Source organism: Rhinatrema bivittatum, chromosome 3, assembly GCF_901001135.1.
Source record: "Rhinatrema bivittatum chromosome 3, aRhiBiv1.1, whole genome shotgun sequence".
NCBI classification, from domain to species: domain Eukaryota; kingdom Metazoa; phylum Chordata; class Amphibia; order Gymnophiona; family Rhinatrematidae; genus Rhinatrema; species Rhinatrema bivittatum.
The window spans coordinates 76,307,244-76,554,292 of NC_042617.1; the positions used below are offsets into that span (position 1 = coordinate 76,307,244).

Genomic DNA, 247,049 nt, shown 5'->3' on the forward strand with positions numbered 1-247,049 from the left:
ATGAACAAGTCATTGTCAGTAGGCCTACAAACTTGGGAAATCTGCTTATTTACTCCACTTACATCTAACAGATAAAGGGCAATGAATATCAAACTCTTGTTGGGGGGGGGGGGGGGGCTTCTCTATGAACAGCTGCTCCTAAAACTGGAAGAGCAGCCACAAAGGGTTGCAGAATGATCTTTTCTCAACAGACCTTACGAAAGATGAGGCCAGCCACCGGTAAAGTCAGAGCAAAGGCTCCCTCTAGTGTGGCAAGACGGACAGTGAACAGCTTTATCCAGTGGGGCACGGTGAACAAAAGAAGAGCCTTTGTCAGATTTAATGATTACGTTCTATTTTGGCCTTGATTAGGAAATTGCTTTTTTAAAACAGGGCGGCAAGAATAATTTTTTTGTGACACCTCGGCACATCCTGATGCTCAATCTCTTTGGCTCCCTGAGCCACCTCAGCAGCAAGAGCAGTCTCCCAAACCCATGTGTATGTCATTTTTGTTTTATCTTTAAGCATTTATTTTATTCTGCACCCCGTCATAAAATTCTGGGATTGATTTCTCTAAATTCAGAAATGTGCCAACAATAGACTATATTCAAGGGAACCTGCAGCTATTTCAGTTCAGCAAATAAAATATACCAAAATAAACATTAAATGACCCAAATCCTGAATAACCCTGCACCAGGACAACGGGACAGGTTGAACAGAGGAGAGGAGGGGCTGGATCAGGGGGCCAATATTTTTGCACTGCAGTGTCTGCTCCAGGGTCACTTCTCCCCTCCTGTCCCCGAATGATTAGAGAGGAAATGGATTATGGAGCAAAGTGGCTGTGCTTTTTCTTCTCCATGCTCACCCCCTACCCTCTTCTTCCTGGAAGGGGAGCTGCTGGAGCAGAAAGCAGAGGGCTGGGACCCTGGCCAATAGCATCATGGGCAGAGCCCTATGTGCTCATGCAATGGACACCCCCCCCCCTTTCTTGCAGGACCCAGAGCAGCTTTTGCCCATAGGTAAAAGCTGCCCTGGAGACACCGATGTCTATGAGGCAGGAAAGAGAAGTTGGGGTGATTATAGCTGATAATGTCAAGGTAGAGAAACAATGCGATCAGGTGGCGGCCAGAGCAGAGGGATGCCAGGGTGCATAGGGAGAGGTATACAAGTAAAAAAGGCAAGGTAATTATGCCATTGTACAAATTGTTAGTGAGACCTTGCCTGGAGTGGTGCTCGGTGCTGGAGGCCTTATCTCCAGCAGAGTATAGACAAACTGGAGCTAGACCAGAGAAAGGCTACCGAAATGGTGCGGGAATCTGCGTCAGATGCTCTAGGACAGCGGTTCTCAACCTGTGGGTCGCGACCCCGGCGGGGGTCGAACGACCAAAACACAGGGGTCGCCTAAAGCCATCGGAAAATACATATTTCCGATGGCTTTAGCCGCTGAGAAGTCGCACTACCGTCTGCAGCAGCGCTATTCAGCTGGAACGCACGCTGTTATGGATGCGCGTTCCAAACTGAATGCCTGCGCGCATGCGCAGACGTGATTGCATCATCCGTCCGGGGCCTAAGGGGCGGGGGAAGCGGGGGGAACGCTCCACAGTCCATAGCAGCGCATTACATGTGTCCGGCGCTTGCTGACGTCATCAGTGGGCGGACGCAGCAAGCGCCGGAGGACAGAAGCCTAGGAGGTGGAGAGGCAAGAGGCGGAGAGCCAAGAGAGCCTGCGAGACAGCCTGCTGGTGTAAAAAAGGTTAATAATGTAAAAACAGTACACACACCATACACACAATACTGTGTAAGTGTAAGGTGCTTTGTGTGTAATCATTACACAGTACACAAAGCAGCTTACACTTACACAAAGCACCATACATTTAAAAATGTGAACTACATCGGTCTTATACTATAAGAGACCACTATAAGATGTAGTTCACACTGTTCCCCAATGTATAATTATGTTTGATTTGTAGTAATGAGAATACATAATGCATATCAGGTATTTACATTCCGAATCATAACTGTAGCAAAATTACAGTTTTGAAGTAGCCACCAAAATTATTTTTTGGTTTGGGGTCACCGCAACATGAGGAACTGTATTGCGGGGTCACGGCATTAGAAAGGTTGAGAACCACTGCTCTAGGAGATAGGAATTAGAAATAGAAACGAGTATTTTGATCTTGCCCCCAGATAAAAATGTTTTTGGAAAAAATACTGTGATATATTAATTTTATAGGAAAGGTACAGATGCCATTGGAGCACATATTGTTCTTTTTGATAACTTGAGCATTGTATCATTTCAGGACAAATATATAAGGTTCCGTGGTGGAAAAATACTCTTCCTTGCAAAACAAATGATATTGCAAAAATGGTTAACAGAAGAGGCTCCTACATGATGCAACTTAGAAATGCCATCAGTCCCGTGTATTATGGAAAAATCTGTGGATAAGAAATTGCCATGCTGGGTCAGACCAAGGGTCCATCAAGCCCAGCATCCTGTTTCCAACAGAGGCCAAAACCAGGCCACAAGAACCTGGCAATTACCCAAACACTAAGAAGATCCCATGCTACTGATGCAATTAATAGCAGTGGCTATTCCCTAAGGGGCGGATTTTCAGAGCCCTGCTCGCCTAAATCCGCCTAAATCCGGGCGGATTTAGGTGAGCAGGGCCCTGCGCGGCGGTGCGCCTATGTTCAATAGGCCCACCGGCGCGCGCAGACCCCGGGACTCGCGTAAGTCCCGGGGTTGTACGAGGGGGGCGTGTTGGGGATGTGTCGAGGGGGCGGGCCCGAACCGCGCGGCATTTCGGGGGCGGGCCCGGGGGCGTGGTTACCGCTCAGGGCGGTCTGGGGGCGTGGCCGCGCCCTCTGGACCTGCCCCCAGGTCGCGTCCCGGCGCGCTAGCGACACGCTGGCGCGCGGGGATTTACGTCTCCCTCCGGGAGGCGTAAATCCCTCGACAAAGGTAAGGAGGGGGTTTAGACAGGGCCGGGCAGGTGGGTTAGGTAGAGGAAGGGAGGGGAAGGTGAGGGGAGGGCGTTAGAGGATTCCCTCCGAGGCCGCTCCGATTTCGGATTCCCTCCGAGGCCGCTCCGATTTCGGAGCGGCCTCGGAGGGAACGGGGGTAGGCTGCGCGGCTCGGCGCGCGCCGGCTATACAGAATCGATAGCCTTGCGCGCGCCGATCCCGGATTTTAGCGGATACGCGCGGCTACGCGCGTATCTACTAAAATCCAGCGTACTTTTGCTTGCGCCTGATGCGCCAGCAAAAGTACGCCAATTCGCGCGGTTTGAAAATCTACCCCTAAGTATAATTGATTAATAGCCATTAATGGACTTCTCCTCTAAGATAAGCTAGGTGAATCAAAAAAAACCAAACAAACATAGGTTATTTTTGAAAAATACGGGATAATTATTTGCTATCACTTTCACACGGAGTATGATTCTAAATGATTTGCCAAACATAGGAGTGGATATGTAAAAACTGATGTTGGTACTCATGGTCTCAATGATTCACATCACAAAGGGAAGGGGGAAGGTATCTTGTTAATTCGTTTAATTGTTAATGTTCATCTTATAGTCATATCCTCACTTTGTACAAAATAGCAAGATGTTATAATGACTTGGGGAACCTGAGAGCGGACAGAAAGCACCTGCTGAACAGAAGAGGGGAGAGACAGGGGAGGTGTGACAGTGACCTTCAAATACCTGAAAGGTATTTATAGACAAAGAGCAAACCTATTTCAAGGAACAGGAAGCTCCAGAAGAAGGAGTCACGGTATGAGGCTCTGAGGGGCAGCCTGAGGAGATATATTGGGAAATATTCTTTCACAGAAAGAGTATGGATGCATGGATTGCCCTGCCAGAGGGTGCTGGAAGTTAATGGAATAAGCGGCCTTTAAGAGGGTATGAGATAAGTACAAAATATCCTTGGTTGCTAAGTGAAGAGAAGGCAGCAAGCACAACTGAGCAGCGCGTCTTTGAAGGGATGTACAAGTCTGATTCAGCATTGAGTGCTGGGACTGCCAGAATGAATGGCAAAGTGGGTTCCTATGAAATGTTAGAAGTCCAAATGGAAGCCCATGCATCTATGCAGCCAGGTTTGTCTAGAAGGCTTCTGATCATGTAATCAACTAGTGGCTGATTTGTCTGGCAGGCTGCAAGTACTGTAATAACTATAAGAAATAATTGGCAGTCCCAGTGGTGACTCACAGGCTCACATAGCTGAATCTCGCTGGCAAGCAATGCAGGAGACCTGCCATCCCTTTATTATCTAAGAGCTCCATCAGCTGAGCTGTCATCCAATACCCGCGCTCTGGCCCAGGCTGCTAATCTGCTAACAGAGTTTCCTTGGATGTGCTATAAGGGGGTAAATTAGCACAAATTGGAACATTGTGAGCAGTATCGCCACCGTCCATTTGCACATCTTTCATACCCATTCATAATTCAATTCTTTAAAGAAAATATACAAAAAAAGGTCTAAAATAGAAGTACGTCTTACAAATACTCACCTCATGCTTGTACCAGAAAAGGTTTGGTATTCTGGCTGCAACTATTAAGGAGTTTCCATAGGAAATGTAAATATTAATGGAGAAACCAGGTTTATAGCAGGATGGGATTGTCTTGGGAGGGATAAAGAAACCTGAGGGTTGGGGGTTGGGGGGGTCGGAGGGGAAGGGCTAAGAGAGAAGCACTTTTTTTTTTTTTTTTTTAAAGAAGGTGACCCTGGGCTGAAGCTAAAACCAGAAAAAATCCCACAAACATCCTACCTTACCTATTGATCCTGGAATGTTCCCTATCATCTTCCTATATGCATTTCCAAGCTTGTTTAGTTCTGCTTAGGCTTTTGGATCATTCAGTTGAATTAAGCATATAATTGATGGCAGATAAGGACTGCAAGGCCCCTTTAGTCTGTCCACTTTCATTGCTGGTGCATAACAAACTTATTAAGGGCCTGATTTACTAAAGCTTTTCTCCAAGTCTGTGTTTATTTGCTGTAAATTGAGGCCCTTAGATTGTTGTTATTGTTTGTAAGGATTTGGGTGGACCCCTGGATTCTGTGGCTGCTGACCATGCCCACGGGGGGGTCCACGGGGAGGGGCCACAGGTCAGGCTCAGCTTTAGGACACACACACAGTTAGATCTTTATTAAACAGTATTGATGAGCCACCAGAGGTGGCGGTAGTGAGCAGGAATGTAGCCCTGCTGGGCTTGTAGTCCCTCAGGCTCTGGAACAGCGATCCCACAATGGCTGTGACAGCAGTCTCTCACAGCTGTCACAGCCATTGTGACAGCTGTGACAGCTGTCACAATGGGAGCACAGGAGCTGAAGTAAGGGCAGGCCCTCGAGGAGCGAGTACCTGGTTCCAGGGAACAGCTCTGAGAGAAGTAGATGGTAACTCACTGATGGTATTGGCAGCGGTGTCTTCCAGGCAGAAGAGAAGTCCAGGTAGCAAATCCAGGAACATGGGCCCTCGAGGAGCGAGTACTGGTTCCAGACAGCGACCTGAAAGAGAAGAGAGAGAGGCCTCCGAGGAGCGGGTACCCCAAACAGAGTAGTCCAACAGTGGAGGCAGAGTAGCTCGGTACGGAGAGCGAATCCCATCCGTTTGGAAACCTATGCTAACTCGACGGCTAGCAATCGCGTAGGCTATTTGTATCCGGGATGCGTGACGTCATCACAGGGGGACGCCCCTGAGGTTCGTGCCAATGAAGGTACTTGAAGCAGGGCCGCGCGGCGCGCGCGCCCTAAGGCAACTGGACAGCATGGCGGGAGGCAGCGCCCAAGCCGGACCGGGGACGCCGGAGAGGACGGCAGGCAGACGCCGCGGCAGCCAAACGTCCGTCAACCGCAGGAGGAGTCGCCAAAGAGGTAAGGAGGGCAGAGTGGAGACGTCGGGCAGCGACAGTCGTAACAATTGTGAGCCCTCCAGGCTTTGAAGAGCCTGAAATAAATCAAATAAATAAATAAGCAGCACATAACAATAGCCATGAGTTGATCTCTAGCTTTCCTTCTCTGCATTGCATCCAAGGATCCACTCTGCTTATCCCTGTGCTCAAACACCTGCCTTTGGCACCCTTATAGCCAAGTGACAAGCTCTAGCCATTCAGGGGAGTCATTTCCTAGGACCTTTAAAGACAGCCTTCTCAGTGCAGGTGTAAAATCCATACATTGGACACATGGTAAAAGACACAAAAAGGGGGCTGAATTAACACTAGTTTGAAACTTGTGAGCAGTTGTGCCAATTGTCAAGGCTTCAACCATAGCTGCTGTCCATTCGCACATATTTCATATATATTCATAATTCAATTATATTAAAAAAAAAATCTGAATTACAAATACATCTTACATTCACTCACCTCACGCTTATATAAGAAAAGGCTCTGCATTCTTGAGACGTTTCCCCTTGCCCAAAGATTGCCCTGTGTTAGATATTTCCTTTCCCCCCACACAGAGCTCTCAGCTCAAACCAGCTCCTGATGTGAGCATGGGGTTTCATCCCACTAACACACTCAGGGGCCGACGCAATAAACCAGCCAGCTGGGTTTTCAGGATACCCAGAATGAATATGCATGAGATATATTTGCATGCACTCACTTTCCATGATCTGCAAATCCATATCATGCACATTCATCTTGGGTATCCTGAAAACCCAACTGGCTGTGGGGTCCCCCAGGACAGGTTTGGGGAGCCCTGCACTAAAGATTTATTCCATAGCGTGCACAAGATTTCCCAAGGCATTTTTCACATTGAGCGTGCAATAAGTACTGCTCCATGAATCCAGATACTGGGAATGTGAGTCCAGGCTGCACAATGGTTGCAGCTGCCTCCTAACAGTTGTGCTTACACCATCCGGCCCCTGCCCTAGAACTTTGCAACTGAGGGTCCACGGGGATTGGGATATGGGGGGAGTTGCAGCAGAGGCTGAGGGAGAGAGCTGGATTCTGAGTGGCAGGGCCAACTTTAGCAGCAGCAACAACAACGCTCTGTGCCAGCGCAGGGAACGGTGCCCTCCATGGGCCGGGGAGAAGTCCCCCCCCCCCCTCCAGAATGCCCCAAGACACAGCAACCCTTCAAAGCTGCCGCTGACCCCTGTAGCAGTGTCACGCTGTGTAACCGCACAGGTTAGCACCTCTAAAGCCAGGCCTGCTAGGTTAAGCTGCCTGTGGCGGGCAGAGGCTGCACAGCAGGAATGGCTCTGCTAGTGAGCCCCACTGCACATGCATTTCTCCATCTGACTCACACGTAGCACTATCCCTCTGTCTCCTCTTTCATTCCTAAACTCACCCAGGTGCAGTCCTCCCCCCCCTCCCATCCACTCAGCCCTCACTTTGCTCTTCTCCCCCCCCCCCCCCCCCATTTTCCTTCTGTACTTCTCCCCTCCCCCACATCACAGCAGCGCTCTCGGTCCTGCCAGGCCAGAGACTCCACCACCTCCTGGCGAGCCCCGATCAGGCTAAAGATTCTGCCATTTCCTGCTAGGCCGAATGTTCTGCTTCCTTCATCTTGTGCGGGTTCCTTTCCCCTTCCTGCTCCTGAGGCTGTGAGTTTGGTGGCAGCACATAACAAAGGAGAGTTCACACAGGAAGGGTCCAATAACTTCATTTTGTACAGATAATTAAAAAAAAAAAAAAAAAGCAGTGATGTGGCAGGCAGAGTCTATTCCTTCATGGTTTTAAATCTGGGTATTTCCCATAACAAGAGCGGTTTCAGTTCCTTTTTTTTTTTTTTTTTTGCGATGAACTCCTGCAGCCTTGGGAATGCTGGCTCAGTCCAGACGGTAGCAGCAGCTGTTCCACATCACATAAGTTCATATGCGGAGATGAGAGGGGATGAGCACTGAGATATCGCCAGCCTCTCTCAGCTCTTTGGCTGGTCCGTACAGGCTCATCATCAGGATGTTCCCCTACCCCCCCCCCCCAGCATGTATATTTCCTCACCAAGTGCAGGAGCTATTCCTGAGTCCCAGCCACCCACTTACAGAACCTCGGGCTCTCCTGCCTCTAATTTAACATTAAACATGCAATAGCTAACAATGCAGCAACTTTATCAGTTTTATGTCTCCTTCTTTGGGTTTCTCAAATTCCTTTGGTTTTATGGAATTCAGTGAACTGCACACCCCCTCCTCCTCAGGAGGCCTTACTCTCCCTTTCATTGGGCCGATGAAATAAAGGGGCGCTGAAGCTGCCGCAGGTTTGTACGTGCATGTACGCGTGTTTGTACGCATGTTTTCCTGCGCAAAGCCCCATACGGGGATGTAATAAAGGTTTTGGGCACGGGGGGAAAAAAAGCGCATTCAAACGCGCTTACTGACCTGAGTTTTTTTTCTGCGCAAGTGCATGCTAATGGCATGCAAAGGAGGGGGTTATCTATTCACGGGCACTGCTAATGCTAGTGCGGGTTTTTTAATGCAGGGATTTTACCACCATGGTCGGGGCACAACTTAAGTGACAGCGCCAACTCGGGGGCCGTGTTATTCTATTGCTTGCATTGGTGTCCACGCAGCCCTGATGTGATTTCGATGATGGAGATTTCTGATTGTGTCCAGCTGTTCCTGATGCTGTGGTATATCCTGCGGCTTCGCCAAAGGATGACAGCTGCAGAAGGTTTGGCAGGTGATAGAGATCGTGGCAGGAGAGAGAGGATCGGGAGGGAGCACATAAAGAGGGATCATGAATAACAAGCTGTTCCAAGAAGGGTACGGAGGGAGCAGATATTTCGCCTCAGGACCATGCTGCTGGGGATGCCGGAGTCGGATGTGGTGAGGAAGTACAGACTGAGCTCCAGGGCTATCATGGGCCTGTATGAAGAGCTCAGAGAGGACATCGATCCCCTCACAGAACATGGACATGCCATCCCAGGCCTGGTGAAGCTGCTCGGAGCCCTTCATTTTCTGGAACATAGTGGCTGTGGTGGCTGGCATGGAGCAATCCACGTTCTCCCGTCACTTCACCCAGGTACTGAGGGCCATGCTGAAGAGGGTCAAGCAGTACATCAGATACCCACAGCAGCTTCGGGAGTGGCAGCAAATGAAGAGAGCGTTTTTTGACACATCCGGTATGCCAAATGTGATGGGAGCTATCGACTGTATTCATGTGCCTCTCGCCCCTCCTCATGGAAGAGAGATGTGCAAGAGGTGGCAAAATTCCCCAGTAGCAGCCATGATTCATCCTGGGCGCAGTCAGCACTGGCACAGTAATTCATTGAAGGGAAATATGGTGAAAGCTGGTTGCTGGGTAAGTGTGAAAGAAAAGCTGGTACAAGAACGTAGAATAAGTTTCAATCAGCTCTGTGAGGTAGGGGATGTGTACAAACATAATTTAAAAAGCAAGTTTGATAGGGTGGGAACCTAAGGCATAATGGTAAGTGCTTTCTTGTACATTGGTGCCAAAGTGCTCACCTATCTGTGATCTCACATTTTTTATAAATTAGTAATACCTTTTTAAAAAAATTTGTGATTTGGGGTAAAAAGGGGTATGTTATGTTCATCTTTTTAGGTTAGCTGTGTTTGGGAAAGTAGGGGATTACTCAGCAGTTCACATTTATTCTTTGTAAATGGGGATAGTAAAGGGAAAGGGGGCGTTATGTACCTTTTTTTTTTTTCAGATTGGACTTGAAGGGGTTGCCTTCATTGGTACCACCATGTTTTTGAGGGTGAGTAAGGTAGGCAGCCAGGAAATTAGTTTATTTCATGTAACTGATTTTTTTATTGGATGGAATGGGGATTTGTGAGTTAGAGAACAAATGATAAAGAATGGGCCACATTTTGCTGGCACACATGAATCAGATAAGTTATGGCAGCAGTGTACATGCTATCTTATACATGGCTGTCACTTTATTAATATGTAGCACATATTAGTAAACATGGCTGAGTTCCAAAGGCAGAAAAGTAAGATTATTTTTATTGTACATAGAAGTCTAATTAGTAGTTAAAAAAATGTTACAGATGTCAACTTAAAGGAATCTAGTTCATTTTATGCAAAATATATTTTTTTCTTCAGGTGATGCTGGCTCTGCTTGCAAATCATGGCTGCTAACACCACTTGCAGTTCCAAGGACAGCTGCTGAATTGAGGTACCGAGAGGCACATGTTAGGACATGGAGTGTCATAGAGAGAACATTTGGTCTCCTCAAGAATCATTTCCGCTGCCTGGATCACTCAGGAGGGTCACTACAGTACTCTCCTGAGAAGGTAGCAGGCGTTGTGGCCTGCTGCATGCTTCACAACCTCGCTCTGCAGCATGGTCTTCCACAGGACATTAATCCTGACCTGGAGGGAGAGCTGGATGTGAGCTCTGCAGATCTTGGAGAGAACACAGCCAAGTAAAATGAGGTCAGGAAGCATGTCATACAAGATTTTTTTGGAGATTGACAATAAGGACTGTGCCTTAATGAGTACCTCTTCTTCAGCTGGTTATTTGTTCTTGTACATACTGGTTACTATTGTTAATAAATGTTTATTTAGTCACAAAATACTTATTTTTAAATGTTCTGTATCTGTGCTGGATGCTGTCCTTGGTATGGGTGATCTTTGAGGGTTGACAGCCTAGTGTTCAGGGTCCACTGGCTTACAGAGCTGGGAAGGCAACACACAAAGCAATTCTCTGCTAAGCTCAGCAGCACTATTGCAGTTTATTTCTCACCTCGCTGGGGTGGCAATTTCAGGGAGAGGGGTGGGTGGAGGTAACAGTTGGAAGGGGAGTTGGTAGTGGGGGAAGGGGGAAGGGGAGGATAAGGTGTTAGGAGAAACCCATGTTTGGGAGGGGAGGAGGAGAGTGAATAGTGGGGTGATGGACTTTTGGGTGGGAAGAGGGAGGGTGGGAAGGGATGGGTGGAAGTAACAGTTGGAAGGGGGGCTAGTAGTGGGGGTAGGGATGATAAGGTGTTAGGAGAAACCCATGCCCGAGTGGTCAAATTCGTGCTTAGCTAGGTGCATTTCTGGGTGACTAAGCATCCACATTCGTGCCCAGTTCAGCACCTATATATGCGCCTGAGTGGCCAGATTCATGCTTAGACGCCTTTCTGGGCACCTGAGCATCCACATCCCCATTCACGCTCAGCTGAGTACCTATTTCTGCGCCCTAGCGTCCAGACTACCGCCTAGCTGAGTGCCTACCTCGGCGCCTAAGCGCCCAGCTAAGCTGAGCGCCTATCTCAGTGCCAAAGCATCCAGATTCATGCCCAGCCTAGCTGAGCATCTATCTTGGTAACCAAGAGTCTAGATTCATGTCTCACTGAGCACCTAGCTCGGCATCCAAACACCCAGAATTGACCATATAAGCACCTAGCTTGGCACTGCAGGTATGCAGTAGATACGTGCATACCTAATCACGTACAAATAAGCACGAGCGTGATCTTCCTGTTCTTCTTGGTTATGTTGCCACAATGCCTCCACTAGCACGCCAGCCCAATTTTACCACCAGGGATGTTGCCTTTCCCATCCATGGTGGTGGCTAATGAAGCCAATTTATATATGCACACTGGTGAGAGGCGCAACATGTGCAGGATGGGCAGAGCATGGGAGGAACTCAAGATTAAGTTCAATAGAGGAGCCTCTCACCCACATGGAATAAGCAGTGTCTGGGTTAGGGGCTTAAGGTGGGTACTTAGTGCCTGGATGGGTTCTCTAGTGGCTGGGAATTGGAATATTGTGCATGGGGTGTTTTTTTCTTTTTGATGGGTGTGTTCTCTAGGGGCTGGGAGTTGGAATGTTATGCGTGGAGTGGTTTCTCTTGTGCATGGGGTGTGCTCTCTAGGGCCTGGGAGTTGGAATGCTGTGTGGAGTGGTTTCTCTTGTGCATGGGGTGTCCTCTCTAGGGCCTGGGAGTTGGAATGCTGTACATGGGGTGGGTCATTAATATCACTGGTGGATGTGGGGTTACAGGCATATGTAAGGATCATTGTTTATACAGAGGAGGGAGGAAGGTGGAGAGAAGCTATAAGAAGGGGGATTGTTGGAAGAAGTGCTTAGAGGTAGAGACAGGTGTTGGATACATCTTACCTTGGCTGGTAGCTAATGGGTGCCATGATAAATTTGTGTTTCTAAAATGTAATTTATGTCATAAGCCATAGTTTTATTTTTATTCAATTATTCATGCATAAATTTTAATCCAGTGTTATATTTAGGTTTGTGCATTTTCATCTTATAGATTAAGGACATCAAGAAGAAGGCTAAGTTTGAAAAAAAGGAGGTGCTGGAGCAGATGTGGGCCGGGACTAGTGGTAAGTTTTTTTTATCTCTAGCCATCCAGGCTATAATTTGCCTGTATAGGTCCTGTTTCTAGTGGCATTTACACATCGGCCCAATGCTGGCAACATTTCTCATTCGCATAAACTCTGGCCTATCTTATAAAACCTCTATTATGTTTCTTCAAGTTACTTTTTACATGCCTTATCCAACATGTACATCCAATCTCATGGCCCTAGATGCCTCGCTATGTAGACCACCAACCCATGCTTCAGACTCTGTCAACGAGTGCAAAACACCTCCCAATGCACATGCAAGGCAACATCAAACTTCAGTCCTTTTATTTTGTTAATCTGAAACTCTAAGGTATTGTCTATGGGTTAGGTTCCCTGGACCTATTAGTTTTTCCCTTGCCCTACAACTCCACTAGTAAAGCTATAACCTCAAATAGATTGGGTGCAAATGACATAACACAATATTTTTGCTCTCTTCACAGATGACATCCAGTCACCAGATGAGAAGAGATAAGAGGCCAGCGATGCAACAGTCCCAGGCCCCGACCAGGCAGTTGCCCCCCACCCCCACCGCTCCTCCCCCACCTCAGCCACAGCATCCTCTCCCCCACCCAGTAGGGCCTCCTCCCCATTCTTTTTTTTTAAATTATCTATTTATTGAATTTTCAAAACTTTTTACAGAACATAATGTTCTGAAGTATGACAATAACAATAGAAGAGAGAGAAATTTAAATAAGGATTAAACTTTCGCCGCCGGCTGCCCCCTCCGGAGGGCGGCAGAGAAGGGAAGGGGCTGAAAAGCAACAAAAGGTAAGTTGGCACCTGTCGAGCCGCTTCGGGACGAGGGGATTTTCGGTTTTTAGGTTTTCCTGGGTTAAAGTTGGGATCCACTTCCTGGTGCCTGTCATTTCAAATGTCATTTGAAATGACAGGTATCAGCGCACCCAGGATACTGTATAGGCGCTGTATTAAGCGCCTATACAGTAAAATGGGTTGCGCGGGCCTAACGCTTCGCCTATCGCTTTGCAGACGCGGCTTGCATTTGCAAGCAATTTAAATAGAGTATCGAGCGGTATGTGATCAGAACAGTGCGTGGGGCAAACGAGGGTGCGCCCGGCACTGCCGCACTCTTTCTAACGCGGCCTTACTGTATTGACCCGCTAGTGAGAATAGGGGTGAGATTAGTGGGCGGAGAAGAGGAGGTGGAGGAGGGAGTGAGGGGAGAAGGGGGTTTGGGAGAGGGAGTACCTTAGGTGAATAAAATATTTAGAAATTGATGGACAGAACCTTTAAATAAATAAAACAAGGAGAAATCTGTGCAAATGGTTTATTAAACATTAAAGTAAAATGACGATGGTTGAGGATGGTGAGGTCTCTGCGATCAGACAAGGCTTGCAATAATAAGAAGCGTCGGCACCAGAAGAAAGTGAAGGAGCCAGAATTGCCATCTATGTGTACAGCAGTGATGAGTGGCGACAATGACATCCACCTGAAAAGAGGAGGCTAATAAAGAAATGAAAACTTTTAAAAATCATCGTGAGCAAGTCATGTGTAAGAGAAGAGGAAGGGGGAATGGTAGAGGGGGGAAGTGAAAAGAAGGGGTGGATGGGAGAATGAGAACCTAGAGAAAGCAGGGGTAGGAGGGAGAGTTGGAGAATTTTTGAGTAGCAAGTCTTGTACAGAGTGGGGGGGGGGGGGGAAATAGGGGAAAGAAGGGGGGGTTGGGAGACTGAGCACCTAAAGGAAAGGATGGGTAGAAGGGGAGGGGATTGGGAGACTGAGCACCTAAAGGAAAGGATGGGTAGAAGGGGAGGGGGTTGGGAGAGTGAGCACCTAAAGGAAAGGATGGGTAGAAGGGGAGGGGGTTGGGAGAGTGAGCACCTAAAGGAAAGGATGGGTAGAAGGGGAGGGGGTTGGATAAATTGTCATGAGCAAGTTTTGCATGAGAAGGGGAAGAGGGAATGGTACGGGGGGGGGGGGGGAAGTGAAAAGAAGGGGTGGATGAGAGAGTTTCTAGAGAAAGGAGGGATGGGGGTGAGGTTACCATTACTCACAACAGTGACGAGCGAAGGCAGGCCAGACGGAGGCAGGGAGGGAGAGAAGTCTGTGAAGAGACAAGGCTTGCAGGCGTGAGGTCCATCAGCACCTGAAGGGCAAGGAGAAGCTGTTTGCCCTTCTCTGCATACAACATGGGTGAGCAATGAAGTTTATTATAACCTGCATAAGACGAAAAAAAAAAAGAGAAAGAAAAATTATTAGCAAAAGCATTCTCCATAATACACTTCCAGCTCTAGGAGCCCAAGAAGTGATGAGACCACTGGAATTTTAAAGTGATGCTACTCACGTGTTTAGAAGAGACGAGTGACAGAGGAGAGATGACCAAGTAAACAAAGATTCAGGAGGATGGTGGCATGTGTGAGGACATGAGACTTGAATGTGAGAAAAGCATCCGCACTGGCTAAAGGTGCCCTAGCTCACTTTCCATATCCGCATACAGCAGTGATGATCAAAGAAAAGCCAGGCAAAGGCATAGGCAGGGAGGGCGAGAAGTCTGTGAAGAGACAAGGCTTCCAGGAGTGAGGGCCGTCAGCACCAGAAGAGCATGCAAAAGCTGTTTGTCCATCTCCACATATAGCATGGATGAGCAATGAAGGTGACATTCTTTATGGAACTTTCATTTTGTAGAATGCACTCATCTATTTCTGGCTATCCTGATCCCTCTCTCTGCCTTTGCCTCTGCAAACTGGGTTATTTTGGTTGGCTGAACTGTCACTTGGTGAGTTTTGCTGAGCTTGCAAAGTAGCATTCAACTTCCTGATTGCAACACTAGGTCCTGGGTTGAGCCTCTAGCCTGCCTTCACATCTTTCTAACTTCTTTGCCCTGCAGCTTAATCTCAAACTGGATAGCGCTCCAACCTGTTGTCATACTTCCCTGAATCTGCTCCTGCGAGGCAATGAGTTCTGCTGCCAGGTTCTCTACAAAGGCATCCATAGAGGTGTGTGGAGTTTCAAATGTTGGCACCTCCTCATTGCCAGCAGAGCCCTCTTTGGTGGCAAGGGGGCTGCCAATCCCCTGAGTTGGGTGATGTCTCCACCCAAGTTAGATTCAGCTCAACATTATCACTGTCATCTTGCATTTTCCCAAGGGGCTCACTAAACAGCAGAAACTGACTGTGCCTTGTCCTGGGCTATGCTTGCATACACGCACGCATAGGCTGAGAGGTAAAGAGCGGGCTACCCGAGCCAATAGCCTTGCTCTGTTATAAGGGCGAGAACTAAAGAGAGGGGCAGAGCAGCACAGCCGCTGAGTGGCAGCCATAGTACATGCGTTCCATCCCAGGCTCTAATACAGCCGTCCTTCTTGTACACACACAAATTGTGATACATACTTGAGAACAACATGGGCAGATACTGCCAGGTGCACTATTATACATACTGTAAATAATAGCTAAAAAAAAAAAAAGCCCAGCTGCTGCAGGACACCTGCCTTCCTCTATCACTTTCCGGGGATCAGCAGAAGTACATTCGATTAGTCTCTGGATTCCACGACGCAAGTAACCTGCTTCTTTATAAAAGTTAGAAAGGAACACATTAGCCTAGTTCAGTTTTCGGCAGATAACGAACTTGTTTCTGTTAAAAGGTTAAACTAGAACGAAGTAAGATAAAATCTCTGTAATCTTGCAATACAGAGAGAATGACGGCTCAACAAAATAACATTTCTCTACTCGCTCATCTGTCTTTGGACTGCGGCCGGGTCACATGCACTAAAAAACACACACCCCCGGGTCGCTCTCTTTCCAGTTTGAGTGTGAGTTGATTCCTTCTTCCACCAGATGGCGCTACCGACAATCTCTTCCTTTCATCTCTATGGTTAGTTAACTAGCGGGGCGGAAGTGCCGGAAGCTCGAGAGGTCAAAGTTTGCGAGCCGTGGGCGGGAGTTGGAAAACGGGCGGATCCTAGGTGGTGATGGTTGTTGTTGTTTTTTTTTTGTTTTTTTTTTAACATCACGCGCAGGTCACTGCGCATCCTCCCTCGGGACAGGCGCTTCCTACTAGGGAGCTGGGCGTAGCCGCACAGCCTCCTCCCGGCACCTGTGAGCGGACGCCAACCAAATGTGCGTCTTATTCCGTGCGTACAAGCGCTACCTTCAGAGAGAAAGACCCATTCAATGCGCGTGAAATCCTGTGTAGGAACGGGACCTGGACTCTCTCTCTCCCCAGCCTGCCCGAGACGCGCGGTGGGGACCCACTCCTAGTCCCAGTGCCCGCTGACTTCGGGCAGCGCGAGAGAGACAGTAAGACAGCCCCGCAGCGGCTGCGTCCCTGGGCGGTAAAGCCACCCCGGGCATGGGAGCCCGAAGGTGAGTCTGTGCCGGCGGCCGGGTCGAGTCGACGGAAGGATGGCGGCAGAACTGCAAGGAAAGTACCAGAAACTGGCCCAGGAATACTCCAAGGTAAGGCCGAGAAGCTTCCCTCGCAGCACCGGAGCCCCCGCTCTTATCCTTTCGTGACAGTTAAGAACGATAATCGGCCTTGTCAGCTCACAGCGGATCTCCGGTTCATTCAGATGGGGAGTGCCTGAAAGTGCAGGTCATTATCATGGCGATGAAGGCTCCCCTCCCTCCCGGACCTTCACTCATTCGGATGGTTTGTGGCATCGTAACAACCCGTTCGCGTACAAAGTTATTTTTCTTTGGGTGTGCGGGAGACCAGGATTTTTCCTGTAGATGTCTTAAGAAGCTGAATGTTTTCCAGTGTTATTGCTGGGCTGGACCTGCTGTCATTGTAGGATTCTCAAAGGCACTGCCGATGTATTGTTAGTTTTGCTCTTATCCTTGTAAGACGATCCGTGTATCTTTATTCTGAAAAGCATCATGCAAACTAAGAATATAGCATAAGGGTCATAGACCAGCATCCTGAGAGGGGCCAGTCTGGATCAAGGAAGTACCCAGCAGATCATAATGGAGAGAGCCATTCCCTGTTGTTCATCCCAACTCCTAGCAGTGCGAGGTGACGTTCTCTAAGCCTACCTGGCTGATACTTAATAAACCTATGCTCCAGAAACGTGTCCAAAGCCTTTTTAAACTCATCTATACTGCTACTTTGACCACATCCTCTGGCAACAAATTTTACAGCCTTAATTATGCATTGACTGAAAAAAAAATTATTTTTTAAATCTGCTAATATTTACTTGCAATGAGTGCCCCTTATCCCTGTTATATAAAAGGGGTAAATAAAAATTCTTTATTTGTTCTACCTCACTCATGATTTATAACCCTCTATTATATTTTGTTATCTCTTCTCCATGCTGATGAACCCTAACCTGATAAGCCTTTCTTTTGGGCTGATACAGTAAAAAAAAAAAAACTCTCCTGAGCGTGATACAGTAAATACATTTATTTAAATTAGGCCTGGCAGTAAAAAGAGGTGCTAGGGCCACTAGTGTGTCCCTAGCGCCTCTTTTTGGACAGGAGTGGTGGCTGTCAGTTGGTTTGACAGCTGACGCTCAATTTTGCCAGCGTCTGTTCTCGAGCCTGCTGACAGCCACGGGTTCGGAAACCGGACGCCGGCAAAATTGAGCGTCTGGTTTTCAAGCCACAGGCCTATTTCAAATTTATTTATTTATTTTTTTACTTTTTTAAACTTTTGGGACCTCCGACTTAATATCGCCATGATATTAAGTCGGAGGATGCACAGAAAAGCAGTTTTTATTGCTTTTCTGTGCACTTTCCCGGTGCCTGGCGAAATTAGCGCCTACCTTTGGGCGCTAATTTCTGAAAGTAAAACATGTGGCTTTACCCCTTACTGAATAAGGGGTAAAGCTAGCGCGTCAAACGTGCATCCAAATGCTGGCTAACAGTGCGCTCTGTCGCACTGTACTGTATCGGCCTGTTTATAAGGGAGTTGTTCCATCTCCTGTTTTAGTTCTATAACTTCCTTGAGATGGGACAAACAGAACACTGTTCTCAAGGGTGGGCTGCACCATAGAATTATAGTAATGATTACTTTAAACAGTGCTGCCCCCACTGCATATCCCTGAAGCTTGCCACTATTTTTTTTTTCTCTTCAATGGTGGGAAAAGATCATTTAGTCCTACTCTTTGTTTTCTAGTCCTTAACTAGTTACCAGTCCACAATAGGATAGCCATCCTATAACATCTCATTTCCTCGGGAGTCTCTGATGGATTTTACGAAAGTTTAAAATCCTGATTTTGGATAAAAAAGCAAAAGAGGCTAGTCTTTACAATATCACATTTTGATCTGATTCTCGGCTACTTTGTTTCCTCTTCTGGCTTTTTGTCTAGATGCCATTTCATTTTTCTCCTAGTATAATGTTTTTACACATGGGAGAAAAGATGTGTTTTCAGGGCCATATCCTTGATTTTGAAAACCTCCTTTCCCAAGTGTATTGTATATCCACATAGAGATATTAATCCATCCATTAGGATCTGTAGAATACTTCTAAATGATCTGGATTGGCCACTGTCAGAGATAAAATGCTGGGCTTGGTGGACTATTGCTCCTATTCAGCGTAGCATTTCTTCTGTTCTTATACATGTTGTAAGTTTTTGTTTTTTTTCATCATGGCATTCCTAAGGCAATATTAGGGTTTGAGACAGTTTCTACTACTTGCCAGTTCTCAGTATAAATCTAAGTAAATTGGAGCACTACTCTGTTTTTCTGTAAAACCCTCATGAGAACTCAAAACAGCTACAAGTCTGATCCCTGCAGAACAAATTATCCATTCCAAGCTGCTCACTCCCAGAATTAAGAGGAGGTGCTCCCTACGTCTCTTTGGCTAATTATTGCTAGTGGACATGACCTCCTCTAGAAACTTGTCCAAGCTTATTTTAAACCCATCTATATACTATTAGGCTTGACAGCATTCTCTGGCAAACAAATTCCACAACTTAATTGTGTAAGTACTGGAAAAAAAGATACCATCTTAACTTTGTTTTTAAATCTGCTGCTAGTTTCATGGAGTTTCCTCTAGTTCTATGGAGTTTCCTCTAGTTCTAATACTATTTAAAAGGAAAAATGGCCTCTTTTAACTTGTTCTACACCACTCACAATTTTATAAACCTCTGTTATGTCCTCTGTCATCTTCTCAAAACTGTTTAGTCTTTTTAAAGAGGAACCCATTCCATCCCCTTTGTCACTTTTATTGCTCTTCTCTGTACCTTTTCTAGTTTTTCTATATATTTGTTTTTTGAGGTGGGATGATCATTACTGAACACAGTACTGAAGGTGTGATTACACCATGGATTTATACAGAGTCAGGATATTTACAGTTTTATTCTGTATTTCAGTGTTTCCCAACCCTTTCCTGAAAGCACACTTATCCACTTGGGTTTTCAGGGTAACCACAATTATGAGAGAGATTTGCATGTAGCAGGTCTGCAATGCATGCAAATCTCTCATGTATGTTCTTTATGGATATCTTGAAAACACGAATGGTTGGGTATGCCTCTAGGAAAGGGTTGGGAAACCCTGCTCTGTTCCTTTCTGCATAATTTCTAATTTTCTCTAGTTATTTTGAGGGTGCTCAATCTGATCCTCAGGGTGGGGTGGCCCAACCAGTCCCTAACACATGCATGAGAAATATTTGTATATATAGGAGGTAGTGCATGCAAATAAATCTCATGCATATTCATTAAAGATATCCTGATTGATATCTGGGGGTCCCAAAGACCAGGTTGAGCACCCTTGAGTTACTTGCCGGTACCTGAACCTCATACCATGACTTTGTTGGCTTTTATTTTTGTATACTGATTGAGTGTGAGGGATATTTTAGACACCTTCTCCAAAATGTTCCTACAGTAACTGTGATTTACAAATCAAGAAGGGTTGGCTTAGTCTTTATCTCAGGCAGCCATAGATATTTTGGTTCAAATAGAAATGTGAACCATAGTGTCCTTATAGCTCTTTCAATATAATATGTAAATATAGGGAGCAAGGGATTTTTAAGGCAACTTTTTTTTTTTTTTGTAGAATGTCCAGAACTTTGCTAAGAGCGAGCCCACTGCTAGAACCATTCAAAAACGTTTAGAAACTAGGAATTTGAATCCCTCTTAATGGGTACTCTTGTCACAAAGATCATGTTAATTTTCTTGCAAAAAGTTCATAGTAATTTTTTTGTGTTTTGTTGCTTTTACAATGTGCCAAATTAGGGAATGGCACTTGGCAGCCTTGATGATTTTTTTTTTTGTGATATTATAAAGGCTTCTGTGTAACTAGTGCTATATATTTAAATAAATCAGTAGCCAAGTAGAACAGAGTTACTATGTATTTATTGATTTTTTTTTTTTTTTTTTTTTTTTATATATAGACGTTCATGTACACACATCACATCGGTTAACAATTAGTAACAAATGTAGAGTTAAGAGAATTTGTTTCCAAAGTAAAAATAATCATAAATACACAAAATTCATAATAAAACAAATGCAAACTAAAAATACAATTATTAGATAAAAATATTAAAACTAATGATTACTATAGGCTAAGACATTGAAAATTCAGTCAGGAAAAGCTTGCTGGAACAACCATGTTTTCACATCTTTCTTAAAAATCTTAATGCTCGTTTCCAGCCTTAGGTGTTGAGGCCCGGCGATGGAAAGGGCTTTCTCATTTTTTCCTAGTGCTTGTCTCATTCTTAAGAATAAATCAGCATTCAAGGTTTTTGAAAGTGTGTAGGTCTTAGCCACTGTACCACATCTCAAGTTACTTAAATCAATGTTTCTCAGATGCAGCCACATGGTCACCAGCTGCTTTTTAGGCATCTGCAGAGATGCCCACCATTGGGACCTTACTATGTATATTGCCCAGGTGTCTGCCCATCAAGGCCCAACCACTACAGCTTCTTTGATTCCTTTTGTCTCTGAGTTGGAGCCACTTGGTGCCTGTACTCTTCTCACAGTGTTCCTTCTGGTGCAAAAGAACAGCGTGGGAATACAAGCACCAATAAAGCTCAAACTTGCAGAACCATAGATGTGATTGGATGGAGAACCAGAAGCACAGTCAACGATGCCCCAACAGCAGAAGGAGAAAATAGGAGCATGGAGGAAGTACGAGTCCTGATGCACTCCCCCAGCCCACAAAAGAGAAGGTATGTGACTCTGTTCTTCTCCTGCTGGTGGGGTGAAGAATTGGGGGAGGAAAATCTGAAGGATAAATAGGTATGTCAGAAGGAAATTGAGTGCATTGAGGAGGAAGAACTATCAGTTATTACCAGCAAGAGTTGATGGCTTCACTCTTGTGGCCACCGAAAACTTTTTTATGATATCCACTGACTTAGATCCATAATAATCATTTAATTTCACAAACCAAACAGATCCATACCTTTTTTTTTAATATGAAGACGGCATAAAGAGGTGCTGAATGACCTTAGGACTAATCATTTTAAACAAGTACTTGAGTTAGAAAGATACACACAGTTTTTAAGCATAGAATATGATAGCAGATAAAAACCACTAAGCCTATCTAGCCTGCCCATTATTCCCTATTGCAGTACCTTTGAGATCACTGGCTTTACATTTTTATTTCCTTCAAATTAAGTGTAATCTGTGGTTATCCCATCCTTTTTTTGCATCCTGTTGCTGCCTTCGCTGAGAAGCTAATTCATGCATCCACCACCATATGAACAGTATTGTAACAGTGTTTAAGTTAATGTTACCCTTTTTGAGCCTCTTATCTAGAACTATTTTTCTCTGAGGACAAGCAGGATGGTAGTCCTCACACATATGGGTGAAATGATCATATGGAGCCCTGATATGGAAAACTTATGTCAAAGTTTCTAAAAACCTTGGCTAGGCACGCTGAGCACGCCCAGCATGACCCTGTACCATGGGTCCATGTGGGGTCCCTCTTCGGTCTCTTCTTTTCTGTGGAGCTGTCAGCCTTGTGGTTGGATTGAGCTCTAAAAGTTTGGCTTTTTGCCTTGTGGAAAACTTAGTTTTTGCAGTGTTTCGCTCCTTTTCTTTTTCGAAAGTTTGTCACGGAGTCCCTCTCGGTGCCTCCCCGTAATGCCCTCAGAGGTTTTGGCATTCGGGTAAGTTTTCTTTCGTGATCGGCTTTCCCCCATGGTGGCAGTGTCTTGATGCCTGTCTTCCATCGACTCCTGCTACCATTTTCCCATTTATTTTGCCCTGTCATGGCCGATGCATCCAGTGCCTGATGACCATGTCTATCACAGATCCTCGTAAGGTTTGCATCCTCTGCGTGGGGGCATTGCATGATGTCCAGGGTTGCTGCTTGTTTCCCAGATGGTCCTGAAGGGATGTCTGCTTTGACTCGACAAGATGGACAACCTCTTTGGTCGAATAAGTGTGAGTCATCGGTGTTAGAGGACATCGGAGCTGCATTGATGGACACCATGCCATTGACATCGGTGGAACCGTCTGTTCTGTTGACATTGCCAGTGGATAGGGGCAACAGAGACCGACAGTTGTCAATCTCCTCTGGCTGAGGATGTTGGGTCATCGGCACCAAGGAAAGAACGGGATGAGCATTGTGGAAAGATCAAGAAGCATCGGTACCAGTCCCCGTTGATTCATGGGGATGCACCATCTTTTGCATGATGTCCCCAAAGCAACCCCATGGTGAAGAGCACCAAACCTCCATCGATGCCCAGGGTCTGCGATGGTCTCCACTGGTCCTGGTGCCAGTCCCAGATCCCCTTCGTGGGTCTGAGAAAGATCTGGTTACCCCTTATTCCTCCCAGTTGGTGTTGGCATCAGCATCATTTGAGGAGGAGCTGGAGCGTCAAGTCCAGCTAACGGTGGCAAGAGTGCTACAGGGCTTCGGTCCTATGGCACCGATGGAGCCAGTGCCAACTATCCTTATACCGCTTCTAGAGAAGCTCAGTGCTCATCGTGCTTTACCGACTCAGCCGGCATTGGTTCTCAGGCACCGAGGCCTCCCTCTACTGATACAGTGGTCGAAGGCAATTCCTCTGAGGAGGAAGCTCCGCTGAAGCCTGCAGAGATGCCAAGATTGGTAGTCTTCCGTCCGTCTAATCGGTGCCTGCACCTCTGAATGTCAGCCAAGCACTAGGGCCCCATCCCCTGTGGTATACAGTGATGAGGGTCCCTATGTCCCCTGGGGGGGATGAACAGAATGAATTCAGATGATCTCCTGTCAGACCCTTCTCCAGAGGAGCAAAGGAAATCCACGCCTGAGGACTTAACCTTCGCATGGTTTGTCACAACGATGGCGGAGGCAATCCCATTCCAGCTTTTGACTGAAGAAGATGCCAGACACAAAATACTTGAGGTTCTTGAATTCGTGGAGCCTCTTAAGGAGATTGTGGCTGTGCCAGTACACAAGATCCTTATGGAGTTGCTACTGAGGATTTGGGAACACCCCCTCACAGTGCCTCTTGTGAATAAGAAGGTGGATGGGGTTTACTCATCCAAAAGGCTGCTGGATTTGATAAACATCAGCTGTCCACCAATTGGTGGTGGTCGAATCCACCCTCGAGAGGGCCAAGCGCTCTTGGACCCACTCCTTGGTGCCCCCGGGGAATGCCACGAGCATTGGAAGCTCTTGGAAGTTAGGTGTTCCAAGGCGCCATGTTATTTGCCCACATCACTGACTACCAGCTCTACATGAGCCAATACTCACGGGACATCTAGAAGCAGGTGCAGGAGGTGGCTGAGCAGCTGCCTCAACAGCAGCAAAACACCCTCATGTCACTGGTGCACAAGGTTTTGGAGTGTGGAAAACACGAGGTCTGGGCAACCTACAGTGTTTTCGAAATGGCATCGAGGGTCTCTGCAGTGGGAATCAGCGCCTGCAGTCTGGCATGGCTGCGGGCCTCTGATCTCAGACCCAGAGGTACAGGAATGACTTGCTGACGTGCCGTGCACTGGAGAGAGTGTCTTCAGAGAGAGAGTGAAGGATGCTGTGGCCCAGCTCCTGGACCATCATGAAACCCTCCAAAAACTCTTTTTCCACCAGCACGTCAGACCCGTCGTCCTCATCCAGGAGGCCATCGAGGCAGGGCCCAGGAAGTCTCTCTTTCCAAAGAAAGTACTATCCTCCGCTTCCTGAAACCCATACACACCATTGGAGCTCCTGCGGCCATTCCAGGAAGCAGAGAGCACCCAAGCTCCAGCCAGCTCTTCTGTCAACTCTGGGGACAGGGTTTTGACCAGGCTGTAGGGAGCGTAAGTCAGTTGCTGTAGCTGGGACGATGGACACTCTGGGGTACCAATTAAATCTGTTGGGTGACCCACCAGATTGCCCTCTATGCCCATTTTGGGGGCCGGTTGCATATCAGGAGGTGCTACAAATGGTCCTCTCCTCCCTCTTAAAGGCTAGAGTAGTTGAGCTGATACCAAAGGGCAAAGAAGGTGGGGATTCTACTCAGGGTAATTCCTGATTCTAAAGAAAACAGGAGGACGTAGTCCCATCCTAGACATGAGGGCCTTGAGCAAGTTTCTAAAAAAAAAGAAAAGTTCAAGATAGTTTCCCTGAGCATCTTGGTCCCCCTTTTTGCAAAAAGGGGATTGGCTATGCTCCCTCGACCTAAAGGATGCATACATCCATATTGAGAACTTCCCCGGTTACAGGAAGTATCTCCGATTTGTGGTGGGGAAACCGCACTTCCAGTACTGGGTGGTTGCTGTTTGGGCTCGTATCCACCCCATGTGTCTTTGTAGAGCATGTCTCAAACAGAGGCCATCCGGTCCATGCACTTGACCATTTGGGTGCTGGAGTCACTAGGGTTCGCTTTCAACCATCCAAAATCTCATCTCAGTCCTTCGCCTCACTTGGACTTCATCGGAGCCCTGCTAGACATGGCTCAAGACAGGGCCTTTCTGCTGCACCAGAGGGCTGTCGCTCTGGTGACTATTGTAACAGAGCTGCATCAGAGCCAGTAGGTATTAGCTTGGCACATGGGTGACATGGCTGTGACTGTCCATGTCACTCCCTTGGCACGCTTACACATGTGCAGAGCCCAATGAGCCCTGAGGTCGCAGTAGTATGCCCATCTCTGTACAGCCCATAGTTGTACATTTTATGCGGGGACTGCTTCAGTTGAAGCCTTCCTTAAGGCCTCCTGCTGTGTCTTGGGACCTCAACGTGGTGTTGCTCAGCTGATAAAAGCTCTTTTTGAGCTGCTGCGCACCTGTGACCTGAAGTACCTGACCTGGAAGGTCATATTTTTGCTGGCGGTCACTTCAGCGTGCAGGGTCAGCGAGCTCCAGGCCTTACCCACCATATACAAAGTTTTATATCATGACAGTTTGGTCTTGCGCATGCACCCTAAGTTCCATCTTAATTAGTTCGTCCTACCAATTTTCTTTCCTAGGCCTCATTTCCATCAAGGAAAACTAGCCCTGTACAGTTTGGACTGCAAGTGAGCCTTAGCCTTCTATCTGGAGCGGACAGAAGCCCATAGAAATCTACCCAACTTTTTTATTTCTTTTGATAGGAATAGTTTGGTCATTGCCAAACACTATACAATTGGCTAGCAGATTGCATCTCCTTCTGTTATGCCCAGGCGACTCTGATTCTTGGGGGTCATGTCATGGCAGCATCGGTGGCCCACTTGTGAGCAGTTCCCGTGGAGAAGATCTGCAAGGCTACAATGTGGAATTCTCTGCACACATTCACATCACGTTACTGTCTGGATAGGGATGGCTGATGTGAGAGTAGGTTTGGCCAATCTGGAACCTGTTTGAAGTGTAGAAATCTCCCAATGTAGGACCCATTGTTTGGGTTCAGGCTGTCTCCCTCTGTTACCAACAGCACCGGTGGTGTTGTGCACGTTGGCACCTGGTTAGGTTTCTGTTGGTCCCCTTTTCCGTTGGGGAGCAGCCTGTAGCTAGGGATTCATCCATGTGTGAAGATTACCATCCTGCTTACCTGTAACAGGTGTTATCAAAGGACAGCAGGGTGTTAGTCCTCATGAAACCTGCCTGCCACCCCGCAGATTTGGGTTTCTTCTATTTTTTTTTATTTTATTGTAATTCTGTTACATGAGTGAAACAGGACCCCCATGTGGATAGGGCATGCTCCGTGTGCCTGGTCAGTTTTAGAAACTTTGACATAAGTTTTCTACATCAGGCTCCATTTGATGTCACCAGTGTGTGTGAGGACTAATGTCCTGCTGTCCTCAGAGAACTCTGCTTTCCACTGAAAAATGCTTACCTCTTGTGCATTGTGGTATTTGAATGTTTGTTTGTCATGTCCCTGCCCCCTTTTCCCCTCCTCTTTGCTTAGGTATACTTCGTTAAGACCTTGAGTCTCATTCTGGAATGTCTGTACTGCAGACTTTGAACCATTTTGATAGTTGTTCTCTGTACTGCTTTTGTCTATATTACTTTTCGAGGTAGGGCCTCCAGAGTTCAGGACACAAATCCAAAGGAGGTCTTGGCAGTAAATTTGTATAGAGGCATTATCACACCTTTTTGTACCGATGGTACTTCTCTCTGTGCAGTCTAAGTATTTCAGTGATTCTTGCAAGTTCTTTGTCACGTTTGTAACCTTGAGATCCTGATTCTTCCCCCCCCCCCCCCCCAAGATCTTATATTTGATTCACATCATTGCCTCACTGCCTACCATGTACCGTACTCTTTGATTCTGCAGACCATAAGCATGTCTATATATTTTTTGCACTGAATCTTGGTTGCCACACTCTGACCAGGGCTCAAAAAATATAGTAGCCAACAAGATGTTTTTCCCCACTACTCTGCTTGGCTTCAGTCCTTTCTTTCTCTCTCTCCCAGGCTCCCCATTCACTGGTGCATGCTCTGTTGACCCCTCCCACCTTGATAGGCCTTTTTCCTTAGACCCTCCTAGACTCTTCTTCAAAGACCTTGATCCAGGCTTCCATCAGGCTCTTGATGACACAAGAAATGCGAGGCCTGCTAAAGAGACCCAGTTATTTGATGCTTTCTTTTTCCGATAGGTTTTCTAGTCATTACTACCAGACTGGCCTGGCTACATATGCTTGTATTTCTGCTAGGTCTTCTACTCACTTTCTTACAGCCTGCCAGACAGACCTGGCTGCAGTGCCGCCCTTGTTACTGCTTGCATGACAGTTCACACTGTTGACCTTGCCATTCTGGAAGCCCTGTGCTATCTGAGCAGTTTCACAGGGTACTTTAGTCTGTCCATCCTGTAACATTGGGGTTACTACTTTCCCACTATCTGCATTAGCCCTAACCTACCTAAAAACTTAAGAGGGGTCAGATGGACGAGGACTGTCATCTCCTTTTCCTGAAGAAAAAAGGCAGTGGGTCACCGGGCTGCATTTACTTTGCTAGCTGGAAGATCTGCTGGTCTTCTGAACTGGTTCTACCTCCAGCAACTCAACTCATCATCTAACTCCACCCATTCCTCTTCTTAGCTCCTGCCTGTCAACCTCTTCTGGCACCCTCCACCTCCCCAGGACCAGTGGCATCAGCCGTGTGACTTCCTTTATAGCACAGGGTCTGCTTTAGCCTCATCACTCATGCTGGAAGTAGCCAATTTGTATCAATTTTCTCAGTCTAGCGCTTTTTTACACCCGTGTGAAGGCAGAACTTGTACACATTTAAAGTACTGTCTTTATGGCTATGTGATAGGCTTGTATGAAAAACTGGTATATGATCACAGTCCCATCTGAATTCACTGTGGTTTTTGCTGCTTGAAGATTCTTTTCAAATTATTTTGCTGCATTGGCATGATGACAGAATGTTGCACAACAAAGCGAATGTTTTGTATTTTATGTTGATGCTTCATGAAATGTAGAAACCATCAGATATAGTATATTGGGGGAAAACAGTCTTTTGCATCCTCATTGTGTCTCATTGTGTACCTATCACAGAAGTGTACAGAAAGGCACACTATGAGCCAGTATCACTAAAACTGTGCATAAAGTACATAATGGAATATATATATAAATATTTACAAGCAAGTTGAGGTGTTTCGTGTGGGCATGATAGGGAACTTCTTGTTGCCTTGGACTAATAGTTCTCAACCTTTTTCCCATCGTGACACACATGACAGACCATGTTACATGTGTGACACACACTGCTCATTACAATTCACAATGGAATTAAAAATAAATAAAAATAAAGGTCCAGTATTTTTATTAAGAATGACATGAGGGAAAAGTAAGTACTCTGAACAAAAATTGCATAAATAGTAAACATCCCATACTAAAACTGCACCAATTTCTAGCACTCAAACAGTAACCACCTTACCTAAGGCAACACTGAAAATATTACACCAGGCCTTAAGGCACCAATACACCTCCTATTAGGAAAACAGACCAAGCCAGGCTGCTATAAAGGCCTACACAGAAACTACACACCAGCAGAATACCTCAGCTCAATTACATGTGCAGACCCTCACTTAATAAAGAATAAAGGAAACATGCAACCTCCAGGATAAACAATAACCTCCAGGATAATCTATAAATCCCTCACCCTCATACACAAAGCCATTCACAACCAAGACATGCACTGGTTCCCTGAACATCTCCATCTCCACAACACAACCAGACCAACTAGAAAACAGCACCAAGCCAAACTCCTGACTCCTTCCCCAAAGTCATCAAACATGCCACGATCAGAGATAGATCATTCATTATAGCAGGCACTTCCCATTGGAACAATATGCCACCCCACCTACGCCAGGAACCCTGCCATAAAAAATTCAAACAGAATCTTAAAACCTGGCTCTTCAAACTAGCATACCCTGACTAACCGTCTACTCCCATAGATACACACCCCACCCTCACGCCCCCCCCTGACTGACACGCCCTATTGAACTTAACAACCATGATCCTCATCCATTCCCATTCCCATTCCTCCAACCCCCATTCCCATTCCTCCAACCCTCCCTCATCCTCACCCTCCCCACCATCCTACCACCTGATCTAACCGCATATATTCCCTGGCACCATGTGAATAATTAAAATGTAAATATAGTTATTGTGAATATAGTTAATGTGAATATACTTAAAATATGTGAACATGTAACCACCTTTCAAGTTGAATTAGTTGCCTCAATGTTTCCTCCTACTATAAATTATTGTAAAGCCTGTTGCTATGTTATGTTACATTGTGAACCGAGGTGATGTTTTTAACGTGCCCCGGTATATAAAAAACCCTTAAATAATAATAATAAATAAAAATAATGCAGACAAAAACTGAACTGGAAACCACAATAAGCCAGAGAGACTGTATGCAGTGTAACAAAGGAAAGAAACTTCAGTCCTCAAAACAAATCAAGAAAAGTAAAATCAATAGCAGTAAAACTAACAAAAAGAACAGATTATTTCGAAACAGCTGATGAGTGGAATATCCAATAATTGAAAACTCCATATCAAAAATTTCTAGATACCAATAAATATTTCAGAATAGCAGACACAGACTCAATGAAACATAAGGATCAAAACACTTTTTTTTTCCTCTGCATCCCTGGGAACATTTGCTGTCCAGGTTCCCTGAGATTGTTTTGAATTTGCAGTAGGGAGGGATGGTTTGCTTGCAACTTTCTCCTCTGTCACACAAGTGCTCGCGCGCTCTCAATAACACACAGACACACACGCTTTCTCTTATACACAGGCTCTTATATACACATCTCTTTCACTTACACATACAGGTTCTCAATCATACGCATACTCTTTCACACAGGTTTTCAATCATACACTTAAACATTCAGACTCTCTATCACTCACTTACATGCAGTCTCCCACATACACACACACGAGCTCAAACACATATATGCTTGCTCGCTTCTCACTTTTTCTGTCCCACCACTGAACTAGTGACTGCAGCAGCCTCCTCCACTTCCAGCCCTTGTGGTGTCAAGAAAGGACTCCTAGCCGTTGCAGAGGCTGATGTTGTTCCTCTTATGCGCTGCCCTTCTTCGGGCTGATGTGGTCTCTTCTTCTCGCACACATAGCCGCTGCATACCACTTCTTCCAGGACGTGGGAGAGGGAAGAATAGACCATGCTGGTGCTGCAGACTCAGCCCGGGTGGAACGTAGTAGGAGAGCTATCAGCATCTTAAGTCCGGGCAGAGGATGAATTCCTGTTTTGCTGGGGCAGGGGGAACAGCGGGGGACCGGGAAGTATGGTGACACGCTGGTTGAGAACCACTGTCTTAGACACATGGTTGAGGTGTTTTATAAACTGCAGGCCATAAGTTGTTTTGTTTTGTTTTTTTGTTGCAAAATCTTTTTGAAAAAAAAAATGTGATGTGCTGTACAAACAGAAAAAAATATTGGCTCTCCCATGGCTGTTAGACTGACCTGTATTAAAATGGCCATACTGAATATCAGCATCACCAGTGACAGTCATGGTGCAGACAAGTTACAGTTAGGGAGCATGGTGAGATACTGTACCAGCTCACTCCACTATGGGTCTGAACATGGGTATAATAGCGAATGGACATACCTTTAGGAAGGGTGGGTGTTCTGGAGCAGAAGTCTTCACCCGAAGCAACTGCCGCTCCCTGCAGGTTAAGCCCATGGGTTCAGGTGGCTGCAGATCGTTTCAGGCACTTGGCATGCCAGAAAGTCCGGAAGAGTACTGGGGGGGGGCTAGGGTAGGACCAGATCAGGAGCCAGAAGCTACAGCAGGAAATCAGAGCTAGGAACATGGTCAGGCAACAGGATATACGAAGTGAACTCAACTTTGGGCTGTTGGAGCTGCAGAGGTGTGGCCAGGTGGGCTTCCTTTTATACTGCAGTCTATTGGAAGCCTCACCCAATTCTGGTCCAGTAGGAGGCCTTTAGAGGCGGGCCTCCTTAACATTTCTTGTCTTGATATTAGGGGATGTGTTGTGCTTCAGAGTCCTTGTGGTTCTGTCATCAAGGCCTCTTGCTCAGTGGGTTTGAATCCCGCTGACCCTGACATATAGAGGGCAGATAGACCAACAAATTTATTGTATTGTTATACAGATAATTCGAGTACCTGTAGTAGGTCAGCTCAATATAGAAATGTTTTTCTTATATCTAGCTACCAAATAAATAGGGTGTCTCCTATCCAGTTAGCTAGTTCCCTGGTTTGGAAACAGGAATATTGCTGCCTGGTCTGTCATGCTGCTGCAGCTGTGCTCTGCATTGCTTCATATATGTACACCGTATTATAGCTCTCTGTTGCTTAGATGGGATGCTCTGTCCGTGCCTGGCTGGAGAATTTCTCAGTAGAGATTCTTTGATCCATCACTTTTTTGAGATGATTTAGTGACTGGCTGTTTCGGCAGGCTGCAGTGGATACCCATCTCTGCCTGGAGCGTACTCTAGCCATGAGTTAGTCATGGCTAGAGTACACTCCAGCCATGGATCCACATCCATTAGGGATGTGGATCCATGGCTGTTAGGGAATTTCTGGTGGTGGCGGCGGCGGCTGTTAGACCTCCATGCTCTATAAAGTGCTTCCCAAATGTCTGTGAAATGGTTTGTAGGTGTATGAAGATGTTGGGCAGACTTTATCTCTTGCAGGCAAGTTGGCTGTCATCATGATAACCAGAAGTTTCTCTTCTCACTGGCACAGAGCTGGAGAGAGGATGAGTAACCTTGGCCTTACTAGGCCTAAGTGTTCTTTACTAACCTTGCACTATGATGTCCACTCCAGCACCTTATTATTCCTTTTATCTTGAGGCTGAGTGAATGAGGTTCAGGCAGTTGCAGTTGAGAAGAGGGGGTGTGGATTGTCTTCAGGTTGGGGAATCCTGCTGTGTGACCAGAGCAGGCCCGTGCTTATGGTTCAGACTCTTGAGGCTGGGTGCAGAAGGCTGCTGGTGCGGACCTGGGTAATTGTAGGGGTGGTGGTGGAGGAGAAGCAAATCAGAATGATCTGCCCTTAGGCCTAGAGGAGTCCAGAAATTAGCAATCTCTGGCAGCTGAGCTGGTATCTGCATATTTTTTGCAGGTTTCCACATACAGTGTATTGATTGTTTAGCTTTCTTAAACAGCTTGCTTGAAATTTTCTTTTTTTCCTCCACAAAACTTATTTTGTGTCAGAAATGTTTTAGTGGGAACTATTTTATATCCTTCTCTTTCTATTACACTTTATTGAAATTTGTATTTATTTTCTTTGTCAGCCTAGTGACCATGATAACATTTTCATATTGCAAATCAAGTAGTACAGTATTTTTATGTAATAAATCAGGATAGCTAAACATCTCCATCCTGCAGCTGAGTCTGACAATCCGCTCATATCTTCCCTCCAACCCCCCATTCTTTCCTGTGTCTTGAGTCTTTTTAAAGTTGTGATAAGCTGTGTGTGCCTCCTAGAGCAGAGCTGGGTTTTATTGAACATTTTCAGGTCAGCACAGGGTTTTATGATTGGCAATAGGTTCTCTGAACAATACAGGCTAATTACATTCCATTCTAAAGAGATTTCTCTAACAGTTTCTCAGCTTTACAGATTAATCTTGGTGACATTAATACTGTGATCATACACCCGGCTTTTATTTTTTTCTCCTCAGGTTTTTGTTTGAGGTTCTTGACCAGATTTCACCTAAATAAACTGTTTGCCACTGTTCGAGACGTTGAATACCTGGAGGGAATCTTAGGCCACAAATCCCAGAAAAACTAGGCCTGAAATAAATTGTGCTTATGTTTTCAAGCAGGCCTTATGCCTGATTTCTGTGTACTGTACAAGTAATTATTACTTGTCCCCTGTCTGTTTACAGGGCAAATTTCAAAATTCTTTGTCTGTCTGAAAAATGTCCTCGCTCAGTCCAGTTCAAAGTATGCGCAGGCTTCCCGTGGACTGCAAGGAGGCCCTCCCAGAGGCATGTAGGTCAGAAGGAAAGCAGCACATGTACATGTGCCATTTATCACCCCCCCTCCCCCCCCCCCCACTGCCTGCAGAAAAGAACAGACTGAGTGTGTGTGTACTTTACCCGTCTTTTCAAAGAGAGACTACCTATGCCATTTTTCTCATAAAATCAGTGTAAATTGCACATACTAAAAGCACCCATGCACTTTATAGCTTTGCAGGCTGTTTGAAAATTGTCCCTTAGATCATACCTGGGAGTAACATAGACCTACACCCATAAAGGCATAAATGTGTTGTAAGCACTTACTGTATACTTTGTGCTTTAAAAGTTGCTTACAGAAAATGTTTTGCTAAAAATAAAATTGAAAGTGTTTAGCAGATGAATAATGATTTATAAATCTTTTTTTTAGCTTCGAGCCCAGAATCAAGTGCTGAAAAAGGCGGTTGTGGATGAACAAGCAAATTCTGCAGCTTTAAAGGTAGTATTCTCAACTTCGGTTTGTTTTTTTCTTTGCCTGACTTTTAGCCTGAAATTAATTTAGATAATCAGCAATCTGTGCATATGCCCCCATCTCAGACAAATAAGCTGTTCCAGATCTGGATGCTGATAGTCCAGACATGAGTGGTTATTTCTTCCAGAGAGCAGAAATCGAATAAAACTTCTTAAGCAGTGGAAGAGACCCTTTTTTAATTCTCTGTTTTTTGTTGAAACTTTTTCCATCTTTGCAGAGTTCATTAGCAGAAGGTATACAGAAATGACTTTTGCCTGTTTAGAAAGGATTTTGAGTAGGTTTTGATATCTTGCATTGGCTCAACATACAAAGATGTTGCAATGCATGAGGTTTTGAGAATTCAGTGGTCTTGTAGGAAGGAAAGGAGGAATTCGCGCAGCAGAATTCCTACAGGGGTCTCAAGTGGACCTTGAATTATGCTATTAATTTCAGCAGCAGTTCATTTGTTAGAGTTGTTAGGAATATTGAGAATGGGCTGTTGAGGTAGTGCTGCCTCATGACCGTGAGCAGACGTTATTAAAGGTTACCGTTGTGACTCATGAATCCATGTCTTGGGTAGTCTGTCTTAGTTCCTATGTCGTCGTCATCCTCCTCCTCTGCCTGTTTTTAAAGATGCCTTTAGAAAACGTATGCCTGTTTTGGGTTGGATGTAATGCATCGCTAGTGGCTCGAACTGCTGTGGCATGCCTGTTTGGTTTCTCCCATATATTGTTAGGACATCTGGATGAGGTACACTGCGTTTGCCAGTGATGTCTATCTCCTTAGTTCTCTTAGAGTTCTTGCCACAGCTAAAACCTTATGTTGATGGTTAGACTTTCACAGAGATGTAGGGTGTTTTTTGTTTTTTTTTTTTGAGTGCCTGCTTACGCTGAAGCTCAGATCTTTTCTTCTTCCTTGGTTTCTTTTGATGCCCCTGAATAGTACTCCACTTAACCTATAGGACCAATCTTTAGCATTTCCTATCCATAAAAAAAACAAAACAAAAAACCAAAAAAAACACCTCTAGGCATGAGCTTAGCCAGTGGGTGAAAAGTACAAGTATTTTTTGTACTGAAAAATTGTTTTTCTACAGGAACAATCACTCCTCTTATTCCCAAAGTATCTTCATCTTTGTATCTCAGCCAAGTAATTCCTACCGTTCTTTTGCTGCCAATGCAAGGGAAGCTGTGTTATATTGTCTTGATGTTAAGATGTATTTCTTTATAGTTGGTACTAAAACATTCAAAAAGTCTTCCATAATTTTCATCATATTTGGAATTAAAAAAATGGTTTATCGCCTTCTAAACCTGCTATTTCAAGATAGCTCAGTTATTTTGTGACCACTAGAAAACTCGATGATTTCAAGCTGCTGTGGGAGTAAGAGATCACTTATAGAACTATTTATTTGTACTGCATTTGCTGAAAGTGCATGTGGAGAGCTGTAGGACAGCTCTTTGACTGCATGGCATTCTTTTTTTCAGACTCTGCCTCTTGGCAGCCTTGGTTGCTGTTGCATGTGGTTCTTTGACATCTCTCCACTCTCCTCACACCCAACCTTGTTCAAAAATCTGATTGCTGAGGCAGATGGAAGGGTCTGGACTATTACTGCACGAGCATCCAATTAGAATTCTTACTGGTAATACGGTTATTTGGAGTTCTGTTTTAATAGTCCAGTCACTTTTTTTTTTTTCATGAAATGTATATGAATTTCTTCAGGGAGATAACTATTATGCTTCTCAAGTTTAACCAAGTAATTCATTAGCTATGGAAGCTTCAGCCAGGTCTTTACCATTGATTTAGAAGTTTTGTTCAGTCTCATCTGCTCTTAGGGGAAAATGTTGTTCATAGTCTTAAGAAATGACCTTTCCACACTCTATTTATATTATTTAAATTAAGAGAGGTAGTCTGGTGGTTAAAGCAGGCTGCGAATCAGGAAAACCAGGGTTCAGTTCCCACTGCTGCTGCTTGTGCCTTTGGCAAGTCACTTCACCCTCCATTACCTCAGGTACAATTGTAGATTATGAGCTTCCTGGGGACAGGAAATACCTACATTACTTCAGTGTAATCTACTTTGAAGTAGTAGAAAAGCAGAATATAAAATCTAAATAAAAAAAGTGAATGGTTTAGTGACTAGTATATAATGTTGGTAAGTGTAATAATGCTAAAATATGTTATACTTACTCTCTCGTACTCAAAATGTCAATACACTATGTGGAGAGAAACATAAACTTCATTCCTTATCGACCGTACCAGGTCAGACCAGACATCTTCCTGCTAGCAGACAGAAACAGAAAAAAGCTCAAAGCCAACTTCACTAAACAGGTCTGGTGCTGCTGTCAGTTCTTCAGTATTTTCTCTTTTCCAGCAAGTCATAGCAGGTATCTCCACTGGTGCAGCAGACCTGGGCTTTAGAGGCAATTGCCTTGGCCTGATCTCCCTATTCTGTGAATCTGGGTTGAGCTGGGGGTAGCTTATTGGATGACAAGTCATGGCTGATTTTACTTCCTTCTAAGAAATGGCTCTCTGAGGGGGCTTAGCATTTCTCTGGCCAGTGGAAGTGTGGCTGTACCGACTTTTCATTCCTTCTCTGCAGTAGACAACGTCTTGGTGGTGGTTTGCATAAAGGTAAAAAAAAAAAAAAAGAGAGAGGAGCCAAAGGTGAAAACAGAAGGCTGGATCAGGCTTCAGGTTATAGTGGGGTCCCCTGGGATTCACGGAAGCAGCTCAGCCCTCTTGAGCGGACAAGCACCAGGTGCCAGCTCCCGCTGCAGACTTGCCTCGAGGAAGGTGGTCTGTGGCGTGGAGGCCATGGTTCTGGCGAACAAGCTAGAGTCCCGATCACCAGTGGCAAATAGGGAAGCCTTGAGGCTGGCAGGCCCATTGCCTAGTGTGGTGGCCTTGTTTCCTGTGCAGTGTACTGTGGCAACCGAAAGACTCAGCTGCTCTGCCATTCTTCAATAAGGCCAGCCTTGCAGGTAAATTCCATGTGTTGCTTGTGGCCTGGTTTGGCCAGGGAACAAGTTTGTCCCCCCAAGTTGATGTTTATTAAGAACAAAGCCTTTGGTTTGTGATGGCTCTGGAAGGTCTTAGAGCATAACATTAGAATTGCCATACTGGATCAGACCAAGGATCCATCAAAGCCAGTATCTTGTTTCCAACAGTGGCCAGTCCAGGTCACAAGCTCTTCTCAAGTCTATCTGGTTACTAGATAATGGACTTCTCCAAGTACTTGTCCAAACCTTTTTTTTAAACTCTGCCTTTACCACATCCTCTTGCAATAAAATAAATTCCAGAGCTTAATTGAGAATTGAGGGTGAAAGAATTTTTTTTCTCTGATTTGTTATAAATGTGCTACATATTAACTTCAGTAAATATCCCCTAGTTTTTGTATCATTCTCAGTCTCGCAAGATCTTCCTGCTGTTTCGTGGAATCTGCTTGTGATTCCGTTTAAGGTGGAGCCCATCCTTTCAGAATAGGTTCCCCCCTTTCCAAATGTTGCCTGGTTCCTAAGAAAACTCAAGCTCTTTCCTGCGCCATCGTCTCATCCATGCAGTGAGACTCCAAAGCGCTGCCTGCCTTTGCAGGGTCTATAACATATATTGTGATCTCACTTATAAACAAAAATTCAAGGGAAGCAAGGAACACTACAGTGCGATAACTTTTATTTAGTACCAGGGCTGCATATCACTTCCACTTAATGTGTTGTAATTGATCGATCATACTATATTGATGTGTATCCTTTTATAACACTTTTTTAGAGCATATTTTCCTATTGCACATAAAACAGATTTTGAAACTGCACTTATTTTTGTGCTTAATCTTCTGGGAGAAGACCACAGATGTGTGGCAACAGCGTAAGCGTCCTAAAATATCTGTGTTTCATACTTTTGTCATTGCACCAGCCCAGCATTGCAGTGTTTTGGAACAATATTTCCTCCTTCAGGGGAACATCCGCTTACACACTTCTCAATAGTAACAATCCCGGTTTCTGAAAAATGTACAAAAGGAGTTAATCCAGGATAACTGATTTAAAGAAAATTGAATCACCTCAAACCACATCGCTTTAAGGCACCTCAGATACAAAATTCATGACTCAGTTGTTAAATTACAGTCTTATTGTCTCATATGGGGGGGGGGGAAGGAGGACTGAGAATTAAGCTTTCTAGGCCTTTTTTAAAAAACTATATCAGTTCATTTACGTCAGGATTGCAGCGGAATGGGGGGCTCCAGAAATATTTTTTCCCTATGCCTTAGTAATGGTAACTCATGAGATGTCCATTCCCATGGAGGGGAGATCAGCCTTAGGATTCCTCCTTAAGCCCTTCATATAACCCTTTTCAGTCTCCGTGCTTGGAAGATCTTTAGGTTATGTTTGGCAGTATATTTGGTGGGGGTGTGTGTGTGTGTGTGTGTGTGTGTGTGTGTGTGTGTGCAAGAGCATTCCACTGGCTAGGATAGTCCGAGATGTGGCTGGACGAGAGGAGGAATAGGGGAAGGTTGCTTTTCAGAGGATGGTGCCTGAGTGGGAGGTTGCTCAGGAGAGAGGAGTTGGTGATCTATAATTCCAGGGTAAGACTCCCTGTGGCTCTTGGATGAGCAATGAGAGGCAATAATCCAGAGGGGATCCTGTATTCCTGGGTGTTTGTAGCCCTTCCCCTCACTAAGAGTTTACGAGTACTTCTGACTGTTGGAGAGGAGATTTTGGTAGGAGACACTTGATTCTTCTCTTTATATAGTGGCCAAGACGATGCGGGAGCTATATTCCCTTCCCAAGGAAGAGAAGACCCACTTTGTAAGAGCACAGTTGGATGGGATGGAAGCCCAATATTTAGGGACACCATGATAGAAAGACTGAGTCTCTGCTAAAAAAAAAAATGGACTCCCCAGGCAGCATCAATGTATTTGGGATGTGAGTCCTCCCCTGCTAGGTCCAGCTTTCCTCGAAGGAGGCTTGCCATCTAGTACTCAGATTGTCAACCGTTGTGAAGGCTATGCCAATGTGACGGTATATATAAAAAAAAAAGGCAATCAATGTAAGGCTAATAGCTGATGTAAATAAGTTGAGGAAATCTAGTTGCTTTCTGGTAGTCTGGTAAGTGCGTCTGATTTGGTCCAGGGCGGAGGTCCCCAGCAGGACCTAGCAGCAGCTCACATGGCCAATGCTGTTATACAGACAAATGTTTTGAACTGCCACGCTTGGGACCCCAGAGTGTATGGATTGGCAGAAGTGACCTTTGCCCTATGTAGGTCACCTGTGAGTAAATTCAGATCAACTCTGCAAAGCTCGAAGATAAGCATGTCTTTGGTCAAAAAATAAAGCAGGAACCTGTGGGGGGTTTGAATAGCCTGGCAGAGACATGACTGCATCTAGTCCTCTGTGTGTGTATCTACCTAGAGCTTGGGTGTTCCTAGGACTGAGGTCTGACAGGGCAAGCAGGGATGCTCTTTTACCTTTTACCCTGGGTCAGACCAAGGGTCCATCAAGCCCAGCATCCTGTTTCCAACAGTGGCCAAACCAGGCCATAAGAACCTGGCAAGTTCCCAAAAACTAAGTCTATTCCATGCTACTATTGCTAGTAATAGCAGTGGGTGTTTTCTAAGTCAACTTAATTAATAGCAGGTAATAGACTTCTCCTCCAAGAACTTATCCAAACCTTTTTTAAACCCAGCTACACTAACTGCACTAACCACATTCTCTGGCAACAAATTCCAGAGTTTAATTGTGCGTTGAGTGAAAAAGAACTTTCTCTGATTAGTTTTAAATGTGCCCCCTAGTCTTTTTATTATCTGAAAGAGTAAATAACAGATTCACATCTACCCATTCTAGACCTCTCATGATTTTAAACATCTCTATCATATTCCCCCTCAGCCGTCTCTTATCCAAGCTGAAAAGTCCTAACCTCTTTAGTCTTTCCTCATAGGGGAGCTGTTCCATTCCCATTATCATTTTGGTCGCCCTTCTCTGTACCTTCTTCATCACAATTATCTTTTTTGAGATGCAGCGACCAGAATTGTACACAGAATTCAAGGCGTGGTCTCACCATGGAGCGATATAGAGGCATTATGACATTTTCTGTTTTATTCACCATTCCCTTTCTAATAATTCCCTACATTCTGTTTGCTTTTTTGACTGCCGCAGAACACTGAACCGATTATTTCAATGTGTTATCCACTATGATGCCTAGATCTTTCTTGGGTGATAGCTCCTAATATGGAACCTAACATTGTGTAACTATAGCATGGGTTATTTTTCCCTATATGCATTACCTTGCACTTATCCACATTAAATTTCATCTGCCATTTGGATGCCCAATTTTCCAGTCTCACAAGGTCTTCCTGCAATTTATCACAATCTGCTTGTGATTTAACTACTCTGAACAATTTTGTATCATCTGCAAATTTGATTACCTCGCTTGTCATTTTTCTTTCCAGATCATTTTTAAATATATTGAAAAGTATTGGTCCCAATACAGATCCCTGAGGCACTCCACTGCCCACTCCCTTCCACTGAGAAAATTGTCCTTTTAATCCTACTCTGTTTCCTGTCTTTTAGCCAGTTTGTAATTCATGAAAGGACATCGCCACCTATCCCCTTTTTAGTCTTTTACTTTTTCTAGAAGCCTCTCATGAGGAACTTTGTCAAACTCCTTCTGAAAATCCAAGTATACTACATCTACCGGTTTACCTTTATCTACTGTATTTTTTGCTCCATAAGATGCACCTACGATTTAGAGCGGGAAAATTATTATTATTATTTTTTTTTTAATGGTGTGCTAAACCGGCTCTGTTCCCGGGCGTCTGTGCATCTTATGGAGCAAATTAGGATAGGGCATAAAATGTTTTGGGTTTTTTTTGTCCCCATTCCCCATACCAATCCTTTAAATTTAATTAACTACAACCCCCCACCCAAGATTTGCCAAAAGTCCCTGGTGGTCCAGCGGGGATCTGGAGCGATCTCCTGCACTTGGGCCGTCGGCTGCCGGTATTCAAAATGGCACCGATAGCCTTTGCCCTTACTATGTCACAGGGGCTACCGGTGCCATTGGTCAGCCCCTGTCACATGGTGGTAGCACAAGATGGCGCCGACCGTCCATTGCTCTTACCGTGTGACAGGGCCGACCAATGGCACCGGTAGCCACTGTGACATAGTAAGGGGAAAGGCTATCGGCGCCATTTTGAATACCGGCAGCCGATGGCCCAAGTGCAGGAGATCGCTCCGGTCCCCTACTGGACCACCAGGGACTTTTGGCAAGTCTTGGGTGGGGGGTTGTAGTTAACTAAATTTAAAGGGTTGGGATGGGGAATAGGGACAAAAAAAACATTGGTTGTAGTTAGGTTTTTATTTTGTTGGGTTTTTTTTTTAAATATTCGCTCCATAAGACGTATAGACATTCCCCCCTCCTCTTTTGGGGGGGGGGGGGGGAAGTGCGTCTTATGGAGCGAAAAATATGGTACATGTTTATTAACTCCTTCAAAAAAGTGAAGCAGATTTTTGAGGCAAGACTTGCCTTGGTTAAAGCCATGCTGACTTTGTTCCATTAAACCATGTCTTTCTATATGTTCTGTGATTTTGATGTTTAGAACACTTTCCACTATTTTTTCTGGCACTGAAGTCAGGCCTACTGGTCTGTAGTTTTCTGGATCCTGATTATGCCTTCATTTCTTTTTTACAACCTTGACTGTTGAAAGAACCAGGCTACATACTGTACTTAGTGTTGGGGTTTACAGCCCTTGGTGGCACAAAAAGAGGAACATGTAGCGGACCTGAGTTTGGAATCTCTGTGAGGTCAATTTATGGAAGAGACTGTTTCCCTTTGGATCTATTCAATCTTGTCCTTCTACCTGAGGAAATTAGGATGAAGACAGAACCTGCAAGTCTCATTAGAGGGCAGAGATTGGCACTGGTTTGCTGCAAGGGACACAGTCTCAAGAGCCCTTTCCTACTCTCTCTGATGGGATACTTTCTTCTGTGGCGTCAAGAACTCAAGTCCTACACTGTGAGAGGGCTCCTTGACTTGGAACTTGGGCTTAGTTTTGAAGTGATCTGGCCTCACTGCCCCTCAAGCGTCAGAGTAGCATCTCTTTGAGTTGGGTTGATAAAGTCTGTCTCCTTGGTGGCCTTTTGTAATTTGAAAGGAAAGTGTATCTTTGTGTCCAGTATTCTCTCTTTGGATTGTTTCACTTCTGTTGGAGTTGGGCTTTTCTCACTTATGGTGAGAAAGTTGTGATTTCTGCTTGGACAGGGATGGCCATTCTCATCTCCATTGTTGGTCATCTTTGAGATGTTGGTAAGTGTCCAGCTTCATCTTTGATAGGTCTTTGTGCTCTAACAGTTTCTAAGGATATGATAGGAAGAAGCAAGGAGATAAGCGCTTTGGCCTGCTCCAGCAAGAGTTTGCAGATCTCAGAGGGAAAGTAAGCCTGCTAGTTGAGGGTGCAGGACTTCTCATAGACAGAATCGAAAATGGTTTTTCCAATGGATAATGGCAGGCAGCACCTTTGCCTCCATTGCATCCCCTTCTCTAAGCACTTCAGCAAGAGGGTGCAAGCCGGGAGAAGATACACCTTGTATACAGGACTCCTGAGAGCTATTATAGTTTCCTTTTGCCTGGACTGGCTGAGCAATGGTACATCCCACTTGTCTAAACTAATCTGTTTTGGATGCTAAGGAAGAAGAAATTTAAATGTAACTTAATTTCCTTTCCTTTGGTCCTGCCAGACCAGTCTGGGACCCACCTAGGAAAGCTGCGACTATCAGAGACGGTCTGACGAGTTCAGAAGACTAACAGTGAGTGCGTGTGGGCCCAGTTTGAAGGTAGTTGGCCTAATCTCATGACCTTGGTAAAGGAACTATTAAATTTATAGATTGATAACAATCACTTTGATTTGTGAAAGACAGGCGTTTTATCAAACCTAATAAAATAAAGTACATTTTTTGGCTGCATCAGGTTTTGGTTGCATTGGTAATTTGGAAACCAAAATAAACAATGGTCTTTGGTTGTCTTAGCTTTGATATAGGACACCGAAGAGCTGTAGACAGCACCAAACCTTTATAGGAGTAGTGAAGTCAGTGTGTTGAACTTTTTTATTTTTCCTCCTCTATCTGTTGAAAGGACATAACCTACTTGTCTGGACTGGTCTGGCAGGATTAAAGGAAAGAAAATTTAATAGGGAAGTTTAAATTTCTCCTTCATCAAATCAAACTCTCAGCCTCAATTTTTTTGTGGAAAATTAGCATCCAATGTGGAACTCTGGATTTGATTTTAAACAGAGAACCCATTGAGCATATTCACCTGTCAAATTCCATTTTGAAAATATTTTGAAGATTTTTATGAATGTATTTTCACTTACGTTTAAAAAGATTTTTAAAAAAAATGCAATATCCATTGCTTTTAACCAGCTTCAAAAGCTATTTCTCAGCTATAAGCTTTGTACAATTCTGTTTTATTCAGTCAAGCTTAAGGCAGGAAAATGATGAGTCTTTGACTACCTTAGTAATCTAGTTTCAATGAACCATGCATTCCATATTTGTCAGTCGTAGAAACAGTAATTTGGTTGGATAAACGGGCATATCTGGAGCTGTAGCAGCTGCTTTCAGGGAAAGGTATTGATCGGGTTTGAACAGGAATGAAATTGCATTCATAAAAATCCTCAAATTTTCAGTGGAAGCTTTGGCAGGTGATGATCAGTAGGTTTTCTCTGGTTGAAATCAAATTACTTAAGTGTGAATTCTGGCTAAGCAGGGTGCTCCGGTTTCATGGGCTACCATAGTTTGTTGGATTAAGGAGGTAGTCACGGCTGAATATGTGGATTCTGGATAGCCGTTGCCTACTCAAGTTAGGGCACATTCTACTAGGGCTCAGGCATAGTCATGGGTGGAGGTTAGTCTGTTGTCTCCCATCGATATCTACCGAGCTGCGACATGGTCCTCCTTACACACTTTTTCCAGGTTTTATCATCTGGATGTGCAGGCCCGGGAGGACGCAGCCTTTGCACGTGCGGCGTTGACTGGACTGCAGGCAGCCTCCCACCCTGTTGGAGAATAGCTTTGGTACATCCCTCTGGTCCTGAGTCCATCTGTCAACATGCTAGGAAATGGAGAAATTACCTGATAATTTTGTTTTCCTTAGTGTAGACAGATGGACTTAGCTTCCTGCCCTCGGCTGTACATGAATGTGTCAAGTCCTCCTGTGGGGCTCTGGATCCCAAGGGATTACTGGTAAGTGTTCATCCAGTCAATAGCTTGGGGTACCTAGAATCTTATGTGAGTTCAGTGTTTATGGTTGGTTGAGTATAGTTCTGGTTACCTGTTTTTAATCGTGTAAGTTTTTTGCTAGTCTGTCCACAGTTGCTTTTGAAGAGCATACTGCAGGCTGGGGTTATTGCAGGCTATATATACTGTAACGTCAGCTTGCTCAGTCTCCATTTGCTGGCAGGGGAGCATGAACCCATTGGTCCCGAGTCCATCTGTACACCAAGGAAAACAAAATTATCAGGTAAGTAATTTTGCCATTAATCAGCTAGTACCAACTGATGCCATGCTAGTCTGGTTTTTGTAATCAATTTTATGTATGTTCATTGCTATTACCGGCTTTGAACAGTGGATGAAGCGGGATACAAATGTTTTTTAAATGAATAAATCCAGATTTCATGTTTGCCAACTCCACAAAAAATTGAGTGCTGAGAGTTTTTGGTTGTTTGAAGAAGGAACGTTTTTGTTTCTCTCTACTTACTGTATTGCTACAGTCTTAGCCTTCCCCTTTCTTACTAGAAAGAAACAGCATTTTATTTATTTCCATTCCTTCAGCAAATGTCACTAATTCGTGTTAATTAGTCCTAATAAGAAAAACAGAAGAGGTGTGTCTTGAGATTCTGAGGCCCAGATCTGATGCCTTGCTCTTCAGATTAAAGATTTTCATTTGGTTTTCGGTGAGTAGCTTTATTTCTTTTGACATGCACCTGTTAGGAAGGGACACACACTTGCTTTCTCATCCTCCAGGAACAGCTGAAGATGAAGGACCAATCCCTGAGGAAAGTGCAACAAGAAATGGACAGCTTGACGTTCCGAAATCAGCAGCTTGCGAAGAGGGTGGAACTGCTGCAGGAGGAGCTTGCGGCCACGGAGGCACGGGGCAAGAGGAGCAAGGTAAGTTCTGAAGACTTTGATGCCCTAGCAAAGCAAACTCTGAATTCTTTTGTTATCTTGGGTTAGTATCTGTTCTTTCCTCTTTCTTTTGGCTAGATTTGTTTATAGTGCCTTGTTTTTATTAAGTATTTGAAATTGTATGTTTTTCTCAATTGATTCAGCTGCAAGTTGGCTAGAGAGTTTGTTTTTTATATACCTTTACATCGGCATAGCCTTCACAACGATTTACAATCAAAATACATTAAAACATTCAATAAATAAGAAAATAGAAAAAAACAGTCAAATAGTAATAACAGCTAAAATTCTTAAAAAAAGAGACATACACAAAGTTTAGCTGTTAAAATAAGGTTAAGATTAAAGAGAACTTATTACTTTAGTATTTCTAAAAAGTGGTTATTAAAATATCTAAAACATACAATACCATACCAACAGAAAACTCGATGACAATCAAAAGATAAGAATTAGACCTAAACAGCTGCCTGCTGCCCATTTTCTGTATAAGCACATTGAAAAAGCCAGGTTTTTAGTTCTGCCTTACATTTCTTATCTACCATTAATCTTAAATGTGGTGGTAATGTATTCCATAATTTCGACCCAGCTATTGACACTGCACATTCTCTCACTTGACTCAATCGAGCTGATCTGATTGTTGGAATTGTTAAAAGACCTTTGTTTGTAGATCTCAAGTTTTTCTGCAGAACATGCAACCTTAAAGAAAAATTCAACCATTCGGTTCTGTCTTCATAGATTATATTGTGAATTATACATGCAGATTTACATTGTATTCTATAGTTTATTGGAAGCCAGTGTAAAGAGACCAGAACTGCAGTAATGTGATCGTATCTCTTTTTGCCCGTAAGAATTCTAGCAGCGGAATTCTGCAAGACCTGAAGCGGCCTAATTGTGGATGATGGTAACCCTAGAAATAAAGTATTGCAATAATCTAGGTTTGCAAATATAAGCGATTGGAGAACAGTTCTATAATCATAATGTTCTAAAAGCTGCTTTAGTCTTCTCAGTTAATAATTTAAAATATTCGTCTTTCAGTTCAGCAGCAATATGTTTTCTTATACTCAATTCTGTATCTATAATTACTCCAAGGTCATGAGCAAAAAAGGAGGGAGTTATTTTAACATCTTTATCAAGAATCAAATCAGGCATGGAGTTGTAACTACATTTTCTCTCTAGTAGAATTAATTCAGTTTTATCCATGTTTAAAATCATCTTCAAATGTTGTAATAATTGCTTTATGGAGGTGATGTAAACATTAATAATCTTAAAAGTATGTTCAATGGACTCTTCAATAGGCCCCAAAAATTGTATGTCGTCAGCATACATATAAAATTTTAAACCCAAGCCGGCCAGTAGATGACAAATAGGTAAAATATAATATTAAAAAGCGTCGCTGACAAAGTGGAACCCTGAGGTACTCCTGTTTGAATTAGAATTTTGTCTGACAGTTATTGATTTTGACTTGAAAGGATTGGTTAAGAAACAAAACGAACCACTTTTGGGGTTAAGCCTGAGATTCCAATTTCTTTTAAACGATTGATTAAAATTTCATGGTCAACAGTATCGAACATGGCAGACAAATCTAAAAGTGTTAAAAAAACAAAACAAAAAAACCCCAACTTTGCCCTGTATCAAAACCCCTTAAAACCGTATCAGTTAATGCAATTAAGTGTTTCAGTGCTGAAATTTTTTCTAAAACCAAACTGATTTGGGAATAAAACATTATTAGACTCTTTAAAAAAAAAATAAATTGTCAAGTTGTTTTTGGATGACTTTCTAAAAATTTTGCAATAAAAGACAAATTTGATATAGGTCTAATATTATGAAGTTGGGTAGAATCTGAGGACAGAAAGCTAAGAGAGCAGTTAGAAAATCAAGCCTGATAATTAAGAGGACTCTTAAATTCTGTAATCTAGCACTTTCAAACAAATAGATTTGGGTGTTTGCCAGGAGTATTCCAGAGACTACATTTTGCTTACAGTACAAGGTTTTTGAGTGGATCTGAGCAACTCCATTTGAGAATTCAACCTACCTCCCTCTACTCTTGCTCTTGAAAGTCATTTAAGGCTGGATTCATCAAGGTCTCTATCCCATAGATACAAAATGGAAGTAAAGCCTTGAGGCGGATTTTAAAAGGGTTACGCGCGTAATCCTTTAAAACCCCTCCTGCGTGCGCAACTTCTAAGTTAAAGGTAAGGGGGGTTTAGGTAGGGCTGGGGGGGCGGGTTGGGGGGGGACAGAACGGAGGAAGGCTGTGCGGCTCGGCGTGCACAAGTATGCACCCCTTGCGCGCGCATGTTATAAAATCGGGTGTAGATTTGTGCGCGCCAGGTTGCGCGCACAAATCTACCCCCACACCTAAATCTTAAAATCCGGCCCTTAGTGAAGAAGGCCTTAATAGCAAAACGTAGCTGTCAGTTTGCTAAGTCACAAGTTCTGGCCAGCTAATAGTTATATCAAAATATGTTAAACTTTTTTTCTTAAAGGCACCCTCACAACCTTGGTATGGTGCCATGATTTTGGCGGCAGAAAAATTAATGGAGATTTTCTGTAAGAAAGGATAGTAAAGCATCCTTAATCCAATGGGCTGCAGGATTCAAGGCAGCATGGTTTACCAGAGGAAGACTGTTTCTTTGCTTAAGTGACCAAAGAGTTAGATTGGGAGTAGGTTTTGGGTATGATGTACTTGGATTCAGCAAACATTTTAATATAGTTCCACACAGACTCAAAATTAAAATGAGCACTCTTAAGGGTGGGAGTTAAGGTGGTGTATTGGATTAGAAACTGGTTGTGAAATAGGTAAAACTTGGTGGTAAATGGAATTCACTTTGAAATGAGAAAGGTACTGAGTGGAATGTCTCAAGGGCTTGTCCTGTGGCTTGTTTTGTTCAATATCTGTGTAAGTGATATTGCGGAGGGGTTATAAGGACTGGTTTGTCTCCTTTATGGATGAAACAAAGATCTGCAAAAGAGTGGATACACCTGAATGGGTAGACAGAATAAGGAGTGATCTAAGAGAGCTTGAGGAGTGGTCCACTGCTTGGCAGCAAAGTTTCAATAGTAAAAAAAAAAAAAAATGCAGTGTTATGCATTTGGGGTGTAGAGTATTTAATTATACTCTAAAGGACAGCAGAAGCTGGGGAGATTTGATAGCCGTTTTAATACTTGAAAGATATTAATACACAAACTTTTTTTTTTTCAGTGGAAACAGGGCATCTTAGAGTATAGACTGAGATGTAACATTGGGAATCATGTTTTCATGAAAAGGGTGGCGGATGCTTGGAATGCCTTATGTTAGAGGCTAAAACAGTAACACAATTCAGGAAGGTATGGGCTAAGTACAGGGAGTCCTTAGTTGCAAAAAGTGAAGAGACAATGGGAAGCACAAGTTAGCGATACCTCAGACCATCAGTGAAGCTGGGTTGATTCCAACAGATTGCAACTTCCCAGAGATCCCCCCAGGTTAGTGGTACTGGGGTCCTGTCTGGAAAGGCCACGGGAGTCTTAAGAGCCAGATGTTTGGGCATCTGCTATGCTAGTATTGTTAGCTATATAAATTACTACAAGCATTATGTTGAGATTTTAGAAGGTAATGGGGTTGCTGCTTGTGAAATAGGGAGATTTTCTACGCGAGATGGTAGAGTATAAAAGGTGAAGATGACAGTGTTGTGTAAGGAACAATACCTTACAAGCGGTCACACTCTGTGGCTGGCAGGTTGGACAGAAATAACTGGCAGATTACTGGATGAGTAGATTGGTCTTTTTCTGCAGTCACCTACTTTGTAACTATGGTCTGTATAAGCATTAACAATGTTCATCTTGGACTAAAGTAAAGGAAGTGTTAAATGTTTTTTCATGCCTTGTTTCTTATTGTGTGTGTGTGGGGGGTTTTTTTTTTTTTTATCCTTCCTTCCTTTTATTAAAGATACAGACCACAAGATTTATTAACACAAAAGGATCTCTGCTCTAGCAGTATTTTATGATTCATGGATGGGGGAGACTAGAGGAAGAAGGAAAGTTAGGAACTTCTTAAAATCCTTTATCTCCTGACGGCCACATGCTCAAGAGTTCCTCTCGCTGAAGGGTCAAGTGCATTAAGTTTGTTTAACCACCTGATGCATTGTTTAATGAATGAAAAGTAAAATAATTAAAATGTCTTCTTTTTAGAGAAGTGGGGAGTCCTCTTCTCAGCTGAGTCAAGAGCAGAAGACTGTCTTTGATGAAGATCTTCAAAAGAAGATAGAGGAAAATGAGCGGCTCCATATACAGGTAGGTAGATGTGGTGACCCTGATGTATCTTTCTCTTTTTAAACAAATAAGAAAAGCCATGTGGAGGCTTTTTTCAGGAACGCTTTCTAAGAGATTTGTAGAACGTGTGTGTGTGTGTGGGGGGGGGGAGAGTGTAGATGAATGAGGGGTGTGCATGGAGTTGAGTGGAGATGTATATAGGGATGTAGGAGTGTACATCTGGGGATATTAGGCCTATGTGTAGTATGGAAGGACATCTAGGGAGGATGGATGTATAGGGTGGTTGGTTTTAGAATTCTGTTTGGGTTTTTTTTGTTTTTTTTTGAATGGGAGGGATTGTGTGCATGGGGTTGTGGGTTTTTTTTTGTTTTTTTGTATAGCTGTGTGTAGAAAGCTGAAATATTGTGGGTGGGAATTGAATGTAAATTGGGTTTATATGGAGGGAATAAGTGCGTGAGTATGTTTGGGGGAGGTAAGCATGTGTATGTAAATGGGAAATGTTGGGGTATCTGTGTTTGGGGTCATGTGTAGCAGAGTTGTGCGTAAAGCTTATTTATTTTTTTTAAGTTTGGCTGTGTGTAGGTCGGGATCGGGGCAGTGTGTGTGTACAAGGATGTGCATTTGAGGGGGGTGAACTGAGAAGCTGTGTCCTTTATTTTCCCTGTCTCTTTGGTGATGGGGAATTGTGGGTGGGTATACTGGGAGCAGGTGCATGTTTGTGTGTGTGTGGTGTTAGTTTCGAAGCACCTTTCAGTGCCATCTGTTGCTGGTTGCTTTAGTTATTTTTCCTTATCTCTGCCTCGGTTATTATGGGCAAAGTGTTGCGGGGGGGGGGGGGGTTGCATTTAGAATGGAATGTTGCTCAGCATTCTGAAGGTTTGAACATCCAGTTGTGCTCATAAGATGTTTAGCATTTTAGGAAAATGAGTGATCAGACAAAACACATCTTTTTAATGTGTTTCAAATTCAACTATTTTATGAATCACGGAATAGCACAATCATTAAACCATAACAATAAGGGAAATAATATATGGTCCTGTTCAAAAGTTTTACATATCCTTAGTTCTTAATATCATGTATTGCCTGCCCCCTTTTGCATCAATGACTGCTTGCAGTCTTCTGTGATGGTTGTGAATGAGGCCCTTTATTTCCTCATGTGGTAAAGCTGCCCATTCCTCTTGGCAAAAAGCCTCCAGGTCCTATAAATTCTTTGTCTAACATCAACTCTCCAAAGTGGCTCAGTGATGTAGAGAGGTCAGGAGACTGTAGTGGACACTCCAGTACCTTTACTTTTTTCTGCTGCAGCCGCTGGAGGGTCAACTTGGCCTTATGTTTCCTATCACTGTTGTGTTTGAAATTCCAAGAGTGCCCTAATTGCAGCTTCCTGGCTGTTGAATTTAAATTCTCCAGTATTTTCTGATAGGATGCTGCCATCAATTTTGACTAAATTCCCCGTGCCGCTGTAGCTCGCGCACCTCCAGAGCAGCAGAGATCTACCTCCATGCTTCACGGTAGGGATGGGGTTGACTCTTCTCCAAACATAGTGTTTATGGTTCAGTTTTGGTCTCCAAATTATTTTGTTCCAGAAGTGTTGAGGTTTCTCTAGGTGCTGTTTGGCATATTGTAAGCAGGCTTTTTGTGTAGCAATGGCTTTTTTCCTGGCAACTCTACCATGCATCCCGCTTTTGTTCAGATATCTCCTTATTGTGAATGAAGAAACACTCACACCACTCTTTTTTTCCTGAGAAGCCTGTATTTCAGTAGAAGTTGCTTGTGGGTTTTTCTTTGCATCCCAACAAATTTTCCTGGCAGTTGTCTGAAATCCTTCTTGGTCTACCTGACCATGGCTTGGTATTAACAGAACCCATAATTTTCCATTTCTTGATAAGAGTTTGAACAGTACTGATATGCATTTTTAAATCTTTGGATATCTTTTTTAATATCCTTTTCCTGATTTATAAAGTTGAAATACTTTTGCTTGCAGATCCTTTGACTTTTTTTTTTTTGCTTTCCCCATGCTTCAGTAATCACCAGAGTCAGTGTAGCCCTGGATGAAATGCACAAGGGTTTCTCCAGCTAAGAAACTTGTTGACTAATTAATTATACACAGACACTAATTTAAAATCAAACAGGGCACAGATGTGGATTCCTACCCTTCACTGCCATCTCAAACTGTGTCAACTTGAGTGTATATAAGTCCAAACATTCAAGGATATGTAAACTTTTGAACAGGACCATTTTATTATTTCCTTTTATTGCTATAGTTTGTTTAATGAGTGTGCTATAAAATAATTTAATTTGAAACACATGCTTTGTCTGATCACTAATGTTTTTTCCTAAAATGCTGCACATCTTACAAATTCTGCCAGGGGTATGTAAACTTGAGAATAGCTGTATATAATGGTGTTATAGAAAGCATTTGGAATTTTTTTTGGAGATTTGGTTCTCTGAGAATATCTAAGTGATGTTTCTAGTTTTTGAACTCATCTGAAATCCAGTTTCTTCCTGCTTGCCAAATTTGAATTTCCATTCATTTTTTTTTTTTGAGAATCTGTACCTACAGATGGACAAACATTGATCCCTTTTACATAATTCTTTCCAACAGGCTGTTGCATAAAGACGGAGTCATGTTAATGGGGGATGGGCACAGGGCAAGATGGGACAAAGGGCAACTTTGTAATAAAAAAAAAAAAAAAAAAAGCTTGCGCTTATGCAGTAAACCAGAACTGTTTAATCTTCTGTTTAATAATTGTGTGGCTTCAGCATGTGGTAAAGCTGTTGTGTCTGCTATATTTATACAGGTTGAGGCTGCTGCCAGTCACAAGTCATTTAGCAAATCACCTCTGTGCACGTTTCCCTCCCTGTCACACCTTTGACTTACTAGTAAAGAAACAAAGTACATATTTTTTAACTTATTAAATTGTATCCTCTTTGTGCTGCAGTTGAGATATTGTTATTTCTTAACAAATGTTTGAAATGTGCTGTCAGCTAAATGATACATCTGTAGCTGCTTTACCATCATGTGCCTGAGATGTTCTCCTGTGCATGTATACTTTTTATGTGAAACCAGTGACGTGGCATTGCATATGCTTGCCACCAAGAGAGTCAGTGAGACTGCATATAATTGATAGGCGGGATCTCCTGAAGCTGGATTAAAATATTATTGAAGAAGCAAGTACAGAAAATGGGTAAAAATATAGCTAAATGCAGAAAGGTGGGGTTTTTTTTGCCATTTTCACCTGATTCAGCTGTCGTATGTTTTTGTGATTCTCCCCTACTGAAACACAGGTGCTGGGGCAAGCTGATGGATGCCTGTGGTTGGTTGATGCTTTTTACTGTGTGTATCATTTCAAGACTATGCTGATCGATAGGATGAGAGCAGAATTTCAAAGGATGATCTTTAACTTTTCTGGAATGTTACCCCAGTTTATCCCTGATGAACTTATTCATGACCAAGCACCTGTTTTTATTTGGAAAAGTAGCACTGGAAGCCTGGGACTTGCTCTTAAGAATTCAGCTTTTCTAGATCCTGAAACATTGATGCCTTTGGGCCTTTCTGAAAGTTTTAACGTATGGTGTGGAACCTGAGTTCATGGATCTTGGCAAACAGCTGGCAATTGATTTCTGTTTAGAAAGACACCGCCCATGAAACTCCTTGCTTAAATAGGGCCTCTTTATCTTGGGTATGTTTGGCTGAACTTCCTGTAGTGAGTAGGATTTAGGTTATGAAGCATTCCAACAAACAAGAATACGAGAGATATATGCAATCTTCCATATTTCTGTGTTTAGTTCTTTGAAGCAGATGAGAAACACAAGCAAATAGAAGCAGAGCTGAAAAGTAGATTAGAAGTCTTGGAGACCAACACAGCACAGCATCAAGCAGTGGTGGATGGTTTAACCCAGAAGTACATGGAAACCATTGAAAAACTACAGAATGACAAGGCGAAGCTAGAAGTGAGTTCAATGATGCTATTAAACAGAACTTTCCTTTGTATGCTTAGTTTTTAGGAACTGCAGTGTGAATTATACAGACCCGAAATTAACTTGATCTGACTATTCAAGGTTACTTTCTTCTGCAAATATAATTTGTCCAGAGCAGAATGAAGTTGCTAGGCAAAGCCTTTCAGTTCCAGTTACTGTTCTCTTTAAGAATAAACATTTTAAAATAAAAATTAAACTCATAAGATCCCAGCAAGTTTTCCATACATGGTCTTATGTGTCTTATGAACTGTGAGGGTTGCATGAGTTCAACTTGCTGTCACCAATTTCTCTAGGCAGTACCTAGACTAGCATTTTTCAACAAAAAATGGCCTAAAAGGTTCTGTGTAATTCACCATTTCTCAATCCCCTTTGACCATGTTCTGGTGCAGCTCTCGGAGCAGTTCTTGTTTTGTGGCACTGCATAGCTCTCTATTTGTGCTGCACAGTGTCCAGACTCTTCTGCTGTTCTTGTGAGACTGAGAACAGGAGTGAGTGCAGGAGTTTGGTATCACGAGGCACAAATAATTGAAAGGGGGAATGAACAGACTAGTAGAAGCCAAAGGGTAAAGCGAGATGGTGGCTAACCATTGAAAACTAGATCTAGTCATGAGATGTCTTCATGTTGCTGACAAAACAAAACTTATAGGGCCCACCCCCACGTCGGGCAAAAGAGCATTCCATGAACACACACACTTTGCAGATGTTTGAAAGAGAAAATGTAGCAAAGTGCCTCTGTTAGAAGCAAAAACAATTCTAGGAATGGGATGATATCCTTTGAGGTTGTATGACCTCCGCTTGTGACTTGCTCATAATGTTACTCCTGGGGGAATTCTGTGCAAAAAAACCTTATTTTATATTGGGTCAAAATAACACAATATACATGAGTGTCTAAGTAATTAATTTAAAATGTAATACAGAAAAAAGTTATTACTTAAAGATGTAGAGTTTTAAATATTTTAAGCAGCATTTCTCTAGAAGTTTACTGTAAGGCTTTTCCACCCTCTCCCCCTACTCCCCTGGCCAGTCTCCTTTCATTTTGCCCTCTCAGGCCCCAACTCCTCCACCTACCACTATCTCTCCCCTTCCACTCTGTCTCCACTTCCAGAGTTTGACCTCTTTTTGTCCCTCTCTCACACGCTCACTCATTCTCTTTCTCTTTCTCTCTCTCGCGCACACACCTCTTATAGGCTCCCCATCTCTCTTATTCACATGCACATACATACCCTCATACAGGCGGCCTTTCTCATATATAACCTTCACACTGGCTCCCTCTCTGGCTCACCCCCCTCTACACATAGTTCTCTCTCTCACTCTCTTCTCCCCCCCCTTCACACGGGCTCTTTCTTACACAAACACACACCCTCACATAAAGGTTCTCATTAACAAGCACCCTCACACAGACTTCCTCTCTTACAAACAAGCGAGTACCCTCACACACACCAGCACCCAGTCTGTCATGTATACACACTCCTTCACAATCTCGCATAGGCTCCCTCTCTGACACCCACACACCCTCACACAGGCTCTCTTATTCCCTAGGCTTGCAGTCTTTTTTTACACACACACCTGCTTCATCTTCATCGTGAGTTGGACGGCCTTCGCTTATGGCATGCCGGGGCCTGCTTCTTCTTCACCGCAAGCGGAGACCGTCCTGCTAGTGGCACGCTGGGAACTGCTTCTTCAGTGCAAGCGGGCCAGCCTCCGCTCATGGCATGCCGGGATATCCATTTTTGCCGCGAGCAGTGGCCATCCCACTCACACCAAAGAAGGAGCAGGCTCTGGCTTGATATGAGCTGGGGCCTGCCAAATTCTGTGCAGACTATACACAACTGCACACAAGGGGAATTCTATGCTCCACAGTAGCGCGGAATTCCCATCGGACTAATTTAATGTATAAACTCCTTTTTATATGGCAAAAACAACTTTTTGATATAGCCCAGCACCCATGGCTGAGGGTAGGATTTGAGAGTGACAAATGATCAGGTTATCCTGTAGTTAATGCATCTCAAGCTACTGAGTGATAGTTTTAGTATTTTAAGTACTTAGGGTTAATTGTGATATGCAAAGTAATCATCCAGAAATAATTTTCTGGCGCATATGCTACAGAAGGCTTTGAATTTCTTTTCTATTTTTTTTCCCGTGTTTAGGCATTCTTTACAGTATGCATACTATGGAATGTCTTGTGTGCCTGACCATTTGTTAGTCTGTATTTCAGCTGGGCATCCACAGAAAGCTATGCACATAATTATAAAAGTTCATGTTTGTACCACAGATTAGTGTAGGCAAGTGGGTTTATGCATCCCTACCAGCAGAAGGAGGCAGAGAACAAAACTTTGAGGCACTGCTACATAACAGAAAGTGCCGCTTGCAATCCCTCAGCATTTTTGTCTCCAGCAGATGGTAGAGGTGCAAATGTGCAGTCTGGAGTTTCTAAAAAAAAAAAAAAAAAAAAGAGAAAAGGAGGTTTTGGCTCCCTGAGGTGTTGGGTTCCTTCGCGAGCCATCCCTCGGGTAGAACTGGGGGGGGGGGGGGGGGTTGGCAATCCCTGTTCTGGCTAGGCCCTGGAAGTCGGGGGGTGGGGGGAAGCCGGGAGGTTCTGGTTCCTCACCATCTCTGGGTCTCTGGTGCACTCAGCCTAAACAGTAAGACAGCTGCAGCAAGAGGAGGGTTCAGTGTGCTGCAGCAGTCAAAAAAGCAAACAGGAAGGGAATAGAAAATGGCATAATGCCTCTATATCACTCCATGGTGAGACCGTACCTTGAATACTGTGTACAATTCTGGTTGCCGCATCTCAAAGATATAGTTGCGATGGAGAAGGTACAGAGAAGGGCAACCAAAATGATAAAGGGGATGGAATAGCTCCCCTATGAGGAAAGGCTAAAGAGGTTAGGGCTGTTCAGCTTGGAGAAGAGATGGCTGAGGGGGGGATATGATAGAGGTCTTTAAGATCATGAGGTCTTGAACGAGTAGATGTGAATCTGTTATTTACACTTTCGAATAATAGAAGGACTAGGGGGCATTCCATGAAGTTAGCAAGTAGCACATTTAAGACTAATTGGAGAAAATTCTTTCTTTTTTCACTCAACGCACAATAAAGCTCTGGAATTTGTTGACAGAGGATGTGGTTAGTGTAGCTGGGTTCGAAAAAGGTTTGGATAAGTTCTTGGAGGAGAAGTCCACTAATGGCTATTAATCAAGTTTACTTAGGGAATAGCCGCTGCTATTAATTTCAGCAGTAGCATGGTGTCTTTTTAGTGTTTGGGTAATTGCCAGGTTCTTGTGGCCTGGTTTGGCCTCTGTTGGAAACAGGATACTGGGCTTGATGGACCCTTGGTCTGACCCAGCATGGCAATTTCTTATGTTCCAATGCAAAATATATAAGAAATTGCCATGCTGGGTCAGACCAAGGGTCCATCAAGCCCAGTATCCTGTTTCCAACAGAGGCCGAACCTGGCAATTACCCAAACACTAAAAAGATCCCATGCTACTGCTGAAATTAATAACATTGGCTATTCCCTAAGTAAACTTGATTAATAGCCATTAGTGGACTCCTCCTCCAAGAACTTATCCAAACCTTTTTTGAACCCAGCTACACTAACTGCACTAACCACATCCTCTGTCAACAAATTCCAGAGCTTTATTGTGCGTTGAGTGAAAGAATTTTCTCCGATTAGCTCCGGTGTGTGTTCGTGTTCGCAGGGCCTATTTTTAGGTCTGATCGTACAGTCACGCCACCTCCCACGCAGCACGGCAAAGTTTGCTGCAGATCAAAATGGGCTCGGCTCAATTCGCCCATGTTTTGCCTAGAATGCATCTCTGGAGGGGCTGGGACCCCCGGGTGGCGACAGGAGCACAAATTTTGGCTGGGCCAGCCCTGGGGGAGTGGGGGTCAGAGGAGCTGGCAGCCATTTTGTCTGTATGTGCTGGGAGTCAGGCTGCTGTTCAGCGCATCATGACTCCCCTCCCATGCTGTCTTTTCCACTGAGCAGGACCCTGCTGGTGGCAGGAGAAGGGAAGAGCCTCAAGGGGGATGCGGACCAGGACCCTTCTTCAGATCCGGAGGCTTTTTCAGCAGACTTTGTCCGTCTCCTCCATAAGGCTCATTTAGCTAGGAACATAAGAAAATGCCATACTGGGTCAGACCAAGGGTCCATTAAGCGCAGCATCCTGCTTCCAACAGTGGCCAATCCAGGCCATAAGAACCTGGCAAGTACCCAAAAACTAAGTCTATTCCATGTTACCGTTGCTAATGGCAGTGGCTATTCTCTAAGTGAACTTAATAGCAGGTAATGGACTTCTCCTCCAAGAACTTATCCAATCCTTTTTTAAACACAGCTATACTAACTGCACTAACCACATCCTCTGGCAACAAATTCCAGAGTTCAATTGTGCGTTGAGTGAAAAAGAACTTTCTCTGATTAGTTTTAAATGTGCCCCATGCTAACTTCATGGAGTGCCCCCTAGTCTTTCTACTATCCGAAAGAGTAAATAACCAATTCACATCTACCCGTTCTAGACCTCTCATGATTTTAAACATCTCTATCATATCCCCCCTCAGCCGTCTCTTCTCCAAGGTGAAAAGTCCTAACCTCTTTAGTCTTTCCTCATGGGGGAGCTGTTCCATTCCCCTTATTTTGGTAGCCCTTCTCTGTACCTTCTCCATCGAAATTATATCTTTTTTGAGATGCGGCGAACAGAATTGTACACAGTATTCAAGGTGCAGTCTCACCATGGAGCGATACAGAGGCATTATGACATTTTCCGTTTTATTCACCATTCCCTTTCTAATAATTCCCAACATTCTGTTTGCTTTTTTGACTGCCGCAGCACACTGAACAGACTATTTCAATGTGTTATCCACTATGACACCTAGATCTCTTTCTTGGGTTGTAGCACTTAATATGGAACCCAACATTGTGTAATTATAGCATGGGTTATTTTTCCCTATATGCATCACCTTGCACTTATCCACATTAAATTCCATCTGCCATTTGGATGCCCAATTTTCCAGTCTCACAAGGTCTTCCTGCAATTTTTCACAATCTGCTTGTGATTTAACTACTCTGAACAATTGTGTCATCTGCAAATTTGATTATCTCACGCGTCGTTTTTCTTTCCAGATCATTTATAAATATATTGAAAAGTAAGGGTCCCAATACAGATCCCTGAGGCACTCCACTCTCCATTCCCTTCCACTGAGAAAATTGTCCATTTAATTCTACTCTTTGTTTCCTGTCTTTTAGCCAGTTTGCAATCCACGAAAGGACATCGCCACCTATCCCATGACTTTTTACTTTTCCTAGAAGCCTCTCATGAGGAACTTTGTCAAACGCCTTCTGAAAATCCAAGTACACTACATCTACCGGTTCACCTTTATCCACATGTTTATTAACTCCTTCAAAAAAGTGAAGCAGATTTGTGAGGCAGGACTTGCCCTGGGTAAAGCCATGCTGACTTTGTTCCATTAAGCCATGTCTTTCTGTATGTTCTGTGATTTTGTTGTTTAGAACACTTTCCACTATTTTTCCTGGCACTGAAGTCAGGCTAACTGGTCTGTAGTTTCCCGGATCGCCCCTGGAGCCCTTTTTAAATATTGGGGTTACATTTGCTATCCTCCATTCTTCAGGTACAATGGATGATTTTAATGATAGGTTACAAATTTTTACTATTAGGTCTGAAATTTCATTTTTTAGTTCCTTCAGAACTCTGGGGTGTATACCATCTGGTCCAGGTGATTTACTACTCTTCAGTTTGTCAATCAGGCCTACCACATCTTCTAGGTTCACCGTGACTTGATTCAGTCCATCTGAATCATTACCCATGAAAACCTCCATTACGGGTACCTCCCCAACATCCTCTTCAGTAAACACTGAAGCAAATAAATCATTTAATCTTTCCGTGATGGCCTTATCTTCTCTAAGTGCCCCTTTAACCCCTCGATCATCTAACGGTCCAACTGACTCTCTCACAGGGACCAAGAGGCCTTTACTCAGGAAGTCCTGAGTGGTCAAGAAGCCTAGGGATCCGAGGCAAGCCAAATCGGGAGAGATCCTGCAGTCTTTGGGTCTCAGACGATATGTGGTGGAGGAAAAGAATCCTGATCAGATAAAGGGAGGTCTGTTGGATCCGGACAGGGGCCCGGTTGGCACGATAGTGGATATAAATGCAGGATCCGGAACAGGATTCTGTTAGTGCGTTGGGGGATCCAATGCAGGATCCAGATGAGCTTCCTGTTGTGGAAAGTGGCTATCCTCGGGTTGTCCGCTTGTTCCGTTGGGATGAGCTGGGCCTCCTAATTCCCTAGGTGCTGGATAAGCTGGGGATTAAGGTCACACAGGAGGATTCAGATAATGAGGGGGTAAACCCGGTCCTGGAGGGATTATGGGGGCCCCTAAGGCCTTTACGTTGCCTAGAAAGGTAAAGTTGGTAGATCGGGAGTGGGAATCTACCGAAGCGAGCTTGAAGGTAGCCAGAGCTATGGCTAAGCTATGTCTGTTCCGGCAAAGGATATAAGAGTCATGGAAAATTCCCAAGGTGGATGCAGTGGTTTCTGTGGTTACCAAAGACAACCATCCTGGTGGCAAGTTTGGCCACTCTAAAGGATATCCAGGATCGAAAACTGGAAATTCTACTTAAGAGGCTGAGATTTCAGCTTTGAGCCTTCGTGTGGCGGTGTGTGGAAGCTTGATGCAGAGAGCCTGCTTGTGCTGGGTGTAGAAGGCGCACAATAAGCAGTCGGGTATGACAGCTGAGACGGCTCAGGCTGCTCGCTTGGAAGTGGGAGTGGCCTATGTGGCAGAGGCCCTTTATGGACATGATCCTGACTTCCGCCAGGAGTATGGACTCTGAGATTGCAGCGCAGAGACTCCTATGGCTGAGAAATTGGTCAGTGGATGTGTGGTCTAAAGCCTAGCTGTCTAATTTCCCCTTCAAGAGCAAGCTGCTGTTTGGGGAGGATCTGGAGCAGCTCATGAAGTAATTGAGGAGTTGAAGGGTAATAAGTTGCCTAAGGGCAGGAAAACCCCCAAGAAGTCTTTTCCTCTGAACTGTTTCAAGAGGCAAGGAGGTTTCGAGCTGGCAGAAGCCTTGGGCTGGAGCGCAAAAACAGAATTTGGGCAGACAGCTTTCCTTTTGAGCCCAGCACAGACCTGGCGGATGTAAGATTGGTCAATGAAGGTGGGCTGGCCCGCTTCTCTCCGGAAGCTATCGGAGGGAAGCTGTCCCTCCTTTTACGAAGAGTGGACCAGGATTAAGTTGGACCAGTGGGTCTGGATGGTGGTAAGAGATGGCTATGCCTAAAATGTTTTCATCTTCTTAGGGACACCTTTGTAATTTTTCACTGTCTCCCGGTACAGCAGTAGGCGATGCAGGATACTTTGTAAAGGCTAAAGCTCTGTACAGGTGCCCCTTCGGGAGGGGGCAGGGTTTGCATACCTCCATGTACTTCGTGGTGCCAAAAGAGGGGACTTTTCAGCCCCATTCTCGATCTGCACAAGGTCAGTGCTGCCCTCTGGATGCTATTGGTTTTGGATGGAGACATTGCAGTCGATGACTGCAGCAGTGCACCAAGGGGAATTTCTGGCTTCGTTGGAAGCCTCTCTCCATATCCCCATTTGAGCCGAACAGCGATGGTTTCCTGAGGTTCATGGTCCTGGGGGAGCTTTTCCAGTTTCGGGCCCTTCCCTTTGGGTTGGCTACAGCACCACGCATGTTCACAAAGGTGATGGTAATGGCGACGGCGCTCAGAAAGGAAGGCATCCTGTACTTGGACAATTGGCTAGTACAGGAAAAGTCAGAAGTGGAGTGTTGGCACTCAGTCCAGTGGGTCCTGCAATTCCTGGGTTCATTGGGCTGGATGACTAATCTGGTGGTCATTTGAAGCCAGCCCAGTCATTGGAATATCTGGGGGCGTGCTTCAGTATACGTTTAGGGAAGGTGTTTGACTATGGAAAGGGTAGTGAAGTTGCAGAATCAAGTCCTTTGGCTGTCAGTTCCCAGGGTCTGGGATTATTTACAGATTCTAGGTTCCATGGCTTCTATGCTGAATTAGTTCCATGGGCCTCTGCTCACATGTGTCCTCTGCAGAGGGCTCTGTTATCCTGTGGAATCCAATTTTGGAGAATTTCAGCTTCCTTTGCCATTGCTGGATGAGGCCAGATCCAGTCTCTTGTGGTGGCTGTCTCGGCACAATCTGGAGAAAGGGATGGATCTGGAAATGCCCAATTGGGTGGTAGTGACCACTGATACCAGCCTCTCTGAGGGGCAATTTGTCAAGAGAAATCTGCCCAGAGACTGTGGTAGTCAGAGCAGGCGACCTGGTCCATTAATTGACTGGAAATCAGGGTAATGCACCAAAGTCTTACTGGTGTCCTCCTGCTCATTCAAGACAAGTTGTTGCAAGCATTTCAGACAGTGTGACAGTGGCATACATCAATAGTCCAGGGTGGAATGAAGTCAATTAGTAGCACTGGAAGCGCAAGAACTGTGTGGGCGAGAAACATCTAGTAAGAATAGCTGCGTACCATGTGGCCAGACTGGACAACGTGCAGGCGGACTTTCTCAGCAGATAACGTCTGGATCTGGGGGAATGGGAGTTGTCGGCAGAGGCCTCCGCTTTGATTCAGGCCAGATGGGGCAGACCAGTGATGGACCTCAGGACAACTCAGGGAATACGAAAACGGATCTTTTTTTTCAGTTGCAGAAGGGAGATTGGATCGGAAGGCATAGACGCTCTCGTTCAACCGTGGCTGACACATCTGTTGCTGTATATTTTTCCACCGTGGCCATTCACAGGTTAAGTGCTGCAATGCAGGGTGATTCTGGTGGCACCTGAGTGACCACACCGGCCGTGGTTTGCAGACCACCTTCATCTAGCGGTGGACAGTCCCGTTCGCTTGACACATGTGTCAGGGTTGTTGCGGCAGGAACCCATATTTTCAGACCAGGAGAATCATTTCTGTCTAGCGGCTTGGACTTTGAGAGGTGACTGCTCTGCTTGAAGGGTTATTCAGAGCCTGTGATTTTTGCTTCAAGCAAGGAGGCCTTCCGTGTCATTGGCTTATGTCTGTGTGTGGAGCGTGAATTGTGTTTGAAGAACAAGGTATAATCTTTGAGGGTGGACGTTCTACAAAGTCTGGCCTTTTTTGCAAAGCGGCTTGGCTAAGGGTGTGGCCTATAATTCCCTTCGAGGTCAGATGGTAGCCTTAGGGTCCCTTCAAGGTATGATGCAGGGAAGACCGTTGATGTCTTGTCCGGATGTGGTTTGTTTCCTGAAGGGGCAAAACATCTGCATCATCCAGTTTGGAAGATTTGTCCAGCATGGAATCTTGAATGTGGTTCTTCAGGTGCTGTGTGGTCCTCCTTTTGAACCGGTTAGAAGGGCTTCTTTAAAGGATTTAACCCTGAAGGCTGTTTTCCTGGTGGCTATCTGTTCAGCTAGAAGGATATCTGAGCTGCAGAGATTGATGTGTAGGAACCCTTTCCGGAGCTTTTTGGAGGAGGGTTTTTTTACATCCAGTTCTTTCTTTTTGCCTAAGGTGGTTTTCTCCTTTCACCGTAACCAGGTGACCAAGCTTCCGACCTTTTTGAATTTGTCAGCAGATGCTCCTATGGCGAGGGATGTACAACAAATTCTTTTGCGATATCTTAAGGTGATAAATGCCTTTCGGAGATCTGGTCATCTGTTTGTACTGTTCAGTGGAGCAGAGAAGAGAAATAAGGCTTCCAAGGGCACTGTTGCATGATGGTGAAGAGATAATTTCGGCTTACATCTGTAAGGGCACGTCAGTGCTGCAGGTGTTAAGCGGATTCCACTAGGGTGCAGGTAACCTCGTGCGCGGAGTGTCAGCTGCTTTCTCTGCAGGAGATTTGTCGAGCCATTGACGTGGTCTCTCTCTTTACATTTTTACCAAACATTACTGCTTGGATGTGTGGGTGGCGGAGGAGGCGTCTTTTTGGGGAATATGTGTCGGGTCTTTTGAGTTCCTGCCCAAAAATACACAGGGGTTTGGGGTACATCTCACTTGTCTGGACTGATCTGGGAGTATGAACAGGAAAGGAAAATTTGTTCTTAACTGCTAATTTTCGTTCCAAAAGTACCACAAATTAGTCCATGGACTCATCCCCATCTTTCAAAAGACTTTCTTGTTTCTGGATGGTGCTGAGCTGGTATGTGTTATACTCAGATTAATGAGAAGTGTACATGGTTTGGTACGTGCTTTGTGTTAAGTCAAGGGCATCTAGTTTTCAGGGGGCTCCAACTTTCTCTGTTAACCCCAGGTTTATTGGGGTTTGTTCAGGTAGACGTCAATATTGAGGTGGCATTCTCGGTTATGAGGCAGTGCCTCGGTTTTATTCTCTGCCTCCATCTGCTGGTAGGGATGCATAAACCCACTTGTCTGGAGTGATCTGTGGTACTTCAGGAACGAAAATTAGGTAAGAACCAATTTTCCTTTTGCATGTAAATTTGGAAAAAGGACATGGGGGATACAAATACACTTGAAAATTTGTGCCTTATTTAAAGAACGATTTTGGGAATTTTGCAGTCTAATTGTGTTCTGCTTGATTATGGCTTTTTTGATTACTTCCTACTAATGCTCCTGTTCACCAGGGTATTGTTGGTAATTGAATGACTTGGAGGTCACTGTGCACAAGAAGAAGGGATCCTCAATAATATTAGATTTTGTTTTTGTGAAATTGATTAAAAATGAGGATATGTTTTTTCATTTTTGCTTTTACTTACTCTCGTACATATGCATACATACATACATGCATGTACGCAATGGGCGGAGAGAGAAGGTTAGGGTTTCATAGAATTTCACCATGCAATTATAGATTCTTTAACAAAAAGGTTAAAAAAAAAAAAAAGCCTACCAAGACTTTGACAAGGAATTTGTTGCTCACAACAACCCAACAATTACCTTTTATGTGCAAACATGTCAAAAGACAACAAAAACAAATTACTTGAGCAAAAGCAGTACTTAATTGAAAATAGCTGATCAGAAAGCTCTCATGGGACAGAAACCAACAATCCCCAATAGTGTTTCACATGTACCCACATACTTTTACAGGGACCAAAGGTCACCTATTTTCTGCTATTTTATATTCAGCCAGACAATGAGGCCAAGAACAAAGCAAGTATCTAATATCTAAAGACTTAATTCAGATCATTAAAAAATACAATGTTAAATCACTCAATTCAAATCATTACACAATTTTCTTTCTAACAATCTTCTCAACACTTGCTTACTTCCAGTTACCTTTTTATTGGACTAAATTTGAGTCATCTACCACTTGTTTAACCCTTGATTCTATATATCCCAGTGGACTAACAAGGCAGCCACAATGCTTTGCTGTAACATAGAAAAGTTTAAAATAAGTTCATCAGCATTGTGTTTGAGGAAATTTTCTGAAGCAGAATGTTTGTTTAATTTCTCTTCTGGTACATTCTTGGGTATAATTGGGAGAAGAGGCAGATCATTTAGCAAGGGTGGCAAGACAACTTAGCTATACTTACCATCTAACAGCAAAATGGATAAGGAGCAAATTCATGCAGGTGGTGAGGTTTGTGCACATAATAGTTGGGAGATCTCCGTGCAGAGGGCAGGGGTAAAGGCAAGAAAGGGTGATGTTAAAGCACTGTGGATGGTGGCAACTGGGTAGGCCAAATGGTGCTTATCTGCTGATTGTGCTAAATGGATGGGACCTGTTTGTTTTTACCTGTTACTGTGATGGTTTTAGGTAAAATCTCACACGCTAGAAAGGGAAGCCAAGGATTGCAGGCTTGTAATGGAAGAATGGTAAGTTCTTTAACTGTGAGAATTAGTCTACTTTGAATTATCTGTTAAAAACATACTTATGTTAGCTGCTTTTAGCAAGCTCCAAGCAGTATGACCCAATCCCCCCTCCTTTCCTTTTTCTGATTTGTATTTTTATAATCTATCTTGTTTTTAAATTTTTGCTTGTTCTAATTTATTTTTCTCCTATTGTGTAGTCTTCATTTTAAATTATGTATGTTCATTTATGTAAACCACTTAGACCTACCAAAATTGTTCAGGCGGTATATAAAAGATTTTAAATAAATACCTGAAAGTGAAAAAAAATTCACTTTTTCTGTAAAAAAAAAAAAAAAAAAAGAAAACTAATCTGTATATCAGAAGTTTGCATGGATATCATCAAAGGCCAAGTTCAAATGTTTATTTGGTTTCAGTTGTGGTAAAACACCAAAACTGAAATTTCGATAGTTTAAAAGGATAACCATTAAATAGCACATCATTGTTTTATAGTAAATGTAGCATTTTATCTTTATAAAATGAAATTAGATCCAGTTAAACAGAACTTTATTTAGTTTTATTATTTCATGATCTTATTTTCCTTTCTTTTGAAGCCAAATTTGGAGATTGATTTAAAAAAATGTATAACCCTCAATAACTAAGGTGCATCTTTACATAGAAGTGGGTTCTCTGCACTAAATATTTTAACATTAAAAATTAGCATATAAAGAGAGTGGTTCAACTAAGGGGCAAGTCACAAAGGCTTTTCTCCAATTCTGTCTGTGGGGAAAAAGCTTAGTGAATCAGGCCCTAAGTGCAGAGTTAGAGAGAGATCTTAAAATTCAAGTTGCATCTGTGAGAGATGTTCTTGGCTTCTCGCCCCACTCCTTTTAATGATTTTTTTTCTTTTTCCTGCTCAGCCAGCAGCAGCTAAAGACACTTCATGCAGATCTGAGTGGCAGATTAGATGAATCCTTATGCATAATCAGTGAAAAAGTTCCTTTCAATGACACAAGTAAGCAAACAGACCTGGAGCATAGTGCTCTAATAAGAACAAGCATCAGTTACTGACAGATGATAGTTAAGTGATGCTGCACTAATAGTAGGTATACTCTTCTGAGAAATATCTGTCGTTGCAGTTGATGCTATTGAGTAGATTGTGTTGTAAAGAGAAATGACATTTCCTAGTAATGGTATATAACGCAGAGTATAAATCCATTCCCCTACTGATCATAGTATACAGCATATACACATAGGGGCAGCATAAATCTAATCCTACACATCTTATACATAAAAATATTGCACTTTGAATTTGATTTTTTATATATCATTTAACAACAAAAGTTGTGTACATATCATACACATTTTTTTAAAATTCCCATATACGCTCATGGTTAATACCTATGGACATATCAAAAGGGACATTCTTCAACTTTACATCATCGTGGGGAAGGAAGTGATGTCACCTGCATGACTTGAGAGCTCCCGGTCCCCTGCCGAGAAAAGCTTCAAAAAACGGACAAAAAAACGTGGCGAAAAAATACCTGCTTCGGTGGCAGAAGCTGTGCGTATCACCTGACAACTAAATGCGTTTCCGTGGACCTCCGGCAATTCTCCTACGCGGCAACGAATTTACAAAATAACGCTGGCACCCTGGACAAAATTGCGTCCGGAGCAGCGCTGGAAAAAATTAACAAGTATGGCGTGAACCAGACCCAGACGCCTCTTCGTCGTATATAGTTGTTTCAATGTAAACCGCCATCGAGGCGACAGTTTCTTCCTTGTAAACCGGTGTGATATGTATACTTTACAGGAACATCGGTATATAAAAATCAATAAATAAATGAGTATCTCTAAGGCTGACTTCATACACTGGTTTGAAGAGCTAAACACAAATATAGGAGGCATAAAAACAGCTATTTTAGCTAGTAGCAGAGCTCCGTCAAGATATGGGGGCTATTGGGCAAAGGGTGGATGACACGGAGACACAAATGGAGGAGCAAATTGTTGGTGGACTACCAAAAGGGTTAAAGATCTGGAAACTGAATATGACCTGACATAAAAAATCTGCCAGAAAAGGAGCTTTCACAGTATTACTGAGGCCTTGCGACGAAAAGGTATACGATATAAATGGCAGTTCCCCTTTGGGCTAACATTCACATTGGGAGGCTCTACCTCACGTGTGAAAACAGTTATGGAAGCCGCATGCATTCTTACTGAAGCCGGCATACATACAGTTGAGCCAACTGATCACCGAGAGCAGGCGCATGACCCTGCAAAGGACACACCAAGATGGCAGAAAGCTACATCAGGAAGATGAAGGCTCTGGAGACATTCGGGGAGCTAGACTTCTTCCAAGAGCGCACCCTCTTGAAGGCACAGCTAAGGACAGTAAGGTGAAGCAATATTGTTGGTCTTCGTGACTGTTGGGGTTTTCAAACAGCAGTACAGTGGTAGCCTTATTTGGTTTTGCACAACATCTTTGCTACATACTGGACGTAATACATGTCACCGGTGCTCGGACCTTTGGGGATACGTACCAGTGTGCACAGGTTTCCTATTTTGCGGGCCTTGAGATACTGGGGTTCTAATTAGCGAAGAGGTACTATTTTGATGGGCTGACCTGGACTGGAATTGAGTGAAGTGGGATTTGGAGATGAACCATGTTGCACTGTTATGTTATATTGGGGTTTGAAGCAATTGATGGCACATTTTGAACTTATTGACATTTGGCGCTTTATGAACACTAATACTAAAGACTTCACTTTTTATTCAGCAACTCATAGCTCGTACTCTAGAATTGATATGTTTCTCAAGACAGATTGCTCATTTCTCACACAGTAAATACCTCTATTGATATAATAACTTGGTCAGACCATGCACCCATCATATGCGAGTTAAATGCACTTCAAGGAGATATAGGACAATGCTTCTGGAGATGTAATGATTCTTTATTTGTTGATAAAGCCATAGTTCAAAAGATACGGGAAAAAATCAGTGAGTACGAGCAGTTGAATGACAGATGTTTCATCAGTGATAATGTGGGAGGGTTTCAAGGCAGTGAACCGTGGCCACTTGATAGTGCAGGCTTCCTATAAGAAAAAATTACATCATCAACAAAGACAATCATTGGAATGCTAAATTAGATAATTAGACCTAGAGCAAAAAAATTTAGGAGATTAGCAGACCTTCAAAAACTTTCTCGCTCGGCAACAATTACAACAAGTAAACATATTTGAAACAGCTTATCATTTGAATCTTACCAAACAATGCTATTTTGCGGGCGGTAATAAAGCCAGTAGATTAGCACATGCCTTAAAAAAACGACGCAGTGGTGTCCACCCTCCTGAGGTCGCGTAAGGTGTCGACTTCCTTATCATATGTGCGAGTTTGGAAGGTTTTCGAATCGTAGTGTTTCACGTGCGATTGTCTCCACTTGGGCGTCCGTTTCCAGTGTTCTAGCCTTTCTACAGGACGGTTTAGCCAAGGGATTGTCCTGTAGCTCCTTGCGGGTGCAGGTGGCAGCCCTCAGTTGTTTACGCGGTTCTGTAGACAGGAGGACTCTGGCGGCGCACCCCGATGTTGCCCGGTTCTGCAGGGGGCAAAACATTTATGCCTCCGCTGAATTCTCCATGTCCATCCTAGAATTTAAATGTGGTTCTTAAAGCTTTGTGTGCACCCACTTTTGAGCCACTGAAGAGGGTGATGCTAAAGGATCTCACATTGAAGGTAGTATTCCTGGTGGCAATTTTCTCAGCATGCCGGGTTTCTGAACTTCAGGCATTGTCCTGCAGGGAGCCTTTCTTGAGGATCTCTGATTCTGGAATTAGTTTGCGGACGATCCCTTCTTTTCTGCCAAAAGTAGTTTCCTCTCCTTTCATTTGAACCCAGTCGGTGGAGCTACCATCATTTTACCGACCTGGATAGGTCAGATTCTCTTTCGAAAGGATTTACAAAAGCTGAATGTCCGTAGGCGCTAACTGCGTTATCTGGAAGCTACCAATGGTTTTCGATTGTCAGATCATCTCTTCGTCCTTTGGAATGGACCAAAGAGGGGGTAATATGGCGTCCAAAACCACCATCGCCCATTGGTTGAAAGAGGCCATAAATTCCTCATATTTGCCCTGTGGTCTGCCCCTACTGGTGGGGCTGAAGGCGCCATTCCACTCACTCCCAGGCAGCTTCCTGGGCGGAGTGTCATCAGATTTCTCCGCAGGAAATTTGCAGAGCAGCAACTTGGAAATCTTTGCATACTTTTGCGCGACATTATCTGCTCGATGTCCAGGATCCAAGGGAGGACAATTTTGGAGCAAGCATATTAAGAGCGGGCCTCTCCGGATCCGAGCTCAAGTAGGTTCAAGCTCTGGTACATCCCAGGAGTCTGGACTGATCCGGTACATACAGGGAAAAGAAAATTAGGTCTTACCTTCGATAAATTTTCATTCCTGTAGTACCAAGGATCAGTCCAGAGTCCCGCCCACTGTGTGCATATAAGTTCCGCTGCTTCCAATTCTGCTCTCGTTTTACCTGATATGAAAGGTTCTCCCATTTGTTAATCTCTTTTACGGGTCCAGTTTGTTGTTGTCTGTGATCCAACGGTTTCCCGGTTGAGATTTCTGTATATAGTTAGTTTTAAGTTAGGGGTCATTCTGCTTTGACATTGCATAATACTGGCAGACTGTGGGTGGCAACCTGGTATTTATGACGGAGCCAGTCAAATCTTGCTCTGTCTCAATCTGCTGGTGCGGAGGCAAAACCCAGGAGTCTGGACTGATCCTTGGTACTACAGGAACGAAAATTATCAAAGGAAAGACCTAATTTTCTTATAGAGGTTAACATTTGAATGATATGTGAACAGTGGAGACTGCAGTTTTGGAATTTGCCTGTATAGAAGAGACTGATCCAGGGATTTGAAGGGAACATTGCAGGAATATATCCCCCTGATGAAGCCTGAGAGGGGTGAAACAAGGGTCCTTGTCGGGAAGTGGGAAAGCAGATTGGGATTTTAGAAGAAGGTTTTAGATATATATGATGTGTGTATGGTATGATGAATGAATGGGTGTGTGGTAACAGTATGAGGAGTTTACATGTTCAAATGGGAATATGATTATGATGATGTAAAGTTGTGGAATGTACCTTTTTATGTCTATAGGTATTGACCATGAATGTATATGGGAATTTGAAAAAAATGTGTATATGATATATTATGTACACAACTTTTTTGGTTAAATGATATATAAAAAATAAAAATATTGCATGTTGAATTGATATAAGATGTGTATGATTAGATTTACCCTGCCCCTACGTGTATATGCTGTATACTATGATCAGTAAGGGAATGTGATATACTCTGTGTTATATACCATTACTAGGAATGTCATTTATATGATGTGTGTATGGTATGATGTATTCCTAGTAATGGGCCACCGAAGCAGACGTGTTAGCTAGATTGGTCAAAAAAACACAGTTTTTCTCGTTTGGCTATATAGCCTACTTTGTGAATCTCATACTTTTTTGTCTCTGTATGTTTTGTTATATTTTTGTCCTTTATTGTACTAAAAGATATGCACCCTTTATTATGGTCTCACCCTTTACTTTTAGCAGTCTGCCTCCTTGAGTCTTCCATTCTTTGTGCTGTATTCATACTTTATAGCAAGGCTTCCCAAACTGTGGGTCAAAAGTGCTTCAATTGGCAGCATTCTTCAGGCGCCAGCAGCAGAAGCATTAGTAGTGGAAGGCTCTGCGCTTACCTGAATTTTGTGGTTTCAAGGAGAGACTGGGGCTGCTGAAAGACCTGTGAGCTTGCACTGGATCGCAGGCCCTTGACTGACTTTCGTTACTAATGCTGTTGCCACTTTCAGATCATCAGGTTTGGGATCAGTCATAAGCAAGAAGAGAGGATTGAGTGTTCATAGGGTGAGAGAGGGGAAATATCTGAAGGTCGGCTGGGGAATGTAAGAGAGGAACTGGGGAGTGAGAGCGGATGGGATTGAGGTAAGGAGGAGGCAATGTCATAGGGTTAGTTGGGGATTATAAGAAGGGCTTGGACATGAGAGTATCATTTGGAGATAATGCAAAAAGTGCTAGAGGGATGAGAGAGGAGGCATGGGCAGAGGAGGTGAGAGGAGCCTGGGGGATGTAAGGGGGTGTGGGAAGGTTATCCTCTGGAGGGGGGTTGAAGTTGAGAGAGGTACAGATAGACTGGACAGAGGGAATGTTAATGGGCATCAGCTAGAATGTGGGGAGGGTAACAGTGCAGTGATTGTTACAAGGGGACCACCTTGCTAATTTGTTTTGGTCTTCCTCTGGGGTCATGTGAATTTAGGTGCTAAAATAGGGTCACATTGACTAAATGTTTGGGAAGCCCTTCTTTGCAGGAATTGGTGTGATACCTGCATGGGCTTTGACTAGGAATCGGCACAGAAGCGCCCCCTAACTTTAGATTTATAGTGGTGGGAGAAGCTGTTAGTGGAGCTTTAAACATGGTTTTATCCTTGGGCATGAAATCTAACTGCATTATATAGGGGACCTTTGTTTTCAGTTTTTATATTTCCTGGGATAAACAATGTGGAAAAACTACTTTCTGACTGTATTTCACTTGTTATAATAGTCGTTTTTCCACATATTTTTTTTAAATTTTTGTTATAACATTAAAATGCCCAGGAGAAATAAAATAAAAACTGAAAATGAAGGTTCCTAAGAATATACAAGGCTTTTGCTGGTACTACTGTTTTACTAGGTGTCTTGTTTTGCCAGAATCCTGTGAGTTTAATGCCCTTAACGTACCATTCCATAACAGACGGCATCAGGTAAGCAGAGAGCTGCAGACAGACACTTTGAAAATGTTTTTAAATGGATTTCTTTTCACATAAATGGACCTTGAGTTATTTATTTTTTCTTTTTCAAAATCTTTCATTTTCATTCAGTACACCAGGAGGTTAGGGTCTGCTGCTACTGTGTTACTTTTTCGCTTAGTTGCTTCATCTTTTATTAATGTTCACACTAAGTGAAAATTCCATATTAACTGAGCAAGCAAGTTAAGTGAATATTTGCCATAGAAGAGGAGAGCATGTGAAGACAGTGAGTAAGGAATAAAGTGGGAACTAGATCTACTAAAAGGCCAAAAAAGCAGCATTTCAGTAAGCAGTTTTGCACATTTTTGCATACTGAGAGAACGGTTAGTTGTAACCTGTATATGTGAACACCAGAAATATTACTAAAACAAAAAAACTGTTATAGGAGCAGTGCTCTGAAATTTGAATGCCTTCATGTGACAGCCCTTTTTACTCCTTCCAGGAGGGGTCCCTATATTCTGTCCTCTAGAACCCCAGTCAAGTTGGGTTTCAGAATTTCAACACTTCTTAGCATTCGAATAGGTGGATCCATGACCAATGCTATTACTAGCAACAGTAACATGGAATAGACTTAGTTTTTGGGTACTTGCCAGGTTCTTATGGCCTGGATTGGCCACTGTTGGAAACAGGATGCTGGGCTTGATGGACCCTTGGTCTGACCCAGTATGGCATGTTCTTATGCACATCTACCAGCAGATGGAGACTGAGCAAAGCTGATGTCACTGTATATATACCCCTGCACTCACAGCCCATCAGTATTCTCCTTCTCCAGCAGATGGTGGACGTGTTATTTCCCTACTGGGAATTGCGTTGTTTTTTTTGGGTTTTTTTTTTAAATAGGAGAAAAGAGAGAAGTTTATTGCTCCACTCTCCTGTGGTGATACCTTATGGTCCCTCCCTTAGTGGTGATTTCTTTGGATCCTTTCCTCAGGAGTGCCTTGGTCTGGTAGCTGGATTTTGCTGGCATGGACTTAGCTGGTAAAAAAAAAAAAAAAAAGCTGAATGGCAAGTGGGTGCAGGAAGCTGAGCGTGGTGGTGAAAGTATATGCCCTCTTCCCCCGCAGCCAAAGACAAACTCTATACTCTGCCGGGATGGGCTGAGCTCAGAGTATAAAAATAAAAAGGGAGAGTTGATTTTAGGGATTCCTCTTACCCTCCGGTCTCTGTGTTTGGCATGCCAATTCGATGTCTGTTCCCACCTCCAGGGGAGCTTCGGGGACTCGGGCAACTTGGAGGTTGAGCAGTCTTTTGGGCTAGGCCCCGCTCTCAGGTTTAGACTTTTTGCTACATGGTAGGCCGGAGTGGTGTTCACGTGCCTTTTCTTTGCTCAAAAGGCTGCCCACTTCAGGTATGTCGGTTCGTTCTTGCATGCCCGACTGTGGATCTAGTTGTGTGCCTTGCTGGGAGCTTGGTTGGATGCACAGTGGTGTGCTTCAGAGCACCTTGATGGGTGCACAACTTGAGCATTTACCTGAATAGTACATAGGTGCCTAGTTTTTGGGTGTCTATTTTTTTTTTTTTTTACAAGACCTTATTGTGAATACAGCTGGGCATACATTTCTGATGCCTGTTTAGGGTGTGTTGTCAAGTGACTATAGCGCCGATAGCAAAGAAGCCTAAGCACCTTACCCTTTGTACTGCTTGCCATATTTGGGCATCTCAGCCTGGCATTCCCTCTAATCTTGTGTCAGCACTGTTTGGAGGCTTAGGGAGACTTGTTTCTGTCTGACTTTGATAAGCCCGGTCCTTCCCAGTATGTTGCGGGAATGGAAAAAGTTGCCAGAGGTTTCACCTGGAATTGGGGCTCCCTTAGCTGGTTTGTCAGAGGGGGCAGGTAGTTCACTGGATCAGGACAGACTCCCCCTGGTTTTGGCATGGACCCCTCTGCCTTTTCTTGGGTGGAATTTTTTCAAGGGCTGTTGTCCTTTCTTCAGGCGCATCATTGGTCCCGGCCAATCTTAATTCAGAATCGCAGCCTGCGGATTTCCGCATACCTGGTGCTGCAGGTAAGCATCTGAGTACTTCTAGATCTGCTGGGGGTTACGCTGATAAGGACCTGGATGGCATGGATGATGAAGCCCATCCTTACTTCTGGAGGATGGGGAAATTCCTCCAGTGCTGGAGCTGTATACAACTATGTTGAATTTTTTTCATAGAGATGGTTACCAGCTCTGATTTCCAAGATATTGAAGATACTTGGAGGTACCGGGGGCTGATTCAATGCTTGAGCCAAAGAAGGATCTCATTTTCATTTCTTTGCGGAAAGCCTCATGTTTCTTCCCTATTATAGAGGCTATTCAAGAATTGATTGATCTTGAATGGAGCACCCTGGAAGTTAATTTTAAAGAAACGCAAACCTTGGAAGGGCTAAATCCCCTGAATCTGGCTGCAAGAGAGCAGTTGCACTTTCTGAAAGTGGATGCGCATGTTTCTGCCGTCACGAAGCAGGTGACTATCTCCATAGATGGGGAAGTGGCATTGAAGAATGGACAAGATAGAAGAATTAAGGCCATCCTTAAGCTGGCCTCTGAAGCAGTGGCAATGCATTTGCAGATATCTTCTTGTTGCTCCCTGGTGGCTTGCTTTTGTTCATTTCTCTCTCACTGATGGAACCAGCAGCTGTCGTTTTGGCAGATGTGGGCTGCGACCTGGTCAACACTTCGGCCAGAGGGGTGGCTTTGGTAATAGCAGCCAGGTGTCTGCTATGGCTCAGGAATTGGTCAGCCGATACAATTTCAAAGTCTAATCTTACAAATTGCCTTTTAAAGGAACATTCTTGTTTGGGAGAGAGTTGGAAAAGATGGCCAATAAGTGGGGTGAGGCCCAGGTTTCTTGGTTACCAGAAGATAAGCAGATGCCACACTCCTTTGACCCACTGGATTAAGGAGAGATCATTCTAGGGGTTTCAGATTCTTCAAACCCTACAAGAGGAGCAGTATCCCAGAAGGCTCAGCCTTTGGGTAGGTCTGTCCTTGCAGCCCAGAAGGGGTGCAGGCTCAGGTAGTGGTGCTCCCCGAATCTCTCAGTGAAGGTGTACCGACCCACCCTCGGGAACAGGAGATGGGGGGGGGGGGGGAGGGGTTTGGTTTTTTTTTTTAATCAGGGGGATCAAGATCACGTCAGACCAGTGGGTTCTGGAGGTGATACGAGATTGTTACACTCTGGAGTTTCTTAGTGTTCCTTGGGATGTCTTCTTGATGCTCAATGTTCATGTTTTAACTTTCAATAAAATACCAATTGGAAAAAAAAAAAAAAAAAAGAGACTAGCAGTGGCATGTAGGTTGTCAAGGCGTTGTACATCTAATAGACCTATAAGAAATACCCACCAAGCTAAACTTGCCTCTCCTCCTCTTAAACACATCAAACACGTGACCACAAGAGACCGTTCTTTCTCCATAGCTGGTATCAACATCTGGAATAAAATGCCCATGGATTTGCGTCTCAAATCCTGCCATAAAACATTCAAAAAAAACCTCAAAACTTGGTTGTTCGAACAAGCTTTCACACTATGATCATCGATTAATCTGAAATGCCGTTTTCTTGTTTACGTTTCACTAGTTTCCTGTTACTATTCTCTCCCTTATGTTTGATTCAACCTGCTAATTTATCTGTTCTCCATTTACGCCTGCCATGCCTATTTGCAATATTTGTGACTTGACATTAACTATTGGAATAGGCCTGTAGCAGGTTAATTGCATATATTGCTCTCCTGCTTCGTTATTGAATTAGAATATGCATTTGTTCTTTAATAGTTAAAGTAGTTATATTAGGCGCTCCTGAATTCTATTATTTATGTAAAGCCTGTTGCTGTCATTTGTTTACTTCCTGTAAAGACTGTTGCTAATTTATTATTTACTGTAAACTGAGGTGATGTATATCTTTACGTGCCGCGGTATATAAAAATCACTAAATAAAATAAATAAATAAAAATAAGGCTCCTTGGCCTGCAGACTGTATTTCCAGTGCCCAGATCTCAAGAAAATATGGGCTGATATTCCATTTATTTCATTGTGCCAAGAAGGGAGGACTCTTTTCGCCCCCATCCTAGATCTTGAGGGAGTCAACCGTCATCTGCGAGTAACTTGTTTTCGTATGGAAACTTTATGCTCAGTAATAATGGCAGTACAGTTGGAGTTTCTGATGTCCCTGGATTTGTTAGAGGCGTACCTTCATATTCCCATCCACCTGGCATGTGAACTGTTTCTGCGTTTCACTGTTTTGGGGCGACACTGTCAGTATCGGGCACTGCCTTTTGGGTTGGCCACTGCGCCCAGAACCTTTTCCAAAGTTATGGTAGTGGTTGCGACAGTGTTGAGAGAGGATGGCATTCTGGTTCACCTGTTCTTAGACGATTGGTTGATTTGGGCCAAGAATCTGGACAGCCTTCAGGTCTCACGCCAGGTGATCTCCTTGCTACAGGAGCAAGGTTGTGTGGTGAACTTAGCCAAGAGCAATCTACAGCCATCCCGGACACTGGAGTATCTCTGTGTTCGGTCTGACACGAAGCAAGGCAGAGTGTTCCGCATTCAGAAGCTGATGGTGTGGGTGCGACTTGACAAACAATACGTCTTACAGTGTGGTCTTATATTCAGGTGCTCTGTTTGATAGCGGCAACCCTAAAGTTTGTTCCGTGGGCAAGGGTGCACTCTCTTCAACCCATTCTGCTGATTTGTTGGAGTCCATAGTCTGACTGTTCGATATGGCTTCACCGGCCGGTGGAGAACAGCATACAGCTGCAGTGGTGGCTGCAAGTGTGACCATCTGGAGAAGGGGGGGTTCCCTACAATCATCAGACTGGTTAGTACTCACGACAGATGTGAGCCTCCAGGGTAGGGGGGGCCCACTGTCAGGAATTGACAGCGCAAGGACGCTGGAGTACAGAAGAGTCTCTCTGGAGCATCAATTGGATGGAAGCCTGGGCTGTCCGGTTAGTATGCTTACGATTTGTGGACTGATTGAAGGATCGAGCAGTCAGATAATGCCAGACAATGCAACGGTGCCTTGCCACCTTGCTCTGAGCAAGAATGTTCTTCACTTCCTTAACCTATTTACGGGTTTGGCGGGTATTTGAGGCTTGGTGTGAGGATCAAGAGGGTTCTTTCTCATTCGGTTAAGATCCCGCTCATTTTGGAATTTTTGTAGGATGGACTGAGGAAGGGCTTGGCCATTTATTCATTGAAGGTACAGGTGGCAGCTCTTGCCTATTTCCAAGTGGTGGACCCTTCTCGCCTCATCAGGATGTGGCTTTTTTCTTAAAATGGGTGAAGTATCTTCATTCTCCCCTGCGGTTGCCAGTACCCTTGAGGAGACTTAATCTGGTTTTGGATTTCCTGGTGGGTCCCACCTTTCAACTGCTGTGCAGCCTTTTCTTGGTTTATGTTGAAAACTGTTTCTTGTGGCATTTTGTTTGGCACATAGTCTCTGAACTGCAGGCATTGTCTTGCTGGGAACCATTTCTGCAAGTGACTCTGGTGATAGTTATATACTGTTCCATCTTTTTTTGCCAAAGGTGGTCTTGGATTTTCACTTGAATGAATCAATTTCCCTACCAACCCTGGATAGGGGAGAGAGAGACGTGGATGAATATCTTCTGTTACGGTCCTTGGATGTTAAGAGGCATATCTTGAGGTAAGTAGAGGTTTCTGAACATCTCAGGAAGACGGGCCGGCTGTTTATACTCCATGGTGGGAGTAAATAGAGTGAGCCGATGTCGCGGGCTATAATAGCCCACTGGATTAAAAAGGTAGTAATGACCGTGTATGTGGATGCTGAGTAACTGTTGCTCAGTTAATTTAGGGCTCATTCCACTAGGGCTTAGGCATTGTCATGGGCAGAGATTAGATTGCTGTTTCCCATTTGAGATTTGCCAAGCTGCGATTATGGGCCTTCTTGCATATCTTTTCCAGGCATTACTGCCTGGATCTGCAGGCCTAGGAGGACGCAGCCTTCGCATGTGTGGTATTGATAGGACCATAGGCAACCTCCTGCCATGTTTGGGAGTAGCTTTGGTACATCCCACTGGTCGTGGATCCACCTATCTGAATGCTAAGAGATGAGAAATTACTACTTACCTGATAATGTCCTTTTCTTTAATAATGATAGTTGGATCCACCTTCCTGTCCTTGGCTGCTGGATGCTGATGCTATTGTCTTGTGTGGCTGCATGTTCCAGGGATTACGGATGTCAATCCAGACCCTAGACTAATGCTGTTACACTCCTTGTCTGAGCTCAGTGGTTTCCTATTAGCTGAATGCTGGAGTGGCTGTCTGTTAATCAAGTTTTGTTAGTTTGTCCACTTTTGGCTTTGGCAGAGAATACTGGTGGGCTGATGTCATTGTAGAGGTATATTCCCATCTCCATTGCTAAATCCCTAGCTGACATAATAAATTGTTCATTAGCATCTGGCAAAGTCCCAGACCCACTCAAAATTGCTGTTGTCAAACCCCTCCTCAAAAACCCCTCCCTTAACCCCTCTGACCCAGCAAACTATCGTCCTATTTCCAACCTCCCCCTCATCGCCAAAGTACTTGAGAAGGTAGTCAATTCCCAAGTTTCTGACTTCCTCGAGGACCACCACATCTTACATCCATCCCAATTTGGTTTCCGTAAGGAGCGTAATACAGAAAATCTCCTGCTCGCAATCACCAACACCATCCACATAGGCATGGGCCAAGGGACATCCTTTCTCCTCGCTATCCTTGATATTTCAGCTGCCTTCGATACAGTCAAGCACCAAATCCTACTTTCCCTACTAGCAGAAATAGGTATCGCAGGCACTGCATTATCCTGGTTCTCCTCATACCTCGCTAATAGAGAAAACATAGTAAAAATTGACAAAGCTGAATCTTCTCTCATCTCCCTCACACAAGGAGTTCCTCAGGGGTCCTCACTCTCTTCTACCCTTTTCAATATTTATTTACTGCCCCTGTGCCACCTGCTCTCTGACCTAGGATTGAACTTTTTCCTATATGCCGACGACGTTCAAATCCTCATCCCTATCCAAAATACCCTAAAAGAAACCCTCCAACTATGGGACTCCCATCTTACATCCATCAATTCACTCCTATCCAACCTCCACCTTGCCCTTAATGCTTCTAAAACTGAGATACTCATAATATCTAATCAACCTGAACTATCACTCCCCAATATCCCATCCTCTCCCCACGTCTCATCACCTACTGTCAGAGACCTCGGTATCGAACTTGACCAGCGCCTCGATTTCAAAGCTCACATTAAATCCCTTCTTAAGGGAGGCTTTTACAAACTCCACATCATGAAAAAGCTAAAACCACTGCTCCACACACAAGATTTCCGTCTAGTCTTGCAGACCACTCTCCTCTCCAAAGTGGATTACTGCAATTCCCTCCTCATTGGCCTTCCAGAGTCGACCATCAAACCCCTATAAATCCTGCAAAACGCCATGGCGAGAATCTTAACGAACACCCGAAAAAGAGACCACATCACCCCCATACTTAAGGACCTCCACTGGTTACCCATCTCTTTCCGTATACAGTATAAAACCCTCACTATACTACACAATCTCCTCTACAAATCCAACCCCTGGCTCAAGGACTCGCCGCACTTCCGTATAACCAATCGTCCTACCAGATCCTCCCACGCAGGTATCCTTCATACTCCCTCCCTCAAAATTGCTCATCTCACCTCCACGAGAGAAAGGGCCTTTACCATAGCAGGCCCTTCACTCTGGAACACCCTCCCCACCTTTCTCAGCCTTGAACCCTGCCTGGCCACATTCAAAAAAGGCATAAAAACGTGGCTTTTCAGAAAGGCCTATCCGGAAACCAATCAAACCTAGACACACCTACCTAGATCCTCCCATACAGTCCCTCAGCCTCATTCCCTCTCACCCTGCCCGCCCTTTCCCCCCCTCTTAAGGCAATTCCTCATCGCCCTTCCTTTGCCCGCCCTCGTTCTGCAAATTTACAAAATTGCGCATTGTGTCCAATGTAATTAATCTTATCCTAATTGTAACTACTGTATATAGCTCCTTCTGTAAATAAGTTCCTCCTATTTCTTATTTTGACGGTTGTTTTTTACTCTCTCTCACGCTACCTATCTTTCCCTCCCTTCTCCTGTCTCCCCTACCCCCCTCCTTTTTTTCTGGCCTGCTCCCATCCCCGCCCCCTATTTATTGTAATTTCCTCCTTTAATTGAGTTACTTGTAAACTGGCGTGATGTGCCATACGAACGTCGGTATATTAAAAGTTGTTAAATAAATAAATAAATATACTGTGATGTCAGCTTTGCTCCATCTCCATCTGCTGGTAGAGGTGCATAATCCACCAGTTGTGGATCCACTTATTCTTATTAAAGAAAAGGAAATTATCAGGTAAATTGTAATTTCTCCATGCATATGCATGGAATCAATTTGTATACACTGCCTCTATTGTATGCAAATAGATTTCTTGCCTATTCAATTTGGAAATCCTGAAAATGTGACTTGGTTGAGGACAGAGTTTGGGCACCTCTGTTTTAGAAAGTCATGCTTTTCGATGAGACATGGCAGTTGTACTCTGACAATTAAACTGAAACAATCTAAAATGCCACATTACCAGCAAATTCACCATTTATTTTTAATGTAACTTTGGCATGCATGAACAGTGTGTGTATGTATAGACAGAAGTCTGTATGTAATGCCTATATGGGTATAGGGTCTTGCACTTTCTGCTCTATTAGAGTAGCGGCCATAATAAACATTGCCTTTGCCACCCATGAGTTACGGCTTTTCCTCTCACAAGTGAGCAGTAAGAAAAATTAGTGTGCAACCATTATGTGCCATCTTTAAAAGCAGTGCTTGGTTTCTTTCTGTATGAAATGCACATCTGTTTTGCTGATGTGAATGACAGTAAAATAAATTCTTGATCTGTGTTTAAAGATGAAGATGCGAGACATTGCTGGCCAGGCCCTGGCTTTCATTCAGGATCTTGTTACGGCTCTCCTCAACTTCCATACTTACACAGAGCAGAGAGTCCAGATTTTCCCTGTTGATTCTGCCATCGACATAATATCACCATTAAATCAGAAGGTACATGACTTCTTCTAGGGAATAAATGTGTTTTGGAGAAATATTAAGCAAAACTAAAGTAAATTAGAAAATATGCTGTACACTTAGTCAATCTTTGCTTTTTGCTAGATGTTCTTCTTTTAGTCAGATTCTTGCTGTAGAGGACAAGAGGATGGTTAAATTGTATAATATCAGAAGAATCAAATAAGACTTCTGTCCCCGCCCCCTCCTCCCCCAGATGATTACATAGGATAAACTGCCTTTTGGACCCAATGCAGACACTGTATTAACATACTAGCATAAAGAAACACATTGTGTATTTTTGAAATAGAACTATCAGTTCACCCAGTCTTGCAAAGATAATTTGCATGTTTACAGTGTCCTAGCCCTGTAATATGTTGGGTCAGCGTACAGGGAGGTTAAGTGATTTGCTCAAAGTCAAATGGAAGGGTTACATAGCCAGTAATGTTGCTGATTTAATGGCAGTCGTAGCTTTTTTTCTGCCCTTGTGATACATTTCCTAAAATATTAGGATTGATTGGCATAGCTAAAAACTGGGAAAAACATTGTTGTTCCCTTTTAAAGAGCAATTTTAGCTGCATTCCAGCTGCTCTCTAAGATCTGTGAGAAGTTGTAAGAGTTTGATTTATGTAATCAAGAGAAGAAACTGCAGAGACCATGGCATTTAGATAGAAAACAGAGGTTATGAAGAGGTGGATTATCAGTTCTCACTCTATTGGGGACAAATGAAGTAGAAGGCTTAAATTATAGCAGAAGAGATTAATTTAAACATTAGAAACAATTTTGTGGACCAGCCTGCTGGCTTAGATAGGTGCTGTGCACTGCTATGTGCAGGGTTCCTGATTTGATCCCTGGGTCAGGTCTTCTGCTCTTCAGCTCAGCTGGGTGTGGGTAGGCTGTGGAGGCAGCACTCACAGCCCCCTGGGAAGGGCAAGTCATGGCCATTGCTTATGGGTGACACCTACTGACCACATTCAGGGCTCATGATTACAAGGTTCCGGAAGGAGTCTTGGTGTATTCCCCTCCCATCCCAGGGCCACCATTGCAATAACTGGGGGTATACAATAGGGGAAAAAATCCCAAGGCAATAGTGAATGAAAGCTAGATCCAAACCTGGTTCTGATTGAGCTGGAAGTACAAAGAATCTGTCATTCACCTGTTTTAGGTACATTGGAGCCAGCATGAAGGCAGGGGTATGGATGTGGTGAGCTCATCTGCTCCTTCACAACCCTCTGGTTGTGAGACCTTCCATTGATGCTATGACGAGCACAGCTTTCTGAAAGTTCTGTAGAGAGTTGGAGCACTTCCAAAGTGGAACCTAGCACAGTATTTCCCAGGCTTCTCCTGGAGGCACACCTGACCAGTTGGGTTTCTTTCAGGCTATCCATAATAAAAATGTATATGAGAGATTTACATACCTTGGATCTCCAGTGTAATCAAATCTGTCTCATGAATATTTGACACAATCCTGAAAACTGGTGTTTTTCTAGGAGAGGATAGGAAAACATTGGCCTGGCACTTACTGGCCTTTGCCTGAGAAATATTTATCTTTAGCTAGAGGATATTAGGCTTCTTAATTTAGCCTATAAACAGGCCGATTCAATAAGAAGACTGCAATTCCTACAATTAAATCTGCATGTGTCAGCCAAGTAAGAGACAGAGCCCTATCAATAGCAGGATCAAAACTGTGGAATAAGTTAGCATCTCAATTACGGCTGCAACAGGATAAAAAGAAGTTCAAAGCTGATCTTAAGACATGGCTGTTCAATGCGGCTTACACTGAAAATGAGAAATAGGCATGCATGCTAATTTAACATCTACAGCACTTTATTTTTAGGTAGGTAGTTATTTCTTTTGAACTGATAAATGTGTTCTTAGGACTTTTAATTCCCTGTACGTACCTGGATCAGTCCAGACCGTGGGTTGAGCCTCCTGTCCAGCAGATGGAGACAGACCAAAACTGTGAGGGTATCCTATATCAGGACAGAGCCTACCCTATACCCCTTCAGTATTCGTCTGGCTCCAGCAGGTGCAGGCAGCTGAACCTACAGTTCCCCTTCTTCCCTTAGTTTCCCTGAGGGGATTTTCTTTACTTTTGGTCTGGATCAAGCAAGTATTAAATTCTTGTTTAAAAAAAAAAAAAGACTCTGAAAGTTTTCTCTGGGAGCCTGGGGTGGGGGGGCTTGCCCATCCTAGGCCCCTTTTTCCTGGTGACCATCTGGGGTGATACTGGTGGTCCAGTCTCTCCCCCATTATCTAGCTGTCCACTGTAAAACAGTACCCTCTCAGGGAGTGTTTTTCCCCGGCTTAGCTGAACAGTTAAAAAAAAAAAAAAAAGGGTAGAAGCAGGACTGTATTTGTTACTTTTTAAGAACTGTGGACGGCTCTTGCAGAGTTCGGTTGCTGCCTCCACTGGCCGGCTTCGGCCCTGCGCAGCTCAGCTGTTTTTATTTTTTTAACATTTTTTTTCCCTTCAGCGCGGGTGCCGCGTTCCAGTGCCTGTAAAGAATGTGGAGAGTCTGTCACATGTTTTTCCCATGGAGGCCTCTATTCAGGGTGCCTACCGGGTGGGGAGGGTCCCTCGTCGGTCCCCTCGTGGAAAACCACGGGAACGGCATCCATCTTGGAAGCAGGCTCAAATACAGAAGGAAGTTGAGCCCTATTTTTTAGTTTCTTCTCTGGATTTGAGCCCCCCCTCATGCCCTGGAGGGGGTGCCTGACCTTTCCCTTCCTTCCCCCCCCCTCCCCCCAGGAAGTCTAAGTATGGTTTCTCTGAGGAGTTTGTGCTTCTTATGCACAAGTCCTATTTAGCCAGCTTACAGCAGGAGGAACATCCATCCCTGGCCCCCCCACCAAAAAAATCGCTAATTTCCTCCACAACCTCCGAAGGCGCCAGAGGGCCAGGACTTGGTTAGGGTGGTCCCAGGGGTCCCGCCTCCTCCGGATCCGCCATAGCCACAGGTGGTCCCAATTCCAGATCCGGATGTTGACCCGCTGCTTCCTAACCCCCCCCCCTCGAGGGGGAGGATCCTCAGGTGCTACACTTATTTCAAAAGGAGGAACTAGAATTGCTCATTCCCTTCATTTTGCAGGAACTGGGACTTGAGTTGCCCCCGGTGGATACGGTTATGGCCGCAATGCCTGCCAACATGGACCCAGTCCTGGCGGGGCTTAGGGCTCTTCCATGTACTTTTCCTTTTCACCCTATGCATAAACTGATGCTTCTTAGGGAAAGGGAGTCCCCTGAGGCGGGACTCCGAGTAGGGAGGGCTATGGACAAGCTCTCCCCCTTCCTGAGGACTGCTTCAATCTACTTAAGATGCCCAAGGTAGATTCCTCTGTCACGGCAGTTACCAAACACACCACTATCCCAGTGGTTGGGGCTATGGCTCTAAAGGATGTCCAGGACAGCAAGTTGGAATTTTTCCTCAAACGCATATTTGAGGTCCTGTCCTTGGGAGTTCGGGCGACAATCTGCGGCAGTCTCATGCAGCGGGTAAGCCTCAGGTGGGTTCAACAATTACTCAGCACCCAGGACCTCCCATCTGCAGAGGCAGAGCAGGCGGGGATTGCTTGGAGGGAGCGATTGCTTATGGGGCGGACGGCCTGTACGATCTTCTGCGAGTGCAAGCCAAGGCAATGGTCTTTGCTGTCTCGGCCAGGCACCTCCTCTGGCTGAGAAATTGGTCTGCGGATGCCTCTTCCAAAGCACAGTTGGGAACCCTTCCCTTCAAGGGCCAGTTGCTTTTTGGTGAGGACCTAGAGCAACTTATCAAATCCCTGGGAGAAAATAAGGTTCATAAGTTACCAGAGGACTACCCAAAACAGTCTAAGTCCTTCTTACCATCTCGCACTAGATTTAGGGGACAACGCCGTTTTTCCACCAGGGCAAGGGGCTCGTTCCCAAGGGGTAATGCTTCCTGATCTCAATCCTGGCCTCATTCCTTTCAGGGACATCGGCCTTTCAGGGATAGTAGCCAGCAACACTCTGTCACCAAGTCCTCCTCTCAATGAGATGGGGCTGGCTCATTCCTCCGTTCGAGACTTAGGTGGATGACTGTCCCAGTTTCTTGGGGAATGGGCCACCATAACGAAGGATCAGTGGGTCCTAGCGGTGATAGAAAAAGGCTACGCATTAGAATTTGCTCGAGACCTACCAGATCTTCACCTGATCTCCCCTTGCGGAAGTCGAAAGAGGCCTGCGGTTGAACAAACCCTGCACAGGCTGCAGGAACTGGGGGCCATAGTCCCAGTCCTAGTGGAAGAATAAGGGACTGGCCAATATTCCATTTACTTCGTCGTGCCCAAAAAGGAAGGCTCCTTTCGTCCAATTTTGGATCTCTAGCGCATCAACCGGGCTCTCAAGGTTCCCCATTTTCGGATTGAAACTTTGAGGGCGGTGATAGTGGCAGTTCGAGCTGGAGAATTCTTGGCCTCGCTTGATCTGACGTAGGCCTACATACACATCCCGATTCGCCGTGATCACCAGCGGTATCTTCGGTTCGAGATACTGGGCCAACATTTTCAGTTTCAAGCACTCCCCTTCGGTCTTGCCACGGCGCCATGCACTTTCACCAAGGTAATGGTGGTAGTGGCGGCCACCCTGCGTCGAGACTGAGTCCTAGTCCGTCCTTACCTGGACGATTGGCTCATCCAGGCCAAATCAAAGTCTCTTTGCCAGCTGGCAGTCAGGTTGTGTCTGACCTCTCTGGGGTGGGTCATCAACTTTCCCAAGAGCAAGCTTCAACCCTCCCAGACATTGGAATTCCTGGTGGCGCGATTCGACACTCGAGTAGGCAGGGTGTTTCTTCCGGAGGACCGATCGCTCAAACTCAGGGGCCAAGTGCGCAATTTTTTCTCTTGCCCTGCCAACAGCCTGGGATTATCTCCAGGTTCTGGGGTCCATGGCCTCCACTATTGATCTGGTCCCCTGGGCTTTTGCGCATATGCGTCCGTTTCAGAAAGCCTTGCTATCCCGCTGAAAACTGGTATCGGAACAGTTTGATGCCCCTGCCGCTCTCAGTCTACTGTCGCAGAACTGCAGTGGTGGCTATCGCCTGCCTATCTTCAGAAGGGGATGTCCCTTCTGACACCGCAGTGGATCGTGGTAACAACGGATGCCAGCTTCTCCGGCTGGGGAGCTGTACGCCAGACCCAGTCTGCTCAGGGGTATTGGTCTCCGACCCAGTCTCGCTGGCACATCAATCGACTGGAAGCTCGAGCGGTCTGACTGGCTTTCAAGGCCTTCCTTCCCCTACTCCTCCACAAGGTGGTGCGGGTCCTGTCAAACAGTTCCACCACTGTAGCCTACATCAATCGACAAGGGGGCACCAGGAGTTGCCTAGTCATTCTGGAAGCCAGCAGGCTCTTCGCATGGGTGGAACATCACCTAGAGCGCTTAGCGGCGTCCCATATTGCGGGAAAGGAGAACGTTCAAGCGGATTTCCTCAGTCGCCAGAGGTTAGACCCAGGTGAGTGGGAATTGTCAGATGCAGCGATGAACCTGATCATCCATAGGTGGGGTCCCCCTCACTTGGATCTGATGGCAGCCGCAGACGGGAACATTGCGCGGAAGGGGTGGATGCCCTGGTCCTTTCCTGGCCCTGCAACATTCTACTGTACGTGTTCCCTCCCTGGCCGTTAGTGGGCAAAGTACTCCGAAGAATCGAGCTTCATCACGGGCCTGTCATTCTAGTGCCTCCAGAATGGCCTCGCAGACCGTGGTTTGCGGACTTCGTGAATCTAGCCACGGACGGTCCCCTACGCCTCTGTCATCTTTCCCATCTTCTTCGGCAGGGTCCCATATTTTTCGATCAGGCGGATCACTTCTGTCTAGCGGCCTGGCTTTTGAACGGCGGAGATTGAGAAAGAAGGGATTATAAGGAAGAAGTTATATCCACTCTATTGCGGGCCAGGAAGCAGACTACCTCGCTTATGTCATAGTATGGAAGGTTTTTGAAAATGTGTGTGTCGCCTCTGGTATCTCGGCTCGTAAGGCTCCAGTTTTCCAGGTCCTTTCTTTTCTCCAGAACGGTCTTGCCAAGGGGTTGTCGTCTAGTTCCTTGCGAGTGCAGGTCTCCGCTTTCGGTTCCCTCTTAGGCACCATTGATGGTTATTCAGTGATGGCTCATCCGGATGTCGTCTGTTTCCTCAAAGGAGCCAAGCACTTGAATCCTCTGGTCTGGGTTACTTATCCTTCATGGAGTCTTAACTTGGTTCTCTGCGAAGCTCCTTTTGAGCCCCTAAGGAGGGCAACGCTCAAGGATTTGACTCTCAAAACCGTCTTCTTGGTGTCCATTTGTTCAGCCAGAAGAATCTGAGCTCCAAGCATTGTCATGCAGAGAGCTTTTTCTACGTTTCTCGGATTAAGGAGTATCCCTTAAGACTGTACCCTCTTTCTTGCCAAAGGTCGTATCTTCTTTTCATGTCAATCAGTCCGTGGAACTTCCGGCTTTTTCTTCGTCAGAAGTAGCAAATACAGCTGGGGGTGATCTGTAGCTCTTCGATGTGAAACGGGTCTTGCTGCGTTACCTTCAGGTTACAAATGAGTTCCGGGTCTCTGACCACTTGTTTGTTCTGTGGAGTGGGCCAAATAAAGGTAATAAGGCTTCCAAGGCCACTATTGCGCGTTGGCTAAAGGAGGCCATTGCGTCGGCTTACATCTGTAAGGGTCGGCCCATGCCGGAAAGCTTAAAAGCTCATTCCTTACGGTTTCAGGCTATTTCTGGGGTGGAGAGTCAATCGATCTTTCTGCAGGAAATATCTAGGGCAGCCACTTGGAAATCCCTGCATACTTTTGCTCGTCGTTACCTTCTGGATATGCAGGCTCCAGTTTTTGGCTCCTTCGGGCGGCAGGTTCTTTAAGCAGGACTATCTCGGTCTCACCCTTTTTAGGGAAGCTTTGGTACATCCCATGGTTTGGACTGATCCGGGTACGTACAGGGAAAGAAATTGGTTCTTACCTGCTAATTTTCGTTCCTGTAGTACCATGGATCAGTCCAGACATCCGCCCGTACTAAATCTGATACGTCCGCTCGAATGTTATGTCTCTTTCTACAGGTGTTTTCAATTTTCCGATTTGTTTACTAATACTAAAGGCACCAGAAGCATCTAACAGATGAAAATTAAAATTGTATGCAAGAGTGCTTTTATTCATATAGAATCCTTTCAATTGTTCATTTGTTCAGTTTGTTTGTTTTTTCTTATTGCTTGCTTGATCTTTGGGAAGTTATATCTGCCTTGAAAGTACTTTATACTGAAGGGATATGTAGGGTGTAGGCTCTGTCCTGATATGATACCCTCACAGTTTTGGTCTGTCTCCACCTGCTGGACAAGAGGCTTAACCGACGGTCTGGACTGATCCATGGTAATACAGGAACGAAAATTAGCAGGTAAGAACCAATTTTCCTTTAACACGTGTTAAAGCTAAAATATTTTAAAATAATTTCTATTTTAACAGCTATTGTGTTTTTTGTAATTTCTGATATTTTAATTATTTTAGCTGTTAATCTCCTTTTATGATATGATTGTAATTTCATATCTATTTTATTGAAATGTTAACCGCTATGAAGGCTTTGAGACAAGAGGATATAAATGACAAACCTTAAGAGGTGTGGGAGAGCCGATGCTCTGAGTTGAGTGTTCACTCTCCCAACGCGCGCCCGGCCACCTCTCCTGGGCACGTGATTTTGTATTTAAATGAGGCCGGATGCTAATAAGGAGGCACTAACAATAGCGTGTCCCTATAGCCTCATTAGCGGAAGAGGTGGCTGTCAGCGGGTCCAACAACTGACAGCCACAGGATCAGAAAACGGACGCCAGCAAAATTGAGCATCTGTTTTCGAACCCCCCTCCCCACCAACCGATGGGCAGATTTTTTTTTTTTATTTTTTTTTTAAACTTTTGGTTCCTCAGACTTAATATCGCTAGGATATTAAGTTGGAGGGTGTACAGAAAAGCAGAATTTTCTGCTTTTCTCTACAGTTTTCAGGGTCCCTTAGAACTTAACGCCTGCCCTTGGCAGGTGGTAGTTTCTGAGAGTAAAATGTGTGGCTTGGCTGCACATTTTACTAACTAATAGGCTCATCAACATGCATTTGCATGTGATGAGCGCTATTAGTTTTGGTGGGGTTGGCAGCGTGTTTACCACACACTATTACCTCTTACAGTAGCGCGTCTAAAATGCGCGACCAAACAGTGGCTAAACAGAGTGCTTGGCTGAGTGCACAGTTCTGTATCGGCCTGAATATGTGGTCTGAGCCATGACTACTGAATGTTCTTATGTTGCTATATTTGTCAGATATATGCAAATATTTTGAACTTTCTAAAAAATGAATGTTTTTTCAATTTATTGCTCCATAAGGTGATACTCATGATGACATTTAATTAATGTATCTACTGTATGTAACTTTGAGTAGTTGGTTAATGCGGTGATTTCATATTCAATTTACATATCATTGTTCGTTGGTTTTTTTTGTAATTATCTGTTTATTGAAACATGAATAAAAAAGAATAAACCACTTCCTAAGAGCAGTGGTACCTATCATTGTTCTATATACTGTTCCATTCACACCGGCATACAACAAATTGATTTTATTAATCATACTTGGCATTTTATCCTTCAATAAAGCAATCAGTCTATAGGATAATACAATAACATTCATTTGCTGTCAAAAAGGCACTCGTCATTGTCTTTATGGGCAGTTGGCATACATTATTAATAAAATTGTATCAGGCATAGAAACCCCCAGCTCAAAGAATAGTCATGAATGAAAAATGCAGTTATGAAATGCAATCAGTACCGATGAGACAATCCTACATAAAATATTAATATCTAGCTGGCACACAAGTCAGTGAGGCTAAAGTTCTAAGTTAGGGCTTTTCTGTAGTTCTAGACTTTAACAAGACTTTTCCGGTTTAGTAAAGAATCCAGGAGTCTGTTTATTTTAAGGTGTTCTACCTTAAATTTATTTGCGGGCTTCGTTAAACGAAGGCTTTTTCTCCTGTTAAGTTTTCACAGTATCTTCATGAAAATGCATCATACGTGCGCCCTCTGGAGGACGGAATAATTTGCTTGTTTGATAGCATAACGGAAGACACGGTGACTGTGTTGGTAAGTTTCTTTTTATCTGGTTTTAATCTTCCCATCCCTTTCTTGTTGGGGTGGGGATGGAAAGAAAAACAATCAGCAGTTGTTTACAAGTAATCCTATTAAATCTCTTCTTTTCTAGGAAACCATTACGCAGCTGAAAACATTTTCAGAACATTTAGCATCCTATGTATGTTTTCTTGGGAAGATTCTTCCGTACCAGTTAAAAAGGTATGAGGCCATGAGGTTAGGCTATGAATTATAAGCTGAGGGAAAACCCACTCTGCTGTTCTTAGAAACAGAAATGTAATGGCAGAAAGACAGTATGGCCCATCCAGTCTGCCCATCGTTCCAATTATCATTATAATTCTCATCACTTTCTTAGAGATCCCTATATGGATCTCAAGCTTTCTTGAATTCAGATATGTTTGTCTCCACCATCACCACTAAGAGGCTGTTCCATGCATCCACCATCTTTCTCATAAAGAAATATTTCCTAAGATTACTCCTGAGTCTTCCCTTTTTCAACCTCATCTCATGACCCCCTTGTTCTAGAGCAGTGGTTCTCAACCCTGTCCTGGGGACCCCCCCAGCCAGTCGGGTTTTCATGATATCCACAATGAATATGCATGAGAGAAAATTTGCATACACTGCCTCCATAACATGTAAATTTTCTCTCATGCATATTCATTGTAGATATCATGAAAATCCGACTGGCTGGGGGGGTCCCCAGGACTTGGTTGAGAACCACTGTTCTAGAGCCTCCTTTCCATTGAAAGAGGCCCACCTCCTATGTATGGAAACTTTTGAGATATTCTAATGTCTTATAGCTTCCCTATCTCGCCTTTCCTCTAGGGTATACATGTTTAGATCTTTGTCTATCCCCTTATGCTTTAAAACGAAGACCACTGACCATTTTAGTAGCCATCCACTAGACAGACTCCATCCTGTTTATATCCTTTGGAAGGTGCAGTCTCCAGAGTTGTACACGGTATTCCAAGTGAGGTCCAGAGTTCACACCCTGTGTGATGTACACACTGTGTCTTTAGAGGGCAATTTTACAACAACCTGCTTAGCGGTAAAATCTGTGTATAAATGCAGACTTTTCTTAGTGTACAGACAGGTGAATCCAAATCCAGTGGATTATGCACATCTACCAGCAGATGGAGATGGAGCAAAGCTGACATCACAGTATATATACCCCTGCAGTGACAGCCCACCAGTATTCTCCATCTCCAGCATATGGTGGATGCTCCCTACTGGGGATTGCTTTTATTTTGAGAAGGAGAAAAGAAGGAAATTTTAATTCGGCCTGCTCTCCTTTGGTGATTATATTATGGTCCCTCCCCTTGAGAATTCTTGATGTGATTTCTGTGGTCCCTCAGATGAGCGTCTTGGTCTGGTAGCTGGTTTTTCAACTTAGCTGTAAAAAACACACAAAAAACAGCTGAAAGGCAAGCAGGTGCAGGAAGCAGAGTGAGGTTGATGACCTCTCCCTCCCACAGCTGGAGACCAACCTCGTTCTCAGCCAGGACAGGCTGAGCTCAGGTAAAAGGTAAAAAAAAAAAAAAGAGTTGCGTACAGATTTCTCCCCCCGGCCCAGTCTCCATGCTCTCTGGTCGTTCCTGCCTCCAGTGGAGTTCAGGGGATCGGGGTAGCCTGTCGGGTTGAGCAGCCCTTGTGGCTAGGCTAGTCTGGCTTGCCACGTGGTAGGCTGCGGCAGTTTTTTCGTGTGCCACGGTCTGTCCTCTTCAGTCTCCGGATCGTACTTATGTGGCCCATTGTGCGCCTAGTTGGGAGCATAGGATTACCTACCAGGGCACCCATTTGTGCTCCCACCCACGAGCCTTTTTGTGCACATTATCTGAGTCCTGAGGGAGCTCAGATTGGGCACTTTTATATAAGCACGGTGTTGTGCACCTTATCTGTGAGTGCCTAATTTTTTGGTTGCACTATTGTCAGATGCCTATTAGGGTGTATTGACAGACTGATGGAGCCCATAGCAAGGAAACCTCAGCGCCTTGCCCTATGTGTTTGTCATATTTGGGCATCTCAACCTGGCATTCCCTTGAATTTGTGTCCGTGCTGTTTTGGAGGCTTAGGAAGAATTACCTCCTGATTTTACCAAGCTTGGTTCTTCCAGCCTGGTGTGGAATGGAAAACCAGCTGCAAGAAGGGATGCCTGATTTTGGAGCTCCCCTAACTGGTATCAGCGGTGGAGTTTAGTTTAGTGGGCACAGGTCAGTTGCATTCTGGTTTTGGCATGGATCCTTCTGCCTTTTCTTGGGTAGAATATTTTCAAGGACTGGAGCAGCACAGAGACCTCCTGCAACAGCTGTCGTTCCCCATCATGCAATGATGCTGACTCTCTGGATGGGGAAGAATGGGTTCCGTCTTGAAGTGTAGCAAATAGCCTTCCTTGACTGGAAAGAACACAACGGTCGGCGGTGATGGTTTCCTAAGATGCATAGAAATGGGAAATCCTCCACAAACGCCCTGTGCGTACAGTGGAAGTGGCCCTTATGCTTCTAAAAACCCTGCTGGGGCTTCGGGTTGATGTTTGGCAGCAGATGTTGCTGCCTCTGGTTCCACTGACGACCTTGGGGCTGCTGTTGTGCTGGCTGTAGTGGCCTTGCCAAGGGGTAGGCCGGCAAGTGGTATACAGAATAGGGATGAAAAGGGTGTCGCTGAAAATAGGCTTTCTTGTACGTTCGGTACTACTTCTTTGATGCTTACTGATCCAATGGGGATGCTAAGGACATCACTGTGGTGTTCTGCTCCACTATCTCCCATAGCTTGTCTCTGAAGAGATTATCTGGGAGTCAAGGGAGGTCCACCAACTTCTCATGGACATCCTCACGAATGGCACTAGCTCTGAGCCACTCCATCCTCTGGGTGATGATGCACCCTGCCGTGGTGAGGGCTAATGTCTCAAAAGCCTCATAGATTGTACGCAGGAGATGTCAGACCTTCTTCCAGGTCATGGAACTGCTGCAGCATCACATCCAGTTGCGAGGTGGTGGCGATGAAGGGCTTCAGGGATGGTAGGCACTCAAATAAATACTGCATAATGTAAAATTGGTGCTGTTGAATTTTGGCATTCAGTATCCCCGCTTGAAATGCTCATCAACCGAAGTTGTCGAGGTATTTTGAGTCCCACCCCAGAGGGGTATTTGAAGTGAGATGGCTTCTTGGCTCTCTTGCCGACTCCACCACCAGTGACACATGGGGTAACTGCATTGTGCTGTAGAAAGGTGATTGCCTCATTCAAAATTTGAGGTCTGTCTTCCTGGAGGTCACTAATCCCGAGAGAGAGGACTCCCAGGTCTTGGTCATCACCGCATCCAAAACAGCGTGTGATGGTAGTGCTGTTGGCTCAGCGGGTGTCTCGAAGATTTTCAAGATTCCTAAGATCTCTGCTCGGGTGTCCGGCACCTTCCATGTCTCTGTGTTCAGTTTGGTCCTCACCTTCTCCACAAACGTGGAGTAAGAGATCTTCCGGGGGAGGGGAGGTCGGTTCTGGATGCCCCTCTGGAGAGTCTGAGGGGTACCCCGTTGAAGAACTGGGGGACGAAGGTGGAGAAGGAGATCGAGCTTGGACTGGACTGCTGGATCGATGGTCTGGGCTGACATCTGCACCTGTGGAAGCAGACTAGGTGTGGCCTTGCGTTGATCCTTCACCAAGGAGAGGAACTTAGGATGTTTGAGATCTGGGACATTGCTTGGGATGCCAGTGTCCTCTGTCCCTCCCTCCGGGGGTGTCTGGGTGGAACTACTACTAGGAGAATGTTGGTGTTAGGTCCTAGAGGGAACTGTTGAAGGGTACAGCTTGTGTCACTTCCGAAGAAGCTCCTGAAGGCACAATGTCTCCCTTCTACACCTGGACACAGATGACAGGTCGGAGAAGACTGGATCAGAGGATCGAGAACAGCCGGAGTTTTTGATGGAAACATGTTCCTCATCAGAAAAAACATCAGATCTAAGTTTGGGAGGATGCCCCCCTTGAGGTTCCGGTGTTGGGGCTAACTCCTTGGAGGAGCCATCCCTATGGCAGAATGGGGAGTCCTGCATCAAGCTGTGTCGTACCTGCATTGACGGGCCCACCGTGGCGTTGAGTCGAGGTGTCTTTGTGCTTTGGTTTGCTGCGTCAATAAGTTGTGCGCCGATCCCTTCTTATGCTTCAGCTCCGCATGCATCACGTGTTTTCATTTGGTCCCAAGCGATGCATCCCGACTGTGTGACGCCTCAGCCGAGTGCATCGGTTGTCCTGCACCAGGCGCGATGGCGCATCTCCCACTGCTCTTTGCACCGTGTGCGGGCGCTGGGGGTTGGGCTTCTTGCTCCCTGAGCCTCGAGGCTGTGCTGGGGGGGGGGGGTCCCATGGAACAGGCTCTTCTGGTCTGATTAGGTCGGTCCAGTCTGGGTTCCAGGGAGGAGTGGGCCGACAGGCGCTCCAAGATGGGGGCATATGAGCCGGAGTTGTCCTCTTTGAGACTTGCTATTTTGGTGATGCACTACCACTGGGCCTGGAGGGACATGTGACCACAGTCCCGGCAGTTGGACATGTGCTCCGGCACAAATAACAGTAATTGTACCCATCTGTAGCAGACATAACTTTGCTGCACTGGCAAAATGTGAATCCCGGTGGCCTGGGAACCATGATTGGGACCCAAATCTGACATTCGCTGAAGAAAAAAGAAACTAGGCGAGAGGAGTGAAGAGCTTCGTGTGCGGCTTGCAGCACGGAGGAAGATGGCGCCGCATGGGAAAGAGCGCGCGCAGCCTCACCCAGGGCAAAGCTCTGTCAGCTAGTGAAGCTCCACCTTAGCCGACCCGGAAGATGTCCCCGGACAGCAAGGCTAATTCAGTCTGCCTTTCTGTGGGGAAAAAACGAGTGATCAGACAAAATGTCTGTTTTTAATGTTGTTCAGATTAAACTGTTATGCATCACAGAATATCACAATCATTATACAAACCATATCAATAAAGCAAATAAAATGGTCCTGTTCAAAAGTTTGTATAACCTTGAATGTTTTGGCTGATGTACACTCAAGTTAACACACACAAGTTGAGATGGCAGTGAAGGGTAGGTATCTACACCTGTGCCTTGTTTGTCTGTATAAATAGTCAATGAGTTTCTTAGCTCTTGAGCATTTCATCCAGGGCTATGGTGGTTACTAAAGCATAGGGAAAGCATAAGAACTGTCAAAGAATCTGCAAGCAAAAGTAATTCCAACTTTATAAATCAGGAAAGGGGTATAAAAAGATGTCCAAAGATTTGAAAATGCCAATCAGTACTGTACAAACTCTGATCAAGAAGTGGAAAATTGAGTTATAGTAATACCAAGCTATGGTCAGGTGTAGACCAAGAGATTTCAGACACAGCTGCCAGAAAAATTTGTTAGGATGCAAAGAAAAACCCACAAGCAACTTTCACTGTAATAAGGCTTCTCTGAAGCAAAGTGGTGTAGGTGTTTCAGCATGTACAATAAGGAGGTACTTGAACAAAAATGGGCTGCATAGTAGAGTTGCCAGAAAAAATGCCATTGCTGCACCAATGCCACAGAACGGCCCACTTACAGTACACCCAATAGCACCTAGAGAAGCCTCAGAACTTTTGGAACAAAAATTGGAGTAATGAGACCAAAATTGATCTTTATAGTGTCAACCATAAATGCTGTTTGAGGAGTCGTCAAAGCCTATGAAGAGAAGCAAACCATCCCTACCATGGAACATGGAGGTGAATCCCTGCTGGTTTGGAGGTATGTGAGCTACAGCGGCTCAGGGAATTTAGTCAAAATTGATGGCAGGATGAATGCAGCAGCTTATCAGAAAATATTGGAGGATAATTTGCATTTATCAGCCGGCAAGCTTCACATGGGGCACACTTGAACTTTTCAACATGAGAAAAATCTGTCACACAAGGCCAAGTCGACTCTTCAGTGGCTGCAGCAGAAGAAAGTGAAAGTTCTAGAGTGGCCATCACAGTCTCTTGACCTCAACATCGAGCCACTTTGGGGAGAACTCAGACTTGCAGTTTGTTAGACAACCAAAGAATTCTGGAGGCTTTTTGCCAATGGAATGAGCAGCTTTAGCCCATGAGGAAATAAAGGGCCTCTCTCACAACTATCACAAAAAAACTAAAAGTTGTCGTTGATGCAAAAGGGTGCAATACAAGCTATTAAGAACTAAGGGTAGGCAAACTTTTGAACAGGATTATTTTATTTCCTTTATTGCTGCGCTTTAATTGTGCTATTCTCGGATACATAATAGATTAATTTGAAACATGAAAAATAAAGATGCATGGTATCTGATTACTTTTCTTAAAATGCTACACCTTAAATTCTGCTAGGGGTATGTAAATTTATGAGCACAATTGTAAATATTGTACTGCAATGACTATTCTTGTTGGATGTATTTTGCTTGTATGATTTATTTGAAATGTGATAGTTTTGAAAAAAGGTAAAGCAGTTTTTAAACTAGTTGATGGGGGAAAGCAGACAGTCACTCAGAAGCACATGGTTTGGAATGATTTTTTTTTTTTGAAGGATACTAACAAAATAGGGAAGTTAGGGCATCTTGATCGAGAGGCTGCAATAAAAGCTAAAGTAGCTCAGGTACCTTTAAGTAGAGAGCAGAAAGATTATAATTGCCTCTAAGTAGGTTGTTAATACAAACAAAAATATAATTGGAAATGTCTATACAAATACTAGAAGTCTAACAATATATAGCACTGAATGAAGAGGTAGATATACTGTAGCTGGCATCTGATATCAGTGTATACATTATATTGCAATGATAGGATAGATCAAATTAGTGGAGCGGTGGCACTATATGTTAGAGGGCACAGTCAAGAGGACAAGAGTTCTGCAGGAAACAAAATGCACTGTAGAACCTTTGTGGATAGAAGTGCTAACAGTAGGTATATATTACCATCCATCTATCTAGAATAAACGGACATGATAAAATGCTAATAGAAGTTAGGGGAGCTAACAATTAGCACATTAATGGGTGATTTCAGTTACCCAATATTGACTGGGTAAATGTCATATCAGTGCATGCTAAGGAGATAGTTACTAGATTAAATAAATGACTTCTTCATGGAGCAATTGGTACAACGGAGGGGGGAGCTATTTTAAACCTAATCCTTAGTGGAACACATGATTTGGTGCAAGAGGTAACTGTTGGGGCCACTTGGCAATAGTGATAATAACATGGGAGGACACTAAGGAAATCTACTGCGATAGTATTTAATTTTCAAAAGGGAGACTCTGATAAAATGAGAAAAATGGTTAAGAAAAAATTGAAAGCATCTGCAAAGGTTGTGTTAACATCAAGCATGGATGTTTAAAAATACCATCTTGGAAGCCCAGACCAGATGTATTAATAAAGTTGGAAGGCCACATGACTGCTAGCATGGTTAAACGAAGCAGTAAGAGAGGCTGTCATAGGTAAAAATCTTTTTAAAAAATGGAAAGGGGTTTGAAGAAAACAGGAAGAATTATGAGCTCTGGCAAATTAGATGTAAAGCATTGATAAGCAGAGCAAAGAGAATTTAAAAAGAAGCTTGTGGAAGGAAACACTCATAGAAATTTTCAGGTACATTTGAAGTAAAAAGCCTGCAAGAGTCAGCTGTACTATTTGATGATCAAGGGGTAAAAGGGGCACTAATGGGGAGGATAAGACCATAGTAGAGGAATTCAATGATTTCATTGCTTCAGTCTTTTAGGAAGATATAAGGCAGATAACCATGCCAGAAGAGATATTTAAAAGTGATAATTCAGAGGAAATGAAACAAATCTCTATGAACATGGAAGATGTACGTGGACAAATTGACAAACTGAAGAGTAGAAAATCACCTGGACCAGACGGTATACATCCCAGAGTGCTGAAGGAACTGAAAAATGAAATTGTGGACCTAAGAAATATGTAAACTATATAATTAGATCAGTTACCGTATCTGAAGATTGGAGGGTGATCCAAGAAACTACAGACCAATGAGCTTGACATCAGTTTTGGTTGGGCATAGTTTAATGGGACAGAACCAACATGGATTTAGCCAAGGGAAGTCTTGCCTCTCCAATCTCCTACATTTTATTTGAAGGTAATAACAAACGTGGATAAAAGTGAGCTAGCTGATATAATGTATCTGGATTTTCAGAAAGCATTTGACAAAGTACCTCATGGAGACTCTTGAGGAAATTAAAGTGTCATGGGATAGGAGGCAATGTTCTGTTGTAGATTGAGAACTGGTTAAAAGATAGAGTAGGGTTAAATGGTAAATTTTCTCTATGGAGAAAGGTGAATAGTGGAGTGCCCCATGGATGTGTATTGGGATCACTGCTTTTTAACATTTATAAATGACCTAGAGATGGGAGCACTGAGTGAGATGATGACATTTGCTGATGCAAAATTATTCAAAGTTGTGAAATAAGAGGATTGTGAGAAATTGCAAGAGGATTTTGCAAGCCTGGAATACTGAGCTTCCAAATGGCAGATGACATTTCATGTAGTCAAGTGCAAAGTGATGCATATAGGGAAGAGCAACCCAAATTATAGCTATATAATGCAAGGTGCCATCAGCCAGGAAAAAGATATAGGTGACGTCATGGATATGTTGAAATCCTCTGCTCAATGTGCAGTGGTGGCTAAGAAAGCAAATAGAATGCTAGGAATTATTAGGAAAGGAATAATGCTTCTGTATTGCTCCATGGTGCAAGTGTACCATGAGTATTGTATGCAATTATGATCACTGCATAAAAAAAATCTAGAATTAGAAAAGGTGCAGAGAAGGGCAACCAAAATGATAGAGGGGATGGAATGATTCCACTATGAGGAAAGGCTGAAGAGGTTAGAGCTCTTCAGCTTGGAGAAGAGACAGATAAAGAGAAATATGTCTATAAAATGAGTAGAGTGAAACCGATAAATGCAAATTGGTGGTTTACTTTTTCATAAAGTACAAAGGCTAGGGGAAGCACAGTGTCTCAAATGTAATATTAGGTATTACATTTGAGACAATTAGGAGAAAACAGTTTTTTATTCAACATATAATTGGATTCTGGAGTTCATAGCCAGAGGATTTGGTAAAAGCTGTTAGTGTAACTGAGTTTAAAAAAAAAAAAAAAAAAAAAAAAGTTTGGACAAGTACCTGGAGGAAGAAGTCCATAAATTGTTAACCAAGTAGACTTAAGGAATAGTGCAATTGCAGCATGGGATTTATTTACTGTTTGGGATCTTGCCAGGTACTTGCGACCTGGATTAGTTATTGTTGGAAATAGGATACTGGGCTTGATGGACCTTTGGTCTAACTCATTGTTGCAAATCTTATATCCAGGGTCCCCTATCTCCTGGGACTTTGTGGCTATAGAAAGGGCCATAAAATGTCACCCTCCTCACGCAATTAGATTCTTACCTCAGAATTACTGTGGGAGACCAGGGGCTGGGTTGAGCCTCAGCAGTATCTGATGGCCCGCACATCTCTCCACAAACTGCTGCTGCCGAACTGTGTAGTAATTTAAAAACAGCAGCAGTGGCTTCTTGAGCCACTTCCTCTTCAGCTGCAGCCTGGGGTTGGAGTGTCACGTTGACTCACTTTGCACCGCATAGTTAATAGCTTGATGCTCTGGCCCCAGTCTGCAGGTGAAGAGGAAGTAGTTCAAGGTGCTGCTGCTTTAAAAAAAAAAAAAATTACCACGCCCAGATCGGCAGCAGCAATTGGTGGAGAGGGGAAGGTGATATGCAGGCTGATGGATTGGCCAAAGATCAAAAGGAGAGAGAGGGGAGATTGACAGCAAGAATAGGTTGGGGAGAGAGGATAAGTGGTGAGGGGAGAGTTTCATTGTGTATGTGAGAGGGGATCTGGGATGTAGGTGTGAATGAGAAGACTGGGGGGGGGTGATGTAGGCTGTGACAGGGTCGGGTAAGGGGGAGGTTGTGAGTGAGGGGGATGAGGAGAGGGTGTGGGGGACTATAAATTGAATGAGAGGATTGGAGGGATGTAGAGATGGTGTAAGAGGGTTTATTTGAGGGGATCAAAAGTGCAGGAAGACTGAGTGAGGGGATGGGAGAGAGTGTGAAGGAGAGAGGATAAGTGAAGGGATTGGTGTTGGGAGAACAGGTGAGAAAGTGAATTCACCTACCCTTTCCTGATTCTAGATTCCCATACTTTTCCCTATCTCTTCCACACCCTTCTGTCCTATCCCTATCTCTCCCTCCTGAGATCCTGTCTTCATCTTCTTCCAGCAAGACCGTTTATCCTTTTCCAGTCCCTCAGATCCCCTTCCCCTATTCTGTTCCCATCCTCCTTTCTCAGCATTGATCATTAAATCCTTTCAAATCAAAAAAAGAAAACATATAAATTATCTAGACACACAAGTAATAGTAAAATAGAGATTTACATTTATGCAATTGTATTCAAATGTGTCACAGAATAGGCACAGAATTGTGTAACTCTTGCTGCTGAATTTACCCTTGACCTTCCACAGGAAACTGGGAGCTCTGATATCCATTGCATTAGCCTTGGAACTTTTATCCAGTATCTCTCCTAAAATCCTTGAAGAAAAAATGCCAAATAAAAGTAAAGCCAGTGAGTGTGCCAGTGAAAGAAGCAAAAGTCTGGATTCTGTCATGACTGTAGACTTGCCTAGCCTTGTGTGGTGTTTCCTGTTTTCTCTGCCCTTCAGTGACTGAGAAAACCAGAAATATTCATGAAGATATGGTATCCCAGGCCCCAAGCTTCAGTAGTATTCACTGACTTGTTCAATTCCTATTTGCGGATTTTTGTAAGAATATTTGAGGTAACATTGGTTAACGGTATCTTAAATTTAGGGAATGTTACAAAACTTTAAAAACCTTATTTTAATAAGAAATGGCACTTTATAAAGGCATATTTACAGGGATTGATATAAATAATAAAGGCTTGTGTCAGTCAGTTGGTCATACTATCATATCTGTCTGTGGCAGGTGGTGCCTGTGAAAACAGAAAACATGCACCACACCATGAAAGGTGCACTGTGCAAAGACTATAGGCTCTGTGTGCAAAACAATGTTGTATAGGTGCACAGTCACACAGTAACATAGCAGTGATGGCAGAAAAGGACCAAAATGATCCATCCTTTCTGCCCAGGAAGCTTAAAGTTAGTAACTGCACTCTGCAGGTTACGCCCATATTTCTCTTAAGGGTTGTAACTGTTGCTCTGTATAGATATCTCCAAACCTTATGGTACCCATAGAAATTTTAGCTAGTAACATTTTTTTACTGTGTGATGAGCTTTCTTAACTTCATAATGTTGCTTGACACACACAGGCTGTTATTGATCAGACAAACTGAGCAATGCCGGGTAATGTTTGCTAATATGCCCTGTCACTCATGCTGGTAGACACAGGGACAGGCAGGCATCACAGGCATGCACACTGGCTTTCACACACAGGCGTTTGGAGACCAGACTACCCAAGCAACTCTGGGCACTTTTTGCTATAAGGTTGTTATGTTTTTCACAAGGTTTTCATAACTGCTGCTATGATTCATCATTTGTATAGCGCTAGTAGATGTACATAGCAGAGTTCAAATGTTCTTAAGAAGCAATCCCTTTATGGAGCTTAGATTTTGTTCCAGACACATGGAGAAGATAAGACTTTAGAAAATGCATTTATTATAGTAAACTTGGTAAAACTCAACATGGCTGTGATCAGAGACTGCCAAGGTTTAAGATTTACAAGCAATCTCAAAAAATTGAGTTCTAGAGAACATGATATGCCAGAGGATAACAGGCAGAGACTTTGAAAGTGAGGGAGCATGTTTGTTCATAGAAAATTAGAGAAAATGACCAGTAAATGATTCATGCCAAGTTTAGTACTGACAGTTAAGCACATTAAATATTCATTTACAAGGTAATATTTAAAACCAGATTTGAGTATTAGTTGAAACAAGTTAGGGTACTGCTCCCATTCATTTCAGTTGTTACTCACTAGTAGCCAAAACATACTGGAATCCTCCTAAAACAGGGCTTCCCAAACATTTAACCAATCTGACCCAATTTTAGCACTAGGAAACTCGCATGACCCCAGAAGATGTCCAAAACTAAGTATCAGGGATGTGGTTCCGTTACAACAGTCACTCTTCTCACCCTTCCTGCATGTCAAGCAATCCCCACTTTCAACCTCTACCTTCTCTCCAGTCAATCCTTTCTCTCAACCTCCAGCCCTTCTAGAGGACCTCCTCTGTTAACCTCCTCCCTGCTATGGTGGAGCCTTTGAGTTCCAGTTCTGCAGCTTCATCTTACATAGTTATTGTTTCTCCAAATTGTATATTCAATGTTAATTTATTTGGCTATCATCTGCCACAGAGTAGCCTGTTTCCTATGTTCTTTCAACCTTCTTTCTCACAGTTCCTTACACCCACTCCCCATCTCCCTGTTTAATGTAACTATCTTCCCTATGTTCATTGTTTTGATGTAAAACCGATATGTTCCCACTAATATCGGTATAGAAATTTAATAAATAAATAAATATTCTTTTTATGTATTAAAGGACTGTTTTCCCTTTGTTTTCTTTTACAGAATTAGTTTGAGTATCCCTTCTAGGATGATGGTCTGAAATTTTTTTGCAGTGTTGATTTTACTTTTGTTTTTGGTTTGTTTTTGTTTTTTTCTTGTGAGCAATGTAAGTGATTATCCTCTCAAGATTTCTTGAAATATAATTTTGAAATTAACTAAAAAAAAAAAAAGCCTTCTTCCCCCTCCAGTGGACCTACTCTCTTAACTTCTACTCTAATTGATCCCCTCTCACCACTTCCAGCCCTATTTTTATATTCTGCAGCTGATTGTCTTTCATCCTCAAGCCCTTCTTATAACCCCCCCCCCCGCGTCAACTGATATTCTGCTCATTTTCATCCCCCATCTCTTATTTTTCCCCTTTTACCTTTCACCTCTAACTCTTCCCTCACCTCCCTCTCCCCCAGGCTGATTCCTCTCTCATTCCCCCAGCTCCTCTTTTATATCCCCCTGGTCAATCTTGTGTAATTCCTCCACAGCCAATCCCTCTCCAGCTGATCCAAAAATCTCAAACCCTTCCTGCATCTGATCCCTCCCTTCAGTTAACCCCTCCTGCAAACATCTCCCTGGCGAAGGTCATTGGCAACATTTTCTTTGAGCCCCAGGAGAAAGTTGAATGGCAACTGGTTGGAATAGAGGGCAGACTGATGAACGGGGCAACGTTTTTCTCTTGGAGGTTCAGCGGTGAGTAAGGAGAGCGGAGCAGTAGCAATTTCCTCCAGCCTGTGCATACTCGGCCTTCCTCTCATGGTAGGTCCCAGGCCAGACTGTGATCCGCAAGCGGCAATGGCATTAGTAATGAAAGTCAGCGCAGGGCCTGTGAGCCACTGCAAGCTCAAGGCCCTGCAAACAGCCCTTACCCTTTCTCACACAGGGCTTCCTGTTAACACAGGAACTCATGCAAGGGCCTACAAGTGCCTTCTGGCCTGCAGGCCCCTCGTTGATTTCTGCTACTAATGCTGCTATTGCTGGAGCCCGAAGAGCGCTGCCATTTGATGCATTTGTGATCCCATCTGGGGTCCCGACCCACAGTTTACACAATAGTTCTTAATGTGGTTCTGAAAGATGCTCTTTTTCCATTTTTGACTGCAGAATATATTAACATCTAGGTAAAAGTCATATGTATATTAAAACATTTGTTAGAAAGGAAGTTAGCCTTGTGCAAAGCATGACAAGGGGTGAAGATATTTATAAAATGTTACATAGATTGAAAGTAGTTCAAACAGCCGCTGTGAGCAATAAAGGCTTTCTAAAAATCAGATGTGCTCAAAGCGGTTGGGGAGATGATTACAGCCTCTTATGGTAGTAAGTAAATATTCACGAAACAGCTGGTATGCTAGTACTTCATTTCTAATATTTTATTATGATCTCATGTTGACAGCTGACATTTTGGAACCAGTAGGAGACTGTCGCTGGGCTTCTACATGATTGCACATCTGATTCCTATTTAATAGACACTGTTCTTTCTCCAGTCTCAAATATTCCAAAGATCACTTTCTGACACAAGCGTACACAACTCCTGTATTACTGGCCTGCAAATTACCCTGCTTCATATGCTTGATGGATATTCCTTGCAAATATCCAGAAAATTAGTAGGGATGTGCTTAGTTTGAAACAAAATAGGAAGAAATATTGACACTTCCTATTTTGTTCCATTATGTTTTCAAAATGAAACAATAGAAAATCCAACAAAATTTTGATTTTCTTGGTTAGTTTGCAAAGAAAAAAAATAGAGCATAGGGCCTAGATATAGGCCCAGGCCTGACACCAGGACCTCATCCCAGGCCCAGAAGCCATCCCCTAAAAACTTGCCGGGGCTGGGAAACTCTTCTTTCTGTACTTAACCACATCCCATTGCGGTTCCGCTAATGTAGCCAGCCTAAAGACCAGGCCCCATCCAAACAAGGTGCAGGTTCGACACCAAGATCTGACATTGGGGCTAGGCCAAGGAACAGGTCTGATGTCAGAGCCCAGCCTGGAGGCTAGGTCTCAACACGGAGGCCAAGGACCAGGCCCAAGCCCGATGCTGGGTCCCAGCCTCTCAGTGTTGAGACCTGGTATCTGGGCCTAGGCCAAAGCTCTGGCATTGAGAACTGGCCTCCAGACTGTGTTCTGGCATTGGGCCTGGGCTTGGGACAATGGCTCGGTATTTGGCCTGAGCCCAAGCAGAGGTCCTGGTGTCCTTCTGGGGCCTGGGCCTATGCAAAGCTGAGGCTTTGGGCCTAGGCCTCCTCTTCTGATCCCTCTCAGATTGGTAATTGAGGACTGCAGAGGATACTGGCCCCAGCAGGTTTTGGAGGGTGGGAGGGATGGCATGCAGGAAAGTCTCAGGAAGCCCAGTTTCAGTGTTTTGGGGGATTTTTTTTTTTTAGTTTTTTCATTTCTGTAAGCTACAAAAATGAAATAAACCATTAAATGAAATATATTCATGAAGGAAAATGAATTCTCCCAGGACAAGCAGGATGGTAGTCCTCACATAGGGTGACATCATCGGATGGAGCCCTATCATGGAACACTTGTCAAAGTTTCTATAACTTTAACTAGCATACTGAGCATGCCACTAACCCTGCATCCAGCAGAGGTCCCCCTTCAGTCTCTTTTTTTTTTTCTGTGCAGTTCTCAGGAGCTCTGTGAATTTCTCACAGTTTTTTCCTCACGGAACGTTTTCTCAGAAAATTTCAAAAATTTTCCCCTTCCCGGGGTCCCCATCGACCTACGCTAATGTCAGTAAGTTTACCATGCTTCTTGCGGTCAGTTCCTGGCGGTATTTCCATCGGTACCCGACGACCACCGACCGCACGCTGCCTTTTTTTCCGAAACGGTGACCCGTTTTTGGAAGTGCCCCTAGTGTCCGAGGACTATGTCCATTACAGACCCTCATGACGTCTGTGTCTTATGCTTGGGGCCTTCTCACGATGTCCAATAGTGCACTAGTTGTGCCCCAATGACTCCAACAGGCTGCTGTGCCCGCCTGGAGAAGATGGAGCACCTGTTCGCCTTTTAAGTGCTCGACTCCAGCCAAAAGTGCACAGTCGTAAGCTTTCCTCTTCATCTACTCCTTCTCCATCCACGTCTCAACATTGAGACGCCGGTGACCGGCCGCCACTGGCATCATCTCGTTCAAAAGCTTTGACATTCTTGTCCTTGGCGCCGGAGAAGGACCGGGTTGAGCATCACGAGAAGCACTGTCATCTGCATCGACGCGAAGCTTCATCCGATGCCGGACGGACAAGCTATCGACCTCGACTGAACCGCCATCCAAGAAGTCCCGGGGAGAGGATCCCCCATCCTCCTCTGGACCCGGGACACCGAGGCGTTCCCCACCTGCAATGGAGCTGGGAGCTGAGATTCCACAAATTCTGGTGGACCCTCAGTCAACGCCTACTCAGCCTCCAACCCTGGCCGCTGTTACCAACACCAGCCTTCTAGGAGGAATTTGACCGGATAGTCCAAAAGGCAGTACTTCAGGCGCTTCGAGGATTTCAATCACCGCCTGCGCAGACTCCCATGCCGATGCCTGACCCGGTGCTGACTATGTTGGCTCCACTCCTCGAAAGATTGGACACCCTGATCGGTGCACTTCCATTGGTGCCCGTTCCTTCCGGACCAGTGGCGCCTCCGAAACCATCGATCCCTCCACCGGCATCGATCCCGGTTCCATTATCTTTGGATGATGAAGAACTGAACTGACATGCTTCTCCTTCCTGGGAGCCACTGATGCCAGAACAGATTCTTGGGCCATTGGGGTTTTCTTCCACCCAGATGACCATCGAGAACACCAATGCCATCGGTGCCGCCACTTCCTCCTATCTTGGTGCCTCCATCCTTTCCATCAGTGCCACCTCCTCATCTGGCTGAATTTGGACTTCTGCCTCCATCTGAAGGCCTGCAGGGTGGAGGAGATCCACCATATGACCCTTGGGGTGATTCCTCTGACTCTCAAGATTCTGAAGACCTTCTGTCAGAGCCTTCACCCCCAGAAGAAAGATGCTGCTCCCCTCCAGAGGACCTCTTATTTGCCAGCTTCATAAAGGAGATGCCTGAAGCCATCCCCTTTAAATTGCAAACGGAGGAGGATGCCAGGCATAAAATGCTGGAGGTACTTCAATTCGTGGATGCCCCCAAAGAGGTAATGGCAATTCCAGTTCACGAAGTTCTGCTTGACCTATTACACCGTACCTGGGAACACCCTGGCACAGTGCCACCAGTCAATAAAAAAAACAAAACCCGACACTACATACCTTGTTCAGTCAGCTCCGGGTTTTCAAAAAAGCCAGCTACCCCACCACTCAGTAGTGGTAGAGGCCGCCCAGGAAAAGGCTAAGAGATCCCGGCCTCATTCTTCTGCCCCTCCTGGCAAAGAGCAGAAATCCTTGGACGCCTTCAGCTGAAGAGTTTTCCAGGGATCTATGTTGATGGCACGTATAGCAGCCTATCAGCTATACATGACGCAATACACCAGGAATCTCTGGAAACAAGTCCAAGACTTCATTGAGACCCTGACTGAAAAATTCCAGGAAGGATTGTCTACCATCCTCCAGAAGGGACTCAATATTGGCAAAAACGAGGTAAGAGCAGCGTATGATATCTTCGATACCGCCTCCAGAATGTCAGCGGCAGGAATAGCGCCAGACGCTGGGCATGGCTCAAATCCTCATGCCAGGAAGTCCAGGACAGGCTGGCTGACCTTCCATGCACAGGGACAATTTGTTTGGCGCGAAAATTCAGGAGACAAGACCACCAAGAAACCTTGCGCCAACTCTCCACTGTCCCCTCTGACTTCTTGTCTACCACCAAAAGAACATTTAGACGAGAACCTAGAAGGCTAACCTACAAACCACATAGGTATTACCCTCCTCCATCCCAGGCTAGACCGACCAGACCCTCTCACAGAGGTCAGCCTCGTCAACACAGGCCCTCAAAAGCCCAACCAGCTCCTCAGACTGGTCCTGCATCGGGGTTTTGACTTCCATCTAGAGAGCAGCAGCCAAACCCCCCTCTAACCAACTTTCCTGTGGGCGGATGCCTGTGCCAATTTGCCAACAAATGGCACACAATCACAACAGACCAATGGGTCCTTTCCATAGTAGCCCACGGTTACCATCTAAATTTCCTTACACTACCACCGGACTCTCCACTGCGTCCGGCGTGGAGTCTAACCGACCACACTCCACTTCTCAAGGCAGAACTCTCAATCCTCCTGCAGTCCAACGTCGTGGAACTGGTTCCCCGTCTGCAGCGAGGAAAAGCATTCTACTCTCTATTTCCTGATTCCAAAAGTCGGGTAGAATACATCCTATATTGGACCTCCGCACCCTAAGCAAACATCTTTGCAAGGAAAAGTTCAGGATGGTTACCTTGGGCACCATGCTCTCTCTCCTCCAAAAGGGAGATTGTCTCTGCTTTCTAGATATTCAGAAGGCTTATGCCCATATAGCCATATCCCCTCCTCATCGAAAATATCTGATTCATTATAGTTCAGAGCCATGGCAACGTCAGTGGCACACCTCCGTTCTGTACCTATTGCTGACATCTGTAGAGCTGCCACATGGAGCTCTCTCCATACATTCACAGCTCATTAATGTCTCAACACGGCTGGCAGACAAGATTCTGTCTTTGGCCAGTCTGTAACTTGTTTCCAGTTTAATACCCAACTTCCTACCTACGACCCACTGTGAATTTCAGCCTGCCCTCATAACCAACAGCACCCCTGTTCTTGGTTCTGTTGCACATCGTTGGATGCTTCTTGGTTGCCTCTATTCGGGCATCGTGTAGCTTGCTATTCACTCATATGTGAGGACTACCATCCTGCTTGTCCTGGGAGAGAGTTGCTTACCTGTAACAGGTGTTGTCCCAGGACAGCAGGATGTTAGTCCTCACGAAACCCACCCGCCGCCCTGTGGAGTTGGGTTTGCTTATTTTTTCTTATTTTCTTATTTTTCGCTCGTACTTTTTGCTACAAACAGACTGAAGGGTGACCCCTGCTGGATTTATTTATTTTATTTATTTATTTTTATTTATTTAAGAACTTTTAATATACTGATGTTTGTGGAGCACATCACACCGGTTTACAAATAACTCGGAAAGGAGGAATTACAATGAACGAGGAGAGGGGAAAGGGGCAGATGATAAAAAAGGGGGAAGAGGGGGTGGGCATAAGAAAAGAGGTAGAAGAGAAAGGGCAGAAGGCGAGAAGAGAAACAACAATGGTAACTTAGGTAACTTACAAAAATTATTAAACAAAGGTAACTTGAAACTTATTAAAAAATAATAACTTTATGGATGCAGGGTTAGTGGCATGCTGGGTATGCCTAGTATGCCAGTCAAAGTTCTAGAAACTTTGACAAAATTGTTCCGTGATTGGGCTCCATCTGATGTCACCCATATGTGAGGACTAACATCCTGCTGACCTGGGAGAACACCTGTTACAGGTAAGCAACTTTGCTATCAAAATTTTTTTTTTCCCTGCATATCCCTAAACCCCAGATATGTTTGCAGCCCTCAGACTAAAATTGTTCCTCTTTTCTAAAACATCTGCATTTGATCAAACAGTTGGAAAAATGTTGATTCCAGCCAGTTAATAGTATTGATATTTTCAAAGAATCCAGCTTGATTTTGTAATCTATGCTGGTTGTATAGTAGCTAAGACCAGCACAATTTACTATGGCCAGATATCAGTGTACAGAGTTACTGTGCATTACATTACACTGATTATATTTTACAGGGATTGCTGTAAAACTAGGAGATTGGAATTGGATTTCTCATTCAGTGTATGAATGATATGCACGTGTTTTCAAGGCTGACTTGTTTTCATGTACTTCTGACATTTAGCTTAGAGGAAGAGTGTGAGTTCTCACTTTGCACACCAGCTTTGAGAGCCAGAAACCTGGAACTCCACAATGATATGAAAAGGTTGACCTCAGCTTTCGAAAAGCTATATACATACATCAGTCTTCTTGCCTTACCAAGTAAGTGGCCAATGGTGGCTCAAACTAAACGAAATGTTTGAGTAGAGACTAAGGCATGCTAGTGGTTTTTCCAAAATTGGCAGCCAGAGATCTATATGATCCTTACTAAATTCTTGTTTGTGTACAACAAAAGCTATATTGAAATGTTTGTTTATGCTTAGTTATTCTTTAAAAATATTGTGAGTGTATTGGTACTGGTATATATAGATTTAGTGTCAGCAAGAATGTGATACTGCTAAAATGGACTCGCACTAAATCTGTGAATTTACGCCAGGATTCACACATTCTGGCATATGTAGTTGTACTAGTTTTACCAAAAAATCATACATGGAACCGTGTTGAGAAAGTTGCGACTCGCATACTTTCCCAAAGTGAACTCCAGCTTTGTTCATATCACTGCAATCTTTGTAGGTTGTAATAGTTCTTACTGGCATCACATTAATAGAGGGATAGTGAGAAAATCAGTTGTCCAAATTTGTGATCTTTTAGATATGTTTTTAATTGAATCTGAAGGATGTCACAAACACAGCATTATATAATCCTTAGACTGTTCTCCGACATGGATCGTGTTTCGATTAACTGTGTTGGGAGGGACTTCTAATCTGCGTACAAAATTTAACTACAATGAAATATTAGGATTGTTTATAGCATCAAAACTACACACCCATCAAAACATGACAAAATTTGAAAACTACATTGCTTACTGGATTCAAACGCTTGGTCAATTTCGAATGGCACATTAAAGAACACTTGTGGTCTTCCAGGAATTTAAAAGATTTACAGCGAAAAGCACGCCAAATAGAGAATCATTCGATCAAAGCTGTCAATGAACAGTAAGAAAATTATTCACAATCTTAAAAGCAATAAGCAGTGTGGAATCAGAAAAAAATCAAGATCAGAAAAATACAGACCAATCCATATTGGTATTGAGACCATGGGGAACAATTGAAATCGAGTGTATGAATCTACTTTTGCTCATATTGGATTAAAGTACGGGACTGGTCGCCAGCATGGGAGGGATGACACATCAACTGCATACACCACACTTAAAATGACCTAATGTAGTGAGACACCTCCAATAATTGGGAATGAACCACTCTTTTTGATATTGATGCCCCGCGACCTGGCTATCAGTGGAAGGTCCTGAAAAACATCCTGTTTAAAAACAATGAAGTTGTGTGCCCCCATGGTTCAACATTATCGAGTTTAAACATAGTTTTGACAATCTGCAATGGAGTGTAATTGAACAAATATCCAACATCAATCGGGGAGGTGATATACAATCACGTTTGAATTATTGTGAGGCATTCTGGATTTATACTCTGTACAGTGGTTCCAAATGGTATGAATGAGGAATTGATTTGGATATCTCTGGTATAATAATAATCGGGATATTTATTCATTTCCGTGTATTTTAAAGAGGCATGAATTCAGCAGTGCCATGACTGAATGGTCCTTTTTGAATTTCCTACAAATGTCATTGGTTTTACACACTATCAGATCACATGATAGATATTTAAAAGGAATGGGTGCTATTAAGCATTCAACTTAAGCATTCACTTTTTGATATGGAGAAGAGCTTAAGGTACATAATTGGCAAGATTGAGTAGAGCATTTTTCTTGATGGAGTCTGAGTCGGCACGATATAAGAGAATTTCCCCTGATGGAGTTCATCTGAAACATGACCATGTTGGGAGGACAGTAAGATATTGCGATCAGATGCCTTGGTTTCATTTTTGGATGATGTGATATTTAAAACCCTTGGGTAATGGTATTAACTGGACACTAGAACTGTTTGAGTGCACTTTTTTCTAAGAATTTTTGAATGAATATTTTTGATAAGAACTTTTTTGATTTGCATTTAAGAAAAAATTGTATCTAAAAATTGTTTAAAAAAAAAAAGAAAGGAACCGGATATGGAGGTGGTTGGTGGTTAATATTTAAATACTTAGAGGTACTGATTACTGGTGGCAAGTTTGAATTATATATGAAACCAATCTCTTCATCAATAATTTTTTAGAAACTCAACTCATTTATATATAGAATACAACTTATAGGTTGATAGTCTGTTCATTCAGTATAATATTGTAGGAATGGTGTGATTTTTGTATTGAATAGTATTAGTACACCTTCTTTAGTGGTAATTATTATTTTTGGTTTTTACCTTTTAAGCTTAACCAGCTATATTCAAAAGAATATGGCTGGCTAAGTGGAAACAGTGTCTTAAACAGAAAATGCTACGTAGGCCAAGTGGCTTGATTCTTCTCTTCCCTGCCAATATCTGAAAAATGGTTCTTACTGGGATGAGCCTCCATCACCCCAAATGCCCTCCAAGTAAACTTGAAAAATAGAAAATGCACAGGTCCTGTCACCAACCTTTTCTTCCATCCATAACACTGAAATGCACTCTCCTTTACCTCTGTTTCCCTAACCCTAACTCTCCCACCTAAATCAGCGGCTTCCAATCTTGTCACTCTTCATTTGTTGGAATGTCCATTTCTTTTGGGAGTTGAATAACTGTCAGCCTGAATTTATAACACAGATAAGATTTTGGGAAAGGACTAGTTTAGTTAAGCTGCTTTAAAGATGCATTATTTTTTTAAATGTTTTGTTACTGCTTTTAAGTTGAATTTTATGTATGTTTTTTTATTGGTGGTTTTAGGTTCAAAACCTGAGGGATTGCTTCAAGCAAATTACATTTCCATATTTACCCAGCTTTCTGCTGCTCTTCATGGACTCCATGATATTATGAAAGGTGAGGGTATTGTTTAGTAGAACATGATGGATACTGGACGGCATCCGGTTATGTTTCTCAATTATAAACATGTTTCAGATTCAGGATTCCAGCTAAATGTTGATACAGAGACATTTGTTGTCTTAAATTTGAATTTTGGGTGCATTTTAAATTTTGTTTTTATCATCCTGTTACATGAGGTCAGACAAGTGGGTTGTTTCCCCCTCAAGCCAGCAGATGGAGGCAGAGAACACAGTTTTCTCTGTGACATAAATACTCCTTACATGTGGTGCAGCCCAGAACTGCATCCAGCAAGATGGTAGGATGGTACTGGTGGTATTGTAGGGGTTTTCTTCTAGGCCTGCTTTAGTCTTTTGAGTTTGGTAAACTGGGAGCTTTGTTTCACAGTAGTCTGAGGGCCAGGCACCTGATTCCTTCCAGGATATTGTGCCCTACTGAGGAAGTTTCCATTTTAGGGGCAGGGATCCATCTTTTTGGGGTCTACAAAGCCAAGATCTGACTCAGCTGTCCCCTCAGGGGACAGTTCCATGTGATGATCAGAGTTGCAAGTGCTGCTCCATTTATTTCATGGTTCCAAAGGAGAACAGCTCATACAGGCCTACTCTTGATCTAAAGGGAGTAAACAGCAGTCTGTGTCTCCCATTAGAGAATGGAGACCCTTTGATCAGTTCTGTTAACAGTACAGGAGATGAATTTCTGGCCTATCTGGATCTTTCAGAAGCATATTTTCACATTCTAATCATGGAGGACCATCAGAGGTTTTTTGCTTTATGAACCAGCATTTTCAGTTCAGGCTGCTTACTTTTGGCTTAGCCACAGCTCTAAGAACATTCACCCAAGTCATGGTGGTTGCAGTGAATGTTCACATGGGTACTCTTCCTTACTGCTCTCCACTCTATTGAAAAGCTCATAGGAGGTCTTCCTCTTTGGGGTATGTTTGGGTCTGATTTGAGGCAGTTTCTTCATGGCAAGCAGGTATTTCTATCATTTTAGCCTTTCTTCAGCTGAGTCTGGATACGTGTTTGTCATTGAATTCTCTAAAGCAGGGTTTCCCAAACCTGTCCTGGGGACCCCACAGCCAGTCTGGTTTTCAGGATATCCACCATGAAAATGCATGAGATACATTTGTATATACTGAGTCTCCATGGTATGCAAATTTATCTCATGCATATTCATGGTGGATACCCTGAAAACCCGACTGGCTGTGGGGTCTCCAGGACAGGTTTGGGAAGCTCTGCTCTAAAGGTTCAGGTAGCTACAATCTGTTATTGGGGTAGAGTGCAAGTGGTATTTGTGCTTTCCATCCTAATGTTGCTTGTTTCCTTCAAAGAGTAAAGAGGCTATGTTCCCCTGCCCAAGACCAGTAGTTCCTCAGTGGGACTTCACTTTAGTTCTCAGGCCTCCAAAGATATATCTCTCTAAAGGTGGTATTTCTAGTTGCAGTCTGTTCATCTAGGTGAATTTCTGAGCTTCAGGCCCTGTCCTATATGGATTCATTTCTGATGGTTTTTACAGATTTGGTGTCTGACTGGTGCCATCTTTCTTGTCAAAGGTGCCAAACCAGGACCATAGGGTCCAGATATCTTTCTGATGAACTTTGGCAGTTTCTTTTCTGGTGATCTCAGTATGATCAAATATATGATCTTTAGGCTGAAAGGCGGGATATAAATCAGAATTTTAAAAAAAGTCCCCCTTGCTAGCTAATGTAAAATCTAACATCATGTGCTTTTGTAATACCATAGTTATTGCTGTCATCTTGACAGTAATGTTTTCTAACGTTTCAGTAGTTTCATTGCTAACTTTGTCAAGTATATTTGTCAGCAATCTGTTTTCCTTAGTGGTATGGGCCAAGCCATAATTGGGGAAAACAATGGCCCAGTTTCATGTACATTTCTTATTCTCCCACATGTGGTTTGTTGAAATGAATTTGGTGGTGTAAAATATATTTTATAAGGGCATCCATGCCTGATGTAGTTTTTTTAGATGATAAATCTATACATACTTAATCTTAAGTTTGTGTGTGTTTTGAATATTTTGTACTGACAGCTTTTTTGTTTTTTTCTTTGTACTTTAAAAACTGTATTCTATAACGTTTGTATATTTTGAGTATCCTTTCTTATTCTTCCCAAAGGCAGATCAACAAGGTGATCTTATTGCTGGTATAATGTAATCCAGGAACTACCTGACTGGTTCACAGGTAACCATCAGTATGCACTGTCAGCCCAAATATATAATAAATCCCTTGGGAGGTGTGGAGTCTGTTTGCCATATCTGGGTGTCCATAAAAGATTTGGTTATACAAAGAGCAGATTCTCCTTTCCTCAGTTAAATTATACTTGCTTCTGCCATTGTTTTCTTGACACACCAGACCTGTAGCAGGGAAAATTAACTTAATATAAACTATCGGGGTCAGATCAGTATCCATGTCCCAAGACTGATTCCCTCCTGAACTCAGGATCCATGGGAAGGTATAAGCCTAGAATGCCTATGGAATGGGAGCCATGGATATTCTCCTGTTTGGAATGAGGGGCATGTCTGCAGACCCAGCAATTGGTTTTATTCAAATCTTTAGCATATTGGTGTAGATATTACTCCCTTGACAGAGTAATCCCCCACAGTCCCACCGCACAGAGTGACCACTAGAATTCTTAGGCTGCTGTAGTGACAAATCATCTCCGGGAAAATACACTTTGGTAAGGGAGAGGTTACTAGCACAGTCAATGTACATTAGCCGGAAGGCTTTTATTAAAAAAAACAAACAAACAAAAAAAACAAAACCCCAGATGACAAATGCATTGACTCTCCCTTTGGGTAATGCGGTTATGAATGCTGTCCTTGTACTGATTCGAGGTAGCCCTGGAGGCAGTAGCTAAATTTATGGAGGCATCTAGAATCTATGTAGTCTTCTTGCAGTGTGATGCATGGATCCACATCTGGAGACCATAGCATGTTATAGTAATGTAAGTTGTAAGAAGGCTCTTCCAGTGGGGTTCCAGTAAAGGCTTCTGTAGATGGGCTTTAACATACATCTAGTCTCCTGGCTGTAAGGAATGGCATTGCTCCTCTGGTTCCTTGGAAAAAATAGCCTGAACTTTTGAGTGAAATGCTTTAACAGTGCTTTACAGTAGCTCAAGATGGTATCATCAGTCAAATGGGCATCAGCTAATTGAGCAGGGATGGGAGGTGGTGATGGCAGTCTCTTGGTCTGCCCATAGTATTTTGATTTGGGCTCAGTCCAGTGTTCTGTTTGACACAGATATCATGCTCATAAGTGCTAGAGAGGAGGGCATTTGGCCACAACCAGTTTCAGCACACATTTTGGCCACCATCTTCAAAACACAATTGTAGTTCCACTAAGCCGGAGGTGTATGGGTGATGAGAGCAATGAAAGCTTTGACTTTTAACAGAGGTAGTGGTACTCATTCAACAGGTCAGATAAAAGAAATTTGCAAGACCTTAAAGATCCAGCACAGTTGTATCAAAGCAGGGAATAAATTCTTACTTTCTTACTGACTGGTGGTGTTTGCTTTTTGCACATAGATATGCTTCAATTTATCCTGAATGCATGCATATAAAAAGCAGAACACATTCATAAATACATTTTATCATCTTAATGTCAGCTTGAATATTTACAAAGAGTCCCATTGCAGGGTGTGTGCTACCCTTTGGATCTTTATTAATTTGCCAACATTGTGGGCTTGACAAATAGGGCAGGTGAGCCACTGAAGGGAAATTTGGTGCAAACCAAGCCTATCAGCAGCTGTCGCCCCCCCTTACCCCTTTTGTTTGTGTGCCACACTGTGATGCAGGTGAGCAAGATGAGGGAGCAAAACCATTGGTGTAACTTGGCAGCCATCCAGTCATTGTCAAAGGTGGTCTGGGTGCAAAAGGCACTCTGCCAGTCTCCTTGAAGGCTTTCCTAATTCTGGAGCCTGATCTTGGAGGAGAGCACCATCATTAAGGGTTGTCAAAGGAGACTGGTTAGTTGAGATGGACAAGAGCACTGGTGGGGGCCTGAGGTGCAAAAATAGCTGCAACCTTGGCTGCAGAGTCTGCCTAGGCATATTCACACGTAGCATTGTCATATGGTTTTTGTTCAGCAATGCATTTAGCAACAGCGGAGGGCAGTAGAAAAGCATTTAGGATATTGAAGAGGTAAGGATCATTTCTAATCTGGGTACCTCCTCAAACCGAATATTCCACACTTGTCTATACTCCTGTACAACTCTAAATGCATAATGACAGTCTGTGTAAATGATAATAGACTTATTTTTGGATAGAGTACATGCTCTAACTAGGGCAATGAGTTCTGCAACTTGAGCAGAGAAGACAAAGGAGGTAGTAACTCTCAAAAATATGTTGTGAACAGACAGCATAGCCTGCAACCATTGAACCTGACTCATCCATGAAAGAACATGGGGTGTCTGGTAGGTCAATATGAGGCATAATGAGATGACCAGTTGTCGGGATACAATAATGGCAATCAGTTTCCATGAGAGTGGGGAAGCGAGGAAGTAGGGTTCAAGATTGGGTACCTTGTGAGGGTGATGTTTCCCGCAGACAATAGGATCTCATACTTGATTAGCCTAGCATTTTGACAAATGAGTTTGGATTTTTTTTTTCTTTCAGTAGTGCTGCTATGGCGTGAGGAACAGCAACAGTCGGGAGAGAGACTAGAATAAGAGGAAGAAAGCTCATATAAAACAAATTAATTTATTTGTAAATCAAATCACAATGTATATAAACAACTGATTGCTTCTAACTAAAAAGGATTCAATACCCTATCTAGTTAAACCTTTAAGTTTCCAGCATAGAATACTCTTTTCGGTTGAGAGAAATCTTTAAAACTACAAGGGACTGTATTTAAATTTCACTATTTTAATTCAAATCTAATATCTGTTCAGGTTTAAATACTAAATTTTACATAGTCCCTTAAAGATTTGTTTAGTTTGATATCTGGCACTATATTTTACATGTAATAAAGCTTGTTCTTTTTGAACGCACACTGTTTTTGTTTTTGTGTGGAAGTATTACTTCCTGTTGACTTTAAAAGTGTCCAGTGTTCAATAAACTAACCCCTTCTATAGTAAGGTCAATTACTGATGTGGAAAGGTCTTCATAATAGGCACTACCAGTCTATTGGACTTTCACTTGCCTTCTCTATAATTCTGTTTTGGTGTCACAAAATATAATTTTGATCAAAATTTTATGCAATTAAAACACCTTTAAGTTGTGTTTTTTTTCTTTGAAGTCCTTTAATGTCTCTTCAGTGGTGTCCTGGTTTTCCCAATGACTTAGTTCAGATTTTGAGTGTATATATATATATATATATATATATATATATATATATATATATATATATATATATATCTATATATATATATATATATATATATATATATATAGTGCTATAAACCGGCTTTGTTCCTGGGTGTCTGTGCGTCTTATGGAGCAAATTATGGGAGGGCATACAATTCTTTTGGGTCCCCATTTCATTTTCGAGTCTGGGGAGGGCCATTTCTGTCCACTCCCTGGATCAGAAAATGTTTATCGTTCTCTTTGTTGGGGAAAAAACAAAACAAAAAACCCCATCCCAACCCTTTAAAGTTAGTTAACTACAACCCCCCCCAAGACTTGCCAAAAGTCCCTGTTGGTCCTGGAGCGATCTCCTGCACTCGGGCCATCGGCTGCCATTATTCAAAATGGTGCCGATAGCCTTTGCCCTTACTATGTCACAGGGGCTACTGGTGCCATTGGTCTGCCCCTGTCACATGGATAGCCGTCCATTGCTCCTACCATATGACAGGGGCTGCCCAATGGCACCAGTAGCCCCTGTGACATAGTAAGGGCAAAGGCTATCGGCGCCATTTTGAATACTGGCAGCCGACGGCCCGAGTGCAGGAGATCGCTCCGGGACCAACAGGGACTTTTGGAAAGTCTGGGGGAGGGGGGGGGGGGGGGTGTAGTTAATTAACTTTAAAGGGTTGGGATGTTTTTTGTTTTTGTTTTTTATATTCGCTCCATAAGAGAGACAGACATTTTCCCCCCACTTTTTGGGGAAAAAGTGCATCTTATGGAACAAAAATATGGTATATCTTCAACGGAATTTCATTTTCCGTGTACAATCTTCAGATTTTTTGCTTCACATCTTTTAACTTTCAATGATAAAAACTTTGTATAAAGGAGTAAAACTTAGCAGAAAAACATTAGGAGGGTAACAGAGTCTGTCACTTATCTGAGATCACTGCTGAAAGTTCTATACCCTGTGGTCAGACTGTTAGTTGAAGAGAACGCCAGCATTAATCCATATCTGAGAACTGTCCTCTGAGTTATAAAGTTATATGCTTAACTCCCAAGGGAGGGAAAGTTTTTTAGCAGGAAGACAGAGGAAGTAAAATGGGAGCGAAGAGAGATGACAGATGTCTATGCTGGAAATGTAGCCAGCTTTTGGTGTGTGTAACCTCACAGGGCACTGTGATTGAGGGGGTACCATAGCCCAAAGAAGCACAGCAGTGCTGCAGCGGACTTTATCCTGCTGCAGCCCTTAGAGAGGGGTAGGCCTTGGGAGTATGTGTGTGATTAAGAGATTGTGTTGTAAATAGGTTATTGCATGCACTCATGAACACACGTGCGCACACAGTGGGTGTGTGTGAGAGCATAGGTGTGTGTATGAGAGAGGGGAGTGTGTGAGAGAGCCTGTGTGTGGGAGGGAGGCCTGCATATGTCAGAGGAGTGAGTAGATGTTAAGTGTGTGTGTGTGTGTGAGAGAGGATAAAATCTGTGTGGTGCCCCTCCTTCAATCCATGGCAATGTCAGGTTGCCTGGAAATAAAATAAAATCCCAGGAATGGAGAGCAGGAGATTTTTTAATCCTTACTAGTTTAAATTATTTGGATGGTGGTTTCTGCTATTTTGAAATGTTTTTGTTTTTTTGGGAAATTTCTAACATTTTTAAACAATGGTCTATTCATTGTTTGAGAAATGTATTTTTTAGTATGATTGTACTATTATGATTCATGATTTATATTTCTTGATTTTATTTGTTTTATGAGGCATGGTAATGCTGCATTGCATACAGCATCTGTCTGCTTGTGATTTCCAGTTCAGTTTTTGTCTGCCCATTTCTATTTAATCTTTATGGAATCTTCGTTCTGTATTTGTCTCCAGTAGTTAATTGATACCTGCTATCAGTGAGGAGTTAAATATCATCTGAATAAGATCTTGTATCCATTTTTTAAAATAGCTGTCAGATGATTTTTAAAATTTTTTGCTTTGTAGCTAAAACTGGTCAGGGCTTTGCATATAGTGCCCTTAGTTTTTCTTGTTATGTCTTATAGCCAAGTTGCCAGATATAGTTAGGCCAAGGTAGTCTAGGGGTATGCTCTACTTCTTGGTTATTTAGACAAAAGTAGAAATTTTTGTTGGAGACTTTTTTGTCTCAGTTCTGTTGCTAGTATGATCCAGGGATACATGATTGATAGAAACTGAAAAAATGTCTCTCTATTCTGTAGGTGTAGTATTTCTATATCTAGAGCAGGGGTTCTCAGCCCCATCCTTGGGATACAACCCAGCCAGTTAGGGTTTCAGGATATCCACAATGAATATGCATGAGATTGATTTGCATGCTTAGCCCCATTTTATACAAATCGATGACATGCATATTCATTGTGGATATTTTGAAAATTTGGATAGGTGTCCCAAGGACTGGATTTAGAATCCCTGATCTAGAGGATATTTATTTCTAAGGCCAGCACTGGCATGGTGGCTGGGGAGTGAGGAGAGTGCCACTGCTACTAATACATGTCAGTCTGGGAGGGAGGTTTGTTTGCCCTTCTCTCTCCCTCTCCAGTGTAACTTCCTTACTCTTCCTCTCTGAGGAGCAGGGATTAGTTGGGGGAGGGGACGCTGGTTAGCTTAGAGCTGCCCTGAATGTGGATTCATGCATCCTTCCCAAAATGGTAGAAAGACAGCTTCTAACTGGCCAATGCAATATGACATGTGGTAAATGGGAGCTTGTATTGAGCGCCTCTTTTCCTAATACCTGCACAAACACCTCTCCTAGGCGCCCGATGCAGTATTTATAATGAGCTTCTGCACTAGAAAAGCTGCGCTGGGGATCAATAGTGCGTCCCTAGCACTGTGCATTGGGCATCCAGGAAAAGGTGGCGCGTGGGTAAGGAAAACATACTCAATATGAGTGTCTGTTTCCTTGTCTCGCAAAAGAAGAGCTGGCTTGTGAAATCTCCTGCAATGACAAAGAGCAGCCGTGCTCAGAACAGGGAACGGAGTTGCAGGTAGCCCCATGCGGCAAAGATTTCAGCTTCCTAACATTGGCTGATATCACCTGAGGCTATCCGTTGAGTACTGTAGCCTCGCAAAATTTAAACATTTTTACAGCAAGCTTAAAACTTTGCACCTGATTCTGCTGCTAACAGGAAGCCAATGCAGTTAACGCAGTACTGGGATAATCTGATCTCTTTGGGTTTTACCAATCGGAGACAGCCAGTAGGAGGAAGCAGAAAATAGCCACTCAGCTAACAGGCCCTTGACTCTCTGTATGACTTAACGCCAGCTCGGGGCTGGTGTTTAATTTTCCGTGTTGACAAGGGTGCGTTAGCCAAGTGGTGATTTTCTGCATCGGGGGGGGGGGGGGGGTGGGGGTGTAACAGCTAATAATTGCCTTATCTAAATGGCATTTTCACGTGATGAGCAGTATTAGCTATGCGTGAGTTTGGATGCATGTTTCAGATGTGCTAAACCCCTTATTGCATCACAGGTTAGCCTATTGCTTCCACAACACGTGTCCAATCGCTCGTTAAGCTGTACGTTAGGGGCCAATGCAATAAAGGGCGCTTAGCCTAAGAGTAGGGCATCCAGTAATTCTCACACAGAAACATACACCGTTAACACTGAGTCAATCAGGAGGCAGGCTTTACGTGTACCTCGCAGTCCTGGTGGCACACAATTTCTTTGTAATAAGACAGAACAAGAGACCAATTAACACTATAATAGCCAAATACAGTAAAACATCCTCTGATCAACAAATATTTTATTTCAATCAGACAAAGTATAAAACAGGTAACTGTCACCCATCAAGATAGCTGTCCCATTCAGTCTAAGCAATTTTGCAACCCTTTCACTCAAGGTCTCTGAAGAGGTAAATCATTTAATCTAAATCAAGTTCCTTATAAAGGAAACAGTTGTTTTTGGGTTTTTTTTAAGGATCATCCCTAGTATATCAATTACATTTTTCTAAAAAAAAAAACAAAAACAAAACCCTGCAGGATTTCTGACCATAATGCATGTGCATGTAATGGGCTGGTGTTTTTGGTGGGCATAGGACCTCCTTGGTGCCACTAGTCCCTCTTCCTTACTTCACATGGGACTTTCACACAGATACGACTTACTCAGGAGATTAACAGGATTTGCAGAGGGAGATGCTGGACAGTATCCCAGCTAATGCCCAGGACCGGACTCTGATGTTCTAACCAAAAGTAGTGTCAGATAAGATCCAAGGACAAGAACCTGATACACTGATCACTTCAGCAGAGCTCCCCACCTCCTTCCATCACTGCAGGTTTAGGGATCGCTAGAGTTACAGCAAGGAAATGGGGAAGGAAGAGGTGATTTTTCATGCTACTGAGGTCTACACAGTGCTTTCAGAGTCTACTGAGGTCTACACAGTGCTTTCAGAGTTGTCTTGGTGTGACTGCCCATTGCTTCAGCATTCATGGCCTTTTAAACTGTTTTGTTAATAGTCACAGTAAAGAAGATTAACATGATTTAAGTCATGTGGATGCATATCACCTTTAGTTTTTTTGTTTTCTGCAATCTGTCAAATATTTTGTTAACGACGCACACTAGAAATTAGGAAGGAATGGCAAAATCTAACAAGTTAGGAGGATAGTCCCTTTTTTTTTTTTTTTTTTTTAAATTTTCTCAAGGCGCTTTGTTTTGGCAGAAACTCCCACGTAGGCTGGTCCTATGGCTCAGGCTGCAGCGCAGAGGATCTAGATTTGAATCCTCCGTCCGGTGAGGACCCTTTGAGCCTGGGTGTGCTGTCAGGAGGGAGGGGGATATGGCTACCACTACAATGGCAGCTGCCTCTTGCCAGTCATCAGTGGTGAGCGGGTGCCTTGGAGAGATGCCCCAGGGCCAGCAAGGTGCTCCTGGGCACCCAGGCACGACTCGGGGGCAGGGCAGCCAACACTGAAAATAGCAGGGGTAAAAAATAATTTTGAAAACTTATTGTACTAAGCTCAAAATTCTAGGGCAAAAAATTCAACATATGAGAGAAGGGGAATGTTTGTCTAATTCTCTTAAAAAAAAAAAAGTAAAAATGCTTCAACTTCTGTGAATTTTTTTGTCTTTTTAGACATTTCCAAGCACTACAGTCAGAAAGCTGCCTTAGAACAGGAGCTTCCTACAGCCACAGAGAAGCTTAGAACAACTAATGACTGCATCTTATCTTCTGTAGTTGCTTTAACAAATGGAACAGGCAAGGTAACTCTGATTTATTCTGTATGGTTACATGTCTGACTTGTGCTGGATGTTAGTCAATGTTTGTGCAGTGGATTGTAGATTGCTGCAGTACATTCCTAGGCCTGCAGCTGCTGAGACATGGGTTTTCTTTCCCAAGGCCATTTGCTTTGGCAGTTCCAGAGGTGTTTGGGGGGAGGCTGCAGGTATCCCCAGCTTTGAAGGAGACGGCACTATTGTTAATGTACACCTCAGATTTTCAAACCTTGTGATCCCTGGCACCAGCTGTAAATGACTGGGCACGTATGTCTGGCACTCTGAAGTTCTATGTTCAACATTGTTATGCCAGTTCTTCCTGTGATTTATGGAACTAAAACTTTATGGTGACTAGTTCTAGCTTTTTTTTGTTTTTTCTCTTTTTGCTCAGTGTTTTCTTCTTACTCCTTCATCCTTCCAGCTCAGTCGGGACCACCCTCTTTTGGGCTATGGAGTCAGGAGTCTTCATTCGAAAAGGAGTTGTCTTTTTTTTCCTGTATTTTATATCCTCTCCCATCTTATTTAGCCTAACCATTGCATCAGCAGTCCTCAACTAGTATCCATGCATCTAGGCTCCTTCCAGAATGCTGTGATTATGGGCCCTAAATCCAGCCAATAGATGTCACCATTGGTTGATGAGTAGGAGGTGTAAACACCACTTCTGCAGCACCTCCAGCCTCCCAGCTGGGCCAATGAACAGAACTCTTGAACCAAGAATGGTATACAGATCCTCTACGTAGTAGTGCATAGCGCTTCCACTGAACCACAGAGTCAGCTCCAAGTTATAGTTCTGAGCAAGTTTTTATTATCTAAAAGCAGTGTGGTTGGTTGTTATTTCTGTGTAAATGTATTGGCTTTAGAGTAGATATCCCTTATAGTCACCCAGACATGGAAGCAGGGAATAAATCATGACTGGTAAGATGGGTGAAATGAAGCCACCCATGAGGGCAGCAATCCCTACCCTGCCACATCTCTTATGCTTTTAAAATGGCATTGTAATTCCAAAATCAAAATGTTTAACATGACTACATGAAGACTAATAATTTTATTCCTTTTTTTTTTCATGGAACTGTTTCATGTAATTAAGAATGATAAATGTTTGGGAATAGATCATTTCTTTGTAGTACCCTTTGGTTCAAACTGAATTGAAACTTCTGCTTAGTTTACCTATTAATGAAAAAAAGCAAAACCAAATTATAGCAGAGTGAATGTGTTACATGTTTGCATTTGATCTGTGTTTATAAACTGTTTTATACATGCATGTATTGGATACTTAGTATCCCAATTTTTCACTCAAACTCATGATTATTCAATTATTTCTGTGTGTGTATACCTGACTAGTTAATCAGCAAAGAACTATTCTATTTGCAGCTTAATCTGTTCCATGATTAGGCTTCAGTTTCATTTCTACTACGGTATTTGTGGGATGGAGGATCCTTCTAACCTGCCTTCCTTTGTGTTTCGGCTTTGGTTAATCTGTGGCCTTTATCTTTGATCTGACTTTGTCACCTTTAGATTGCAACTTTCTTCAGCAACAACCTTGAATACTTCACGGTTTCTTTGAGCTATGGTCCTAAGGGGGGAGCAGAGTTCATTCACCCCCTCTTGGCTGCCTGCATGCTACAGAACAAGGGAAAAGCAGTCGCATACATGAAAGCGCTGAAGAAGGTGTGTAAAACCATGGAGCATGTTTTTGGTGAGGTGACAAGCTGTTTTGAGTGACTTAGCTGTAGTAGTACAATGCTCTAGAGGTCTTCAGCTTAAACTGATTTGCTGAAGTCTGCAAGAGAGCTCAGGCTGAACAAGGACATTAATATGCTTAAAGCAAGAATTGCTTATGATTATTGGGGGGGAGGTAAGGTTAATCGTCTACTAAGCGACATGCCCATCTACATTTGAATAGTAAGCAAAATTAGCAGCACGTTGGTCTTATTTTAAAGTACCTGGTTTGGAATGAGTTTAGATGTACGTTGTATTCTAACTCCCTTCTTCCGGCAGCTGTTTGTGACCTTTGGAGCTGAATCCCTAATGGGGGAGAAACTGCAATGGTTTTCAAATAGTGCAGAGTTGTGCTTTTTTGGCGCTGGGTATTGCTGTTTATTCCTACACCTGAGTAATCAAGTACTTTTTAAACATGAAGGTGAATTTTAAAAGCTGGGTGCATGCCAAAATTGGGAGATGTGCATGAAGGACATGCATGTGTTCACCTGATTTTTAAAATCTGCTCACGTGCGTGCACAAGTCCTGTTGCATGAATATCTCACATCCGACAAAAAAGGGGTGAAATGTGGGAGTTCCAGGGTGGGGCCAAGAGATGTGCATTCAAGTACCTACCCACATGGACACTTGTCCAGGTATACTTGAGTGTAAAGTTACTTCTGCTATGGAGGAGGTATAAGTCTCATTAAAAAAAACCTATTTCCAGGTGTTTGAGGAGTCTGGGTTAAGTTGGGGAGAGCTAAAGAACAGGGAGGTTTGGAGGACCCAGCTGTACACTGGATGAACTGGTGAAACTAGTCATGGTGTGGTGGTATGCCTGTTATAAAATTCCCTCACGTGGCTCAAACCCGATTTTAGGCGGTAGTGTGCAAGCTTAAACTTAGGCGCACAAGTACGTGCACCAGGGCTGTTTTAGAACATGTGCACAAGATATAAAATTGCTATGTATCTGGCCACATGCCCACATACCTGAATATGTGCACCTGCGAACTCATTTGAAAATTGCTGACATGCTATAATAACTTATGAACCTTTTATCTATATTTTTCCTTGCAATCTCGGGTTTTGCTTCTCTGCAGCACTCATATAAAAATACTCAGCCCGAGTGCTGAGCAGGGCATCAGACGGGGGCCAGGGAAAACAGACAGGCATGCCTGGTCATGTGGTATCTAAGAGCTGAAAAGGAAAATACAGGGTGCGAAGATAGAGGCATGTTTCAAACAAATGGAGCAGGAGATATTCAGAATTGTCACTTGACATAAAATATGTTGAGGAATGTGAAGCTGAGGGAAAGAGGAACAGTTCAAAAAAGAGAGGGATGTCTGAATTGAGAAACCTGTAGAGAGGCTGGTACCTTACTTTAGTGACTGTACTTTCCCTTTATTCCTTTGGCCAAAAGAATACATTTCATTTATTTTTCATGTATTTAGATTGATTTATCACCCTTCCAGTAGAGCCCAGAGTGATTTACAACTGTTAAAGTAAACCAATATTACATTTAACAAACAAGATAAAATAGGCACATGGGAACACATTCTAGTTTTTAAAAATGATTATCTGGTAAGAACATGAACACACATAACTGGCTCTTCATATTACAGCCCTGTCCAGAATCGGTGCCTTATGAAGAGGCTTTGGCAAATCGAAGAGTTCTTCTGAGTTCCACTGAGAGCAGGGAAGGTCTTGCACAACAGGTAAGAGGCATTTTATGTCAGACTAGTGTATGCGCATAAACTGGACACAGGGGATTCCACTGCTGCCAGTTGGAAACTTGTGAGTAGTAGTGCCAGTTGTACATTTGTGTATCTCTTGAAACCATTTGCAACTCAGTTGAAGTCTTTATAGCTAGCACTGCTGCTCACAAGTTCCAAACCTGTTCTCATTCCACCACTTTGTACTGTATGTGTGTATCACCAAATTAATTCAGATGAAATGTAGTTTCTACTCCTTTTGTACTGCCAAATAACACACACACAGATTGTAAGAGACACATGTGACACACACTGCTCAAAGTTGAGACTCAAAAACATCCTTGATCCACTCCTGGTCCTAAGCATTAAGTAATAGTATTTAAATAGTATGACCATCATATCTTATAACCACCAATGACATGTTGGTTGTGTGTCTTAGATCCAGATATGGCATCAAAAGTTATAATCATGGGTTGCATCTCTTTTTGAGAATTTTCTTTTTGCAGTTAAAAGCAATTATCTAAAGAAGGAGATATGCAACCATCTGAAGATGGTGAATAGTTCCATATGCCCCAACACTAAATCAGTGTTTCAAAATGGCAATTTTTGCATCGGGAAAATAGCTATTCCTTTAGTTAATATTGCAGTTCCTGGTAACATGAATAATCTCTTCTGTAGATGAATGAGATCAAGGGTAAAAAGTAGATAGAATTCTATTTTGATTTATATGAAATTCTGAGATTACTTTGGGTAAGAACTTGGGATGAGTGCGTAACATTTACACAATAATCATAAAATTGCATGTAGGGGTAATGGATTACCAATATGTAGTTCGCTTTCTCAGTGTGCTGAAGCTGTGGCACTGAGAGAGAATATTCCAGGTTCCATATGTGATGATAGTTTGAAGTGGTTTGAATGGAGGATGCATTAATGTATTCATAGTTGAGAATGTAACTAATTAGACTAAGTAGGCTTGACTGACCTTTCAGCGATATTGGCTGTTTTAATAGTTATGCTAGACATTACAGTGAACATATAAATAGTTGTGGTTCAATTGAAATATTTTTTTATGTGAATTGTGTATTAAATGGATATTTATTATAAATTTTATTATACAGTGCACTCATGTAATAAACTCAAGAGCAAACATGATGTTAAACTTGTGCATGAATTGGCAGTTGGTGTGGGAAGATGTATGTGAAAGGGGTAGATTGAAGTGGAGGAGATGAAGTTGAGGGAGGGGGAATTCAGAGCATAGTGATGGTGAAAGAGGCAAACTGCAAGCCAAGAGCAAAAAATTAGAAATGAGGCACTTGCTTACATGGCTTGAATAACAGGACTTAGGTGGCACTCATGCCTCTGTACAGGGACTTGAAATACTGGAGTTTGTTTTAACTTTATCTCGTCTGAGAAGAGAGCATGAATAATAAAGGAACAGGAGTCCCTGTACTGTTGGAGGAGGGTGGGCAAGGAGGAGGGACTGGTGATGCTGGAATCAGTGTACTGCTGCTATTAAGGGGTGTGAACGAGAGGGAGGGACTGGTGATGCTGGAATCTGTGTACTGCTGCTATTAAGGGGTGTGAACGAGAGGGAGGGACTGGTGATGCTGGAATCGGTGTACTGCTGCTATTAAGGGGTGTGAACGAGAGGGAGGGACTGGTGATGCTGGAATCGGTGTACTGCTGCTATTAAGGGGTGTGAACGAGAGGGAGGGACTGGTGATGCTGGAATCGGTGTACTGCTGCTATTAAGGGGTGTGAACGAGAGGGAGGGACTGGTGATGCTGGAATCAGTGTACTGCTGCTATTAAGGGGTGTGAACGAGAGGGAGGGACTGGTGATGCTGAAGCCATTGTATTGATGTTGGCCGGAAAGTGAGGGCAAGGAAGGACAGATTTGGCTGCAGTTGCAGTATGGATGTTGGCAGAATATGGTGTAGGCGACTAGTGATGGAGTACTTTCTCAACAAAAGTCAAGTGCTTTTGGACCTTGAACATACAATATCTCTGTATGTATAACTACCATATCCATATATTTTAAGGATTTTGTTAAACTTTAAAAGATAGCGCTAATGAAAATGCAAACCAATATGTGCTAAACCTGATTGTGACACTGTGAGTTCTCCTAGGACAAGCAGGTACCAATTCCTTTGGACGAAGGCAGAACACCTAGGGCCCCCATCCCCTATGGATTACAGTGAGGATAAAGCCCCATTTGACCTGTGGTAGGATGTCTCTGTGGAATCCTCCTTCAAGGACTCAGAGGGTCCGCCCCTCAGAGTAGTCTCCTCCAGAGGAGAGAAAGAGGTCTTCAGCAGAAGTCCTGACCATTGCAGGCTTTGTGCAGGCGAATGCTGAGGCCATCCCTTTTCAGTTAATGACAGAGGAGGGCACCAGGCACGAAATGATGGAAATCCTCCAATTTGTGGAAGCTCCTAAAGAGATCAAGGCAGTCCTGTTAAACAAGATCTTTAAGGAGTTGCTGCTGAGGATCTGGGAACTCCCCCTCAGTGTCTCCCATAAACAGGAAGGCAGATGGGTTTACCTCATCCAACAGGCTACTGGATTCGAAAAGCGTCAGCTGGCACACCAGTCAGTGGTGGTCGAATCTGCTCTCAGGAGGGCCAAGCGCTCTCGAACCCATACCTCAGCGCTCCCAGGGAAGGATCATAGAAGGATGTACGCTCTTGGGAGTAAGGTCTTTCAAGGGGCTGTACTTATTGTTTGCATCGCTGCCTACCAGCTCTATATGAACCAATACTCGGGCAGTCTCTGGAAGCAGGTACAGAAGACAGCTGAGTAGCTGCCTCATCAGCAAGACACCTTAGCAGTGGTGCTTCAGGGCCTGGAGAATGGAAAATGCAAGGTTTGGTCAACCTACAATGTTTTTGAGATGGCAGTGGGAATCTGTGCCTGTGGCTGCAGGCCTCTGATCTCTGACCAGAGGTGCAGGAAATTCGCTGACCTGCCATGCACAGGAGAGAATCTCTTCAGAAATAAGGTGCTGGACTTGGTGGCCCAGTTGTGGGATCACCATGAGACCCTCCAGCATCTCTCCCCCAGCACTTCAGACCTACCTTCCTCTGCCAGGTAATCTGTGAGGTAGGGTCCGAGGAGGTCTTTCTACCGCCAGAAGAAGTACTATTTTTCAACCCCTTGCTCCTGCTCACAGAGAATGAGCTCTTGCGGCTGTCCCAGGTAGCAGAGAGCTCCCGAGCCCCAGCTGGTACCCCAGCCAACCCCTGGGAAAGGGTTTTGACTGGATCGTAGGAAGCAGGAGCCAGCTGTCCATCCCCAAAACACTGGACCTTCCCAGTCAGGGGCAGGCTACAGTTCTTCACGAATCGGTGGCCCAGTATAACCTTGGACCACTGAGGTTCTGTCCATTGTCCAAGAAAGAGATCTAGGCGTCATAGTGGATAACACATTGAAATCGTCGGTTCAGTGTGCTGCGGCAGTCAAAAAAGCAAACAATGTTGGGAATTATTAGAAAGGGAATGGTTAATAGAACGGAAAATGTCATAATGCCTCTGTATCGCTCTATGGTGAGACCGCACCTTGAATACTGTGTACAATTCTGGTCGCCGCATCTCAAAAAAGATATAATTGTGATGGAGAAGGTACAGAGAAGGGCTACCAAAATGATAAGGGGAATGGAACAGCTCCCCTATGAGGAAAGACTAAAGAGGTTAGGACTTTTCAGCTTGGAAAAGAGACGGCTAAGGGGGGATATGATAGAGGTGTTTAAAATCATGAGAGGTCTAGAACAGGAGGATGTGAATCTGTTTTTTACTCTTTCGGATAATAGAAAGACTAGGGGGAACTCCATGAAGTTAGCATGTGGCACATTTAAAACTAATCGGAGAAAGTTCTTTTTCACTCAACGCACAATTAAACTCTGGAATTTGTTGCCAGAGGATGTGGTTAGTGCAGTTAGTATAGCTGTGTTTAAAAAAGGATTGGATAAGTTCTTGGAGGAGAAGTCCATTACTTGCTATTAATTAAGTTGACTTAGATAATAACCACTGCTATTACTAGCAACGGTAACATGGAATAGACTTAGTTTTTGGGTACTTGCCAGGTTCTTATGGCCTGGATTGGCCACTGTTGGAAACAGGATGCTGGGCTTGATGGACCCTTGGTCTGACCCAGTATGGCATGGGAAGGCTTCATGTGAGTAGTGATTTTATATTGACGAGAATGATTATAAATTGCTAGTTTATATATGTACCGTATAGTGGGCGGTTGAGATATCTGTAGAGTGTTCGGGAGATGGAGTATAAAAACGGGTCTGTATGAAATGAGCTTGGTGATGGCCTTTGTCAGGTTTAAATTGCAAGTGTTTGAAGTATACGTGTGTATATAATTTAAGGAAGTCATAGCTTTAGAGATGAGGTAACATATTAGCTTTATGTAATTTAGTGAGACGATTGAGTATATTGTTGTGATAAATAAGTACAGGGGGAGTCATTTATTTTTAGGTGTTTTAAGATTAATTGTGAATTATTCATTTAACACAGGTCGGGAAACGCATCAGTCAGCATGCGTTAAGTGAATTATCTGAACATGAAAAAATGTTGACTTTGACGAAACGAGTATAGTGTGGTCTGACTGTCAGAGATGGCCAGAATTATGGGAGTTCCTGTCATATAGATATAGCGATTTCTAAATCTGAATTGGTATTGAATATTGACAACATTGGATTGGCTGGTACTAATTCAATATATGGTGATGGTGCACAAGGTGGATGTACCTGTGATTACAGTTTTATTAGATAAATTAATAGTGTAGTTTGTTATTGTTTTCAGAGTCCACTGCTATGTATTGATGCTACATATACAACATATCAACAGTGGAGATGTGACCCTCTGTCCGATGATCGCAATATATATCACAGTGTTAAGCGAAGATGACTTCATTTTGATTGTGCTTGTGTGAGAACATTTTTGGAGACACAACGTTATTCCCTGAGGAAGCCCTCTTGTATGGGCGAAACGAGTGCCTCGTCAGATTGTATAAAGTGATTCATATTTGGAATTATTTTATATAAAATCCAAGTGTTGCAAAGTAATTGTTCAAAGTATTCAAAGTTTAATGTAGAGGGAGATATTTGTACACATCATTTATTACCATACACTGTTATATGTGATATGTATATGTATTATTGGGTTTGATGGTTTTATATGGTGTGAGTAGAATGAATGGAGGGTAGAGTATGAATGAGATTGTTTTTAATGTAAGGAGGGCTTTGGGTTACATAGTGGGACTTGTATAAAAAGTATATAAATGATAATGAATTATAATTATTGTGTAAAATAAACATTTTGGCATTATATATTGCCGAGTTCCTCTGGATGATTACATAGCTTATGTTCGGAACAGAGGTAGCGCACGTGCTTTGTTGACCTGTGGCACATTATAAGCATGCCGGGGAAGTGCCTCTTAACATGCTGATCCTTTCACTGTTAATCAGGCAGGAAATACAAGACCAGCATTTCTGTATTTTTTTTTTTTTTGAGCAGCAACTGCCTTCATTATGTTTCTGTTTTGCAAACCCATGTTGATAATTTTTCTGTAGTGCAAAATGTCTTAGGACTGAACAAAATGATTAAGCCCATTTTACTTGTAAGCCAAATGCTTTTTGATTCCAGGAAACCCGACCTCCAGGAATCAACCTACTTGAACCAATCAGGTCCTTTCACTTCAAATGTCTTTTTGACTGCTGCCCAATATTATCCACTGACACTTAATAAGGAATGGAAAGAGCGTCATTGTCTTCCTCTTACAGGTACAACAGAGCTTGGAGAAGATTGCAAAACTAGAACAAGAAAAAGAACATTGGATGCTGGAAGCTCAACTGGCCAAGATCAGACTGGAGAAAGAAAACCAGAGGATGGTAGATGTGTTAAAGAGCACTGGGGGTGGACAGCTTGTTGAGCTCGCTCAGGAAAATGCTGCTTTGCTGAATGCAAGCCAGCACAACAAGGAAGAATCCATAGGAGTCTGCAAAGAGCCAGTTAAAAGCACAAGCCTGGTAAGTTTCTTTGGTGCCTGCATTTTTTTTTCCCTCAACTCAGTTGCCCTAAGTGAACTTTCAATCTTGTGCCTGCCCCCTTATTCACTTTATTTAAACTCATTTATATTCTGCCCTACCAAGACAAGTAACTTTATCTTCTCTCTCCCTCTCTCCACCCAACCAGACCCTTTTCCCACAACTCCCCCATCTACCCAGTATACATTCATGCATTAAGAAAGGTGGAAGGAAGGCCAAACGATTGCTGGTATAATTAAAAGGTGAGGTAAAAGAGGCTGTTTTTAGCCAAAAGATCTTCCTTCAAAAATTGGAAAAATGATCTATCTGAAGAAAATGGGCAATAGCATAAGCATTGGTAAATTAAATGTAAAACATTGATAAGACGGGCTAAAAGAGAATTTGAAAAGAAGTTGGCTGTAGAGGCAAAAATTCATAATACAAATTTTTAAATACCGTATTTTTCGCTCCATAAGACGCACCTGACCATAAGACGCACCTAGGATTCAGAGGGGGAAAATTAAAAAAAAAAAAAATTGTGCTAAACCGGCTCTGCGTCTGGGCGTCTTATGGAGCAAATTAGGGGAGTGCATAGCTTTTTTTTTTCTCCCCATTTTGTTTTCGGGTCTGGGGAGGGCCATTTCGGTCCACTCCCCAGATCAGAAAACTTTTCTTTCTCTGGGAACCCCCATCCCAACCCTTTAAATTAACAACCTCCACCCCCCTGACCCCCCAAGACCTGCCGAATTAATTTCCTGCAACCACCCACCCTCCTGATCCCCCCAAGACCTGCCGAATTAATTTCCTGCAACCCCCCACCCTCCTGACCCCCCCAAGACCTGCCAAACGTCCCTGGTGGTCCAGCGGGGGTCCAGGAGCGGTCCGGGAACGATCTCCTGGGCGTGAGCCATCGGCTGCCAGTAAACAAAATGGCGCCGACGGCCCTATGCCCTCACTATGTCACTGAGACCGACCGCTGCTATTGGTCGGTCTCAGTGACATAGTGAGGGCATAGGGCCGTCGGCGCCATTTTGTTTACTGGCAGCCGACGGCCCACACCCAGGAGATCATTCCCGGACCCCCGCTGGACCACCAGGGACGTTTGGCAGGTCTTGGGGGGGTCAGGAGGGTGGGGGGTTGCAGGAAATTAATTTGTCAGGTCAGGAGGGTGGGGGGTTGTAGGAAATTAAGTCGGCAGGTCTTGGGGGAGTCGGGGGGGTTTGTTAGATTTTTGTTTGGTTTTTTTTTTATATTCGCTCCATAAGACGCACATACATTTTCCCCCCACCTTTGGGGGAAAAAAAGTGCGTCTTATGGAGCGAAAAATACGGTATATCTGAAGCAGGAAGCCTGTGAGGGAGTCAGTTGGACCGTTAAATGATTAAGAAGTTAAAGGGGCACATGGGGAAAATTAAGGCCATCATGGAAAAACTAAATTAATTCTTTGCTTCGGTGATTACTGAGGAGGATGTTGGGGAGATACCCATTCCGGAGACTGTTTTCAAGGGTGACTATTCAGATGAACTCGCCCAAATAAAGGTAAACCTGCAAGATGTAGTAGGCCAGATTGACAAACTGAAGAGTAGCAAACCTGGATCAGATGGTATATATCCCAGTGTTCTGAAGAACTCAGAAATGAAATTTCAGACCTATTACAAGTAATTTGTAACCCATCATTAAAATCACTTGCTGTACCTGAAGATTGGAAGGTGGCCAATATAACCTTGATATATAGAAAGGGCTCCAGTGGTGATCCGGGAAACTATAGACCAGTGAGCCTGACTTCAGTGCTGGGAAAATCGTGGAAACAGACATGATTTAATGGGATACAGCCAGGATGAAGTTACCCAATCTTGCTTCACAAATCTGCCACATTTTTTTGAAGGGGTGAATAAGTATGTGGATAAAGATGAACTGGTAGATGTGGTGTATTTGGATTTTCAGAAGTCATTTGACAAAGTCCCCCATGAGAGTCTTCTAAGAAACTTATAATGTCATGGCATAGGAGATGATGTCCTTTTGTGGATTGCAAACTGGTTAAAAGTCAAACAGTAGGTTTAAATGGTCTGTTTTCACAATGGAAAAAGGTAAACTGTGGAGTGCCTCAGGGATCTGTACTTTGACCAGTGCTTTTTAATATATTTATAAATGATCTAGAAAGAGATACGAGTGAGGTTATCAAATTTGCAGATGAGAAAAAATTATTCAGAGTAGTTAGATCACAAGCAGATTGTGATAAATTGCAGGAGGATCTTGTGAGACTGGAAGATTGGGCGTCCAAATGGCAGAGGAAATATAATGTGGACAAGTGCAAAGTAGTGCATATAGGAAAAAATAATCCTTGCTGTAGTTGTTACACGATGTTAGGTTCCATATTTGGAGTTACCATGCAGGCAAAAGATGTTTGATATTACATTGAAATTGTCTGCTCTGTGTGCTGTGGCGGTCAAAAAAGCAAACAATGCTAGGAGTTATTAGGAAGGGAATGGTAAATAAAACGGAGGATGTCATAATGCCTCTGTATTGCTCCATGGTTAGACTGCACCTTGATTAGTGTGCAATTCTAGTTGAGGCATCTCAAAGATATAGTTGTACTGGAGAAATTACAGCGAAAGGTGACCAAAATGATAAAGGGCATGGAACGCCTCCCCTATGAGGAAAGGCTAAAGGGGTTAGGGCTGTTCAGCTTGGAGAAGAGATGGCTTTGGGGGAGGGGGGGGGGCGGGTATGATAGAGGTCTGCAAAATCATGAAAGGACTTCAATGAGTAAATATGAAACGATTATTTATTCTTTCGGATAATACAAGGACTAGGGTGCACTCCATGAAGCTATCAAATAGCACATGTAAACAAATCGTAGAAAATTTTTTCACTCAGTGTATAATTAAGTTCTGTAATTCATTGCTAGAGGATGTGGTTAAGGCAGCTAGTGTATTTAAAAAAAGGTTTGGATAGGTTCCTGGAGAACTCCATAAACTGCTGTTTATCAACAGGGAATAGCCACTGCTTGTTGCCAGCATTAGTAGCATGGGATCTATTAATGTTTGGTTACTTGTCAGGTACTTGTGACTTGGATTGGCTACTGTTGGAGATAGGATACTTGGCTTGATGGACCTTTGGTCTGACCCAATATGGCATAATTTATGTTCTTATGTACCTTTTCTCGGGTGGAGCCGTGCCTTAAAAGTTGGGTAGGTGGCACCTGGAGGTTTTTGGCACCTTAGGCGACTTACTGGTTGTCCTAATGGAAGAGCCAGCTTTGAATACACTTCTAGCTGCTTCAGAAAGCTGCCTTGTGTGCTTCATTCATGAATGCTTTGAAAATTAACTTGAACTGTTGCTCCTGGGGAAGATCTGCACAATATGAAATTTGTGCATAATTCCCCCAGCGCACATTTTTTTACTTTTCATGGTGCAGAATTTCCCTGATGCAGCAAGGGTCCTGTGAAGAGCTGCTGCAGCAGTTTCCAAAAAGAGCACAGGCTTGTAGGAGCCTGGCAATGTGCTGCACTGGCTCTTCTTGCCTGCCAGAAGAGGGAGGAGCCATTTAAGAGCCCACCCAGAATAGGAAGAGCCACTGAAGAGTGTGGGCTGGCAGAAGCATGCAGCACTGGGCCCTGTGAGCCTGCCAGAAGAAGAGGGAGCTGCATGGTAGCTGAGTCAGCCAGCTGGAGTCTGGAAGAAGAGCAGGCGCATGTGAGTGGCTTTGAGGTCCTGCAGAACATTTTGGCATCTGGAACTTGAGAGCAGGAGGAGGAGGAGCTGAAGCAGAGCAGGTGCCAGGAGGCTAGATTGCTGAGTTCAAATGCTGCTTGCACTCCATGTGACCTTGGGCAAGTCACTTCATCTTCCATTGCTTCAGGTACAAACTTGGACTAGATTCATCATTTTACTATAAAATTGTGAAAAATAGCAGCTGCGATTTAAAATAAATAAATAAATAAAGGGGGGGCGTGGTTAGGGTAATTTTACCTCAATGCATGTTAAACTTATCGCACCTCGTGATATTCACATCGCCCACTGAGAAGTGCCCAGACAAGTCTTTCATCGCATTTTGGACTGCTGCTGCCGAGAGAGAGACACAGACACTCTTTATAAGGCTCTCATAAGTAAACTATACCACTGTAAGAGGGGCACCTAGTAACTCGGGGTAAGGTTTTGGGGGACAGTTTTACATGCATAGTCAGAGGTACAGCACAGTAGGCATCAGTGGAGATTTTAGGTGATTTGGAGTGAGGAAAGGTACACAAAGATGAGATTTGTACATTGTACTTACATAGAAACATAGAAATGATGGCAGAAGAAGACCAAACAGCCCATCCAGTCTGCCCAGCAAGTTTTGCACTTTTTTTTTTTCTCATTCTTATCTGTTACTCTTGGCTCTTAGTAACCTTTTGATTCTATTTCCCTTCCACCCCCACTATTAATGTAGAGAGCAGTGTTGGAACTGCCTATAAGTGAAATATCTAGCTTAATTAGTTAGGGGTAGTAACCGCTGCAATAAGCAAGCTATACCCATGCTTATTTGTTTACCCAGACTAAATAATTCAGACTGACTGCTAGGTAGAGAGTACATCAAGTCAGGTCGTGAGTACAATGTACAAATTAATCTTTTTATACTTTTAATCATTCCAAATCACACACAATCTTCACTGATGTAACTCTGCTGTTTGTACCTCTGACTGTGCATGTAAAACCGGTCACCAAAACCTAGCCCACCACCAAAACCTCACCCCAAGTTCAGAATGGCCCCTCTTAACAGTGGTATAAAAAGCTTATTAATGTGTGCCTCCCCAGAGTTGCTCTCGCTGTGTGTGTCACGTGTCGCTCTCGCTCTGTGTGTGTCTTTCTCACTCTTGTCTCTCTCCAAAATGGCCATAACGCACAGGTATCACAGGAAAAATTGGTGATGTTTTTCCGGTGTTAAATGCACCCTTCATTTTCTTAAACTCTGCCCAAACTCCTACCGCTTGACAATTTTTAAAGTTTGCATTCGCATCTTGTGATGCGTTATTTATCGCATGTGTTATGATGTTGTTGCGGTGTTACTGCCCTAATGCACACGATAAGCCCTAACACAATTTGATGAATGACGCTCTATGATTGTAAATCTTCTAGGGTTAGAGAAATACCTATAGTGCCTGAAAAAGAGGGATATAAATGGGTTCAGATAAAATAAGTAGATTCTCAGCTTTCAGTCTTGTTTGCATCCTGCCATCTATCTGGACCTATGAGATTTTTTTTTTTCCACATACAAACCTATCTATCCTTTTTTTTTTCCCCCCACACCCAACTTCTTTTCCTCTTCATCCTAACCCTCCTCAAGTCTGAATTCTCTTCCTCCCCAATTTAACTGCCACCACTCAATCCCACATCTTCTGCCTTCTCCTGCTTTCCCCAGTCCCCCATAATTTCAGGTTTCTGTCTCCTCTTCCTCTCCTCCTCTCCGTCAACACAACTGCTCAGTTGTACCATCCTTACTGCTCCTCCAGAGATACCATGTGCTTGTCCCAAGCTTTATTGAATTCAGATACTGTCCTTCTGTCCTCCACTTCACTGAAAGGCTTTTCGATATACCCTCCACTCTCTGTAAAGAAATTTCCTCAGATTACTTCTAAGTCTGTACCCTTATCCTATGACCCCTTGTTTTAGAATCTCCTTTCCTTTGAAGGAGACCCACCTCCTGTGCATTGATACCTCTGAGATTTTAAATACAGTATCTCTAATATCTCCCCTATCCTGCCTTTCCTGTGGGGAATACATGTTTATATCTGTCCCCATATGCTTTACAACAAAGACCAGTGCCCATTTCAGTAGCCACCTTCTGGACTGAATATACTGAACTGTACTAAAAAATGGAAGATGATGATTACCAAAATATTGTATTAATTGAGATATGCAGAATTTCTACTTTTTTTGCACAGAATTTTTAATTTTTTGATTATAGCATTCCCCCAGGAATAAATAACTCACTATTAAACTGTTAGAAGCCTACTGGAAACTTTCAACAGCCTTTGAGCTTTCGTTTGAGTGCAGCCATGTAAATTTAATATTTAATGTTTGTTATGCTAGAACTCTTGTTAAAACTATCAGGAGACTTGTACAGAATAAAATGTATTTGAGAGATCTAATAACCATTCTTTTACACATGAGAGTGATTGACAAGTAGTAACATAAACAAAAAAGTGGAAAATCATAAAAACTGACACTCAAGCAAATGAAGAACAAGTGTGTGGGTATAATCAGAAAAAGTCCCAAAGCACAGCTTCACAACAAAATCTTAATGAATAAAAATATTTATCATTAGCCAATGTCAATGGAAATTTCATACAATCCACAGCATAGAAATGTTTTACTGCCTGGCCATATTGGGAGGGACCACAAAATTACAAATCAAAATTATAATCGTAAGGGACTATGTATAGAGGATAAAGAGAGCGTCCCCTACATTTTCAAGGCATGCATACCTTAAACCAGATCAGAAAAATATTTGAAACAAGTACAGTAATATCATTTGATATTTTTGCTAAGTGGACCATTCCTGCCAAACTGTACAAGATGTTCATATCAAATGGCACAACAATGACCATATTAAACCCTGTAACCAAACGGCATTAATGTCACATGGTATACCGTGATCATTCAAAACAAAGTAAGATTACAAACATCAATGATAAAATACTCCCAAATTTGAACCAGATATATAAGCTGACAAAGAATCATATTGTTTCCTTCCCTGGTTCTAAAGACATTCAAAACTAAGCTTAAATGGCACAGAGAAGTCACATGATAACCAGTAACCAATCTCATTGTCATAGCGTCAATAGAAAATCAGTAATCGCAAAACATGAAGCAGTCAAAAAAGAGGAGGACCACTCACTCTCTAAGTCCATTTGGATGCATGGATTGTAGTTTGTAGATCTAGTGTTCACACTGGAGCATCAGTTTGCAATAATCAACCCTAGTGCATTGAGGAATATAATCAGTAGTAGTAAAAAAAACAAACAAAAAACCCAAACCCAAACCCAAAGGTCAACCACAGAATGTTGTTTCCTGCCAGTGTGCTACAAGAGGGACTTCAGATTGTAGCTTTTTCACACAACTACAGTGCTCGTAACTACGAGCCTGAATTTTTCATATAGTTTTGTGCTCACAGTCGCTGGTAGGGGCAGATCACAATGTAGACAACCTCAGCAGAATCAGCTTAGAAGAAAAATTAAAGAAGTATTCTTTGAGTAAAGGAAATGAGTAAACTCAGTAAATGATAATGAATATGCTTGACAGTTACCACATAGTTGATAACCAAGTGAAGCAGATGAGGGCATTTGGGAATGAATATCCAAAAAAACCCAAGAGTCTCTAAAGTTCTCCCCCCCCCCCCCTGCAAAAAGCAAAGCATGGGCACTCTGAGAAAACCTTTAATGGAGAGAGAATAGATTGATAACTTTTTCATGCTGTTTGGGTTCAGGAATGGTCATTGGGTCCTGCCATTTGATTTGTACAGTTTGTATAATTTGGCGGGAATAGTCCACTTTGAACAAGTAAGGTCACTTGATATTTTTTTTTATCTTGTTTAAGATATGTATGCTTTGAGGATATAGGAAAATGGTTCTCTTTATCCTCTGTGTAGTCCTCATCTTCGGATGAATAATTATGCCTGATATTTGACGTTGTGTGCTGTTTGGGCGAGAAGAAGTTTCTGGAGCACCGGGGCTTAACTGTTTGAAAGTCCAGCACTGCCGAAGTATGCTCATCATCCTGCAGTGTACCAGACTGCCTATTCGGTGAATTAATGTTCGCAGGAGAGAAAAAAAACCCTCTATTGTGGGTTGTAAGGGAGTTGTCACCTGAGTAGCCGAGGCTTCTACTCATATTTTCCCTTTGTTTTGTATGTGGCATTTATATTTAGAGGCAAAGAAGAAAAAAAAGACAAATATATACCCTAGAAGGTTAGTCTCTTATCCAATTTACTTACAATTTGAAGTCACCAATGGAGGCAAAGAGGTGGGCTTCTTATTCCAAAGAAGTAATTTAACTTAGACAAATCCAACTGAGACAAAGCTGGCTGCGCGCCGCAGGAAGACGTTGTTTTATATCTTCCTGCGTCTCCAGTAAATGACATCAGTCGTTCAGTCCAGGAAACAAAACTCTCCAAAGAATAGCGTCGGAGCCGGTAATCACCTAACCTCCAACCAGCAGGTAATGTTCTCACCAATTCACCTCCGAAAGTGCATCTTTAAAATTCATGATTGTTAAAATGACTTATGATCTTTGCTTTCCAACCTTATTTGTTTTTTGCTTTTGTTTAAAGAAAAACACAAATGATATAGATGGGAAAATGATTTGAAATGAGCTGAACTTGTTCTTTTACAGTGCAGCTGTGGGACAACATTGTATTCTCTTGAGTTAGTAATGGAGCACAGCACTACACTAAAGGTTGTAATTCAAAATTAGCACATTTATTGCCACATCTCAGTGTTCCAGGTTAGCTGCCAAAACCATGCCAGCATGGTAGCTTAATCCACTGGAATGTCTTGTGCTAAAAAAGCTTATAAATAGTCCTTACTCTAAAATATTTCTTTAGTGAAATTGCAATGGTTGTCGAAAATGTGCATTCTTGTCTTTGTATAGTAACCATCAACTCTTGGTCATGTATACAAGAGCCTTTGTAATAGGCATTCATAAAGCAGCAGGTTTTGTTAAAGAAAAAGCACTTTAAGTGTTCAGGTTTCCAAATAGTGCTTTTTCTGAACCCTGAATGGGTCCTAATTCATGTTTTTGTTAGTGCACATTCTTTATATATCCTATATAAATTGCATATTTATTACATAATCACTTAGTCTTATTTCATTTCAATTCTAATTGGATTATTTCTTGCATCATTTTTCCTAGATTGGAATTTTGACACTAACTGCAGACAACAAGGAGGTACAGTATGGCCTTTGCATTTTCTAATTATTTGTTGCTTAAAACAAATGCATGGTCCTTTATAATTTTATTTTCAGTGTGCTAATGTACCTGTTTTGTGTCCTGACCTCCTATAGGCTGAGCTGGAGAGCCTACCCCTCTGAGCTTGGAGAGAGATTAAAGGAGGCTTTATGGAGTAGCTAGAAGAGAGAAATGGAGTTAACACACTCTTTTGGTTGTCTCTTGTTTTTATAACCGTGTTGTCCATGATCCGTATTTCTCAGCGTTCTAATACAAAATTATAGCAACTCCATTAAGAGATTTATTCCCTCAATAAAGAAGAAAAGAAAGGTGATCACACATGCTGGGTATGGCTGGCAGGCCACCTCTTTCTGTTCTAAACTGAAGCCTACCCTCTGCAGGACCATTGCCTTTAAATAATTTGGCTGAACTGTATTCCCAGCAGGAATAGTTGTGCCATCAATGGTGCCAATCTTGATATTTTTGTGAATCAAGACAAAAGTTAAATTTATTGATCTACCATATTCAGGCAAATCATATAAATATTTTGTTTTCCTGGCTTCAATATGAAATTTTTTAATGTCATAGTCCAAAAGTGTCCTGTTTTCAAAGTACTGATAGCAAATAGACTGTACGGTTCATCCACATCTCCCACTAAGTTTTACAATCCCTTCGTCTCTGTGAGAGATCCTTTTGACTTGTCTCATGCTTTCTTAAACTTGGACACTGTTCCCTTCTAAGTCGCTGTTCCATATCCTTTACATAAGAAATATTTTTTTAAATTATTACCGAGTCCTCATCACAAAGCTCAAAGATGAGCTTCATCCTAATGCCGGCAACAAAAGATATTAAAAGTGCCAATGATGACAGTTCCCAGGAGCAGCACCTGCCTTATGAAACTCTCTTCCAGCAGAGCTCTGCCAAATAAAGAACTGCTCCCACTTCAGGAAGCCTTTAATGCCAACCTTTCCACGTTTGGAAACATGCATTGATCAACTGCCAGTGCACCAATTGGAGTGCTTGAATATGCTGCTGAACCATAATATTTGGTTGAAATGCTTATGTATTTAAAGTTAAATTTAATATGTTCAAAGTAGGCATTACTAGTGATTTAAATTTTTAGTAGAATTGTTGTGCGCCTTATTCTATGTCATGCTGCAAATAATCCTAGATTATCTGTTACTACTTTAATTTTTGTACCCTTCCTTGGGCAGGTAATAAATTGAATAATAAAAATGACCCTCCTTCAAGAAAGAGACCTGGTCTGGGCTGGGCTGCTAAAGAGAGACCTGGGCTGTCAAAACAGCCCAAATATTTAATGCAGAATTGTGCACATAAATCTGCTACATACATGAACATACATTTGAAAAGTGAAAGTATGCAAATACTTACACTGTCCCAACTCTGCTTCCTTGAATGGCTACCGCGAGTTCAAGGAAGACTAAACACGAAATTGAGTTGCACATATGCTTTTCCTGCACAGTCCCCTGAATGATTTTCAAAAACTGGTTTCCTAGCATCCAGCCAGATGAATCCAGAACAAGTGGGTTATGCATTCCTACCAGGAGATGGAGACTGAGTAAACTGATGTCACTGTATATACACCACTGCAGTTACATCAGCCTGCCAGTATTCTTCATTTCCAGCAGATGGTGGATGTACATCTCCCATCTGGGGATTGCTTCATTTTAAAATAAAGGAGAATTAAGGATAACATTCACCCTGCTCTCCTGTGGTGATACCAAATGGTCCCTCCCGCAGCTGAGAATTCCTGAGGTGACTTCTGTGGTCCCTCAGATGTGTGCCTTGGTCTGGTAGCTAGTTTTGCCGGTGTGGACTTAGCTGCTTAAGCAGCTGGAAGGCAGCAGATTCAGGAAGCCGAGAGCGGTGGCGATGGCACATGCCCTCTCTCCCTTCAGCCGGAGACCATTTCTGTGCTCAGCCAGATATGGCTGAGCTCTGGTAAGTTTAAAAAAAAAAAAAAGATACAGAGACTTAGCAGAAGGGTGTTTTTTTGTTTTTCCTTTTTGTTTGTTGTGCAGGGTTTCCTCCTACCCTGGTCTCCATTCTCAGCGCACCAGTCTGACGTTCGTTCTGCTCCATGGGAGGTCAAGGGACATGGGCAGCCTGGTGGGTTGAGCAGCCTCCTTAGGCTAGGCCTCACTCAAGCTTTTCGCTACATGCCGTGTGGTAGGCTGCAATGGCTTTTTGCTCACTTTCTAAGGCTGCCCTTTACAACATGTGCGTCACATTGTGTGTCCAGATTGTGCACAGTGGAGCCTTGCAGTCTGTGCCCTACGTTAAGCAACGCATGGTGGCCGCGCGATTACCTATGCACACAAGTGGTACTGTGTGCCTGAGTTTTTCGTGCGCTTAATTTTTGGCCACCTAGGTAAGCGCTGCCTAGGTATGTGCACCTGTGTTGGATGCATAATTTCTAGGTATCTAGTTGAGCACCTATCTTTACAAAAACAAAAAATAAACCCAGCTAGATGCATGCCTCTGCCTAAGAAGCCTAAGCATCTTTCTCTTTGCACTACTTGTTATATACGAGCTTCTCAGCCAGGAGTGCCTGCTGATTTGTGCCAGCACTGTTTGGAGGCTCAGGGTGACTTGTCTTCCTCTGATTTCACTAAGCCTGTTTCTTCCCAGCCAGATGTGGCTCTGGGTAAAGACGATTCAGGTGGGGCGCCTGATTTTGGAACTCCCCTAACTGGTTCCTCAGCAGGGGAAGGTAGCTCAACGAGTACACCTCAGGTCCCTCCCAGTCTGGATGCTTCTACTTTGTTCTGGGTAGAATTTTTCCATGGATTGCAGTCCTTTCTTCAGGCGCAGTCCTCTGCCCTGTCCCATGCTCTTAGAGCAGAAGAGCAGGGGGAAAACCTTGCCTGGATTTTTTGTTGGGCGCTGGAGTACTCCTGGAGTAGCAGCGGGTCCTCTGGATGGAGATCCGGATGGCACGGATGATGACCCTGATCCTGTCTCTCTTGAGGATGGTGAAAATCCCCTGGATTAGAACAGTATGGAACTGTGTTGCAGTTCTTTCACAGAGATGAGCTGCCAGCTCTGATTTCCCAGACCTTGAAAATTGCTTGGAGTTCCTGGGGCAGATTCAGTATCTGAGCCAAAGAGAAATCCCATTTTGGTTTCCTTGCGTAAAGCCTCTTGTTTTTTCCCTGTGATGGAGGCCATTCAAGAATTAATTGATCTTGAATGGGGTGATCCAGAAGCTATTTTCAAAGGTGGTCTAATTTTGGTAGGCCTGTACCCTCTGGATCTGGTGTTGAGAGCGCTTATGTTTTTCCCAAGGTGGAAATGCACTTATGTGTGCAATCACTAAGTGGATCACTATTCCTGTGAAAGGAGAAGGAGCCTTGAAGGATGCTCATGCTAAAAACATTGAGACTATCCTTAAGTGAGCATTTGAAGCAGTGGCAATTACCTTGCAGATCACTTCTTGTTTGCTTCTCTCCCAGGAGGTTGATGACTTTGGGGTAAACTCCAGGGCAGTTGTGGAACCAGCTGCTGCCTTCTTGGCGGAGGCAGGCTGTGATTTGGTCTGCACTTTAGCTAGAAAGGTGGCTTCGATAGTAGCGGCCACGCCTCAGTTATGGTTGAGAAATTGGTCGGCTGAAATGACCTCTAAGGCTTACCTCACCAAATTGATTTTGTTTGGTTGCAAGTTGGTGAAACTGGCTAGTAAGTGAGCTGAATTGCCAGTTCCTTGTTTGCCAGAGGATAAGAAGCAGGCACAATACTCCCTTCACATGAGAGGGCGTGCTAGAGAATCCAACAGTTTTCGACCCTGTAGAGGAATGTCCTTCAGAGGACTCTACCCTTCAGTGGGTCTCAGTCCTTTCGTCCCCGACAACCCAGAAGAGGTGCAGGCTCAGGTAGTGGAACCTCCCGAGCTGCCCAATTAAGGTTTGCCGACCCACCCCTGGGAACAGGAGATAGGGGGGACGCCTGTCTTTTATCAGAGGTGGGTTGAAATCACATTGGATCCTGAAGGTGAAACGAGAGGAATACGTGCTGGGGTTTTGCAGTGTTCCTAGGGATGTGTTCATGGTGTCTCCCTGCCACTTGCCAAAAAAAAAGGCATTGGAAACTACATTGGCAAGGCTCCTCAGTATGAAGGCTGTGGTCCCAGTGCCTATGTCTCAAGAAAATACGGGGCGATTTTCCATTATTTAGTTGTGCCAAAGAAGGGGGAGGGCTCTTTTCGCCCCATCCTGGACCTTAGAAGTTTCAATAGTTTTCTGTGAGTGAAACATTTTCGCATGAAGACACTGTGCTCAGTGACAATGGCCGTGCAGTCGGCCATTGTCAGAGACGTATTTTCACATTCCCGTCTGACTAGAACATCGTCACTTCCTGTGGTTCGCAGTTCTGGGATGTCATTTTCAGTTTCATGCACTGCCCTTGGTCTGGCCACCGCTCCCAGAACCTGTTCCAAGGTAATGGTAGTTGAGAGAGGATGGACTCCTAATACACCCATATTTGGATGACTGGCTGATTTGCGCCAAGTCGCTGGAAGAGAGCTGCCTGGTGATTCCTTGTTGCGGGAGCTCAGCCGGGTGGTGAACCTAGCCAAGAGTAGTCTTCAACCTACTCGGTCGCTGGAATACCTGAGGGTTCAGTTCGACATGAAGCAAGCCAAGATGTTCCTGCCAGAAGCTTGAATTCAGCTGTTGAACACACACTGCACCTGACCGTATGGTTTTTACCTGCAGGTCCTTGGCTTAATGGTGGTGACCCTGGAAGTAGTGCCATGGGCGAGGGCACATATGCATCCTCTTCAGCACTCCCTACTGTTTCGGTGGAATCCGCAGTCTTAGGACTATTGGATTCGGCTCCACTTGCCAATGGAGGTTTTCTTTCAACTGCAGTAGTGGCTGCAGGCGGATCACCTACAGAAGGGAGTTTTGCTGTCCCCTCTGGACTAGTTAGTCCTGACAATGGATGCGACTCTCCTTGGTTGGGGAGCTCACTGACATGAGCTGACAGCACAAGGGTGCTGGAGTGCAGTCTCTCTCTCTCTGGAACATCAATCGCCTGGAGGCCAGGATGGTCTGGTTGGCATGTTTACAGTTCAGTGACAGGCTGCAGAGTCGCTTGGTCCGCATAATGTTAGACAGTGCAATGACACTGGCTTAAATCAGTCAGCAGGGAGGTACCAAGAGCCAGCAAGTTTCGCAGGAAATAGATCATCTTATAGAATGGGCAGAGGTGCATGTCCAGATCTCAGCCTCACACATCGCAGGCTAAGACAACGTAAGAGCAGACTTTCTCAGCAGGGAGAATCTGGTCCCAGGAGAGTGGGCGTTGTCAGATGAGGAGTTTCAGCTGACTTGAGATCATTGGGGTCTCTTGTTCCTGGACCTGTTAGCAACTTTGCGCACTGCGTAAGTTTTGCGATTCTTCAGCCGCAGAAGAGATCTGAGGTCATTGGGATTGATGCCCTAGTGCAGGAGTGGCCAGAAGACAAGTTGCTGTATGCCTTTCCTGCGTAGCCCATGTTGGGCAGATTGATTCAAAGGATCGAACACCACAGAGGGATTGTATTCTTGGTTGCTCCAGATTGGCCCAGGAGACCATGGCATGCAGATCTGCAGAGGCTCCTGGTGGATTCATCTCTTCGACTTCTGGCGCTCAGGAACCTGTTACAGCAGGGGTCTGCCCTTCACGAAGATCCGACTCTATTTTGTCTTACGATATGGCTCTTGACAGGGCTCGCTTGAGAAATGTGGATACTCTGCGGCAGTGATGTCCACCTGCCTAAGAGCTAGAAAGTTCTCCACTTCCTTGGCCTATGTGCGGATTTGGAGAGTGCGTGAGGCCTGGTGTGAGGATCGTGATAATCTTCCTTGTTCGGTCAAAATACCATTCATTTTGGAATTTTTGCAGGATGGCTTGAATAAAGGCTTGGCCCTTTATTCCTTAAGGGTACAAGTAATTGCTTTTGCTTGTTTCAGGAGTCTGAACAATGGTGGATCCTTGTTGGCTCATTCTGATGTGGTCCGTTTTCTGAAAGGAGTGGAACATCTTCATTGTCCTTTGCGTTTCTGGTATCCCTATGGAATCTCAATTTGGTTTTGGATTTTTTTGTAGGCCCTACATTTCAACCACCATGTACTCTGTCCTTGCGGTGTTTGACCTTGATAAGTGTTCTTTGTGGCAAATGGTTCTATGCCATCAGTGGTCAGGGAGAGAGATGTAGAAGTCTCATCTGTTGCGGCCCTTGGATGTCAAACGGCATATGGTCAGGTATCTGGAGGTCACTGGGCCTTTGTGTAGGTTGGATTACCTGTTTGTCCTCCATGGCGGTACTAGACAGGGTCAGCCAGTTTCGTGGGCCACAATAGCTTGCTGGATTTAGGAGGTAGGCACGACAGCATATGTGGATGCTGGGAAGCCGTTACCTAGTCTGGTTTGGGCCCATTCCACTTGAGCTCAGGCAGTGTCATGGGCAGATTGTTGTCTCCCATCGACATTTGCTGAGCTGCAATGTGGTCCTCCTTACACACTTTTACAGGTATTATCGGGATATGCAAGCCCAGGAGGAAGCAGTTTTGACTGGACTGTAGGCAGCATCCCGCCCAATTCAGGAGTAGCTTGGGTACATCCGACTTGTTCTGGGTTCATCTGACTGGACACTAAGAAATGAGAAATTACTACTTACCTGATAATTTTCTTTTCTTTAGGACAGTCAGATGAATCCAGCTTCCCTTCCTTGGCTGCCGTATAATTACATAATAATCCTCCTGTTTGCCTAAGTGTTTCAGGGCTTACTGGTAAGTGTTACTCCAGTCCCTAGACTAGTGTTATTACATTCTTGTCTGAGCTCAGTGTTGCCTGTTGGCTGAATATTGCAATGGTTATCTGTTTATCAAGTTTTTTGTAGTCTGTCACAGGTGCTTTTGAAGAATACTGGCAGGCTGATGGCAGGGGTATATATGCAGTGAAGTCAGTTTACTCCGTCTACCTCTGCTCGTAGGAATGCAAAACCCATGTGTTCTGGATTCATTTGACCTAAAGAAAAGGAAATTATCAGGTAAGTAGTAATTTCTCATTTATGCACATAAAATGGAGTGTATGCATATAATTTTTTTATTTGAAAATTACTCCCTTAATCCATGTCTCTCTATCATGAATCTTTCCTTTCTCCTCCAGCATACAAATATGTAATAGAGGTGGTGGTGGTAGGGGTGTCCCAGAAATAGAGCTGTTAAGTGTTAAACATAGATTAATATGTGCCTTGTGAGTGTTTGGCTGCCAGGGCTAGAAAACAGGGCAGTGGTGTGCAGGCTTCCCTTGAAGCTTCAGAGCTGTTTTTTTGAGGGGCTATCATGGCTGCACTGTGGAGACAAAGTTTTAGGGGCAGCGCTGGCCTGCAGAGGTGATGAAGGCAGAATTTTGAGAGCTGCGGAGTCCAGACAGCATTGGGCTGTTAGTCATGGGCCTGTAAAAGACGACTTATGGCACTGCAGGCAAGAGGCAGAGGGAGAGAAGGGAGTAGCTTTGCAGCGGCATTTTACTGCTGGGCTGAGGTGTTTTGCTTCCTCCTGCAGCTCTACCTGGTCTATGGGGGGGGGGGAGAACAAATGGAGATTACTTCCCATGGGGGGCAAAGAGAGGCTGCCGCAGTTTACTTTCTTTTTTGCAGTGGCAACCTTGGGGAAGCTCTACTGCTTACAAGGAGGATTTGGCAGGTGTCCGGGTCCATTGTGAGTGACAATAAAAAATGTTTATCTGTCCAGTATAGTCCAATTTAGCTTGCAATATTTTTTACTGATTTTTTTTTTATACTATGCTTGCTATGAATAAAAGATAGAAGCTACTATTTTAGATTATAAGAATGAAAGATATGTAAATAAACTTGCACAAGGCTATATAATTAGACTTTTTGGCTCCATGGACAAAATAAAATATAATTATAATGGATAGAACATAGATATAATGTGTGATCCTTTCTTATCATAACAAAATGTCCTAGACCATTCCAATTAGGACCTAGGTCATGCTGACCTGTTAACTGATCATGATCTAAGACATGTATTGCTAACCTTGTATCTAGAACGTTTATAAGTCTGAGTGTATGTACTAGATTTTGGGAATGCCCACTAAGTTTGCTCAGTGTGGTCTTCTCCAATGTAATATATTTCCTATATAATGTTAGATTCCTAATAAATTTGGTAAGATTTGTACTGCAACAGATTAATCTTTGTCTACTTTAAATTGTGGAAAGAATACCAGGGCCCAGATAAAAAAAAAAAAAATCCACAAGTATGGTGCTAAAACCCTAACCAGTAAAGCACTTAAGGAATTATAGTACCAGAAAACTCAGACCAACAAAGGACTTAAGGTCTGTCTTTTTTTTTTTTGTATAGTAATTTTTATTGGGATATCATTTTCCGTAAGTGGTACAATCACAACGTTTAACATATTTGGATGTAATACAACATAACATATAATTACCAACATAATACAGCATAAGGAACATCTTAATGACTGCAACAACAATCGCAATTGTTTACCTTAATGCAAACGTAAGAACCCATTAAACACCTTATTGTCTTTGCTTGGAACTGATAAGTGATTTTCCCACAGCAGTGCAAATCTAGGTTTAGGTTTAAAAAAAAAAAAAAAAAAAAAAAAGCGGCACTAAGGGAAGTGCAGGTTCTATTGGTTGTGATGCCTCTATGACATCACTTCTGGTTTTGCAGTGGTTGCCACAATTAAATTAATAAAAGGAAAATAAGTGAAAATAAAGTATAAAAACACATGGCCAGAGATCAAGGGCACTTAAAATGTGTTCCTGAAAGTTTTTTGGGGCACGGGAAGACTAATAGCGGTCCCGGCTCAGACATGAACAGAAACAGCCCAAAATATAATTAAATAACAGGGGACACTAGAGTTAGATATTGGGGGAATCTAAACTGAACCTAGTTGGAGTTTAAAGAGTGAGTGTGTAAAAAAATCTCAGTGATTTTAGTGCTAACATAAAATGTGAAAAATTAAGTATTAAAAATAAACTAAATAAAGATGTAACCCTTTGCCCGGGATTCGAGTGTCCCCTAGGGACCATGAAAGTATTTATTGCTGGGGGCTATCTCCACACTCATTTTCCCCTGTTCCTAAGGGGTGGATTCTTTCTGCGGGGGTAAAGGTAGCTCTTTGTGGCCCAGGTGATGGAGTACTTTTCTACTGTGTAACAGGTCAATACAGTAAAGTGCGGCCGCGGTTACCCTGCTTCTAACCTGCTTTCTACTCACTTTTCGGCCGCGTTAGTCCAACCAGCGATACACTATCCCCTTTAACCCATTCTTACCGCCTCTTTAAATCACCGGGTAACCCCTTCCGCCCGCGGCATGTATATTAGATGTAAACAATCGAATTAGCTATTCCCTCCCATACAGTAACGCGCGCCCTGACTATCGCTTTTTTAAGCTGCAGTTTTGCCACGCGTTTAATCTGCTAACTTACTGCCTACCCTTACCCCTACGTTAGAAGCAGGGGTAAGGGTAGGCGGCAAACTTTCCCCCAGCCCCCGCTCACCTGCCCTGGCCGCGTCCATGGGTGCTGGTCTCCGGGGCAGCCCCAGTCCTCTCTCCCCTCCTCCCGAAGCAACGGAAGCGGAAAAATCGAAAAAGCAAAAAAAAAAAAAAAAAGTAGCAACGAAGCAAGGCGCAGGGAGGGGGCGAGAGAGGACTGGTGAAACGACATGTAAAGTGTAAAGCAACAAAGCGACTTACTTTTCTTGCAGCCCTCCTCCGGAGACAGACCGTGGCTTCCCTTCTTCCCGGAAGGGAAGCATTTGTGGTTTTTGGAAACCACAGCGATCTCCAGCGATCACTGATCCTCTGGAGACGGACCGCGGCTCCCCTGCCTCCTGGAGGCAGCTGCCGGCGAAGATGGATGCCTGCACGGGCGAAAGCGGCCCCTGTGCGTGCAATTTGGCCGCTCAAGGCGTGACGTCAAGACGTTTGACGTCACAGCATGTGACGTCACGTCTTGAGCGGCCAAATTGCACGCACAGGGGCCGCTTTCGCTCGTGCAGGCATGCATCTTCGTCGGTGGGGCCGCTTTCGCCGCTGGCTGCCCCCCGGGAGGCAGGGGAGCCGCGGTCCATCTCCGGAGGATGGCTGCAAGAAAAGTAAGTCGCTTCATTGCTTTACACTTTACATGTCGTTTCACCAGTCCTCTCTTCCCCCCCCCCTCCCTGCTCCTTGCTTCGGGAGGAGGGGAGAGAGGACTGGCAATCCCGAGCGTAGGAGAACTGTCCACTTCCTGGTACCTGTCATTTCAAATGACATTTGAAATGACAGGTACCAGCGTGTCCGTGAAGCGTTAGGCCAGCGCACCCAGGATACTGTATAGCGCTCTATACAGTAAAATGGGTTGCGCGGGCCTAACGCTTCACGGACGCTTCTTGGACGCAGCTTGCATTTGCATGACATTTCAATACGGTATCGAGTGGTAGGTGAGCCGGACTGTGCGTGCGGCAACCGCGGGTGCGCCCGGCACTAACGCAGCTCGTCCTACCGCTCCTTACTGTATCGGCCTGTATGTAAGTTACTGATCTCAAGGGATGAGATGCTGGGACAAAACAGGCTGAACACTTTGGGTGTTCAAAATAAAATGTACTGATTTTTTTAAAGTTAAATCAGTGTCCAATCAATTCAAATTGTGAGATTACATTTGTGTAGTTTACAGATGTTTCTGCCTGTCTCTCAAATCCCTGGGATTTAGATTAACATTTCTTTACTCTGAATAAACTATCCCAGATGTTCAAGGAAATCCTATGGATGATGGGATCTCCTTAGCCACATAAAAATCCTACCTGCTCAGTCTCTCGTACCCAGCCTGTGTCCTTGTCCCTGAGGGTGAAGAATCCTGATGGAGAGTCTTCAGATATTTCTCTTGCCATTCTCCTAGTTTGATATGACCTTTCAGGGGGAAGGTCTGATTGAAAAAAAAATCTGGCTTCTGTAGCCCTATGTTCCAGAGTGGGAAGGGATGGACAAAACTTCCCACGCTTCCAAAAACCAATACTTTTAAATAACAAACTTGAAGCCTTATGGAGGGAGCAGAAATCCTCTCTAGGTCTGCCTTGCCCCTAAGCAGATTAGCACAGCTTTCAATGTCCTGGATTTTCACTAAAAACCACTCCAGACTAAAGGAAATTCTGTAAGAACATGAAAGACAAACTCACTGGCAGAGAGTGAATATATGGGTTAGCTTCCAACGAAACAGTGAGGGGATAGGCCCCACTATAAAGAAAAAAATCTAAAGTGCTTTTTACTCCTCCAAGTCTCTAACCAAAATGCTACACTGATCCTTCTCTTAGCCCCACTAACAGGCCAATACAGTAAGGAGCCGGTAGGAAGAGCTGCGTTAGTGCCGGGCGCACCCGCGGTTGCCACATGCACTGTCCAGCTCACCAACCGCTCGATACTGTATGTAAATAGCTTGCAAATGCAAGCTGCGTCTAAGAAGCGTCCGTGAAGCGTTAGGCCCGCGCAACCCATTTTACTGTATAGAGCGCTATACAGTATCCTGGGTGCGCTGGCCTAACGCTTCACGGACACGCTGGTATCTGTCATTTCAAATGATATTTGAAATGACAGGTACCAGGAAGTGGACGGTTCTCCTACGCTCTGGATTGCCAGTCCTCTCGCCCCTCCTCCCGAAGCAAGCAAAGAAAGCGGAAAAAAATCTAAAAAACGAAAAGAAAAAAAAAGCAAAAAAGCAAAAAAAAAAAAAAAAGTTGCAAGAGAGAGAGGGGAGAGAGGGACGGGCAATCCTACGCTCGGGATTGCCAGTCCTCTCTCCCCTCCTCCCGAAGCAAGGCACGAAAAGCAGCCTTGCTTCGGGAGGAGGGGAGAGAGGACTGGCAGTGTAAAGCAATGAAGCGACTTACTTTTTTTGCAGCCCCCCCTCCGGAGACTGACATCGGCGACGACGGACGCGGCTCCTCTGCCTCCAGCTGCCCGCAAAGATGGACGCATCGCACGGGCGAAAGCGGCCCCTGTGCGTGCAATTGGGCCGCTCAAGGCGTGACATCAATGTGACTAGTCAGGCTGCTTTTCGCGCCTTGCTTCGGGAGGAGGGGAGAGAGGACTGGCAATCCCGAGCTTAGGATTGCCCGTCCTTTCTCCTCTCTCTCTCTTGCAACTTTTTTTTTTTCGCTTTTTTCCGCTTTCGTTGCTTCGGGGGGAGGGGAGAGGACTGGGGCTGCCCCGGAGACCAGCACCCATGGACATGGCCAGGGCAGGTGAGCGGGGGCTGGGGGAAAGTTTGCCACCTACCCTTACCCCTGCCTCTAAAGCAGGGGGTAAGGGTAGGCGGTAAGTTAGCAGGTTAAACGCGCGGCAAAACGGCAGGGTAAAAAAGCGATAGTCGGGGTGCGCGTTACTGTATGGGAGGGAATAGCTAATTCGATCGTTTACATGTAATATACATGCCGCAGGCGGAAGGGGTTACCCGGTGATTTAAGAACGCAGTAAGAGTAGGTTAAAGGGGATAGAGTATCGCGGGTTGGACTAACGCGGCCGAAAAGTGGGTAGAAAGCAGGTTAGGAGCAGGAACCGCGGCCGCACTTTACTGTATTGACCTGAGAGTATCCCGAGACTGACTAGTCACAGCCATCCAGATTGGGAGTGGCCGAAAGGAATGGAAGTCTCACTAAGCTGTTATAATTTCTAATGTGCAAGGACATAGTGCCATCTGGTGGCTGACCAAAGGGTCGGCCACAAAGACAGCATCTGTGGAGAGCTCAGAGACCCTAGTTCAAGCTTTTATTTAACATAAATACAAAAGAAAGCAGATTTGGTACTATTTTAAAGTCACCAATTTTTTTTTGAGGAAATAAAGGTTAAACTAACAGAAAATAGCCCAGTCTGGGTTTCTGATACAAACAGTTTGAACCAAACAGCTACAGAAGCCATCACCTAGGCAACCAGCGTAGGAACTGGTAAGAACAATAGGGTGGGGGCGGTTAGTGTAAGGACATTAAAATCGTGCTGTGACAATCTCCCCGGAGGTTTTTGGGGCCATTTTAACTAATTTTAAGAATACCAAAAATTCTCACCCTTTTGATACCACCTGGAGCAGGGGTGTGTTGGAGGATTTAAATCACCATAAGTGAGGGTTTATAAGTGAGATGTTATAAATCCACCATAAGGAGGATTTATAACATCTCTTGGCATTATTTTTTTCCAAATACATCAGGAGAGTAGAGATCTTACAGTAAGAAAGTTCTATAACTGTAAAAACGTGAGTGAGTGACACTGGAAAGAGCAGCAGTGCTTTTCGTGCTGACAGTCTGCTCTGTTTTAAATTACAGTAGAGCATTGAGGGAATAAGAGGTTACAATAGAGAATGAGAGAGTATATGGAAGTAATTTAGAGCTATTTCTTTTCATTTAAAGTAAGAAACCTCAAAGGTAGAGTAGCTGCAGTTAAAATTAGTAAAAACTGAAAACGGATTTCTTTGAAGTTTAGTAGGGCAATTGTATGAACAGAGAAGCAGTGAATGAATTTAGTGCTGAGACAGAATATTGTCTTAGACTGATACCTTTTCTGCTTGGGTGGAACCATAATAAACTTGATATTGGTTCTAAAGTGAGAAAGCCAAGCAAATTCAGAAATATCAAGTGTTCAGACAAATATTATTGAACATCTTACACCAGCACAGAAGTGCCATTTTCAGTTTTGATAGCTGAAACAATTTACTCAGTAGTAAATAAAATATAGGCAAAATATAAAATGGCAGATCCTTTTTTTTTTTTTTTTTGTGAGCCGTAATACATTTATAAGATCATCTTAAAGCTAAACTCAGGGGCTTGTGAGATTTTAAAGAGTGAGAAACTCTATTAGCGAAAGTAATTGCAGAATATATACATCTAGCTGCAGTAATTCTGAAGAGCTCCAAAGAGGAATTGAATGCATATTCATCCTATACACAGATACCATTACTAAAGTATGGTTGCATGCAACATGCAGTGACTCAATACACAAAACATCAGAAACCTCATTAAACATATTTGCCACCATAAGTATATCACTGCTCACAGGAGAGAGGCGGGGTTACACATCCTTAGGTAGTTGTGATCCCCGTGTGCTTTATGATGTAGACAGTTGACCATTTTAGTAACTGTTCTCTGGACTGACACTATTCAGTTTATATCCTTTTGAAGATTCAGTCTTCAGATTTAAATATGCTTGTATTTTATAGTCTTTTGGCTGTTTTGATTTTTAGGGTCATGGTATTTCACCCACTGAAATGGCTGACATTGGTTTATAATCATCATACAGTAACAAAACTATACAGATTGGAGAAAGAAACTCTGCAGAAACTAAATCAGCAATTTCTAATTCCTATTTTATCATCCTGGAAAGTGACTCGTTACAGAGCTAATGAGAATGCTCAGTACATAAGTTGCAGATGATACTTTTTGGTTGGACTTGACCTAATTCATAACTTTATATATACAGATGCGACAAATTGGTGACTGCTTGTTTTTCTTTCATTCTAGAAATCTTTTAATTTAATTAAATATACTTAAATTTGCTTCTGAACTTTTTAACAAAATATAAGCTTAGTGTTTATTGAAGTGTTGCCACTGTAATTATAAAGCTTACAGAACATTTCTTCTGTATAATCTATAGCATCAATCATCTCATTTTTTTAAGACACACCATAGATTCTGAATGTGGGAGTCTATGATCTGGAAGAATGGTCCCTAAACAATTCCAGATTCAAATGTGGTGGCAGAAGCTTTGAGGAACACTTGGCTACAGCATTTGACTTTATAAAATCCTACACACTCAATATGCATTTATTTCAAAGCATTGTGCACATTTAAAATAGCATTTTCCCAAATAATCTATTTTCAGAGGTGACAGCAACAGGCAGCATAACCAGATACTTCTGAATGTTTTATTGCTTGTATTTAAGGTTAGGTGTTCAGCGCAGTTAGCACTTTGAAAAACATCACAGACTGCTGATATACATTCATGTTTTCAGCCAATAAATCTGGAAGAGTTCTGTCTATGATTCTCATGGATGAGCAGGCCAAATTAACAATGCATCATTTATTAATTTTGTTGAAGTGCTGCTAAATATCTGAGGCACACATAGGATTGGGATTCCACATTCCTAAATTAGTCTGTCTAGCATGGTTAATGTATGTTGATGGCTGGTTAAACTATTGTGTCCTACGGCATTTTAGTTTGTCTATAATTAGCATTTATGTTTGGAAGAGTTCAGTTGTCTGCTTTAATCTGGTTGGAATGCTGCATATGTGTTTTTAGCGGAGATGCCCTTTTGGGTGCCATTAATTTAGTTCTAGTGCATGAGACCATTCCAGAAAGAATGAAACAGCCGAGCTCTCTTATCTTTGGAGACAAGGCCGCAGCATATCTTCATTGTCTGCTTTCCTTCCTATTTATTAAATGCACATGGCAAATTCTCTGATGTGCAGAGAATTTATCAAATTCCATGAAATCATCCTGCTATTTTTAGAGAGACTTGTGTCCTATTTAAAATACAGGGGCAGATAATAAAAAAAAGCCCTAAAATGGCTTAACTTAACTATAGCTAACATTAACTGAATAAGTTATCCTGCATATTCAGTGGGATAAACATCCCGCTGAATGTCCCCAAATAAAGGGCCACATTTTAAAAGCCTGGAGCATGCAAATACCAGGAGATAAGTGCGTGGCCGGGTCGTGTGCATTTAGAAATGGCCCAGCCAGGCGCATATTTCCTGATACGTGCGGAAGTACCGGGCTCGTTAAAATGGGCGGGGGTTGGCTGGGATAGCGCCATTAGACACTGTCCCTGGGAAGCACGCGCCGGCAGCCAGCCAGTGCGCAGAATTTACTTCTGCTGCAAAGGAATACTAAGGTATTTAAAAAAAAAAAAAAAAATATATATATTAGGCTAGTTAGGGGTTAGGGGTCGCGGAAGAGAGGGAAAAGGTAGGAAGTGTAATTAGGGAAGTTCCCTCCTAGTCCGCTCCTGGGAGGGAATTGGGGAAGGCCCTATTGTGTCGTTGCGCGTTTTTTTTTTTTTTAGAAAATCCCCACCCTTTGCGTGCGGGTATCCTATTTTATAAGATGCGTGTGGCAATGCGCCGGGAGCCACTTGCACATGGACACAGCCGCCTTTTAAAATCTAACTTAAAGGTATTAGGCTACCTTTAGCCAAATAATTTTAAGCCTAACCAGCTATCTTTTGAATATTGCTGGTTAGCTTTGAAGTTATCTGGCCGCATGTGCTACTTTTTCAAACACCTTCTGAAAATCCAAATAGGCTATATCCACCAGCTCACCATTATCCACATGTTTATTAACACGGTTAGGGTTGGGAGGGAAGGAGCATTACTTCAACTATTTGCCAAACTGAAGGGGGGGGGAGGGGGAGGCCCCCCCCCCCAAGTGACCTCTACTACTTTTATTTTGTAATGTGCCTTTGGTGGGATCTTAGGGGTGCATGACCCAGCAAGACCCATTTATAACATTGGGGTGCGGGATTCAGACTGCACTTCACTTCTTTTTTTTTTTTTTTTTTTTTTCCACACTGTACAGATTTAAGTGGCTACATTCTTTTGAATAAAAATGCCAATCTGCGGCCTGAAAACCATACCCCAGTATGTTACAAATGGACCTTGCTGGGTTGTGCACCCCCAGATCCCTCCAAAAGCATTTTACAAAAGAAAAATGGGATAGGAGGCAATGTCCTATTATGGATTGCAAACTGGTTAAAAAAAAAATACAGGAAACGGGAAGGGGGATGAATTAGTCAGTTTTCTTAGTGGAGAAAGGCAAACAGTGGAGTGCCCCAGGGATCTTTAGTGGGACTGGTGCTTTTTAATATATTTATAAATGATCTGGAAAGGGGAATATAAAGTAAGCTGATCAAATTTGCAGATACAAAATTAATCTTGAGCTATTAAATCACAAGTGGATTGTGAAAAACTGGAGGACCATCTTGCAGGACTGGAAAACCGGGCATTCAAATGGCAGATGAGATTTAATGTGGACTAATGCAAAGTGATTTACATGGGGAAAAGTATTCCACACTGTAGTTGCACGATATTGGGTTCCATATTAGGAGTTTAGCACACATGAAAAGGATCTAATCATCATAGTGGACAGTACTTTGAAATGCTAGGAATTATTAGGAAAGTAATGAAGACTAAAATGGAGAATATAATGCCTCTGTTGCCCCATGGTGAGGCCACACCTGGAATATTGTGTGTAGGTCTGGCCGCCACATGGTTGCATTGGAAAAGGTACAGAGAAGGGCAACCAAAGTGATAAAGGGGATGGAATGACTCCCATATGAGAAAAGGCTAAAGAGGTTAGGCTGTTCAGCTTGGAGAAGAGACGGGGATGTGATAATTGTCTATAAAATCATGAGTGGAATAGAGAGGGTAAACATAAATCAGTTATTTACTCTTTCATAAAATAGGGAACACTCCATGAAGTTAAGTAGCACATTCAAAATAAATAGGACAAAATTCTTTTCACTCAACCACAACCAGAGGATGTGGTTGAGGTAGTTAACGTAGCTGGGTTTAAAAGGTTTGGACAAGTTCCTGGGGAACTCCTTAAACTTATTAACTAAATACTTAGGGAATAGCCATTACTTTTCATTGTGCGATAGCAGCATCGGATCGATTTACTGTTTAAGATCTTGACCTGGATTGGCCACTGTTGGAAACAGGGATACTGGGTTTGAACGCTTGGTCTGACCCAGGATGGCAAGTCTTATGTTCTCCCACCCACCCAATGCTTTCAGAAACCCTGTCATTGTGCCAGGATCATGATATGTTCTTACCATGATATCAGTAGCTTTCAATATTGCTGTGACAGCAGTGGTGGAAGTGTAAACACATCATTATTTTTAGAAAGCAACACTTATTTTATGCTTCTAGCATTGCTATCATAACTTATGGCTTATGTCTCAGGAAGTTATCTTGCTAAATGCACTTTAATATAAACTCCACAGCCTTCTGTGATTAAAGGGGATATGAATATAATAGCAGCAGTGATTTTAAAATACATGTGGTAATGATTCAGTTGGCAGTTAAAATGGTCCCTTTTGTATTTTGTCCATCCTGTTGCTTTGGGCTTGTAGCTTAATTGTATCAGGCCTCTACTAGGATTATGGTGCCATGAGTCTTCATTCACAGTAACCTGGAGATTTTTCCTCTTATTCTTTCTTCGTTGTAATTCAGTCATCAGAGTAACAGTCCTCTAGCTCAGAGATGGACTGTGGTTACCTTCAGAAACTGACTGGAAGTGTATCCTTAGCCAGCCAGCTAGTATGGGTAGTCCGTGATGACCAAGGTTCACTCCCTCCTTTGTAGGTTCTAAACCACTGGCTTAAGAATCAAATCTGGATCTCCTGCACAGCAGTGTGTAGCATATTCCTGAGCCACAGGGCAGTTCTCCTGATGCAGTAAGTTAATAGTTACACATGCATTGGCAGTTTAGCCCCCCCTCCCCACCCCACAGTAAACCACTATAAACCTAAAAATATGCCCAAAAAATGAATGACTTGCATTAAACTTGGTTTATTCACAAATCATGGTTTTAGGATAATATAACATGATTTAGCGCACACAATTCATAATTTAGGACAGTGGTTTCCAACCCAGACCTGGAGGCACTTCTACCTGCTCTGGTTTTCAAGATACCCCTAATGAATATGCATGAGAGAGATTTGCTTGCACTAGGTCTCCAGTGTAAGCAAATCTAGCTCATGGATATTCATTGTGGCTTTCCTGAAAACCAGCCTGGTTAGGTCTGCCTCTAGGACTGGGTTGGATAACACTGTTTTAGGAGCATATTCATGGTTTGGGTGCATTGTGCGAGGAAAACATTTATTTTTATTTTATTTATTTAACATTTTTATAGACAAACATTCGTTGGGAACATCATATCGGTTTACATGGAACATTAATGTAGCTTAACAAGGTTTTACAATAAACTGAGATTAAACAATAAGATAACTTGGAAGGTTATAATGAGGATACATTGTATATGTGAAAGATAACCGGGTAATAAGAATAAATTAACTAATAGTTACTAATAAATATACAAATAAGTTGTATGCATAAAACTTGGGTTAATATTAACATTTCTGTACATTAGCTACGTAAATTGTCTTGTGCAAACCCCCCCCCCCCCCCCCCCAGGTTTAGCTCTTTAAATTAACACTAGCCCCAGAAACTTTATTCTTACCAGGAGTTAAATTTCTAGCTTTAAGAAAATGTGTGGAACCTACGTATCTCTCTGCATTAGGGAGTTAATAGCTAATGCTTTGATTAACAAAAGATTTGCAGGGAGGAGCATTAAGCTGTGCGCCGAACTCTTTGCTACATAGGGAGTAAAGTTCTGCGCACAAAAATGTACACAAAACCATGCACTGTCGTACGCACAGCCCTTCGCACCATATTACATGAGCCACATTTAGTAATTCACAGATTCTGGGTTCCAGCTTCCTTCGGCTCCACTGATGAATAATGAATCCATTTGACCTGTAATTCAACAGTTTCATTATCCTCCTTTTTGTTTGACAGAGTTCAGATGCAGAGTCCCGTGAAGATCTAATAAAAAGTCACTACATGGCAAGAATAGTTGAACTTACAACACAACTGCAGCTGGCTGACAGCAAAGCAGTGAACTTTCATGCTGAGGTAAGTAAAGATTGCAGAGTGCAAATATGCCGTACTTTCAGTATACACAGTCGTGGACCATGTAATGAGATATATGCTTGTGTTTCTCTCCCCATAAGAGGGGCCCATATAACACCATAAATCGTTTTTAGCAATATTTTTTAGTGTCATGATTTCCAGAACAAAACAGAAGAAAGTGCAACAAATGCCACATTTGTTGTTGTTAATTTACATAATTTGCCAGAGAATATGCATTTCATAACACGTTCAAAGATCTTCAAATCTTTGCTGAAAACATTTTTTTACTCAGGCAGGTTTGTGTAATTATTTCTCCCCCTGTTTGGGCTGTTTTTTTTATGCTGTCTTTAAATTCTTTATCCCTCTGCACTCGGGCAGGCTAATCCCCACAGGTGGGTTATACACCTCTACCAGCAGATGTAGATGGAGCAAAAACTTACATCATGGTCATATAGCCTCGCCCCGACATCACCCCGCCAGTATTCTCCATCTCCAGCAGATGGTGGACATGCATTTCCCTTCTGGGGCTTGCTTGTAGTAAAAATTTCAAACACTGCTTGAACTCTTGAGGTGACACCAGTGGGTCCCCTCCCTCAGTTGAGCGTTTTCAGTCTGGGAGCCTGCCTTAAAAAGATGTGGTTGGAGTCAGAGGGAGGCTCGGCGATGACTGTGCCCTCTCCCCCCTCATAGCTGGAGACCCGTTCAGGTTCTCAATCAGGAGGGCTGAGCTCAGGTACACAAAACAAAAAAAAAAAAAAGGAAAGAGAAGAAAGTTTAAGGAGGCTTTCTCCCTTCCTTCCTTACTGGGTATCCTTGCCTCGATGCTGGATGTTCAGCGTCCCCTTTCCTCTGAGTTTAGTATAGAGCAAGCAGCACAGACTCAGTAGGTCGAGCAGTCTTTGACTAGGCCCTGCTTATAAGGCATGTTTTCCTAGCGTGTAGCAGATGGACTCAGAACAAATGGGTATAGTGTGCTCGTGCTAGCAGTTGGCGACGGATCTGACGTCAGCACGTAGTACATATACCCCTGCAGGAAGTGCAGAAGCTCAGTAATTTCCATCTCCAAAGCAGTTTGGAGCTCCCTCACGCTCCTTTAAGGAGGGCAGACTAATCCACAACCCACCCTTGGCTGCTTGTTTGCTTTTAGCTCGTCCCGTCTTGCTAGCGATGCAGTCTGTTCTGTTCTTTCATTGAAGGAATGGTAAGAGACATGACAGGCCTGAGATTAGTGCATGTTAATACTTTCGTCTGAGCTCTGTGTTCCCGATTGGGTGAAAACATGACTGGTTCACTGTTAATAAACATGTTCTTGAATAACCAGTTTGTCCACAGTTTGGCTTTTCCAGAGAATACTGGTGGGCTTTATTTCTGTGACGTCAGTTTTTGATTCATTACCATCTGCTACTAGAGGTGCATAACCCACTGGTGTGGATTAGCCTGCCCTCTGTAGAGGAAAGGAAATTATCAGGTAAGTACCGTAGTAACTTCTCCTTATGCACTGTATTCATGTATGTCAGTCTTCTTTTTTTTGTTTGTATATCACCTAGTACTCAGGTGGTAGGCGATTCACAAATCCTGCTAAAAGGTAAATGTTTTTAAACATTCTATCATGGAGATCATAGGTCTTTGGAGAAATTGCTACTATTGATGCAGCCAGAGATTCCTGAAGAATTTCAAATGAGCGCATGAAGACAAATATCATGTGGTACATCTGTGCACAGATAAAACTTGATAAAGCAATATCTAGACTGTTTTATTAGTATCTACAGATTAGAGAGATTTTCATCAAGCAATTTAAAGGCTTCACGGCCATCTCAGTTGTAACTTACATGTTGAAAAATGTCTTTCTGGAAAAATGGGTCCCCACACAATGCTGACATATACAAGTGGTTGTGAAGGAGATTAAAAATATCGATAAAGTAAAAGCAAATTGCAGGAAGAGGCTCTAGGATAAATGATTAACCAAGTACAATAAATAAATCTACATGGATTGATAAAGTTCAAGAATGCAATGTATACCAGATAAATTGGTTGGCATGAGTAGTTTGATATGTTCAGATTGCTTGCAGAGCAATAAAGTGGAAAAAAAAAGAAAAAGGGGTTGGGGGAGAGTTACCATGAGTTGGGTGAATGGAGCTGGAGCATGAGTCAGCAAGGATATGCTATGTCTGGACTGGTAAACCACATTGTGCAGTTTGCCGCAGTTGGCACACTGGCACCAGACTGCCAGTGCTGCTGTGGTGGGCAGGAAAGCAGAGGTAGGAATGGGGACCCTGCTTTCACATTGGAACAGACAGTGGCAACAGGGTCTTTAAGGAATAGTCTTTCCATGAGCAGAGAAGTAGATCGGGCGGGAACGGCTTCCATGCTGGCATCATGTGGCACCCAGGGAGACTACTATTTCCTACTGAAAACACTGGTTGCTACCCATCCTTTACTGACATGAGAACCTTGACTTTTGGTTGGAGAAGGAGGTTGTACTCCTTCCTCATTGGGGGTGACTGCTCCTTTTTCCCCTGTATTGTTGATCCTGCATCAGGCTTATTGCTTGAAGCAGGGAGCTGGATTGGAATCCTCCCCATAGCTTCCCTCTCTTCAAGGACACTTGCACTAGGGGTGAGTAAGAAGCATCCCAAGTGGAAGGAGGCATGAGATTATGAGAACAAATCGTCACTTCTGTCCTCAGCATTGGAGACATTCCTTGGAGAAGGAGACCTAAATGGTCCCAGAGAGAACAACTTGGAAGAGAGAGGTTCGAGCTAAAGAGGAGGATTCATCTTATCAAGAAAAAGGAAACTCTCCCTGAAGAGGTTAGGGCTGTTCAGCTTGGAGAAGAGACGGCTGAGGGGGGATATGATAGAGGTCTTTAAGATCATGAGAGGTCTTGAACGAGTAGATGTGACTCAGTTATTTACACTTTCGGATAACAGAAGGACTAGGGTGCATTCCATGAAGTTAGTAAGTAGCACATTTAAGACTAATTGGAGAAAATTCTTTTTCACTCAACGCACAATAAAGCTCTGGAATTTGTTGCCTGAGGATGTGGTTAGTGCAGTTAGTGTAGCTGGGTTCAAAAAAGGTTTGGATAAGTTCTTGGAGGAGAAGTCCATTAATGGCTATTGATCAATTTTACTTAGGGAATAGCCACTGCTATTAATTGCATCAGTAGCATGGGTTCTTCTTAGTGTTTGGGTAATTGCCAGGTTCTTGTGGCCTGGTTTTGGCCTCTGTTGGAAACAGGATGCTGGGCTTGATGGACCCTTGGTCTGACCCAGCATGGCAAGTTCTTATGTTCTTATGATCACCTGAGTCTTGATTCCCTTGGGGATAACGGAAGATCAGTGGAGAATCGCAAGTCTTTTGAGGTCCCTGTTTTGGTAGACATGAGGAAGCCCATAAGATCTTTCCCTCTTCATCAGGCAGAGAGGATCACTGCCCAGATGATGTCCTGGATAAGTGGGAAGTGCTATGGCCAAGCTTTATTCAGTTTGGGCTAAGGAGAAGCTGAAGGTTACAAAGGTGGATGTTGTGGTATTCGCGATCACTCAAAAGACCACCATTTTAGTGGAAAGTGGGATAGGAAAATCAAGTTCCTACTGAAGCAATCCTTTGAGGTTTCATTATTTGACTCACCAGGCAGAGGTGTGCAATAACTGCGTAAGAAGGGCCTGCTTATGGTGGATTCAGTAGTTCCCAGACTGGACTTGAGATTACTAAAAGCAGGCATGGCTTTTCTGGCAGACACCTTGTATGATTTCATCTGAGCATCTGCAAGGACTATGGCTATGGCAGTATCAGCCCAGTAATTGTCAGCTGAGAGACTGGGTGGCAGTTTCAGCATACAGGTGGCACCCAAGCAAGCTCCTTTTCAAATGGAAGCTTTTCTTTGGGGAAGGTCTAGAGAAACTGGTTAAGGATCTGGGGGAGTCTTAAGTCTCCCAGATTACTGGAAGACAGGCTGCTAGGTGTCTACCGCTCTGTTCCAGCTAGGATGAATTCCAGGAGTTGGAGAGATCACCTAGGGAAAACATTGAGTCAAAAACATTTCAGTAAGGATCATTCCTTTCATGGTGGTGAAGGAACAACAGAGACGGGATCTCGGGGTTGGGGGGGAGGGGGGGAGGGTGGAATGTGACTGGAAAATGCAACTGGCAACCGCAACTTGCAATGAATGTTTGGGGGTCTAATTTTTTGATGGTACGATAGGTGGTTACCTAACTGCCTCTTATCAGGAGTGGGCTCAGATTGCATCAGACGTTTGGGTCCTGAAGATCATGATCCACCTTGGAGTGTCTCCTGCAGATAGTAATGATGGTGTTGGTTCTGGAAAGGATGAGGCCAAGGAAGTTATGCCACTTACATTGTAGCACCCAAAATAAGAAGGCACATTCTGACCCATTATAGACAAACAGGTTATCAGAACACTGAGTGCTCTATTTCCATATGGAAACCATACAATTATTCGTCGCAGTCAAAGAGTTTCTGACATAACCTTCATACACCTGTCACATGGGATCATCAGAAATTTCTCTGGTTTGCATTCCTGAGAGGGCATTTCTAGATGTGGGCATTATTCTTTGGTCTCGCCACAGCATGAAGAACTTTTTCCATGGTAATGGTAGCAGTAACTCCATGCAAAGAGGGAGAATTAGTTCATCCTTATTAGGATGATTGGCTGATCCAGGCAAAGACTTTGGAAGAAAGGCACACTTCTACCTACCAGAGTTATCCAGCTCCTACAGGGCATTGGCTGGGTGATGAACTTTACTACAAACAAGCTGATACTACCCCCCATTCCCCCACCACACTGTCCTTGAAGCCCACTTTGCCATGAAAGGAGGAAGAATCTTCATGATAGGATGAGGAAGCTACTATCTCAGGTGTGAGATCTGATGATAGCTCAGGCTCCCAGAGTTTGAGACTGCTTGCATGTTCTGGGATCCATGGTGGCAGCCCTGTAACTGGTCTTCTGGATGAGGGCTTACATTTGGCCCTTACAGAGATCTTTCCTGTTATCATGGTAAACCCAGATGCAGGAATCCATGATGAGATTGCCACTACAAACAGAAGTCCAACTCAGTCTGACCTGGTGGTTATCCATAGTGAATTTGGATAAAGGAGTGTATCTGGAGTCTCCAGCTTGTATAACAGTCACAATGCATACAAACCTGTCCCGTTGAGGAGCTCATTGTTGGGCACAAGTAGCCCAGAGTCAATGGAATGCCTTAGAGACCAAATGATCCATCAGTCTTCTGAAGACAAGAGCCAAAGAAGGGCCTTGCTGGAGTTTATGCTGTTCCTTTCAGGTCAGGTGGTGCAGATTCTCTTGGATAATGCAATAGCATTAACATATCCAAATTTGCCTGGATCAGCCAAGGCAATACCAGAAATCTACAGGTGGCCAAAGATGTGAGCCCACTCTTAAGGTGGGCAGAGGAGCACTTGAGAGTGCTATCAGTGGCTCACATAGCCAGTGTATAAAATATTCAGACAGATTGACTGAGTCAGTGCATGTTGGATTTGAGGGAGGGGAAGTTGGTGAGCTCAGCATTTTCTGTGATTGTAGACAGATGGGGCAAAGCCTCTGATGGATTTAATAGCATCCCTACTCTAAGAATGCCAAGGTACCCAGATTCTTCAGCCGACGAAAGTGGAAGGTTTTTCTCTAGGTTAGATACCCTGATGCAGCCATGGCTCCTCCATAGACTCCTATGTCTTTCTCCCCCTCCCCTCTTGGCTGTTCATAGACTGGAAACTACAGAGAATCATTAGTCATCAGGACCTTGTCATGGTGGCACCAAAATGGCCAAAGCACTCATGGTATGCAAACCTAATGAGGACTAAATTGGGGAAACCCCTGAGACTTTCTCAGGGTAAAGGCTTCCTAGCACGGGGTCTGATTACTAGAGGATCTGGCTCCATTTTGTCTTACGGCCTGGCACTAGAGAGTGCATATCTTAGTGAGAAGGGTTACTCACCCAAGGTGATACTTGCTCTGCAGGTTTGAAAGCAATTGATTTCCCTAGCATACATTCGAATATGGGGAAATTGTAATGCTGCTTGTGCCAAGAGGGTGACTTTTCCCTTTAAGACTTTGGTTTCAATGATTTTGATCTTTTGACAGGATGGTCTGGAGAAAAAGGTCTGAATTTAAATTCTCTCAAGGTTCAGGTCGGAGCAATCACTTGTTTTAAGTTGTGAAACAGTCTGGCCAAGATTTACATTTGCTTATAATGCACCATGGCTGAATGTGCTTAGGGAGTCTGGCTTCTGTGCAGGGGATATCCTAGAACTTCCAAACAAATTTGAATATAGCATGTGAGGAGCCATTAAAGGGGAGAAATGTACATTCAAGTGGAGTTGCAGTGACTTGATGTTGGAAATATGTGAAGTCGTGTAGTTGGCTTAACCAGGTTAAGCCAACTACACCCTTAAAAGCAAATATGTTTTCTGCTGATTAATTTTATCATTCCTCTGAGGTACTGTGAGTTTTTTCTGCAGCTAAACCCTTACCTCTAGAATTCAATATAAAGAGAACTTAGAAAGGGCCAAGCTCTAGCAGTTGTGTATCGTATAAAGTGTCCATGTCCTCAGATTTGGCCCGGTGTCTTTTTTTTTTTTTTTTTTTTTAAGCCAGTCCTTTCATTTGGCAGTGATAGTGCTGCTCCTTGGCATGTTAATTCCTCACTTTTATATTCTAAGTAGTCTTATCTTTATTATAATTTACTACACTGCACATTATCTTCAAACATTTATTTTCTAAACAGCTTTTTTAGAGAAGTAACTTGCAGTTCTTTATTCAGGACAGTGCCTTCTCTCTATATGTAGTGGAGTGCTTCTGGAGGATCAGGCCCACTTTCTGCAGCCCTGCCTGAAATGTATGATGTTAGTTTGTAGCACTATGTATAGCCAACAAAAGAATTTTTGTTACTGTAAAGAAACCTCATCCTTGAGAAACTGCTGCTTCAGAATGAATGAAATTAACAAAGTGTTCTTGTCTGCTAGAATTACTGAGATGAGTACAGGTCGTTATATATGGAACCATGGATAGAGTGAAATTGAGGGTTATAGCTTTCATAATACAATTGCCTTTTATGGCTTATTCATAATGTGAAAGTCTTGTGAAGTACAGTACAAATGTTAGTTTTTCTGCCAAAGAATCTTGTGTAAACATTTTTTGTCCTTCTGCAAAGTAGAAATTGTGGATAATTAAACCACTGATGTATAGTAACCTTTTCTTTTCAAATAGTTAACTGAATATTTTCTTAATTGATAGTGCCGAGCACTTGCCAAAAGGTTAACTTTGGCTGACAAGTCTAAGGAGGCCCTCACTGAGGAGGTGAAATCAGCTGGCCTGAGTATCAGCAGACTACAGGTACATGTAGTAATTTTTTTTTATACAAGTAATCCCTTCCACTCATATTTCTGGATAAGAAGGTAGATCCTTCCTACATATGTTGGCAGCATTAGCACTGGGGTAATCATATCTGATTATCTTAAGGCAATGGCAAATGCCAAGTTGTTTAGCTGTACTTGAAGAAGAAAAAGAGGTAATATTACCCTATATAATTCCCTGGTGAGACCTCATTTGCAGACCATACCTTCAAAAAGATATAAACTAGTTAGAAATTTATTCAGAGGCTGGATACTAAAATGGTTGGTGGTCTTTATTCTAAAGCATTTGAGAACAGACTTCAGTATCTAAAACACTAGAAGAAATATGGGAGGATATACTTCCGATGTTTCCCATTCACAGGAGAAGGGCCTCATTCATCAGAAAGGAAGCTCTGGGATGAGGGTGAAAGGAGGTAGACTCAGGAGTAATCTGAGGAAATATTTCTTTACAGAGGTGATAGATGTATGCAGCAGCCTTCCTGTGGGAGGTAGTAGAGACAAGGACAGTGTCTGAATTCAGGAAAGCAATGGGGATAAGTACAGAAGATATTTGAGGGAGTGGTAGGGTTTGCAAAGCTGAGTAGTTGGTATGGATGGGCAGACTAGATAGGCTATATGGTCTTTTTCACTGAGGAGAAGCAGGATGGCAGTCCTCACCTTGCAGTAGTTTTGGTTTGTTTTTTTTCTCTTTCTAGGACCTCTGTCAGTCGCATGGCAGGCCTAGCACATTGTGCAGCTGACAGAGGTTTTTCCCCTTAATAAATAATACTGAATCTACAACTTACTCCTGTGTCGTCTTAACTTGTTCGGACTGGCAGTTTGCAATCCATTGTGATTTGAGTAGGCCTCTGACCTGGGGACTTGCCCGGGTTCCTACCCAGGCAAGAGTTTCCAGGAAGTTCTGTCTGACCATGCGGCATTAATTGAGGTTCAGACCATGAAAGGATTCAGGATGAGATGTTCCCATGGGGAGGAGAACCTCTCCTGGGAACTAGTCTAATTGGCTGGTTACCTTGATGTTGTAGCTTCCCCTACTGCTTGTCAGATCAATCTGGCATTGCATCTCCTTCAGAGAGAGGGTGAGCATGAGCCTGGGTGATCAGCTTCACTGATGCACCATCAGTGCCATGCCTGTCATCGGTTGCCTGTGCACATATGTACCAGAAAACCAATGACCCCAGGAGCGCATCGAGCACCAGGATGCTGTGGTTGCTTTTAAGCACTGGAGCTGCCATTGAGGGCTGTGGCCACCATTGAGCAGTGTGGACACAGTCGAGTACCATAGATGCCTTCGACACTGTCCAGCACCTTCGATGGCATTGAGTGCCATGGACACCAGTTGGTGCCCTGAATTGAAGGCCAAGGATGCCATTGAGCATTATGGAGACCATCGTGCATCATGGGCACCTGCAATTCCAGCGAGCACCACAGGCACAATCGAGCACCATGGGTGTCACTAATGCCATCTGCCATCAAGCCCCATGGGGGGGCCATAGATTCTGTCACGTGCCAGAGGTGACATTGTGCGCCATCGATGGCAATGAGTGCCAAGGGCAACATCAAGCACCATGGGTGCTACTGACACTATTGATACCGTTGAGTGGCATGTGTGCCGTTAGATACTGTGGCAGCCATTGATGACGCCAGGGATGCTGTCAAGCACTACAAGTGTCTTCTAGCACTGTGGGCACCACTGAATGTCATAGGCGCCATCGGATTGAGTTCCTATAGTACTGGCAAGTACTATAGGTATCATCCAGTGCCACGAGTGCTATCAATGCTGTCGGGTGCCAGAGGCACAAACTAGGACAGTCAGCGCTGTTGCGAGGGGAGACATCGTCACCTTTGGGCGCCAGGCACTTCACCACTGAGTGCTGTGGAGGCCATTGCTGCCATTGTCCACCTACTGTGAGCCTTGTATGCCATTGGGTGCATGGGTTAGCATAGATTGATGTTGCATGCTATGGTCGCCATCAAGTGCCATGATCGCCATCACATGACATGGATGCCATCATGCACCAGCCACTTCAAAGGGTGCGAAAGACAACCTTCCACATTGTTGAGTGCCCTTGCCATTGAAAGTGGAGGCGTTGTATGCCACTGTCGGTGCCAGTGAGCACCAGGGGTGCTATGGAGGTATCGCGGTTGAAGGGTGCCTCCAAGTGACATAGGGCAATGCAGTTGGTGCTGTTACTCTCGCTTAAATACAGTGAGTGCTGCTGCTGTCATAGAACATCATTGGAACAATGGAGCGCTGCAGGCAAGGTTGGCACTGGCGGAAGTTGTCTGTGATTCTGATCGCCCTGCATACCGCTGGGGCGCTATCTTTGTATCATGGAATGCCTGAGTACCAGGGGTGGCGGTGTTACCATTGGCACTGCAGGCACAGTTGATACCATTCCTGATGTGGAAGGCTTCGGGTGCTGTAGACTCCCTAGGTGCTATTTCTTCCTTCGCGGCGTTAGGTGCAATACAAGATATCTCCGGTATCGCACACCATTTCCACTCGTACCAAGATATATCTTCCCTGCTGGACTGCCTATGCCAGATGCATCATTGCAGTGGCTCTTGATCGCTATCAGGAGCTGTCAGCAGGTTGCACTGTGGGTGCTATCTAGGGCCTTCATTTGTCTGGCACCTGGGGGTGCTATATGATACTAATGGCAACACCTCACACACCGTCTACTTCCACAGTTTTTGTGCCTGTCCTGGCTGTGGAATAGACTGCTAGGCACACATGCACTGTCTTTCACTCCATTTTTAGGGTGGTCACCAGGGATACCTCTCTCTGTCAGGAGGGTGCAGGCCCTTATGTGCCTCATCCCCCATTGTCTTATGCTCTGGACCCCCTTTAGGGGAGTTTCCAGGATGCATTCCCTCTCCAGTACTTGGCTCCAACTGGGGCAATGATACAGCCCTTGATTCGCATGAATCAGTGCAGCTTGGCCAGTTGGATCACTTTCGCTGTCCTGTGCCAGGTTGCCATGTTGGTCCTAGTGTCTGATTAGACAGCCACCAGCGGCTATGCTTGTCATCATTAGAACCTCATAGGTTGGTGATTGTGCCCTCTCTTGTCCGGGGAGTGGGAGGGTTTCCAGAAATGAACCAGTCCAGTTGAGCAGTGTGCTGTCTCCCGTCTCAGGGATGAGAAGTCTGACTATTGGCTTTCGAGGGGTGCCCTCAGGTTTCTTCTCAGTGCAAGGGGTTGTTTTTCACACCCCATTCTCCGGGTTGGCTTAGCCTCTGAGTGGCAGCTGCTTCTGTTTTCACTCGGGATCCAAAGGTCATCCATCAGGAGCTTTTGCTCTACTGTGCAGTGGAGATGCCTTGTGGCAGGCAATGAGCTACCCAGATGGGAACTCCTCATAGAGCAATCTGCTCCCCAGCAGCAGATGTGGTTTCCTCTCACGTGGGTGCAGTACTACTTTGGATTACCTGCTGAGCGTAATGTTCATAGTTTCACTTTGTGCTGCTACTACACATCAACGTCTAGTTTGGGTGGCACTCTACCTCTGGAGGGAGGTTTCTTCTCCCTCTATTTCTTGACTTATCTGTCAGCCTTTTAACAGCTTGGGTCGGGGGTGGAGAATCTCACAAAAGCAGCTCCCGGCCCATGTTGTAGTCACTTGAGGGTTCTTATTTCCTCTTTCAGAGGTGACCGTTAGTAGCTGTGTGTAGTGGCTGACAAGGCAGTCCTCTCCTTGCAGAAATTTCCACTTGTGTGCCACAATGTTTTCTCAAGTCATAGGTTTGATACCTCTGCTCAGTTAATGGGCAGTCTGCTCTGCTGACCAGACTGTTCCTCCTCTGGTAATACTGAGGGTTCCCAAATCGGAGAGAGAGTCCTCTTCCACAGTGGTTGCTTCTTGCAGCATTCCTGTTTTTGCTCTCAACAGAGAGGTTTATGGACTTGTTCTTCAGGTTGCTCTCTACCTGCTGGAGTCTGGGACTCTCTCAGTATATGTTGTACATGTTTACGGAGGGTAGATGGGCCCTGTGGGCTGTTTGCCTCAGAGGCATCTCCCTGCTGGGATTGGCAGTTAGTTCCTTTAGTTGGGAAGTCTGTATTTTCAACAACCTGGAGGCTGTTTCCTTTGTCTTGCAGCCCAAGGGTCTGCTTCCTTGTGGTGGTCACATCTTCTGACTTTCAGACAGTCCAGGAGGAAGCCAGGGGGTGCAAGAGTGGTAGTCCTATATACCTTCATGGAAAGGTACACTCCCTGCTTGAGCCAGATCCTTGGCTGAGGAGCTTCCCTTTCACCTGGCTTCTCCTGATGGTGAAGTACATCATGTAGCTGAGCTTCAATCGTAGCTCACTGCTCTGCTCAGCATCTTGGCATGGGGCATCCAGAGGAGGAGTAGCCTTTCATACCTTGGTATTATCCCATCTGACAGTGGAGGTCAGATCTGTACTTGTAGTTCAGCAGGTGGGGTCTGCTGCAGACCCTGATGCCTTTTGCCGCTGCTTCTCCAGACAGGCATTTGGTTTTCATGCCTGCTGTTCTTTTTGGTCATACTTTGGGCATTGCTCTGTGTGCCCAAGCTTTCTTGTTACTCAGTTGATAATGAACCGCATTTTTCTTTCTACTGGACTCTCTAGCCCCAACTGATTTTCAATTGTCTTGTGATATCAAAGATTAAAAAAAACAAAACTTTGCAGTCTTGATCCAAGAGCTTTTTCCTCTTGTACTGGTAATTTTGTCCCTTTACTTATACCCAAGGGGTCCTAGGTCTACTGATGCTAGGCAGCTTACTATTCGGATGCTTTGACTGTATTGTTTTTTGTGCAGTTCAGTAGGCTTTTCGCCCCATGCTCGCATTATACCCCTGCATTCTGATACCTTGCTGCGTATCAGGTTTTCTGTCGCCATCTGTCATAGCAGTCTCTACCGGAGAGATAGTGGGGTGCTTGCAGTTTCACATACTCCGAGCATACTCAATCGCTAGAATCTTTGAGATCGAAGTTCCATGCTGGCCTCCATCTGATGATGTCACCCATGTGCGAGGACTGACATCCTGCTGCCCTCTGAGAACACCTGTTACAGGTAAGTAACTTTCTCCTGTCATGTTCCTTTGAGAAAATATTGTGTAGATACTGTAGAGCCGGAAGCTGCTGTTCTACTGTTTTGTTTTTACTGCACACTGTTCCCACAATATTTATTTGTGGGTACGTCCACCAAAGCCAGGTGGACGTACCCACCTCAGGTGGGAAAGGAGACTGTGACCAGGGACACTGGCGTCACTGTTGCAGGGAAAAAGACTTGTGTGTGGCTCTCAGGCATGGAGGGCGTGAGTTAATTAAGAACTTAAGATGTGCCACGCTCGGGCACAGCAAAGGTCCATTGGGCCTAGCATCCTGTCTGACGGTGGCTATTCCGGATAACTAGGAAGTGCGCAGCAGATCCCACTAAATATACAAAAGAGAGGATGCACAAAAGCTCTCCTGCTTCTAAAGCCTTTCCTCTTATGCACGCACAGACGCACACATGCGCAGATATTCTTCTAGAAGTTTGATTTGGCCAGTGTGGGATACTAGGTCTAAGATGTGTGCAGTGTAATCCCAGTGTTAAACCTTTTGGAAGCAAGAATCTTGTAGGCAGTTTCCTACTTCCAGAGCATACAATTCAACTTTAAATTGTGCTGTCAATTAAAAAGTGCATTAAAGAAGCAAAAACAGGACAAAAAATGAACCCTTATATTTTCCTCACACAGTGAAATGTTTGCACTCTCTTGCTTTGACTTGTGTACTTGATTGTTGAACAGCTGTCTTCAAATGATTTAATCTCAGACATTTCAGAGTAGAATGGTAGAGCTGATGCTTTTACATGTTTTGCAAAATGTTTTCAGGTTTTTAAGACATTAAATGGTGTGCTTAAGCACAAAGTACTAACTATTTTTGTGTTCTTGCTGTGTATTGAAAATGTTCTGATGCTGTTACAGAAAGAGGTTATTTTAAAAAGGCACTCCACTCTGTAACCCCTCCCCCTCTTGCCAAGTTAAGTTTTCTTGACTTTTGTTTGTTGCTGAAGTGGGTGCACTCAGTATTTCTAAGTTAAATGAGTAATTTTCTGTTTGATTTTATTTACATAAAAAGAAAAGGTCTGTCGTAGGTGGCACAGTGGGTATGCTGTGCTGTATAGCTTTTTTTTATCCATGGCACTTTTTATTCTTTAACCTTTAATAGGGAGAACATGTTCTGTTCACAATGCATGCAATCTATTGTATTATTTCTGAATGATTTTTATTTGCTGTATGAAGCTTGCAAATGTTTGTGTCTGTTAACAGACAACTTTTTTTTACTATAATTTCAAACATTTGTTCTTATTAATGTAAATGCATTTTTTTTTTTTTTTTACTGTTTTATCCGTTTCTCTTTTTGAAAATTACAAGACATTAAGGCGGTGATTAAGGGGTGCTGGAAGGAAAGTTTCCTCCAAGTTCAAACTCTTGGCCAGCAGGTGTTGGTCGCTGCTCGCGACCTCCTCTGCACCTTACTCATTCCTCCCCTGCACCTTACTCATATCAGTTGCACATTGAAGAAAAACTATTCTCAATAAACTCACCCAGTCACCAATTTCTCAGTGTTACGTGAATCATTGGTGTGACATCTTTCTTTATTCTTAAGGGGCTGGTGGATGAATGGGTGAGGTATGCAGGCCCACGTCACTGGAGAGATTAAAAACTAACGTGATATGACTAATAGTAGTAATAGGTCTTTCTCCTCTCTCTCCTGTTGCCATTCTTTTTTTCACTTTTGTGGTCACACAAACTTTTAATTGATGTTGTTCCAGCGCTGTGCTCTTGTTTCTTGGGGTCCTTTAATCCTAACGGGCTGAAATGCTGCTGGCATGTTTTCCTGTTTCTGGATCCTAGTGAAACCGTTTTAGCTGACCTGAATAACCACAGCTCCTGGCTTCCTGTGGCAGACTTCTGAAGATTCTGTAGCAATTATATAGCTAATTTGCATAATTTTGCATAAAATTTCACATCTCACTGGGTCTTTTTTTTAATTAAAAACCTTCCATTTTGTTTTTTAAACAATATTTAAAGTTTATACAAATAAAGGGCCTGATATTTAGCACCATTTATCTGGCTAAGTTTGGACTTAGGCGGACAAAGGGCAGGATTTTGAAAATTCCTGTTGGCTGACCACCGAATTATCCAGCTAAATAGCCAGGTAAAATTTAGCTGGATAACTTAGAAGAGTTCTGAGGTGGAGTTAAGTTAGCCAGATAACTATGGCCATGCTGTAGAGCAGTCTTAATGTTAGCTGGATAAAGTTATTTGGTTGTGTCTTAAGATAGTCCAGTATATTTAGTGGTAGTGCTGCTGTAAGAACATAAGAACATGCCATACTGGGTCAGACCAAGGGTCCATCAAGCCCAGCATCCTGTCTTCAAAAGTGCCCAATCCAGGCCATAAGAACCTGGAAAATACCCAAAAACTGTCTGTTCCATGTTACTGTTGCTAGTAATAGCAGTGGCTATTTTCTAAGTCAGCTTAATAGCAGGTAATGGACTTCTCCAAGAACTTATCCAATCCTTTTTTAAACACAGCTATATTAGCTGCACTAACCACATCCTCTGGCAACAAATTCCAGAGTTTAATTGTGAGTTGAGTGAAAAAGAAATTTTTCAAATTAGTTTTAAATGTGCCACATGCTAACTTCATGGAGTGCCCCCTAGTATTTCTGTTAGCTGAAAGAGTAAATAACAATTTCACATCTACCCGTTCTAGACCTCTCATGATTTTAAACACCTCTATCATATCCCCCCTCAGCCATCTCTTCTCGAAGCTGAAAAGTCCTAACCTCTTTAGTCTTTCCTCGTAGAGGAGCTGTTCCATTCCCCTTATCATTTTGGTCACCCTTCTCTGTACCTTCTCCATCGCAGCTATATCTTTTTTTTTTTAGATGTGGCGACCAGAATTGTACACAGTATTCAAGGTACGGTCTCACCATAGAGCGATACAGAGGCATTATGACATTTTCCGTTTTATTCACCGTTCCCTTTCTAATAATTCCCAACATTCTGTTTGCTTTTTTGACTGCCGCAGCACACTGAACCGACGATTTCAATGTGTTATCCACTATGATGCCTAGATTTTTCTTGGGTGGTAGCACCTAATATGGAACCTAACATTGTGTAACTATAGCATGGGTTATTTATCCCTATATGCATCATCTTGCACTTATCCACATTCAATTTCATCTGCCATTTTGATGCCCAATTTTCCAGTCTCATAAGGTCTTCCTGCAATTTATCACAATCTGCTTGTGATTTAAGTACTCTAAACAATTTTGTATCATCTGCAAATTTGATTACCTCACTCGTCGTATTTGTTTCCAGATCATTTATAAATATATTGAAAAGTAAGGGTCCCAATACAGATCCCTGAGGCACTCCATTGCCCACTCCCTTCCACTGAGAAAATTGTCCATTTAATCCTACTCTGTTTCCTGTCTTTTAGCCAGTTTGTAATCCACGAAAGGACATCTCCACCTATCCCATGACTTTTTACTTTTCCTAGAAGCCTCTGAGGACCTTTGTCAAACGCCTTCTGAAAATCAAGTACACTACATCTATCGGTTCACCTTTATCCACATGTTTATTAACTCCTTCAAAAAAGTGAAGCAGATTTGTGAGGCAAGACTTGCCTTGGGTAAAGCCATGCCGACTTTGTTCCATTAAACCATGTCTTTCTATATGTTCTGTGATTTTGATATTTAGAACACTTTCCACTTTGAATATCCTGACAAAGCCAAATAAGTTTAACTGTAAAATACAGATATAAATTGTGATCTTTTATCTGCGAAATGTCACTTTTTGTTTTGAATTGAAATAAAGTCCATGTCTTTCTCAGTATATGAGCTTATGTATGCTGAAGCTGTGCACAGCATCAGCGGTTTATGCTGCTAGCTGTGGGCCACTGGTGTATGGTTCACTAAATATGCATTTGCGTAACCTTTGATAAAGATTACATTCTTCTAAAGGAACTACTCCATCCAAGAAATATCTCAAAATTGTCTTTGGTTTGATTTAAGAAATCTTTGAGATCAAACATTTGGACTGCTTTCTCTGCCACTCCAGCCTCACCCCCTCCCCTCCTATTCCCTTTAGGAATGGAGGGAGGGGTTGGATTAAGAAAACAACAAGCAGCTCTTCTCTGCTCCAGCCTCAGCCAAATCTCCTTTCCTCATGTTCTCTGTCTTCTGTGTAGGAGGTCAGAGGAGAGGCTGGAGCAGGATACAGAACTGACTGTTGAATCAACCCTAGAAGCACAAAGTGGCTCCTTCAAATGATTGAATTAGGTAGTATGGGAGCTTCAGGTTTGTTGTTTGTGTGGCAGGTTGTAAATTATGCGGCAGCAAGCTAATTATGTGGTTTCTTCCACAGACTTGCAGGAGCTTGGGGGCACTGTGTATAACCATGCTTAGCCTCATTTCTGCAACCCATTACTCTCACTTGTATTGCTCATACACTGACCTTCTCTCACACATTTTAATGCTAACTTTTTTAACCTGTTCAACATTTAATATTTCTGTGCAAAACCAGGTATAAATGATGACTGTTGAGTTAATTCTCTTGAAGTATGATTTGATTTGGATGGATGGGGGTAGGGAGAATGCAGATCTCTTCCTTGGTGTTCTTTCTTAGCTAAATTGTTCTTCTGTTTAGTGACTGAGCAGAACGTAGGATGTGGTCTCTGGGGAAACTCACACTATGTAACAAATTACAGGAACAGTACTGGCTGGAAGACTCAAAATTTATCTTTCTTGGCTATTTCCTCTTTTGGTCTTATTTCTAAGTCTCTCCTTTTTTTGTTCTAAGACACATTTTTTTTTTATGTTGGCACTTTAAAAAAAAATACAATCTACAGCCTTGACCTGTGTAGATTGTAATTCACATTTCCCATTGTGATGCCTGCTTGGGGCTCTGAATTTGAGTCATTGTTTCTAATTGATTATTGTGGTTCATAATGGTGTATATGGCAAAGCAGGAGGAGATTTTCAAAGCTTTATGCATTTTTGTTTTCTTAAAACTAATTAAAAAAAAAAGTCAGGTGAAAAGGTTTTTTTTTTGTTAGTTTTTTGGTTTTTTTTAATCATTGTAATTGTCAAGCTACATAAACTTGGTTTGTGAGTATTGTGATTTCTGCTAGGATTTCCTGGCACTTAGGACATCATCCTTCCTTAATGCTCAGGCTCTCATTTTTGTGTGCTTATGTCGAGATGAAGGGACTTAAGAGTAAGACAGCGGATTGTGTTTAGTTCTGGAAGCTGTATCTCAAAAGAGAGGATGGATGTGGCCCAGAGAAAGGTGATAAACGGTGTGTGTGTGGGGGGGGGGGGGGGGGTGTCTGTCCAAATGATTTATGAGGAGAGATTGAACGACCTAAATATGTATACCCTGGAGGAGAGGAGGTGCAGGGGAGATATGATACAGACATTCAGATACCTGAAAGGTTTTAATGATGCACAATCGACAAACCACCTCCGTTGGAAAGAAATCAATAGAACTAGGGTTCACTTAATGAAACTCCATGGTGGACCACTCAGAACCAACATCAGGAAATATTTCATCATGGAGAGGGTGGTGGATGCGTGGAATGCCCTTCTGGAGGAGGTGGTAAAGACAAAAAACAGTGAAAGATTTCAAAGGGGCATGGGATAAACACTGTGGATCCTTAAAGGCTTGAGGATGGAAATAGAGTGCATGGGGGTAACATGCTAGTGTGGCAGTTACTACCCTAAACCAATAAGCCTTCATACTATTGATCCAACTCCATTATTGTGCTCTGCTTTAACGGCAGGGGGAAAGGGAAATTAGAATCAAACAGCAACCAACAAGGACATTGAATTTTATGGACTGAGGAAGCAAGTAATATGCTGATGCAGCTGTTACTACCCTTGACCAATAAACCTGATACTTTTGATGCAACTACAACATTGCTCTCTGCTTCAACGGCAAGAGGTAACGGGGAATTGGACTCAGCAGCAACCAACAAGAGCCCTGAATATGATGGTTTGGGACACTAAGGATGAGGGTGACCTCTATGGCATGGCAGATGCTACCATAGGCTTGCTGGCCAGACTGGATGGACGATACGGTCTTTTTCTGCCATCATATTCTATGTTTTTATGTTTCTGTGATCCCACAGTATGGGGCCAGATTCTCAAATGTGGTGCATCTCAACCCAGACCTCGTGACCTGCCCACCCAGTCGGACTTTCAGGACATTTAGTGAATTTTTTATCCTGCTTATCCTGGGGCTCAAAGCAGAAGTACAGAAATACAGCATAATAACATATAAGAAAAGCTATGCAGGCAGAACATTAATTATAAATGTACAACAATAATTGTATGGACAAAACACACCCAGATCATAATAAAGTTTAAACAATACAATACAGCACTATTAAGAAGTCACAAGTACTTGTATCAGTCATAGCCACTAAGGGCATTCAACTGCCTTTGAAGTGTCTTGGCATTAATAATTATACAGATTTTGGGAAATCAGTAAAACTATTTCCCTTTTCTCAGGCTCTCTCATGATCCTTTATCTTAGTTTCTTTCCTGGTGACTGTATTTTGTTGCTTCATAATTCAGGTTTTAAATTTTACATATGTTGCATTTTTGTAATTTTCTGTTATTGATTTTATTTTTCTTTGTATTCATGATTTTTTTGCTTTTTTTATATTTACTTTGTATTTTTTTTATTCTTCATTAATTATATTTATGTTGTATTAAGCTTGGAGTTAATTGTGTATTTTTAGCAAGTAATATGTTTTGCAGATAAAATTACAAATTCAAAATTAATATCACCACCTATTTGAGGAAATAAAAGGCCCAAGAGCAGCAGTAATCACAATGAATATGTATGAAATACAAAGCATGCACTGCTTCCTATGTAGGCAATCATACTTCATTTTGGATTGTGCCTTTCTACAGATAATCTCATGCATGTTCATTGCAGATTTCTTAAGTGCCTGACTGAGTCCTGAGGATTAGGTTAAGAACCACTGCAAAGGGAGATTAGCTGATGGGTCCTGACACTACCTGGAAATCGAGAGCGAAAAGCAGAACAGTGAGAGAGCAGTATCTAAAGGATTTAAAATCTGTCACACAGCATTAATGATATATAGATTTTGAAGTAATTTAAGCATATGCTTTTAATTTAGCTTTATTAAGGATCATTTAATTATTTGATTAGCACTGGGATTTTACTGTCTCTTTGCTCATAAATGAAGCTCAAAAGCTTGAGCTACCACTGTATAATGATGAGCAGCATTACATTATGGTATTTAAAACAGAAAATACATTATCTGGAACAAACAGCTTCAAAATGGTGACAATTTAATTTGCTGTGTGTGTAGAATTAAAAGGAGAATCGACCTTAATTAAACTGAAAAGAATGGACATGAACTAGGAGGATAACTGCTGTATAGGTAATTGTTTGAGCAGAAGGCTTGGATCATTTAACAGTACTAGGATCATAGCCTTTGTGGTTCATGTGTGCCTCAGAAGGTTTCACAGCCATTATCCAAGCTTTTATAAATGTAAATTATATACAAATTGCAAACCTAATTATACTAATTAAATTAAATAACATGAAGTATGTGCATCAGGTTCTTAAACTCACTGGCCTACCAATGTAGAATTATCGCCTCCTGGGTGTGTGCTTTAATTGGTAGCTAACATGATATTCAGTGCACATGTTTATCTATAAGATTCTCTGATTTTGATTTAAGAGGCAAAATACAACTGAAGGTAAAAATTCAGTCTCTCAAATTAATCTATAATGGCAAAAGGGAGAACCCAATAGAGCCATAACTTCTTCATATTAACCCTTCTATGCTTTCTTACCTATTCAAATCAGCACCATAGGAAGAATATATGTAAATTTAATTATACCACTTGCATCTAAACAGCTATACATAAATCTCTGTGCATTTCTATATATTTAAACCAACTGTACAGCACAAGTGTACCCATCATATATTAATATACAATATGACCTTTTCCCAAATTTATAACCTCGCTAATTTAAAATGTATACAAAGAGTCCACATACGTTCATACACATTCATAACAATAACCCCCCCACACACACACCCATGAACAATATTAAAATATATCCCTTCTAAATACTGACACTTATTTCTTCAAATATGACTCAACTAATGAATCACGGCCTCTCCATCTATGCCCCGTCTTCATACATACCCCAGGGGGAGCAATTATCACATTTATCTTCTCTATATGAGACCTTCACAAAAATATAAACCAAATAACACATGTTTTACATTATAATCCACAAAATGAAACCATTAGCTATCACCCTTCCATATCTTAAATACAGCCTCTAGACCGAATGTGTACTAGTTCTGTTCTACTATATTATAGTTAACAAATGGCATCATTGTATTCCCTTCCTCCAATCCACACTGTGGTGCATTACTCAAAGTATTGTCTTGTTAATCCCAACTTTCACTTTACCTGTCCTAAAAAATATACAAACAAAATTCTCATAAATACAACCATGTGTACATTCCTATCTAAAAAAACGGACTCAGGACCAATGGGGTATAGTGTACTCCTAATAGCAGTTGGAGACGGATCAGATTTCAATCTGACGTCAGCCTTAGTACATATTCCCCTGCAGGAAGTGCAGCTCTTCAATATTTTCCTTCTCCATAGCAGTTCGGGACTCTATGCACGCTAGCACAGCGTTAGAGTAATTTAGCAAAGAAAACCAAAACAAGAAATCTCATCTCTACAGACGAGCCCCGCTCTCCTGCGGTGACACCCATTGGGTCCCTCCCCAAGTTGAGAATTCCCGAGGTGATTTCCGCGATCCCTCTGAGGTAAGCCCTGGTCCGGCGGCCGACCCTGGGCGGGGACCTAGTCCCCGACATCGGGTGAGGCTGAGAGGCAGCGAGTACAACTTCGAGCGCAGCGGTGAAGGTATTTTCCCTCTCCCCCCCCGCAGCCAGAGACCGCCCGGAATGAGAACAGGAAGCACCGAGACAAGGTAAGGTAGAAATCTATTTAAAAGTCTCCAGTCTCCGAAGCTCGAGGAGTTGGATAGGTCGCCAGTCGGGACCAGTGCCACCAGGTTGATCTGCCCTAGCAAGGCTAGACCCTGGTCAGATCCGAGGGTCCTCCCACGCGGAGACCCTCCGAGGTGGTCGCCATATTGTCTGCTTGGTCGCCGTCACCATTTTGAACTATTTGCCGCCCTGTCCGCCGCCTCGATCTGTGCGCACAGAGGCGAGCCGTGCGCACAAATACCTGGTGCGCACAACGTCGCGCGCCCAAGTACCGTGCGCACAAGTGACGCGCATAGCCATGCGCTTACTGTGCCGGGCGCATAACTTCGATCTATACGCACAACAGCGAGCACATCTCCCTGAGCGCGTACCAATCCTACGCGCACAACTTTGACGCATCGGAGCGCATAACTAAACCACACGAGCCCTGTATTTTACGCACACAAACCATGGCACCACTGGAAAAGAAGCTCAGGGCCTTTGCCCAGCATGCCACATTAAAGATGCACAGCATGAGGAGGCCACGGCCCTGTGTATACAATGTGAGGAGGCCCTGGGGGATCCAGCCCATGGCCCCCCCTAGCCGATACCGGGTTCCAGCTTCTGGAACAGTATGCCGGACCTAGCGTCTCCCAGTGGGACCCTCCCTCAAACGGGGCTCCCCAGGGACACAGCGCCTCTTAATTTAGACCCAGCATCTATCTCCTGGGTGGAATTCTTCAAAGGCCTCCATACCTTTATCCACATGCAACTGGGGCCTCCGATAATATGGCCACAACCTCCGCCAGAGGACCTCAACATCCCGGGACCCTCTATGCCCAGGGAAGTGATTCCACTGCCCAGAAGCCCTACCTTCGGGGATACGGACAACTCAGATGAGGAATCAGAACCTCTGGAGGAAGGGGAACTCCCTCCAGGGACAGAGCCCCACCGAACCATGAGGCGCTTCTTCACCAAGGACGAGCTGCCAGACCTGGTCACACATACAGCTTGAAAGAATTCGCTATCCCTGGCACAAGTGCCTCGGTGGGAACCTAAGACAAATCCCCTACTAGAGGCACTCCATCAGACCTCTCGTCATTTCCCACTGTTACAAGCCGTCCAGCAGCTAATTGACCTGGAATGGGATGCCCCAGAGACTACGTTCAAAGGGGGGCGTGCCCTAGCAGCCATATGTACCCTCTGGACCGGAGGAGCAGCACTCAAGGATCCTCAAGACAGACGTCTGGAATCCATCCTCAAACATTCTTTTGACGTCTCCGCTATGTCTCTACAAATCGCGGCCTGCTGTGCCGTGGTGACACACGCCTGCTTATCGCAGACCAGGAACAACACTCCTGGGGAAGCCCTGGAACCAGCAGTATCATTCCTCACGGATGTCACTTCTGATCTGGTGCGCACCGCAGCTAGAGGAGTGTTATCAGCCGTGGCAGCCAGAAGACATCTCTGACTTCAGAGCTGGTCGGTCGACGCATCTTCCAAAATGAGACTCACAAGGGTGCCCTTCAAGGGAACCCTCCTGTTCGGAAGTGAACTGGAGAAGTTAGCCAACAAATGGGGTGAATCCCCACTGTCGCGGCTACCGGAGGACAGGAATAAGAGAAACCAGCAACCCTTCCCCCGAACTTCCAGGGCCAGAGGATCACAGTGCTTCAACCCATACAGAAGCACATATCAAGTGGCACAACAAAAGGGGAACTGGATTGGGCCCAGGCCCCAGCCGCACCCCACAATGAAAATCAGCTGACCCGTCCAAAGGAAGAAGCTATAGTGGGCAGACTTGCCCTATTCTACCAAAGATGGTCGAGATAACTTCGGACAAGTGGGTTCTAGCCATCATTTGAGAGGGATATTACCTGGATTTCCACCACCTCCCTCCGGACAAGTTTGTGGAATCCCCCTGCCACGATCCTTCCAAGAGGATGGCGGTGGAAGCTACACTGACCAGATTGCTAGCCTTAGAGGCTATAACACTGGTGCCTGCACAACAAATAAATACTGGACATTATTCCATCTATTTTATCGTTCCCAAGAAAGAAGGAACGTTCCGGCCCATCCTGGACCTCAAGTCTGTCAACTGCCACCTGAAGATTCCTTGCTTCCGTATGGAAACCCTATGCTCTGTAATAAGGGCAATACAACCGGGAGAGTTCCTTACATCCCTGGATCTGTCGGAAGCCTACCTACACATTCTGATCCATCAAGAGCATCAGCGTTTTCTACACTTCACGATCCTGGACCATCACTACCAGTTCCGGGCACTACCATTCGGATTAGCCACAGCACCCCGGACGTTCACCAAGATCATGGTGGTAGTGGCAGCAACTCTGAGGAAGGAAGGAATCCTCGTACACCCTTATCTAGACGATTGGCTGATCAGGGCGAAATCCCCAGAGGAAAATCACCAGGTGACCAACAGAGTCAAAACTCTACTGGAGAGCCTTGGGAGGGTGGTCAACACAAACAAGAGCTGTCTGCAGCCCTCCCAATCTCTAGAATACTTGGGAGTTCGGTTCGACACCAAATAAGACAGTCATCCTGACACTGACAAGGAGATCAAAACTGATGACCCTGTTGCGAACCCTGTTGAGTGAGCTTCGTCCTACGGCATGGACTACCTCCAAGTCCTCTGCCTCATGGCATCCACACTGGAAGTAATGCCATGGGCAAGAGCTCACATGAGACCCCTACAGCGCTCACTACTGTCACGATGGAATCCGCTGTCACAGAACTACACCGTACGTCTTCAGCTCCCGGACAAAGTTCGGACCCAGCTACGATGGTGGCTACAAGAAGGCCATCTGAGCCAGGGAGTGAGACTATCCTCACCAACCTGGATCCTGCTCACCACGGACACCAGCCTACGAGGATGGGGAGCACACTGCCAGGAGCTAACTGCCCAGGGGCAATGGAACAAAGAAGAGTTGGGATGGGACATCAATCGCCTAGAAGCCCGGGCAGTCAGACTAGCCTGCCTTCGGTTCGTTCACAGACTCCGAGACAAATCAGTCAGAGTAATGTCGGACAACGCCACAATAGTGGCCTACATCAACCGTCAGGGAGGAACCAGAAGTCAACAGGTGTCTCTGGAAATAAGACCCCCTAATGTCATGGGCGGATGCGAACCTTCAAGAGATCTCTGCCGTCCACATCGCAGGGAAAGACAAAATCGCTGCAGATTACCTCAGCAGAGAAAGTCTAGACCCAGGAGAATGGAGGCTGTCAACCACAGCATTCCAATTGATAGTAAACTGTTGGGGAATACCAACCATGGACCTCCTGGCAAACAGGTGCAACACCCAAGTGCCCAGCTTCTTCAGCCGCAGGCGGGAACCTTAGTCCCAGGGAACTGATGCCCTGGTACAGACCTGGCCACAGGAAACTCTATTATACGCCTTCCCACCGTGGCCCCTTTTGGGCACAATCATCCACAAGATAGAACACCACAAGGGACCAGTACTTCTAGTGGCCCCGGACTGGCCAAGAAGACAGTGGTACGCAGCGAAAGCTGCTGACAGGGAGCCCCCTCCCTCTACTGCCACACATGGACCTGCTCCAACAAGAGCCGATCCTCCACGAGGATCCAGCTAGATTCTCTTACAGCCTGGCCATTGAGAGGACTCACCTGAGGAAGAGCGGTTACTCAGGGGCAGTAATTGACACCCTGCTCAGAGCACGCAAGTTCTCCACATCCCTAACATACATAAGGATTTGGAGAGTCTTCGAAGCCTGGTGTGAGGACCGCGACATCGTTCCATGCTCAGCCAAAATTCCTGCGATTTTGGAATTCCTGCAGAACGGACTACAGAAGGGATTGTCTCTCAACTCCATCAAGGTACAGGTGGCCGCATTGTCATGCTACGGAACCAAGAGTGAGAGCGGCAGCCTAGCCTCTCACCCGGATGTCTCCCGCTTTCTAAAAGGAGTCAAGCAGATCCGACCACCCCTAAAGTGGCCGGTGCCTCTTTAGAACCTCAATGTGGTCCTAGATTTCTTAGCAGGAGCCTCCTTCAGACCTCTTCACGGCCTGTCTTTCAGACTATTAACATTGAAGACAGCCTTCCTGGTGGCAGTCTGTTCGGCCCGTCGTATTTCCGAGCTGCAAGCACTGTCCTGCTGGGAGCCGTTCCTCAGACTCACCCCGGGAACCATCCAGTTACGCACAGTCCCATCCTTCCTCCCCAAAGTGGTTTCTCACTTCCATTTCAACCAAACCATCTCGCTACCATCGCCAGATGAGCATAAGAATTCGGAAGAGTCTCGCAGTGTTACGCCACCTCAACGTCGACAGACTCCCAGTCCGATACCTGGAAAGGTCGGAATCCGTACGAAAGACGGACCATCTATTCGTCCTTCACAGCGGGAAGAAGCAAGGGGAAGTGGCCTCGCGAGCAACCATAGCCCGCTTGATCAAAGAAGTCATCAAGGTGGCCTACGTAGAAGCAGGCAAGCCACCACCTTTACAAGTCAAGGCCCATTCCACTAGAGCCCAGGCAGTGTCCTGGGCGGAAACCAAGATGCTGTCATCCGCCGAGATCTGTCGTGCGGCGACATGGTCCTCCATTCACACCTTCTCCAGGTTTTACTGCCTGGATGTTCAGGCTCGAGAGGACACAGCATTTGCAAGGGCAGTACTAAGTGGGCCACGGGCAGCCTCCCACCCGGTTCGGGAGTAGCTTTTATACATCCCATTGGTCCTGAGTCCATCTGCTACACGCTAGGAAATGGGGAAATTACTTTCCTTAGTGTAGACAGATGGACTCAAAATCCCACCCACAGCTGCCGTTACTCATGGAATTCTCGGGTGACATCCCCGAGAGCAAGTGATTCATGGGTAAGCCATGCTTTCCTCCAACTAGGACACCCATCCTACCGGGTGTCGACGTTTCTCGATTGAGGGCTCTGGCGGTCTCCAGCTATAACTAATTTAACCAGTTCAAGTTAATCAAGTTAACCAAGTTATTCAAATTATTCAGTCATGCATATATCCACAATTGCTTTTCGAGGAGAATACTGAAGAGCTGCACTTCCTGCAGGGGTATATGTACTAGGGCTGACATCAGATTGAAATCTGATCCGTCTCCAACTGCTATCAGGAGTACACTATACCCATTGTTCCTGAGTCCATCTGTCTACACTAAGGAAAACAAAATCATCAGGTAAGTAATTTCTCCAATATTACCTGACTAGCATTGCATCATTCTTAAAATGTCTCACGGCGTTTCACAGATATCACGTCTCTTATGCTGGATGTCTCACCCCAGCTGTTGCAGACCAACAATTTAAATACCTCGGTATACAGAATCACCTGATTCAAGTGTTCATGCAGAATTACCTCACTATATAGCACTTAAATCACTATATCAAAAGCACCTAATATCACATATATTAAACAAGATGATAGTTACAAGAAAGCTGGCCATTGTATATCCATGTTAAGCCTATTAGGGGCAATGATGTTCCCCATAAAGATAAATTGTTCACATTGAACTAATTTACAGGAAATATGTTTTAAGAGGACCAGATGATTTTCTGAAGGCTACTGCACTGTACTCCAATTTTGTGCTGTTAATTTCTCATCTGAAAGCATTTTGCATATATAGTCTTGTATTTCATGTTAAAACAATAGGACTCCAAACCCCAGAATTCTTTGGTAATGGGAATTGATAAGTGGGTGTGTTTCTGAAGTCATATGGTCACTGCTTCACAGTCATCAGAAAGGCAATAATAGAGCCAATCCTGTTTCAATTTGCTTAACTTTGCTACTGCATCAAAGGCAAATTAAAGTTAAGCCAGGTATGCAACTAAAAGCATAAGTTGCATTGTTTACTGAAAACATGAACATGGATTTTTTTTTTTGCATAAAATATAATTTATAATGGAAAGAATTTACAGTGATCACTTTTTTGCAAGCTTTTTAACTTTCATGTAAATGAAAATAAACTGGGCGATCCTGAGTTCTGCTAGCATGCTAAAACTGTACAGAAATTTTACCCAAAGTATATAACATGAAACAAAATCAAAGTGAATATATGACCTGTTATACAAGGAAATTCTGTGTGAGATCAAGTATACCTTCATATGATGCTATTGGTAATATAGCTATCATGTCTGTGAGCCATGACATTAGGCTTCATAAATCATTAGGTAACTGAATCTAGTCTCTTATGCTGATTACTGTCCACTTTCAATGGTGAGAATACTGCTCTTATGCTTGAATTAAACCTGGCCAAAGTAATAAAGCCTTTTACATCCAATTGTATCACTTATCTTGTGCTGCTGTTGAGGTAAGTGAGGTCTGGCCAATCTTATGCAGCTGACATCTAGATGTTTCGGAGCGGCTAGGCTCCTTCTTCAAGGGCTGGATGTTGGCAAGAATAAACTGTGGAGCACTGTATATCTGTACAGAGAACATATGAAAACATCCTTCAGTTACTGAAAAATCACTTAACCTATGGACACTAATGGTGGAAACCGATACATACATACGGAAGTATCACTGTACTGTAAAAGAAGTTTCCTTCATGCAGATTGTGGACGATATGCTGTCACTGCGGTCAAATCTGCTTCGCAGTGATCTGAGGATCGCTTGTGTTAATTGATGGTGGCCAAAATTCTATTCAGGTGGCCAGAAATTGCATTTCTATGAAGAGTGACTGTTCTTGTATCGCAGAAGTTCTGGGCGATGTACCGGCTATCGCTTGCAGAACGCTGTGAATAATGTATGAACAAAACCACAAGTTTCCATCTAGCTAAACAGCCAGTATATATAGTGGCGTGGGACAAGGACTGTACTCACTATAGATGAAAATAAACACTGTGCGGCTAGCAACGGCTATCAGCAGCGAAAAATGCTACACCTTTAACTGGCGCGAAGACGCTGGGGAAAGCGCCATATTTAAAGGGAATCCCTTCGTGGTCAGCAAGTGACGTACCGGAGCAAATGCGAGTGACGTCACTAGTTTGGTTGAACGGAGTTTATGTTGAAATTAAATGAGAGAGAGCCTTCTATAACAGGTCATATATTCACCCAAAGAACTGTGGCATATCTTTCACTGTGACAGGTACAAAAGAAGAGTGGGAAATTCATAAAAGCCAAACATAGTAAAACAGGCTTGGGAATAGAAATGTAGAAACAAAGTAGATTCCTAGTTATGTAAGTTTGAAGGGTTGGGCTTTTAACTAGGAGCAGAAGAGAGAACATGGGAGCACCTTGAACTTAACAGGGTAGTTCTTTCAGAGAAAAGTTGCTAATGGAGAGAGATTGTAAAAAAAAAAAAATGGAAGGCAGCTTGTTTAATGCAGGGGATGCTGTAGAAGGTGCACTGCTACAAGTGAAGACTGAAATTTAGAATAGCAATGAAAGAGGCAGCAGTGTGACACCAGACCATATAAGTATTTGTAGCTAAAACCCATTGAGTTTGAGCACAGTGTGAAACTTGATAGAAAGCCAGTGAAGAGTGATTGTAAGCAAAGAAATGGAGTATCAGGGCTGATGGTATAAGAATCAAATCGAATTTTGGTTTGCACTGTTCAAAGTGAAGAGCTAAGGAGACTGGCAAGGAATTTGCTGCAGAGCCAAAAAAAGTCAGAACATCACCATAAAGGAAGGGTGTGAAGAGCATCCAAAGTGTGTGTTGAGCTTCTTTACAATTACATGTATTCATGTCTTAGAATAGATGTTCTTTCTGTTTTGTATCTTTGCTTATGCATGTGACTATGTAATCTGCTAAAATTTGTGAATCAGAATATAATTTTTTTAAACAGTTAATGTACATTGCTGACATTTTTACTTCATGTAGGTATTCAGCTATTATCTTATTTCCCATTGCATTGACCCACTGTAGTCTTCCAGTTGTTGGTATTTCATATTTTTGTATAGTAGTACTGTTTCCTTGGTTCATCATATCAAATTACCTCATGTGATATTGCAAACTTACATTTCTTTATTTGTATGAAATATCTTTTTAGTAGGATTCCCTGTTCTGTTCCTTCCATTCTTTATCTTGCACATCTGAAATTGGTTCTATACTGTATTTCAGCTTCAGTCCTGTGCCTGTGGTTTCCATGAACCGATGTACTCATTGTCATTCTATATAATATAACAGAGTATTGTAGTCAAATAGTTCCACTTCATGCAGTTGTCTTCCATCAGACATCATAAAATAAGCCATTGCAACAGCAACAAATCTTTGGAAAGTGAAGAAAATTAAGACATGTAAGGTTTTCGAAACAGGTGACTGAAAGAAAAAAGACAAAATCATTCAAAAGGTAGAAAGATTCTCAGGAGTAGGACAAGAAAAATATTTATAATACCTAAGGGAAACTGGGAAGGAAATCAGGATAGCAAAAGTGCAGAATGATATAGCTCCTTGAAAGGAACTACAAAAGTTCTCTTCCAGACTGGGAGTGGCAGAAGAGATGTCTTAGTTCTTATCCAATGTTCCTTATGGCTGAAGCAAAACTAGTGCTTTATTTCTCCTTTTTTAAAGGTATTCCTTTGCATCTCTTAGCTCATTAACAGAAAGAGAGCAATTAGCTTTCACAGTGACAATCCAATTGGTCCGGCGCTGCTTGTGATTTTTCAAACTAAAGCAGTTCATCCATGAGGCAGCATGGCATGATCTGGCTTTGTGAAGCAAGCATCTGATTGGGGAATTCGGACAGCAGTATCATAAATACCAGTCTTCCTGGCATCAGGGGCCAGGTGTCCATTTTAAGAGCATAGTCAACCCTTTGTTTCAGGGCAACTCTGCAGATAAGCGTGTTTACATAGCCATCATACCAGGCATTTACATGCCTGGACAGAAAGGTGCAGTTTCTCTAGGTTCTGTACAAAGGGTGCCCAATTTATTTATAAATCTTTTGTGCAGAACCTTGTCAAAGGCCTTTGCTGATTTGGTGACCAGGGAGTTGGATCAAGGGAGAGCACTAGACATAGTGTACTTGGATTTCAGCAAGGCCTTTCATATATCTCCACATAGACTTATAAATTGAGCGCCCTTGGTATGGAACCTAGAGTGACTGACTGGATTAGAAACTGGCTGAGTGGGAGGCAACAAAGGGTAATGGTAAATGGAGTTTTCTCTGATGAGGGGGGTGTTGCTAGTGGTGCACCTCAGGGATCTGTCCATGGACTGGTTCTTTTCAACATTTTTGTGAGCGACATAACAGAAGAATTGTCAGGAAAAGTTTCTTTTGCTGATTCTTCCAAAATTTGCAACAGGGTATACAGCCAGGAAGGTAAGAAAACATGAGGGATCTAGCAAAGCTGGAGGGATGGTCTGCGGTCTGGCAGGTAAGATTTAATGCTAAAAAAGTGCAGAATAATGCATTTAGGAAGCAAAAACCCAAGAGAGGTATAGTAATGAAGGTGAAATTATTCTAAGCACAAAGGAAGAGCAGGATCTGGGGGAGATTCTGACAATCTTAATGTGGATAAAGCAACCGTTATAGCCAGAAAGATGCTTGGCTGCATGGAGAAGAGGAATGGTCTGCAGAAAAAGGGAAGTGATATTGCCCCTATATAGGTCCTGTTGAGACCTCATTTGACGTTTCAAATCCTGAAGACCGCACCTTCAAAAAGATATAAACAGGGTGGGGTTAGTCCAGAGGGTGGCTACTAAAAGTGGTCATTGTCTTCGTTCTAAAGCATATGGGGATAGACTTAAATATCTAAACATGTACAACCTCGAGTAAAGGTGAGATAGGGGAAATATAATAGAAACATTCAAATATCTCAAACGTTTCCATGCACAGGAGGTGAGGCTCTTTCAACAGAAAAGAGACACTATTACGAGGGATCATGCGATGAAGTTGAAAGAGGTAGACTCAGGAGTAATCTTAGGAAATATTTCTTTACAGAAAGGGTGGCAGATGCATGGAACAGCATCTCAGTGGAGGTGGTGGAGACAAAAAAAAAAGTATCTGAATTCAAGAAAATATGGGATAAATACAGGGGTCCCTAAGGAAGTGATGGTAGTTATAATTCTAAATAAATTGAACGGATGGACAGATTAGATGAGCTTATATGGTCTTTTTTTTTTGCCATCATGTTTTTCTGTGTACATGCAGAGAAAGAGTTCAAGCATCCATCTTGTTGCCAAAGACTCATTTTGTTTGCCACATACACATTCAGAAGGTTTTACAGGGCCTTGTTCCTACAGCACTGTAACTTGTCCTTACCTTGCCATTTTTTTTGGAGATGTGCACATTAGTTTGTTGATGTTCTAAAGCAGTTGATGCCACTCATCTTCGAGGAATATCAAAGCTAGATTTTTTTGTTTGGGACTTTGGCATCATTCCATTCTATTCAGCATTCTTCCAGCTTTCTAGGTGAGACTTGGGTTTAAACGTGTGTTTAAATGGATATGTTAGATTCAGATATCTCAAAGATGTACATTTTAAGCAAAGGTTGAGGACCTTTTAGTGGAAATATTTATAAAGCAAGAAGTCATGGGGGTCTCAGGAGTAACAAAAGGAAATATTTTACTGAAAGTAGTAGATGCATGTAACAGATTCCCAGGGGAAGTGGTGGAGGCAAAAACTATCCGAATTTGAGAGCATGGGAGAGACAGAGGATCTGTAGTTATAGAAAAATAAAGATAAATCTAGAGTTTAAGAAGCCTGCAATAGGAAGGGAAAATGGGCAGAGTAGATGGGCCTTGCTCTTTGTTTGCAGTGATACTCTTTTAAATGTAATACTTTCAATTCACTATTTTTCGTTTCGATCTGTAATGCTGAAATAGTGGTATGAATGCTCTTCAGCCTTTCTGTAAAGGAATTGGCATATCTGGCTGGCTCTTCCACTAAAGGCCACTGTTGAATGAGTTTGTGTTTTTTTAGCTCTGACTTAGACCGCAAGTAGCTTGTGCTGCTGATAGTTACTTAGGCTGTAGAATGTCATGCTATGTCTTGTTTGAGAGAGTTGATGTATCAAATGAGCAATCTCTAAAAGACCAAAAACATTTCCTTTAACATGACTTCTGATCTTTCTTACTTTTTCTGGGCAGCCTATCCTGGTTTATTTTTTTCTGCTGAAAAACTAGGAAAAAAAAAACTAGTGTTCTTGTTTCTATTTTTTTCATTGTTCTACTGAAAGCCCCAAATATGTTCATACAATTGTATAATCGAAGGTTTTCTGCTATGTTGATATGTGGAAATGGATTGGACTTCTCTTGCTCTAATCTACTTTCAAGTTGTAGTTACATTTATCTTCTGTTGCAAGAATCATTAGTTCAAGTTATTAAATGGCATGTCTCCCAGAGCCATTGAATTGCTAATATAGTATTTATATTGCTACACAATACTGTGGACCAAAATAAAATATATAATAGATTGTATAAAGTAGTCAATAACAAAAAACTACTAAACTTCTATTTTTTTAAATTCTTTTTAAGGACAGTCAAATATGTGGTCAGTCACATGGGGTAAAAAATCTCTCTGGTAACATATGGTGTTTTCATAATTGCCCTTTTTTTTAGAAAAATTTTATTTTAAAAAAACAAACCCTTAGGGCCGGTTTTTCAAAGCTCTATGCGCGTAAATCGGGTTACACGCGCCAGACCTATTTTAAAAAAGCCCAGTGACGCACGTAAAGCCCCAGGACATGTGTAAATCCTGGGGCTTTACTAAAGGTGCAGGGGCGGGGACAGAGGCCTCTGACATAGCGGCCATTGCCGCTGTATTGGAGGATCGCGTGCCGGCAGGCTGCCCAGAGGCAGGCATAGAAGGTAAGACAAAGCCAGGGGGGGGTTAGAGTAGGGCTGGGGGGGGGAAGGTTAGGGGAAGGGGTGGGAAAGGTCAGGCTAGGGGAAGGGGTGGGAAAGGTCAGGCTAGGGGAAAGGGAAGTTCCCTCTCAGGCTGCTCTGATTTCAGAATGGCCTGGGAGGGAACGGGGGAAGGCAGTGTGGCTTGCACATGTACGCCCGCGCACACCCTTTTTAAAATCTACCCCTTTGCGTATCAAATTACTTGTATACGATATCTGAAACACTTCTCAGTTCTGAAGCAGCAAATAGTCCATACAAATAGTTTTTCTGTGGCACTTTTATTTATTTTATTTATTTAGAGTTTTTCTATACCGGCATTCATGATACAATCACATCATGCTGGTTTACAAAATAACAGGGGGAGTGATAACTTTGAACCTTGAACAAGTGAAGAGAGACAGTGCAGTTACAATAAAAACAAGGCTGTTCTACTGGGGGAAGAAGAAACAAAGCTATAGTAACTTAACAGACAGAGGTATAATTATTTACAGTATGCTGAAGTGTCTTTCTATGGTTGATGCTAAGAATCAGTTAGGGTCTGGAAAGGCTTGTTTAAACAAGAAATTTCTTGAAAGAAATTCATTCTGAAAGAATGAATTCCACATGAACACAGATTAAAAATATTAAACGAGTGCAGCTAGTGCAGAAAAATATCAGCCCAAGGGATTTTTTTCAAAACCAGGCCACTTGATTTCTGACTTGGTCATGAGCTCCAAAAGCATACCAAGCCAATCATTGATAGGTACCCCTCACGTCACCTGGAGCCTGGAAGAACTGAGACACACAAAAAATCTCCCAAAATAAATTTTAACATTTTTCCTAAGCAATTAAGTAGCAAACATCCTATACCCGAAGTTAATAAACTGAACTGCTGTCCCACTTCTATCCATGCAATCACCCCCCCCCCCCCCCCCCCCAAGCTTGGTTACATCTCTCGTATCTGGTCTGGTGTTAGTCTTCTGCCAACTAATCAGTTCAAGTAATGAGACAACCATAGTGCCAGCCAGTGGCTCAGACACACACAATCAGACATAGACAAAATACATACATACAAAGACATTTGCTGTTTTGCTGCTGCTCATGTGCTCATTCACAGCTCGATACAGCAAGGACGCGTTAGAAAGAGTGCGGCAGTGCCGGGCGCACCCTCGTTTGCCCCACGCACTGTTCTGATCACATACCGCTCGATACTCTATTTAAATTGATTGCAAATGCAAGCTGCGTCTGCGAAGTGATAGGCGAAGCGTTAGGCCCGCACAACCCATTTTACTGTATAGGCGCTTAATACAGCGCCTATACAGTATCCTGGGTGCACTGGTACCTGTCATTTCAAATGACATTTGAAATGACAGGCACCAGGAAGTGGATCCCAACTTTAACCCATGAAAACCGAAAATCCCCTCCTCCCGAAGCGGCTCGACATGTGCCAACTTACCTTTTGTTGCTTTTCAGCCCCTTCCCTTCTCTGCCGCCCTCCGGAGGGGGCAGCCGGCGGCGAAAACGGCTCGCAGCGATCCCCCCCGCGCCAATTCATTGAGGACGTTTTCCATAGGCACAGAATGGGAGAGCGTCCTGTTTGGCTAAGGCTGCTAGTTTTTAATTATTCCACTGGTCCCAGTCTTAGTTTTACATACCCCAAGAAACCTAGGCACGCTCAAGCTAAGGTGATCAGACAGTTCCTGCTTTGCTCTGAGATATTCAAATCAAAAGTAAAGGATGTTTAATTATCCAAAAATTTCTCCATATTTTCTTATGTCCTTTAAATTCAGCCTCCTGTTTTCTTTTATTCGAGTTTGTTGTTATTATTAACAATGTAGTGTCATTGATTCAAGATATGTGAAAAACAAATTAGAAGGTTTCAAATAATTCTCTTTAATTATTCTCTAATATATTTTGGTTTTATATACATACAGTATTTACCTATGTTTAGATTAAAGTATGTTTCTTTGTAAATTGAAATGAAAAATGATAAAGATATAAAAAAAAAAAGGGAAAAACAAATTTACTGGTTTGAAATACGTTTGTTTTGTAGACATTAAATAATATCTAAAAAAAAAAAAAAATAAGGATTAAAAAATCTCTCTCCATACCTGGGAACATTTGATTTCCAATTATCCTAAAATTGTTGTGGATTAGCAGAAGAGAGAGATGCACAAACTTTCTTCTTCATCCCTCTCATGCACACACAGACAGAAGCACACACCCTTCCTCACACACAGGCTAGCTCCCTCTCTATCATACACACACACAGAAAGCAACCAAAGCATGTTCGCTCTCTCTCGCTCAGAAGCATGTTCTCCAACGTACAAACACAAGTAGGCTCCCTCTCTCACACGCACAAACACCTCTCTTACAATTGTGCCCCTCTGCTTTTTCTTCACCATGCAGCCTGCCTCTCTCTCCTTTCTTCAGTCTGTTGGCTTGGGCTCCCTCAATGGTCTATAGCTCCTGTCCTTGGCTCCAGCAGCAACCCACAGCTGAGCAGCTCCTGTTTTTTTGCTGCACCGTGGGCTGCTTCTGTTTTCCTTGGGCCCCCACCATCCTGGGCTGCAGCTCCGGTGGCCTCTCTAGGACCGTCCACAGCTGAGCAGTTCCTTTTTATGGCTCTGCCAGTGGCCTGCAGCTGTTTTCTTCAACCCCAACCGGCCTGGGCTCCGGCAGTGACCTGCAGCTGAATGGATACTTCTTCAATTCTGCCGACGGCCCCAGCGGTTTTCTTCAGCCCTGCCAGCAGGGGAGAGAGACAGGAAGTGAGGGGAAGCGGCCTGTGTGTTTCCCGCTATCGTGGTGCTGCATAGGGGAAGGTGCATGTGAGGAGAGTGGGGAGCAAATGTGAGGCCCTTGCTACTGCCAATTTGCTTGAGGAAAGAGGGAAAGCAGGCCCCACAACCCACACAGCCACAGCACTGAATGTTGAAAGGCAGGCTTGATGTGAGAGAATTGCTGCTGCGGGTTTGTGTTGGACACAGCAGCTCCGCAAGCATGGGGCCAAAGCAGTCAACACTAACCACATGGTTGGGATGACCATGTGGTCATTTTAGTCCATGGTATTGTGTAGCAGTATTACTCAAGTATAGTTATCAGATTTGTTCCTTTTGGAATTTTTTCTTTTAATATATTCATCCACCATGATTATTTGTTGTGCATAAACTATTTTTAAAACTAAGTATGTATGATATGTACAAAAGAAAAAACTTGCCAGTTTATACAGTATTAAGATAACTGCCTGTATTTCAATGTTCAGGATGAATTGACCACCACCAAGAGGAGCTATGAAGATCAGTTGAGCATGATGAGTGACCACCTTTGCAGTATGAATGAAACGCTATCTAAACAAAGGGAAGAAATTGATACCTTGAAGATGGTTAGTAAGGTAGGTTGTTGAATATTGGATTTACATTGTACAAATACAGGCTTTCAGTTGACAACATTAATATTCCACCTTTCTGACTGGTGAAAGCTATGACAAAGTAGATTTCCTAGCGTGTAGCAGATGGACTCAGGACCAATGGGTATAGTGTACTCCTGCTAGCAGTTGGAGACAGATCAGATTTCAATCTGACGTCAGCCCCTAGTACATATACCCCTGCAGGAAGTGCAGCTCTTCAGTATTTTCCGTCTCCATAGCAGTTAGGGACTATCTGCACGCTCTCAAGCGTTAGATCAAATTTAAAGAAGACAACTCAAAATTGAAAGAAGAAAACCTACCTTATTTTATTTTACCTGAAGATGAGCCCCTCTCTCCTGCGGTGATACCCTCGAGTCCCTCCCCCAGTTGAGATTCTCGAGGTGATTTCCGTGGTCCCTCTGAGGTGAGCCTCGGTCCGGCGGCTGAATCGCGGTGAGGACCTAGCCCCCGATCCTTTGGGCGCAGCTGAGAGGCAGCGGGTGCACCCTCGAGCGCGGCGGTGAAGGTATTTGCCCTCTCCCCCGCAGCCGGAGACCGCCCAGGACGAAACCGGGAAGCGCCGAAGACCAGGTAAGGTAGAAATCTTCTACTTAAATCCGGTCTCAAAGGGTCGAGGACAAGCACAGGTCACCGACCTGGACCAGTGCCACCGGGTTGATCCGCCCTAGCAGGGCCAGGCCCCGGCTTTTCCAAGAGTCTGCCCACGTGGAGACTCTCTGAGGGGGTCGCCATATTGGCCTACTTGCTGCGCCGTTCGCCTCCAAGCACACATCTCTGAGCCAGCCGCACAAAGCACTTGTGCGCATAGACTTACACGCACATAGCTGAGCGCATATCTACAGCACAGCCGCTCGCACAACTTACACGCTCAGTCTAAGCGCACCGGAGCGCATAAGAGTTATGTGCCGACAACCATGGCACCCCCAGGAACAGAAATTAAAGCGCAAGGCCTCTGCCCAGCATGCCACATCAGAGCTGCACAAAGCGAGGAGGCCGACGCCCTGTTCACGCAGTGCGATGAGGCCCTGGGAGATCCAGCCCAGGGCCAGTCCCACCCAGGGCTGAGTTCCAGCTCCTCAGGGGGCACCCCGGACTTAGCCAGGGCCCCCCCCCCCCCCCACAGGGACCCCCAAGGAACCAGCATCCCTCGGCTTTGATCCAGCGTCCATATCATGGGTGGAGTTTTTCAAGGGGATTCAATGCAAGGGGAGTTTTTCAAGGGGATTCAAATGCAAACTGAACCTCTGGCTGTCCAGCCACATGCTCCACCGGAGGACCCGCATGCTCCAGGCCCCTCAAGACCTAGGCACAGGCTCCCATTACCCAAAACCCCACCTACGGGGACTCTGACACCTCTGAGAAAGAAGCCGAACCCCTAGAAGAAGGGTAGCTCCCCCTGAGGACAGAGCCTCACCGAACCATGAGATGCTTCTTCACAAAGGACGAGCTCCCGGACCTGGTCAATCAATGTCTGACGGAGCTCGCTATCCTGGGCCCAGGTACTTCGGGGAACCGAAACCGAACCCCCTGCTGGAGGGTCTTCGTCAGACTTCTCGCCATTTCCCTCTGTTACAAGCAGCATAACAGCTGATTGACCTGGAATGGAATGCTCCTGAGTCCGCATTCAAAGGGGACGAGCCTTGGCAGCCCTGTACCCCCTGGACCCAGCAACCAAAGATCTTCTTGCATGCCCAAGAGTGGATGCTATGGTCTGCACGGTCTCTAGGCGCACCACTATCCCAGTGGAGGGAGGAGCTGCACTCAAAGATGCACATGACAGACGTCTGGAGTCCATCCTCAAACAATCATTTGTCGTCGCTGCTATGTCTCTACAAATTGCGGCCTGCTGTACCGTGATGACACGTGCCTGCCTATCACAAACCAGGAACACCCTGGGAGAAGACATGGAACCAGCGGTATCATTCCTAGCGGACACTGCCTCTGACCTAGTGCGCACAGCGGCCAGAGGAGTGTCCTCTGCGGTGGCTGCCAGGAGACAACTCTGGCTCCGAAGCTGGTCGGCTGACGCATCTTCCAAAACACGCCTCACAAGGATGCCCTTCAAAGGATCCCTCCTGTTCGGCAGTGAACTAGAGAAACTGGCTGACAAATGGGGCGAGTCCCCATTGCCGCGACTGCCGGAAGATAAGACACAGAGAAATTAGCGTCCCTTCCCCAGGTCCTCCAGGGGCAGAAGTTCGCAGCGCTTCAATCCTTACAGGAACAACTATCAAGCGCCCCGCCCTACAGGCAGGAACCAGTCCTTTCGGACAAACAACAAGAGGGGAGCCAGCTCGGGTACGGGCCCCAACCGCACCACACAATGAGATTCAGCCTACCCATCCAAGGGAAGAAGCCTTAGGGGGCAGATTAGCCCTATTCTACCACAGATGGGTTGAGAGAACTTCGGACAAGTGGGTCCTAGCCATCATTCGGGAGGGGTACTACCTGGACTTCCTATGAACCCCTCCGGACAAGTACGTGGAGTCCCCCTGCCACGACCCCTCCAGGTGGGCGGCAATGGAAGCTACACTATCCAGGCTACTGGCCCTCGAGGCCATAACCCCAGTACCTCCACAGGAAATAAATACTGGCCATTATTCCATTTATTTTATCGTTCCCAAGAAAGAGGGAACATTCAGGCCCATCCTGGATCTCAAGTTGGTCAACCGCCACCTCAGGATCCCTCGCTTCCGCATGGAAACCCTACGATCCGTTACAAGGGCGATACAACCAGGAGAGTTTCTCACATCCCTGGATCTTTCGGAGGCCTATCTGCACATCTCCATATTTCAGGAACATCAGCGCTACCTACACTTCAAAGTCCTGAACCGTCACTACCAGTTCTGGGCACTACCCTTCGGGTTAGCCACAGCACCCGGGATGTTCACCAAGGTAATAGTGGTGCTGGCGGCAACACCGAGGAAGGAAGGAATTCTTGTTCACCCCTACCTGGATGATTGGCTGATCAGAGCAAAGTCACCGGAGGAAAGCCACCAAGCAACCAGCAGAGTCATAACTCTACTGGAAAGCCTAGGATGGGTAGTCAACACAAACAAGAGTTCCCTACAGCCCTCACAGTCGCTGGAATACCTAGGAGTCCGATTCGACACCAAAGAGGACAAGGTCAGCCTGACCCCCCACGAGGAGATCAAAATTGTGGAACCGGCTACAAACCTTGCTGGACGATCCTCGTCCCACAGCATGGGATTAGCTGCAAGTCCTTGGGCTGATGGCATCCACACTGGAAGTTGTGCCATGGGCGCGAGCCCACGGTCCCAGAACTACACCGTACGTCTATCACTCCCGGGCAGAGTTCGGACCCAGCTACGGTGGTGGCTGCAGGCCAACCACATGAGCCTCGGATCAAAACTATCCTCCCCAACCTGGACTCTACTCACCACAGATGCCAGTCTGCGAGGATGGGGAGCACACTGCGAGGAGCTAACCGCCCAAGGGCAGAGGAATGCAGAAGAGGCGGGATGGAACATCAGACTAGCCTGCATGCGGTTCGTCCACAGACTTCAAAACAAAGCGGTCAGAGTAATGTCGGACAACGCCACGACAGTGGCCTACATCAACCGGCAGGGGGGAACCAGAAGCCAACAGGTGTCCCTAGAAATACCCCCTGATGGCATGGGTGGAAGCAAACCTCCAGGAGATCTCCGCCATCCACATTGCCGAGAGACAACATCACGGCAGACTTCCTCAGCAGGGAAAGTCTAGACCCAGGAGAATGGAGGCTGTCACCCACCGCCTTCAAGATAATAGTGGATTGGTGGGGGACACCGGACATGGACCTTCTGGCAAACAGATCCAACGCCCAAGTATCCAGATACTTCAGCCACAGGCGGGAACCGCAGTCCCAAGGGATCGATGCCCTGGTACAGCCCTGGCCCCCAGGGACTCTACTATATGTCTTCCTGCCGTGGCTCCTACTGGGCGCAACCATTCACAAGTTACACCTGCACAAGAGACTAGTTCTTCTGGTGGCTCCGGACTGGCCAAGAAGACCCTGGTATGCAGACATGAAGACTGCTGGCAGGGAACCCCCTACCCCTGCCCCCACACACAGGGACCTACTACAACAAGGTCCGATCCTCCACGAGGACCAAGCTCAATTCTCTCTTACGGTCTGGCCATTGAGAGGGCTTGCCTGAGAGCGGATACTCAGGGGTGGTAATCGACACCCTCCTCCGAGCACACAAGTTCTCCACATCACTAACGTACATAAGGATCTGGAATTGTTTGAAGCCTGGTGCGAAGACCACAACATCAAGTCACGCTCATTCACAGTTCTCGTGATCCTGGAATTCTTACAGAACGGACTACAGAAGGGCCTGTCCCTCAACTCCATCAAGGTACAGGTGGCTGCCCTGTCATGTTATGGCTCCAAGAGAGAGAGCAATAGCATAGCCTCTCACCCGGACGTGTCACGCTTCCTGAAAGGAGTCAAACACAGTCGCCCACCACTAAAGTGGCCGGTACTGCTGTGGAATCTCAACCTCGTTTTGGACTTCCTAGCGGGAACCGCCTTCAGACCCCTACGAGGTCTGTCCCTTCGCCTGTTAACCTTGAAGACGGTGTTTTTGCTGGTGGTGTGTTCAGCCTGCCGCATATCGGAACTACAAGCACTGTCCTGCCAAGAGCCATTCCTCAGGCTCACCCCGGGGTCCATCCAACTACGCACGGTCCCCTCCTTCCTCCCCAAAGTGGTCTCACACTTCCACCTTAACCAGACTATCTCGCTACCAATGACGGATGGGCGGAAGAATTCGGAAGAAGCCCGTAGTCTCCGCCACCTCAACATCAGCAGACTCCTATCCAGATACCTGGAAATGTCCGATCCCGTACGAAAAACAGACCACCTTTTCATCCTTCACAGCGGAAAGAGACAAGGGGAAGCGGCCTCACGGGCAACCATCACCCGCTGGATCAAGGAAATCATCAAGGCGGCCTACGTAGAAGCTGGCAAGCCACCACCTCTACAGGTCAAGGCCCATTCTACCAGAGCCCAGGCAGTATCATGGGCAGAAACTAGAATGCTGTCACCTGCCGAGATCTGCAGAGCGGCTACATGGTCCTCCATCCATACCTTCTCCAGATTCTACCGTCTGGATGTTCAGGCTCGGGAGGACACAGCATTTGCAAGGGCAATACTAAGTGGGTCACGGGCAGCCTCCCACCCGGATCGGGAGTAGCTTTTATACATCCCATTGGTCCTGAGTCCATCTGCTACACGCTAGGAAATGGAGAAATTACTTACCTGATAATTTCATTTTCCTTATTTATTTATTTATTTATTTATTCAACTTTATATACCGACTTTCAAATAAATTTCAAGGCGGTTTACATTAGATTGAGTTGCAGTAGCGACACTCAAAATACATATACATATATGGGAAACATATCCTTGCACATCTTACATCATCAAAATTAAATTAAAACTAAAAACCATACTAAGTACAATCATGAATAAAACCCCACCATTTCTTCCCCATTCCTCAAACAGTTAACCCTTCTAGTATCTCCTCAATCTCTAGGGATATAATAGGCGAGGTCATTTAATTAACATAGGCCTGTTCAAATAGCCAGGTTTTTATTAGCTTCCTGAAACTATTGATATTCTCCTCTAACCGGATCTCAACAGGCAAAGAATTCCATATCTTTGGTCCTGCTAGAGACAGGGATCTCTCCCTCACTGAACTCAAATGAGCCAGTTTGGGTGATGGTATAGTCAGCAGGGCCTGTCCAAGTGATCTCAAGTTCCGTGCTGGACTCAGCATCCCACCCTTGGCTGCAGTCACGCAGGGCCTTCAAATGTTCAAGGGTAAGCCATGTTTTTCATTTACCTAGGGCATCCACCCGGCCAGGTGTCGACGCTTTCCGGTTGAGTACACTGGCGGTCTCCAGCTATAGTCAATCAACCAGTTCACGTTAATCAAGATAATCAAGTTTAACGTTTAACCAAGTTATGAAGTTATCCAAGTTAACCAAATTATTAAGTTAATCAATCAGTCAGTCACACATATATCCACAATGCTTTTCGAGGAGAATACTGAAGAGCTGCACTTCCTGCAGGGGTATATGTACTAGGGGCTGACGTCAGATTGAAATCTGATCCGTCTCCAACTGCTAGCAGGAGTACACTATACCCATTGGTCCTGAGTCCATCTGTCTACACTAAGGAAAACGAAATTATCAGGTAAGTAATTTCTCCATTACATTCAGGTACTATAGGAAGTTCCCTATCCCCAGAGGGCTTTCAATGTTTGTACCTGAGGCAATGTAGGATAATGTGACTTGACTACAGTCACAAGAAGCAGCAGGATTTGGACCCTGCCTTTCCTGGTTCACAGCCTGTTACTCCACAAAATTGCATTACCCCTTGCAAAAGGTATGTCAGATGGAGATGCTTTGTGTAGTATCTCAGAAACAAATTGTCTCTAATTGTTTAGTTATCAGTGTTTGGACTTCATCAAGCAAATTGTACTTGGGATGATTCTTTATACTCATCTGGTTTCCTTTCCCTTTGCATTTAAGGTTAATACAATCTAAGCCATTTTTTTTTTGTTTCTAAATGGTAGAATTTTCCCATGTGTCATATTTGTGGTTATAATTCTGCAGTTTTGCTCCCCTCCTACTCCAATGACATTCATTACAGTGTAAGCAAATACAGAACATCAAACACACAAGGTTTTAATTAAGCATGTAGTTGTAAACAAACAGGACCATGGGTTGTAAATGGAATGGTGATAGTTATTTCTATATCGTGCTTACTGCAGGAGCAGCCCAAGTTGCTGACTTGCTTAGAGTTTTGTAGATATGTATCTTCGCCAGAGCAATTGTTTTCACATGTCCTCACTGTTTGTTTTTTGTTGTTTTTGGTCACAACAGGGAAATTCCAAAAAGAACAAAAACCGATAGTTAATGGTGGCTGGCCAGTCGTTGACCAGACAAAGCAAGTTGCTGTTTCATAGAGCAACAAACGCTGCAGCTTCCAAGCCCGGCCCCTGGATTAGTCCTTTGCGGGAAGAAGGTATTTTCATGGAGCCACCTTAACAAGTCAGCACTGAATACGGCTTTGAAAGCTTTGGAACATATTTGTACCGGGAAATGCAAATACAGAATTTCATACTGGCAGTAAAACAGTAATGCACACTTGAATGATAATTAACAGGAGTTCCTTTGCTTTTACAGTGCACTTTTTAATTGAATTTTAATTTCATTTCAGAAGTTTTGTATATTTTCAGATCAATTCTGTGCTACAATTAGTATCGGTAATTGTCTGTAACTGATTGAAATGTTGAAGGTGTCTGTACTCCTACATTGGTTCCTCAATTTAATTCTCAAAGCACAGGGTCTTAGTTCATTTGGAAACAATTTTATTGGGCCATGTAACACGTGCACTTACTGTAAATGTATTCTGTCCTCTAACTCTTGTTCTGTATTGTTCAGAATGAAGGCTTAAGTAAGTCAGTCAATAAATTCACAATTATAGTGATGACTTGGAGTTTTATTTAATAGAGTATATGGAATAAAGAACGGAAATTCTGGAGCAATGTTTCTAATACCTTTCTATTACTTTGGATATTGTTTTTGCATCAAATATTTTTAAAAGTTAGCTCTTTTATGCAGTCACATCTGCAGAAGGGGACCTTTGTGATCTGGTAAGCTCACGTATACTTTAGTCCAATAGAAGTTTTTGCTATAGATTATCCAATTTTCTTCCAAATCCATACCACTACTGAAACCCAAATAAGTTTTTCCTGGCATGAAGATAGATGGACTTAGAACCAGTTGTTTATGCTACCTTGCCAGCAGATGGAGACGGCGCAAGCTGACATCACAGTATATATAGCCCTGCAGAGACCCCAGCCTGCCAGTATTATTCCGTCTCAAGCAGATGGTAGATGTGCATATCCCTATGGGGATTGCTTTAGATTTTGGAAGGAGGATTTTAAATTAAATGGTCACTTGCAGTGATACCAAGTGGACCCTCCCCCATTGCAAATTCCTTAGGTGTGATTTTCATGGTCCCTCAGATGTGTGCCTTGATCTGGTAGCTGGGTTTCCTGGCATGGTCTTAGCTGATTGTACAGCTTAAAGGCAGTGGGTGCAGGAGGGTCCAAGCTCGGCAGTGATGGCAGATGCCCTCTCCCCCGCAGCCGGAGACAATCTCTGTACTCGGCCAATAAGCATTGAGCTCAGGTAAGTTGGGGTTTTTTTTGGGGGGTTTTTTTTTTTTAAATCAAAAAGGAAGCAGTTTTATCTTCCAAGACAGAGGAGTTTTTAGGACTTCCTCCGGGCTCTGTGCACCTTTCCGACATCGTTCCCACTCCCATTGGGGTGGGGGACCTGGGCAGCCTAGCATGTTGAGCAATCCCAGTAGCCTAGGCCCCGCAGTTAGGTTTTTTGCCTGCTTGCCATGTGGTAGGCTGCAGCGGTGTTTTCATGCACTTCTGTGCGTGCTTTACTGCCCTCTACAGGATGTTGGTGTGCGCAGTGCATCGGCTCTGCACGCACGTGCGCTCAGTTTAGGGAACAGCTTTTGCGCACAAGTTTTTAGCATGGTGGTGTGCTCAAGCCTTCGCGCACAAGTTGTGCGTGTGGGTTGAGGCACCTAACTTTGGTGTGCATAATTTTTTTGAGTGTGAGCCATTTGGACGCACATTGATAACTGCTGATGGTGCAGGAGAACAAGAAGCCTAAGCACCTTTCTCTTTTGTGTTGCCTGTCATATTTGGGCTTCTCAGCTGATCTATTTTCTAACATGTATCAGTGCTGTTTGGATGCTCAGGGAGAGTTGTCTTCCTTGGATTTTGCTAAGCCTGGATCCTCCCATTCTGATAATGGTGTGGTTTCAGCACCAGCCCTTAGTACTCCCTTGACTGGCTCCTCTGCTGACAATAGCAGTTCAGTGGGCCCGCTCCAGTTCCTTTTGGGTTTGGAGTGTACCCAGCTGCTTTTTCTTGGGTGAAGTTTTTTCAGGGTTTACAAGCCTTTCTTCAGGCACAGTCCTGTCATATTGGACCCTCAGCCAGTGGCCCCTCCCTCTTTCAGTCCTATGGTTAAGTGCCAGAGCACGCCTTGGTTTGCCGTGGATATTCTTGACAGGAACCCAGATAGCACTGATGATGAAGATCCTGATTCCCTCGAAGATGGGGAAATTCCTTTGGGGCTGGAACCGTATCGGACTGTGTTACGGTTCTTTCATAGAGATAAACTGCTGGGCCTGATTTCCCAGACCTTGAAGATGCTGAGTTTCTGGTACGGTTTCCTTGTTGGAGCCGAAGAAGAATCCCATTTTGGATTCCTTGCGTAAAGCCTCTTGTTTTTTTTCCCTGTTATGGATGGCATTCAGGAATTGATTGATCTTGAATGGGACGCCCCAGAGGCAAATTTCAAAGGGGATAGAATGTTGGGAGGCCTGTACCTCTTGAATGCAGCTGTGAGAGAGTATTTGCGTTTTCCCAAAGTGGATGCGCTGGTCTGTGCTGTCTCTAAGCAGACTATCCCTGTGAAGGGAGGAGCGGCCTTGAAGGGATGCATGACTTTGCAGATATCTTCCTGTTGCACCCTTGTGGCACAATCTTGTTTGCTTCTCTCTCAGGAAGTTGATGATGCTGGAGTGAATTCCAGAGCAGTTATGGAACCCCTGCCTCCTTTTTAGCAGATACGGGCTGCAGTTTGGTCCGTACCTCGGCCAGAGGAGTGGCTTTGGTGATGGCGGCCATGCATCAACTATGGTTGTGAAATTGTTCAGCTGATGCAGCCTCTAAAGCTAATCTTATGAAAATGCTTTTTAAAGGCTTGCTCTTGTTTGGGAGCAAGTTGGAGAAACTGGCCAGTAAGTGGGGTGAATCACTAGTTCCTTGGTTGCTGGAGGATTAGAAGCAAGTGCAGCAGCCTTTGGTATGAGGGGTTGTCTCCGGGGTTCCAAGCGGTTTCATTCCTACAGAGGGTTGACCTTTCAGAGGACTTGGCCTTTCAGTAGGTCTCAGTCCTTTCATTCCAGACAGGCCAAGAGAGGAGAGGGGGCTTGGGGGTTGGATCTTCCCAAACTTCCCAATGAAGGTTTGCTGACCCACCTTCAGGAACAAGAGGTAGGAGGACACCTCTTTTATCAGAGATGGATCGAGATCACATCGGATCAGTGGGTCCTGGAGGCGATACAAGATGGATATGCACTGGAATTTCACAGCATCCCTTGGGACGTGTTCATGGTGTCTCCTTGCCAGTCCCCAAAGAAGAAGCAGGCAGTGGAGTCTATGCTTCTAAGGCTCCTCAGGCTGAAAGGTGTAGTTCCTGTGCCCACGATTCAAGAAAGTACGGGGCAATACTCCATTTATTTTAATGTGCCCAAGAAGGAGGGTTCCTTTTACCCCATTCTGAATCTCAAGTGTCAACCCTCATTTGAGAGTGATTCATTTTCTCATGGAAACCTTGTGCTCTGCGATAATGTCTGTGCAATCGGGGTAATTTCTGACCTCCCTAGATCTGTCCAAGGCCTATCTTCATATTCCCATCTGTTTGGAATACCAACGTTTTCTGTGGTTTTCGGTGTTGGGGCACCATTATCAGTTTCGGGTGCTGCCTTTTGGTCTAGCCATCGCCCCCAGAATGTTTTCTAAGGTTATGGTGGTGGTAGCGGTGGCATTGAGAAGAAAAGGGATCCTGGTGCAGCAATACTTGGAAGGCTGGTTGGTTTGAGCCAAGTCTCAGGAAGAGAGCCGCCTGGTGACACACAGTGATCTCCTTGTTGCAGGAGCTTGGTTGGGTGGTGAACTGGCCAAGAGCAATCTTCAGCCATCTCAGTTGTTGGTGTATCTAGGAGTCTGTTCGACTCTGGGCAGGTCAATGTTTTCCTGCCAGAAGTTTGGATTCAGAAATTGAAATCTCTGGTGCATCAGTTGGTGAACACTATACGCCCGACAGTGTGGTCCTATCTATATGTGCTCGGGTTGATGGTGGCAACCCTGGAAATGGTACTGTGGGTGAGGGTGCATATGTGTCCTCTTCAGCACTCACTGCTGCACGTTGGAACCCGCAGTCTCAGAACTGTTCGGTTCCACTTGCTGGTGGAAATCTCCTCCTGCCTCCAGTGGTGGTTGCAGGAGGCTCATCTGAGAAAAGGAGTTTCATTGTCCTCCCCGACCTGGTTGATACTCATAACAGATGCAAGTCTCCAGGATTAGGGAGCTCACTGTCAGCAGCTAATGACCCAAGGATGTTGGAATGCTGAAGACTCTCTGTCTGGAACATCAATCGCCTAGAAGCCCAAGCAGTCTAGTTCGCATGCTTGCAGTTAAGCTGCAGGTCAAGCGGTCCATATGATGTCTGACAATGCGATGACAGTGGCCTATATAAATGGCCAGGGAGGAACCAAGAGCCAGCAAGTGTTGCAGGAAATAGACCAATTTATGGAATGGATGATTTTGGCGCCTCACATTGCAGGAAAAGACAACATAAGAGCAGACTTTCTCTGCAGAGAAAATCTGGACCCAGGAGAATGGATGTTGTTAGCTGAGGCATTTCAGCTGATAGTGGATTGCTGGGGCCTTCTGTTCCTAGACTTGCTGGCGACTTCTCGATTCTTCAGTTGCAGGAGAGATCCATGGTCCCTGGGCATAGATGCTCTCGTACAGGTCTGCCTGGAAGACAGGTTGCTTTATGCCTTTCCTCTGTGGCCCTTGTTGGGCAGGATAATTCACAAGATTGAAGGCCACAGGGGGCTGGTGGCACTGGCCTGGCCCAGGCTTCCATGGCATGCAGATCTGTGAAGAGTCCTGGTGGAGACCCCCTATAATCTTCTGCCGCACATGGATCTGTTGTAGCAGGGACCAGTTCTTCACGAGGATCTGACTTGATTCTGTCTTATGGTTAGCTCTTGAGAGGGCTTGCCTGTTGAAGTGTGGATATTCTTCTGCAGTGGTTGTCATCTTACTCCGTGCTCGAAAGTTCTCTATTTCCTTAGCCCATGTGCGGGTTTGGAGAATATTTGAGGCCTGGTGTGAGAAGCAGGGTATTCTTCATCATTCAGTTAAGATCCCAATCATTCTGGATTTTTTGCAGGATGGGTTGAATAAAAGTTTGGCCTTTAATTTTTCTGCTAGGTGATTTATTTAAAACATTTATTTATATTCTGCCTTTCAGACACTTGAAAGCGGATTACATTTAGTTACTGTAGGTATGTCATGCTCTGTATATTACACAGCCAGCCTAACATACTCACGTCACATGCTGATCCTTTTCAATCTTTCTTGCTCACATACATTTTCCTGTACTCACACTGTTCATATACCTACATGCTTTTGCAATCGTACCTATCATTCATGTTCACGGACACCACTCAGTATATGTATGTATGTATGTGTATGTATGTATATATGTATGTATGTATGTGTGTATATATGTATGTATGTGTGTGTGTATGTGTGTGTATACAAATTAAAATCTTTACTGAAAAAAATTGTCAAAAATAAAATCTTGTAGAATTTCATACGGGAGCTCTTAGCATCCCTTGAAGAGTGGGAATGTGCATACTTTTATGCACACTCGCCCTGGACTATTTTCAAAGAGTGATTCACTCACATAAAACCAGCTTTTATGCACCTAAATGCTTTGAAAATTAGGCCCATATAGAACAATATACTTTTGTCTTACAACATTTAAATAGCTATGCAGACTTAAGATTGAAGTTTTTCCATAACATTATCAGTGTAATGTAGTATAAAGTAGTAATTTCTTTTGACACATTTTGGCAGTGCTTTTTACAGTATACAACTACAAATCTTGAGAGCATTGTTATAAAACATGGGACTAAAATAGTTAAGTATTTTACTATTAGTCAAGCTGCACGTGGCCTGGAATGTGTTAGATATGCTTGTAAAAGGTTTTTAAAAACTCTAACATTTAATTTGTTACAGAGCTTAAGGTAGCTGTGTCAGCGCATTGTGAGGCATTAACCAATAGAACAAGGACAATTTGTAACAATGCTATGTGCTTCACCATCATTGAAACTTCAGCTAAATCAGCTGGATTTACAATAAGAAATGACTGAAGGAGTCACGTGATGCATTAAGCAAGAGCAGATGCATTTACATTTTTCTCCAGGGCCCCCTCCTATCTTCAGATTATTCTGCAGCAAGGTTCCTCACTGCCTTGTTCAGTCTTTCCTAAAGTATAAGGCTGCCCTGTTCTTGTTCTGGATAGCATTTTAACTAATTTCTTTAACCGGATGGTGATGAAAACATTGAAAAAAGATGACAAGACAAAGGCAGAGGAATCCAAGATGGCGGATCTTGGAATGCCAGACCCTGTGCAAGCCACAAATAGCTCTGTCATGGTGGAGAAGGTGATTGCCTTAACTCAAGCATTAGAGAACAACTTTACTAAACTATCTGGTCAAATGCAACAAATCAATCTTAAACTCACAGATCTGCAGCAATCCCTGACTGAATCAGAGGGGAAGGATCAGGTGCAGACTCTGGAAGCTGCACTGGAATAGTGTCGTACAATAACTGGTCCTTTTTAAAGTGGATGACTTGGAAAAAAGATCCAGATAGAAAACTATACTTGGTGTAGGCATCCCTGAGTAGGTTGCAGAGGGAGAATTGGTCACTCTTAGAAACATAGCTGCCACAGGCCCTAAGCTTGAACTCTAGCCATGGTCCAATGAGAATGGAAAGGGCCCACTAGCTGGATGTGCTGAAACAATCTAGAAGTCAACCATGAGTAGTCATTGCAAGGATTTTGAATTTCGCTCATAAAGTAGAGATCCTTCATACATATATACAGACAGCGGGGAAATTTGTTATACAATAATATTAAGTTCTCCTCTTGCAATATTATTTGACACTGTCACAGCAAAACTGAAGGTGTTTACGCCGGTCTGTATACAATTGTTAAATAAACTGCCGATAAATGTTACTTTATCTGGCAAAACTTAGTGTTGCCCCAGGCATGACTTTATTTTTTGAAGATGAAAAAGCAGTGGGGTAGATTTTCAAAGGGTTACGCGCGTAATCCCGAAAACTAACCCTGTACGCGCCGAGCCTATTTTGCATAGGCTCGGCGACGTGAGCAAGCCCCGGGATGCGCATATGTCCCAGGGCTTTGAAAAAGGGGCAGGGCTGGGGTGGTGGTCCCGAGTCCGCCGGCACAGCGGCTGTGCCAGGGGATGGCGCACCGGCAGCCGCGCAAAAGATATGCCTGCAAGAAGCAGGCATAAAAAATAAAATAAGGTGGGGGGGAGATTTAGGTAGGGCTGGGGGGTGGATTAGATAGAGAGGGAAAGGTGGGGGGGGGGGGGGGGGAGGCAAAAGAAAAGTTCCCTCCAAGGCTGCTCTGATTTCGGAGTGGCCTTGGAAGGAACGGGGAAAGCCATCGAGGCTCCCCTAGGGCTCGGCACGCGCAAGATGCACAAGTGTGCACCCCCTTGTGTGCGCCGACCCTGGATTTTATAACATGCGCGCGGCAGCCCGCACGTGTTATAAAAGCGGGTGTACATTTGTGCGCAGGATTAAAAATCTGCCCCAGTGTGTTTATTTCTGCAAAACTTGGGTTATGCCTGACTTGAATAACACTTAATTTGATTATCTTTCTGTTGGATTTCTGCTGTTTCTTCACTAATAAGAAACATAATGCTCCGATGAAAGGTTCTCATTGATCCTGGATGTATGTTGGACCTTGGCTACCTTCAGCGCAGACAGTTTCTCTTATTCCATTTATTTTTTTATTAATGTTGCTGTTTGTTGGTCATTGGGGGGGAATAGGGACATTTTACATTGTTTCTTGTTACAGTGACTGCGGGGGAGAGGATGCCTAGCACATTGGATGACCTCTGTGCTCACATTAGGAGGCAGGGACACCTTAGATATGAGGGTGTAGGGATTCAGAGGGAGCAGAGTGGACTTTCTATTTTGTGGGTGGGGAATTTGGTTGAGTATAGATGGGTTCAGGTTGGGGAAAGGGTTGGTTACATAATTATTGAAAGATGATGGGGGTGGGAGAGATGCGGGCCTAGGCTGGGAGGTATGCACTTGACATCTTATTACAGAATGACAATGTTCTTGTTTGAGTGGTCCTCTTACATATGGCCAATAGGATAAAGTTTCTCACATGGAATGTTTGGGGCATAGGGTCTGTTATTAAATGGTATAAGTTGCTGCAAGCAATGCACAAATTTAAAACAGGTATTGCATATTTACAGGAAACCTGTTTGGATACTGAACACATGAAATTGAAGATGGTGGGTGAAGTTTTCTTTGCCTCTTCTGGGCAGCATTCTTATCCATAAATCTTTTCCTTTTCAGGAAATTCATATTAATTCGTGACCAGTTTTGTGGAGGGAATGTATATGCTTGTTTGTATACAATCATGGATTGATTTTTTTTGTCAAGTTAGACAACCTTTTGGCCAACTGTAGTCATATCCCAATATTTTGGGGGAGAGAGATTAATACAGTTCATGATCTTGACTTGGATAAGTAGCCTGCAAGGGCTCCTGGATCTCAGGACTGGGGACAAAGTATTCTTTATCATTGTTCCATCTAAATTTGATAGATGTTTGGAGAGGCCTACATCCACTGGATAGGGAATATACACACATATCTAGGACACATGATTCACAATCTAGATTAGTTTGTTTTAATTTCAGATTCTTGCTTTTCTCATATATCCCACTCCGAAGTAGGTCCTCTGGAAATATTAGATTATGCACCAGTTTGGGTAGAAATGAAGGGGTTCACCCCCAATATCTAATCCAGAAGCTGGTGTTTTTCTCCCTCTTTATCAAGGTAACAATTTTCTTGATTATTTAATTGACTGTTGATTGTAAAATGGAAAGAATTTGAGAGAGATAGTGAGGCTCATCAACAGGATTCTTTGCTTTGTTGGGAATCGGCCAAAGCTATAATGCAGGGAGAAATTATTTCATATGCAGCTCGAAGGAAAAAAAACACTGGCAGCCACCATTTTGCAATTAGAGAAACAACTGCAATGTGTGATAGATGTCGGTTGGGCATGAACCCTTCCTCAGCAGATCACAGTTCGCTGCCACTCAAATAGCTCTTAATAAATTACTGCCGCAAAAGACAGAAAAGCCTAGTATGCTATAAACATAATTTTTTTCTATATGAGAATAAAACAGGTAAGATGTTGGCAAATGTCATCAGAAACTGGGCTGCTAAAATCTATATAACCACTACAGGGCCGCCATCAGGAATTTTGAGGCCCCATACAGCCAAAATGTCTGGGCCACAAGCATTCAGTGGATAAAGTATATGCAACAATGTTTATACCTATGTGTAAACTCCACCATAGGTGTAAAAAAATAAAAACAAGTCAACAAACTCAAATCACTTAGATAAATGCACAGTATCTGAGAAATCCAGTGGGTTCTATCCAATAAAGCAGTTCAGTGTGAGTGCTGAATTGTGTCCATCTCGACTCATAGTGGAAATAACAGCAAATTCAGGTTTATGAAGCAATCAGTCTTCTTACTTTCTGATTTGCAAAATCTTTAATTAAGTCTTTGTAACTGAGTTGTCTGGCAAGCTCATGCTCAATAGAGAGAATTGCCAGGCCGTTTAGACGTTGTTCACTCATTGTAGAACGCAGATAGTTCTTGATTGATGAAAGTTTGCTAAATGCCCTCTCTCCTTCCGCCACTGAAAGTGGGAGGGTGGTGAAAATCCGAAGAGCAATACACACCTCTCCGAATATTCCTTGAAGCTCTAGTTTGTAGATTGAGTTAAGCAAATCTAAGGGACCCATGTCTTCTGGAAATGTAGCTTCGTACACTTTCCGAAGATGTTGCAGCTCACTGAGTAAAGATGATGTAAAATCTTCAGGGTATGCTGAGATCAATTCCTCAGTCGATGCCATCAGATCTTCTTCACTCATTGTTCTCACTTTTAAGATTGGAGAAAATAGCTTGCAGACTTCCTCCATAGACTGGAAGCGTTGATGAAGGTCAGAAATTATTGTGTCCATTGCCACAAGGAAGACATTAGCTTTAAAATGATCTTCAGGATCTATTGCATCATGATGCCTTGACTTTATTTGCCGCAATTGTTGAGGGTTCAGTAGTTCCTTGGGAATCTCCATGCAATCTGCCACAGCTTTAGCTTCAGAAAGTAAAACAGGCCACTTTTCTCGAAGCAGTTTCATCTCTTCAGAGAGAGCTTTAATGTTAGCGACACCAATTTCCATAGAAATAGACCTTGATTGAAGTATTTTGTTTCTCTCCTCGAAGCTGGTAAGCACTTTTACCCAGAATGTTGCTAAAACCACTGCCCGAAAGGATAAAAAATAGTCATATAGACCTTGGGCATCTGAATGCGCATCATTTGTGAGTTTTCTGGATGCAAGAACTTTTTTCAGAGCCTTTAAAATGCTTGGCAGATTCTGCGCAATTGGACGTACAGCCTCTATTCTTGAACTCCACCGAGTGTCACTTAAACCATGCAGGGACCTTCCAACTTCTTCAATCAATGTGTTCCATCTTGCAGGGCTGCTACTGAACAGAACATATAACCTGTTAACACTTCCAAAAAAGGTCTTCATTTCAGGGCAGCTTGCGGCTGCATGCACTCCCACAAGGTTTAAAGAATGTGCAGCACAGGGACAAAAAATAGCTGTTGGGTATGTCTCCTGGATTTTGGCTCTTACACCTTTAATTCTGCCAGACATGTTGGCACCATTGTCATATCCCTGTCCTCTGCAGTCTTTAAGGTCAATGGCATGTTCATTCAACCTAAACATGATCATGTCTGCAATTTCTTTTCCAGTCTTCTGAAAAAAATCAATAATGCACCAGACGTCCCCCCAGTAATAAATAGATAATGCACCGGCAAAACAAACTTGTTACTTACCCTTTGCGCTCCGGGGACTCCGCGGCTCCTCGGCCTCCAGCTAGCAAGCAGACAGCGACGGCCCGCGTGCTTTGCCGGCGCATACTGTCTGACGCGGCGGTGACGTCACAGCCGCGTCAGACAGTGAACGCTGGCAGGACAGAGCGCGCGGACGAGTCTCTGTCTGTGGTGCTTGGGGGATGTATTAGTTCATGGCCTCTTTGCCATGAACTAATACATCCCCCAAGCGCACCTGCCGCCTGGCGGCTGCGGGCCCCCATATGTGGCAGTAGATCCTGGGGCCCCATACTGCAGGCCCAAGAATACTGCCCTGATGGCGGCCCTGAACCACTATGAAGAACACTGGGGCTCATGAAGTTCATTCTACAAAAGAGATTAGAGCAATTTTTTTTTTTTTTTTACAAATTTTATGTTCTAACGGGTCCATTTTAAAAACCTGGCATGCACCAAAATCAGGAGATCATACAACTCGAGCAGTGTGGGCCGAGCAAATTTTAAAAGTGCACGAGTATGTACGTATCTCCTTCTGCTCGCACAAATCAAAAGTTCCCAAAAAAGGGTGGGGCACAGGTGTTCCTGGATTTCACATTGAAATTAGTGCGTAAATACGCGCACAGGCACATGCCAGGGTCCCCTGCCACACAACTTTTCTTCTGCTATGGATGAAGTGTATGTAATAAAATAAAGAAAAATAGGCAGATCAGTGAAATTTTAAGGGTCAGGGCTAACAGGAAAAGGAAGGCAATTAGAGGGTTTATTGGGTGAACTGGGAAAACTAGTAATGGTGGCGCGCGTACCTTTTAAATTCCCCCCCCCCCCCACTTACACGGGAGAAGTGGCATTTGCATGCACAGGCATGCGCCCGTTTAAAACTGAGTGCATTTGTATGAATGTATGCATGTATGTTATAAAACGGCCACGTCCGTGGGCATGGGCTGACGGACGTGCACCTGTTTAAAAGTTACCGTCGCTCTGTATATAGTGCAGATCCCTGTGATCCTAATGAACGGAGAAACAGTTACAATCACTCAATGCTCCTCTCATGATCCAAGAAGTCTGGTTGATAAACAGTCCCATTTATTCAAGGCACCTGGCCCAAATGATTTAACTGGGGAATTTTACAAACTACTAATTAACCAGGTATGCCTTCCATTAGGGAAGATCTTTGAGGTTCTTTTGGACACACAAGAGTTTCCATATGGCTCTAATAGGGCGATGAATGTTGTTCAGCCTGATCTGGGATGGGATCTTAAAGTTCCTGGCCCTTGCTGGTCTATCTTTGTTAAGTTACTATGCAAAACTTTTGGCAAAGATGATGGCAGATCGATTGGCCCTCTTGCTACCTGGTTTGATAACAAAAGAACAAGCAGGATTTGTAAAACAGAGACAAGCGATATTAAATGTGTGGAGAATTTTAGCCTCTATTGAACATTCTTGTAGAAATCAAATCAAGTCTTTGGTAGTGATTTTTGATGTTGAAAAGTTTTTTGATATGGTTAACTGGGTTTTTCTTTCTGAAGTATTAAGGACCTACAGATGTCATAGTAGATTGGTTTTGGTTTTTTTTAAAGCCTTTTATACTAATCCAAAAGCAGCAATACTGGTTAATGGGGAACTTTCTGATGTTTTCAGGTTACATAGGAGAACTTGACAGGATTGCCCTTTGTCTCTTTTACTATTTGTTCTGTCTCTGGACCCTTTTCTCAGACTTCTTCAGGCGAATAAGAATATTCAGCGTGTACCCATTGGAGGCCAGCAGTTTAAGGTGGCGACCATTGCTGATGATCTCCTCATTCATATTAGTAATCTGGTCACCTCTTTAGAAGGGTCCTGGATGAGCTTGCTGCTGATGGTAGTTAGCTGAGCTTAAATTGATCTTGGACAAATCTGAGGCTCTGCCTATAGGCAACTGGCATGCGAGCATGTGGATGGGGCCCTTTCCATTGAGATGGGGCTTAGCCATGATGAAATACTTGGGTATATTATTGCCTAGGGAGTTGTGCAGTCTTCAGAAATTAAATGTGGAACACACAGATTTTGTAAAATTCTCCTTTTCTTTGTTAGGTAGGGTGCATCTTTTTAAAATGTCCATACTCCCCAAATGGATATGTGCTCAGGCTTCTTCCAATTTATTTATAGAAGACCTAGGATTAGTTTATAAAGATGCTAGGAGTTTTCTTTGGTGGGGGGAAAAATGCATTTATCTTTGGTGCAGTTAATGGGTTAAAGGAGGGGTTGACTTACCTGACATATAGCTCTATAATATGGCAGCAAATTTATGCCCTTTACATCTCAGCATTGGAGGTGGAGTCTGAGTTGGTCAACCCCTTGACATTGAGCTTCGTGTTGCATGCTGTGAAAACCCAGTTACCAGCCTCTCTTAGAGATCATGTTTTGGTGGCCCCTTTGAAAACAACATGGCGATGGGTTTCCCTCAAGTTACAAAATTATAGAATATCCCTTTTTGCCTAAAAGTGGTAATGATCTCTCTAATCCAGGTTTGTGCTCTAGTGTGTTTTCCAAGTGAGCTGAGATGAGACTATGTACTTTGGGTCAACTAGTGAGTGGGAAAGGACATGGGTACTCCTTTGCTCAATTGCAATGAGACTTTGGGATTCCACAATCTGGTTTTTTTGGATATCTTCAAGTGAAACATTATCTTATGTCCTTGAACCAATTGGAACTCACTGCTTCTAATTAGAAAATTATGCAGGAGTGGGTTGATAAGGAGGACCTCCATAAATTGGCTATTGGTTCAGTATACATTTTTGCCGCTGTTAAGCAAAAAGAGTTTTTTTTATAGATACTGGAATAAATGAACACAAGATTTACAACTTTGGATGTCAATAGCCAACTTTATTAAATGTTTTTGTCAGATAAATGGAATTACAAATATGTTTTTGCAAGAATTACAGTTCAAATTTTTGGTTAGAGCATATATTTCATGGAGAGAAGCTGATTTAGTACAGCTTACTGACCTGAACATTGCATTAAATGTGACTCGAGAGAAGGCACATTGGGACACTTTTTTTTGGTTATGTGTGAAAATCCAACCATTTTGCAGAAAAGTGTTCGTATTTGTGGGAAGACTCCTGGGCCTTTGCCTTGACTTTAATGCCAATTTGGCATTATTTGGCGACGTGCCTTCCTTGGATCCAGGCACACTGCTTCATAAACAGTGGATTTTTTCTTTTGGCAAAGCTTCCTATTTTACATTGCTGGAGAGATGAGCTTATGTTCTGGAGGAATAAAATGCACAGGCTTGTGGTGATGGGATTATCATACCATTCTAGCCAGCTGAAGTGGAAGAAACGTGTTTTGGATGTATGGATCAGTTTCTAAATTCACCACAAAGGAGGTGTGTGTATCCTGTGCTTTCATCGTGAAGGATATACTTTATAAAGCGGCATATAATTGGCAAAGCAGAAAAGAAGAAATGTCCCCTGATGAAGGATTCTTTCTGAAACGTGGCCACTTTGGGAGGGCAGTAAGACATGATTTGATGTCGTCAATACATTTTTTGATGTTTAAATGTACATTGGGCACAGGCATTAGTTCAAAATTGGAGCGTTAAGTGTGCACATTTTTTAAGAAAATAATTCATTTCACTAAATGAATTTTTTCATAAAGTTAAAAAAAAAAAATAAAAATAACAATAAAGGGAAGGAAGGTGGTTGGTGGTTTATGATTATACAAACAGCGTGATACTGATTGCTGGGTCGGTAACAGTTTCAATCTTGTATGAAACCACAGATAGTTTACAAATACCCACATTTTTGGTCCATTTCAGGAAAGTTGAGGTATGGTGTGAATTATTGATAGTTTGGATTTATGGATGCCATACGTTGCATCATCGCCACACGGGGTTTGAACTTTAGTTTTTGAACAGTTACACCTGATTTAATGGGACATTTGAATTTCTTCCTGTGGGTTTGCTGGGGTTGGGGTTACCTTCTGAGTGTGTGGGGGGGGGGGGCCCCTTGTTAAAAACAAATGTTTGTGATATTTTTGCTGATGCAGGACATAAAAAAAGGGACAATGCGTGTGCTTTGCTGTATATGCATGTGTTCTTTAATAAACATATTTGACCATACGATGATAAATGACTAAAAGATAACATTTTAATTTTAGAAGCAATGTAAGTTTTATTTATTGCTTCCAGATTATTTTATAGGTGTAGTGACAAAAGCCAGGTTGGGCATTAAGAGGACAACTTTCAAAGGGAATTGTGTGGATATAACTTTGTGTTTACACACAGAAATTGCTTTACAAAACTGCCTGCCTGATATGCAAATAAATGTATGCATGCCAGGGCTGAGTGGAGGCATTCTTAAGGATGGAGTTGTGGAGGGCTTTGGACATACGTGTGCATGCTTTGGAACTTTTAAAAAGTATGAGGTCAATATTCAGCAGCAAATAGCCAGATAAGTCACAAGTTATCTGGCTCAAATTTAGCTGGATTATATAGGGGCATTCCGGGAAGGAGTTAAGTTAGCTGCATGAGTTATCTAGCTCATGCTGAGCCTGAGCCAAGTAATTTATCCTAATTTATATGGGCTAACTCTAGCTGAGAAGTTTATCCAGCTATCTTTAGGACTTACCTTTAAGATAGCTGGCTTTATTCAGTGGAGGGAGAGGGGCTGCACTGAATACCCCTCCAAAGTTTATCTGGCTAATTTTGCAAACCAGCCTGGGACTGAATATTATCCCCATGTGCATAATTTTTCAGGAAACATTTGTGTGGATGCTTTAACAAGAATAACTGGTGCGAGTAGATTTGGTGGAATAAGTTTCAAAGTGGACTTACGGGCTTTGAAAAGTCTGCTTTGAAACTTGGTGTAATTTATGTGCATATTTTCTGGCTTTTTTTTAGTGCATGAAGTTACAGAATTACCCCTATGTTATTATCGGTGAATGAGGCCTAACATTTGTCATGTGCTATTGATTACAAAGACCCCCACAAAACATCCCTGTAATTAAATTGCAGAACAGCTTATGAGCCGTTTGTGGGTGGGGAATAGGACAGCAAACCAAAGTTGAATTGCGCCTTCTAAGTGCTGAACAAATGACCTGCTATTTCAATCACAGAGAGCCTTATTGTCAGAGTGCTCAGATTTTTTTTTTGCTTTCATTTCTGTTTTAATCTGTAAGAAACAACCTCTTCAGTGCCCAGCCCGTAGGACTATTCCTCCACCTGAGGAGACTTCCGTGTACCCATACACCAGTCATATGACTGCTTAAAATTACATTCAGTGCTTTCCGGCTAGTACTACAATCCATCATATTATCTAAGCTCGATTATTGCAACTCCCTGCTACTCGGACTCCCCGCAAATACTATCAAACCCCTACAGATGGTTCAAAAACGCCGCCGCCAGAATCCTCACAAACTCCAACAAAAGAGAACATATCACTCCAATCCTCTGTAACCTTCACTGGCTTCCTATCAAACATAGGATCCTCTTTAAAGTTCTCACAATCGTCCACAAAGCGACACACAACCTCGCCCCCATCATGTTAACCACTCAACTTCAACCTCTTACATCTTCCAGACACATCAGAAGCGCATATAAAGGCACACTGTATGCCCCGCCGGCAAAAACTTCACTAAGGAAACGAGCACTATCCTCAGCAGGCCCCCACCAATGGAACGCGCTCCCCCCAGATCTACGACTGGAACCAAGTCATCAAGAGTTCAAAAAAAAGCTAAAAACCTGGCTCTTCCGCCAAGCCTTCCCAGACACTTAATACCGCCTAAATGCTTTGATAAACTCAATCATGGGCTACCTCGTTGACCTATCTTATTCGAACTCTCTCGATTGGTCGCTGCTACTGGTTCAGTCTTCCACTCAATTCATCTAAATGTTCTCTTTCAGGTCATAGGACTAGGTTATATCACTATTCTCATCTTCTGTCCCTGGCCCCCCCATCCTAAAGGATTTTTCCCCGCCCTTTTTCTACACAATATACTTCCCCTCCTTTTTATAACTTGAAAACTCTTTTAGGCAGTTCCCGGGTCTAATGCCTATAACAGATTTCAGCTCAGAGTGATTTATTCAAGTTTTTGTACTCGCTTTCTATATATTCCATATATATATATATATATCACTTTCTATATATTCCATATGTTGATCCGTCCCTTGTTCCCCTATTACAGCTACTTTGCTCAATTGTTTTCTTTGTAACTGTACTATTATACCGAGTTCAAATGTCCCTTGTAACTGTACTATTTTACAGAGTTCAAATGTTTATTGTAACTATACTATGTTCAATCGGTTCTTTGTTCTATTGTTCCATGTAAAGCCCCCCCTTTCTTTGGGTGTTTCACTGTTCTATGTAAACCGGAGTGATTTGTATTTCATACAAGAACCTCAGTATATAAAAATTAAAAATAAATAAATAAATGTATTTATAATTGTTATCTTTACCCTGGAAAGGAAAAAAAGTGGAATGATGTGGTTATATTATATATAGCTAAACTCCATTATCATACTAGTGGAGAAAGCTAAAAAGAAAAATCTCTGTGTCTTTGCGAGAGCCATAAAATCTGTATTTCATTGCCTGTCTTCCTGCCATAAAGAAATTCTGTCACTAACCCGGGATTAGGATTATCTGACAATGAATAAGCAGAGTAGGGGATGATAATCACCAGATAAAATGTAAATTATGGTGAGTGGTAACATATAATCATAAGTTGCATACTCTCTAAAGACTAGCAACTGGAAAAACAGTCCTGAGGCACTGATTTTTTTTTTTCTTTTCTTGGTGGCCTGGCAGTTTCCAGCTGCTTGTCTAGGCTATTGGCTCAATTGGAGCAGGCTTCTCTCGGGCTACAGTACCATGAGCCTTCGTTTGCAATGACCTGGGAATTCTTCTCATATTTTATATCCCTTACTCAAGTGAATGCAGCAAACTAACCTCAATCAGGTGCCAAACACCAGAGTTCCCTGCAGAGCCCTACAGTCATGGGCCCTTAATCCGGGCCAAGCCTGACCCGAGGAGTGGAAGATCAGACCTGGGAACTGAACCCAGATCCTCCGCATTGCCATTTCCTTTGAAACACCACTGAGCTGTACTTCATTTTCTGCATACATTATCAAGTCAAACCACATATTTCTATTGGCATCCTTGCCTTTGTTAAGAGGGACTTGAAAAGTGTTAAATTTGAGCTAGTTTAATGATAAAATCAAGGTATTACACTGCATATCTATAACTCACTCCAACATATTGAAAAATTGGATTTAGTTGCAAGAACATAACATAATAAATCTTTCTTCACTGGACCTATCCTTGTGTTAGTTATGCACAAAGGTGATTTTTCCACATAAAAAAGGGGTACAGATCAAGGGGAGGGCAATGTGATGGGGTACTGGGGGTGGGGTGCACCAAACTTCTCTCTCCCACCCTCACTCCCCTCACCAGGCTTTGGCTGACCTTTGTTTGTGACTGCTGCTGTCTCCTCTTCCTCTGGGCAGCAGGGCTGGACTGACTCCTGGGCTGCAGCAGGCCTGATGTTATCTTTGCTGCAGTGGGGGGAGGGACTGGCTCCTGAGGCCATGATGGCCCAGCTTTTTCTTTGGCTTGGCTGTGAGGGGCAGGTGCAGCAGCTAAACAAAAGAAGCCCGTGCAGAGCAATTAACAGCCTGCTATTTTTGTCACCGCATGCACCTTCTCCCTGATGGCAGTCAACTAAAAAGGTCCCCAGGTTAGTGGGCCGGCCTGATGTGGCACAAAATCACCACTGGCTATACCAGCTGGAGGCTGATCAACAGGGCATCAGCTGTAGTTAAGAGTATCTAACAAACAAGACTAAAGATCTAGATATTTTGTGGATGTTTACAGAAGTCTGAATGCAGCTGGATTACGGGACTGTGTTTAACTATCAAGGGCATCGTTTTCACTGAAGTTAGTTTTTGAGACCAAGGAATGTGAATGTTTTTTTCAAGTGCAGCAATCATGAGACTTAAAGTCGTCTTTGGTTGCAAGCCAAGTAGGGAAGGTCAACAATATTTGAGACGAGCTCCATCAGCAAGAAATATTCCCAAAGAATGCAGCGTGAGCACATCTCTGCTATTATATTTTGTGTGTTGAGCTAGTGCAGACCATGCTTACATTAACATTGTTTAGAAACTGCATGCTTATAATTATAATCACAGTACTTTTGTCTAAAGAAATAAACTTCTTGCTTGACTTTAACATTATTGCAATTTACAATTGGTATTTTTAATTTAAATGTTGGTCTGCTGAAATAAATCTCCCCTCCCACCCAAAAAAGATGGTCTTTTTGCTAAAATCCACTGATACACCGTACAATTGGCCGCTGAAGACGTGACGCCACATCTTCAGCGGCCAATTGTACGCTTTCCCCGTGCAGGCGGCCATCTTGTTGGGAGGAGCTACGGGGCCAGATCGTGTTCCTGATGATTCTGATGATGGCTGATGGCTGCAAAAAAGATAAGTTTTGCCAAATTTGCTCCGCCGCTGTCACCTCTTCTCCCCCCTTCCGGAGCAGGGCGAACAGACTGACAGCGGTCAGGTCGGGTCCGGGTTGGGGGTCCGGGTCGGCGTCCAAAAGCGACTTACTTTTGGGATCTTGACAGATCCCAAAAGTAAGTCGCTTTTGAAAAAAAAACCAAAATTGTCAATTTTGAAAAAAAAAACCAAAATTGCTTTTGGTTTTTTTTAGCTTCGCCGCTCAGTTTCTATTTTCCCCCGTCCCAGAGCAAGGCTGCTTTTCGCTGAGCGGCGAAACAACTTACTTGCACGGGGGAAAGCGGTCTCCGTGGCAGCCCCAGTCCTCTCCCCTCCTCCCGAAGCCAAAAAAAAAAAGCGAAAAAAACGTTGCAGCCCCCTCCGGACATCGGAGGGGGGCAGCAACGTTTTTTTCGCTTTTTTGGCTTCGGGAGCAGGGGAGAGGACTGGGGCTGCCACGGAGACCGGCACCCATGATCGCGGCCGGGGCAGGTGAGCGGGGGCTGGGGGAAAGCTTGCCACCTACCCTTACCCATGCCTCTACCGCCTGGGTCAGGGTAGGCGGTAAGTTTGCAGGTTAAACGCGCGACAAAATGGCAGGGAAAGATAGCGATAGTCGGGGCGCGGGTTACGGGATGCTAGGGAATAGCTAATTGGATCGTTTGCATGCAATATCGAGCTAATTCGCTCGTTTGCATGCAATATACATGCCGCGGGCGGAAGGGGTTCAGCGGGGATTTTTGGACGCGGTAGGAATAGGTTAAAGGGGATTCGGGATCGCAGGAAGGGCTAACGCGGCCGGAACGTGAGTTAAAAGCGGCTTAGGAGCAGGGTAAACGCGGCCGCACTTTACAGGATAGACCCGTTTCTTCTTGTGAAAGTGCAGTATATGCAAATTACTTGTGTTGCTCAGTTTGGCAAAGTAGGAGAATACAGTAGTTGGCTGTACCACACAAGCTATGCATGCTTCATTTTGCATCCCCTCTTTCTACAGTAATGTAATAGAAAATACAAACTGATATTCACCATAAAAGAATGAAATTACCAGCTTATTTTTATGTCTATCTAATGATATTCCACTTTTGGAAAAATATTGCTTGCTAAAAAACAACATGAATACCAGAGCAAATAAAATCATAAATACAAAATAGCCATGAGGTGAGTGAAAAGTCAATGGTGTTTAATTTCAGAGACTTTGTGTGAGAAAATGATTCTCTAGTATCTCATACTCATGTTTTTAATTATGCCTGCTCAGTCTGATCTCTATGCAAAACACAGAAGGTCATACGTGTAATTCACTTTACTGCCACAAGAGTCGGCAGCGTGACACCAGCAGGTAACTGGCGGGCAATTGATAGTTTCACAATCTCTCAATAGACACTGAACTGGGATAAAGTCTGGAGCAACCTGCAGCTTATGTTCACTGTGTACAAAGAAAATGGGGGAGATTATGGTTTAGGAATACTCTTTTTTTTTTTCCTTTTATGATGTTCATTTTAACTTTGCTTAAACTTCATCATAGAAGTTAAATTTATCTCCAGCACTTTGTAAAGGTTTGCATTAATTTGAAATGTCTTTTTATTTAAAAATCAGGAGTGAGATAAGCAGTCATATTGTGAAATGGAGCTAGTCTTCTCTCAAAATAATGGATAGGCAGCTGTTCAGAGAAAAAGACTTAACGTACTACAAGTCTTGAGAAAATAAGGAATACTTTACTGAGTCAAATTAAAAGAGCCATCTAGTCCAGAATCTAACAGTGGCAAGTAGAGGGTTCTTACGGGAAGTAGGCAGCAAAACGTACAGAGTGGTCCGTCTTCTGTCGTACCTTCAGTTTACACCAATCATGGTTTAGAGGTGCATTGAATCTGAGGTATCACCCCCTATCATCTTTAATAACCTCCAACAGAACTGTCTAATCCCTTCTTTTGAACTGGTTAAAAGTTTTCACTACATCCTGTAGCAATGACCTATTCCATAAGTACTTGTGTGAAGACTTTCTACATGCTATCTTTTATAACGTTTATAACACCTATAATAACTTAACTCTCGCACAAATCTTTTGAACACTGTTAATGTCGAAACTTTGTAAACTGTTGTGATGGCAAAACTGAACAATGGTATATAAAACTCGATAAATAAAATCTTATTTCAGTGTACTTTGAAATTTTTCAAAGTGTATTTGATTTTTCATTAGCATTATAACCTTGTAGGAAAAAGTACCTCCCATCTTTGCTGGCCAGGAGGGAAATAGAGAGAATAACTCACTACTGTGCTCCCTGCTCAATAGTTATGGGGCACTAATTGTGCAGGAGACTGCTAGTGATGTTTACATGAACAATAAAAGTCTGTTGCATGAGTGGATTTTATCCCACTGATAGACTTTGGTTCGATGCGAGTGGGACTAAGGCTGATGTAATAAGCCATGCTAACCCTAATGCAGCTTTTAACTTCTGTTTTAGCACAGGTTTCAGAACTAACATAACCCTTGTAAAAGGGCCTTTAGATCTGAAAAATTTAGAAAAAACACACGCTAGGATTAGCAGGTCTTCATGCAAACAAAAAGGAAAATTAGTTCTTACCTGTTAATTTTTGTTCCTGTAGTACCAAGTATCAGTCCAGACTGCTGGGTTATGCCTCCCTTCCAGCACATGGGAATCAGAGAAAAAACTGAAAAGGCACCTCCCATATACCCTGATGTGCCACCTGCAATCCTGCAGTATAATCGATATCAAAGCAGAATGAATGCAACATATGGTAACAACCAATGACTACTAGATCAATTCAAATAGTAACATCTGAAACAACTATGAAGTGTCGAGAAAAGGAACGATGTGGTATCTGTCAAGATGTTCTGAGAAATCTGTAAAAGAAAAACAATATAAACAGACGAGCGGGACTCATTCTCCTCTGGGCAGGCGTCTGGACTGATCCTTGGTACTACAGGAACGAAAATTAACAGGTAAGAACTACTTTTTCTTTCCCTGTACGTAGCAGGATCAGTCCAGACTGCTGGGATGTACCCAAGCTGCCGTAAAGGGGGTGGGACCTGGAGAGTCCCGCTGGAAGCACACTGCTGCCAAACGAATCCATCTTCGGATCCCGAACATCCAAGTGGTAATGCTTGGCGAACGTGTGTAAAGATTTCCAAGTAGCAGCCCGGCAAATCTCTTGAGGCGAGACACATTCACACTCCGCCCAGGACGCTGCTTGTGAATGAAGAGAATGTGCCTTAAGCCCCTCCGGAACGGTATGCCCATGACAAATGTAAGTTGAAGCAACAGTGTCTTTCAACTAGCGGGCAATAATAGTCTTAGAAACCTTAGTCCCTTTCTTAGGACCACTCCACAAAACAAAAAGACGGTCAGACAACCGAAAAGGATTAGCAACTAGCAAGAGGACCCTTCGAACATCCAACCTCTTAAGATCCTTCTCCTGCTGAGCGTTCCTATCCTCATCTGAGAATGCCGGCAATTTAACTGTCTGGTTGACATGAAAGGTCGAAACTACCTTAGGCAAAAAAGAAGGAAAGGTGTGAAGAGAAACTCCCAAGTCAGTGATGCGCAGGAAAGGCTCCCTATAGGACAATGCTTGAAGTTCTGAGATTCTTCTAGCTGAGCAAATAGCCACGAGAAACACTGTCTTAAGCGTTAAATCCTTTAGAGTAGCTCTCTTTAAAGGTTCAAAAAGGGGGCTACACAGGCCACGAAGAACCAAATTCAAACTCCAAGACGGACAGATCGAACGCACCAGCGGCCTTAGGTGTTTGACCCCCTTTAAGAATCTGGCCACGTCCGGGTGAAGGGCGATGGAAGTACCATCAATCTTACCCTCGATAACAGCCCAAGGCTGCTATCTGTACTCGAAGTGAGCTGTACGACAAGCCTTTCTTTAGGCCGTTCTGCAAGAAGGCAAGAATATGACAAATGGTGGCCTGCCGCAGGGACACATTCAACCCACGGCACCAGGAGTCAAACACCTTCCATACCCGAACGTAGGTAACAGAAGTAGAGGTTTTACGAGCGTGGAGGAGGGTAGTAATAACCGCCTCCGAGTAACCCTTCTTTCTCAATTGCCGCCTCTCATAAGCCAAGCCACTAGACAAAAGTGATCGGCCTGATCGAAAAATACTGGGCCCTGCCGAAGCAGGCGAGGCAGATGGCCGAGACATAAGGGACTGTCCACTGCCAGGTTGATCAGATCTGCGAACCACGGCCTCCTTGGCCACTCGACAGACCTGTCCCCTGTGGGATTCGATCCAGCGCAAAATCTTCCCCACCAGCGACCATGGAGGAAACACGTAAAGGAGAACATGCGTGGGCCAAGAAAGAACCAGAGCGTCCACGCCTTCTGAGCCGTACTCCCTTCTGCGACTGAAGAAGCGAGCTGCTTTCGCATTCAGGCGAATTGCCATCAAGTCTAACCTGGGGGTTCCCCACCATCGGATAAGCCGCAGCGCCTCGTTTGACAGCTCCCACTCTCCGGGATCTAGCTGCTGACGACTGAGGAAGACCGCCTGAACGTTGATGACCCCGGCTATGTGAGATGCCGCTATGCGAGACAGGCGACGCTCCGCCCAATCCATCAACCTGCTTGCTTCGGAGGCTACTAGTCGACTTTTTGTGCCCCCTTGCTGGTTTATGTAAGTCACAGTGGTCACATTGTCGGAGGAACCCGAACTGCCTGGTGGCGAACCAGTGGAAGAAAGGGGCATAGCGCCAAGCGAGCCGCCCTGGTTTCCAAGCGATTGATGGACCACTTGGTCTGTGGCAGCATCCAAAGGCCCTGCGCGGATCGCAACTGACAGACTGCCCCCAAACCCTTCAGGCTGGCATCCGTCGTCACGATGAGCCATTGAGGGGGCTCCAGATTGACGCCCTGGAGCAAGTGGTCCGGAATCAACCACCAGTCCAGACTGGACCTGGACGGCTCGAGGAACGGTAATGGTAGTTGGAACTCCGCTGATTTGGGATTCCAACGAGAAAGCGCCCTTTGCAAAGGACGCATATGAGCAAAAGCCCACGGAAGTAACTCCTGTATGGATGCCATAAAATCAAGAACCTGCAAATAATCCCACACCACGGGTAAGGGAAGAGCTAACAGATGACGAACCTGAGACATTAGTCGCTCCATCCTAACCTGTGGTAGGAAAACTTTTCCCAAACGGGTGTCAAAATGTGCTCCCAGAAATTCCAACATCTAGGATGGAACCAGCGGGCTCTTGGAATAGTTGACAACCCAGCCGCGGGAACTCACGCGGCTGGGTTGTCAACTGGGTTGTCAAAACCGACTGTACTGCATCCTTGCAGAGTATCCTTGACTTCGCCCGAATGAGCCAGTCTTCCAAGTAGGGGTGTACCAATATGCCTTCCCTCCGGAGGCTCGCTGCTACCACCACCATCACCTTGGTGAAGACCCTTTGGGCCGTCGCCAGCCCGAAGGGTAGGGCCCAAAACTGGTAATGGTTCCCCATGATCATGAACCTGACAACCCTCTGATGAAATTCCTGGATCCCTATGTGGAGATAAGCCTCTGTTAGATCCAAAGAAGCCAAAATTTGCCTTTGTGGACAGCCGCAATGACTGATCTCAATGTCTCCATTCGGAAGCACGGGATATGCAATGCCCTGTTTACCTGCTTCAAGTCTAATATCGGGCAGAAAGTGATCTCCTTCTTGGGAACGATGAAGTAAATAGAGTAGCGACCGGTCTGCTTCTCTGCCGTGGGAACCGGAACAATGGCTCCCAGGGCCCGCAATCAAGTTAGTGTTTGCAAAACCACTCGCTGCTTCGTCGGAGACCCACTGGGGGAAATGAGAAACAGATCGCGAATGGGCCGTGCAAAATCCAAAGCGTAGCCATGATTTATGTCGGACTAGTCTGAGGTGATCCTGGCCCATTCCTCCCGAAAGTGGAAGAGTCATCCCCCGACCTCCGGAACTGAGGGATGGGCCAGCGTCCCTTCATTGGGATGCCTTATTGTTGGCGAAGGTATGCGAGGCGCCCGATCGCTGAGGCCGCCTGCCACGAGCTTGAGAGCTTGTGGGCGGTTGCCATGAAGCGTAGGAGGAAAAGCCCCTCTCAGAGCGGAAGCGGCGCTGTCCACGGAAGCGGCCCCGAAACGTGCCGGGAGAATGGAACGACCTGGGCTTGTCCTCCGGTAACTTGTAGACCTTGTTCTCCCCCAAGGAGTGAACCAGTTGCTCTAATTCATCGCCAAATAAGAGCTTGCCCCGAAAAGGAAAAGCACCCAATTGCGACTTAAAGGAGGCGTCTGCCGCCCAGTTATGCAGTCATAGGAGCCGCCTTGCCGAAACTGCAGAAGCCATAGTGTGGGCCGAGGTGTGGAGAAGATCATACAAAGCATCCGTGGTATAAGCTACCGCAGATTCCATGTGGTTCGCTTGTTCAGCTTCTTCTGGAGGAAGATCCTGAGCCGTGAGCAGCTGTTGGACCCAGCGTAGGGTAGCCCTCTGCATCATGTTGCTGCAAACCATGGCCCTCACTCTTAAGGCCGAAATTTCAAAAATCCACTTGAGCAAAACTTCCAGGTTCCGATCCTGAAGGTCCTTGAGCGCCGTGCCACCCGTATCGGGGATGGTGGTATGCTTGGCAATGGCCGTGACCGCCGAATCCACCTTGGGGATCTTAAGGAGCTCCAAGGACTCCATAGGAAGCGGATAAAGCTTTTATAGCTGACCCGCAGGGTAGCTTCCGGAGTATCCCATTCCCGGGAGACGATCTGAAAAAGTTTTGGATGGAAAGGCAATGTTTGCGGTGGAGCCCCGATAACACCGAGTCTCCTGGCGAAGTATCTGGAATTGCCCAGGGGACTGGGATTTCAAGTTCCTGAAGTACATGCAAAATTAATGGGTCCAGCTTCTTTGTGGAACAAGCGGAGTATCTGCGGATCGTCCTCCTTCATTGGATCCGCACTACCCACACCATCACCCAGGTCCTAAGTGAGAGGGTCTTGAGAAACAGGATCCGTAGCCGAGGCCTGAATGGGAGGTCCAGCAGTTTGGACCATGTAAGGCACTCCTGATTGTGTGCTTTCCTGGAATGTTGGGCCCTTAAAAACCTTAGCTGGGACAGGAGACTGATTTTCCCAGTCAGTTTCTGCCTCCATATGAGCCTTATGCAGAAGCAAAACAAACTGGGAAGAAAAAGGGTGAGGTCTCTTTAAGGGCCTCCCCCCTGGAGAAAACTGAGGTAGACCCAAGTCCCGCTGAAAATCGCGGTGTCTCTGAGGGCTGAGTGCTGGTGGGGACAAAGGAGGAAGCTTCATCATCGGGCTGATTCAAGATGGCCGCCGCCGACTCCAATGGAGGCAAAATGGTGCCGCCCCCGAGATCGGGAGCGTGTCTGGTCTCTGCCTGTGGGGGAGTGACGCTGATCTGTGTCCCCTCTGGCGCGGCAGGGCTACCCCTCTGCCCAAAATTGGCCGCCACGACAGCCCCTTGCCCCCGGGAATGCACCGGGAGCAGAGGCCTTTGCGGGAGAGCCGGTACCCTGGCTCCCCACACGCTGTGCAAACAGCCCCCCACTGCATCAAAAAAGGCGTGAAACGTTGTCAGGTGGCAAGCCTCCTGCCTTACTCACTCGGGCCTCCACAAACCCTTGTGGAGGCCCGAGTGAGTAAGGCAGGCGCGGGACAAACAGGTCCGTATGAAAATACAAGAACCTTGCCTCTTTAAATCTATTGTGTTCTGTAACTTTTTTTTTTTTAAGTAAACTTTAATAATCACACACGGGAGCACTCTCCCTGATACACAGAACTACTGAGCCTGCAGAGGAATTAAACTTCTCTGCAACAAGTGTCTCCGAGGAATGCAGCGTCTCTGGAGAAGAGGGGGAGAGCGACCGGCCCACTGGTGAATCCTCCCCCTTCTACTCACTGGGCAGGGGACCAAGAGTACTCTGGGAAAAGGCTATATGGCACTGCCCTGCCTTGCCTGCCAAGGCTCTTTTTTTTTGTTTTAAGGAATTGATCTAGTCAGAGGATTCCCCATAAATTAAATCAAACCTGACAGAGGAACTCTTCCCAATTTAGGGATGATCAGGACCGCAGGTTATGCTCTCTCAATCTGCTGGAGTCAGAGAAATACTGAGGGATCGCAGGTGGCACACCAGGGTCTATGGGAGGTACCTTTTCAGTTTTTTCTCTGACTCCATCTGCTGGAAGGGAGGCATAATCCAGCAGTCTGGACTGATCCTGGTATGTACAGGGAATAGGGTAATAAGCTTAGCCATTATCCTCAATGGAGAGAGGTGTATTGGTGGGGAGAGTGATTAGTATGGCTTTTATTTTTTTTTTTATAGGGGGAAATTTAATTTGTGGGGTTAAGCAGGAGTTAAACTGTCCAAGGTAGGGAGCTGAATGAGGATGATCTTCCTCACTTGCTCCCACTCACCCAAATTCAACAAATTAGCCAGGTTGCAGGCTGAACCCCCCCTCTCCCCCAAGTTAAAATAAACTAGCAAGAGCCCTGTGTTGAACCCCCTTCCTCCAAGTTAAAAAAAACAAAAATATATTAGAGGCACATTCTCCAAATAGCAAACCTCATTTAGTGAAAGGGGATTGATCCTTTCACTGAGAGTTACCAGTGGAGAGATCAACCCAGGCATTCATTTGGGAGCCAGATGGGGGTTTTGGAATTTTGGGGGCTACTCACTACTTTATTTTTTTGAATTTGAGAGGAGGGGGGGGGGGGTGTTCAGCCCACAGCTCTATTAGCTTGCTGCATGGGTGGCTAGGAGAAAGGAAGCTAGTGCATCTGCTTTAGAATGGATTGGCATGCAAATGGACACCAAGGGAAAAAAAAAGCACTTTTTAAAGTTTAGTGTGCAAATTCTGATCTATTTGCATAGCAGTAGCTTCTTGCATCCTACTGGGTCTGCCAATTTTTAATGCCAAAGTAATGTAAAACTTGTGCTAAAATATGACCCTGATTTTAACACGGGCTTTACTCCATTGGCTCCAGGACATTGTTCTCTAATTGACATGGCTCAAATAGGTGGAGACACTTTTTTTTTTTTGCTCTTCTCTTTTGTTATGTGTGGGTAAAAGCTGCCTAAATGTTTTTTTTAAAGAACAAAACAGCTGAAAGAAATAACTTTTTCTTTATGCTGGGTTGGCTCAGGGTTTGATTCACCCTAGTCGGGGCTTCTGGGGCTGGGACTGCTAAAAAGGCAACCTTTGCAGTCCTACTCATCCTACCATAGTATCACCTAGTGCCTGGACTGAGGGCTCATGATTGCAGGGTTCTGGAAGGAGCTCTCCTGCAATCCCTTCCCCTAGCCTTCCACTGAAATTATTAAATTAAATGAGTGGGGAGGGCATAGAGAAAAAAGGACAAAAATCCCCAGCGACTATAATCCATTTTGAAGTGCAGAAAAGCAGGAATATAAACATCTAAATAAATAAATTTCATCTTGACAGTCATATAAAGGCAGACTTTTGCAGTAACACAATTCACATTAAATGTAAAAATGTATTTAGTATAACTATCTATTAATCAGCTCCTTTAAATTTAAATGCAAAAATTCAGCTTATGGGGAAAATATCTGCATTCCTAAACCACAGGGGTTTCATGTATTCATGCCATTTAGGGAACAGATGCTTGGGTGACTTGGCCAGGATGCGAGGAGATTTGAACTTGTTTCCTAGTCCTCATGCACCTCAGTACTGGGACCGCTAGCCCACACCCCTTGAAGTGCATGTAAACTTGGTTGATCCATACTTCTATTATGTAAAACAATTGCTTTTCTCCAGAGCTCTCAACGTGTGAAAGCTAGGATGCTCTTCCGCTTAAGGGAGAAAGTGATCTTAAATTTACATTGGACCCAGTGCGGGGGGGGGGCGCGACGACGGGACGGCATTTCTAGTAGGCATTAGATAATTGTTATCTAGAACCGGTTTAATATTGCAAAACATCATGGATTAGGTCAAAATGAACTACATGAAGAATTTTTTTTTTTGGTTCAGGCTCAATTTTGACTGCATGCTGATTCTGCACTTGAATGGGAGGCCGTCCCAGTACGAGAGTGTGGAAGAGGCGCTGGCTGCCGGCCAGACTAGCCAGACCCACGCCTGGTTCCAATCCCAGCACGACTGACGTTCTCCGGAGCTGGTTTTCTGCTCCCAAATAGCCAAGTCCCACCCCCTCCCCCAGTTCCAAGGCTTCTTTTTGTCAGCCCGAAGTCTCCGCTTTGCTGGCGCGCACTGGAGCGGGGCTCCGATTCGCAGAGAGGAAGGGGGATAGGGGGGGCTGGGCCCTTCTGGGTGCGGGGCTCGTCCCGGCCGCTCCTCCCCGCAAGAGGTAGGTGAAAGGCTCTCCCGGCTGCGCGGCTGTGCCTGTACCCGAGCCGCTGAAGTTTCGAAAGCGAAGCGTCCCGCCGCCAGCGAGAAACGGAGCGCATCCCTGACTCCCGCCGCTCCGGTTTGCTGCGCTGCATCCGGGCCAGACGCTCGGCTCGATTCCCACTCTCTGCTGGCGGGATCGGGAGCAGAGCCGGTTCCACTCTGCCTTTGCAGCGAAGCACAGAAGATCCCAGGCGCGAATTCCCGCCTGAAAGCGCCCCCGAAGCCCTTGAGGTGAGAGCGTTGGTCGCCTCCTCGCTGTAATTCTCCTTCTCCTTTAAAGAAGTCCCCCCCCCCCCCCCGATCCCTTAGACGGGACGCGTCCGCCAGCCCTGGGCCCCGCAGGGAAGGGGAGGCGGGGGTCAGAGGTCGCTCCTGGCCTGACCTTCCCGGCGCACTGTGCTTTGTGCGGCTCTGCCGGAGGAGGTCAGTCACAGCTGGAAGCGGCTGCCAGAGGGTCCCCCGCCCCTTTCTTTCTCTCTTGAAATGTTTTCTACGGCGTAAAGTTCCCTGTGCGATGCTAAACGGATAGCGGGCCCAGCCGCAGCAGCAATAAGAGCGTGTCGTCAATGCTTTTTCGCACCTGCTTCGGAAAGTCTGAGCTGAAGGGAAGGCATTGTACGAGACGAAAGGCGGAGCTGGTCCTCGGGCAGGACAGATGGGAGTCCCGGGCAGCTGTGTGTTCGTTGCTTCCTGGAGACCAAGCTGGCCTTCGCCTGCTGGTGTCAAAGAGAGCCGGGAAGACGACAACAAGTTTCTTTTCTCCACTCCAGATCTGTCTAAACTTTCTGCCTTTCCGCTCGCCCCCCCCCCCCCGCGCGCCCAAATCAGACATTCTCAGCGCGTTAATGAAATACAGAAGGTAGCGCCTTTTTAACTCGTTTGTTTGATCCTTTAATTCTACTTCGTGGGATGTCAAAGCCGAAACTATGGTGGGCTGCCGGAGCACAGAAGTTGTTTTAATTTGCAGTCAGATTGCGTCCTGCCAGAGCTGCAGTTGTTTGCCTTGGCAACTTGGCTAGGTTTTGAAGTTTATGCAAAGTTGGATGAAGTAGTGAGGATGCTGGCTCAGTCTATTTACATACCTAGAAATATCAATAAACAAGTTGTAAGTGATCCCGTTAATCGAACAAAATAGCCCATACAGCCGGATAAGGAAGCAAGGAATGGTGAAAAAAAAGTAGAACTCAAAAGCTAGTCCCAAGTATATTGACTTGGTCTGATAAAAAAAAAAAAAAAAAAAAAAAAAAAAAATATATATATATATATATATATATATATCACGTTCAGCTTGTTTATGTCTGCCTTACAGAGCTGGCTGACATACAAAAAGGGAGGTACGGAAACCCCGATTTAACCTATTTGACTACTAGAGCATGCCATTTACATTTGCTGCCCCTGGCTCCTGTCATCCCACAATATATTAGCAACAGCGGATAAAAGTATGTTTATTGGCAATTGCCCAAAGGGAGTGTGGTAGTGTAACCCCATCTACGGGTGTGGACTGCACACCCACCCGTGGGGCCATAAAAGATTTTGATAGTTTTTTTTTTGGGGGGGGGGGGGCTGGAGCCACTCCTGGCTAGCTCTTTCCCCAGGGTCTGGATCCTTTGTTGATGGGGAGGGGGAGGATTAAGACAGCTTTCAGGGCCCAGAATGACAGAGGTAACTTCCGATAACCCTTCTTTTCCCTGGGAGAGGTGAAATGAATTTTCCTCCACTGTGCATGCAGTAAGTGCCAAATAATACCCTGGAGTCACTGATTTGAGTGTCCAAAAATAAAATCCTTTACTGGAGATAAAGCACAAATAAATGAGTCCTCGGCACCACAGGAGCTCTTTTAATTATGGTTTGTTTGTTTATCGTGCATAAGTCTCTGCACCAGTACAGGGGGAATCTCTCACCCTTCAGGTCTTGGCTAAATGAGGTTTCCAAGTGGGCAGGTTATCCTCGTGTGGCCAGGAAAACTCCTTCCAAACCTGGCAAAAATTTAAACAGAGTCCAAAATCCCGTCTCTCCCCAGGGCTTGAAGACCCTGGATGGGTGTCTTCAATTGATCTCAGTGATTCTTTCTTACAGTCGGGTGATGTTCTCTTATCTCTTTCTCTCTCAATGGAATCCCTGATGGGAGGGATCCTCTCAGGAGCCTGCGGTTCCCAGGGTTCCTCTCCAGGCAGGAAGGGGCAGTAGAAATCTTCCTCCTGATTTTTTTTCTAACCCAAAAGTTCCTTTTCCCTCAAAATGAACTTTGATACCGTAGTTGCACCTTGCCTTCGGTGAGGGTGCAGAGGGGCAGGTCTTCCCTAACCAGGGCATCTCCAGACACAGGCTTCCCTGTGCCCTGAATCCAGGCGGTACCCAGGGTCTCAGAAGGCTCCTCCCACGAAAATGTAAAAATCCCAAAACAACCCAGAGGAAAGCCCCAGCCAGCCAGTTAGTGGACTTTTAGGAACCCTCTCCCGATCTTGCTTAAGTTCCTCCAAGTAGGTCTGAAAACCAGTGCTCCTTACTGTCTCCTAACTCTCTACAAATCTAAAGGGACTGCCCGCAGACTCCAAGTAGAGAGCTGCTTAAAAAAAAACAACAAAAAACAACCTTTCCAGGGAGACGGTCATTTCAGCACCTTCAAAAGGAGGGGCCGTATCAAATGGTAACCTCCCTCATTCTCAAACCTGCTTGCTTTAGCTAAGATAGTTCAACTAGGACCACTAATGGTAATGAGACCACAGGGTCCATTACATTAGTACCTTCAATTAAAATTTAGAAGCATAAGTTGAAATATGAGGTTTAAAATGAAAGCCACAAAACAAGTTAAATTGAAGACACCTTGGGGCCGATGCAAAACAGTACGCTCAGCCAAGCACACTGTTTAACCCATGACTGGATGCTCGTCCTGGAGGCGCATCCACAGCCCCTTATGCTATAAGGGGGATTAGTGCGTCCAACGTGCCGCGAAACTAATAGCGCTCATCACATGCAAATGCAGAGCAGGCTTTAATTTTTTCTGAGCACCCCAAAAAGCTGTACAGAAAAGCAGAAAATACTGCTTTTCTGTACATACTCTGATTTAATATCGTGGCGATATTAAGTTGGAGAACCAAAAGTTAAAAAAGTTAAAAAAAAAAAAATGTAAAAAAAAAAGTGCTGGTGGTAAAGTTAAGGAAACGGATGCTTAGTTAACAGGCATCCATTTTCCTAACCCATGGCTGTGTGTCGGTTAGGAAAACGGACACTCGTAAAACTGAGCATCTGCCGACCTCTCCTGGGCACCGTCTGCTAAGGAAGCGCTAGGGGCGTGCAGTTGACCCTAGCGCCTCCTCGGCAGCATGACCCCTCATTTAAATATTGCATGACGCCCCAGGAGAGGTGCCTGGGCACGTGTTAGGAAAGTGGGCGCTCATCACTGAGCGCCCCCTTTCGGCGCACTTTTTACTGTATCGGCCCCCTTAGTAGGTTGATGCATTTTTTGGTGAGGTTGGAGCTAGTCAGGCTGTAATATACCCTGGTACTGGTGTTTGAGAGTGCACCAAAGGAAAAGTGTCAAGGTTCCTGGTTTGTGGAGACTTTGAGGCATGAATCAGGTCAGAATGAATTCTATGCAAATACTACTAAGTGAAAATAAAAGATGATGTGCTTAAAAATTGCATTTCCTGTTTTTCTCTCGAGCTGTCTGACTGGATTTGAAACATCAATAGAAGGACTAGGGGGCACTCCATGAAGTTAGCATGCAGCACATTTAAAACTAATTGGAGAAAGTTCTTTTTCACGCAACATACAATTAAACTCTGGAATTTGTTGCCAGAGGATGTGGTTAGTGTAGAGGATGTGAATGAAGAAAAGAGTGCATGGGGGAAACTTGCTGGTGTGGTGGTTACTACCCTTAACCAGTAAACCTTCATACTGTTAATGCTACTCCATCAGTGCTTTCTGCTTTTACAGCAGGGGGAAAAGGGGAATTAGATTCAGACAGCAAGCAACAAGGACATTGAATTTTACTATCTGGGAAAACAAATAAGCATGGGGGTAACTTGCTGAAGCGGCTGTTGCTACCCTTAACCAACATGCCTGATACTTTGGATGCAACTCCAACACTGCTCTCTGCTTCAGTGGCAAAAGGTAACGGGGAATTGAACTCGGACAGCAACCACCAAGGGTCCTGACTTTGACAGTTTGGGAAACTAAGTAAGGGGGTGACTTGTATGGCACAGCAGATTCTACCAAAAGCTTGCTGGGCAGACTGGATGGACCGTTAGGTCCTTTTCTGCCATCTTTTTCTATGTTTTTTTGTTTTGATTTACAACTAATTGGCGTCTTTTCATTAGATCTGTTGCATAGAAGTGAGGGATTTTAATATATGCCATAGTTGTCCTCAGAGTGGTACAGCACATTTTTTTTTTAACTTCTCTGGAAGATTTGGGTCTTTTTCAACTGGTTTAAATTCCTGCTCATAAAAATGGCCATGCTCTAGACCTAGGTTTACCTCTCGATTAGAAATGGTACATCGGATTCTCTTTATTACATACCGGTATGTATTGGTATTGGTCAGACCACTCTGTAGCAATCTTTGAGCTAGGGAATGGAGTCCAGTTTAAATTCGTTAGTAATGATTTTGAGTCACTGTCTTATGTTGTTGAAGATACTTTTGGGGGCCAGGAATGGGAAGGCCTTTCAGTGGATGAGATGGTAGATAACTGGAGTAAAGCTCAGAGTGGAATATTGGAGCAAATGGCACCTAAGAAAAAATATTTAAATTCTGACCATGGTTCAATGAATGTCTGCATGTAACAATGCACCAGTCCTCAGCTGGAATGCTTTGGCATAAAAAAAAAGTCTACTCAATAGATGCCAAACCAAAGAATTCAGTATAATGAAGATGTCAAATTGGCCAGCCGTAGTTATTTTTCTAATAGATATATATTGGCAGAAACCAGCCATGAGAACTGTTTTGAAATTGTAAAAACTCACTAGCTGTCCATCTTCGAGTTACTGGGGCTAATGATAGATTATCTTCAGAGAGCTTTGCACACTTTTTTTTTTTATTTTTGTGCAGAGAAAATTATTAATATGCAAGAAGATCTGGTAAAGAATAGAGTTGTTTTTAGGAAAAATTACAAAGCAAGAACAGGAACTCCGAAGAGACTAGGGCTGAATGAGCTTTGAGTTACCAGTTCCTGTGATTTTGTAGAATTTAAGGAAGTGAGCCTGCTTGCTCCTGAACAGTATCCAAGGGATATGAATGTGACCATGTCACATTTCCTTTACATTGATTTCCTCCTCCGTTATTAATGAAGACAGAATTGGGACTTTGGCCATTTCTTGTAAAAGTAGTGAACTCCAGTCTGTGGCAAGCAGAAGTCCCAACCGTTTTGGAAAAAGGCTAGTTCTGATTCAACGTACTAATTACAGACCACTTTCCAGCCTTTGCCTCTTTAAGTAAAATTTTAGAAATAGTGCTTTTCCAACAACTGGTTACGCGAGTAAGAATGGAAGGTATTTTGTCCTTGTCCGTAAGGATTTAGATAAGGATTATAGTTGTCATAGCCACCCCTAGGTGGCCAAGGGCGCATAACTCAGCTGCCGCCCTTGGCCTTCCCTCCCTAGTTTTATTTGAAAGAGGGGTCCCAACGTTTAGCTATTGGGAGCCCTGTGGCGAGGGACAGTGATAGGTGGAACACAGCCCCATGGGGCAGAGCAGGGAGAGGGGAGATAGGTCAGTTAGCATAGGAGGCCCGATTGGTCTATGTCTCTGTATGGTGTGGCCTGTCTGTGTGTCTGTATATCTGTCTTCTCTTTGGGGGTGGTGTATCTTGTGTTTTTTGGTCTAGGTTTGGTATGTATATGTCTCTGTGCCTGTCTGTGTGTCTGTATATCTGTCTTCTCTTTGGGGGTGGTGTATCTTGTGTTTTTTGGTCTAGGTTTGGTATGTATATGTCTCTGTGCCTGTCTGTGTGTCTGTATATCTGTTTTCTCTTTGGGGGTGGTGTATCTTGTGTTTTTGGTCTAGGTTTGGTATGTATATGTCTCTGTGCCTGTCTGTGTGTCTGTATATCTGTCTTCTCTTTGGGGGTGGTGTATCTTGTGTTTTTTGGTCTAGGTTTGGTATGTATATGTCTCTGTGCCTGTCTGGGCGTGGGGTCTCTGTCTGTCTGGGTATGTTTCTCTGTGTCCATCTGGGTATGGATTGTCTGCCTCTCTGGGTGTGTATGTGAATTTACAACTTTTAGCAACTTGAAGAGAAACATAATGGGGACTTTGAGTTACTGGTTGGCAGTGTGGCTACTTGGTAAATACCCAGGGGCGGATTGGCCTATCAGAGGATCGGGCATCCCCCGGTGGGCCGGTCGCTCTGGTCACGTGGTCTGCCGAGTGCAGGCGCGACAGAGCCGTGCTCAGCAGACCATGGGGTATCTCCTGGGCGGAAAATCCCCAGGCCGATCTTTACCCGGAATCCGCCCCTGTAAATACCCTTCAGATATTATGATATAGATTTTATCTCTATCTATACACACAGTAATAGGAAAAAAGTAGCACTAATGCACAATAATGGTTAAAGAGGAATTTTTATTACTTTATTGCTAAATAACATTTAAATATGCATATTTACATGTCTTAAAACCACAAATATCAAAAGGTGGCATGCCACAAACCATGTGTTCAAAGCATGTTGGATCATGAAACCCAGATAATCCAAAAAGTGCTGAGGGTAGTAGTCTTAATATGAATGTCCTTACAAACCCATTCTAGATTCCAGTCTATATCAGTGATTCTCAACAGGATTGTTGCAACACACCAGTGTGTTGCCAAGCACCAGCAGGTGTGTCGTGTGCTACCCGCAGAGACCAGACTGGTGGGGCCGAAGACGAGCCACTGGCCACTGCTGGGGCCGAAGACTGGAACTGTTCAACTGTTCTGCTTCTGTGTCTGTGTGTTGTGTGTATATGGGAGGGGGAGGGTGCTTGTGGGTGTGTATGGGGGAGTGTGCTTCTGTATGTCTGAGAGAGAGAGATGGAATATGTTTCTGGCTGGCTGTGGCTGTGAGAGAAATAGGGGGCATGTGTGTGATTGAGAGCCTGTGTGTAGCAGGAAGTGATCCTGTAGCAAGGACCTGCTCTCCAGGTGATGTATTGTCCTCTCGCACTGAGGATGTGTCTTCCAGGGCTACTGCCCAGGAGGGGAAGGGTTAGGCCGGCCATCATAGTTGGGGATTCGATTATTAGAAATGTAGATAGCAAGGTGGCTGGTGGACGTGAGGACCACAGGGTAACTTGCCTGCCTGGTGCGAAGGTGGCAGACCACACGCGTCACCTAGATAGGATTATAGATAGTGCTGGGGAGGAGCCAGCTGTCGTGGTACATGTGGGCACCAACGACATAGGAAAATGTGGGAGAGAGGTTCTGGAAGCCAAATTTTAGGATTTTAGGTAGAAAGCTGAAATCCAGAACCTCCAAGGTGGCATTCTCTGAAATGCTTCCTGTTCCACGTGCAGGTCCCCAGAGGCAGGCAGAGCTCCAGAGTTTCAATGCGTGGATGAGACGATGGTGCAGGGAAGAGGGATTCAGCTTTGTAAGGAACTGGGGAAACTTTTGGGGAAAGGGGAGACTTTTCGGAAAGGATGGGCTCCACCTTAACCAGAGTGGAACCAAGCTGCTGGCACTAACTTTCAAAAAGGAGATAGAGCAGCTTTTAAACTAGAACAAGGGGGAAAGCTGACAGTCACTCAGCCGTGCATGGTTTGGAGAAATGTATCCTTGAAGGATACTAATGAAACAGGAGAGTTAGGGCATCCCAACAGAGGGTTTCCAATAAAAGCAAATGTAGTCCATATGCCTATATGTAAAAAATCACCTGAGCTAAAGATTTCCAAATTATCCCTAACAACTGAAAAGCAGATTGTTAATTCAAACAAAAAAAAACACACTTTGAAATGTCTGTATGCCAATGCCAGAAGTCTAAGAAGTAAGAGGGGAGAGTTAGTGTATAGCAGCAAATGATGAGAATGACATAATTGGCATCAAAAAGATTTGGTGGAAGGAGGATAACCAATGGGACAGTGCTATATCAGGGTACAAATTATATTGCAATGATAGGGAGGATCAACTTGGTGGGGGTGTGGCACTTTATGTCCGGGAGGGTATCGAGTCCAACAGGATAAAGATCATACAAGAGACTAAATGCTCAGTAGAATCTATATGGGTAGAAATCCCATGTGTGTAGTACAGTGATAGGAGTATACTACCGTCCACCTGGACAAAATGGTCAGACAGATGATGAAATGCTAAGAGAAATCAGGGAAGCTAACCAATTTGGCAGTGCAATAATAATGGGAGATTTCAATTACCCCAATATTGACTGGGTAAATGTAACATCAGGACTTGCTAGAGACATAAAGTTCCTGGATGTAATAAATGACTGCTTCATGGAGCAATTGGTTCAGGAACCAACAAGAGAGGGAGCTATTTTAGGTTTAATTCTTAGTGGAATGCAGGATTTGGTGAGAGACGTAATGGTGGTGGGGCCACTTGGCAACAGTGATCATAACATGATCAAACTTAAACTAATAACTGGAAGGGGGACAATAAGTAAATCTGCAGCTCCAACACTAAACTTTCAAAAGGGAAACTTTGATAAAATGAGGAAAATAGCTAGAAAAAAACTGAAAGGTACAACTGCAAAGGTTAAAAGTGTTCAACAGGCATGGACATTGTTTAAAAGTACAATCCTAGAGGTGCAGTCCATATGTATTCCACACATTAAGAAAGGTGGAAGGAAGGCAAAGCAATTACCGTCATGGTTAAAAGGTGAGGTGAAAGAAGCTATTTTAGCCAAAAAAAATCCTTCAAAAATTGGAAGAAGGATCCATCTGAAGAATAGGATAAAACATAAGCATTGTTAAGTGTAAAACATTGATAAGACAGGCGAAGAGAGAATTTGAAATGAAGTTGGCCATAGAGGCAAAAACCCATAATAAAAACCTTTTTAAATATATCTGAAGCAAGAAACCTGTGAGGGAGTCAATTGCACCATTAGATGACCGAGGGGTTAAAGGGGCTCTTAGGGAAGATAAGGCCATTGCAGAAAGACTAAATGAATTCCTTTGCTTCTGTGTTTACTATTGAGGATGTTGGGGAGATACCAGTTCCTGAGATGGTTTTCAGGGGTGATGAGTCAGACGAACTGAACGAAATCACTGTGAACCTGGAAGATGTAGTAGGCCAGATTGACAAACTAAAGAGTAGCAAATCACCTGGACCAGATGGTATGCATCCTAGGGTACTGAAGGAACTAAAAAATGAAATTTCTAATCTATTAGTTAAAATTTGTAACTCATCATTAAACTCATCCATTGTACCTGAAGACTGGAGGGTGGCCAATGTAACCCCAATATTTAAAAAAGGCTCCAGGGGCGATCCAGGTAACTATAGACCAGTGAGCCTGACTTCAGTCCCGGGAAAAATAGTGGAAACTATTCTCAAGATCAAAATCGTAGAGCATATAGAAAGACATGGTTTAATGGAACACAGTCAACTTGGATTTACCCAAGGGAAATCTTGCTTAACAAATCTGCTTCATTTTTTTGAAGGTGTTAATAAACATGTGGATAAAGGTGAACTGGTAAATGTAGTGTATTTGGATTTTCAGAAGGCGTTTGACAAAGTCCCTCATGAGAGGCTTCTAAGAAAACTAAAAAGTCATGGGATAGGAGGCGATGTCCTTTCGTGGATTACAAACTGGTTAAAAGACAGGAAACAGAGAGTAGATTTAAATGGTCCGTTTTCTCAGTGGAAATGGGTAAACAGTGGAGTGTCTCAGGGATCTGTACTTGGACCGGTGCTTTTCAATATTTATATAAATGATCTGGAAAGGAATATGACCTGTGAGGTTATCAAATTTGCGGATGATACAAAATTATTCAGAGTAGTTAAATGACAAGCGGCTTGTGATACATTACAGGAGGACCTTTCAAGACTGGAAGATTGGGCATCCAAATGGCAGATGAAATTTAATGTGGACAAGTGCAAGGTGTTGCATATAGGGAAAAATAACCCTTGCTGTACTTACACGATGTTAGGTTCCATATTAGGAGCTACCACCCAGGAAAAAGATCTAGGCGTCATAGTAGATAATACATTGAAATCGTTGGCTCAGGGTGCTGCAGCAGTTAAAAAAGCAAATAGAATGTTAGGAATTATTAGGAAGGGAATGGTTAATAAAACGGAAGATGTCATAATGCCTCTATATCGCTCCATGGTGAGACCACACCTTGAATACTGTGTACAATTCTGGTCGCCGCATCTCAAAAAAGATATAGTTGCAATGGAGAAGGGCAACAAAAATGATAAAGGGGATGGAACAGCTCCCCTATGAGGAAAGGCTGAAGAGGTTAGGGCTGTTCAGCTTGGAGAAGAGACTGCTGAGGGGGGATATGATAGAGGTCTTTAAGATCATGAGAGGTCTTGAACGAGTAGATGTGACTCGGTTATTTACACTTTCGAATAACAGAAGGACTAGGGGGCATTCCATGAAGTTAACAAGTAGCACATTTAAGACTAATTGGAGATAATTCTTTTTCACTCAATGCACAATAAAGCTCTGGAATTTGTTGACAGAGAATGTGGTTAGTGCAGTTAGTGTAGCTGGGTTCAAAAAAGGTTTGGGTAAGTTCTTGGAGGAGAAGTCCATTAACGGCTATTACGGTAATCAAGTTTACTTAGGGAATAGCCACTGCTATTAATTGCATCAGTAGCATGGGATCTTCTTAGTGTTTGGGTAATTGCCATGTTCTTGTGGCCTGGTTTGGCCTCTATTGGAAACAGGATGCTGGGCTTGATGGATCCTTGGTCTGACCCAGCATAGCAATTTCTTATGTTCTTATGTATAAGTAAGAAAGAGAGAGCGCATAACAGAAATCAGTTATCAACTACTCATCAGGTAATGAAGCCGGAGCCAAGAGGCCCACATTCCAGTAAAGAGTCCATTGAAGTTGTGCTACTGGTAATTGGAGACACCGGAGGATAAAATGGTAAAAGACTGGGGAAAGGTTTTCCATGCAATAGGGAAAACCAGTCAGATTGTGAAGTTTGTTGCAAAGCAACATTAGAGAATTTTACAGTTTTTGGGAGAGATCAATCCATGCTGATTAACTACTTTGAGGACGACTTAGGTGGGTGCTCTAGAGTGGTAGAGAGAGCAAGAGTCCAAGAGCATATCGGGGTTATGACAGGCTTCAACCTATTGTAGGCAAACAAGCAAGTGGTACTGATGGTTAATCATTATACAGGCCCTGCATTTTGGATGCAACCCCTAATACTATAAGGGGATTAGCGTGTCCAACCCCCTCCCCCCCTCCATGAAGGTAATAGCGCTCATCACGTGCAAATGCATGTTGATGAAGCTATAGCTATTCTTCCCGATTTAAAAAAAAAAATAAATGTGTGCCCAACATGCACGTTTTTACCCTCAGAAATTAATGCCTGCCCGAAGCAGGCGTTAATTTTTGAACAGCCCAAAAAAGTGTCGATATCATGGCGATATTAAGTTGGAGGAACAAAAAGGAGGACAACCTTTATTAAAAAAAAAAAAAAAGTGTTGGCAGTCAGGTTAGGAAAAGTGCTCTGGCTGTGTGCAGGTTAGGGTAAGGGACGCTAGTAAAACTGGGCATCCGTCTTCCAACTCTCCTGGGCACCTGCTGCCGAGGAGGCGCTAGGGGTGCACGATTTCCCCTGGTGCCTCCTTTTTTTTTTTTTTACCACGACGGCCGATTTTTAAATATTAACTCGGGTGCCTGGGCAGGTCGATCGGCATGCTGTTGGGAGAGTGAGTGCTCAATCATGAGTGCCCGTTTTCCCTGCGCCGGCATTGCATCAGCTTGAGTGTAAAGTTAAAACGTAAAAGATTGTGTGAATCTGGAGTTCATCCTTCTCTGCTGGGAGAACTTTACTGTAAGGAACCTTTCTTCCGTGGGTAAGGAAGACGCTCAAGATTGTTGAATAAACTGCTGCCAGTGGACAAGAGGATAGTTTATACAATATATTTCAGTTTATCTATTGGCAAATAAGTAAATATACAAAGAAGGAGGAGGGGTATTATGAGCATATGCATAGGTAATAAAGGAAGAACAAAAGCTATGTGGACCCCTATCCTGCATCTGGTAAAGTTAAGTAAGGCTGATTAAAAAAAAAAAAAGCAAGTCTTGATTGTTGTGAAAGACGCATAAAAGATCTGGGGGCAAAGTGGTGCTGTTCAGTGCATGGGGTGGAAAAAAATTAAAGCCCCATTAAGACAACCTTTGGGGCATTCATAATAAAGCAAATAATGGAAGGGTGGAAGAAATGCTCAAGGATGGCTAAGGCCTGGAGAAGGCCCATAGCAAACAAGCATCGTGGAGAAAAGGATGGCGACCCGGCTTGGGGTAGCATGAAAGAGCGACGAGGCTCAGCCATTTTTATGGCAACACGCCTAATTATGTATTTGGGGCAATTAGAGTTAGTGAGGTTTAAACCCCATGGTCTGGCACTGGCAGGAGATGTGCATTTGGGGGAGGACCAGTTAGAGGTCTGGCTGGGATGATCCAGAAACAGAAAGGAAGGAGGATGCAAAGTAATACTGTGATAGGCATGGGGCAACATGTTATGCCCAGGTCGGGCAGTGGAGGAGTACAAACAGGCCACAGGGGCAGGGCCCATTCTTTAAGCACAAGGGTGGGACAGCACTTTCACGGTTCCAGTTCCAAAGTGCGATGTCAAGCTGCCTTGAGATAGCAAGCAGGGACCCCAAGGCCTGTAGGGGACACTCTCACAGCATTGGGGCCGCATCACTGGCCAAGACATTGGGCTTTAAGCACAGGCAGGTGCAACAAGTTGGATGCTGGAAATAAGCTATTCAAAAGCTCTGTGAGCGGTACTGGCAAGGAGTAGGTTTTACCTTTTGTATTAATTTTCTTATTGTGGCAGTGCAAAGGACAGCTTGTGAATATTGGCCAAAAAAAACCTAGATGTGGTTTTAGGTCATGCATTTTACTTTGTGCAAGGAAAAGTGCATTGATGGGATTGGGCATATCTCAAGAAAAGGCATCGTGAAATGGAGAGGATGGAGAGGAATGAAAGGGAACCCGCTGAGTCCTAGGCCTTAGCAGCACACCCTAAGCCTGATTTCTGTCATCCTACATTTGGGTAGGGGTGGGGGGAGGTAATGACTTGGTCTCACAAAAGCAATCAACTTGATAATAAAAATAAAAAGAAAGCTAGATGTGATTAGAGCACAAAAACAGGATGGACCCATATCATCCCTAGATTAGTATGGG

General features: G+C 43.9%; 1 protein-coding gene and 1 long non-coding RNA gene across 4 annotated transcripts; one reads left to right on the forward strand and one right to left on the reverse strand.

The window, feature by feature from the left end:
- Positions 1-13,490: 13,490 nt before the first annotated feature.
- Positions 13,491-16,159, reverse strand: LOC115086920. Of its 2 annotated transcripts, none has more exons than XR_003855366.1 (3): positions 14,522-16,159; positions 14,232-14,394; positions 13,491-13,666 (listed from the first exon to the last, which is right to left on the reverse strand). It is a non-coding gene; the product is annotated as an uncharacterized LOC115086920 (long non-coding RNA). The 2 variants fall into 2 exon arrangements; XR_003855367.1 differs by having other exon boundaries at positions 13,491-13,680.
- A 31-nt stretch (positions 16,160-16,190) lies between these two features.
- On the forward strand, positions 16,191-204,544 carry PPP1R21 (protein phosphatase 1 regulatory subunit 21). 2 transcript variants are annotated; one of them, XM_029593391.1, is made up of 22 exons: positions 16,193-16,631; positions 33,319-33,387; positions 44,400-44,546; positions 48,726-48,827; positions 52,596-52,760; positions 64,527-64,585; positions 65,479-65,573; positions 71,315-71,367; positions 80,309-80,458; positions 89,469-89,570; positions 89,689-89,777; positions 108,929-109,065; positions 111,728-111,820; positions 122,195-122,322; positions 123,850-124,002; positions 125,655-125,747; positions 131,532-131,777; positions 140,667-140,702; positions 160,300-160,416; positions 167,690-167,788; positions 196,876-197,004; positions 203,938-204,544. In XM_029593391.1, the coding sequence occupies exons 1-22, from the start codon at positions 16,578-16,580 to the stop codon at positions 203,965-203,967; spliced, it is 2,346 nt and encodes a 781-aa protein (XP_029449251.1). In that variant the 5' UTR covers positions 16,193-16,577; the 3' UTR covers positions 203,968-204,544. The 2 variants fall into 2 exon arrangements, with proteins under 2 accessions (XP_029449252.1, XP_029449251.1); XM_029593392.1 differs by lacking the exons at positions 167,690-167,788; positions 196,876-197,004; positions 203,938-204,544 and adding an exon at positions 147,700-147,756 and having other exon boundaries at positions 16,191-16,631.
- Positions 204,545-247,049: the final 42,505 nt, after the last annotated feature.

What these genes read in the sequence shown, in the direction of transcription:
- PPP1R21 (XM_029593391.1), top strand. Translation starts at nt 16,578, where the DNA reads ATGGCGGCAGAACTGCAAGGAAAGTACCAGAAACTGGCCCAGGAATAC. An exon ending in AGGCTTGTAATGGAAGAATG is followed by an intron (nt 64,586 to 65,478) that starts GTAAGTTCTTTA and finishes TTTCCTGCTCAG; the next exon opens with CCAGCAGCAGCTAAAGACAC. An exon ending in TGAGTATCAGCAGACTACAG is followed by an intron (nt 167,789 to 196,875) that starts GTACATGTAGTA and finishes TTCAATGTTCAG; the next exon opens with GATGAATTGACCACCACCAA.